Source organism: Microtus oregoni, unplaced genomic scaffold (assembly GCF_018167655.1).
Source record: "Microtus oregoni isolate MIOR12 unplaced genomic scaffold, Mior012 000070F_ref0000104, whole genome shotgun sequence".
Taxonomy (NCBI): domain Eukaryota; kingdom Metazoa; phylum Chordata; class Mammalia; order Rodentia; family Cricetidae; genus Microtus; species Microtus oregoni.
Genome location: NW_024543977.1, coordinates 5935312 through 6223669, shown reverse-complemented (window position 1 = coordinate 6223669; position 288358 = coordinate 5935312). Strand labels below are relative to the sequence as shown.

Here is a 288358-nt window from a genome sequence, read left to right as displayed (position 1 = left end):
TTGGGTTAGGCAATGACTTCTAACATCACCATAAAAACCAAACCCCTCATGAAACAAAACTAAAGAATAAATTGCATTTCTCTTACAAGTTCTGCACAGGAAAGAATGAAACTGAATATAGATTATTTCCCACCTGAAAAAATAATGACCACCATGATATGAAGCTGTTGCAGCCTTGGTGTGATTGCTACAGGTGCCACTGTCTCAAGTCCAAGTCAGCAATTCAAGTGATTGAGTTCAGAGTGGCTGTCAGTGAAGAAACGTTTGCTGGGGGCACAGGAGTATTAGGTGTGGACAGAGAAGAGGAGGGTCGTGATGAACTTAAAACAGAGCAGAAAAATCCGGTGGCCTGTATGGAGGCAAGGGCTCCCTTAAGCTCTTCGCCTTCCGAGGAGTACACAGTGATGGATTTGGGATTGATGTCAGTCTCAAGGGGAAAAGATTTGCTGTAGAAATGAAGCTAATGAAAATATTTCAACAAAGTCATCCAATTTGCAATGATTCCCTGACAGAAAGTTGAAAGAGTCTGGTTATATTCTCAGATAGGAGAAGCTTGGTGGTGGTGGGGCACGCCTTTAATCCCAGCACTCGGGAGGCAGAGGCAGGCGGATCTCTGTGAGTTTGTGGCCAGCCTGGTCTACAAGAGCTAGTTCAGGACAGGCTCAATAGATACAGTGACACACTATCTCGAAAAAAAAAAAAAAGAAGGAAGGAAGGGAGGGAAAGAGGGAGGGAAGGAGGGAGGGAGGGAGGAAGGAAAGAAGGAAGGAAAGAAGGAAGTAAGGAAAGAAGGAAGGGGGTGGATGCAGGGGAACATCCCACACTTGAGGCTGGGTGCATCCTGACATCCTTTCTCCTACAGAGTCAGTGGTGCTATGTTCCCTAGTTTCCGCGCTTGGCTCTGCATCCAAAATAGCTACTTTTCTGGCTTCCGAAAAATGGGCGGAGCTCCACCTAAACCAGGAGTTTTCAGAGTTTGGCAACCACTGCAGAGCCACTGGCCACTCTCTGGGTTTATTTCTGTTGCTGTGATAAAATGCTCAGGCCCAAAGCAACTTGCAGATGAAAGGTTTTACCTGCGTTCACAGCTCCAGGTTATTGTCCATGATAACAGGGAAGTCACAGCAGCAGGTAGCCACATCACAGCCACAGCTGAGGGCAGAGGAAATACCTGTGAGCATGCTGGTGCTCAGTCAACCCCCTCTACTCTCATACAGTACAGGGGCCCACATGTGTGCCCACGAGCCAGCCTGATGAAGACAATTCCTCTTGGACAGTCTTTCAGGGTCTTTCTCCACTGTGTCACAGAGTCAGTTGTGAACAACCATCAGAACAGCTTCTTAGCGGTACACGCTGTCTAAGCAGAGTGCAGCGCTCTGCCACAGCAGCCTTCTGCCTGTAGCTCTTGGTACATTTGATATCTGGAGCCTCAGTGAGCATATTGCAGCTGTGAAAGAGCAGAGCTAATATTGCAGAACAAAATGCTCATATTTCTGTGCCATGGAATTAATCAACCATGGTGACATTTTGCCTCTAGCATGACTGCTACCCCACCTTGAGTAAGATATGCTGTTCCTTGTACCTGAAAGCATCCTCCTCTCCAAACCATTCCTTTCGTCCCCATAGTGCTATAGATAAAGGAAACCTGATTGGATAAATGTCCAGAAATTGACAAAAAATGAAAACAGGCATCTTACCCTGCTTTCCTGAACCCCAAGAGCTATGCTTTCAATCCTAAAGCAAGTGTATTTTGAGCTTACCTGATTTATATACTCTTGCTATGATGAATACTTTCCTCACAGTTATGCAAGGCATTACTTAATAACAGATCTAAGTATAGCATGAACCTCTCCAGAGGTCAATACACAGTCTATACTAGACAACACTCAGTGATTAGAGGGTATGGGGTGGGGCATTTCCTCCACTAAGGAACTCCCATGCAAGCATGAAGACCTGAGGTCCATCTCAAGTACACACATGAAAAGTGGGCCATGGTGGTGCTTTGGCTATAATCCCAGTGCCGGAGACAATGGCAAACAGCTGCCCAGGTCTCCCTGGCCAGCCAGCCTAGCCTCAAGTTTAGCAATCCCGGGACAATGAGAGACTCTTACCCCTCTCCATCCCTAGAAGGAGGAGGAGACACAGATATCTTTGTCCGGTGGACAAAGATAGATGAGAAAGAAGAAGATAGCCAAAGTTGTCCCTTAACCTCCATGTGCACAAGCACACATGTGCATGCAGACATATCTACATGTCCTTGCACATGCGCGCGCACACACACACACACACTGGGGGTGGGGGGAAGGAGGGAGGGAGAGAGAGAGAATACATAGGGAACAATGTTCAGAGGTGTGGCTGCTCTTGAACTTAGCCTTGGCAAACCTGACTTTCCCTTAAACTCCTTCCTGGACCACTTGCACATCCACACAGCTCTTGGCATCCTTCTCCTCACACCGTGCATTGAGTGGCCACACAGCACAGGCATGCCTTCTCCCCAGATCACTTTCCTGAGAAGTAAAACACCAGGGCAAAGGCCTGGATGGGTGAGAACACAAGAAAGGAAGTTAAAGGCGTTCTCTGTTGAGAATCTCACAGGCCAGCAAACTGCACTGCTTGGTCCTAGAGCAGTCACAAGGGAAGGCAGAAAGCTGGACAAAGAGCCAAATCAATCCATCTCTTTGTGCAGCATCTGCGCTTCAGACACCTTGGAGTGCCGGCCTGTAAGAAGGCAGATGGGTTTGTCATCATGCCCCAACAGTCAGGAAGCTAGAGTTCTACAAGACTGGCAGCAGAACTCTCCCCAAACCAAGCATCCTCCCCTGACAAGTCCCTATCTAATGTGGAAGGTGGCTGTGTCCCTTGAATCAGACCCGCAAAGAGGAAAGAGGGCAAGCAGACTTTGTCAGACCAAAAGCAGACCTGCAGGATTCTGGGGATTAAGACCAATCCCTTTCTTCCATTGCTCTCAAAGCCATTAGGGAGAGCAGCAGCATATGGACCCCAGATGTTCCTAGCTATCCCTCTGGTCTGCCCCTGAGCATAGACCACATCAGGAGAGGAGGAACCCCATGCATCTGGCCAGACACCAACCCCTGGGAAGATCCAAGAAGCTCAATTTCTTTAACTGGGCTTGAGTCCTGCAGTCAAAGTCTTTGTCATTTCCTTGTCCTTCTTCTGGCCAGCCCTGTCCTGTGAGAGTGGAGTAAGGGTAAAATGCATCCAGTCCAGTTGTCAGGTGGCACGGGAATTAAAGCCTCTCTCATCAGTGCTTTGGGGACCCAGCAAAACCTCTGTGACCTTGCCTGGGTCTAGATGTGAAAAGTTGAGGCGCTTCCTTTCCTAACACTGGCTACCAGGAAATGGGGCATGCAGTTGGTCAAGTGACTTTTAACATCCTAATGGCAGAAACAAGCTGTATAGTTACCAAAACCTATTTTCCAGTCTCCTTTGTAATAGTTAAGGCTATAGGGCCAGGTTATAACCAATGTCATAGGGGCAAATGTAACTGCTATGTTTTCCTGCCCAAAGCAATCTCCGACCATCTTAACATCCTTTTCTTCTGTCTACTGTTCCTATGCAGAAACTCCAGTTGTGAACCCCAAAGCACTAGGTGATGGTGGAGACATTATTTTTTTTAATGAATGAAAGGTGAAATTTTCATTGTAGAAATCCCCTGTGGAGAAAAGATCAGTATTAAGTATTGCTTACCGTAGCCAAATTAGGCTCCTGATAAATGGTTGATAAAACCATTGAGATGGTATCTAGGATCCCAGAGAGGAAAGGAAAGGGTGACAGATTGGCCAACACATGTAGAGGGGTGACTTTAGTGTACAGGTGACACAGGCATTCCCACTCCAAGACTCCCCTCATGAATGTGTCCGCAGTGTTGATAAAATCTCTGTGAGCTTGTCTGGGTCTTCACATGAGAGGTTGGGACTCCTATCTCAGCAACTGCTGTCAGTACCTAAACTGACTGATACTGAAACATATTAAACAGAATAAGAGACCTCAGGATCCAGAAGACATGGGATCAGACCAATGACCACCAAGTCTCTCCTCATGGCGTGTCTGCTGCCGTTGGAGCACTGAGTGCTCACTGCCCCAGCTCAATCCATTACGTGCCACTGCCATATATAGAAAATATTTGACAGAAGTTTCTAGAAATTTGACAGCAATGTTGAAATCTGAAATGCTATTGCCTGTTAGGATGGGGGAAAACCAAAAGAAATTTTTATAAATTAGAAAAATCACATTTTGACAGTCTGTGCTGAAAGAGCTAACTGGATTCTGGTTTTTTCTCTGAAGAAATTATAAAAAAAACCAAGCACCTCACGGAGCAGTGTTCAGAAAGTCCAGACAGCAAACTCGCGGAAGTGCCGTCTGTGGCATCAGGCAGCGGCTCCGTCCACTTCAGGAAGCCTCCACGGGCATAATTAAATGCCTGATGTGACTACTTCTAAAGCAAAATGGTTTGTTTTGGCTCTCATTTGGGAATTTCCAGAGCAGGATTGGGAAACACCATTGTGAAGGCTTGAATGGAGGTCATCATGGCAGAAGCCAGCGGCCACAGCTGGAGTCGGGAACAGAGAAAAGAGAATGGGGCTGAGGAGATGGCTGTGTTGGTAACATGTTTGCCTCACAAACATAAAGATCTGAGTTTGATTACAAGAACTCATAAAAATCAGGGTGACGGGGAGATGCGGGAGGAGATGTAACCAGTGGCGTTCACTGTTCATCTCCCACTTGAAATCCTAGACCAGTGGATGCCCTGTCTCCTGACACTCACATGCAGGTACCCACATGTACATACATGCACCATACTGACATGTATACCTATGTGTGCACAACAGAGAAAGGGGGGGAAGTGTGGTCCTATCATGTCTTCAAAACCTGCTTCTCATAACCTAGTGAAAATTCTGTAAGGTCCACAGCGTCCAAACACCACGTCCTAAAAACCCATCTTTATCATGGACATTTGTGGTGGATAGGAGCTATCATCCAAATCATTGTATCATATTTATGGTATTTGTCAGCATTTTATAATTTGAAATTTGTTTTTTACTTCATCATTCTTTTAAAAAAATCACACTAAATTTCACAATTTAAATCTGAATAGTTTTTCTTTGAAAAAGCCTCAGAACTAACCAAACAACAGTCCTCATAAAATCTGGGTGCAGGCCAGTGAGATGATTCAGCCGGCTTAGTCACTTGCCACCTAGCCTCATGACCTGAGGTGGATCCTCGGGTCATACAGGGAGGAAGGGGAGAACTGACTCCTTGACACATGTCAAGGAGAACTGACTGCCATACATGTTCTGCATATGTGATGTGACACACACACACACACACACACACACACACACACACAAATATAACTTAAAAATATGGTGCCCTCATGTCTAGCAATACCTCAGCCTGCATCCCTGGAACAAGCATCCTGTAGTCTAGAGTCGCTGGAACATGGCTTATTTTGCTGGTGACTGTATTAGGGTTCTCTACAGAACCAATACAATATTTACCTATCTACCTATCATCTGTCTGTCTGTCTGAGTAGCTACCTACCTGTCTTTCTATATCTAATACTGATTTATACAAGAAGGTAGCAGAATAGTTTCTAACTAATAGAAGCTGGCAGTCCACCAATGACCATCTGCTTGTCACAGAAATGAGTTCTCAGTGCACAAGGCTGGTGCCTCAGTAGTCTCAATATAATGATGAAGACATGGAAAATTCCTGGATGGTTTCTGGTCTTTAATCCATGTTAGAACCCAAGAAGCTGGGTTTTGATGTCAGTGAGGCATGGTGGGGTCAGTGACAGAATAGATAACACTCCCCAGCAGACAGGGATGACAGGCAGGGAGAGCAGGCAGGGAGGGCAGGCAGGCAGGGAGGGCAGGCAGGGAGGGAGGGAGGGCAGGCAGGGAGGGCAGGCAGGGAGGGCAGGCAGGGAGGGCAGGCAGGGAGAGCAGGAGGGGAGGGCAGGCAGGGAGGGCAGGCAGGCAGGGAGAGCAGGAGGGGAGGGCAGGCAGGGAAGGCAGGCGGGGAGGGCAGGCAGAGAGGGCAGGCAGGGAGGGAGGGCAGGCAGGCAGGGAGAGCAGGAGGGGAGGGCAGGCAGGGAAGGCAGGTGGGGAGGGCAGGCAGAGAGGGCAGGCAGGCAGGGAGGGCAGGCAGGCAGGGCAGGCAGGCAGGGAGAGCAGGATGGGAGGGCAGGCAGGCAGGCAGGGAAGGAAAGCAGGAAGAACTGCTTTTTCCTGGACCCCTTTACAAACAGGAAGAACTGCTTTTTCCTGGACCCCTTTACATCGTGGTTGCTCTTAAAAGTCTTAGCCCACTGTTGGAGAGGGCCTTACCTCTGTTAACCCTTTCTGCCTCAGCCACCACAGATTGGTAGAGAGTAAGTGTCTGCTCTTAATCCATTGTCCCTGTGTCCTCACCTGAGATGGTCTGTGAATACAGAGGAGTTGATACTTTTTGAAATACACAATCAACCCAAAGAAGTAAGGAACACAGAACACCAGGTAATGGAATACCAGCAAAAGAATTTCCCAGGGACCAATGCAAAGGAATAGGATCCTGTGACTCTGGACTAAGATTTGAAAATAATCATTTTAGAAAATCTTGGAGAACCACAGGAGAATACTGATAACTCAAGCATATAATGGGTGAGACCTGGCAGGTGGAAGGCAGGCAGACACAAAGAGAGGGCATGGAATTTCGCAGACAGAGAGAGGAAAGGGTCAATGGGGATATCTCATGGGAACCAGTACATTTTCTCAGGAAATTTTCTGAAGTAGGGAAAGAAAGTAGTTTAAAGTTTTCTCAAAGAAATAATGTCTAATGACATTCCAGATCTTGGGAGGGGAGAGAGCATTTAAAATCATGAAACTCAGAAATGCCCAAATACCACACCAAGACACACTGTAAGCAACAGTCAAAAGAAAGGGGGCACAGACAACCTGGAAAGTCCCAAGAAAACAGAATATAACTGCACAATATTAAGTCAAACCTCACAGCAACAATAAACAAACTGGACAAGACATTCAGAAAAAAGAGCAGAACAAAAGCAAATCATTACCCCAGGAGCCATCAGCTAAAGAAGACAAAAGAGAAAGAAACTAGTCATGGTCAGGCATCCCATCACTCAGGAGCAGAGGCAGGAGGATGTCTATGAGTGAGAAGCCAAGTCAGAGCTACATAGTGATGAGAGAACAAGAGCAGATTCAAGTGCAGTGCTAACAAGATGTCCTCCGGGATTCATTATTACACGGCGGTGATGTGAGATGCAAATGGTACAGACTCCCTAATCGAACGACTAACAGTGACTGCGTGGGTTAAGAAAAGAAAATCCAGTGGATTTCCTAGTGTTATAATACAATATGTAATATATACTTATATGTGTGTATATGCAATATACATATTATAGCATGTGTGTGTGTGTGTGTGCTCGTGCCCACGTATGTGCAAAGCATGCATATACATGTCACTGTCACACATATGGGACAATTTTCTGTGGGTCCCTGGGGATCAAACTCTGGTAATTAGTTTTGTTAACAAGCACCTTTGCCTACTGAGCTCTCTCGATAGCTAGCTCCAGTGTTTTTCTTTATGTAAGACAAATTTTAGAGTCAAAACATAAAGGGGTGGAATATGTGGTCCCTGCAAATACAACCAGGGGAAGGAGGTTAATAACCCTATAAATATGTCTTTAGAGACAAAATGTTCATTCTGTAATGATAGAAAGATTAAAAGACACAGTAATGGTTACATATATGCAACCAACATTAGGATACCTTCATGGCTAAAGACCTGAAGTTAGAGACTTGTGGCAATACCCATGTTCAATAATGGAGTATTCAGAAAGAAATGACTGGTTTGAACAACACTGCTGAGCTGACAAGATGGCCCAGTGGGCAAGGTACTCATGGCTCAGCTTGATGACCTGCTATCAAATCCCAATGCCCATATAATGTGTGGCCATTCGTTTTTTTTCATCTAGAGACAAACTAGAGTCACCTTGGAAGAGGGAATCTTAATTGAGAAATTGCTTCTGTCCTGTTTTCCTGTGAGCATGTTTGTGGGGCACTTTCTTGATTGTTGACTGATGTAGGAGGCTCCGCCCACTGTGGGTGGTGCCATTCCTGAGTAGGTCGTCCTAGGCTTTGTAAGAAAGCAGGTTGAGCTGAGTGAGCCAGCGAGCAGTGTTCTCTGCCTTTTCTGCTTCAAGGTCTTGCCTGTGGCTTCCCCAGAAGGTAGACTGTAACCTATCTCCTCCAGACTGGTTTGGGCCCGTGTTTATCATAGCTGACAAGGCCTTGGTGCAGGAGAATAGCCTCCAGGACAGACTGCAGGGTAGGTGGCACAAGAAGCAGGCCTTGGTGCACTGCTGGAGATCAAAGACCCTCTGAGCACCTTTGAAGGAGATGGAGACACCAATAAATGACAGCAAAAAATGGGAAATTTATAGCTGCATAAAACAGAGTGACAAACTCTTGATAGCCATCACTTCAAAGAAGAAATCAAAAGGAATTTTAAAATATCTTTAGACAAACAGAATGCAAACACAGCACACAAAAGCTTGGGATGCCACAGAAACAGCGAACAGAGGCTAAGAACTGTCTCCAAACAACCTAACTTTACACCTCAAGTAATTTAGGGGGAAAAAAGAACAAACTGAGCCAAAAGTTACTGGAAGGAAATAATAAAAAGTAGAACAGATGCAAATCAAGTGGAAAATAGGGTAGCAGAGGAATCACCAAGGCTAAGAGTTGGGCTACTGGGGAAAATGCTAGGGCCTGCTCCTGCCTCAGTCTGGCTGGTTCTTCACTTCCAGGAGAATCTGTGAAGCCAAGCTTGAAAGCTACACAGAAGTAAGTGTGTACCAAATGCAGTTCAATTTCATGAGGGTTTCTATTTAAAAAAAAAAAAAAAAACTAAATCCACCAAGTAGTTAGCACAGAAGAAACAGACAAACGCTGAGAAATGTACAACCTATTGTGGCCAAATCCTGAAGATACAAAAAGCCTCATTCGTCAACAGCAAAGGAATGTGGTTGGTAATCCACAGCCTCTGCCGGTGGGGACTCCACCTGGGAATGCGATCAGACATCCGGAGCAGAAGCAAGATGTGTGAATCCTTAGGGCTGACGAACAACGATTACTAACAAATTCGCCCACACATCGAAAAAGAGTACGCCACAACCTAGTGGGATTCATCTCTGAGAAACATGGCTGTGCCAGCATTTACAAATCTATTAGCTATGCCATATTAACAGAATGAGAAGAGAACATGATAATCTTAACATTTATTTAAAAAATCATTTAACAAAACTCAATTTCTGTTCACAGTAAAAAATTCTCAAAATAGGTACTGAATGAGCTGATCTCAATTCAGTACAAACCACTTACACAAAGTCACCGCTAACGTCAATGGATGCTCTCCTGTTAAGATCTGGTACAAAGCCAGAATGTCTGCTCCCGCTGCTTCTTTTCAACGCAGTTCTGGGAATCCTAGACAGGGTGATTAGGCAAGAAAATTTAACCAAGGGCATCAAAATAAGAATGAACGACTTGATCTCTCTTTCCAGGTGTCTGTAGAAAACTCCAAAAACTTTATTTAAAAGAATAAAACGCTTGGAACTATGTTCATGGTGATATCACAGGCTGCAAAAGCAGAATCTCAAAGGCAACAGTGCTCCTTATATCAACATTGAACTACACAAAAAGCCAATCGAGCAAATAGTCCCATCTATATTAGAAGCTAAAAATTAATTTAGGAATACATTTAACCAAAAAGACGAATTTTTTATTTTACTGGCAAATATAAGATGCTGAAAAGAAAAATGAAAGAGGTACAATTAAATAATAGGGAGGTGGTTCAATAGGCATAAGGGCCTGAGTGTGAATCTTTAGCATCTACTCAGAAGCCTAGGCATGTCTAGAGTGATAGCAACCCCAGCATTTGTAAGGGTGGGGACAAGTGGAACCTGAGATCCGCTGGAGCCAGCCAGCCTAGCCAAAATGGAGTGCTTCCAGCTTGCTAAGAGACCTGTCTCAAGGCAACACAGCAGACGGTGATAGAAGAAGACACCCAGTTTTGTCCTTTGACCTCTGTACACTCAAATCCATTTACCATACACACATACACAGCATAGAACACATATTCTACATCTCTATATAAAAGAATTAACATTGTCAAGTGTCCACACAAAGCAATATATAGTTAATGTAATTCCTATCAAAAGCATGGTTTCAGTTTTCAAAAAACAGAAAAGATAACCCTAACATTTATGTAGGGTTGCAGAAGATCCCGCTTAGTCACAGCTGTCCTAACAAGGAACAGAACTGTTGCCTTCACATCCCCAGATTTCAAACCATATTTACAAAGCTACAGAAAGTGCAACCAATGTCTTGGAGAGATAGCTACAGCCTTGGGTTCATTATAGCATTGTTCACAAGAGGAAAACATGTGTCTGTCAATAGAAAAAGAATAGAATAAGAATAATCACCAGACTAACAGAGAAAAGTGTATCCATGCAAACATTTGAATATATGCACACACAGGAACCCTACCGGTTGGAGTGTCACGGGTGAACCAGTATGCTCTGTGAAGTGAGGCGACAATGAAAGACATTCTCATGCGTGGGTCCTAGAATCTAGCATACAGAGCAGAGACTAGAATAGCCGCTGCCAGGGACTGGGGAGATGCTGGTCAAAGGACATCAGCTTCCAACTGTGAAGTGCGATTAATAAAAAACTCACAGAGAAATTGGGGTTCAGCCTGAAGATCCGAAACACAAAGCAGCCGGCCACTGGCTCTTACCTTGACGTCAGTCCAAAATGGAGATCCTACTTCCAAGAATCTCAGAATGAGACTGTATGTGAGAGCTGCTGCCTCCCGTTTTATAATCCTCTCTAGTTCTGGGATTAAATATGTCACCACTGGGATAAAAGGCCTGCACCACCCGCTTTCTATGACAACTAGTGTGACTACTGGGATTAAAGGTGTGTGTTACCACTGCCTTGTCTGTAAGGCTGACCAGTGGGGCTGTTTAACTCTCTGATCTTCAGGCAAGCTTTATTTATGAAAATACAAATGAAATGCCAATACACATTTGTGTAGGATATACAAGTTCTAGATCTACTGTACATGGTGGTGACTCTAGCTAATAATACTGCAGTCCATGCCTGAAATTTCCTAAGAGAAAAATCATATATTTCTGCCACACTAAAAGATAGTAAACATGACAGACTCATTAATTAACTTGACTTCCATAATTGTACATACATGTATAAAATAATTGCACATACATAACTGTACATACATATATACATATTTAAATATACACATTATATAAAATAATTGTGCATACATAATTGTACAAACATATATAAAAATGTTAACTCCTTTCTCAAAGGGCTGTCATTTAAACTTTGACATAGACATTTTAGAAGAGCACAGCCATTTAACCCATTGCAATTATTTATTAATTCTTTAGAGGGTCTTGCAGATGGGTGATTCCCCTGGATCTCTCTAACAGAGTTTAGACAGAGAGGAAGCAGGAAGGACTGACAGAGACAGACTGCCATGCAACAAGTCAAGTCAGCAGCTGCCAGATGCTAAAGTTTGGGGCCTGAGTGACCCCAAGTGCCCTAGTCCAGCCTGCCCTGGAGACAGACACTGTCCTGGTGAAAGTAGTTTGAACTTCCAGGAAACTACCATGTCTTACTTGTCAACCTGCATCCAAAAGCCACACCTCTCTGCTCGAACAGCTCCGGACCTGTGCTGTGAACACAGCCCCTGTTGCTCTCTACCAACTTCTTGCCTCCTTTGCCACGTTCTTTCCATGACAGGACCTCAAAGTGCCTATAAAGTGCTGCTGGTGCCCCTGCAATGGTGGATTTGCATAGCAGTGCCAAAAAAATACCCCAGAGAACAATTTGCAGGAGGAAAATTGATTCAGCTCACAGTTCCTGGGGCTTCTCCTGTGTCCACTTGGCTTCTTGTACTTGTCATGAGGGCAGCCTCATGTTGGGGAGAGGGTGCTTCACTTCACAGGGAGCAGGAAGCAGAGAGGGGAGGGATCAGAATCAGGATTTCTCTGGAAGGAATAATTTGCACAGGCTAATTTGTCAGATAAACCCCATCTCCCAAAGTTTCAATTACATCTAAAAATAGTGCTACTGGGTGAAGAGAAACAGTCAGTAGCATGCCTGTAGGAAACAAATCAGAATCAAATCATAGTAGCCCCACCTATGTTCTTTGGTTGGCCTGGTGCTCACATGTCCTCAAAATGGCTCACAGCAATGAGACCAAGAAGGTGGGAAGCAAAGGACCCCTTTTTATTTGTACATTCTTCTGGTTATGACTCCATCCTTTGCTGCACAGGGCTGGGTATTTCCTTAATAATTTATCAGAGCCAACCAAGACTCACACAGCAAAACTCAAACCTCCCCAGGAGAGCATGGTCTGTATCCATTTACTCGTCTCGTTTACTCCAATGAGAAGCAGAAGATGGACTGTTGATTTTAGAAGCTACTGAGTCAAGAGGCCTCCAAAAGTTAATGGATGACTATGTGTCTGCAGTGAGTTCTGGAGGATTCCATAGAGTCTGGTCACAGACTTCACAGTGAGTCAGAACACAATGGCCAAGTGTGACCGTGCAGAGAGATCACACTGAAACAGGGACCAGCAAAAGCCTGCTTGAAGTGAGCTCCTTGAGCAGGGCTGGGAAGAATGTGTTTGCCAGAACATAGAGTCGATTAGAAGTCAAGGCACTGCAGCCCCAAAGTCCAGGATGTCAAGGGGAGCTGCAACCACATCATAGAGAGTGGCCTGCAAATGTCTTCAGTAAAGGATCAAATATAAATGATTTTATTATATATATTTATGTGTGTGGTTTTGTGTGTGCATGTGTGTGTGTGTACATATGGCTGAAATCAGGGAACAACTTTACGAAGGTTCTCTCCTTCCACCATGTGGCTTCCAGGGATCAAGCTCAGATCTTCAGGCTTAGAGGCAAGTGCCTTCACCCACTTAGTCATCTCACCGACCTCTAAAGGAAAACTAGTCAGGCTTTGCAAGCATGCAGATGCTGTCACAGTAACTTCACTCTGGCACAAAGTGACCATAAGCACTTCAGAAATGAATAGGTATGGCTGTGTTTCAATAAAACTTTATTTAAAGGAACAAGCAGTGGCCAGAGCACTAGCTGAGGAAGTTCTAGTCCATAAAAAAACACAACACCACTGGAGATTTGTGAGAGCTTTACATGGCTTTGCCAATGCTATGTGTTAAGGGAGTAATCTGAGCATAGGATGATAAAAAATGGAAGAGGAGCAATGGTGCATAGTGTGGAAAGGGCCGGAGATGGAGTATGGAGAGCAGGGCTAGAAAGACCAGCTTCTGGAATGGAGAAAGGGCTTCAAGAGGCTGAACTGTGAGAACCAGGATTTGGGGGTGCTGAGGGTTCAGGAGCAGAGTCCTGGCGCTCTCTGAATTCTAGGCACTAATAAACAGTCGAAGAGGCCATCCCATCCAGCAGTGCGGCCAGACAGCTTGTCAAGCCCCTCTGTCTCTTTTGTGTTGGGTGTCACTGCACTGGAACTCGGGCTGACACAGGATCCAGTGTGACCCCCAGGCTTCCCTGCAGACAGCACCTGACACTCTGAGTCTGGCCAAGCCTGGGCCCCAGGCAGAGGAGATGGAACATCACTGAGCTACTAGACATTCCGGCACACAGCCAAAGCCGAACAAAACCAGCCGGGTGAGAACCACAGAGCCTGTGTGAGGGCCAAATGGCTTTCTAATCATGCTGCTCTCTAGACGGCACAAAACTGTCTCTCCAGCAGCATGTGGAGCCTGGAAAATGAGCGGAGGCCAGACATCCAGCAAGTCCACAGCAAAGAATCTTGTTTCAAAGCTCAGAGATCCCCTTGGCCTGGGTCAGTGGGGCATGGAAGGGGGGTGGGCATCTGTTATTCCTGAAATATTAGGGACCTGTTCTACAGAGCTGAGCACTCTGAGATGGAGCAGGTGGATGCCATTTCCCCGTGAATATCCCACCAGCTCTCTCTGGAACTTAACACAACACCCTCCTGGAAATACAGTATGAAGGTGAGGTTTGTTTTGGTTTGTTGTTGTTGTAGCCTGTAAGTGTCTCTGCTGCTGTGCATGCAGAAGGAATCGCCTGAAGAGGAGCCAGCTTAGGCTCGGTCCCGTTTCTGTCCCACAAAGAGGAGGTTTACTAACTGGTGGCACATTCTCTTGCTTTAGGCTAAGTGTTTAGGGCTGGCAGGTACCCAGGATGTTGCTTTGATATTCTGTGTGCTTCCCTGAGACTCTGTTTCAGAAGCACGACAATGAGGGACAGAATCCTGATGCAGAACTGTAATTGCAGTGTTAACATTCAATCAATCAGGAAATGTTAGGAAATACATCCAGAGTTGTTTCAAACATGACTGTAGTCACACGGTTAAGCTTTTCACTCTCTTTGCATGCTATTAAAAATTTTAAATAATAGAATTATAGGCACCCAAATCCAGATGATAAATATGAAATAGGAATACCCCTATTTGTTTTTATTATTTAATTTTAAAGATTTTTTAGTTTTGTTTATTAAATTGCATGTATGCATGGGCACCCTGTGCATGCCTGATGCTGTGGAGGTCAGAAGAAGGCCTTGAAACCCTTAGAACTGGAGTATAGACAGTTGTGCGCTGCCCTGAGGGTAGTGGGAACTGAACCCAGGTCCCCTGCAGGAATAGTACAACAGTCTTACCTGCTGAGCCATCTCTCCAGCACCCTCCCCAACCGTCAACTTTAATTGTGCTGAAGTAAATAATGAAAGCGCACTGTCCACGAGGTGGTATGTACAACAGTTAAAATGCTACACTGTTCCTTCCCTTTTGAGAAAGCAAGTGATAAAGGAAGGGGAAGCAGGTAGAGTTGGTTTTCTTGCAGCGTTCCTTCTTTCTAAGAATAAATTATATTTTCTTTTTACTTCCTGAATGTTTCAAACTCAGGTTGGTCTTATGGAGACCTGAGAAAGGCTTGGCTGGGCCAAGAGAAGCCATTCAGAGTCTTCCGCTTGCCATGGGCCTGGGTTTCCTGTATTGTGAAGGGGAAGATTTACTGTGCACCTGCCTCAGGGGAATGTTAACTGGACCTCACAGCCACTGTGGCACTGTGCCAAGGGCGGCAAGCACACTGCAGGGTGAGCTGAGCATGGGCCCAGCTTTGCACGTTGCTGGCCTCGGTGCCCAGAGAAGCTTGTTAGCATTGTCTAAGGGAAAAGGGAGTAGTAATCCTCCTCCCAAGGAGCCTCCATCATAGCCCTGCACAGCCAGTGATTGGAGAATCATCGATCCATAGACCAGGAAAGTGGTAGCAAGTCTTGTGATTTAGAAAAAGCAGTAAGAGAGGGAAAGATGCCATGTGACAGAACTCAGGTAGAGGTTTCCTTTTTTAATTGGGGGAAAGTGAATGGGAAAAGTGGAGAGGGGAGACCAGCCTCTGGTGACAGGAGTAGCAGGAGAGGAGAGGAGAGGAGAGGAGAGGAGAGGAGAGGAGAGGAGAGGAGAGGAGAGAGGGAGGAGAGAGATGGAAGGTGGGTAGGGCCCTTTAAAATAGGAACATAGTGGATGTGCACAGGAGATGCTCTTAATGGCTACAATGAGCCTGTTGGAACTCCAAGGTCAGGTTAGTACAGATGCCTGAACACTAACAAGTCTCTGTTGTCTGTTCGTGAGCCCTTTCATGTGCCTCCAGATACCTTCATCCACATTAGGGACCAACAACCTTCCTCCCCTGTCCCACCACGAGCTGCCTAGAAAGCTTGATCTCGGGCAAGAGTCCATGAGGAATTAAAGTCTTAACAGGAAGTGTTCATGAATACTCCACCCATCATGTTGACATAGAGTTTTTATACCCTGTGATAGAATTCAAAGCCCAGTGCCCTGTTTAAGGAAACCACAGAAGAGAGCATATGCAGGACCTCTCTCTCTGCAGGCGCTCCCCATCTCAGTCCTGCAGTATTCACATCGTGGGCACAAACCACCGGAAAAGAATACACTGATTTGGGCCTGGGATACACTGAGTACATGGAGAGGTGGCAGAAAGGTTAAGAGCACAGGATGTTCTTCCAGAGGATCTGGGTTCAATTCCGAGGATTCATAGGAGGATCTAATTATTATTATTATTATTATTATTATTATTATTATTATTATTGATTTTTATGGAGCTCTACATTTTTCTCTGCTCCCTGCCCTGCCTTTCCCCTCCCCTTCATCCCTCACCCATGGTCCCCATGCTTCCAATTTACTCAGGAGATCTTGTCATTTTCTACTTCCCATGTAGATTAGATATATGTAAGTCTCTCTTAGGGTCCTCATTGTTGTCTTTTGGGATTGTGATTTGTAAGCTGGTTTTATTTGCTTTATGTTTTAAAAGGACTTATGAATGAGTACATATGATAATTGTCTTTCTCTTTCTGGGTTACCTCACTCAAAATGATGTTTTCTAGCTCCATCCATTTGCCTGCAAATTTCAAGATGTCATTATTTTTTTCTGCTGTGTAGTACTCCATTATGTAAATATACCATATTTTCCTTATCCATTCTTCGGTCAAGGGGCGTTTAGGTTGTTTCCAGGTTCTGGCTATGACAAACAATGCTGCTATGAACATAGCTGAGCACATGTTCTTGTGGCACAATTGAGCATCGTTTGGTTATATACCCAACAGCAGTATTGTTGGGTCTTGAGGTAGATTGTTTCCTAATTTTTTGAGAAATTTCCATACTGATATCCAAAAGGGCTGTACCAGCTTGCTCTCCCACCAGCAATGCAGAAATGTTCCCTTTACCCCACAACCTCTCCAGCATAAGTTGTCATCAGTGTTTTTGATGTTGGCCATTCTTATAGGTGTAAGATGGAATCTCAGAGTTGTTTTGATTTGCATTTCTCTGATGACTAAGGATGTTGACCATTTCCTTAAGTGTCTTTCAGTCATTTTAGATTCCTCTGTTGAGGGTTCTCTGTTTAGGTCTGTACTCCTTTTTTTATTGGATTATTTGTTCTTTTGATAATTGATTTCTTGAATTCTTTGTATAATTTGGAGATCAGCCCTCTGTCTGATGTGGGGTTGGTGAAGATCTATTCCTATTCTGTAGACTGTCATTTGCTTTGCAGAAGTTTCTCAGTTTCAGGAGGTCCCATCCATTTATTAATTGTTTCTCTCAGTGTCTGTGCTACAGTGTTATATTTAGAAAGTGGTCTCTGATGTGGGAGTGATTTCTTATTAATAAAGAAACTGCCTAGGCCCATTTGATAGGCCAACCCTTAGGTAGGCGGAGTAAACAGAACAGAATGCTGGGAGAAAGAAACCGAAGCAGTGAGTCGCCATGATTCTCCCACTCCAGACAGATGCAGGTTAAGATCTTCCCTGGTAAGCCACCTCGTGGGCTACACAGATTTTTAGAAATGGGTTAGATCAATATGTAAGAGCTAGCCAATAAGAGGCTGGAACTAATGGGTCAGGCAGTGTTTAAAAGAATACAGTTTCCGTGTAATTATTTCGGGTGAAGCTAGCCGGGTGGCGGGAAGCAGCCCGCCGCTCTTATTACTACAGGTCTCCTGTGCCAATGCGTTTGAGTGTACTTCCCACTTTCTCTTCTATGAGATTCAGTGTGGCTAGCTTTATGTTGAGGTTTTTGATCCATTTGGACTTTAGTTTCATGCATGGTGATAAATATGGATCTATTTTCATTTTCCTACATGTTGATATCAAGTTATGCCAGCACCATTTGTTAAATATGCTTTCTTTATTTCCATTGATTTTTTTTTTGCTTCTTTTTTAGGTGTCCAAAGGTGTGTGGATTAATATCCGGGTCTTTGATTCAGTTCCATTTGTTCTCCTGTCTGTTTTTATGCTCATACCAGGCTGTTTTCAGTACTTTAGCTCTGTAGTAGAGTTTGAAGTCATGGATTATGATGCCTCCAGAAGTTCTTTTATTGTACAGGATTATTTTGGCTCTCCTGAGTTTTTTTGTTTTTTGTTTTTTTTGCCTTTTCATATGAAGTTGAGTACCATTCTTTCAAGGTCTGTGAAGAATTTTGCTGGGCATTGTATTGAATCTGTAGATTGCTTTTGGTAAGATTGCCATTTTTACTATGTTAATTCTACCTATCCAAGAGCATGGGAGATCTTGTCACTTATGATAGTTTACATAAGCAACCTCAAAAATCCTACCAAGGAATTTCTACAACTCATAAACACTTTCAGCAATGTAGCAGGACACAAGATTAACACAAAAATATCAGTAGACCTCCTTTATACAGATGATAAATGGGCTGAGAAAGAAATCAGAGAAATATCACCCTTCATAATAGCCACAAATAGCATAAAATATCTCGAGTAACTCTAACCAAACAAGTGGAAGACTTTTATGACAAGAACTTTAAAAGGAAAAAGAAACTGAGAAGACTCTATAGGAGATCCTTATGCCCTCTTCTGGCCTCCATGGGCACTGAACACATGTGATATATAGACATACAAACAGACAAACAACCCCAAAAAAGAATACTGTAGTTCGTAGGGAAAAGAGTTGTACAGGAACTCTGGTTCTTCTGGGTTTGTTCTAGAGTGTTTTGTGCTCTGCACCACAACACGCATCCTTCAGAAGAAGGGGAATGAAGATAATCTCAAAGTTTTCCTTAATCCTTCAGGAGGTCACAGAACCTTCTAAACTAGCTCTAATTCTTTTCTCCAGTCAGTCCTGCAAGGGCTGCCTCCCCAGCCCACTTTCCTGAGAAAGGAAGTGACACGCTGCCATATGAGGTTTTCCCTAGTGACATGCTTCCATCAGGCCACAGTAGGGGCTCATCTGGGGCCCATACAGCATGTGCCAAGATCAGCAAAGATAAGATCTCAGTGCAGAACTCTCCCATCCTGGGGGGGTGGGGGCTGAGAGAGGAATCTGAGCCCAGCTTTTGAGGTCTTTGCCTAGTGGAGCCGTTCTGCTCTTAGAAAAGTGACCTGGTTGATCAGACAAGAAACAAGCCAAGGTCACAGCAGAAAACCTTTGAAGCAGTCCCATCTGCCTCCCCAGAAGGCCAGTGCATCTGCAAAATACGGCCTTCTACAGGAGCCTTGCACTGTGACCTGTGAGAGGTGACTCTCCTCTGCACAGCCGCACACACAAGCTTCATTTCCCACTAGCTGATTTTGAATGAACAATTCTGAACAGAAAGCTATAAACCCTCATACTGGGTATGATAAATGCTGCCCTGATCAGATGTAGAGCTCTGGACCTAGTGTTGCCTACTGTCTTACAATCCCCCAGGGGCCAAAAGCAGACATTCCCATCAAGAACACCTATGTGCACTCTGGGATCCCCAAAAGAGACAGTGAAGCCTGGATGTGGTGATCCAGACAGCTGGGTCTCCCCTTGGCAACTCTGTCCTTTATCTGGTCAGTTTTAACAGACACATGTCCCTGCCACCTCTGGAAGAAGTGTTTAACCAGGGTAGAAAGTTGTGGAAAGACAGGGAGGTCCCAGAGGCATCCCCCAAAATACAGGCTGTTGCCACAACCCTTAACTAGATGGGGAAGCTCCTATTTTCAGAGCCATGGCACACTTTGTAGGATATTGGCAAATCAATCTGAACTGACAGAGAAACTTCCTCCCTGCTGGCTAGATTTCCTACTGCCAAAAGATGGCAAACCACGGAAGGAGGCTTTTTACCAGTGATCCTTTCCTAGGGCTGAGTTTTGCATTCTACAATACCAGCCTGCCAAGTAAAATGTGCTTGTTAGTGCAATAGTGACATGATTATTATAGAGGCTACCAAAAACACTTCCTGATTGCATTTGAGTCCTGCTACAGGAGGGAATTCATGCCCAGTAGTATAACCCATGGTCAAGGAGAACATAGGCTCTGGGTGTGAAGAAACCTACTTTTGCTTGTTTGCTAAATGGTCATGTTGCTATAATTTTCCTCCAAACATTTGTTTTTGCACCCATAGATTAGTGATGCTCCAAGCCTCCGTCACAGCAGTTTCTTTTTGTAGCAGACGGGCTGTTTCAGAGACTCATAGCTAGTCAATGGACTGAGAATAAGTTACCGTGTTCTCACCCTTGAATGGGACAATCATATTAACCTCCCCCCATCCTGCCCAATCTCAGGGAACATCTTCAAAGAGCAGACTGCGAGAATTGGGAGCTGGAATGTGGGCTGGAGTGGTGACACTGTGGCGTGGGACATCGTGCCCATGAGCTCACCGCATTGTGCTGTAAGCCAGTCAGGAGAACACCGTTAGCAGATGAGAGGAGCTCCCACTAGCTGAGGAGCTATTGGCCGTTGATGGCAGCTCCGGGTGGGTGGGGAGTCCTTTCTCTTCAGATGCGTAGTTACAGATAAGTTTTCCCTGCTCCAGAGGATGGCCCTCCATTCATTCACATTCAGCCAGCAAAATTTGAGCTTGTGTGTTACTTAAAAAAAGAAGAAGAAAAAAACAAAAGAAGACATAAAGTTGGAGGAGGTGCTGGAGGTATTGAGAGATTGGGAGTAAATGTGCCACAAAACACTGCATATATGTATGAAACTCTCAAATGAATAAACGAAAACATTTTTTATTGGAAAGATTCCTGCTCATTTGGAAACCCAGCTGTGCCTTTTTGTTAGTTTTGCAGAGCACAAGTTAGTGGGCTCCTCTGGTTAGGGGACTGCCTTAGACTGCTCAGAACCAGTTCCACTATCAGAAGGCCTCTCCCTGTCTTGTTCTGGCAGATAACTGGCCTGCTCCTCTCTTCCGTATCAGCCATCGCCATGATGTGTCAGACTAGGTGTTTCGTGTGTTAGTCTCTGTGTGCCTTAACCTCCTTCCCGTCTGCCTCCCAAAATAAGAACAGAAAAAGCTGAGGAAGCAGGGCTACACCTTAACGCCCCCAGCAGATGCTTCTGTGTTTATTCTCCTCCTCCCAGGAGGGCTATCACTGGAAACTGTTCATCTGAGCGATCTCCATTCCTTGTGGAAATCTCTTTCCTCTCGCTGTGAAATGTGCTCAGCTCTTCAACCAAATCGCAGGTGATGGCTGCGAAGGGAGAAACTAGTTTGCATACTTCAAATTAAAGGAGCACAGCAAAGCATGCAGAGACTTAACACCACCAAGTGGCACAGGCTCCGGCCCTTTGGGAGCCTGCTGCACGAGGCTTAGTGATGCTGGCACCCCAGAGAGGAATAGGGAGAGCTAACGGCACCTACACAAATTGTATAAAGCAGTATCTAGTATGTGAACATTTCAGGTGAGCATTTTCTTTAGCTGGTGTGCTAGAAGCAGCCATCTCAATTCGGGTCAACTCCTGCCCACCCTGGGTTTAAAAGAAAAGGAAGACTCCTAAGTTAAGCTCTGTCTTCCCTGTGGTGTTGAACCACCTCTGCAGCTGGATTGCTGCCGCCCACTTCTTCAGTCAACTCAGCTTCCTTGGAACTCCTAGGCAAGCAGAAAACTCCGGAAACCAAAACCATGGAAGTTACCAAGTTCCCAGAGGAGCTTGGACCACCCAGAACCTAAACCCAGTGATAACTGACCCAATGACAAGTCACAAAAAATGGTCTTTGGCAAGCAAGCATTTCTGAGGTCTAGGCGTGATTTCACTTGACCTGGGACACTTGGATTTCAGTTTGGTGGGGAGCAAGTAGCATTTGGAATGTGGCAGATAGGGGGTGCAGTTTTCTCCCCAGGAAGATGGTGCAAAAAGACTGTGAATGCCCAAAGTTACAGCGAAGGGGATCAGGGCCACTGCCCTGGCCTGCCCCACTCCCCTCAGGCAGTTTGAAGTCCCCAGAGACTCACTCTCTTGGCAGCCATGCCACTGGATAGCTAAATCACAATATTTACCACATGCTTTGTCCTCCAGAAGCTCAATCACAGACTTGTAGTGACAGGGATTTTTAATTGGGCTAGCTAAGTTTTATTGTTTTTCATAAGTCCTGATGGCCCCTGTTTCTAATTAAAAACACATGGGCAGAAGATGGCCAGCTCCTTCATTTTACCTCTTAGCGAAAGAATAGTGGTTTAATAATAACTCAGTTTGCTTGCCCATGATTCTCTGAGCAGTGATTTTTCTGTGCGAGTGTATGTGTGTGTCCACACACGTGTGTGTGTGTGTGTCCACACATGTATGTGTGTTTGCTGTTGTTGTTCTTTTTTCCATTTTCTTGTGTATGTGGAGGAGGTGCATGGATTTGTGAGTACATTCGTGTGTATGTGTGTGTGTGTCTGCAAGCCCAAGATTAAGGAATTATCTTTAATGGCTTTTATACTGTATTCAATGGGGCAGGGTCTCTTAAACCCAGAGCTCACTGATGTCCACCTTCTGAGGTTGGAAATACAGGCAAGTCACCATGGCCATCTGGCATTTTTGTGGATTTCTGAGGGTTCCAAATTCTGGTCCTCAAGTTTGGCAGGAAGAATTTTAGCCTCTTAGCCTTCTCCCTAGACTTGCTGGACAGTTTTAAACTGGCCACCTAATCTCTCTGCAACCTGAGAGGAGTGCTCACATCCCTGTGACCTGTGAGGGTTTGTTGTTTGCTAAAATTCAGGGGTAATAAAAATGCTGGCAGAGCATAGCTCTGGGCTGTCGGAAGCAAGCCCCATCCATCACCATATGCAAATGTATTCCATAACACTTCAAGTCTTCAGCACTAAATTAAGGAACTGCATAAAGCTTCGTGAAATAAAAAGGAGGAGGCTCCATCTAAATCACGGCTTAACTACCTCATAGGGATTGTTTTTCTACTTGGGGTAGGACTATGGCTGTAAGGAAATGTGTCCAAATTGCACATACTCACCTCCAAATATGTTCCCCAAAGGCAAACTTTGTTTGTTCCATGGGCAGTGCTTTGTTCCTTTCCTTTCCTGCCTAAAATGTTTGAACGTATGCACACGTGGTTCGATGCCTATTTCACTGTCCAGATGAATTAAGGTGTTTAACCAGGACAAGAGGCCTTTTGGTCTGTAGAGGAGAAGCTGACATTTAGCTCCTTCCAAAGGCCTGAATGTTATAATGTTCGTTAGATCCACACAGGCCCCTGAGCAGGAAAATCACCCCCAGTCACATTGTGGAGAGGAAAGTGAGCTGCAAAGAGATGAATTTACCTAACATTGTGCTGTTTGCAAGTGACAGTTCCAAGACATGAACCTCAGCAATGTGACTTCAGGTGTGTTTTACCCATGTGTCATCCTGCCTCTGGGCTTCCTTCGGTAGTCTAGAGAACCACTCCCAGGCTGGAATTCCACTCCACATGCCACTTGGCCTGGCATCTATAGCCTCTCATATAAAACAATTCTGTCCTCCTTCCTGTCCACCAGTCCCGCCTCACATCCAAAACAGAGGGTGAGCTTTTCAGAGAGCAGGAAAGATGTGCCTGCGATCTGCGCTGCATGGCCAAGCATCTGCAGTGGTGGAGCATCTCTGCAGGCTTCTCCAAATGTAAAGGACAGCCCTGGGTATCCAGAAGGGACTATGTTGTCATCTCTTCCTTGGATTAGCTTTACTGTCTCACCATCCACCCACCCCCGCCCAATCACACACTCCAGGAAATAATCAGAAGCAAGGAGAATGTATCTTTTCCTTCACAGAGCCCACAGGGCCAAGATGGACTCCTGCTGGGATTGAAGTACCTCATATCCTGAAACAGAGCTGGTCCAACTAACAACTGGCACAGAAGGCAGACAAGGTACATATCCGCTTGCCCAGGTCATGGGGGAATCATCAGAAACAGGCTGGAACTCTGGATTTTGTTTGCTCAGTCATAAAGTTACACGGTAAGTACCATGTTTCTTGTGGTCGTGGGCATGGTTGTACATCTTTGAAGACCCCGCCTCCAGAGCAGGTGTCTGCCCCATGGGAGAGTCATCCCAACCACAAGATTCCTCTGGATATTTACAGCTGTCTGCTCCGCCCCGTGTGTGTGTGTGTGTGTGTGTGTGTGTGTGTGTGTGTGTGTGTGTTCGTTCAGCTGTTTAGCATAGCCATAACAAAATCGTTAGGAAGGGTTTTCCTCTGGGCCTCTGCCCTCCAGCAACACACAGCCCATCCACCACATCCTGCCTCCCCATTCCCTCCTCTCCTTTCCTGGCTTGGCTGGGGGAAAGCTGAATTGATATAGCTGCTATCGTGGAGCCTGGGAGGAGCATGTATCCCTGAGTCTGTACTGCTCTGCTCATCTATTTTTAGACGGGTTCTGCAGACCTCTCTGGGGCTCAGATGGATGTCTCCAGTGAGAATGGTCTGAACCAGAGATGAGCTGTGACGCTGTGTGTCTCCCTGATCAGGCACAGGGAGTAGTCCAATCAACTTCTGCTTCCAAGTCAAGAGGAAGAGACGTAAACAGAATGTGACAACCTGTCCACCCTAAAAGAACAAGATTCTCACTTCCAGCTTGGCAGCAAGCCCTGGAAAGTGGCTGAGGGCCTGTGCTCTGGGAGCATGGGGAGAGTGTCACATGCAGTGACCAAATCCTTCAGCAGCCAATCAGAGCACTTGGACCAGGCCTGACCAGAGAGCTGCCTGTTGGGCCTGCATTCCCCCATTAATTCCCTGCCTAGAGCCTTTTACCTGCCTTGCTCTCTGGACTCCAGAGTTGTGCATAGCCACTTCTGTGGGAGTCTCCTCGCCTGCTTGTTCTGTGTCCCTTGAGAGGTAGGTCTAATGCCACCATAGCCTTTACCATTTCAATATCGTCTTTATCCAGCTAGGAGAAGTTGAGGGACGAGAACCCCATCTTGGCCATCCATCTCCACTGCACGTGTGCTTCAGAGGATCGTGAGACAAGTACGGCAGGCAGGGAGCAGCGAGCAGGGAGTAAAAGCTGAATCAACAGGAAGGGGCAAATGACAAAAAGGGTTCTAATCAAATCCAAGAAGCAAAAAACAGCCCTAAGTAGGAAAAACTAAAATTATAAAACTAACTATTCCTTGTTCCCAGTCTTATATGTACGTATAAAGCCTATTAATTTTGGAAAACTTCATGAATCATATCAGTTCAAGAGACTTATTGTAACTAAACCCAAATTGGTTGAGCCAAATGTTATCCATGTGAAATTAAAGCAAATACTGAAAATTTCTCCTCTGTCTTGTCATCTCTATCAATCATATTCAGGAAGACCATCATATCTGAAGTAATCAGGCATGACATTTAGATTGAAAAAAACAAAATCCACAAGTTGGTAACAGGCACTGTATGAGGCGAGCCACTCCCTGTCACTCAAATCCTCTTCTGATGACACTTCTACAGAGGCCTGCATGGCTCACTAGAGCTCAGTCACTCTTCACTGAGCCAGGCAGGGTGGGTCACAGGCAGGTGCAAGACGGCCTAGACTTCTCAGTTACGTCTTTCTCATACTTGGGGGTACTTGGTGACAACTCCCCCTGCACTCACGCACCAACTGAAACCTTTTCCTGCAATAGGGGCTGAAGGGTGGTTCTTCCTCTGGAGCACCAGCCACATTTGCTCTCTGTCTAGTCTCTTACCCATCTCCCCTTTCAGGATTCAACACGCCCTATGAGCACACTTCTCTGACTGCTTTGTCAACCACACACACCCCAGGTCACAGAGAGTGACCAAGCTCATCTAAGGTGCTCAGGGCTCCCTATCCCCTGTGCACTGAGTGTCTATTTGGAGCGTCTTCACAGAAGGGAAGTGACAGGCATGAGGTGTAACTGTGGCTACAGACCTACAGTTTAGAAGCCAGTAAAGAAACAAGGTAGCTTTCGAGGGCAAATATCCAGACAAGGGCTAGCAGCTGACACGGAGGAGGGCCAGGGAGGCCTGAGAGCCAGTCCTTCAGAGGTGAGCAGGTGGTCATCGGGGTGAGGCCAGAACTACTGTTGCCTGGGCAGAAGAGGGGCCCAGAGCTGTGATGGGCAAAAAGGACCCAAGTTCTAGGAAGACCCCAGAACAGTGCCTCATAACGATCTTGTCAGAATTGGTACATATTTGTTGGTGGTGGTCCACATGCTACCTTCCTCTGAATCTGAGGATTTGGGCATGGAGGGGGCGGGCACATGTGACTTTTGAGTGTTCTCCAGCTGATTTAGGTATAACCACCTGATGGTGCATGCCTCGAAGTTCTTACCAGCCAGGGTGTATGTATGATCCTGAGGTCAGAAAGCAGATTTTCTACTTCATACAAAGCATTGTTCATCATATAGAATATAAATAAACAAACTAATTTATTAGTAGAAACATGAAAATGTACATTCATATATATCAAATATAAATAATATGGATACAAATTTAAATTATAAATACATATAAAATATTTATCATAAATATAAATTATTTTTATATTTTGAATAAATGAACAGACTTTCTGTGTATTGATTGATTGAATTAAATAAGGTTAACTTAATTAATCAGTAGGTGGGCAAAACATATGATTGTTCAAGACTGACAGGATTAGGGAACATGTACAGAAAGTAGAAGGAAACACTGGGCTTTTCTCTAATAGATTTTAAAGCTAATCGCATCAGTTACTTGTCCAGAACAGCAGCTGAATATGACTAGACCAATGCATATTTTATCGACTAGTGTGGCTGGGCACTACTTGTGTTACTGAGTGAAACAAGGATTTGTGTCAAACGTCGAAGATGAAAGTATAAACCAAGCCAAGCACTGCGTGTAACTCTCAATTAATTATATAATCTGAGGCTTAACTGTGGCTGTGGAAACAATGCGAACCATAATTACATGTCCAAAGCCCCAAATGGAATCCCACAAGTGTTTGACATGTGAAACATAAGGATGATGGAGTGGCTCACCCATCAGCATGACCATGGGGCAACCCTGGCGCGCATGATTCTCGCTCATGGAGTTTTCATTTCCCCCCTTCCCGGGCAGCGAGTACTCTGGGCTGGGGCACTTGATGGATGTGAATTGGTTTCTGAATTCAGGCTGGCCTGCTGTCTTCAAGACTCAGATTTGTATATAGAACAGCCATGCAAATGAGCATGGGCCTAGGGCCAGACAGAATTAGTCCAAGTCTAAAAGCAATCAAGTAAAAGGTGTCAAAGGGCCCAAGAAGAGGAAAACACGGCTGGCAGGAATGACAATGTATGCTTTAAGCTTCTGTACCTCACTGCCCTGTGATGTGTTTTTCTCTACACTGTTGAGGAAACTTGAAATGTAGGAGGAAGTGGCAGAAACATTTCCAAATATTTATATGATGAGAGGGGCTCATATCAGCAGCTGGAGCAAGGTGTTCAGCGAGGTCTTCTTGACACCGACTGGATCTGGTGAGGGCTTCCACCCTTGCCCCATGCTCAGCTCTCTTGTAGCTGCACACCACTAGCCGCAGGGGTCAGTGTGTATCTGAAGGTGTTTGCCGGTTTCCTCTGTCTTGCCCGTGTCTGAGTCCCAACATGCGACTCCATGTCCACTAAGCGCTCACTGGTGCCATGAGTGGGGATGCATGATGGTTCAGAAGCAGCCATCCGTGGGGCTGCTGTACTGGTCTACAACAGATAGCAAGCTGCTCTGCGCAGAGCCATTGGCTGGTTGTATAGCCCTAGCCCTTACTGCCCTCCCCTTCTCCCAGCCTCTGCAGTGATATTTCCAAACAAGACAATGTGCCAGGAGTTAATTCCTTTATTACACACAAAACTCATACAAATCTATATAAAGAAACAGCCCCAGAGAAATAGGAAATATTTTTTAAAAACAAGGTATTTACAAAAGAACAATAAGTATATTAAAAGCTACTAACTCTCAATAATACATATACAAGCAAAAACAATCGTGTGTGTTTGTATATCATGCCCATGTCCAAACATAAAGAAAACATGCTCGTTATTTTGGAAAGTGAGCCTTCTCATGACCGATAGTTGGGATGTAATCTGCCGAGTTTGGGAGCAGAAAGCAGCACAGCTTAGGTGCATGCATAAGCCTGGCCCAGCAAGTCTGACTCAGAGTTTACTTGTGTACTTTCAGGGAGGTGAAACTTATAACTTTATTCTAAAATTGGCTCTTTTAGCAGGTAGGCGTACATAGTTATTCCGGTGTCCAAGTGTGTGCGTACACCTACAATTACACCCCTCACACCTGCTCTGAATCAATCAGCAGCTCCCCTTTTACACGACTAGGATAGAAGTCCATTAAGATGCTCTCTCTTGTGGAGTGCAGCTCAGTGGCATCAGGTCGACTGAGCGTTGCTCAGCCATCACTGCCATCTATCTCCAGAGTTTCTATCACCTCCCCCAGCTGAATTTCAGTCCCCGGACTCTGACCTCTGACCTCTGCCTAATTCCTGCCAAGCACTATTCTATTTTCTGCCTTTATGAAGTTAGCCATTCCAAACGTTTATTTCAAGGAGATAAGAATACAAGAGTAAAATATGTATGCACAAAAGAAATATCCATTCATTCAAACTGCATTCCTGAGGCCCTGTTATGTCCCACACGTCACAAATAAGAGACATGAGGTCACTTGACTTATACACAAGTAGTAAGGAGAGTGAGCCATAAACAGACATGCAGATAGTAAGGCATGAGGGAGGGATAAGTCGTGGTGTGGTGTGTGTGTGTGTGTGTGTGTGTGTGTGTTTGGGTGCCTGTGTGCCACGACTTGCGTGTAGAGTTCAGCAGACAACTCCTATGTTGGTATTTATCTTCCACATTGTTTGAAATGGGGTCTCTTTTTCACTAGTCACTGCTGAGTATGTAAACTTGCAGCATTCCCATCTCCACACGCCATCCTGCTATAGGGACTCTGAGGTTACAGATGTGCACAACTGCATCCCACTTTCTGTGGGTTCTGGAGTTTGGAACTTGGGTCCTCACCACCATGGCCAGCCCCTTATCGACTAAGCCAGCACTCCAGCCCATGATAAGGCTCCTGCAGGAAATAAAGAGACCAATGTGAGAGTGACATCAGGGGTCTCCCAGGTACCATTTGCAAATAAGAAAAAAAAAAAAACTCAGCAACTAAGCACCCTTGCTAAGGCAGAGCCCCCCCGGGCAGCATGTGGCAGTGCACAGCACTTCTCAGAACCGGCCCCATCAATTCTCTGTGTCCTTCGTGGAGTGTGCTCCTGGAGAAAAGGACTCTAACCTTTCCAGGATAGGAGACCCTTTGGCAGAGGCACACACCAATGCTCCTTCATCCTGAGAAGGAATGTACAAGTGACAGTTGGGACTGTTTGATGTCCCACCCTCCCGAACTGCAAAAGAGCAGCAGTGTGACCTACGAGCTGATCTAAATCTTCTTGTTGTGGTTTTATTTTTGTTCTGGCAGGCTGAGAAGCACTGGAAAAAAATTACAATATATATATGGGAAATATATTCTCCTCTAACTGACACCAGGGGATAGACTGAAGCAGGGCGGTGGCCATGCTGCGATAGGGCTGGAATACTTGGAAAAACTGAAATAGCATCAAGGGCCTGGCCTGCCCTCAGCCTAGGCAGGAAATTCAAGGGTAATATAACACTTTGTTGTTAAGTAATGGCATTGGAAGAAAAGCGTGTTCAGGAGGACTTTTGGCTTAAACTGGGAATTTTCGTTTCATTTGCTTCCAAAAAGTACTTTTTTCCCTCCCTAAAGTTCTTAACTTGTATTTCAAAAGTCCTTGTAGCTACATAAACATGATATACACACAGTCTGGTTTTAACTAAAGCTGTGCATTGTCGAATATGCTGAAAAGCAAATTCGGGACCTCGGGTTTGGCCGCTGAACTCCGTGGCGGCAGCTTTTATTACAGAGACTTGAAGCACATTGGAGAGCAGGCTGCTCCTGTGGCTCTGTGCCCTTGCACGGGTCAGTTGACCTCAGATTGTAAAAGGGAATAATAATAGTACCTATTCAGCAGAGGTTTGTGAGGATCCAACTGAAAACCGCGAAAGGCTACAGCACAGGGCAGGGTTTTCCTCTTATTTTCTATGGTATGTGGCTGGGTCTGTTCCTCCTGACTCAGGGTAGAAAATCAACACTGAGTTCTGTCTGCGTAACTAACTGGTCTGTGGTGAACCTACCTACTTCTCCTTTGGGTTTAAGCCCCTTTTGCCAGGAAACTGAGTATTGGCATGATCATCTCTAGATAACTCCGCTGAGGATGGAGAGACAGATGCAAGGGAAGCAGCTGAAGGAGCTTGGGGAGGAGCTGCAGGGACCGTGGAACTGTTTCCAAATACTTGAAGGATAATGTCATGTGGAAGAGAAATTAGATTTATTCTGTATGACTCTGTAAGTGGAGACAGATTCCAGTGTTACAGACAGAAAACTTGCATCAATACATAAGACAGCCATGGGATGCTGCTGCTTTCCACGACAGGACATGCTTATCTCGAAGGATTCTGTCCCAGAACAGTGGTCTCCTCTGAGGAAACAATAGAGAAAATTCTATGCCAGAAGATGGCTATAAGAAGCAACCTCCGGTGGTCTCCCCCCCACACACACACACAGGTCAGGGAGGCTGTCCTTCAGATGGCTGTAAAATGAAGTGTTTTGCTCACAGGAAAGCAGCCATGAGGAGGCACAAGGCACTCACAGAGGGGCGCACAGGTCGTGCTAGGGTAGTAATTTTAACCTTTGATAGCAACTGAGCGTCATGCCATGTTTGAGCGGGTTACAGATGAGAGTGCTCATACTTCACTGAATGTGGTTTATGGGTGCCTGCAGACACGGGGCCATGGGAAACTGAGCCAAAACCTTAGGCCTTAGGTTACATTTCAATTTTACTTTCTTCCTCCTCTGATTTTGACATAAGCAATTTGAACTTGCACCCTTGACCTGCTCACTCCTCTGCCCCGTCTCTTCCTAGTCCTCCTCTTCCTCCTCCTCCACCTCAGCTTTTGAAGTCTAATGTTAAAGCTGCTCAACACATAAACAGGAAGCTGATATTTAGGTGGGAGTTCCCAGGAATTTTATACCACTGACCGCGGAGGCCAAGACAGAAAGGAAATAGGAAAAACAGCGTAAATACCTGAGTGACTAATGGTTGCGCCGCTCAGCTGGCTGTTCTGAGCATTTAATGGGAAGTTTCTTACAGGGGGGATACACCAGAGGGCCAGACTGTAATGTTTATAGCACTGGGTTTCACCGCGAGGCAGAAAGCCTTTCTGGTGGTCTAGAGAATGCATTTGCATGCGTGCTGCAGATCCTGTCCTTGGCACTGTGGTTTCTAGGCCTCTTCAGGCTTCGGTTTGTTCGGGATTGTAAAGCCACCCCTCTTCTGGTTCACACGGAGAGTGCCTAAGAGGATTTAGAGTTGAGTGTGCCTATTTGCACTGCCTTGTTCTGAAGAGGCAGCTGGAGCGCGGGCTGGCCGGTGCAGCCTACCGCGGGTCCCCGAGGACCCCATTGTCCTCCGAGGGGCCGCGGCGGGGCTCCATTGTGCACGCAGAGGCCTTTCTCTCCTGCCCTCCGGCTCCCCGGCCTGCTGGCCGCCCCCGCTCCAGACAGCTCTCTGCAGCCTGCGATCTCCCCGCCATCGCATTTCTAATGCAGAGCGGCTTCGGGCTCCTGGCTGGCCATCTGCACGCTGAGATTGACAGCAGCCCCCGAGGTCAGTGTCTCTACTACTATGCTCTAACAGCAGGCCACCCAGGCCTCGAGAGCAAAACAGGGACATCTGCTCCCCTTAATTTAGAGCATCGGTTCTAATTTCACCAGAGCCTCTTGCTGAATGCTGTCTCGGGGTTCCAGGAGCTGCCCCCACCCGCAGCAGAAGACTGCCCGCCCCTGGCACTCCACTCGGGGGAGAGCAGCTGAGAAGGAGGGGCCGGTTCACTCTCTTGAGCAGAATGACGTCGTGGGGGTGGGGGTAGAGTGAGTGAGCCAGACCCCTGAGCAAACATGCAGCCAACTCGGAAACATCATAGCTGGAGAAAAGTCCTGTTCTGCTCAGGAGGCTGGGCGGGCTGTGGGGACAGTCCCTTCTGCTCTAGGAAACAGACTGCGGACGCTCTACTTTTGTGGGAAAGAACAAAGGAATGGGCAGAAAAGTAGAGGCCAGAGAGCCCCTTCTGATCCTTCAAGAGCTGGTCCTTGGGCTGGTAGTTGTAAAGAGAGCATTTGTGGTCAAAGCTAAACTTCTGTCTGGTCAATCGGCATCAAATTGGAAAGCTGGGAAATACAATTTAAAAGCTCTTTACTTCTATCTCACCCCAGTCAGAAGGGTTATTGTCAAAATACCACATAGCAACAAATGCTGGTTAGGATGGAGGACACTTACACACTGCTGGTGGGAATGTAAGTTAGTCTAGCCACCATGGAAATCAGCGCGGAGATTCCTCAAACAGCAGACCTCCTTACCAGCATACCACAGGCTTGGTTGTATAGTCTGTTTATTTATTTATTTTAGTTTTTCAAGACAGGGTTTCTCTGTGTAGCTGTGCAGCCTGGCCTAGAACTTGCTCTGTAGACCAGGCTGGCCTCAGACTCACAGAGATCCTCCTGTCTCTGCCTCCCCAGCACTGGGATTAAAGGTGTGCACCATCACTGCCATGCTACATTAAAAAATTATTTAAAAAGTACTTAAAAACAGAGGGGAAGTATTTGGTAAGTGAATGAGCACGGAAAGCAAGCAGGGTGAACGAGATCAAAGAATATGATACATATGCAGAAAATGGCACAATGAAACCCGTTCATCCGAATCACACAAAGTATCCTGGGGGCTGAGGAGAGGCTCAGGGGGTAAAACACCTGAGGCACTGCTATGAGGTCTGAGTGTAAAACCCCGGAACCCAAGCAAAAGCTGGACATGGCAGCATCCGTGTGCTCCTGTGCTGAGATGGGAGGCAGAGGAGGCTACAAGGCCGAGGGCCAGCTAGCCTGCAGAATATAGACCTGTTTCAAACAAGGTGGCGGGCAAAGAGCAGCTCCTAGTGTTACCGTCTGTCCCCCACAAGTGTACAGTGGCACGTGTGTCTGCAGCCACACACACACACACACACACACACATACATACACACACACACACACATACACACACACACACATACACACACACACATACACACACACACATACACACACACACACATACACACACACACATACACACACACACATACACACACACACATACACACACACACACATACACACACACACACATACACACACACACACACATACACACACACACACACACGTGGGCTAGAAGAGAAAAGCAAAAATGAAAATTAGGCAGTGGAAGAACATTTGTTTAGCAGGTACAAGGCTTCCTCAGTTTTATTCCTAACACTGAAAAACAAAATCCGCTAATCCATCCCATTTCATATATGAGCACAAGGGCGGAAGAGCTACCACCCTAGACTCTAAGATCACTGGAAACAGACTGGCATCCTAGTCACTGTGTCCACAGTACCTAGTGCAGATAGTTGAGTCTAGATTAACATGTGAATGAAGAGAGGCTGTGACCACTGGAGGTCATGGTCTCCATTTCTGTGTGATGAGAAGGTCTGGGGAGAATGTACCCAGAGTTAGATCCTCACCACACTGTCCCCCCTTTCCTCCCTGCATTCCTTCAGACACTACTGTGTGCCCTGCGTTCCAGATATGGGTGAGGTATCAAGGCAGGGCTCCAGCCTTCACATCCTCTCCTTGTGGGAGGTGTCGTGCACATGTCACCAGCTCGCTGGCACGCGGGGTGATGCTGACCGGTTACAGATGCCACTAGGAGGGTCTTCAACTAGCTGCTCGGAGAAAGAGTGCCTAAGTAGGGCTGCGAGGTGAGGAGGGATCTTCGCACACAGGTCCCTCCGCCTGCACCCCTACCCTACCCACCAAATCTTACTCCTCTGGAAGCTTCCCCTTAGGTAAGGCACACTTCCCTGCTGCCTTGCCCAGGTAAGGTTCTTCTATTAAGTGACCCTGTAGCTCCTTCGTGCTTATTTGATGCAGTGTTCGCCACACATACAGGCTCACCTTCCTCGTTTCTTTGCAAATATTTTGAGGCTACAACCAGCCATTCTGTTATAGAAAGAATAGCCACACCCTGGCAGAGGGCTTTAACCCACCATGCTTCCTGATGTTTGTTGAGTTGATGAATAATCAGACTTTTTTTTTTGTCAATGAGTATTGTTTGTGCTGTGAGGGCAGACTGCAACTGGTCTACTCCAGGTACCAGCAGGGGCTTCGTGGATTAAAATAGACATTTTAAACTTCCTTATTTCACAGTATCCTGCAGCTTGGTGACTTTTCTTCTTCAGAGTGAATGTGAGCAGGTACTCCCTGTAAAAGGACACCCTGGCAAACACGTTTCTCAGCCGCAGATGTCACTTAACCTACAAAGGACTCAGGTCAGGCAGTGTCCTGCACAGACTATTTCTGTCCAAGGGGTACTGTTAACATTCTGCAGCTGGGGATAGGGTAACCACGCACTCTTTACCCACCCCTCCAGCCCCTGGAAGGTAGGGAAGCTGCTGGAGGAGAGCTGGGCAAATCAACTTGTCAATAGAAGGTTTAGCTCCTTCCCTTGGCTTTGTTTAGGTTTGTCGTTGTTTATTTTTTATACCACATGAAAAATTTGTTTCTATGTTTTCAGCAGTGAGAAGAAAATTGAGGCTATAGAGAGTAAGGAAGTATGATTGATATAGTAGTCCCCCTTACTCCACATGGAGCACACGCCAAGCCCTCCACCCCCAATGGATGCTCAAAGCCTTAAATAATACCAGATCCTGGATATACCAGGATTTTCCCATCCATTGTGTCATAGTTAGCTTCAGCTGGCAACTTGACACACTCCTGAGAAAAGGAGACCTCAAGTGAAGAATTGCCCAGATTAGATTGGCCTGGCGCCGTGTCCGTGAGGCATTTTCTTAAATGCTGGTTGATACAGAAGGACCAAACACAGTAAGTGGTGCTGTCCCCAGGTGGGTGGCCCTGGGTCATGCAGGCGAGGTTGCTGAGTCAGGCTATAAGCAGCTTTTCTTCATGGTTCTTACCACTGCTCCTACATGAGCGACTGCCCATCTGTGATCAGGAAGTGTAAGCCACTTGAAGTTCCTTTCCTTAAGTTGCTTTTTGGTCATGGTGTTTATCACAATGGTCTATTTGTTTTCTGTTGCTAGGATAAGTACCATGACTACAGCACCTCAGTGAGAAAAGGGTACTTTAGTTTACACCTCAGAGTCCATCCTGGTGAAGCCAAAGCAGGAACCTGGAGGCAGGACCTAAGCAGAGACCATGAAGGAATGCTGATTTCTGGCCTGCTTCCTCTGCTTGTGCAACCCAGCTCTCTTGGGGGTGGCATTGCCCACAGTGAGCTGGGCCCTCCTACACTCAATCATCAGACAAGACCATGCTTCACAGATATGCCCAGGGGCCAATCTAATGGAGGCAATTTTTCCATTGATGTCCTTTCTTCCAGGGTGTGTCAAGTTGGCAATCAAGATCATATGTCACACACAGCAACAGAATTCAAACTAATTCACTTACGTGTGATGATTCACCAGCTGGGCACAGTGAGAGATTACCGATAACTCACAATAAAATACAATAAGTATAACATTACACTCTTATAGAAAATGTCTTTTAAAACACATGGACTGGTCTGGGAAGATGGCCCAGTCTATAAAATACTTAAGGGCAAAGATGGAACTCAATGAGCATGATCTTTAAAATCCATGATTAAAAAATGACCACATTTGTAATTCCAGTGCTGGAAGACTGGGATTATCCTAGGTCTCCAGTCTATGAGCCCATGTCCCAGCGAGACATCCTGCACGGAAAACAAGGTGGGAAGCTCCTGAGGAGCAGCATGTGAGGCTGCCTTCTGCACCCCCCATACACATGCACAATGTGTGCACATCTACACACATAAAAGGACTCATGAACTGTTTGCTTCCAGAATCTTCTATTTAATGTATTGAGACCACTGCTAACAGACTCTCGGGATCCAGCTGGAGTACGGTGATATGGAGCTTGCCTGGTATGTGTGGGCCCCAGAGCAGGAAAAAGGTGATGAGAGATGACGGTCTCACAGTGCTGAGATTATCTCAAAGCTCTCATATCTATGCAGAACTCTCGTGATTGCTACAAATTCTCTTTAAATGCTAATATTTATTACAATTAAATATTCAACTTCCAGTAGGTTCATTTATCTCATTACATCTGGCGGTGATGGTGAGGGACCCACAAAGGATTCTTGGTCTGGGGACTAGCTTTTGTCTATTGGCTGCCCCTGAGCTTTACTGTCCCAGTAGTTCCGCAGCTAGAGACGGTCTGCGTCTTTCCCAGCACTCTTGAGATCTTCCTCCATGTGTAGGCTGGGCTTTTGTTATCACTTCTCCTCGAAGAGCAGACAGAGCAGCTATGGGTCGGCTCTTCCAGGACTGCTGGGTAGCCTGTGGCCATCCCCCCAGCAGCAGGTTTATTATCTGGGAGAGACCTGCATAGTGAAAGATGAAAGAAGATTCTGCTAGTCAGTGCAGCTTAGTTTGGTCATAAAAGAACCAGTACTAGATTACTATAGGAAGTTTTTTTTTTTTCTAGGAGTTCCCAGTCAGAGAACAATATGAAAAGTGACATTGCTTCAAATTGCATGTAAAAGCCTTCCCCTGGATGGAGTTCCTTCTAGGAATCCAAAGGTGTCTTGAAAACCAGTGTGGAAATGGTTTTTTAACCACGGGATTAGAACAAAAAGCTTCATTCCTTGGACTCTAATTTTTTTGTGCAAGGGGTTAACTTGGGCTGAGTTTATTCTACTAGCTGCTTGGAGTAAATCTCTTTCCAGATGTATTCTGTGATTATAACTTTAGTACATGAACAAAATAACATCCTTATCAAATGTTGACTGTGCTTGTAAGTAAACTCAGTGTAGAACAGTGTTGGCCACCAGTATTGTGACAACATTTGCTTCTTACAGGAGGGTTGCTACCAAGAGACTAGCAATTTACCAGTATTCAGAACAGGGAGTGAACTACTGAAAACCTCTTGGGTACCACCTTGGTGTGTTTGTGCATCTCCTGTCCCTGTCAACAGCTTCCTATATGTACAACCCTCTGGGACCCCATCCTGTGCACAGTGTGTTAGAGGCTTCTAGAATCTTCCCTATAGTTGCCCTGAGCCTTATGGGTTGGTGCATTGCCCGCCTCCGTAAACATTTCAGATGCAAATCTTAGGCAGAGGCTACTTGAGTGCTTCTGGATACATGCTTGCTTTCCTTCCCCAGACAGACAGTCCTGAAACATCTTTCATATAGTCTCTCAGGCAGCTCTTGAAGAGCCAGGAACCCTGGGCCAGGAGCTTTGTCCAACTTCATAATTCATCCTCATATTGGTTTTCCAGCCTTCTGTGCCTCATCCTCTTGTCTCCTACTCCTACTCTCTGGACCATATTTCCAAATAAATATTTGTGCTGGGGCTTTTGTCTCAAGATCTGCCATCTAGGAGGAGGCCAGGATAAGCTCAATTTATTATTTTTTTTAGGAAGTCACAGTGTGTTTGTCATCACACCTCCTCATCTAAGTCAGTTTAATAAATACCACTAAAATAAAATAGTTTACCCTTCATTTTGCTTTGTGGGTCTCTACCCCGTTATGTGTGTGAAACAATTCCCAGGTGGAATAAGCTTCTTGACACTGTAACACAATGTCAGAGATATTAAAAGAGGAAAAGGATGGGGTTGGGTCCCCACAGTCCTCTTTGAGAACATGCCTCTATGACATAAAGACCACCTAGTAGGCCCTGTCTCTTACACTTTTTGCCATCTTCCCATCGTACCCTGAGAACCAGCCAGCTCCAGGTACACTAGGATGGTGATACTCTCCCCCCCCCCCCCCCCCCCGCTCTCAGGGCCCTGCTCAAATCAGCTCCATGGACTTGTCTGGTGATTAGCATCTATCCTGGTCAGCCTTATTTGTCAGCTGGATAGATCCCAGAGTCATCTGAGAAGAAAAGCCTCAGCTGGAGAATTGTCTAAAAGAGATTGGTCTATGGACATGTCTGTGGGAGATCATCATGATGACTATGGCTGTTCTTAATGGGCTTCTCCCTGGGCCTGGAGGAAGAAGCGCCTTCATGGTCTCATGGTCTCATTGGGGATCCTCAAGGGCTTATTGGAGGCATATGAGGAACTAAACAACACCACAGGGGTAGCTCCCAGTCTCTTGGGTGTTCTAACAGACACCAGGCACCAATGAGGGGATGCAGGGCAGAATTGTGAAGACTAGCCAGGAGCTCACTCATGCCACTCACTGGGGTACCTGGAAATAGACAGAAAGGCAGACGCACAGAGGCCGCCGCGACACCGCATTCAGGAAGAGGCTTTGGGGGACCGGCAGCAGACACAAGCGGCAGGGACAGGCGTGCAATAAGGAGAGCATATCGCCCTACTACAATTGAATCAAAGAGGTAGGCCTTTGGTTGGCCAGGTCACTGGCACACGGGGAGCCTGGTCCTGTCCTGAAGACCCTTTGGAGGGGTGAGAGGGTTCTTGGCCTGTGGCAGGAACCAGGAAACAGAGCGGGGGCATTTTGTAAGCGGAGAGCTTGGCCAGCAAGGAAACCTGATCCGGTTTTTAAAAGACCCATTGGATAGGATCAATAGGAGGAGATGGGCAGGCTCCAAGGCAAGAATTCACCCAATAATCTGAAAAACAACATGAAAACATCAGAACCCAATGATCTTACAACAGAAGTATTTGAACAACCTAACACAGAAGAAGTGGAAAAAATTGACTTTATGAAGGCAATAGAGTCCCTTAAACAACATGTTAAAAATGCCCTTATAGAAATGGATGAGAAGTATAACAAAAAGTTTGAAGAAATGAGTAAATACGTACATGATACCCTGGGAAACCAAGAAAAAAACGATCAAACAGGTAATGGAAACAGTTCAAGAATTGAAAACTGAAATGAAGGCAAAGAAGAAAATACAAACTGAGGACCAGCTGGATATGGAAAATCTAGGTCAACAAGCAGAGTCTACAGAAACAGGCATAATCAATAAAATACAAGAGCCAGAAGAAAGAATCTCAGATGCTGAGGACACCATAGAGAAAATAAACGAACAGATCAAAGAAAACAGCAAAGCCAACAAATTCTCAACACAAAACATTCAGGAAATATGGGACACAATAAAAAAACCAAACCTAAGAATAATAGGAATAGAAGAAGGAGAAGAGTCAGAGCTCAAAGGCCCAGAAAATATTTTCAACAAAATTATGGAAGAAAACTTTCCCAACTAAAAGAAATATATTCATTTAAATATTCAAGAAGCATACAGAACACCAAACAGACTGGATCAAAGAAAAAGATCTCCTCGCCATATAATAATCAAAACACAAAATATACAGGTTAAAGAAAGAATATTAAGACCTGCAAAGGAAAAAGGGCAAGTCACTTATAAAGGTAAACCGGTCAGACTTACACCTGACTTCTCTGTGGAAACTATGAAAGCCAGAAGGTCCTGGATAGAGGTACTACAGAAGTTAAGAGACCATGGATGCAAACCCAAACTACTATACCCAGCCAAGCTATCATTCATTATCAATGGAGAAAACAAGACATTCCAGGATAAGAACAAATTTAAACAATACATAGCCACAAATCCAGCCCTACAGAAAGTAATTGAAGGAAAATCGCAACCCAAGGAATCCAACACTGCCAACACTGCCTACAATAACCCAGGCATCTAGTGACCCTTCACCAGCACAACTCAAGAAGGGAGACACACAATCTCTACTACCAAAAGCAATAAGAATAACTGGAGTAAACAACCACTGGTCATTAATATCACTTAATATTAATGGGCTCAATTCACCTATAAAAAGGCACAGGCTAAAAGATTGGATACGAAAACAGGATCCAACATTCTGCTGTTTGCAAGAAACACATCTCAACCACAAAGACAGGCACCTACTCAGAGTAAAGGGTTGGGAAAAGGTGTTTCAAGCAAATGGTCCTAAGAAAAAAGCAGGTGTGGTCATACTAATTTCTAACAAAACTGACTTCAAACTAAAATCAATCAGAAGAGACCGAGATGGTCACTTTATACTCATAACAGGAACAATTCATCAGGATGACATCTCAATCCTGAATATCTACGCCCCCAATATAAAAGCACCTACTTATGTAAAAGAAATATTACTAGAACTCAAGGCAGACATCAAACCACACACACTAGTAGTAGGAGACTTCAACACACCTCTCTCTCCAAGGGACAGGGCAATCAGGCAGACACCTAATAGAGAATTAAGAGAATTATTGGAGGTAATGAAGCAAATGGACTTAACAGACATCTATAGAACATTCCACCCAAATAGGAAAGAATATACCTTCTTCTCTGCAGCTCATGGAACCTTCTCAAAAATTGACCACATGCTTGGAAACAAAGGAAACCTCCACAGATACAAAAAAATATCAGTGTCCACCTGTGTCTTATCAGATCACGATGGATTAAAGTTAGAAGGCAACAACCACGCTGCCCCCCCAAAAACGACAAACTCATGGAAACTGAACAGTCAACTACTGAACCACACCTGGGTCAAGGAAGAAATCAAGAAAGAAATTAAAGTCTTCCTTGAATTTAATGAAAATAAAGGGACAACATACTCAAACCTATGGGACACAATGAAAGCAGTGCTAAGAGGAAAGTTCATAGCACTAAGTGCCCACTTAAAGAAAACGGAGAATGCATACATTGGGGACTTAACAACACACCTGAAAGCTCTAGAAAAAAAAGAAGCAGACACGCCCAGGAGAAGTAGAAGACTGGAAATAATAAAACTGAGGGATGAAATCAACAAAATAGAAACACAGAAAACAGTCCAAAGAATCAATGAAACAAAAAGCTGGTTCTTGGAGAAAATCAACAAGATCGACAAACCCCTATCCAAACTAATTAAACGACAGAGAGAGAACACGCAAATAAATAAGATCAGAAATGAAAAGGGGGACATAACCACAGACACAGAGGAAATTCAGAGAATCATTAGATCTTACTACAAAAGCCTGTATGCCACAAAACTGGAAAATACAAAAGAAATGGACATTTTTTTAAATAAGTACCATATACCAAAGCTAAACCAAGACCAGGTGAATGATCTAAATAGAGCGGTTACTCGCGAAGAATTAGAAACGGTTATCAAAAATCTCCCTTCGAAAAAAAGCCCAGGACCAGATGGTTTCAATGCAGAATTCTACCAGAACTTCCAAGAAGAACTAATACCTATACTCCTTAATGTATTTCACAATATAGAAACAGAAGAGTCATTGCCAAATTCCTTTTATGAAGCTACAGTTACCCTGATACCAAAACCGCACAAAGACCCAACCAAGAAAGAGAATTACAGACCTATCTCACTCATGAACATCAATGCAAAAATTCTCAATAAAATACTGGCAAACCGAATCCAAGAACACATAAGAAAAATTATCCATTATGATCAAGTAGGCTTCATCCCAGAGATGCAGGGCTGGTTCAACATATGCAAATCTATCAATGTAATCCACCATATAAATAAACTGAAAGAAAAAACCATATGATCATTTCATTAGATGCTGAAAAAGCATTCGACAAAATTCAACACCCCTTTATGATAAAGGTCTTGGAGAGAATAGGGATACAAGGGTCCTACCTAAATATAATAAAAGCTATTTACAGCAAGCCAACAGCTAACATTAAAGTAAACGGAGAAAAACTCAAAGCCATCCCACTAAAATCAGGAACACGACAAGGATGTCCACTCTCTCCATACCTCTTCAATATAGTGCTTGAAGTTCTAGCAATAGCAATAAGACAACATAAGGAGATCAAGGGGATTCGTATTGGAAAGCAAGAAGTTAAGCTTTCGTTATTTGCAGATGATATGATAGTATATATAAGCGACCCCAAAAATTCTACCAAAGAACTCCTACAGCTGATAAACACCTTTAGTAATGTGGCAGGATACAAGATCAACTCCAAAAAATCAGTTGCCTTCCTATACACTAAGGACAAGGAAGCAGAGAGGGAAATCAGAGAAGCATCACCTTTCACGATAGCCACAAATAGCATAAAATATCTTGGGATAACTCTGACCAAGGAAGTGAAAGATCTATTTGACAAGAACTATAAGTCTTTGAAGAAAGAAATTGAAGAAGACACCAGAAAATGGAAGGACCTCCCTTGCTCTTGGATTGGGAGGATCAACATAGTAAAAATGGCAATTCTACCAAAAGCAATCTATAGATTCAATGCAATCCCCATCAAAATCCCATCAAAATTCTTCACAGATCTGGAGAAGACAATAATCAACTTTATATGGAAAAACAAAAAACCCAGGATAGCCAAAACAATCTTATACAATAAAGGATTGTCTGGAGGCATTACCATCCCTGACTTCAAACTCTATTACAGAGCTACAGTATTGAAAACAGCTTGGTATTCGCATAAAAACAGAGAAGTCGACCAATGGGATCGAATAGAAGACCCTGACTTTAACCCACAAACCTATGAACACCTGATATTCGATAAAGGAGCTAAAAGTATACAATGGAAAAAAGAGAGCATCTTCAACAAATTATGCTGGCAAAACTGGATGTCAATCTGTTAAAGAATGAAAATAGATCCATATCTTTCACCATGCACAAAACTCAAGTCCAAATGGATTAAAGACCTCAATATCAGTCCGAACACACTGAACCTGATAGAAGAGAAAGTGGGAAGTACTCTACAGCACATGGGCACAGGAGACCACTTCCTACGTATAACCCCAGCAGCACAGACACTAAGGGCATCATTGAATAAATGGGACCTCCTGAGGCTGAGAAGCTTCTGTAAAGCAAAGGACACTGTCACTAAGACAAAAAGGCAACCCACTTACTGGGAGAAGATTTTCACCAACCCCGCAACTGACAAAGGTCTGATCTCCAAAATATATAAAGAAATCAAGAAACTGGACCGTAAAAGGCTAATCAACCCAATTATAAAATGCAGCATTGAGCTGAACAGAGAATTCTCAACAGAAGAACTTCAAATGGCCAAAAGACACTTAAGGTCATGCTCAACTTCCCTAGCGATCAGGGAAATGCAAATCAAGACAACTTTAAGATACCATCTTACACCTGTCAGAATCGCTAAAATAAAAAACACCAATGATAGCCTTTGTTGGAGAGGTTGTGGAGAAAGGGGTACACTCACCCATTGCTGGTGGGAATGCAAACTTGTGCAACCACTCTGGAAAGCAGTGTTTCGGTTTCTCAGGAAATTCGGGATCAACCTACCTCTGGATCCAGCAATACCACTCTTGGGAGTATACCCAAGAGAGGCCCTATCATACAACAAAAGTATATGCTCAACTATGTTCATGGCAGCATTGTTTGTAATAGCCAGATCCTGGAAACAACCTAGATGCCCTTCAATGGAAGAATGGATGAAGAAAGTATGGAATATATACATATTAGAGTATTACTCAGCAGTAAAAAACAAGGACTTCTTGAATTTTGCATACAAATGGATGGAAATAGAAAACACTATCCTGAGTGAGGTAAGCCAGACCCAAAAAGATGAACATGGGATGTACTCACTCATATTTGGTTTCTAGCCATAAATAAAGGACATTGAGCTTATAATTCATGTTCCTAGAGAAGCTAAATAAGAAGGTGAATCCAAAGACAAACACATAGGCATCCTCATGAATAGTAACCTTCATCAGGCGATGAAAGGAGACAGAGACAGAGACCCACATGGGAGTACCGGACAGAAATCTCAAGGTCCAAATCAGGAGCAGAAGGAGACGGAGCACGAGCAAGGAACTCAGGACCACGAGGGGTGCACCCACACACTGAGACAATGGGGATGTTCTATCGGGAACTCACCAAGGCCAGCTGGCCTAGGTCTGAAAAAGCATGGGATAAATCCGGACTAGCTGAACATAGCGGACAATGAGGAATACTGAGAACTCAAGAACAATGGCAGTGGGTTTTTGATCCTACTGCATGTACTGGCTTTGTGGGAGCCTAGGCAGTTTGGATGCTCATTTTAGGAGACCTGGATAGAGGTGGGCAGTCCTTGGGCTTCCCACAGGTCAGGGAACCCTGATTGCTCTTTGAGCAGATGAGGGAGGGGGACTTGATCGGGGGAGGGGGAGGGAAAGGGGAAGCGGTTGCGGAGAGGAGGCAGAAATCCTTAATAAATAAATAAATTAAAAAAAAAGAAATAGACAGAAAGAGAGGAAGATTTTCATAGGAGAACCACAGTGAACAGCTGGAATCAAGGTCACTGTGCTAGACCTCCCAAAACTACCGGGAAAAGAAGCATCCATTTTTCAGCTACAGAGAAAGCCACTGGAATTATGTCCCCAAGTATTGGTCCTTTTAAGTTATTGCCTTGACTTGAGGGAAATTTTCTTACTCTGTCCAGCCACATCAGTACCATCCACATGGATGCAGCATTCAGAGGTGCATTTGCAGTCATGCTTCCTACCATGCAGTGATGAACTGACCCTCTGCAGCTGTAAGCCAGTTAAATGTTGCAGTGCTCATGATATCTGTCTCAGTGGCCATGGTGTCTCTTCACAGCAATTGAGTGGTGAGGAAGATACAGGCCTTAGTATTTTGGTCAGAACCCAATATCTGAGGGCTTCTATGACATTCAGTCCACTTTCGTCAGCTCCATAGACTTGCCTAAGGGTAAGGAACCCACTTTTCACCTAAAGCTGCTGGAGTGGCACACGCCAGTGGACTCCACTGCTTCAGCCACATGCTAGGCCTTGATCAGTTTTCAGTAGGAAGACAAGGGCATCCACATGCCCGACGAAGGCTTTCACTGATAGTGCAGCTCATAGGTGAGTCAGTCTCCGTGAGGTTAGACCTGACCTTAAATCAAAACCCCTATATGGTGGTTAGAACCCAAGAGTCTAGAAAGAGTAAAAACAGGAGAGGTCCTCACAAACTTTCCTAGTGAAGTAGTTCAAAATCCTCAAGACTGAGCAGTGTGGCTTCCAAGGCTCCCATTCATAAGACAGGAATATCTCCTGGTGGGATATCAAGTGGAGTCCAACAAACTGTGTCTCCAGCCAATCTACGAGTGCTCCTGGTTCCAAGGGACCACTGCAGAGGATGTAGTGAGAGGAGTGACCATATGGGAAGGGACCGTCAAATCTGATCATCAGGCAGAGAGCAGGCTGCCCTAATGGACAGGGGAGAAAGAATGGATATAAAACCAGAGGGATCTGCTTAGGACCCTTGGTGTATCACTCAGTTTTGGAAGGAAAGAAGTTATAGCTTGAGAAAGAGAGAAAGGCAAATGACTCGCCCTCAGAAATTAGTCACTCCTGCCACCAGGAAGATGATGGTCAGAAGTGGTGTTCATTGCCACTAGGGACAGTCCTCTGTTGGTACGGATGAGGATAAGTCTCTCTTGGCACCATGGGATCTGTGACATCACTGTAGCCTTGGGAGCACAGGCTCACTGAGAGAAGCTTTGATTAAGAACTCACAGCAGAGGCCTGTCCAGTGCTGCAAAGGCTGTAGCTGTGCTCTGATGCATTGCCTGGATTCCCACTCAGGGGGATTCCTGCCTAGGATCAAAGGCCTTTCCCCCACATGCTGGGAGGGGAGACAGAAGATGGCCCTTGGCTGTTGGTCCATGGGCGTTGCCTCATCTAAAGTATAACATCTGTTGTGGAGGTCACATCTTCCGGGGAGAACCTGCTCCAAATGGCTGATATCAAAGTGGGAAGCCATGAATAGAACTGACCTGGAGCCCTGTGGATTGGCTGGATCTTTTGCTGGGAACACATTACATGTTAGTGTCCCCTCTGCTTCCCCCTGCTTACCAATCTCCTTTCATCAGATATTGATACAAAGAGCACTTCTTTTTCATTTTGATGTCATTCATTTATTGTGTATGTGTGCGGTTGGAGCATGCATGCCATGATTCTTGTGTGGACATCAGAGGACATCTCGCAGGAGTCAATTTCTCCTGACACCATGTGGGCTCCCAGGAACAAATTCAGGTTGACAGGCTTGGTAGCAGGCTTCTTTGCACACTGATACCTCATTGGTCCTCCAAGAGCACTTCCTGGGAACAGCAACCTATAAAATATGAGTAAATAACAAATAAGATGATTTATGTTTCCAAGATGATAAAACCAAAAAAAAAGTTGGCCATAAAAGTAATCCATTTAATTTATACCAACTATATGGTTAACGAGGGTCCTGTTAGCTGTGACCTAGTTTTGACCAAGTACACATACATATAAACAAAACAGACTCTTCCTGAGAGTCCTGCAGGCATTCATCCTGGGCACATCCTTTGTCAGATCCCAGACTTCCAAGCCTGACGTCCCCCTCAGTCACTGCATACAAAAGAAGGCCCTGTCTCAGAGCCTAGCAGATGCAAAGCTGCAAAGTCATTGTTGTGACTCATGATCAAAATTTTTATGAGAATTTGTGGATTCATAGTTTCATTTCCAGAATCTTAAACTTTTGTGCTTTTTTTAAAATATGCCTGGCTTGCTTTTTGGCCAAGTCCGTTTGAAACCGAGCTGCAGTTTTTTAATAATTCAGATATATAGGCGGAGCTCCACATTTCATAGGCAACTGTAAACCTTACAATCACAGTTTGAACATATCCAGCCTGATGGATCTTACCTAAACTGGAATTTCATATCTATCCAACAGCAGCTTCATAAAGCCAGCAGAGATCAATATATGAGGAAATGTTAGGAAACCACTAGTTTGATAGCTAATTAAAATTATAATATATAAAAAAGGAGTTCGAACAGGAGTATCCTGTAGAGGTGGACAGTGCGGTTCTCAGAAGACAGGGGTTATTAAAAGAAAATCTCAGTGCCAGGCATGGAATGACTCCCTACAAATAATGGGCCAGGGGAGCCCCAGAGGCGCCCGAACGATGCAGGCAATTGTTTTTTTATCCACTGTAACTAACGGTAAGATAACACTCACGTTGGATAAAGGGCATAGAAAAACCAGTCTTGACTAACCAGGAGGCTCTCCCTGCTGGTTAGCTTATGTGGCTGTGCTCTGCAGTGCTGTGCAGGCTTCCGGGAGAGAAGTCATCAGCAGGTTTACCCAGCACCGGACTGGCATGCCCTGCAAGATGTGCACACTGGTACAATAGTGACAAGGGTATCGCTGTATTTCCTAACCTCTTTCTGATTGAACGAAAGGCCCGCTCCACAGGAGGGAATTTCACAGTTGGTACTATAAACCTGGTCAAAACCTGGTTAAAAGCCAATGACTGAGAAGATTACAGGCCCTTGGGGCAGGGAGGAGAAACCCACCGTTGTTTGGATAGATGTCCGTGCTGTCAAATTGCCTTCTGAAGACTTATGTTTATACTCATAGATTTGTTTTTTGCTCAGCTTGGTTAAAGATGCTTCTTTTCGCAATGGGTAGTTCTTAATGTGGATACTCAGAACTGGCCCAAGGGATGAGTAGAAAACGTGAGTGCTCAGCTGTGTATAAATCACTTACATCAACCTCTTCCCGGTCAAGTCTCAGGAGCATTGCGTAAAGGGGGCAGAAAGCATGTAAGAGCTAGTGGACTGAAGAGAGCTGTGACTCCCAAGTTCTGGACATGCCGTGCTTGTTACACATATCAACTCGCTGAAAACATGGTTGCTTTCACAAGATCTAGGCAAGATCAAGCCAGCCAAAGTTCCAGATTAGCTGGGGGAAAGGGGAAGCTCTTGGCAGTTGGTGGCTGCTGAAGAAGGGAGAGACACTGTCCTTTAGGGGTATATGGCCAGTTGTAGGTTACCCACAGCCCAGTGGACAGTCCCACAACCATGCACTTATGGACAGCACTGGCTGTACTCAGGCTTATTAATAGAAAAAGAGTGGAGAGATGGATCGTGCTTAAAAGCACTTTTGAGATGACCCAAGTTCTGTGTCCAGCACACACATTAGGCAGCTCACAACTGTTCATAATTCCAGCTCCAGGGGACCTGACACCCCACCCCACACCTCTTTAGGCCCCAGAAGGCACACTGTACACTCATATGCACGCACACATACAGACATATATGACAATAAAAATAAAATAATCCTAGCAAATAAAAAGGATATGAAGTAGAGAGGGAACAGGTGAGGGCACCAGGGGCAGTTGGCGGAGGTTCTAGTGGGTGGATATGGTCGAAATACATGGTATAAAAGTATGAAATTTTCAAAGCCAAAGGAATTGCCACATACCCTGTTATCATCTACATGGTCACATGTCTGCTTAGTTGGACGTGTAGTCTGCTTCTACTCCCTTGTATGAGGCTGCATCCTGAGCTACTGGGAAAAGAATCCTTTTGTGGGCAGGCCTAGCAGATAAAGTCACCTGCTGCCAAGCCTGACAACCTGGGTTTTATTCCTAGATCCGTATCGCAAAGGGAGTGACATGATTCCCATAGATTCTTCTCTTACACACATGAATAAATAAAGGTACATTTTTAAGAGAATTTTTTCCATGACCCAAAGTTCATGTAAGGCCATAGTTCATACACCCCGCAGGCAGGCACAGTGCAGTGGAAACTAGTAGGAACATCTTGACTTTTGACTTGTATGAAGAACGAAGGACCCTTGTTTACATATGATCCTTCTAAGACAAGGGATCTTGCTTTTCCACGTTAGCTCAAACCCCTCAGCTGTTTTACTAGAAGATCATGCTGTCATTGCATGTGGCCGCTGAAGGACCACACCTCAAATACAGTAATTGCTTCTCCCTGTCTCCTTTGACTCCTCACCTACATCCTTCCTAGCTGGGTGGTCTTGTCAGCTTTATTGGTCTCCAATTTCAAAACCTAACCAGACAAACACCTCACTTTCTAGCCGTGATCATGCCTTACTCGTGGAGGTCCACAGAGGCAGGAGCGTGGGAGTTGGCATGGAGGCATGAGGATCCACACAGCGTGAGAGAGTGACTCAGCCCAGACCCTGTGAGCACCTGAGTCAGAACACATGTTCTCTGGGCTATGTGCTTTCTCAGTTAGGCTAGGTTGTCTCCCGCAGGCTGACCTCACAATTGATTTAGCCCATGCCAGGGGAGGAAGGCGAGGAGGCTATGTGCTTTCTCAGTTAGGCTAGGTTGTCTCCCGCAGGCTGACCTCACAATTGATTTAGCCCATGCCAGGGGAGGAAGGCGAGGAGGCTATTGCTTTCCTTCTGTGCTTGTCTTATCAACACACGGTTGGGTGTTAGAGTATTTGCAGAAGTATTTTTTCCCTCTTCCCTTTGAAAACATTGAAATTTCTCCTGATTTTTTTCATTAAAAAAAATCTCCTGTTCAGAAGATTTTAAGCAAATGTCTCCATCTTGAGCAACTGTGGTAGCCCAGTTGCTGTAGCGGAGTGTCTCAACTGAGCAACTCCAAAGGAACAGAGGTTCAGTTCTCCCAGTTGTGGTGGCTGAGAACGTAAGCGGCTGGCACTGGCCTGTGGGGACACCTTCCTTAGTGTCACAGATAGTGGAGGATGTTACGGTGAGGAAGCCTGCAAGGCAGGAAGAAAGACTGAGCTGAGCTCATGATCTTATCAGGAACTCAGTCCTGAGATAAGCAACTTAACAGCCTGAAGCCATTCAAGGTCCTGCTTCTTACTTTTCAGCACAGGGATTGGGGAGATGGGAGGAGGCTTCCAAACCACAGCAGCAATTTTGTCATCGGCAACTCTGATTGGCCGTTTGATGGCCAATGGCCTCCTTCTTGTACTCCCTTCCCTTGTCAGACCAGATTTAGCTTCTTGTGTGTTTGTAGATGGAATAACAAGTGGCCCCAACCTGAAAGTTTTTCTCTTTATTTGAGTCACAAGAATCTTTCTCAATCTTTCATGTGTCATCTCTGTAAGAATCTAGAATGGTTCTCCTTCTAGTGAAAGACCTATGTGACCAGAAACATATTCTTTCTTTGTACTGCTGTTTCCGTGCCTCTGGGGCAGTGGTGTCATGAGGCTGACCCCTGTTTCTGTTGATAGATTCAGGATCCATGCTAAACTCTAAACATACAAGAAGACACTGTGCTAGACAAAATATGTTTGCCTTGCAGAGCACCAAAATCAAAGATGCAAGGCAATGTGGCATTATTGTCCAACCATGTCATTTCAGGATGTGTGTTATTGAGTGAGGGTCATTTGGGGTGGGTGTCAGAATCAGGGAAAACAATCAGGAGATGATGGCTGTGTGGTTTTGAAGATGGTAGGAGTTTATCAGCACATCTACATTTCAATGGCTGTCTGTTGCCCTTCCTGCCTATATTCTTTTAACCTAAGTTCTCTGGGCTCCCCAGCCAGGTCTTTAGTTCCAGGAAAGCCTACCTACTCTTTGTAACCCCAAGGAGCTATTGGATGTTGTCTAGACCCTCTGGGTCCATGGTAGCTCACCTCTGTGGCTGTATCTCCACTCTTGCTCAAACCCACAGAATCCAGTCAGCTTCCCTGATGAATTCACTTCTGGTCCCTTTATCTCCTCCTACTCATAACATGAGCTTTCAGTGTGTGTTGTTAATGACCTACATAAGTCACAATGGCAAAAAATATGATCTGGCTGTCTATAGTTAAAAATAACACAAGGAAAAGTGTCAGGATTCTCCTCTATGTACTTCCCTAAAGGCAGAAAATGGTGTGCTCACAGCACCGAATATCAGCAGGGAAGTCAGTCCAGCAGTGTCTACCTGCTTTAACCAACGTTCTTCCTGTCTCCACTGCCACTGTGTCAAGCAGGCCCTGTCACAGCTATGTCGAGACTTGGTTCTTTATGGAAATTTAGTGCTGCTTTAGTGTACTTGGATGGGAGAAATATAGAATGAGCTTAAAAACTACAGGGAGATTTTTCTATTTTAATACTGTGGGAATATGTCCATCTTTGTACTTCAATAGAAGACTAGTTAAGGGGGGTGGAGAGATGGCTCTGTGGGTAAGAGTGCTTGCTCTGCAAACACAAGGACCTGAATTTAAATCTCCAGCACCCACCCACATAAAAGCCATGTATATCTCTAATCCCAGTGTTGAGGGTGGAGACAGGAGGATCCCAGGAGCAGCCTGTCCAGCCAGCCTAGCCAAAATATCAAGCTTCAGGTTCAGATTCAGTGAGAGATGCTGTTTCAGGGGAATGAGGTAGAAAGAGAGAGAATACATTGGTTTTTTTTTTTTTTTTGGCCTCTGATGCATAAACACACACCGTGCATACACATCTCTCTCTCTCTCTCTCTCTCTCTCTCTCTCTCTCTCTCTCTCTCACACACACACACACAAACAACAACAACAACAACAACAACAAAGAAAAGAAAATCTAAGTAAGCAAGATAATAATAATCTTATACTTATATGTTATACTGTAGGGTTCACGTAGAAACTAAATGTCACCTCCTTTGAGACACCTTGCTGAGTCCTCAGAGTTGCCGTGGCCTTGGGCTGCACCTTAACTCACTTCCGAGATACTCAGACAAATGGATGGCGTTTCTGTACTAAGTATTTGATGAAACCTCTTGTATTACTCTTTTGCTATGATAAAGAAACACAAAGTCAATAACTAAAAAAAAAAATTACAGGAGAAAGTTTAAAATTCTAGATGATGTTTTCTAAAATTTCCTTTAAAATCTTTTATCCCTAGAACAGATGATAATAAATGGAAGCTAGTCATACCTATCTGGGCCAGCATTTTTGCAGTGATGTGAAATTAATGGATTCCGGCCTTTCCATAAGAGCTTGAAAAGAAGTGGTATCCCAAGCTCAGAAACATGTGGAGCAAATAGTTGCTATGTGAATTATGGAGTATTAGGTAATTCTCTGGGCATATTCTTCCTCATCCTTAAAAGTTAATCTCTGAGCTATGCACTGTAATAATAGATCCGATTGAAAAAGTATTTCTGGCACTAATGCATAATGCATAAAATATGTGCGTACAATCTGAAGGCTGAAGAATAGATCATTCTTTAGGGTCAAGAATGATATGAAAGTTCCTGCCACTTCAGAGGAATGGAGCATGGGTATCTATGGGCTTAGCTGATTTTAAAGACTGATTACTGAACTGTTCCATGAAATATGAATACTTACTATAGCAATCCACATCCTATTTCAGGGGCTTCTTAAAGGAACAGACTCGCTAGGTAATGCCAAGCGTTATGCAGTGAGTGAAAATTGAGGCTGAATGTCCCTTTTCTATTGGTTACTAAACTAGACTTTAATCTCTAAGAAAGCTTGAAATGATAAACAAAACTTGGTATCCATGGTAACATGCATAAGAAGGTAATTACTTTTCTTTATATTTTTCAAATCTCAGAGTTTAATAGCATAGTATATGCATTGCCTCAGGCCCACAGTTCCTGCAGTTGGTCATTAAGCATCAGAAAATGCCCTCTTTACCGGTCATTATTACTAATAAAATGCAACTTAAAAGCCCTATGAACAAAGGAGCCCCAGAGTCAGCCGGAAGGCGGGAAGGCAGGGAAGGGGGAAGGTGGGAAGGCAGACCTTGACTAGATGGGGTCTTGGCATAGACAGCAAAGACCCTGGAGCATCCGGCCCAAAAGCCAGGCGTGTGTCCTGAGAGCCATATTCCCCAGGAAGGCCTTTCAGCAATGATTAATTAGACTCAAGAGAAATCACTCTGACCTTTAGGTGAGCAGACCAGAAGGACCTAAGCCCATGTCCTCATAAGAGCACCCAGCTTCTGTAGGAATTTTACAAGAGCAAAGAATTCTATACCTGCTAATGCCAGAGCCATGGTTCTCGACCTGCCACAGTCCTTTGGGGTCACAGAGCAGGTATTTACATTAAGCTTCTACAGTTATGAAGTAGCAAAAAAAAAACTAATTTTATGGTTGGGGTCACCGCAGCATGAGGAACTGTATTAAAAGGTCACAGCATTAGGAAGGCTGAGGATCACTGCCTTAGAGGCTCATACTTTGTTATATTTATTTGGAAATCTGGGCTTGTATTATTATTTCTTTTCCTAAGAAAGACAACAAATTGGATGCTTGTGAAGACACAGAGGGGGATTTACTTACTAATCTATCTGAGGGTCTATCTCCATCTGCAGAGCATTGGCACTATTTAAGAACACCCGAGAAACTTCAGCCCAGTGGAAACCCAAACCTCTCCCCTGGCTTTACAGGTCTCTTTCCCAACTCTGGCACACCTGCGTGGCTCACAGCACACAGGTGCCAGCCTCGGGATTTCACCTGGCTGCTTCGGTAACACTGTCCCCAGATGACCTGTGAAAACCAACCATGGAATCTGTGCCGACAGCTAGGGCAGCTCTAGGAGGCTCTAAATTTAGACCGTCTTTTCCTTCCAAGAGAGAATTTGTTTGTAAATCAGTTTTTGGAACGGAAAGCAAACATTTTCCCATAGAAATACTAGAATGTGGGTGTGCAGCTTTAGCCCCAACGTCAAACTCTACGCGGGCAAAGCGTTTTCGCTGGGTCTACCTCTCCGCCGCTCAGCTGTGTACATTATGCACCAGATGCCCTTCGGTGGGGCAATCAGCAACTGAACCACCATGTGCAATAGGAAAACAGCCAGCTTGTTCCTGATGGGAAGAACTGCCCAGCTGCTAAAGCTTGGTGGCCAAGAGAGATTTCCTTGATAGTTCTGACAGTGCCACCCAGAAGCATAAAGGATCAGATTTTTCTGTGTAAGGGACATTCTTAAATCTGGTGTTTGTACTTTGGAAACTGCCAGCTCTTAATTTAGAAAGTATAACAACTCAGTCAGGCTAACGGTGAACTCTATGTAGTTTAGACCAGGAAGTTGAATAAGACAACATAAACAGTAAAGTTAGAAGGCAGATTTATGCAGAGATAGACCCTGGGACTAAGTGCTTCATAGCAAGGCTGTTAGTAAGACCAGCCCTTCCAGCCTCGAAACATGGCAATGAAATGTTTCTGGAATGGAAGAAGTAACGGAATTCAACTGCAAGCGTGATGCCAGTTCCAGGAAGTCTGTAGGGGCCACCTCATAGCTACTCAACAACCTCCAATTCTCCTCCTTCCTCTTCTCTCCTCCCCTCCCCTCCTTCCTTCTCCCCTCTCCTCTCTTTTCTCACTTTCTTCTTTCTTTCTTCCCTTCTGTCTTTTCTTTCTCTCCCCACCTTTCTCCCACCTGAAGTAAGCTGTGAGTAGTGAGTGAGAGCTCTCCTTCAGAGGCAACTCCTCTAGTTTGTTTTATCCCCAGTGACAATAGAAGAAGGATGTTTCCAGACAAAATGAGGATTGGTGTAGAATAAGACAGGAGGAGCCAAGGATGGAGCCATGAGCATGAGGAAAGGCAGAATTTCAAGGGGTTGTTAGCTCAGGAGTCCTGAAGGGAGGAATTAATCCAGCAGGCCAGAAGAAAGGCAGAGCTCGGCCAGGAAAGGCGCATTAAAGGGTGCCTGGCCTCTTCCAGAAATGAAGATGCACGCAAGGCCTAGTCTCCAGCTTTAGGAATGAGCCTGTACGTTCCAAGCAGTAACAGTGAGTGTGGGGCTGATCAGGACTCTCTCCAGCTGTCCAAACTGGAAACCTGTGTCCCATTGGTCTGACATCCCAAGGCCAGAACAATCTCCACCACTCTCTGACCTCTGCGGAAGTCACTTAATGTTTCATTCTCCTCGCCTTCCAGTTTGGGTGCCTTTAGAGATCTTGGTTTGCATTCTCCCAGTTCGGGTCCTTCCTTAAGGAATCTTACTGCCAGGCTAGAAGTTCTCAGTCTTCATTGACTAAAAATGAAGAGGAATTCAAATGCCCTGTCCTTTGTCATCACACCTTGGGGCAATGTGCTCCGTTTGTCACTACCAAATAAAATGGCAGAAGGGGCAGATATTTTGAAGCTGCATGGAAGCATTTTCAAATGTCAATTAAGGAAAAGCATTATGTCCTAAGTTATTTACTCTGAAATCAAATTTAAGAAACAGAAAAGGACAGAACACAGTGATGCTATTGGAAGACAAAGGAAAGACAGCAGCTTAGTGACTGGGAAAGACTGGAAGAGTCACTGTCCTGGGCCTGGGAGTCTGTCCTCCATCTCACATTCTCCATGGACAGGCTTAGCCCTTTTGAATAAATCCCTTTCAGAAAGAAAAGCTTCATGATGATGAGTTCATGTAACCCCTTCCTGCGTGTAATGAGTGGAGAGAAACAGGAAAAGCACATTTAAAATACGACACATTCCAATGTGATGAGATTGCTGAACATGGGCCTTACTTGGAAACCCTACACCCTGAGACGCTTGCTACTGTGGCAATGTTCTTTCTTGTGCCACAGTGACTTCCCAACTCCTGCTGTTTGAAAAGCATGGTTTGAATAATATACATCATAAAAATGTATCAGTCCGTGTAAAGTTCAGGCCAGAAAGCTCCTGTTCAGAAGAACACTTCATGGGCCTTCCCTACCAGAGGTCTATATGTCTTTCTTGGTTACTTAAAAACTTGGTTCATTTTACAAGATTCAAGCTAGGGATAACAATGCACATACTGTCTTTCACTATCTTTATTAATGTATAGCACCAGAGAAACTTTCTATAAAAGCTCAGCAGCAGAAGACTGTTCTGAGGCACACCATGTCTGAATCCCAGCACTGTTTTGTGTGGACATCAAGTTTGATTGACGTTTCCCTTGACTCTTTACTAGCACTGAGCATAGACTCCATTGAAGGAATGACTTCAACGCAGTGCAATATATCTTGGGCCACTCCCCACTGACTTCCATTCCACATCAGGACCATGGGCTAAGCAATGGTCCTCCAGTTACTTCCATTTCATGTGAGTCTCCATAGTGGACTCATTGAGGTTCCCTCCATCCATTTTCTATTCCCAGTCAGTGTCTGAAGGGGGCTAGCATTTCCTTCATCCACTTCTGTTCCACATGAGCCTCTACTGGGTACCATTCCCTTTGCTTCTGGGGATTACAGAACAGCAGAAGAAAGTAATAGGGTCTCTCCCAGTCAAAACAACTTGAGGAACTTTTATAAAGGTTAATAGTAAACATTCCAGCAGCTTTTGCTGATGCTATGGATTCTGTCAGTTATTCACCGTGACCGCATGACCCCTAAGCCTCTGTAGATAATGCAGAAATGAGCAAGTGTGCTGGTCGCCAATAAAACTTTCTGTACAGAATCAGGCTGTGAGCTGGGTTTGTCTTGCCAGACTGCAGACTGCCAGCCTACCTTTGATCTAGTCTGACTTCCTCATTTTACAGATAAGAAAAAAGAAGCCTAGAGAGACTAGAATCTTCCAAAGTTGCTAGCTGGCCAGGGCAAAACCAGATCCCCTCCAGCGTCAGGCCTGAAATCTAGCTTTCTCTCTACCAGGCCACAGTGGCTCCACCTCATACCATACATTCATTCGTCCTGTCTCTGACATAAATGAGTCAAGAAATAAGATATGAAGAAAGTTGAGAGGAAATTATGCTTGTATTTTATTCAACTCCTTCACATGAACTATTTTGAAGGAAAAATTTTATATAAAACCACTATTTGTTTACTCCTTCAACCACCATTATGCTTCAAAGGAGCAAAAAATTGAGATTATTATGATTTCAATCTCATGCAAACTCCATCTGAATAAAGCAAGCAAACTAGGATTGCTAATTCACCAAAGAACTGTTACCCTCCAAACTCAAGTTCTTATCGTGGGACTCTGGAGTTAATGGCTTCATGAAGCTCATGCAGAATGCCCTGTGTCCATTCCTCCTCAGGGCAGAACACATAGGTATAAGATTCTCAAAGGCATTTGTGATCCCAAAGCCTACAGGGTTCTTTATTGACTGTGAAATGTCCTATTTCCATCCAAGTTGCCTTAAGAGGAGAAAATGAAGAGGCTCCAAGGGATGAAGTCCCTTCCTCACATGGTCTTCTATGGCTGCTCTCCAGAGGGTAGTCAGTTGGCCAAAAGCTACCAAGAGGGGAATTAAAGCACTCATGGCTTGGCTGACATAGAAGCACAAACACAGCCTTTGGGATGATGGCAGCATCAGCATGCTGGGAGTGAGCAAAGGCATAAGTCAGACTCAGAAACCAGTGGGACAGTGTGGGTTTGGCATCTGGAAACTCAGTGACCTATCGCTACCACCACAGAAAGAAAAATGCTCAGACTAAGTAAATGGGAAAAAGGCCTGGGGTTGTAGTGGCTGCTGTTTGAATACAAAGCTGAATGCAGAAGGAAGGAATAGAAACTCCCACACACCGAAGCAAAGACTGAACCCAAATAAGAATGGGCAGCTTGAACTGTGGCCACAATGGCCCAAAAAGCAGACACCTAGATTTTTAGTCCCCACACACAGATACTGACCACTGCAGTGAGGAGTGAGAGATCTCAGGCTAAGGCCCAAACCCTGATGGCCGATGAGAAGGGGTGCAGATATCTCTACAGCAGCCCTGATAAGTCTTAGGAAAGTTACTGCATGACCCAAGTCCCTAGGAAGAAAAAAATAAACCACAGATTCCTGATGCCTCTCCCAGGCTTCAGTGCCCATCCTAGGTGGCCTCTGTTTTCCCACTTTTCCTAATTTTTCATAGTCAAGTAGGATCTCCACAGCAGGGTGCCCTTCCCCACCATGGTCTCCTTGGATACTGCACTTCAGGATCTGTTACGTCTGAGAACCTGCAGCGTGCAGATGAGGGTTAAGGCAAGCTTCTTTGGCACAGGGTATTAGAAAGAGAGAATTGATTTCACAAGCCTCTGACTCTGGAAACACCAGAGAGATGAAGGTTTAGAACTCTGCAGAGATTTTGGCATTGCACAGTAATCGCCAAGACCAATGATGCCCTTAGCTGAAGTGGTGTGGCTCTATCCTGGCAGACAGGACTCCTACCAGCTCCAGAGGGATCCAGCCACCAGGAGAAGCTGAAATATGCTCTGTTTCCTCTGCTTGCCCAACACATACACCATCTAAAGCTGAATCAGCAGGGTGTACCAGCTGTGGGGCAAAGTGGGGACCTTCATTATCATCAATGATATTTGTCATCTAACTCTCCCATAAGGCACAATTAATGTCTTTTAATAAAGTGACCCTGAGTTCTGTAAGTATGCAGTCCATCCTCACAGTGACAGTCTTAGTAACTTCCAGGGGTCCCTTGGAATATGCTCAAAGGCTAGCATTGGTTTAGTAGGGAAAGCTGAGCGACCACTTCACTACCAGAAGCCTCAAGCTTGACTCTGGGTACTTGCACAGACCTTTAGTGACTGCATCCCAAGGTCAAATTTGTCAGAAAGGCATTCTTTATATCTTTATAATAGTACAAAATTAAAGGTTAAAAAATATGTCCACCGAAGAAGCTATTTCAAGTGAAGGATTATGGGAATAAAATGGTTTGGGTCTTTACTCCTGTGATGAAATATGACCTGTCCAGTTTTCTCCTCATGATCCCCCAGAAAGCAGACCAGATACTGTTTGGGAATGGGCCACAGTTTTGGTGTGTGCATAGAGATGTGTTTTGAGGCCTTCCTAAAGCCTGGACCTTAGAGGGCAGAGGGAGTACAGTCTCTCTTTTCTGAATGCCATTAGGGAGGCAGACTCATGGCAACAGCAAAGAGCTGAAGCCCAGTGATTCATTCATCAGTCGTGTGACTTTGGAATCTCACTGTTTCTATGCCCCGCTCTCCTCTTCTGTGCAATGAAGAGACGAAGAGGCTCTCTGAGTTTTTTTGTTTTTGTTTTTGTTTTGTTTTTTTTTTTTTGAGGATAGTTATCAAGTTGTGAAGCCCTTACCTTGGAATAAACTAAATTTTAGCCGAGGGAACCTCCCCCATCTACAGAGTCGGCACACATTATTAAACACCTAAGAGAAGAATCTCTGCTAAATTCCTGGCGTAAAACATCCTTTTAAGGCTCTGTGGCTGCCGGGGAAATATTCTCATACTTGGGCATTTGTAATCAAAAGAACATACTTTTAAGAAATAAGAACAAGAGGCTGGGGAAGTAGCTCTATGGGAAACTGTTTGCCTGGCCCGTGCAAAGCCGAGAGATCAACCCCCAGCACTGCAAAAGCAGCAATAACAAGACAAGCAGGCCTTGGGTGGGCCAGGGGGACAGAGTGTAAAGCCCTCCAGTCTACCCCGGATTCAGGCTGTTCTGACGCTCAGAGGAATGATTAGTGCCTGGCTCAGAGTCCTCGGAAAATTGAATAAAATGACTCATGTAAAAGTGACCGCCCAACACTTGGCTTAAGGTAAGAATTCAAAATGTGTTGGCCACGCATGTTCGGGAAGCTTTCGCACACAGTATCCTGTCTCCCACTCAGTCTGACTCACCGCTGAGCCCATTTTCACAGGTGAATAATCAGGAGTGATGGAGCTGAGCTGTCAGATGCCCTGGAAGCCAAGCCAGGCCCTGGCTACAGAGACCAGGGCCCCATGTTCTCCACAGTAAACCACTCTGCTGCTCACGTCCTGACATTGGGAGAGAGGGGGCCCTCAGGACCTGCTAATAAGACTTCACCATCTATAGTGTGGCAGGACTTTTCCCTCAGCAAGTATCCTGGAATCCTTGGGATGGTTTTTTGTTTTGTTTTGTTTTGTTTTGTTTTGTGTTTGGTAAATGTTCCTGATGAGAAAGAACTGTCTCAGGATCCCACAGTGTGTCATCCTCCAGACTCACCCCTGCAGGCAGTTCCCAGTCCCCATGGCCAGAGGGGACTCTGTCTCAGCACATGGTGTGGGATGTGCACGTCTCAGTGTATATGCAGAGGTCAAGGGCAACCTTGGCTGTCCTGTCAATCCTTTCCTTCTACTTGTCCAAGACAGGGTCTCTTTTGTTGTTTTCCACTGTGCATACAAGGCAGCCAACAAGCTTCTGGAAATTCTATATCTACCTTCCTGCTCCCAGTAGTTCTGGAATTACCGACACCCTAGCTGCCATGTCTGCTTTTATAAGGGTTCTGGGGATTTGAACTCAGGTCCTGAGCCCCCTCCCCAGGTCCACCTGTAAAATGTTTTCAAGTGCACTAATTAAGGAGCCAGCCACTCTTCTACAGAACCCCACAGAGCACTCACTTTCCAGTACTAGAATTTTTCCCTTCCTTTTCTTACTTGATTCTAATCTGTGGAACTCATTACCTCCTGTTCACTACTGCTGTGACGTGTGACTCAGTGCTTCTCACTTAACGTTATGAAATACACTGATGGGCAGTGTGACCCAGCAACCTGGCTTTCCTCTGTTTTTAAACAAACAAAATAAAAACATGAAGATATAGTTGGGAGGTCTCTACAATGTCTACAATAGTTAATCCACCTTTGGCCCTTGGAATTTCTGAGGAGTTTGAGGTTCCGATTGCATACACAGCCGGGCCAGTTTCAGAGCAGCTGGGCAATGTTGCATGCCCTGAATGGTTGACCCAGAATTTTCTTATCCATATGATTTTTACCAAAACCCTGTGAAGTAGGATGGTGTTTTTTAGATAAGGAAACGTAGCCCTTGGGTGACTGAGTGACTTGCCTGAGCTCTCAGAGCTATGAGTGTCCTTGCCGACAGGAAATGCAGGTAACCAAAGGTTCAGAAGCCCCAGGAGAGCTTCTACAAGAGTCTGGGGAAATTACCAGACATTGGAGCAGTTTACTGAAATTTAGATGTGAGCACCCAGTGGAGCGTGGCCAAGTGAGGAAGGTGAGTGGGACTTCCCACTGACACAATCACAGCTTCCTTACCGGGTTCTGGACAATTTTGGACTGGGATGAAAGGTTGAGTTTTCATTCCTAAGGGCAGTAAAATTGTAGGTGTGGTTCATACCTGTTGTTCTAAGACTTCAGAGGCAGAGTGGTGTGCGCCAATGGCCTCCATTCTGTCAATTATGTTTTAAATAAACGCTGATTGGCCAGTAGCCAGGCAAAAAGTATAGGTGGGACAACCAGACAGGAAGTAGAGGCAGGTCAGGGAGAACTGGAGAATTCTGGGAAGAGGGAAGCTCCCTCTACAGTCCTGCCCAGACACACAAAAAGATATGACCTGTTCCATTAAAAAAGGTATTGAGCCATGTAGCTAACATAGATAAAAATAGTGGGCTAATATAAGTTATAAGAGTTAATAAAAATCCTGAGCTAATGGGTCGACCAGTTTATCATTAATATAGACTTCTGTGTGATTTCTTTGGAGCTAAATGGCTGAGGGACCTGGTGGGAGAACAAAATCCCAAACAACAAATGGCACCCGCATGGACAGCTGCATCCTAAGGGGAACCCTTATGATGAGTTCCAGCCAGGAAAAAAGGAAGAAATGAGGTGGGTAGGAATGGGGGACATTGGAGAGGTCCACAGTTAGGCTTTCTTTGAATACCTTCTTCCCTGACCACCTACGGCCCCTGGGCCATCTGCACCCCTTGCCCTGGGATTCTGCCTCACACTCAGGTTCTCTATGCTCATTGGACAACATCCATTTGACTCTCTTGCCAAGTGAGCTTTCTGAACTCAGAGGCACACACCTTTTACTGCCTGCAAAGGTGTTTTACTAACTTGAGTTCATGTCTCCGGGGACCCATTGGAACACAAGCTCACTGTGAGCCAAACAGCAGATGCAACAGCTGAAGGAACAGCCTGGAGAAAGCATTACAGGCCTGGGTGGAAGTTAAGGAGCGGTGAGCAGGCCCTGCCTCCAGCTGCAGGCTGGAGCATCCCCCAGGTGAGTCTAGCACACTGTTCTAAAAGCTCTTTTAGGCCCTGGGACCTGTTCATTCATGAGTGCATTTCCCTGAACATGCTTCGGGGCCTGAGAAGCAGCTGGAAGAAGTGAGCGTTCAGAGGAGCGTTGGAAGGCGGAGGTCATCTCCATGGCAAGAATTAACACTTCACCTCTGCACTTTTGAGTGAGACCATGCTCTCTTTCACTTTCCACACTTCTACCCCCTCTCCCACCCAATTTCTGCAGCTTTCCCTCCCAGAGATCCCTGGATAGCAGACAGTGCCATGTTTCCTTTCTAAACTGCTCTGATGGCTCCCATGTCTCTCAAGGCCCTGCAAGATTGCCTTCTTCCAGGCGTTATCTCCTTTCACTTTTCCAACCCACAGCCCCTCAGCTGCCTGCCCCTCCACTAGCCAGCCTGTGGGCTGCCCTCCAGCCTCGACATTCACTTAACCGTCTACTGAGAATGCTTCTCTTCAGGAAATCCATGGGTTCCCAGCTCTTTCAGATCTGGAATCAGATTCCCCTTCTTAACACAACTCACTTACTGCATTGAATGTCTTCTTTCCCTTGGGGCCAGGAACATCCCTGCCTTGCCCACTGACAAATCCCCAGTGTACCCGCGTATCCAGCACATGGTTCAGACCCAGTTCACACTGTCTGAGAAGATGGGCCATTCGGGGGAGGGGTTATGTCAGTAGGCTGGTACCAAGCAATAACCTTAGTTCCTGAGTGTGGCTGCTCTGAGGTGTCCAATGTCCCTTTCACGTTAAGCATGCAGGTTTCTGGAAGAGGGGGAGAGACATGCAGGGGAGTCTGGCTCTTGTTACACCAGCTGAGAGATTTCTTCTTTAGCGGAAACCACACCTGAGATCTGCTAAGACAGAAACTCAGGATCAGCAGTCACCGGACACCTTGGAGTGGAGCCATGAAGATCCTTCTGATCCCTCCGCTACTCAGGACAGGAGACTTTCCACCTCAGCAACCCTCATCAAATCTTCTCTAGCAACCCAACAAATCAGTTCAGGCCGAGACTTCATGGCAAGCCATGGGAAGGTCAGGCCAGCACCAACAGCATAATCTAGTGCAAAGGGAAAATATGAGAGCCTCTTGTTCACAAGTTATTAGTTCAAAATGGCAAGAACAGACCCTGAAAGCCAATGACAGGCCTGAGTGACAGCATAGACCACACACTCCTAACGGTGGCCATGGCCAGAACTGACGATGACAGTGGCCTCCATCGATGTACCTGCCAGGAGGTCACCTAGAATAGATGCAGATCACTCCTGTTCAAGATGGATGTCAGGTTTCTTCTATGGAAGAAGCAGAGAACACAAAGGCTGCGGGTATAATGGTGCATGAACTCAGGCGGTGACCGGAGAAACAGGAGTTCCAGTCTAGCCTAGGCTATAGGACACCCCGTCCCGACCAAAAGCTGAAAGAAACCTTAAGGCACTAGAACTAGATCATCACCTATATTAAGGATGCCAACTGGACTGGGACTGAAAAAACATGGGATAAAACCAGACTCTCTGAATATGGTGGACAATGAGGGCTGCTGAGAAGCCAAGGACAATGATCCTACTGCATGTACTGGCTTTGTGGGAGCCTAGCCTGTTTGGATGCTCACCTTCCTAGACCTGGATGGAGGCGGGAGGACCTTGGACTGCCCACAGGGCAGGGAACCCTGACTGCTCTTCGGACTGGAGAGGAAGGGGGAGGAAAGGGAAACGTGGGGAGTGGGGGGGGGGGAGTGAGGCGGGGAGGAGGCGAAAATTTTTAATAAAAATAAAATAAAATTTTTTTAAAAAAGATGTCATGTTGCAGGATAGAGGTGGTGGTCAAAAGCCAGTGACATCAAAGGACCAAAGGTGGCATTAGTAGTCAGTCTGGGTTAGAGTCTGTGGCAATGAGCAGCCAGACTTTGATGTCGTCTCCATTTGGAAAAGTGGTCAGTGACCAGCAGGATGCAAAAAAGAAGAGGAAGCTTCCAGAAACTGCAGAGGACAGGCTGAGGTTGAAGCCTGTGGTTGTGGCTGTTCTGCTAAGAGGCCCAGGGCCTTTCCCCATGAGTCAGCGAAAGGGGCATGTGGTTACTTTATTGTCAGTGCTTGGTGGGTATCCATGGATACATGTGCTGATGTAGATGATGTAGTTAGATGGTCGTTTACAGTTTTGAGAGTGCTTTCCTGTGTATAATGATTTGGGTCCATCCTGTCAGTAACCCTGGAAGGTCAACAAATATTACTCCCTCTCCAGGCAGGCATTGACTGCCCACTGGTGACCAGTTGGAATTCAAGCTCACTATGACAGAACTCCATTTTCAGTCTTTGAATACAAAGGAATTTAGACTCAAATTCTGGAGGAAATTTATCATCTCTGTAATGCTCCTGTCACCCTTGGCTATCATCAGTCCAGAGATTGTGGTCCAGTGCAGGCCAAAGCTTCATTCACAATATCAACAATGGAGGCACTGCTTCCACTACCCCTCCATCCCACCAGCTCTACCAAAGGGCAGCGTGAGTAACGGGGGTTGCAGAGAGTAAGCCCCTCCTTGGAAAGGGATGCCTAGGGGAACAGAAAGTGACTCTCAATACAAATGTCACATTACCACCTTAGGGTCATCAGAGAAAATCAAGTTAAAGACAAAGAACAGATGAACAAGGGGCCCCTGTCCTTGGTGAATATGTGTCTTGAAATGGCCCATTAGCTTCTTATCAGTATTCCTTTGGTGCTATTGGTTTGATGCCCAAAGGTGTGTGCAATCTGCCAAATTGCATTACTGTGCACACCTAACTCCTCTGCACAAACAAGTACCTGCAGATGCAGCCAGTGGGCTAATGTTAATCTAAAAACTACCCAGGGCAATTAGTCCTTATAATGAAACAATCTCTTGAGGAGCGCATTCCTTACGAAAAGAAAAAGGAGTGTATCTTAAGCTCGCCTCCATTTGACACCAACACATGTCAACAACAGCTGAACTTATTTTTTTCCTCTTCAAATTCTGCAAAAATTCATTCCCAGGTTTACTTTCTGTGCCAAGTTTTAGAGCTGAGCAATTTTTTATGGTCTAGTTATAAACCCTAGAAAAACAAGGTTTATAGGAAATGTTGACACAGTCGTAACTAAAGTGGTGCTAGCTGACACCTCTCTATTTTCAATTTGGGGATTTCTCCTAGGAAAATATAAATGCTAATTCAGCAAAGGAAGCCAACTATAATAAAAAATGCTATAGTCTTCCTGTTCACCCTGTGAAGGTATGCTTCAGAAGACGCAAAGGCAACATGGAGGTGAGCTTGAATGAGAACACTCAGATGTGCGGCACCTGCAATGGCTCAGCCACTGGTTACCTATAAATGCTGCCCAGGAATGCATGCTGTCACCATGAGTCATGCTGTTCAAGGCAGCTCATCTAGACGCTGGAAGATTCCAGGTTTCTGCACCAAGGTGTCTACCAGGCACTCACTGTGCACTGCTGAGTCCCCAGGTACAATGAAAAGCAGATTTCTCACAAACGGATAGGGAAAACCATGAAGATGGGGGGAACAGGGAGATGGAGTGGCAGCAAGAAGGGATGGCTGAACTGGGTGACTCATGCAGCTTGGGCCATGACCGGTAACATCAATCTGACCCTGGAAAGTCTGTTGAAAGATCTGGAGAAAGGCCAGCCTCGGTCCTCATCCTCTGGCCTTCTGAACAGCCTCGTGAGAAGCACATGCATTCCATGTTCAAACTCTGACTTTCTTATTCTGAAACAGGGGGGAGGTAGTGGAAGGGGAGAGTTTGATCTGGGTTTGGTGCAAAGGAGTGGCACTGGATCACAATGAGGAGCAAAGCAAGGCAAGCTGAAGTAAATGTTTGAAAACCCTCAACTCCACAGACTAAACAGCTTTGCCTCCCAGGGAGCCAGAAGGCTGCTGTCTCTCCAGGCCAGTGACAGCTGTGGCTCAGGCAGGCCGTGCTGCCTCACATGCAGGCCATGCTGCCTCCCCGGGTCCTGTGGTTCTATAGTCATGTCATGTGGAAGCCTGCTGTAATGAGACATGGACATACATGCTCCTCTTAAGAAGAGGGTTGTTTTGTATTGAGTAAAGTTCTACTTTGAAAAGCATCTCTAGAAAATGAAGACACTTTCAGTTGACGGAAAAATGGCTAGCACAAAGGGATAAGTATAAAGATAAAGATAGACTTCTTATCAGGTATGGCGTTGCTTCCGGGGCTCCTGAAATGGGAACACGTTGCTGACAACTTTGCTTTTGAGTGAAGTTTGAGAACCTACTTAAAAGGCCACTGAGTTACACCCCAATGACTACCAAGTAAATCTGACCTTCCTCAGTCACAAGAGACTAAGTTCATACCTTCATGAGCAAGATGTATCTTGGGTAATTGGGGTTTTATGCCCCACGTTTCTAAACTATTCCCCAGAGTACTTTCAAAAGCTTCCACAAGACAGCGTCTCAATTGTTGCAAAAACCAACCAACAAACAAACAAACAACAATAACAGAAAGTGAGGCATGCTTTAAAGCTGGCCTTCTGCAGCCCCTGCCTGCTCGGGAGGCTGAAAGGAAGACAGTGGGTTTCTGGATGTACCTGTCAAGGCTAAATGATTGTTCATTTCCTGTGAGCTGGGAATAGTGTAATGGCATACAGCTGGGGAGCAGGGTGGGGCTCCTGCTCTTTCCTCTTCCAGGAGCTGTGCTCCTCACCAGCTGGGAGAGATTACCATATGAATGTCCTGGAGAACTGAGGAGGAGGAGCCAAAGGAGCATTAGAGGTGTCAGCAACTTCTTCCCTAGGTGTTCCTACCTGAACTAACCCTGATGATATTTTAATAACACACATGTACAAACATTCATTTACTTTAAAATGAGGGGTTGTGGTGGATACAAGGAGGGGTTTACAAAGCCTCGAACACTCTTTCTGTGGAAGTGAACTGATTAGATGTACACCGCTATGATTATGTATGCTAATGACCGGTTGAGTTTGAAAGAAATAGTTAAGAATAATAAGGTATTTTCACCCAAGAAAAATGAATTTGTATCAGAGTGTCTATGCCTTGCTAATGCAGCCATTACCCGGAACGACAACAACAACAAAAAGCACAAATTCAATACCAATTTTAAAATTAGAATTCAGCAAAACGAAATTCAGGGCACTTATTTAAATGCATGCTTATGCCTTTAGTATAATAAATTTTGTTCAGTGTTTCATTAGCCCTTACAGTATGCCTCATGGCTATGTCAGATATGAAATGCTTAGAGCTGTAGCCAACTTCTCACACCTGGTGGCTCCCATTCTAAGCCAGCACCTGAGCAGACAGAGAAGAGGTGAGGATGGGGAGAGGTGATGCGCACATGACCAGGTCTTCTGCTTCTCCTGGCCAGGAAAGGAGAAGTCACAGCAGTGGGAGGTTTCTGCCGAGGGAGTCTCCTAGAGCGTAGCTTCTTGACCTTGACCTGTGCAGGAGGTCAAGATACCTAAGATCTAAGGGAGAAGAGAGGTACAGCTTCCTGCTTTGATCTGTTTCTGAGTGCTTTAACCCCACTAGGCATAGGAATACCTGTACAGTTTAAAACCTACAAACCAGGTCCCACCAAACCTGAAATAAAGTTTGAACAATTGAAGAAAAAAAAAGAAACTAAACCCTAAGCTGCATGAAAGCAGAGGCAAAGCTGCTGTTGGAAATGAGTGAGAAGTAAAACGACAAGATTTCGTCTGAGTCTTCCAGGCACGCACTCCAGAGAAAGCGCTGCATGCCCTGAAGGTCTTGTGACTCAGTTGCAGTCCCTGCCACTTGCTGCAGTTGTCCCAGGCACTGGCACATCCAGGAGGAGGCTGTCTTCTCTGTGAGTGCTAGGGGGCAGGTGGCCTGAGAATTGCCACCACATTCTACAGGAACACAGTAAAGTGCTTGCCCACCCAAGGACTAGAGCCTGCCTTTACATCTCAGCACCAGTCTGAAAAGCTGGGCGTGGCAGCACCTGTCTGTAACCACAGCCCTGAAGAGGCAGAGGCATGTTGAGCCCTGAAGTTCCCGGCCAGCAGGTTCAGTGAGAGATCCTGCCTCAATAAATAAGATTCATAGAACCTGAAGAACACACCCACTGTTGACCTCTGACATCCACACACATGTATAAACATGTGCACATATACACATGAACATGTGGGAGGAAAAAAGAACTCTCCATCCTCCCAAATCCCCTAGATGTGATCAGTGGGCTCACTCCTTTTTCATGTTCTTTCCCCAAAGCAGTTACTGATAGATGATAGCTACCCTGAAGCATATTGGGGCCAGGATGCAGAGGATTTGGCTCCTCACATAGCAGAGAGGGAGCCCAGCAGTTGGCTGTCTCTCAAAAAAGTAGGAGGTCTGGGTTTCATTATGGCCCAGAGTTGACTTCAATCCCAGCATGCTTGGTGCCCCTTTTGGCATTCCTCGTACAGGAGCTCTTTTCTGAAGTTACCACGTCATGTCCTCCATGCCCAGAAACTGCCTCCGGAGACTCCACAAAGAACCTGAGGAGAGGGGTGAGGTGCTTCCTTCACAGGCCTGGTCAGGCGAGCCTCACTGTGGTGCCTGCCTGAGGCCTCATTCACATCTCAGGCAGCAGATGATACCTAGCTTAAGGAGGAAGGAGGAAATGAGAATCTCCCAATATGTCCGGTTTTATATTTTTGCTACCTAAACAAATTTTCAGTGGCCTCAATGTAATGATGCCCCCGAATGCTCTGACGGAAAGAGATAGTGGTCACAGCATTTGGGGCTGGTGACCGTCACACTTCACTGGGAGAAGACCTGCCTGTTTGTGTGTGTGCCATGGGGCAGGTGCAGAGGCCGTAGGACTAACTGCTAGAGTGAACGCTCTCCTTCTACCGTGTGCGTCCCCGGGATCAAGCCCAGGTTGTCAGCCTTAGCAGCAAGAGCCTTTACCTGCTGGGCCATCTTGCTGGCCCTGGTATTAAGCTTTTACCAAAGCAACGACCTACTTTACTGATAATTTCAAAAGTCATGGACTTCGGAGAATTATTCAAGATGCGGGATGCATATTGACATTTCTAGAAGACAAAGGTTTAGTCATTTTGTACCGTTATTTGAAATGTTGGACTTCAGTCTATGCCAAGTTACCTAATTGTAATTGAAGTCTATGCCACTTACCTAAGCGGTTCTCAAGACTTTTCCCCTGATTTCTGCCAGCATTCCAAAGCATGCCAGTCAGCCAGCCATGTTCACTAAGACAGCCTCCGTGTGCTTGCAGCAATGCATCATGCTCGCCAGGTGATGTGGCGCCTGTCGCCTCTCCACGATACACCTGGGGAGATTAGTGTGGTCTTTTGCTTCCGCTTAGAATCACAAAATGAAGACGCTTATCGGGGTGCCTTCGGAACAACTCTGAGTTCACAGTCATGGATGTAGTGAGGTGCCCTTCAGGGCAACTCTGAGTTCACAGTCGTGGATGTGCTGGTTTCCTTACTGCTTCGCAGGGCGAATTCTATGATAAGAAGTAATTTCAGATGGACAAAACCATTCAACTGTGGTGTACTATAAAAACAATGACATTTAGACTCAGAACTTTCGCATGACGCTATTGAGGAGTTTCTCTGCGGAAGATTCTCTCTGTGTTTCTTAGCCAAACTGTTTGTTCCTCTTGTTTTCAAACAGATGGACATCTTTCATTGTCTGCTGACTGAACCCTGCAGAGACAGGTTAAACAGGAAGGACTCGAGTTATGGTTTTGTCTGTTTCCAGCGAAGCACCGGAACATTCATGAATGAAACCCTCTAAGAATTTGCTACTTACTTCTTCTATGATCTCCCTTCTGCGCTCACTAACCTGTGCTTTGGAACCCCTCAGTCAGTCCACAACCCCAAATTTCCAGTTGCTGACTAAGCATGATTCCTCCAGTCTTTCTGCCTCTTCCAAAATCCAAGTGAGCCCAAGCTACAGTCTCTCTTTAATTTTTACATTTTTTTTTTTAAAACAGGGTTTCATTTTGTAGCTCAGACTGACCTTGAGTTTGCGATCCTCTGGCTTACAGGTGAGCACAGCTCTTACACCTACTACCCAATAGTTGGTTTTGCTGCCATTCCTTGCTTGTTTTGTTTGTTGCTTTTGCTTTAACCTATAAAAGCACCATGTCTGAGTTGTGGCAGGAAGCAGGACGTGACTGTTCTGAATTCTTACACTGTCCTTGTGAAGGGACACCTTATCTCTCCTGCTTCCATATGTCATTTGTCTCTGCTTATCTTGGGAGCAGAGCCCTGGCGCCCTGCCTAGGACCGTGTGGGAGCCAAGCAGTTTCTCTCTTGGGGTCATCGTTTAGTTAGTTGTAAGCACCTAGTGGAAAATTACTCTAAACATATGTGCTGCAGAACCTTCAGGAGAGTGGCTATGGAAGCCAGCTGGAAACAGAACAAGCCATCAGCCCTCTGCAGACAGCTCTGTGAGGTGGATGGGATGGCCATGACCTTCCATGCAGTACCTTCAGAGCCTGTGCTGGCAGTGTTCCTCACTTATATTGTATCCTTCACCTTTCCTACAAGCAACATGCCGTGAAGGACTTCATTTCCCAGGCAACCTTGCAGATGAGGACAGAATGTTTTCAGCTTTCAGCCTGTGTCTTGTGGAATTTGTAACACTCATTGTTTCTGGGCTACCTCAAGAGAGTTTCCCCTTTTACTCCCTATCCATAGGTGGCTGAGCCCTTCAAACCAGTTCATGTCTGCTAGAGCCTGCCTTGTCATGTTGGTGAGTAGCCTGGCAAAGTTATTAAGAAATAAAAGAGCAAACATTTTTCAAGTTGACACAGCAATATACCAAACAAAATGAAAAGACCAAGGTAGAGTTGAGTCTAGCTGCACACACCTCCTTGAAAGAATGGGGCTGTTTGGGAAGTGCATATTTACTCTTATCAGAATTAACAAGAATAGATTTAATATTTTGATAGAAAATGTGTTTCATAATTACAGAAGAGGCAAGGTCCTTGCTCAACTTGTTAGCTCAGGCCAGTGATCTTTTCAGTCTAACGCATGGAGGCAGGCCAGCCTGGGCTACTTAGCAAGATTCTGTCTCTCACGTGCATGTTCATGCTCTCTCTCTGCCTCCCTCCTCTCTCCTCTCATTCTTTTGTTTCTTGGGATATGGAGAGGCAGGAGAGGGGCAGTCCCTGTCCCTCTGGACTAGATAATTTAGTGAGAAAGGCACATAATACGGTAAAGGATCAGGATGGCTATGCAGTAGCACAGGCTATCCACTGCCCGCTTTTGAGAGCAAGTCATGCATATTCACCCTGGTCTATGGTTGATGGAGGAAGGTCATTGGTTAAGTAATAAAGAAACTGCTTGGCCTCATAGGTTAAAACATAGGTGGGAGGAGTAAACAGAACAGAATTCTGGGAGGAAGAGGAAGTGAGCTCAGAGACACCATGCTCCCCTCTCCAGGGCAGATGCGATAGCTCTGCTCTCTGAGGCAGACCACGATCAAGCTCCCGCCCAGGATGGATGTAGGCTAGAATCTTCCCAGTAAGAGCACCTTGGTGCTACACACTTTATTAGAAATGGGCTAATTCAGGTGCTAGAGTTAGCCGAGAAGAGGCTAGATATAATGGGCCAAGCAGTGTTTAAAAGAATACGATTTGTGTGTTGTTATTTTGGGGCATAAGCTAGCGAGGCGGCCGGGGTGCTGGGGACGCAGCCCCGCCGCTCCTATTACAACATATGGTGCCTCACTGCCAAGCATGGCCGGCACAACCAAGTGGTATTAGACCTTAGGACATCTTTCCTCTTGACTATGTTGAGTAGTGAGAGGAGGTGGATGTGAGAATACACAGCAACCACCTGGCCCAGCCTAAGGTGGTTTCTCAGAGGAAATTACTTCGGCTGAAACTTAAGAGTAAGTCAGCTTAGTTAGCCAAGAAAAAGGAAGAGTCACCAAGGAAAGGGAGTTCCACATTATAAGACCAAGGATAAGGGACTCTGAGGTCAAGATAAGCAAGAAATGGATATAATGTGCTTGAAGGCTCTTGTTGCTGGCCTCCTCCTAACTTTACAAACCAAGATCAGCTGTGTTCAAGGCTTATGGGTTTCAAGCTGCTCTCTAAGTAGCCCTTGTGACATCTGCTCATCTGGAGCATGTGATTCAAAAGCTCTGGGAAGATCCCCATCTCCAGACAGACGGCTCCAAATGTCGACTCCAATTCCTGCCACCTGTTCAACCTGATCAAATGTCAAACATTTTGATTCAGACAACCATAAATCTGATTGTGATACTTCTCTATTTAAAGCTTTTAAATGTAATGCTTAAGGTATTTATAGACAAAATGAGCTGTACTTTTTGAGAGAAGATTGTAACTCCTAAAGGGACAGTGATCTTTCAGAAAATAGTAACTAATTCTATGCTGTCCCTGTGCACAATCAACTTACACAGAGTAAAATATTATGCAGGGAGTGTATGTGTGCAAAGACAAAAAATGAATAAGTGGTGAAGAAATGGATAGGTAAAGAGGTTTGGATATATAGGTGAAGAGATGGATGATGGGTGATGGATGGGTGAAGAAAGGGGTGGATGGTGTATTAGCAACTCTTTATTGCTATGGCAAAATACCATGATGAAAAAAAAAAACTTCAAGCAGAGTTTATTTTGGCTGATAGTTCTATTGGAAGAGTCCAGAGTGGAGTAGAAGACAAGTCAGCCTAGTGGTCAGAGCAGAAAGCCGACAGAACACATTTCTTCACCTACTCACAGGAAGCGAGAGAACAGGAAGTGTAGCCAAGCCATAAATCCTCAAAACTTCCATTCCCCCACAGACAAAAATCCAGCACCCAGTGGTGTTCCTCCTTCCAGGAAGGCTTTACCTTCCTAAAGTCCTAAAGGTTCCATAACCTGCTCAAACAGTAGCATCAAACAGAGAGCAAGCATTAAAATACACAGGCCTACAGGGAACCATTCCCATTCAAATAACCAAAGGAGAGAGAGAGAGAGAGAGAGAGAGAGAGAGAGATCTCTAGGAGGCATCATAGCTAGCTTCAGTTGTCAGTTTAACACACCTGTAGAGACAGAACCTCAACTAAAGAACTTCTCTATCAGACTTGCCAGTAGGACATTGCTTTGATTGATGGTCAATGTGGGAAAGCCAAGCCCACTGTGGGCAGTGCTAGCCATAGGCAGGTGGGCCTAAGAAAGACAGAGGGAGAAAGCCAGAAAGCAGCATTTTCCCATGATCTCTACTTCAGATCCTCTTTTGAGTTCCTGGCCTGACTTTCTTCAGAGACAGACTGTGACCTGGGAATTGTAAAATACAGTAAGCTCTTTCTATCCTGGTTGCTTTTGGTCATGCTAGAACAGAAATTGGTATTGTTACTGTGATGAACTTGACCATGTTGTTTTGGGTGAGGGTCAATGTGTTTGGATCTTGGGGCTGGAAATACCACTGAGTGCTCAGAGCTTAGTAAGCTCTCTGTGGAGTCTTAGAAGATAAGAATATTGAGATGAATGCAGATGATGGAGGCCTGGCCTGTGAAGTTTCAGAGAAAAGTAAAGAACCCATCAGGAAAGTTTATGTGATATAATTAAATTCAGAGTCTGTAGAATTGAAACCTTTGCTTTATTGGGAAAATACATGCTGGTCAGTTAAAATTGAAAAAAATCAATTGTGATTAATAAGAGATCAGTATCCCTGAGGTGACATCTTCTGGGAAGTATTCCCTCAGGGTCATCAACACACAGAAGCTGTGGTCTACATCTTAAGCTGGCATGCTGTGGGAAAATGGTCTTGTACCCTGTCGCTTGTATTGTTTTAATAAAGCACTCTTTGGCCAGTAGCCAGGCAGGAAGTATAGGTGGGACAACCAAGCAGGAAGTAGAGGCAGGGTGATGAGAACAGGAGAATTCTGGGAAGAGGAAAGGTGCAGTCTGCAGTTGTCACCTAGACACAAAGGAAGCAAGATGAGAATGCCTTGCTGATAAAAGGTACCAAGCCACATGGGTGATACCGACAAGAATTATGGGTTAATATGGGATGTAAGAGTTAATAAGAAGCCTGAGCTAATAGGTCAACCAATTTATGATTAATGTAGACCTCTGTGTGTTTCTTTGGTCAGAATTGCTGTGGGACCGGGCAGGACAGAAAGCTCTGTCAACACTGGCAGTTGAACTTGGTCATGTGCAAGAGTCTCTCATATGATCCAGATTTGGGTGGCATAAAGAGGTCATAGCAAACCACAGAGACTTAGCTCAACAATTCATGGTTGGAGTCCAGGAAGAAGCCTGGAGAGGCATTGGTGAAGATTCAGTCTCAGTTGCAGTGGAGATTCACATTGTCACGATGCTGGGACTGTGGGATGTCCACCAAGGACAACAGTGTGGGATGGAACTACCCTGTGCCTAGGAGACAAACTGTGTCCTGTAGATGGCAGGGTAAGGGAAGTCTTTTGGAGCCAGAATCATGAATATCCCAAATGTTGGACATTATGCTTTTTGTACTGTTGAATATAAATTTTCTTTTGATTGTAACTGTGCTCTGGTCATTCTCTCTTAGAATAAGAAATATTTAATTTTTTTTTAATCTTATAGGACTCTGTTATGAGACTTTGGACTGTTAAGTAATGGAATACAAAAAGACTGTGTGATTACATGAGTTGATCCATGGGCTAATAAAGGGGTGGATGAATGAATAGGAAAAGAGATGGATGGATGGATGGATGGATGGATGGATGGATGGATGGATGGACAGATGAATGGGTGGATGGATGGGTGGATGAATGGGTGGATGGATGGGTGGGTGGATGGATGGACGGGTGGGTGAATGGGTGGATGAATGGGTGGATGAATGGGTGGGTGGATGGATGGATGGATGGATGGATGGATCAATGGATGGATGGGTCAGTGGATGGATGGATAGATGGATGAATGGATGGATGGATGAGTGGATAAAGGAAAAATGATGGAGGGGGTAGTTGGTCAATCCTGTCCTGTTCATATCTCTCCATTTAATCTACTCTTAAGAAGTGACTGGCATCCAGGTAGAATAATTCATGATCAGTTTTCTCAGATATCAAGGTGTACCATCTCAAATTCCTATAACTTGTCACTAAATTTCAGTTTATTATCTGAAAGAGAAAATTATATGCATTTGAAAAGGTGTAAACCCAAGGTCCATTTGCTACAGTATGATACACACTATCGAGAACTGCAGTGCCCTAGGGAGTCCATCATGAGAGTGCTTCTCATCTCAATCATGAATTTCAATGCACACTATAATACTAAGTAGCCTGAAAGTGAAAATAGGGACTCGCATTTTATCAAACCTGAGAAGGTTCATTTTAAGATGCATTATCTTTTTTTTCTACCAAATTTATTTTTCTCCTGCAACAGATTTATTGTTGGCAACAAGAATAAACAAGGCCATTCCTGTAAGATGTTGTTTAGAAATCCCCTGAGGGAAGCATCCAAGTTCCTTGTTTACAATTTATGCTTTGCCCGTAGCTATATGACACAGTTGACAGAAGCATTCTGCCACAATATAATCAAGGTTGTCTCTCCTAAAGTTCCCATAACAGTGTAGTCCTAATGTGTAACCAGATGTGTGTTTAGTACTCATATTTCAGCTTTCCTTGTACTTAAGACATAGTATAAATTCTCATATATAGTCTTCTGTAACTTTAATATACTTTCTATTTCTATTCCAGACCTGTCATTTCTTTTTAAATGATCACCAGCACACACAGGCTATTTAATGGAAAGTAATCTTTTAGCTATCAGACTCTGAAAATTCTAACCATTATTCAAGTTTTGGGTCACATATATTTTTAGTTATTTATTAGAACAGCAAACCAATTCTGGGTATGAATATTATATTATGTTACTAATACAATAAGCTACAAAAATGGTAACTTAAATCAATAACAATTAATTTATTTTCTCATAGTTATGAAGTATAGGAATCTAGGATTGCTATCAACTTAATGTACTCAAAGAATTTATTAATTAGGGCCGGGCAGTGGTGGCGCATGCCTTTAATCCCAGCACTCGGGGGGCAGAGGCAGGCAGATCTCTGTGAGTTCGAGGCCAGCCTGGTCTAGAAGAGCTAGTTCCAGGACAAGAACCAAAAGCTACGGAGAAACCCTGTCTCGAAAATCAAAAAAAAAAAATTATTAATTAGGAAAACTAATTTTATTTCAAAAATTTGTCACCTGTTTTTACAGACATATTTTTCCATATGTTTAGTCTAGGTCTTTGTGTTTGTGTGTGTTGCTTAAGATGCATCACCTATGTTAGGAAAATGCCCAGCAACTTCGCATTACCCACACTTCCTTTAGTCGGCACATTTAAATCACACACTGCTCTTTTGCATACATGAAAGAAAAATATCAGCTTAAAGAAATATGTTCCCGAGAGATCTTCAGTTTTGGAGTCCAACTCTTCTGACCACTCAGAAGTCGAGTGGCATTAATGCACAGATACTTTTGTTAATAAATATCAGTCATAAAGAATAATGGCTTTCATTGTGTGCATTGTGCTCATATATAACACACCTTGATCATAGTAATTCAGTAACCTCTTCTATCCCCTTTCCCTTCTTTCTTATTTATTCCCATCCCCTATGGTCCCCTTTTACTTTGATGTCCTTCCCCACCTAGAGTTTGCATTGGAGAGAGCATGTGATACTTGTCAGTCTGGCATGTTTGGCTTAACAAGATGACCTCCAGTTCCACTTACTTTCCAAAAACTGATGTGGACATTTGTTTGTGTGTTTGTTCGTTTTTCTTAATGGCTGAATAACATGCCATTGTGTTTATGCAACCCCATTTTCTTGATCCCTTCCTCCACTGGGAGGCACCTGGGCTGATTATACCATGGCTGGTTTTGGTCCCATTTGCCCGGCTAGCTTAGCCCTGAAATAACCACACAGAAACTGTATTAATTCAAATTCTGCCTGGCCCATTATCTCCAGCCCTCATATTAGTTTAACCCATCTCCATTAATGTGTATCACCACTTGACTGTGGCTTACCAGCATGAGTCTAACCAGTGTCCGTCTCGGGCAGGAGAACCGTGGCATCTGCCTCTCTGCCCTTCTTCCCAGCATTCTGTTCTGTTTACTCTGCCTATCTAGTTCTGCCCTATCAAAAGGCCAAGGCAGTTTCTTTATTCAACCAATGAAAGCAACACATAGAAGAATCTCCTACAGACTCTGAACTCCCACTTTCAGGATACTGCTAAGCCACCTTGGTCTACTCTAGTAAACTTTTCCCAGGATCCTTTCTCAATAATTTTATCCCTGGGTATTAAAAGAAAGCTTACCTCTTGGTAATAGACTCTCCTGGGCCATTAACACCCCTCTGCCTGAATTGATGCTTGTGTGAATGTGCCCACAGTGGACACTGCCTGGCCACACTTCATCCCTGTAGATTCTAAGACACTGTTCAATGACAAGTGTGTGGAATGCTTATAAAGAAAACCAAACATTAAAATCAATGAAATATATTATACATATAGAAGATGCTAAGAAGTGATCAAAAGCAAGTTTGAGAATAACATGTGAAGTGAGGACTCTAACCAAGGAGGTTAAAGTGTATTCCTACATATATTGTGTCAGGTTAAAACGTATCATTGGATGGGATATCTATCCAGATACTTTCAGCAACCATCTACCGTTAGTGAGACTGGAGTATTTGGCTTTGTTGGTGTTTTTCTGTATAGTTAGCAGTCTTTGCAGTAATGATATAGCATGTTTTAAAATACAATAAATACTTACAAATGATGTGAGAGATACTATTTATGGATAATTGGGCAGAACAAGCATTCTATTTCTTTCTTTCTCCCTCTCTCTCTCTCTCTCTCTCTCTCTCTCTCTCTCTCTCTCTCAGTGTGTGTGTGTGTGGCTCTAGGCAGCCCACTCGTCCTCCTCTGTCTAGTGTGTGCCTGGCATTTGTGTTTGAGGTTACTATATGAAGCCACCCTGAGCAGAACCAAGCATTTCCTCGCCCTGTTTTCCATCACATAGCCCCGTTTTCACTTCCTTCGGAGTCCTAATGACTTTGGAGACTCCTCAGTTAAGCATATGTGCCTCCTTTGTGGTCCATCTCTTCATGTGAGCAGGAATCTTGACTGTCATGGTAACCACTGTCAGTGTGCATAAGTTAGTTTTCCTTCTTGTAAAAGCAAGTGCCAAAATGGGATTGAAGTGAAGGGAATGTCCTGGGAGGAAACCCTGTAAAGAACAGAGAGGTGGGGGCAGAAAGAGACAAGGAGAATAGCCAGACAAAATATCTGAACCCAGTGAAAGGGCAAACAGAGTGGGAAGGACCAAGGAAGAGCAGACTGCAGGACAGTCCAGGAAGGTCCTCAAGCCAAAGCCAACTTCGGGGTTTCCCCACTGCAGTAGCAGCTCAGCACCATCCCCTCTACTGTGCTCAATCTTCTTCTGGGATCCCAGTAGCTCTAGAATCATGACTGTAGTGCAAACATGGGCTATGGATCCTGAAGTGACTGTCTTGAGGAAGATCTGAGCAGTGTGTATTCCCAGTCTACCATAGCCTGTGACAGACTGATTTTAAATACACACACACAAACACACACACCACACCTTTATTTTATGTCTGTGGGTGTTTGTTTGCATGTTTACCTGTGCATCGTGCACTTACTTGGTGCTTGAGAAAACCAGAAGGTGTTAGATCCCTTGGAACCAGAGTTACATAAGCCTGTAAGCCCCAATGCGATGCTGTGAATCGAATCTGGGTCCCAGAGAAGGGCAGTCAGTGCTCCCAACCACTGAGCCATTTCTCTAGCCCACAAATATTTATTTTAAATGATTGATTGGAAAGTGTTTCAAAGTAGCTCACAATTCAAAAAAGTTAAGGACTATTGATCTGAAACATTCCCCCGGGGTGCTATATATCCATACCTCATTTTTAAATGAATTCTTTATACTGAATTTGGTCAGAATATTTTTACTTCAGCCTCCTTTGAACACTGGCATTGAGAAATTGCTCAACAAAACGCCCTTTTCACTTTGAAGATGCTCTCAGGATTCTGATCACTGATGCTTTACAAAGGGAAAATCATTCTCCTTAGTTCCAGTACCAAGAAGAATCTCTCTACTGTACCACACCAGGTTAGATACTTCTGTAACTAACAATGTGGACTGAAATGGAAGAGGTTTGAAATCAAACTTGTGACCCATTTTCTAGTGATTTCAACACATATTTGTGTGTGCTATTTCATCAAATATTGATTATAGACCAGCCTTATTTATACATTGATCTTATTTCCCTACACTTAATTCTCTTGTCCCAAATTATGACATGTTTGTTTTTAACTTTTCTTGTACTGCATATATTTTAATAAGGTAGGATATACATTTGAAAATACAGTTGGGTATAAATTAACTGGTGAAGGTTTTAGTGAATGCTAAGCATGGTGACGTCATTGTTTAACCCCAGCCTTTAGACAAGTGGTTCTCAACCTTCCTAATGTTGCGACCCTTTAATATAGTTCCTCATGTTGTGTGGACCCACACAAAATTATTTTCATTGCTACTTCATAACTATAATTTTGCTACTGTTGTGAATTATAATGTAAATATTTTTGGAGCTAGAAGTTTATCAAAGGAGTGGTGACATACAGGTTGAGAATCTCTGCTTTAGCTGTTCACCCCATGTACTTTTCTCTGTTCTTTGTTTTCTCCTTGATTATTCATCAGAGTCCTTAGAACTTTTTATGAGAAAGGTTTACTTAGAGGCCTATTCCAGCAGAGCTTTCTGATGTCACCCATTCATATAGGCCCAATTAATCAACATTCATAACCAAATATGATGCTCAATTGAGTCCCTCCTTTACTCCACCCCCAACACCCTCCACTTTCATTTTCTACTTCATTTATTTCTAAATTGCTTGTAATTTTACAAGTACAGCCCTCTTATCATGGGGGTTTGGGGGAGGGTAAAGATATATAAGAAAATCTGTAGCAGAATTAATGTCTAAGAGACTTTTCAGTCTTTTTCCTCCACACACACACACACACTTTAATGGAGATTTAAAATATGAACTAAGATGAATGTATACAGTAGAGAATGCCAAAGAAAAGATAAAATTTATCTTCCTAGAGAGTTGAGAATAGAAAATCTCATCACAGACAAAACTTGCTCCCCATACTGATAATCAGTATACATTTAATCAATCAGGAAAATCAAGTCAGAAACAAAATGCTTTAAAAGGTAAGACTGTTTCAGTCAGAAATAGAATGGTTTCCATTACTGGACAACTAAATCGGTTTATTACTGAAGGGTAAGTGTGTTTGGCCACTGAGACATTAAGGAGGAATTCAGAGAATTGAGGTGTGGGTCGTTGAGAATTCATGTGTTATTAGAATGAGCAGACATCTTATTTAGAATGATTGATGGCCCCTGCTGAGATGAGCAAGTGTGGAAAACATATGCCACCTGGTTTTGTGTTTGGGCTGCCAGATGGTGCCTCACCCCACCCCGCCCTGGGCTGTCCCTCCCTCCCACCCATGTCAGTCCCTCCTTGTCCCAGTCCCTCTCCATTCCCTGTAATCCACTCTCCACTCTGGCAGGGGGTGTGGAGTGATGTATGAGGCCCAGGTGTATTTTAAATTTTATTGAATAAAACAAAAAGCTTAAATTTAAATGCTTTGTTTTCCAAGACATATTTTTAATTTATTAATTAATTTGTTTGTGTGTGTGTGTGCACGCATGTGCAAGTGTATGGTCACCCACTTGCCATGGCACATGTGTGGAGGTCAGAGTTGCTTCTGTACTTTTACCATGCAGGTACGAGGATTGAACTTAGGTCATCAGGCTTCGCGGCCTTACCCACTGGGCAATCATATGAAGACATCTGAATGTTCAATACCATATAGTTATCTCACCTACTAAAAGATCATCTTTCTATCTTCAATGCCAAGACGTCTCCTGGAACGGAGCAGTCATGCAGCAAGTGCTTGTTGAAGGAATGAATTTTAAAGAGCAAAAACATGACCAGCTCATTTGACAACAGAGAAGGAAACAAAGCGAGCTTGGGGCAGTCAGAGTTCTGTGAACCTGGGTTTCTTCCCAGCACCGAGTGTGGGATAGTACTGCAGGACCATCTTAGCCTCGGCGCCATGGCTTTGAACGCTTCCCCTCTTCCTGTAAGGACAGTGTGACATCAGTGGAGTCAGTCTGGTAAGAGTTACTCCAGTGGCTTTGTTCCACCACCTGCTCTCCCTTCCTATAACCCGAATCATCATTTAACTGGTCTTAGAGGCCAGGCTTTCTTTGTGGGGCAAATCTTTTACTTGGAGTCAAATATTCCCCTTTTTCAATGTATAAATTTATATTTTAAAGCTGAGAGTGGTACTGCATGCCTTCCATCCCAGTACTTTGGGAGATGGAGGCCAGAGGATCCAGACTTTAAGATAATCCTTGACTCTAATAGTGAGTTCAAGGCCAGCCTAAGACATATGATGCACCATCTAAAAAAAACTGAATAAATTACGTTTTATTATGAATTAATGTAAATACATTGTGAAGCAGTAAAGAAAATAGAAACTAAGCTAGGGATGTGGCTGCCTCAAGTGGCTGCCTAGCGAGGTAGCTAGTCTCCATCCCAGGACAGAAAAGAAAGAATGGATGAAGGGAAGAAAAGACAAAAACTCCTAGGCCTAGCACTCTCTGATACTGATACAACCACTGTTAGAACTTGATACCACAAGCCAGTACATTTGTCCACTGTTACATGGGATTGTATCCAGTACATATACACTTTACTCCTTAAGTTTTCCTCTTTTCTTCCTCCCTCCCTCCTTTCCTCCTCCTCCTCCTTCTTCTTCTCTTCTATCACCAGGAAGACAGAAACATTAATTCCATAGAAGTTGTGTAATCTAAGGATTGGTGTTCTAGTTTTTCTGCTGCTGAAATTCATGCCATGACCCAAAGCAACTTAGAAAAGAAAGCCCTTGTTTAGCTAATATTTCCAGGTTATGATCCATCTGTTGAGGCATGTTATTTTCAGATGTGTTACTTTTGTTTATGTTGCATTTGATTAACTGTAAAGCTGTGATTTTGTTTTGTTTTGTTTTTCGAGACAGAGTTTTTCTCTGTGTAACAGCCCTAGCTGTCATGGAACGCTCTTGTATACCAGGCTGATCTTGAACTCACACACTCACAGAAATCCGTTTGCTTTTGCATCCTGAGTGCTGGGATTAAAGGCATAAGCCACCACTGCCTGGTGAAGCTGTGATTCTTTGCCTGTCTAAAAAACCTGATGGTCCTAAAAAAGAGACGAACAGCCAATAGTGAGTCAGGAGCAAGGATAGGCAGGGCTGGCAGGCAGTGAGTATAAAAGGAGAAACGAGGAGAACAACAAGGAGCAAGAGAACAAAGAGATGAGGACATCAGGGGCCAGCCATTCAACTACACAGCAAGCCATGGAGGAAGAAGTAAAGAAAGGTATACAGAAATAGAGAAAGAAAAGTCAAGAGGCAAAAGGTAGTTGGGATAATTTAAGAAAAACTTGCAAGAAAGAAGCCAAGATAAGGCCAGGCATTAATAACTAAGAATAAGACTCTGTGTGTGATTTATTGGGGAGCTAGGTAGTGGACCCTCAAAAAATCCCAAAAAGGAAAACATCACACACAACATTCGTCATTGCGAAAGTCAGAGAAGGAACCCAAGGTGGGAACTTGAAGCAGACACCAGAGAGAAAAGCTGCTTTACTGGCTCTTTCTTATGACACAAGACCACCAACCAGGGAACAGCACCACCCACAGTGGGCTAGCCTCTGCTATATTAATTTTCAGTTGAGAAAATATCTCACTAACATGCTCACAGGTCAATCTAATTAATTGCTCTACCGAGACTCCCTCAGATAGCTCTGAGCTGTCAAGTTGACAGCTGAAGCTAACTAGTAGACTTGGTTAAACAGGGATTGGAGAACTAAGACACATGAATAAGACAATGAAATAAAACCAGGAAGGAGTGGTCACTACACCACACCTCTTCGGTTGGAAGATCCATAGGAGAGTTGGGGTGGTCGGAACCAGGAAGTTTGGTAGGGAAGGAGAGAGTGGCAGCTTAGACCTCTGGGGAAAGGACAGAGAGAGGGCAATATGGGAGCACCCATAAAGACAGCTGCTCACCAAGGGAGCTAGGCAGCTCTAGCTCTGCAGAACAAGGTTCCCAGGAGGAAGAGAAGGAAAGATGAAAGCAAGTGACTCAGTAGCCAGCCTGCACCTTAAGTCTGTGTCTGTCTCTGCAAAGCCCACATTTCTGATGGTGAGGTGTAGTTCATAGTGATTTCAAACCTCGCTTACTTGACCATTCCCTGTGTCAGACCTTCACACTCATGCCTGGGGTTTTGCTTTTGGAAATAAATGTGTGAAGTAATAAGGGTGGCGGCGGGGCTGCATCCCCAACACCCCAGCCGCCTGCCCGGCTAGCTTATGCCCCGAAATAATTACACGGACACTGTATTCTTTTAAACACTGCTTGGCCCATTCTCTTCTAGGCTAATTCTCACATATTAATTTAGCCCATTTCTAATCATCTGTGTGTAGCACCCCAAGATGCGCTTACCGGGGAGATTCTAGCCTATGTCCATCCTGGGACGGAGCTTCATCCCGGGAGCGGGGCATGGCATCTCTCTGCGGCGTCTGCCCCCAAGAGGAGAGCTGTAAAGTCTCTGAGCTCACTTCCTCTTCCTCCCAGCATTCTGTTCTGTTTACTCCTCCCACCTATCCTCTAACCAATAAAATGGGCCAAGGCAATTCCTTTATTAGCCAATGACCTTCCTCCATCAAATGTGTCTTGAGAAGGTTCCACATTTGCCCTCCTGTTCCTTCCTTCCCTCAGGGCAAATTCTCAGGAGGTTAATTCCTGCATCAGAGGGCATGAAAAGTGTCGCGACACCTCCGATTGTCAAATTGCTTCTCAAACCAATTGTTTCAATTTGTGCTGTCGACAACAGGACATGAAAATGAAAATGAATTTGTTAAAATTCACCACAGTCCCCAGACCTCTGCAAGATTCCAGACAGTGCCTTGAGTCCTCAAAGCTTCCCATCTGATGGGGAAGCAGACACACACACACACACACACACACACACACACACACACACTGTATTCACCACACAGCAATCAGGACCTGTGGCTACATTTGGCTAATGTTCTAATTTACAAATTTGGGACATGTTCAAAAGTATTTTTTTTTTTTATCCAGGCAACTAGGTTACAAAGCTTCTTTTATTTTCAGGCAGGAGTTCACTATGTAGCCAGCTCACTGGCTTCCAGCTAGTGATCCTCCTGTCTCTGCCTCCTGTATTCAGAGATCACAGGTGTACACCACCACCCCTGGCTGAAGAGACGTCTGTGTTGGCTCTGTAATTTCCTGCTTAGCTCATATAGCTCAGGGATTCAGCCCTCAATAAGCACGCACTATTTAAAGGAGTCCTAGTCAGTCTTGGATTAATATCCCCTATTTCTCTAAGTCCATATGAATAGCTAGTATAGGCTGGGAGCCGTTAGCTGGTGATTTTGGAGGGGGGGGAACACATGATTTAAATATGAAATTTATTTTAACTGTATTTAAAAGCATAGTTAATATTTCCAAAAGTACTTGAGATAGAATGAGTAAAGATCTCTGCCTTTTAGTTTATATTCTTTTTATTTTTAAATATTAAAAACTATAACCCTAATATATTTAAGTTTTAAAGCTTTTAGTGATCTGGAAATTAAAGAGATTCTAATCTATGTTCTTGTGTGAGAGAGAGTGCACAGAGTTTGTATGTGTGGGTTTTTTTCTGTTAGTGTGCATACATGAGAGAAAGTGTATATAAGTATGTGTGTGTGCGTACATGAGAGAAAGTGTATATAAGTATGTGTGTGTGTGCATACATGAGAGAAAGTGTATATAAGTATGTGTGTGTGTGCATACATGAGAGAAAGTGTATATAAGTATGTGAGTGTGTGTGTGTGTATGTGTGCATACATGAGAGAAAGTGTATATAAGCATGTGAGTGTGAGAGTGTTTGTGTGTGTGTGTGTGTGCGTGTACCTGTGACCAGATTTTGAATCCAGGGACTCGCACAGACTAGGCATGTACTCTACCACATCCATGTCACTCTTACCATTTTCAGACAAGGCCTCACTAAGCTGTCCAGGCTGACCTTGAATTCACTCTGTAGCAAACACAGTCCCTGAAACTTCAATGCCCCTGCCTCAGACTACTAAGTAACTGAGATTTGAGGCAAGCAGGTCCTACCCTCAACCCAGCCATAATGTCTTTGGATAGTGACTTTCTAAACTAATGCCCTATGTTTGCTGTCCAGAAGAGAAGGAAAGGCATGTGTGTTTATCAGTTATTTTGACATAGGCAAATTTTACAAAATGTTGTTTATAATAGATAAGCATATATCTTTTTATTCTATATCTTTATTATGTTCTTTGTATGAATAAATTGATTAGATCAGAAAAAGATATCATTGCTTTATTGCAGTAATGAGGAGCGGTGGGCCACGTCCGCCGCCCGGCTAGCTTAACCCCCGAAATAAAAATGAAACTGTTTTCATTTTTTTTTTTTTTTTTGGATTTTCGAGACAGGGTTTCTCCATAGCTTTTGGTTCCTGTCCTGGAACTAGCTCTTGTAGACCAGGCTGGCCTCAAACTCACAGAGATCCACCTGCCTCTGCCTCCCCGAGTGCTGGGATTAAAGGCATGCGCCACCACTGCCCAGCAAAATTGTTTTCATTTAAACACTGCCTGGCCCATTTTATCTGGCCTCTTATTGGCTAACTCTCACGTCTTGATTAACCCATTTCCATTAATGTGTATCGCCACTTGACTGTGGCTTACCGGCATGAGTCTAACCAGGGTCTGTCTCGGGCAGGAGACTCATGGCATCTGTCACAGTTCTATTCTTCCCAGCATTCTGTTCTGTCTACTCTGCCCACCTAAGTGCTGCCCTATCAAAAGACCAAGGCAGCTTCTTTATTCAACCAATGAAATCAACACAAATACAGAAGGAACTCCTACATCACTTTATGATTTGAATCAAAAGATTTTGTGCTAGGCAATCGAGATGGGTTATGGGGCAAGGGCCGTCAAGCCAGGTGACTGAGCTGGATCCTCAGGATCCACACCATGGGAGGAAGGACAACTGCAGCTGCCCTCTGACCCACATATGCTCCACTCCTCACTGGTGAGCACCTGTGTGTAACACATATCATTTTAACGTTTCAAAAACATGTTGTACTTAGAGCCAAACATGGTGGCACGCATCTGTAATCCCAGTACTTGGGAGACTGAGGCAGAAGGATCAGCAGTTCAAGGGCAGCTTGTACTAAGTAGTGACATCTGCCATAGCTTCACACACAACTCTATGTAAAAATGCATCTGTATTCACAAGCTAGTCCTTGGAGGGCTAAGTTCTGGTAATAAATGACCATTTCCACTTCCTTTAATTGACTTTAATAAAGCAGATTTCATGTAGCAGTTTGACTCCTCTCTCTTTCCAAATTTATGGCTTCTAATTTCAGTGCCCCTCATATTTATCAAAACCACGAAAAATGATCACACCCTTGTTTCATGGGATTGAGGGTGCCTAGGAAGTTGTTTCTTTGTCTCCTTCCTTGGTCCTTTGGGTGGGTAAACTGTGGCATCTTTTCTTATTGTCTTGGGGGGATGTCAGGGAGAAGAAAGACTGACAGAAGCGTCTGTCTGCAGCCTGCACATGGCCAGCAGACCTTGCCTAGTGTGAGGAGAGTGAGGGCCTGGAAAGGGAACCACATTTTATAGCCACTCTGAACGGACAAGTCAGTCAGTAGCAGAGCCCTCCAGCCTTGAGCTTCAGGGCTGACATCCTTACTCCTTAACTTGGATAAAACAAAGGATGAGCCCTCAGAACCAATGCTGCAGAGCCCGTGCTTGAGGGGGAAACGTGGCACTGGAAGCACTGGAAGAACCTCCATAGGTAGTACCTGGAAAATGTAGCAACTGCCCCGCTGCTCCATGCGGGGGGCTTGGTGAGCAAGGAGCAACAGTGAGTGAGAGCAGGGTGTCAGAATCCAGGAGAGAACGTGAGGGGTTTACAGAGAGGGCACCATCTGGTGGAATCCTCAGAGGCAGAACATATGACACCAATGATAGCAGAACAAAGGCCATGACAGGGGGGTGCAGAGAGTGTAATCCTCTAAGGACAGTAGATTGAATACAGCAGTTAATTTGCAGGCTGCTTGGACCTGACATCTTTGGATGGTGTCATGTGAGTCAGACCAGGGAAGTGGGGAAAGAGAGGCTGCACTGTGGAGAGGCTGGTGTCTGTGTGGGACACAGGCCACTGGGCAGGTTGATAAGACCGTGACCAGAAATGAGTTCAGGCTTTGAAAATAGACTTAGCAGGAGGCTCCTGCTGCCAGTCTGCTCTGCCCACACATCCTGCTTGGAGAAAGCAAGAGACCAAGGCCCACTGACTTTTCTGGTTCATTCAGTCAAGTCACACTAAAGGAATAATCCACATTTGTCCCCTTACTACCCCTCGCTCTTTTCTCCAGCTGCATCCTGTCCTTTTGTTTCCACCCATAACTGAAGATACACCATGTTTCAACAGAGCATACTGAGAAACAAGCACACCCTGCCTAAAGCTTGCCATCCTGTACATGGTTACGATTGAGCCTTACTAGCAGCTCATCAGGGAGGTGAAAAGTCAGACACAGTCAGACATGCTTGAACTTAGTTCCCAAGTCCACATACTATAACCCTGGGAAGTGGCCTTGGGCAAGTGTCATAAACTTTATCGGCTTCTTTGTCTTCATCCACTAATGGAGACAGTAATGTGTATCCTCAGGCTAGTTCCAGGAAAACAGTCCTTCTCTTACAGACAAAGGTGTTCACACTACTGAGATCCAGACAAGTCTGTGGCGATCACTGTTCACCAGGCACAGGAGTGGGTGAGGAGGTGAGATAACTCTGCCCCCAGAGAAGAAAGAGCTAAGGACAAAGCAAAGATTTCCAGTAGGCAGGAAGTCAGCAGTAACTTCAGCTTTGTGTAGACCGTGCAAGGTATAGCAAAGTGACCACTGACCAATAGAACTCCTGGAGCTTATGAGAATAACTTCATTTTCAAAGAGTTTTGTCCCAAGAGGTATCTTCAGTGGAAGGACTGAGCCCAGAGAGGGGCCCGCTGTTCTCATTACAGAATTCCCTTCCTCTCAGACTTCAGAAGGTAGGTGTCAAGTTGCCCAAGGAATGTCTCTAGCTCAGATAATTAAACAGTATAAACACCGCACCTTAGAAGACCTTAGAAGGGCACTTAAAAAACAAAACAAAACCAAAAAACAAAAACCCTAAGCTGGTGGGGTCAGCCCCACAGACCTGCTGAAAGTCCCTGGCAGTTTCTGTGCTCCCAGGCTACAGCCTGAAATATTTGCCTCAGTCTATCTTGATGGCTGCTTCCTTTCCCCACCTGTTCCTGATTGTGGAGGCCCTGGCCCTGGCCTTGCTTCCTGCCCCTCTGACCCTGCAGGCAGATACTGTTTCCGTCAAGCTGACCCCAGGTTTCCTTCTGCAGCTCAGCGTTCTGAATCTCCCCAGTGCCAGATCCCACACCAGAAAGCCCTTTTAGTTCTCCCCGCCTCCAGGAAAGGACCCAAGACCCACATAATCCTTAATCCTGTAAGATCTGAGTCAGTTTAAAAATAAAAACACTGCATGACTTGAGCACGTAGGTTTGGTTATTGGTGTGAATGAACATAAATACAAACTGTGTCGCTCAGAAGACCGTGTGCACAGAAGACTTGACCTTCTCTGGGTGCGCACACGCTGGAAAGCAGACTTCACTCGTACACAATCAAAGATTAGTAATTAGTAATACAAAGAGTGGCATGTCGGGATAAGCCAGTATTCGGGGGAAACCTCGGTAACTAGTTGATTCAGAAGGAGCGGCGGAGCAGCGATTTTAATGTAGGTAACGTGTAATGGCTTCCCAAGGCCCTGTGTCCACACACTGGGATACACGGCAGTCTCGCCTCCTGCACAGATGAGGAAAACAAAGACTGTCTTTTTTTCCTCTTTATAGATGAGGAAAGTGAACTGGAGCTGTTCACACTTGTGCAATGTCAGACTCTAAATGTCCGAGCTGGAAGTTGAACTTTGGTCATCTAGCCCCCAGCTGCATGCTTCCAGCACACACTGTCTGTCCTGCTTAGTTTTTTTTTGTTTGTTTGTTTGTATTGCTAACTTCATACAAGCTAGTGTTGCCATAATTAAGAAAATGTCTTCATAAGACTGGCCTGTAAGCAAGCCAGTGAGATATTTTCTCAATTAGTGATTGATGTGGGATGGCCCAACCCACTGTGGGAGGGGCCACCCCTGGGCAAGCGGTTTTAGATGTCTAAGAACGCTGACTGAGCTGCAAGCCATGAGGAATAAGCCAGGAAGCAGCATTCCCGTCCCTCCATGGCCTCTGCAACAGTTGCTGCCCCAGCTTCCTGCCTTGAGTTCCTGCCCTGACCAGTCAGAGCTGTACAATGTAATCAACCCTTTTCCCTCCAAAGCTGCTTTTGGTCATGGTGTTTCATCACAGCAACAAAAACCCTAACTAGGAACCCTACATTACTGCTTCTCAAAAGAAAAATGTCATGCTGACATCTCCCCATTGTCATAAGTTTTTTAAATAGTTTTCAATTAATATGTAATTGCATCGTCTCCCCCCCCCCCCCCACATCTCATGTCCTCTCCCTCCGACCTTTCCCACGTTACTTCCTTATGGCCTCTTTTTCTTTGGTTATTATTGTTACAGATATATGCATACATATTTAAATACAACCTGCTGAGTTCATTTACTGTTATTTGTATGTATATGACTTTCAGGGCTTATCACTTGGTGTTAGGTAACCAATCAGAAAGTTCATTAGGAAGACTCTCTCAGGATGTCCTTATTCCCTGTAGTCCTTTGTCTAGTGATGGGGCCCAGTGCAATTTTCCCCTCCACATTAGCATGTCTGTTGGTGCTGTCTTTGTTCAGGTCTTGTTTAGCCATACATACTGTTGTAGTATCCAGGGTGTAGCTTTCCTGTCACGTCAGGGGACAAATCTCATGGCAGACTTCCCAGTCCTCTGGCCCTTGTGAACTTACTGCTCCCTCTTCCAAATGTTCCTTGAGCATAGGTGCAAGAATTATATTGTAGATGCATCCATCTACAGGGGTTGGTACCCAGCATCAGTCTCTTTATTTGGACCATGAAGGATGAGAGCTACACTCATCTGTGGCTATAAGGGTAAATATTTGTTTGGCTTTGGGTTTTAATGTTTGCTTGCTGTGTGAGATTTTTCAAGCTGGGAGTGAGTTTAGAGAACAAAAGCAGACACCACTTCAAAGTGACTTCTGACTGTTTTCAAATGTTCAAAGAATGAAGCAGTGGGAAGACAGAAGCGCAGGGAAATGAACCAGCATTTAGTACCTGCAGGCCAAGAAACAGCCGTTATAGTAAATGTCCATGTCTGGACACCTAATTTAGAGAACCCTAGAGCTATGTATCCTGATCTTCACCAGAATCCTTAATCATTGCATTTTCATTTTGCTCAACTTTACAGAGAGGCCACTAACAACAAAATATCCTGAGACCCTGCCTTGTTTTTTGTTATTTTTATTTTACAGAAACTGCAGTGGCTGAAATTTGTTGCTTCTATGGCTATGACCCATCTCCTGCATCTCCATCTTGGTGTGGGTACGTTTAGATGCTCCCACAGCTTCCGGATTATCATGTGGACCCTGCTTACCTAATGAGAAGTGAGATGTGGGATCCTGATGCAGTTCCAGAAACACTGGCTCTGAAAAAAACAGTCAGGAATAATGTATTCTCAAAAATGTTTGATCAAAACACTTTTACTATTGATCCAAACATACTATGTTTTATTAGTATAATGAGAAAAATAATAGTTGTGAGAAAAATTTTGTGCTTTTTCTATATGACTATTTCTCAGACAGATTATTGTGGGCCTCACCTACTGCGCAGCCTGGCATTCCTTCTTTAATAAGATTGAGAAGAGAGTTAGAGAAAACCAAGCTGTGAACATCCCTTGATCAAGTATGTAAACACATAAATATCAACTATCACATATGTCATTGCCGCGCAGCAAGGGAAAATTCAGACATGTGGAGAGAGGGGTCCATTTTTAAGCATCTATATTTTATTTTTTTCAACATTTACTTCAAAAACTATGTTGAGTTCATTTGTACACTTTCGAGTCTTGATTGCTAGTAGGAAATGTTTGCATGCTTCACAGCTCATACTGACACAAAAGTTTGTTGAGACACCTCCTCTGGGAAGATCTTCTCCGTGGGCTCCAGCTCTGAAGACCATTCCAGACTGAGCAAGCCAACTGAAGAAGCACCACTGTAACACCCTGAGAAGTGACCAACCCAATCCAAAGCAAATACCTCCCTTGCCTCCACATTCCTGAGTGGCTAGGCATGCCCTTCCTTCTCTTGGATGCCTACAACTCCTAGTCATAGAGTCAATTATGATGAGTATGAGCCAATAGCCTGAGAATTCCCTTTGTGAACAGCCCTCTGAAGCGGGACCAGCACATGTGTTTGTCATTGCCTGCAGCCTCCTGCGTTCTCACCCTCTGCTTGTCTTGGTGAATTTAGACACTTCTCTGTCTTTTCTAGGAGGTGTCATAGAGAAGTGGGATCACTAAAGACCCCTGAGGGTTGGTGTTCCTGTTATGTGAGTGTGAAATCCCCCCCAGCTTACTCATGCTTTGGAAACTTGGTCCTAAATTTGTAGAATTATTTTGAAGGTTGTGGAGCCGTTAGAAAGTTGATCCAGGCTGTAGAAGTAGGTCACTAAGGGGAGGCCTTTTTTTTTATTAAGCCTGGCCACAGTTCTGGTTCAGCTTTCTGCTTCCCGGGCCACTTCAGCGTGAGGTGTCTGTGCCATATCCTCCCGCCACCATGAATGCCACCACAAGCAGTTGCTCTGCCACCATGCCTTCCTCACCACAAGAACCTAAAGACCTCTGAGCCAAAATACACCCTTCCTCCATTCAATTGCTTTTGTTGTATATTTTGTCTCAGAGATAAAAGGTAATGAACACATCACCCTACCTGCAGCACCTGCCATAACCTAACACACAGCAGGTATTTGAAATTGATGTTGGGATGCATGACAGTCAACAAAAGTCCTGTTGTGCCTGTTTCCTTACCTAGACTGTCTCTTTAGCCCCTCACAGTCTCACCTCACTCAGCCCTTTCCCATTCATGGCTTTTCCATTGGCCTTTCCTGGTGGCGAATCCTCCGCCACTGTCCCACTGTCCAGGACATCATCCTTCCATGGAGAGCTATTGACTTGGTCCTCATTGGCCCCCATCTACCATCTTCCTACCCACATTTCACCCTGAAGGGTGTGCTCTTCAAGACATTTCCTCCTCTGGCACTAGCAGAGACTATGGTAAGAATGCAGTCCTCTTAGAAATTTTTTTTTTATCATTTATGTCTTTGTTGTTTTTTTTCTGCTCCAAATAAAAAGTAAGTTCTTTAATGAAGGGCAAAAGACCTTGCCTTTTACTTGTAATGAGTGTGATCTGTTGTCCATTTTCTGTTGCTAATAACAAGATGATACAGATTGGATAAGTTGCAAAGAGAAGAGAATTATTTTGACCTATGGTTGTCATCCAAGGTCAGGAACCTCAGAGAAAGGCTTCTTGCTGGCAGCCCTGAGGTGCTATAGGGCCTCACATGGTGAAAATGAGGTTGTATGGAACTTGCAAAACTGAGTTTTCAGAAAACCCATCCTGAGATAACTCATTAACTGAATAGATTGATCCATTCGTGAAGGTGTAGCCCTGGTCTCCAGCCCACCTATTAAAGTTCCACAGTGGGATTCACCATATTCACACCACAAAAGAGGCTGACTATTAATGTAAGATCTAGAGATGTTTGGGGCACTCATGCAATGACAGGACCTTAGAAATGCTGGAACTTAAATATGAAGTGCTGGTCGTTCAGGGAGTTAAGTTGTTGTCTTGTTTCTATATAGACCTATATAGGCCTCTGCCTCTTAGAAAAGTGGGATTTAGTGGGTTTTGATGTCTTACTTTCTTAAGACATTAAACTATCAAGTATAAACACATTAATTTAGGCAGAGATTACAAAAGCCCCCTATTTTTTTCCAGAAATGTGCAGGGAAAAAGAATTCTTATTTCGCTAGACTTTTTCTTTCTAACCTCTTTTGAATTTCTTCAGCCTCTGAGCCCTCCTTACCCTCCCCACATACACACAGATGCGCGCTGTATAATAGAGTGTTCAATGGTCAAAATTATATGATTTATGACTGCAAATCTATTTTTTGTAATGATTTTCTACTTTAAAAGCCAGTTCCAAAAGCTCCACTCCTTCTCCAATGCACTGACTGTGGTAATATTGTAAATCTCCATTCTCATCCTGGGAACCTCATTTTTATTTGATTTTATTGGCGCTGCTCTATTGGAACATGTATTGCTTGGGCCCCTGTGGAGAACTGCGCAGGTGTGCGGGAAGCAAAGCATCTTTTGTTAATAGATGTTCACCCTGGGAGCTCATGAAAACACTGTCATTCCAATTGCTTTTATGAAAATTCTGTGAATTCCCATGTTGTGAATTTCTAGCCAAGCCCGGGAGACCAACCATCCTTAACACAAGCCAAAGATATGATTGTTGCTATGACCAAAATAAACATTCTGCTTGCTTTCTCACAAAAAATAAATTCACATATTTAGTTGGAATATTTAAGCGGTAGAAGAATCATATTAACATTGAGCTTGACTCTTCTAACTGAAATGGCGTTAACTCTTGGTGAGATCAGACCACAGAAAGACGATATGGCTTTCCTGGGCAACTTTTCGAAGCATGAAAGAGGACTTAACTATCCTTTGCTTGAGTTCAGAACAGCTTGACAATGGTATTACTGAGCCCATTCCAAGTCATCTGCATAGACTTATTCTTTAAAACCAAGAGACATGGGGACAGGCATTGCCCACGCGCAGCCCAAGTCATATACTAACACTTTAAAACCAAGGGTGTGTGGACACGTACCCTCCCCCTCTTAGGGGAGGACTACAATATCTTAGTCTTCTATGTCTTCCTAAGGCCTCTTGGATCAGCTGCCACAGAGGACCTAGGGGAGGCCAAGTCACACTTTTCCTCTGGGTTAGGAGCAGACATATATGGTGTGGGAAGGAAAGACATAGCTTGGTATATTACAGTATGTGTCATTAGAAAAAGATGCCAGAATGCTTTATTTAAAACTTTGTTTTCTCAGGTTGTGTTGCCCAAGTGTATCTTGGCATGGACAACTTCAGATTCAAAAATTCCAAGACGTACATTGAGTTTCACATAGCTGAGGCTATTATATTTGGTTGTGTGCCACTAACACCTTCCTCTCTTCTTGCCTACTAAGGAGTGAAGTGATGACTGAATTCCTACTAAAAAATCGCTCTCTTCTTGCAAACCGCAGGGTCTGTTCTTGACAGGCTCATCTGTCTGTTCCAAAATGAAGAGCAGAGCTGGGAGTGGAGTGGGGCCAGTGGGCTTCCCAGATGAGGCCTTCACAGCTGGATCTTTCACCATTGCAGGAGCTACCTTCAGGAGAACCATCCAGCAGGCGGCTCTGAGAAACTTGTCAAATTGTTCATACTTGGCTAAAAACCGTGGGCTCTCAGGGGCATAGCCCTCCTCCACAGAGCAGTTGAAGACGGTTCTGTACGAGCTCAGCAAGCTCGTTTCTGTCCTTAGGAGTTTTCAGGATGAAGACGAACTCTTGTAAAGGACCCATAACAGCATGCTGTCTTTATGCCCACTCAGTCATGCTGAAGTGAAGGTACCTCCGAAAAGATACAGTCTTAGCAAACAGCTCTTGTGGTTTCCTGTGCCGCTTGGCACCTGGGTAGAGAGGTCCCCAGGCATGAGTTATTTCCCCCCCAACTTCTCCCACAGACTGTCATGGGGGAACTTCCGTACCTTTTTTAGGTGTAAAGGTTTGGCTATCCTTGCCTCTGAACTGGTCTTGGAATACAGTTCTGTTGGAGAAGGCCAAGTCTGGTCTCCCTTGAAGAGTCCAGCCCTTGCAAATTACCTGAGCTAATGGACACAGCCCAAACTGAGTACAGTTGCCTGTGCCCAGTGACATAACCTTATTTTTACAGTTATATTACCTCAGCCTTTCATTGTTTCTACAAGCCATGTTGGGATTTAATTTGGGCCCCTTAGGCATGCAGGCTAAGAATATTAGCTAAAAACTATTGAGACTAAGAAAAGTAATGTCTGAAAATCAGTGACTGTCTGAAATCAGCAGAGCAAGAGAGAGGCTGACTGTTTCTCACAGGTGCTTAAGGCCTCACCACCTAAACAGGCCAGGTGTGGTTTTGCATGCCTGAAATTCAAGCAGGAGGACTTTAAGTTCAAAGCTACCTACGCTGCATAGTGAGACCTGTCTCAAAAACACAGAACAGGACCTGGAAAGAGGGCTCAGCATGTAAGAGCACATTTGGTTTCCAGCACCCGCATCTAGCAGCTCACAAATACAACTCCAGCTGCAGGGGATCCTAAGCCTCTGGTCTCCAAGGGCATTGGCATTCAAATATGTATGCATGTGCACACACATTTACTAATAATAAATCTTAAAAAACAAAATTGAGAACAAGGCAAAAAAGATTCCACTACCTAAACTGACCCTAAGTGATTGTTGCCAAATATGTCAATAAAATGGTTTGGTTCCTATGAGGAGAGGTATGGTGAGTGGGGGTGGGGGAATGCCACAAGAAGCTGTTCCGAGGGCCAGTGTTCCCATGGCCAGTGTTTTGCCTAAGCTACCTACTTACTTTTTCTTCACAGGCAGCTGATGGACCAGAGAGCAGCACATCAGTGGAAGGGAACAGTCACAGTGCAGATGCCCGGCACAGGCATGACCCAGGTAAGCCGTCTTCATCTCCAGAGCAAAGCTGGAGGAATGCATCAGCCTCGCATGGAATCTTCCTGAACATCTATTGATGTGGAATTCCCCTCTGTATGCTGTGAATATGTTTTATTACCATTGATTAATAAAAAAAAAACTGTTTTGACCTATGGAAGGGCAGAATATAGCCAGGCAGAAAACCCAAACAGAGTTATATAGAGAGAATAGGCAGAGTCAGAGAGATGCCATGTAGCTGCCAAAGGAGAAAGATATTGAAACTTTACTGATAAGCTATAGCCTGGTGATATATAGATTAATAGAAGTGGGTTAATTTAAGATGTAAGAACTAGCTAGCAATATGCCTGAGCCATTGACCAAGCAGTGTTGTAATTAGTATAGTTTCTACATAATTATTCAGGGCTGGGCGTTCGAGACAGTAACATGCAGCCTCTGTTTACATCATGGCTGACCTGTTATATCTCCTACTCCAGGAGGATCATAGGAAGAGGGAAGCAGGTTCCCTGAGTTCCATGATGAGTGTTCTGGGCCTCTGGAAGGGAACCAGGATGCCAGGGCTTTAAAGAGAACACCCACACAGGACAGGAAAGCCAAGGCCAGGGCTGGTTCCACATGCGACTGGGGAATGGAAGACATTAATCATGACATCTCTTTTCTCAGGCACCTCAGCCGTAGGAAACAGCATTGCTGGCCTCCCTGTCCTAGACCTGGGAGGAGCTAGCAGTCTGTAGCTGGCACCGCTTGGTGCCAGCCTCTCTGTCCACGGTCACAGAAATCTCAGCCTAGGATTTGTATGAAATATACAAACGCAGTGGTTTAGGTGAGTCGACCCACGTTTATGCCCTAGTTATTATGTAGCTGAGGAAGAGACCCTGTCAGTTGTCCTCATCAACTTAGACCATGAAACCCAATGGACAAGTTCAACAGAACCGCCATATATGGGCTGCCCATGCATGCTTCAGCATTGCCAGGGCATAAATTTCAATTTTTTTACTATGTAGCTAGGTGTGCTAGGTGCCTTGTATTTATATTAATGTTTATCCTGTTATAAATGCCATGGCTTTTCCAGGCTCTATAATTCTGGGATATAATGGGATCATTGTTTTTGTTTATTGCCTGAGCACCTAAATTCTTAAATAAAAATTAATAAAACCAAACCTGTGGTGAGCCTCAAAAATTAACATGGAGAAGGGAGGAGATACTTTGTGGTGCTTGTTAAACCAGACTCCTGGGTCATACTCCCAGAACCCCTGGGTTAGTGGGTCTGGGAGGAGCTGAGAACTCTAACCCATTGACTTTGCACCCAAGGTGGCAGGGGATGTGGCAGGAGACACACTATCCTAAGCCCCACCCCTTTACCAGAACCCATTATTTAATTAAATGCCTGCCTTCAGTTAGACCTTGCCTATCCAATACCTTAAAACTGAGTGAACATGGACTCCTGTGCCCCATCTATGGATTCCTAGATGCCATTATCCCTCATGGCTCAAGAACTCCCTCCCACACGCCTGGATCCATCTTTACGATGGCAGCCATTATCCCTTGTGGCTCAGGAACTCCCTCCCACACGCCTGGATCCGTCTTTATGATGGCAGCCTTTATTTTCTCCATTGGCCTCACCATCTCATTACCTGCAACTAAAACTGGTACCCTGACGGTTTCTACAGAAAGAATGAGTGAATGTATATGCATTTATATTTCTTTTGAAAAATGCCTTCTAGTTCTAAAACAGGAATGAATGCAGGCCGACTTTCACTTAGGCAAAGACTCTCCTGGATCTCCCAAACCTCTTAGACAATGCAAATCACTCTCAGCCTAGTAGACGGGTCCTAGATATTTTCTTGGGGTCGGGCAGGACCATCGAAGGGTTTAGTCTCCAGATGGCCTCCCTGCCCCCCCATGGGGTTCTTTTCTTTATATCAATTAATTCCTTTTCTCTCAAAAATTCTTGGGTTTACTCCATTGCTTTGATTTTCAGTGTCTCCACCTGTTTTGTGGGATCAAGGTTTCCTTACTTCTCTGGCCCCTAAGCCTTGGGATCAGCCATAAATACCCTCCCACTCACTGTCTCCTGAAGTAAGCCACAATCCTTTAATCCTTTTGAAGTTGGAAACAGCTGGAAACAGGCTGAGGGTAGAAAGAGCAAACAGAGACCTGGGGATGTTAAATCTCTCTGGCTACTTTTTTCCATCAGGAATTCTCCTGCTTAATTGTGGCTGGTGCTTCCTGGAATCCTGTATTCTGGGAAGCCCCTCCCAGGTCCACCTCTTTGAATCCCAGAATTCATTCTCCTCGCTTTCTCTCTATCCTCAAACACACCTTCTTCCTTCTATTTTATTTTGATATTGACTTCATTTCATATCTCCTCCTCAAGAGAGAAGGAAACCAGGATGATATTAATGATGGATCCCAAGTATCCCAAAAAAGTTTCCAGCAGAAATAGACTTTCCCTTCCAGAGTCAACCTTTTGTTCTAAGCCAACAGAAGGCCTTGATCTCCGTGCAGGAGCGAGGGCTGTAGGAAAGGACATCAGGATATCAGAGCTGGAGCAGGAGAGAAATGGCTGATGATGGCCCACCCCAGAACTCCACCTTTCCTTTTCTCCCGACTTTGGCTTTGAGAAATACGCTCACAGGAGACACCTCTGAGTCTGGATCCTGTGCTTCAGGAGGCTGATTCAGGGGTTTACCATTATCCCAAACATAAACGTACATCATCCAGGAATGAGGACAACATCAGAGGCAGTGTTTAAAAGACAAGTCAATGGAGAAGGCCCCAGCAGCTTAGGAGCTGTGACCCCCCCATTCTCTACTCCCCCCCTCCCTCGCACCTCGCATGGCCTCTGCAAGCGACCTTTTTCTGTGCTTTAGATTTCTCATTTTAAACCTGGGGTGCTAAAAACAAATGAAAAGGATTACTGTGAGGATTACGTAGACTAATCCATATATACCAATTGCTTCCCATATATTGAAAGTTCACTGTCTATAATTTGATAACTCACCCTACTATTTTTGCTTCCAGCCACTTGATTTCCTCATTCACTTCTTGGTTCCTAAAGAGTCTCAACAGCTTAACCCAGATACTAACTCTCCCTCCGATGGTCAAAAGCAAGTGTTTTCAGTAAGTGGATTTGTAACTGTTCTAAACAATTCCAACCCAATTTGATCCCATTTAGATAATCTAAAATGTAAATCAAGTCATACATAGATGATTGATGGGAATATGATTAGTAATATCAGAAAATTGACCTTTTTGTCTGGGCAGAAGGCCTTGTCACAGCAGGATCGGAGCACGACCATTGTTAACTAGGAAAAACAGTTTGGAGACCACATTTACCCCATGAATAGCATTTTTAGGAAAGAGAACTCTTCTATATGCAGGGTAAGCACCTTAGGGACATAGAGCCTGCCTTGTGACTTTCACTTGATGACTAAGGGCTACTGCTGGCTCCAGCTTCCCCACCTTCCCCACTGCCCCAGACCTCCCCGTCTATCTCTACAGTCCTGAGCACTTGGTCAGCATTAACAGCTAAACTGGGCTCTTGGGGTTATTATTCCAGGAACCAATTTTGTTTTTACACTGCTCTGGTTGCACAAGTTTTGTAGTCTTGGACAGCCTTTTCCAACCTTCCATTTCCTAAACCGAGTTACTAAAGTGACTAAGTCTATGTGTGTAACAGTTAACTAACTTCACTTAGTTTTGAAAGAAGTCTAAGCAGAACTACTTGCGTGATCATTATTACCTTAAAGACATGTTTCACTGTCTCTAGATTGTCTTAGGTATTATTTAGTCTTAATACTGCAAAGAAAACCTAAGTGCTCATTTGTTTGAAAGTGAGGGCTCTACTAACCCTGTACCCCAAGCAGCATAGAGCCAGGGTTACCTGGTTATTAAGAAAATTTGATGACACTATATAGATGTCAGTTTCTCAGCTACATGTTTGTGTTATCGGCCTTGCCATCACTTTAACTTAGGCCTGATGCTTTGGGTTTATAAAAACAAAAAAGTTATTTGGGTTCACAGCTGTGGAAAATCCAGTCCATCAACGGATCAGTGAGCCCCACTGGATCTGTGGCAAGGCAGATAGACCATCATGGCATGGGGAGTGGGTAGGCCCTGTGACCAGAAACACAATGCCTGAGAAGAAATAACCAGGGTCCCATAATGTCTTTCAGGATACCACCCAAGACCCTAGCTCTACCTCTTAAGGTTGACGCCCTCCCAATCTCAGTTTAAACACACGGGCCTTCAAGAGACATCTAAGATGCAAATGATAGCAATTCAATTTTAATGACTGTATGTTAACTCTCGGTCTCTGTCTTCTCTGCCTTTCTGTATCTCTCAGGCAAATTTTATTAAACACCTATTTCTCAGTGACTGCTTAATCTGCATTGTTGTCAGTTCGACCCATCATGCTAAGAACAAAAGAAAGAAGGGATGGAAGAATACCATACCATGAAGTTTGAGAACTTGCTTAGATGGTCCCTTGTTTGGAGAGTTCACACATACAGCCTACCTTACCTTAGGATAGATTTTGCCCAAATGGTGGCGTATAAAAACCGCAAAACAGAAACAGCAACGAACACCCTAGTTGGCATGAGGAATATAGCTCTTACTATGAAATACCAGTAGAGCAAATCCTTGTTACAGTATCTAATATACAGCCAACACATTCTCTTTCTCTTCATATACACATTTATGTTTATATATTACAAACAAGTTTATTTTGTAATATATATTGTTAGTAAAAGTAAAAGCCGATTAACTAATGTAAAAATGCTATGTGCCAGCTGTTTTCCAGGTGTTTCACAGTATTTACTGTTTACTTCTCAACTCACCCCCAGAAGAAATGTAGTCTTCTTGTTTTCATTAAAAAATTGTTGATAACTATTGTTATGTGTGTGTGATCACACTCGTGTGGTGAGAGGACGGGACTATTCTGTGTGTGTGATCACACACCTGGGTGAGAGAACGGCACTATTCTGTGTGTGTGTGTGATCACACACGTGTGGTGAGAGGACCACATTACTGCTGTTTCTGATCACATAACTGTGGTGAGAGGACGACACTATTCTGTGTGTGTGTGTGATCACTCACGTGCTGTGAGAGGACGGGGCTATTCTGTGTGTGTGATCAAACACGTGTGGTGAGAGGACGGCACTATTCTGTGTGGGTGTGATCACACAAGTGTGATGAGAGGACCACACGATTGATGTGTCTGATCACACACGTGTGGTGAGAGGACAGCACTATTCTGTGGGTGTGATAACACATCTGTGGTGAGAGGACTGCACTATTCTGTGTGTGTGTGTGACCACACATGTGCAGAGAGAGGACGGCACAATTCTGTGTGTGTGATCACACACGTGTGGTGAGAGGACAGCAATATTCTATGTGTGTGATCACACACATGCGGTGAGAGGACAGCACTATTGCTGTGTGTGATCACACACGTGTGGTGAGAGGACCGCACTATTGCTCTGTGGATGCGATCACACACGTGCGGTGAGAGGACGGCATTATTCTGTGTGTGTGATCACACGTGCTTTGAGATGACGGCACTATTCTGTGTGTGTGATCACACAGACCTGTGGTGGTAGGACGTCACTATTGCTGTGAGTGATCACACTTGTGTCGTGAGAGGACAGCACTATTCTTTGTGTGTGATCACACACCTGTGGTGAGAGGACGTCACTCTTCTGTGTGTGTGATCACAAACTTGTGGTGAGAGGACGGCACGATTGCTGTGTGTGTGATCACCCACGTGCGGTGAGGGGACGTCTCTATTCTGTGTGTGTGATCACACACATGCGGTGAGAGGACGGCACTATTCTGTGTGTGATCACACATCTGTGGTGAGAGGACAGCATTATTCTCTATGTGTGATCACACACCTGTGGTAAGAGGACGGCACAATTCAGTGTTTGTGTTTTCACACACGTGTGGTGAGAGAACAGCATTATTCTGTGTGTGTGATCACACACCTGTGGTGAGAGGACGGCACTATTGCTGTGTGTGTGATCACACACGTGCGTTGAGGGGATGGCTCTATTCTGTGTGTGTGATCAAACACCTGTGGTGAGAGCTTGGCACTATTCTGTGTGTGTGATCACACACCTGTAGTGGTAGGAAGGCACTATTCTGTGTGTGTGATCACACACCTGTGGTGGTAGGACGTCACTATTGCTGTGTGTGATCACACTTGTGTGGTGAGAGTATAGCACTATTCTGTATGTGTGATCACACATCTGTGGTGAGAGGACGTGACTATTCTGTGTGTGTGATCACAAACCTGTGGTGAGAGGACGGCACTATTGCTGTGTGTGATCATACACGTGCGGTGATGGGACGGCTCTATTCTATGTGTGTGATCACACACATGCAGTGAGAGGACGGAACAATTCTGTGTGTGTGATCACACACCTGTGGTGAGAGGACGGCACTATTCTGTGTGTGTGATCACACACCTGTGGTGAGAGGACGGAACTATTCTCTGTGTGTGGTCACACACCTGTGGTGGTCGGACAGCACTATTGCTGTGTGTTATCATACTTGTGTGGTGAGAGGACAGCACTATTCTGTGTGTGTGATCACACACGTGTGGTGAGAGGACGGCACTATTGCTGTGTGTGATCACAGACGTGTGGTGAGAGGACAGCACTAGTCTGTGTTTTTGATCACACGCCTGTGGTTAAATGACGGCACTATTCTGTGTATGTGACCACACTCGTGTGGTGAGAGGACGGCACTATTCTGTGTTTGTGTGATCACACATATGTGGTGAGAGGACGGCACTATTCTGTGTGTGTGATCACACACCTGTGGTGAGAGGACAACACTATTCTGTTTGTGTGATCACACACCTGTGGTGAGAGGACGGCACTATTCTGTGTGTGATCACACTCATGTGGTGAGAGGACTACACTATTCTGTGTGTGTGATCACACACCTGTGGTGGTAGGATGTCACTATTGCTGTGTGTGATCACACTTGTGTGGTGAGAGGACAGCACTGTGTGTGTGATGACACACGTGTGGCGAGAGAACCGTACTATTGCTCTGTGTATGCGATCACACACGTGCCGTGAGAGGACGGCACTATTGCTGTGTGTGATCACACACGTGTGGTGAGAGGACAGCACTATTCTGTGTGTGTGATCACACTTGTGTGGTGAGAGGACAGCAGTATTCTGTGTGTGTAATCACACTCATGCGGTTAGAGGATGGCACTATTGCTCTGTGTGTGCGATCACACACCTGTGGTGAGAGGATGGCAATGTTCTGTGTGTTTGATTACACACGTGTGGTGAGAAGACTGCACTATTCTGTGTGTTTGATCACACACCTGTGGTGAGAGGACAGCACTATTCTGTGTGTGTGATCACACACCTGTGTTGAGAGGAAGGCACTATTCTGTGTGTGCGATCACACACCTGTTTTGAGAGGACGTCACTAGTCTCTGTGTGATCACACTCGTGTGGTGAGAGGATAGCACTATTCTGGGTGTGTGGTCACACACGTGTGGTGAGAGGACGGCACTATTCTGTGTGTGATCACACTCATGTGGTGAGAGGACTGCACTATTCTGTGTGTGTGATCACACAGGTGTGGTGATAGGACGGCACAATTCTGTGTGATCACACACGTGCAGTGAGAGGACGGCACTATTCTGTGGGTGTGTGTGATCACACATGTGTGGTGAGAGGACGGCACTATTCTGTGTGTGATCACAAACCTGTGGTGAGCGGACGGCACTATTGCTGTGTGTGATCACACTTGTGCTGTGAGCGGACAGCACTATACTGTGTATGTGATAACACACCTGTGGTGAGAGGACGTCACTATTTTGTGTGTGTGCTCACACACCTGTGGTGAGAGGATTGCACTATTGCTGTGTGTGTGTGATCACACAGATGTGGTGAGTGGACGGCACTATTCTGTGTGTGTGATCACACACCTGTGGTGGTAGGATGTCACTATTGCTGTGTGTGATTACACTTGTGTTGTGAGAGGACAGCACTTTTCTGTGTGTGTGATCACACAACTGTGGTGAGGGGATGGCACTATTCTGTGTGTGATCACACACGTGCGGTGAGAGGACAGCACTGTGTGTGTGATCATACACGTGTGGTGAGAGAACTGCACTATTCTGTGTGTGTGATCACACACCTATGGTGAGAAGGCGTCACTATTGCTGTGTGTGATCACACTTGTGTAGTGAGAAGACAGCACTATTCTGTGTGTGTGATCACACACCTATGGTGAGAAGACGTCACTATTGCTGTGTGTGTGATCTCACACGTGGGGGGAGAGGACGGCACTATTCTGTGTGTGTGATCACACGCCTGTGGAGAGAGGACGGCACTATTCTGTGAGTTTGATCACACACCTGAGGTGGGAGGACGGAACAATTCTGTGTGTGTGATCACACACCTGTGGTGAGAGGACGGCACTATTCTTTGTGTGTGATCACACACCTGTGGTGACAGGATGGCACAATTTTGTGTGTGTGTGATCACACTCATGTGGTGAGTAGATGGCACGATTCTGTGTGTGTGGTCACACGTGTGGTGACAGGACAGCACTATTCTATGTATGTGTGTGATCACACACATGTGGTGAGAGGACGGCACTATTGCTGTGTGTGTGATCACACACGTGCGGTGAGAGGATGGCACGATTGCTGTGTGTGTGATCACACACGTGCAGTGAGAGGACGGCACTATTCTGTGTGTGATCACACAACTGTGGTGAGAGGACGGCACTATTCTGTGTGTGATCACACACCTGTGTTGAGAGGACAGCACTAATCTGTGTTTGTGATCACACGCCTGTGTTTAAATGACGGCACTATTCTGTGTGTGTGACCACACTCGTTGTTGAGAGGACGGCAATAATCTGTGTGTGTGACTATACACGTGTGGTGAGAGTACGGCACTATTCTGTGTGTGATCACACTCTTGTGGTGAGAGAACGGCACTCTTCTGTGTGTGATCACACACGTGTGGTGAGAGGACGGCACTATTGCTTTGTGTGTGATCACACACGTGCGGTGTGAGTATGGCACTATTGCTGTGTGTGTGATCACACACGTGCGGTGACAGGATGTCACTATTCTGTATGTGATCACACACCTGTGGTGAGAGGACGGCACTATTTTGTGTGTGATCACACAACTGTGGTGAGAGGACGGCACTATTCTGTGTGTGATCACACACGTTCTGTGAGAGGACGGCACTATTCTGTGTGTGTGTGATCACACACGTGCGGTGAGAGGACGGCACTATTCTGTGTGTTTGATCACACACCTGTGATGAGAGGACCGCACTATTGCTGTGTCTGATCACACCCGTGTGGTGAGAGAATGGTTGTATTCTGTTGTGATCACACTCGTGTGGTGAGAGGACGGAACTATTCTGTTTGTATGATCACATACCTTTGGTGAGAGGATGGCACTATTCTGTGTGTGTGAACACACACGTGCGGTGAGAGGACGGCACTATTCTGTGTGTGTGTGTGATCAACACATGTGGTGAGAGGACAGCACTATTCTGTGTGTGTGTGTGATCATACTCCTGTGGTGAGAGGACGGCACATTTCTGTGTGTATCTGATCACATACTTGTGGTGAGAGGACGGCACTATTCTGTGTGTGATCACACACCTGTGGTGAGAGGACGGCACTATTGCTGTGTGTAATCAAACTTGTGTGGTGAGAGGACAGCACTATTCTGTGTGTGTGATCACATATCTGTGGTGAGAGTACGTCACTATTCTGTGTGTGTGATCACACACGTGTGGTGAGAGGACGGCACTATTCTGTGTGTGTGATCACACTCATGCGGTGAGAGGACGGCACTATTGTTCTGTGTGTGTGATCCCACACCTGTGGTGAGAGGACGGCAATATTCTGTGTGTGTGATCACACACCCGTGGTGAGAGGACGACACTATTCTGTGTGTGTGATCACACTCGTGTGGTTAGCGGATGGCACTATTCTGTCTGTGGTGTCACACACGTGTGGTGAGAGGATGGCACTATTCTCTGTGTGATCACACTCTTTTTTTTTTTTTTTTTTTTTTTTGGTTTTTCGAGACAGGGTTTCTCTGTGGCTTTGGAGCCTGTCCTGGAACTAGCTCTGTAGACCAGGCTGGTCTCGAACTCACAGAGATCCGCCTACCTCTGCCTCCCGAGTGCTGGGATTAAAGGCGTGCGCCACCACTCTTGTGGTGAGAGGACGGCACTATTCTGTGTGTGTGATCACAGACGTGTGCTGAGAGGACCGCACTATTCTATGTGATCACACACGTGCTGTGAGAGTTCTGCACTATTTTGTGGGTGATCACACCCCTGTGGTGAGTGGACAGCCATATTCTCTGTGTGTGTGTGTGATCACACACCTGTGGTGAGAGGACGGCACTATTCTGTGTGTGATCACACACCTGTGGTGAGAGGACGGCACTATTGCTGTGTGTGTGATCACACATACTTTGAGATGACCGCACTCTTCTGTGTCTGTGATCACACACCTGTGGTGGTAGGACGTCACTATTGCTGTGTGTGATCACACTTGTGTGGTGAGAGGACAGCACTATTCTGTGTGTGTGATCACACATCGGTGGTGAGAGGACGTCATTATTCTGTGTGTGTGATCACTCACGTGTGGTGAGAGGACGGCACTATTCTGTGTGTGTGATCACACTCGTGTGGTGAGAGGTCGGCACGATTCTGTGTGTGATCACACGCCTGTGGTAAGAGGACGGCACTATTCTGTGTGTCTGATCACAAACCTGTGGTGAGACGTTGGCACTATTCTGTTTGTGTGATCACAGACCTGTGGTGGTTGGACGTCGCTATTGCTGTGTGTGATCACACATGTGTGGTGAGAGGACAGAACTATTCTTTGTGTGTGATCACACACCTGTGATGAGAGGACGTCACTCTTCTGTTTGTGTGATCACAAACATGTGGTGAGAGGACGACCCGATTGCTGTGTGTGTGATCACTCACCTGTGGTGAGAGGACGTGACTATTCTGTGTGTGTGATCACAAACCTGTGGTGAGAGGACGGCACTATTCTCTGTGTGGTCACACACGTGCAGTGAAAGGACGGCACTACTCTGTGTGTGGATGATCACACTCGTGTGGTGAGAGGACGGCACGATTCTGTGTATGATCACACACCTGTGGTGAGAGGACGGCACTATTCTGTGTGTCTGATCACAAACCTGTGGTGAGAGGTCGGCACTATTCTGTGTGTGTGATCACAGACCTGTGGTGAGAGGACGGCACGATTGCTGTGTGTGTGATCACCCACGTGCGGTGAGGGGACGTCTCTATTCTGTGTGTGTGATCACACACATGCGGTGAGAGGACGGCACTATTCTGTGTGTGTGATCACACATCTGTGGTGAGAGGACAGCATTATTCTCTATGTGTGATCACACACCTGTGGTAAGAGGACGGCATTATTCAGTGTTTGTGTTTTCACACACGTGTGGTGAGAGAACAGCATTATTCTGTGTGTGTGATCACACACCTGTGGTGAGAGGACGGCACTATTGCTCTGTGTGTGATCACACACGTGCATTGAGGGGATGGCTCTATTCTGTTGTGTGATCAAACACCTGTGGTGAGAGCTAGGCACTATTCTGTGTGTGTGATCACACAACTGTAGTGGTAGGATGGCACTATTCTGTGTGTGTGATCACACACCTGTGGTGGTAGGACGTCACTATTGCTGTGTGTGATCACACTTGTGTGGTGAGAGTATAGCACTATTCTGTATGTGTGATCACACACCTGTGGTGAGAGGACGTGACTATTCTGTGTGTGTGATCACAAACCTGTGGTGAGAGGACGGCACTATTGCTGTGTGTGATCACACACGTGCGGTGACGGGACGGCTCTATTCTATGTGTGTGATCACACACATGCAGTGAGAGGACGGCACTATTCTGTGTGTGTGATCACACACCTGTGGTGAGAGGATGGCACTATTCTGTGTGTGTGATCACACACATGCAGTGAGAGGACGGAACTATTGATGTGTGTGATCACACTAGTGTGGTGAGAGGACGGCACTATTCTGTGTGTGTGATCACAAACGTGTGGTGAGAGGACAGCAGTTTTCTGTGTGTGTGATCACACACGTGTGGTGAGAGGACGGCACGAGTTTGTGTGATCACACACCTGTGGTGAGAGGACGGCACTATTCTGTGTGTGTGATCACACAACTGTGGTGAGAGGACGGCACTGTTCTCTTTGAATGATCACACACCTGTGTTGGGAGGACAGCATTATTCTGTGTGTGAACACACACCTGTAGTGAGAGGACAGCACTATTCTGTGTGTGTGGTCACAAACGTGTGGTGAGAGGAGGGCACTATTCTGTGTGTGATCACACTCATGCGGTGAGCGCACGGCACTATTGGGTGTGTGTGATCACATACGTGCGGTGAGAAGACGGCACTATTCTGTGTGATCACACACTTGACGTGGTGGACAGCACTATTCTGTTTGTGATCACACACCCGTGGTGAGAGGAAGGCACTATTCTCTGTGTGTGTGTGATCACACACGTGCGGTGAGAGAATGGCACTATTCTGTGTGTGATCCCACACCTGTGGTGAGAGGACGGCACTATTCTGTGTGATCACACACGTGCGGTCAGAGGACTTCACTATTCTTTGTGTGTATGATCACACTCGTGTGGTGAGAGGACGGCACTATTCTGTGTGTGTGATCATACACCTGTGGTGGTAGGACGTCACTATTGCTGTGTGTGATCACACTTGTGTGGTGAGAGGACAGCACTATTCTGTGTATGATCACACACTGTGGTGAGAGGACGTCACTATTCTGTGTGTGTGATCACAAACCTGTGGTGAGAGGAAGGGACTATTGCTATGTGTGTGATCACACATGTGCGGTGAGGGGACGGCTCTATTCTGTGTGTGTGATCACACACATGCGGTGAGAGGACCGCACTATTCTGTATGTGTGATCACAAACCTGTGGTGAGAGGACGGCAGTATTGCTGTGGGTGTGATCACACACCTGTGGTGGTAAGACGACACTATTCTCTGTGTGTGGTCACACACCTGTTGTGTTCGGACAGCACTATTGCTGTGTGTGATCATACTTGTGTGGTGAGAGGACAGCACTATTCTGTGTGTGTGATCACACACGTGTGGTGAGAGGACGGCACTATTGCTCTGTGTGATCACAGACGTGTGGTGAGAGGACAGCACTGATCTGTGTTTTTGATCACACGCCAGTGGTTAAATGACGGCACTATTCTGTGGATGTGACCACACTCGTGTGGTGAGAGGACGGCACTATTCTGTGTTTGTGTGATCACACATATGTGGTGAGAGGACGGCACTATTCTGTGTGTGTGATCACACGCCTGTGGTGACAGGACCGCACTATTGCTGTGTCTGATCACACACGTGTGGTTAGAGGACGGCTCTATTCTGTGTGTGATCACACTCGTTGTTGAGAGGACGGCACTAAACTGTGTGTGTCTATACTCGTGTGGTGGGAGGACGGCAGTATTCTGTGTGTGCGTGATGGCAAACGTGCGGTGAGAGGACGGCTCTATTCTGTGTGTGTGTGATCACACGAATGCGGTGAGAGGACGGCACTATTCTGTGTGTGTGATCACACACCTGTGGTGAGAGGACAACACTATTCTGTTTGTGTGATCACACACCTGTGTTGAGAGGACGGCACTATTCTGTGTTTGTGAGATCACACACGTGTGTTGAGAGGACAGCATTATTCTGTGTGTGTGATCACACACCTGTGGTGAGAAGACGGCACTATTCTGTGTGTGTGATCACACACCTGTGGTGGTAGGATGTCACTATTGCTGTGTTTGATCACACTTGTGTGGTGAGAGGACAGCACTGTGTGTGTGAATACACACGTGTGGTGAGAGAACCGTACTATTGCTCTGTGTATGCGATCACACACATGCCGTGAGAGGACGGCACTATTGCTGTGTGTGATCACACACCTGTGGTGAGAGGACAGCACAATTCTATGAATGTGTGTGATCACACACGTGTGGTGAGAGGACGGCACTATTGCTGTGTGTGTGATCACACACGTACGGTGAGAGGATGGCACGACTGCTGTGTGTGTGATCACACACCTGTGGTGAGAGGACGGCACTATTCTGTGTGTGTGATCACACACCTGTGTTGAGAGGAAGGCACTATTCTGTGTGTGCGATCACACACCTATTTTGAGAGTACGTCACTATTCTGTGTGTGATCACACTCGTGTGGTGAGAGGATAGCACTATTCTGGTTGTGTGGTCACACACGTGTGGTGAGAGGACGGCACTATTCTCTGTGTGATTGCACTCATGTGGTGAGAGGACTGCACTATTCTGTGTCTGTGATCACACAGGTGTGGTGATAGGACAGCACAATTCTGTGTGATCACACACGTGCTGTGAGAGGACGGCACTCTTCTGTGTGTGTGTGTGTAATCACACATGTGTGGTGAGAGTACGGCACTATTCTTTGTGTGATTACAAACCTGTGGTGAGCGGACGGCACTGTTGCTGTGTGTGATCACACTTGTGCTGTGAGCGGACAGCACTCTTCTGTGTATGTGATAACACACCTGTGGTGAGAGGACGTCACTATTTTGTGTGTGAGCTCACACACCTGTGGTGAGAGGATTGCACTATTGCTGTGTGTGTGTGATCACACAAAAGCGGTGAGTGGACGGCACTATTTTGTGTGTGTGATCACACACCTGTGGTGGTAGGATGTCACTATTGCTGTGTGTGATCACACTTGTTTTGTGAGAGGACAGCACTATTCTGTGTGTGTGATCACACACCTGTGGTGAGGGGATGGCACTATTCTGTGTGTGATCACACACGTGCGGTGAGAGGACAGCACTGTGTGTGTGATCATACACGTGTGGTTAGAGAACCGTACTATTCCTCTGTGTATGCAATCACACAGGTTCGGTGAGAGGACGGCACTATTCTGTGTGTGTGATCACACACCTGTGACGGTAGGACGTCACTATTGCTGTGTGATCACACTTGTGTAGTGAGAGGACAGCGCTATTCTGTTTGTGTGATCACACACCTATGGTGAGAGGACGTCACTATTGCTGTGTGTGTGATCTCACACGTGTGGGGAGAGGACGGCACTATTCTGTGTGTGTGATCACACGCCTGTGGTGAGAGGACGGCACTAATCTGTGAGTTTGATCACACACCTGAGGTGGGAGGACGGAACATTCTGTGTGTGTGATCACACACCTGTGGTGAGAGGACGGCACTATTCTTTGTGTGTGATCACACACCTGTGGTGACAGGACAGCACAATTCTGTGTGTGTGATCACACTCATGTGGTGAGTAGATGGCACGATTCTGTGTGTGGTCACACACGTGTGGTGACAGGACAGCACTATTCTATGTATGTGTGTGATCACACACGTGTGGTTAGAGGACGGCACTATTGCTGTGTGTGATCACACACGTGCGTTGAGAGTATGGCACGATTGCTGTGTGTGTGATCACACACTTGTGGTGAGAGGACGGCACTATTCTGTGTGTGATCACACAACTGTGGTGAGAAGACGGCACTATTCTGTGTGTGATCACACACCTGTGTTGAGAGGACAGCACTAATCTGTGTTTGTGATCACACGCCTGTGGTTAAATGACAGCACTATTCTCTGTGTGTGACCACACTCGTTGTTGAGAGGACGGCAATAATCTGTGTGTCTGAATATACACGTGTGGTGAGAGTACGGCACGATTCTGTGTGTGATCACACTCTTGTGGTGAGAAGACGGCACTCTTCTGTGTGTGATCACACACGTGTGGTAAGAGCACGGCACTATTCTGTGTTTGTGTGTGATCACACACGTGTGGTGAGAGGACGGCACTATTGCTCTGTGTGTTATCACACACGTGCGGTGTGAGGATGGCACTATTGCTGTGTGTGTGATCACACACGTGCGGTGACAGGATGTCACTATTCTGTATGTGATCACACACCTGTGGTGAGAGGACAGCACTATTCTTTGTGTTTGATCACACACCTGTGGTGAGTGGACGGCACTATTCTGTGTGTGTGATCACACTCATGCGGTGAGAGGACGGCACTATTCTGTGTGTGTGATCACACACGTGTGGTGAGAGGACGGCAGTATTCTGTGTGTGTGATCACACTCATGCGGTGAGAGGACGGCACTATTGTTCTGTGTGTGCGATCCCACACCTGTGGTGAGAGGACGGCCCTATTCTTTGTGTTTGATCACACACCTGTGGTGAGTGGACGGCACTATTCTGTGTGTGTGATCACACACCTGTGGTGAGAGGACGGCACTATTCTGTGTGTGTGATCACACACCTGTGGTGAGAAGACGAAACTATTCTGTGTGTGTGATCACACTCGTGTGGTTAGCGGATGGCACTATTCTGTCTGTGTGGTCACACACGTGTGGTGAGAGGACGGCACTATTCTCTGTGTGATCACACTCTTGTGGTGAGAGGACGGCACTATTCTGTGTGTGTGATCACACACGTGTGCTGAGAGGACCGCACTATTTTATGTGATCACACACATGCTGTGAGAGGACTGCCCTATTCTGTGGGTGATCACACCCCTGTGGTGAGAGGACAGCCCTATTCTCTGTGTGTGTGTGTGATCACACACCTGTGGTGAGAGGACGGCACTATTCTGTGTGTGATTACACACCTGTGGTGAGAGGACGGCACTATTGCTGTGTGTGTGATCACACGTGCTTTGAGATGACCGCACTATTCTGTGTGTGTGATCACAAACCTGTGGTGGTAGGACGTCACTCTTGCTGTGTGTGATCACACTTGTGTGGTGAGAGGACAGCACTATTCTGTGTGTGATCACACTCATGCGGTGAGAGGACGGCACTATTGCTCTGTGTGTGCGATCCCACACCTGTGGTGAGAGGACGGCACTATTCTGTGTGTGTGATCACACACCTGTGGAGAGAAGACCGCACTATTGCTGTGTCTGATCACACCCGTGTGGTGAGAGAATGGCTGTATTCTGTTGTGATCACACTCGTGTGGTGAGAGGACGGAACTATTCTGTTTGTATGATCACATACCTTTGGTGAGAGGACGGCACTATTCTGTGTGTGTGATCTCACATGTGCGGTGAGAGGACAGCACTATTCTGTGTGTGTGAACACACACGTGCGGTGAGAGGATGGCACTATTCTGTGTGTGTGTGTGATCACACACCAGTGGTGAGAGGACGGAACTATTCTGTGTGTGTCTGATCACACACTTGTGGTGCGGGGACGGCACTATTCTGTGTGTGATCACACACCTGTGGTGAGAGGACGGCAGTATTGCTGTGTGTGATCACACTTGTGTGGTGAGAGGACAGCACTATTCTGTTTGTGTGATCACACATCTGTGGTGAGAGGACGTCACTATTCTGTGTGTGTGATCACACACGTGTGGTGAGAGGACGGCACTATTCTGTGTGTGTGATCACACTCATGCGGTGAGAGGACGGCACTATTGTTCTGTGTGTGCGATCCCACACCTGTGGTGAGAGGACGGCCGTATTCTTTGTGTTTGATCACACACCTGTGGTGAGTGGACGGCACTATTCTGTGTGTGTGATCACACACCTGTGGTGAGAGGACGGCACTATTCTGTGTGTGTGATCACACACCTGTGGTGAGAGGACGACACTATTCTGTGTGTGTGATCACACTCGTGTGGTGAGCGGATGACACTATTCTCTCTGTGTGGTCACACACGTGTGGTGAGAGGACGGCACTATTCTGTGTGTGATCACACTCTTGTGGTGAGAGGACGGCACTATTCTGTGTGTGTGATCACACACGTGTGCTGAGAGGACCACACTATTCTATGTGATCACACACGTGCTGTGAGAGGACTGCACTATTCTGTGGGTGATCACACACCTGTGGTGAGAGGACAGCCCTATTCTGTGTGTGTGTGTGATCACACACGTACCGTGAGGGGATGGCAGTATTCTGTGTGTGATCACACACCTGTGGTGAGAGGACGGCACTATTCTGTGTGTGATCACACACCTGTGGTGAGAGGACGGCACGATTGCTGTGTGTGTGATCACACGTGCTTTGAGATGACGGCACTATTCTGTGTGTGTGATCACACACCTGTGGTGGTAGGACGTCACTATTGCTGTGTGTGATCACACTTGTGTGGTGAGAGGACAGCACTATTCTGTGTGTGTGATCACACTCATGCGGTGAGAGGACGGCACTATTGCTCTGTGTGTGCGATCCCGCACCTGTGGTGAGAGGACGACACTATTCTGTGTGTGTGATCACACTCGTGTGGTGAGCGGATGACACTATTCTCTCTGTGTGGTCACACACGTGTGGTGAGAGGACGGCACTATTCTGTGTGTGATCACACTCTTGTGGTGAGAGGACGGCACTATTCTGTGTGTGTGATCACACACGTGTGCTGAGAGGACCACACTATTCTATGTGATCACACACGTGCTGTGAGAGGACTGCACTATTCTGTGGGTGATCACACACCTGTGGTGAGAGGACAGCCCTATTCTGTGTGTGTGTGTGATCACACACGTACCGTGAGGGGATGGCAGTATTCTGTGTGTGATCACACACCTGTGGTGAGAGGACGGCACTATTCTGTGTGTGATCACACACCTGTGGTGAGAGGACGGCACGATTGCTGTGTGTGTGATCACACGTGCTTTGAGATGACGGCACTATTCTGTGTGTGTGATCACACACCTGTGGTGGTAGGACGTCACTATTGCTGTGTGTGATCACACTTGTGTGGTGAGAGGACAGCACTATTCTGTGTGTGTGATCACACTCATGCGGTGAGAGGACGGCACTATTGCTCTGTGTGTGCGATCCCGCACCTGTGGTGAGAGGACGGCACTATTCTCTGTGTTTGATCACACACCTGTGGTGAGAGGACGGCATTATTCTGTGTGTGTGCTCACACACCTGTGGTGAGAGGACGGCACTATTCTGTGTGTGTGATCACACTCGTGTGGTGAGCGGAAGGCACTATTCTGTGTGTGTGGTCACCCACGTCTGCTGAGAGGACCGCACTATTCTGTGTGTGATCACACTCTTGTGGTGAGCGGACAGCACTATTCTGTGTGTGTGATCACACTCATGCGGTGAGAGGACGGCACTATTGCTCTGTGTGTGCGATCCCACACCTGTGGTGAGAGGACGGCACTATTCTGTGTGTTTGATCACACACCTGTGGTGAGAAAACGGCACTATTCTGTGTGTGTGATTACACACCTGTGGTGAGAAGACGGCACTATTCTGTGTCTGTGATCACAGACCTGTGCTGAGAGGACGGCACTATTCTGTGTGTGTGATCACACTCGTGTGGTGAGCGGATGGCACTATTCTGTGTGTGTGGTCACCCACGTGTGCTGAGAGGACCGCACTATTCTGTGTGTGATCACACTCTTGTGGTGAGAGGACGGTACTATTCTGTGTGTGATCACACTCTTGTGGTGAGAGGACGGTACTATTCTGTGTGTGTAATCACACACGTGTGATGAGAGGACTGCACTATTCTGTTTGATCACACACGTGCTGTGAGAGGACTGCACTATTCTGTATGCGATCACACACCTGTTGTGACAGGACAGCACTATTCTGTGTGTGTGTTTGATCACACACGTCCGTGAGATGATGGCACTATTCTGTGTGTGATCACACACCTCTGTTGAGAGGACAGCACTATTCTGTGTGTGATCACACACCTGTGGTGAGAGGACAACACTATTCTGTGTGTGATCACACACGTGCTGTGAGGGGACGGCACTATTCTGTGTGCGTGTGTTATCACACACGTGTGTTGAGAGGACGGCAGTATTCTGTGTGTGTGTTATCACACACGTGCGATGAGAGGATGGCACTATTCTGTGTGTGTGATCACACACGTGCGGTGAGAGGACGGCACTCTTGAGCTCTTTTCCTTTACCAGGAATTGAATGCAGGGCACAAAGCTTCTGCCACAATTGTTTCACCCACTGGGCCATCTTGCCAGCTCCATTTTAAGGTTTTCTATTTGCATGACTGTATGTGTGGTATTTTTGTGTGTAGGTATTTGTACATGTGTGAGTACGTGCAGGCCAGTGGCTGACCTTGGGTGTCTTCCTTGATTATTCTCCATTCTATTTACTGAATCAGGGTCTCTTACTTGAAACCTAAGAGACTGGTCTAGACAGCTGGTTTGCTCCTCCAGTGATAGTCTGTCCTACCTTCTCAACTCTGGTATCACAAGCAGGCACCCAGGGCTAGCTTGCACTTTCATGCATCTTCATAATTACGTGATGAGTATTTTGCCCATTAAGCTATCTCCCCAGCCCTACATTCAGTTTTCAGGAAAGGAAACTGAGGCACCAGGGAGCTAATGTGCTGAAGGTCATACTGGTAGTTTGTAGCAGAGTTGACACAGAGAGTTCAAACTGAAAAGGAGCATATGGCTGATGGAACCCTCCTGAATTCTATATTTCTCTATCTATACTAAAAATCCTTATTACATCCTTTGTCTCTGGAATATATTTGAAGATTCAGTTAGAAAAACCTTAGTGATTAGTATTTATTACTTTTACATTTGAATATTTATTGTTTCTGAACTACATTTCGAAATAAGAGTATCTGATTTACCCCGGACATCTTTTTACTGAAGACCCGAATTTAAAAGACTTCTCAAAGTCCTCAAATGTGCAAGTTCTTTTTTGATTTCTATTTACAAACCCTCCTGAATGAGCTTGGCAGTAGACGGGCAGTTTCTGACAGCCTTGAGATAGATTCCTCACAATTTCTCTTCTAACACTCTCCCGGGGAAGATCAAACATTTCAAAATGGAAACGAAAGCTAAGATCAAATGCAAAGGACCAACCTGACTCACCAGCACCTGTGCCAGCCAAAGGCTTGTATAGAGAACACATTTTTTTTTTTAAGTAAAAGTCATATACTCCCCAGCCTGAGCCAGAGCAGGGCAAATGTGCCTGAGTGAGAGAGGGCCTATGTCCGACTCACCAGTTCTGCAGCTGGGATTCAGCACGGCCCAATTAACCAGAAGAGCAGACAACTCAACCAGGCGGCAGTTCCTGGTACTGTTTTTGACAATCTCCTCAGCTATTCACCTCTGGCCAGAATGCCAACAGAGAGTACCCTGGAGGGGAAGGGTGGGATTTATTGAAAAAATAACTTAGTAGCTTCCCATGAAAAAACTTCTCTCAAAGAGACAACCTGGCTACAGAAGAAAAGGGGACCAAACACAACCCTTTAGTCTACAAGATCTGCTCCAGATTCTGCTCAGGCACAAAATAAATTGGATTCTGTATGCTATGAGTTTTAGTTTTCTTCTTGGATAAAAGGCCATCTTCCAAGTGCTGTGGAATTAACACTACTCTGGAGAGTACACAAACTGCCTTGCTTGGAAAAGCAAGAGAAAATGTTCCCTCCATTCAAGGGTTGTTGTAGGAGACTGCTTGCTTGTTTCCCAGCTGCCCAGACTCCTGAAATAATCACACATAAACTGTATTAATTAAATTACTACTTGGCCCATTGGCTCTAGCTTCTTATTGGCTAACTCATTTCTTAAATTAACTCATCTCCATTAATCTATTGCCATGAGACTGTGGCTTACCAGGTAGAGTTCCAGTGTCTGTCTCTGTCAGGGCTACATGGCTTCTTTCTTACTTCGCCTTCCTTCTTCTAGCATTCAGTTTAGTTTTCCCTGCCTAGTTCTATTCTGCCCTATCAATAGGCCAAGGAAGTTTCTTTATTCACCAATGGTATTCACAGCATACAGAGGGGAATCCCACATCACCTCCCCTTTTCTGTTTAAATGAAAAGGGAGGTTTTAACTTTAACATGGTAAAATTACATATAACAAAACAGGTATCCAGCAATAACTACAGTTAAAATATTTATATCTACTTTATCTTTTATCATAACTAAGGAAAACTATAACTATATATTCTTCAACTCCATCAAAGACTCCAGAAGGATGTATTACCTAAGTAAACAGGAAGTGCATTGTAAGCAACTTCCAAAACTCTAGAATTGACAGAGACATCTCGCTGCCTGGACAGTCACCCAAAGTTCTTTTGTGTCCTTGGAGCATCCATCTTTAGCCTACAGGCCCATAGTACTTAGCAGAATTTTCTGTGTTCTTAGAATGTCTGGCAGACTCTTCTATGAAACAGGAACCCTGAAGGATTGTCTCACCTGCAAGTTCAGCAGTCATTTCTCTTGTGCATCATGCATGTCCAATTCATACAGCATAACATCAAGCAAAACACGCAAGAACAGTTTCTTGCCCAAATGGCTAACCAACTCCATAACAAGGATCTTCAATGTTCATTATCCTCTTGAAGTATATTGGTGCTGCCAGGAGCAGAAGTGTCTCATTGTCATGAAAAGTCCTAACTTGATTTTTATAAGCTTGACTATTACAGATGATTATCTATTAACCTATATTTCTTAATAATACATCACATTTTTAAATGAGCTGGACAAACACAATACCTTAATCAAGATCAGAAATACATATAACAAGATTGACCTTAAATTTCTATCAATAAACCAAGATCTGTACCAATGCAAAGTATTCATCTCTACAGTATATCCATCCCCCTTTAAATGTAAACAAATTTTTATAGAGAACATTTGGGAATCTGGGCATAGTTCTCTCCAAACTACTTCTTGCTTTTTGTTGAGTGAAGTATTTTCTTTTTGGGAGTGTTCATGGCAACCTTTCAGGGGGTCTTGAGCCATCAAACCACATCAGTCTGAGAAGGATTCTACAGGGTCTCATCCTCGGTGGAAACAAAAGAAGAACCTCTTTTATAAAGCAACATATCCTTAGACCATTTAAAGGTATTTGAAGACAAAATACTTTTAAAGTATATATGTTGGTTATTTAGCTCCTTCACAGTAAAAAAATTCAAATAAAACACAATAATATACATAATCCAGATACTCTGTGTATATTCCATCTTTATGTGGCTTATTTGTTTTTACTCTTATAACTTTTTAATATTTATTTTATTATTTTTACTCCTTGAAACTATGACTGTCTGCACTCGTTCTCTTTAAAGACTTTTTTTTATTATTTTAAAACCATTTACTTTTTTTTTATAACTCTCTATACTCTTTTTCTTCTCTCCCAAGCCTACATATATTTTTTTAAAGAACACTTGACCCATATAGAGGCCTTTTTCATCTAAATCTATCTTTATTGCATATCTGTAATCCTTTTCTGACCAGAACAATTTTATTTTTTTTAATTAAGTCCATACACTACCTCTGAGACTGCCTGGTGGGACCTATCCTCACCACCTCAACTTGTCCATGTAGGACTGGGCAGAGCCAACAGGCAGGGCCCTATTGGCCCTAGACATGCCTGCTTAGCTACCAAGTAACTGGCAGCATGCTATCCACAAACCCCATTTAAATGCTCAGCCTCCTGAAAGAGCCAGAGTTCACACTGGCAGCATGGCTCAATAGGTCACTTGCCATTTCAAAAGTGCACGGCTTTTTTTCTGCTAACACTGAATCAGGAAAGCCTCTCTTAAGCTGTGCTTAACTCTGTTTTTGTTTTTTGTTTTGCCTATAATTCCTTCCCAAACTTTCTCAGGTTTTAAGCAAATTTTAGTTGGCCACATTGGTGCCAATTTGTAATAGGAGACTATTTGTTTATTTCCTGGCCTTCCAGACTCCTGAAATAATCACACAAAAACTGTATTAATTAAATTACTACTTGGCCCACTAGCTCTAGCTTCTTATTGGCTAACTCATATCTTAAATTAACCCGTCTTCATTAATCTGTGTATTGCCATGAGGCTGTGGCTTTCTGGGTAAAGTTCTGGCATCTGTCTCTGGCAGGGCTACATGGCTTCTTTCTGACTATGCCTTCTTTCTCCCAGCATCCAGTTTAATTTTCCCCACCTAGTTCTATTCTGCCCTCTGCCCTATCAACAGGTCAAGCAAGTTTCTTTATTTACCAATGGTTTTCACAGCATACAGAGGGGAATCTCACACAAGGGGTGATCTTCAGCCAGTGAGCCAACACTAGACAAGAAGTCTCTTGCTTCAAGTTAGGGCAAGACTGTGTCAGAGCTCATTTTGGTAAGATGAGAGTAGGCTAGAAAACTCCCTCAGTTTCTTCCTCAATCCCATACTACATCCCTAGTTCCTTGCAGAACTTTTTCTGTAAGTACCAGGCCCCTAAGTCATAGTAAAAGAATCTCCAACTCTGGCTGTATTGCAGGAGTCCAACCAAGGAGAGTGTACTGACAACAAGTCCAGGCTACGAACATTTTGAGACAAAAGTTAACACAAAAACATTAATGCACACAGTCTTTCTTCTTATTTTATAATTTCCAATTAGATTCCAGAAAGTACTGGGCAAGATAGTTCAGGGTTATTGATATACACTGCCAGATTTTCTCCAGGAATCATTCAAATTGTACAACTTCCAGCAATGCTGAGAAGCACAGAATACAGTAAAGCAAGCAACCCCAGAAGTCATGGTAAGGCTGACTTCGTAAGTGTGTGCCATTTCTCTTCTTATTTGTATACCTTGAATTGTTACAGAGGCAGAGTGTTTGCTTACATGTATCTCCTAGCAACACATCTCCCTTATTTCCATTGGATTTCTAATCTGAAAAGGACATTCCACTCCAGGTTTCCAGAAGTTTCAACACCACAAGATTAATCTCAATGTGTGTAAAGGTTTTGTGTGTGAGGGCTTTCTAGTTCTATGCAAGACAATTCCACGTTTGAAAACTGGGCAGAGTTGGGATTGTTTTCCTGTGTGGAAAGGTTAACATAAAGCAGATGTGGGTCTCTTTCTTCAGAATGGATTATTTGTCAGGGGATATTAACTCTTGAACACACACACACTGAGAGAGGCAGAAATAACAGGCAATAAACTTACTTTTCATGTCTTCTTATTAATAAAAACAAGTGCTTTTATTAATAACTAAGAATGACAGTGACAAATGACCTCCTTGGCCACACCCCCCACTTCATGGCAAAGTCTCCTTGCTCTCTTTACCTCACTTCCTCCTTCACTTTTTTACCCACTAAGATCTCTGAAGGTCTATCTTTGTGTCTTTGGCTATTCCCCCTTTATAATCATCTTCCATGCTTTTAAAATTTTTTTAAAGGTAACTATCAAGGGTAACTTGAGAAGTTGAGACAGGAGGGGTTTGATGAAAATACAGACTGAGAAACTGTCTAAAGAGTAAATGTGATAGCAATCAGGTTAGTATTGGCACAGAAACAATGCATTCTAAAAAGCAATAAAAAGTAAGCAAAGAAACATTCTAAGAACTCCCCTCCTCTAAAACCAGTTCCTTTGGCTACCCATCATCTCTAAAGTCAATACAAATAATTCTACTTTAGAATGAGACCTATCATCCTGAGATATATGTTATGAGTATGTATGAAATGCCTCCATCCCACAAGGTTTGTGCACTAAAGGTTTGGTGTCCAGCTACTGAATTCAATCACTAAGAAATGACTAAATAATGAGGGCATTGCTGTGGGACAGTGGTCTGCACCCTGTCAATTGTATTCTAATAAAATGCTGATTGGCCAGTAGCCAGGCAGGAAGTAGAGGTGGGGCAACGAGAATTCTGGGAAGAGGGAATTTTTAGTCTGCAGTTGTCATCCAGATGGAGAAGCCAGACACAGAGCAAGCAATAGGTGACTGCCTCACTGAAAAAGGTTCCAGGCCACGTAGCTAATACAGACAAGAATTATGGGCTAATATAAGTTATAAGAGTTAATAAGAAGCCTGAGACACTAGGCCAATCAATTTATAATTTATGTAGACCTCTGTGTGATTTCTTTGGGACTTAACAACTGTGGGAAACAGGCAGGACAGAAACTTCTGTCAACAGGGTACTAATTTCATCAGTTGACTAATCCATTGATAAGTTTAAGCTTAATGGACTTTTAGGAGGATTAAGGAAGTTAGTCAGTGGGAGCATGTATCTTGCCATGATGTCATCCAGCCTGCTCTTGTTTCCTGTCTCCCATGATGTGAGCTACTTTGTCTACCTTATACACCCTACCACGATGCTCTCTGCTTTGTTATGGTCCAACTTCAATGAGCCAAGTGCCCGTGGATTGCATGAATCTACAAAGCAATGAGATTAAAAAAATCTTTTCTCCTTTAAACCATCAATATTTGTCACAGCAGTGAAAATCCTGAGCATCACATGCACATCTGAGTGTGTTATACAGTATTATACTCAAACACAGTCTGTCATGGAACTTCTTTGGGGAGTCAAAGATGACGAGAGATTGTGGAACAGTAGTACAAGACAAGATATTTGCATGTGTATGTGTAGTTATTAATATCTATCCCATCTTTCTTCTTTACTTTTCTTGCTTCTTTATTTTTCTAGCCAGAAATCTAAAAGTAAGGAGAAGACATAACAAATAGAGCCAGTGGAAACCAGGTAAGATTGCACAAGGCTTGTTTGCTAAATGCCTTTGATAAAATAAGAACTACTTTCTCTAAAATGTTTGCAAGTTGTTTTCTGAAATTTGCAATCTAATAAAATCTGATTTTCCCAAATCTCTTCTTTGCAACTGCCCCAGAAGTATAAAATGTGTGAAAAAAAAAAGTCTCCATTCAAACTTTCTTATAGAATATTCTGCCACAGTGTTTGGGAAATACTACTGGAATCTATTTTACAGACAGATTATATGATATTTATACATTCCCCCCTCCCAAAAATTAAGTCGTAAAAGGAAGGGAGCCATTTTAGCATTAGAGTGTCTTTCTTGTAGTTGGATTTTATCTACAACCACCTGAACTATACATGGTACACACTGACATTAATATTCATCTTTTAAACTTCCAGCTATTATCAACCAGGCATAACAACCATCAATGAAAAGTATTTGTTTTGAAAATGTGACATTACTGGTAGTTTCTTTAATATCCTGAAATAAAAGTCCCCAATTTTTTTTAGGCAAATATCTTTTCTCTTGCTTTTTTTGTTTTGCTTTGTTTGTTTGGTTTTGTTGTTGTTGTTGTTTTCTGGTACTGGGGGGTTGAACCCAGGGCCTTGTGTGTACTAGGTAAGTGCTCTACCATTGAGTTATGTATATAGCCCCAAACATCTCTCGCTTTAGCTGTGATCATGAATGACTTCGGGCTAGAATAGAAGATCTTTATTGTTAGCATTTACATTTTCTCAGGGTATGGCAGGGCTTCTAGGACTTCCCACCAGAGCACCTTCAGGAGGCTAGGAGTAGTTCTCACAGATTGCTGGGCAGGGTTTTGGATGCTTAGCAGCAAATAACTAGTCTTATTTGTCCTGCCAAATTCCTTGCTGAGAATTCCATGTTGCTGGAACATGATTAAATGCACATTCTTATTGATTTTCCCCTCTCATTTGTTCAGAAGAATTTTGAAAGAGCTTCAAAGATATTGGTTTTGGTTGTAGCCCTGAAGGCTTCAGAAACAGCTGTTTCTTTCACTTCACCTTTAGCCACAAGTCATGTACAAACACAGGGTAGGAACAAATTCTTAGGGGCCATCACAAGATGCATCAAACTTCTAGCAGGAAAACAATGCTTTGATTTCCATAAAAACATAGTGTGATAGCATCAGATAAGACATTCTCATGGCTGACCGTAGGGTCCAAGAGAGAACAGGTCTGAATTAGCTGCTGAATGGCTTCTCACATAAATCTTAGGCAACAAGCTGAGGGAGTAGCTTCCTCAGAAGTTCCTGGCCTTATGAAGATTTGTTCTCCAGTGAATGAAAGGGTGTGGGCTAAAGAGTACAGCTCAGCGGTAGTATACTTGCCTACCATGTTCAACCCCTAGACCACCAAAAAGGATGAAACACAAAGGATACTATATAAAAAGCTTTTTATCCATTAAAGTTTCTGCTTTAAATTTTAAAAAGTATTTATGAGTACTTTGCCTGCATGTGTGTCTGTGCATCACATGCATGGCTGGTGCCTGTGGAGACCAGGACACAGTATTAGATTCCTTAGAACCAGAGGTAAAGACAATGTGAGCTGCCAAGTGAGTGCCGAGAATTGATGATTTGACCTCAAAGGTCTCTTGTGCTAGAAACTTGATTCCAAGGGAAACGGTAGGGCTCGTGAGAGGTGAGGCCTAATGCGAGGTCCTTAGGTCATTAGAACATGGCGTGGGAAGGGAGGGAGGTAGCTCTGTGTGGTCATTTCGTAGTTTTTCAAATAGAGTTGCTGTAAAAGTTCAAGTGTGACCCCACCCAACCCCCTGGCTTCCTGTTTGAAATGTAACATTTCCTCAACCTCACCTCCCTCCATTGCTATTGAGCATGATGTGACAGCCAAGAGACTTTATGAGAACTGGCTAAGGCCAACATAAGGCCCTTGCCCCTCCAAAATTGTGAGCCACAGAAACTTCTTTACTTCAGACATAGGCTGTCTCAAGTATTTTGTTACAGTAATGAAACCCGACTAACAACACCAATCATATTTAATAAGCACAGATGTATAATATCACCAAGGAAGAAACAGATAACAGCCAATAATAGTCTACTGTATTAATGATTACTATTTAAATATAAATGGAAAGGAAATACCTATCCTCTACAGCAAAAACAAAGCAAACTATCAACTGGATACACTTGGAAAAAGGTAGTATTTATATGAAAATCTCTTTTTTATGAAGAACACAAAACTTCAGTATATTAAAACTTACACCATATTGCTGAATGAAAATATAGTATTATAAAAATTCTTTTTTTCTCAGTTGGGTGTAGTGATGCTAGCCCATAGTCCCATTCCTTGTTAGACTGAGTGAGAAAGATTGTAAGTTTGAGGGTAGTATGGATTGCATGACAAGTTTGAGGTCATCCTAGGCTACTTAAAGAGACCCTATCTCAAATACAAATAAACTGATCCATTTTAATATGTTCTAATGCAAGCTGAATCACAATTTGCTTATGGTATTATTTAATATGAGCACGAGTTATATATCTACATACAAATCAGGAAATGAAAATTTCAGGAAAACACAACATTCTTTTACAAAACACTACATGTTGGTAGTGATGAGGTGAGCAGGCCTGCTTTTCGTCCTGCCCAGCTCCCGCACGGCTAGCTTAGCCCCAGAAATAATAACACGGAAACTGTATTCTTTTAAACACTGCCTGGCCCATTAGTTCTAGCCTCTTATTGGCTAATTCTCACATCTTGATTAACCCATTTCTAATAATCTGTGTAGCACCACGAGGTGGTGGATTACTGGGAAAGATTCAGCATGTCTGACCTGGCAGCTGGCTCCATGGCATCTGCCTCACTGTCTTCTCTCTCCCACAATTCTGTTCTGTCTTCCCCACCTACCAATGTTCTGACCAATCAGGCCAAGCAGTTTTATTTATTAATTAACCAATGAAAGCAACAGATAGATAGAAGACCCACCTACATCACATGTTCGTGTATATGCTAATATAAATGTTTCTGAGCATTGGTACATATAGAATAACTTGATTTACATCCAGAAGAATGAGTGTGTTTGTGGACTGGAAGATCATTCTATTGTCTTTATCCATGCTGGTATTTGACAGTGAAGTTCAGTTATAAAGTATTTCAGCCTTGTTAAGTCTTTGCTCGAAGCTGGTGTGCTTTAAACTTGTACACATACACTGAACAAATGTCCTGCTCATGGGGCGGGCTCTTTAATAGTGAGAAGATAAGGAATCAAGCAACTGCCATCATCAGCATGATCAATTACTCTTCAAAACCAGCAAACAGGCTTCAAATGACTGCATCACATTTCTCTAAAGCAGCCGCTGTGGATTCGATTGAAATCCCCCAAAGACATGGTCCCTGGCCATAGCTCTGGTGAAAGGAGGAAGGCTGTAGAACTTTTAAGAGATAGGGCCTAATTGGAAGAAGTTAGATTGCTGTGGACATGCTCTGAAAGGGGCCACTGGAACTCTAACCCTCCCTTCTTCTCTGTTTACCTCATGGAAGCCGTAAGATACACAGCTTCCCCTGTCACATGCTCCCGCCCTGATGTAGCTCCCACAAGCTCAAAAGCGGTGGAATCTTCCCTCCTTATAAGTTACCTTAATGATGGAACACTGGCAGGCATGGCAGCTGAAAGATAGTGGCTAAATGCCAAATTTATTGATACTTTTTTATAAAGAATAGGTCAGAGTATATAGTAAATAACATGGGCTCACCTCCCTCGGTGTAGGCTGTCTTAGTTATAAGTTAATAAGCCAAACACATATTCTTTATGTAGGTAGATGTCATCACCATCAGTCCTCTGAGATGCCAGTCAAGGGGCAGACACACCAACTGCATCACCGCAGTGTGGTGTCTGACAGCTCTCTTCACGGTGCACCTTCAGGACCGTGCTGCCTCCTGCAGTTTTTACAAACAAAAACACCCCAACTTTTTGTTATTTTGATTCTTGTCTAGCTGCTTTAAAAATTGTGCAGTTTTCAACAAAAATAAAAGCATAGATCAAAGGGAAAATTCTATCAAGCATATAGTGGAAAATTACTTAAAATGCTTTTCAGGGTTAAAAATGGAATTTGATACTTTGTGATATGATATTTGGGTCTGATTTGTTTTGATCAGCATCTCAGAGTTTGTAAGGATTACTGAACTTCAGAGATAGTCCTGATTAGAAAAAGATGGAGGGAAAAGACAAAACCAGAATACTGGAAAAATATCAACCACTGCCCACACTCTGCGGTGACATCTTTTCTGTTTTGGAACTAAGTCATTGCAGGTGTTCCTCTTATCTTGATTTCTTGCTGAAGAGTGTTTATCATGTTTTGAGGTAACCAGAAATTGTAGAGTACTGAAGGTTCATGTATTTCTTACAAAATTAGTTAGTTAGTTGCTAACTAACTCCTGTCTTCTTAAATGTAAAACAGCTGCTACCTCTGTAGGCTCTAAATCCTCCCAGACAGAATCCTAGGCTCTCTGGATGCCTGTATTGCACAACTAGTAATAATAATCTCTGCCCACCAGAGTGACTAGAAAGCAATGTGCTTAAATGCAAATATTTTTTCTATCAATATACAAAAATTAAAACTTTATTTTCATAATAGCACATGACTATATTTATAAATCACTAATATTTGACACCATTTCAAGCACCCTGACTTCCATTGCTGTTTCCTAAGTGCGCATGTGTGTGTGTGTGTGTAGTTTTAAATATTACCTCTGAATTAGAGTAATTTGTTCATAAAAATCTAGTTGAGTTGTCCAAATGAAATATTAAAAAGCAGCAAGTCCAGTGTTGGAGTCTGGTGCTAGCCCAGACCATAAATTATTTCTCTTGACCAGACCCCAACATAAACTATCTCTCTCTGGACCAGCGTGGAGGCGCTGGAATAAGGACACAACTCACATGGCTTTACCAGGACAGGGATTCTCAGTGGTTCCTCATGATATCCTGAGTTCACATCCTGAAGAATTCCACCTCGTTTATTCTCCAAACAGCCTTTATACCAAAACTTAACTGAGGGTAAATACATTAGCATTCTGTTTCCTAGGTAACCGGATGAATGGCTTTTAGTCACGTCTACCTCTACCTATCTGCTCTGTGTGCTAGCTGGCTGGACATAGGCTTGAATCAGCATCTCTATCAGCCATCCTCCAAATTACAAAGAAGGTGCAAAGCAACATCCTGACCTTTTGTTAGGTAGCGACAGCCTGTCTGGAAGGTTACGTGACCACCTCAGGTGGGGCCTATGGCTTTAGAGCCTGGCTGCCATACCATATAGAAATATGGGCCTACAGTCCAGAAAACAAAATTGCTTAATTTTAAAATGTATTATATCTTATCAGGTTATATTTTTGCAATTTAGAATTTGCAATGTCCTTAGCCCTTATTTGTCAGGAAGACAATGATTCCAACTTTGTCCATGAATATTTCAATGTCTGAGACATGTGAAGATAGGTATTTTTACATGACCTTCGAATTTTTTAATTGTTCTTATTGTGCTATACATTTTTCTTTGTTCCCCTCCCCTCCTCCCCTCCTCACTTCTACCCTCTCCCGTGACCCCCATGCTCCCAATTTACTCGGGAGACCTTGGCTTTTTCTCTTTCCTATTAGATCCATGTATGTCTCTCTTAGGATCAACATACAGTCCTTTTTTTTTTTTTCCATTTTATCTTGTTTCACATCACTTTGTTACCAGAAAAAGGTGATTTTTGTTCTATTTTCCCCTAAACTTTCTTGTAACCAACCTGCCCAATTTCTATAAAGATAAACACACCTGTTTTGAACAACGCTAAGGACTATTGTCATGGTAAGAAAAGCCACTGACAGAGCAGCAGATACTTCACATTTTACCAGAGTCGGGTCCACACCTCCCTACAGTAAACTCCTGTGAGATGGACTCTCCTCCTGGTAAGGATTTAGTCTTTGAAGAGAAAAATTATTTAAAGGAACCCTAATATGACAAACTACAAGATCAAATATACCAATAATAACAGCTCTAACATTAAAATACTCAGAACTTAAAGTCCTGATGTTGAGTTGTAACAGTCTATAATTATATAACTAAACAGATGTAAAAATAATTATTTAATTATTAAAAAGTTTTATCTGCAAGTAATAAAATTAAATGCCCAGTAATCCTTAATTAATACCTTTAGAATCCCATCTTTGGTGATGAGAATTAACTTTGCAGTTTAATTTGACATTTTACAGAGTGAAAAAGTGAGATAAAAAATAAGCCTCTTGGGGAAAAAAGAACATTCTACGGAAACCTATTTAATCAAGTCCCTCTTCATCTTTTCCAGTTTCCTCTTAAGTTATTAGTGCCCCCCACCATCCATCCCCTTTCCTCTTGTTTCTTCTTTGTTTTAATAAACAGAATCAGTTTTAAAGATCTGAGGCTTGGGTTTCATTTTGCCTCAGCGTATGTACTTGGATTTGTTACTGGTCAACCTGAAAGTTCATGATTCAAAGCAAAAATGTAGACTCTATCAACAATACATAATATTTCAGCTATGACACGGAACCACATCTAACATAAACTTACAAATGTTCATTACTTATAATAATTACTGTTTTCAAATTTACTCATTCATTCATTTCATTTTATCCCATTCCATTCTCTCATTCAAACATTTTTAAGTTTACTCATTCATTCTTTCATTAATTCATTGGCTCATTTTTTTCTCAAAAATGTATTGGGACTCATTAGGTATTGGACATCTCTACCCAAGAACACCCCAATTAGCAGGAGGGCAGATGGGCAGCAAATGCAAGTTTCAGTGTTGGATGTTAAATTATTATGTAAAGAGTTCCATAGTCCTAGATGAGTGTGACAGCACACATGTGTAATTCTAACACTCAGGCATCAGACACTGGAGGATTGCCAAGTTCAAGCCTTGCCCAGGCTCACAATAGGAAGACCCTGACTAAATAAAAACAAAACCAACAAACCCAACAGGTCTTAACTGTGTAGCATACTTGTCTAGCATGTAGGGGGCCTGGGATCAACCCACAGCACTGCCACACAAGAAAAAAATTTTTCAAAAAATGCCAAACACAACAAATACTCCCTGAGGAAATAACCATTCATAATCAATTATTAAACTGAAGAACGAGTGGAGGGAGTGGAGGGAAGGCCATGTGCAAAGGAACTATGGGAGACGTTCAGCTATACACCTGTGGTATGCTGAAGAACAGCCCGCGGTGACCACAGAGAAGGACGTGGAACACAGCCAACCTTTCTGGGCCAAGCATCAGAGTTAATACTGTGTCTGCCGCAAGGGATTCTGAGCAGAGGAATGACATAATCAGCTTTGTGATAATAGCAGGTAAAATTCCCTAGGAAAAAGTCATTAGAATGGGGTGGGGGATTATCCTGGAGATAGAACATGGCAAAGAGGGGAAGAACAGCCAGCTGCCTGTTCCATCAGAAGCACAACTGTCTCTCACGGGCTGTCCTGCAAATGGCTTGACTGTCCAGAGCTGTAACACCCAGGGTCAGCTGCCAAGCCTTCCTGTGACACTGAGAAGTTTCTGGATGTCTGCAATTACTTAGGAGGGTTATCCTAGGCAAGTTAGTTTTCTAGATTCAAGGCAACACCTACAGAGAGACCCGACTGTGAGCCATCACCACCCAACAATCCTAGCAGCCAAATGACCACTTCCATTTTAACCAACAATGGATCAGTCATTAGAAAATTCACTGCAGCAGACAGTTTCTTTTCTAATTTAGTCTTTTCTGTTTGTTTGTTTGTTATATTTCTTGTCTACATCTGAGCATTATGAGGATGGTCTGGAGTGAGAAAAGATCAGATGATGTCTGAACTGACAAGTTCATAGTCATTTCCCAGAAAAAAAAAGACAGTCTGAAGCCACAGGAAAAGGACAGAGAAAGCTGGACAACTGGCCAGCCAGGGGGAAGAAGAACTGAAGCAGACTGGAGTATGTGTGTGGTCATTTTGGTAAAAAAAAAAAAAAAAAATGTCCCCCACAGGATCCTGTATTGAACATGTGATCCTCAACAGGTGATATGTCCGGGGAGGAGATGCAACCTTTAGGAAGTGGATTTAGAGCCTGGCTCCCCTTCCACTTTCTGTTCTCACAGGCTCTTGTCCTCTGAGTGTCTTCCTCCCTCTACAGTCCTGTATCTCGTGTGCTACGTCCCCCCACCTCTGGTGAAATATATCCGTCTGGAACTGTAAGCCACAATAAAGGCTTTCTTTCTGTATATGCTTTTCTTGGGGGTGTTTTCACAGAGCAACAGAAAAGGAACAAACACAGTATGTCAGTAAAGACTGAGACAGCTGTAATGAACTTTCTGGTCGTCAGACTTGATTTAGGTAAATTTGTAAAAAGTAACACAGTCAAGCCATGCATTAGACTCCTCCAGCTTTGCTGTGAATATCACCTTTGGTATGTGATATAATAGTTGTCTTTAGCATCCTGAAGGCCACTTTATAGGCCCAGGCAAAAGTGCAATGAGTAGGTGCCTTTTGAAGTCAGGACCAAAGCTTGCTCAGGTGATGTTAAGGCTGCCATTTTCTGAGCACACCTCCCGTGAGAAGCAATGGAATCAGACTGCACATGTGTGTTGACTACCTTCTCCATATCCAACCCACAGTGCCAAGATCTTCCTCAGAGGTAGCACCGAACTCCTTGGGGAAGTTGATTTCAGACTTGACTTTCCCACTTCCACACTTCACCATCTTGCAAATGAGTTCACTTTTCTTCTGCAAAACACACTGTTTCAGGATCGGTATAATATGTGGAGACAAAAACAGGCCTAGATTGAGACTCTAAGGCTTCTAAGAAAGCAGCTGAAAAGATGACTCAGTGGTTAAGAGTGTTTATTATTCTTTTTCATGACCTGAGTTCCCAGTTCCAGGTAGATAAAAAATGGATCCAACGCTTCTGGCCTGGGTGCAGTTGCACATACATGCACTCATAAATAAAACACATCTTTAAAAAAAATTTAAGAAGAAATAAAAAGGGAAAAATCTGGGCCCTTAGGTTAGTCTAAACTTTCTTAGGTAGAACCCTAGAAAATTAACAATTTAAGAGCTGAGACGCTGACAAGAACTAAATGTTGAAGATTTGAAGGAACAAGAACTCTTTCTTATACATCACTAATGAGGATGTAAATGTGTACAGTGACTCTGAAGAAGCAATTTTGCAATTTCTTATGAAGTTAAAGTTGTACTATGAAATCTAACCCCAATCCAAGGTATTTACTAAATATAGTATATTTATTTGTTAAATTTTTACTAAATATTTACTAAATAAACTATAGACTAAAACATGGACTTCAAAATTTACAGTAGTTTAATTTATAATAGTCAAAATCTAGAAACTCTAACGCCTGTCAGCAGGCATTCAAATTTTGGTATAGTCATATCATTGAATGGAACTCAGTAATAAGAAAGTTTTGAACTCCTGATATAATGTTTCCAAAATATTATGCTAAATCACAGACACAAAAGACTATAATCACGTGACTCTACTTCTACCAAAAACAAAAGAATCAGTGGTACTAGGGCCTGGGGTGGGAGGAATTTCACCACGGAAGTGGCAGGGAGCTTTTAAACTGATGGGACTATTCCTCAATTTACATCATAACTTTATGGGGGAGGTTAAGCTAGATACTGGTTGAAATTTGATTATATAATTATTATTTGTCAATTTTATGGTATACAATTTGTGTGTGTGTGCGTGCACACACACGTTTGTGGACGTCTAAGGTGCCTTCCTCAATTTCATTCTTTCTAGTTATTGAGATAAGTCCTCTCCCTGAACCCACAGATCACCAATTTGACTAGACTGGCTGGCTAGCAACCCCCAGGGGTCGTTATGTCTTTTCCTCCCCAGAGATGCATTGTAGGAGTGTGTTGCCGTGCAACCAAGATTATGTGGGTATCATTTGCCCAAGCTTTGTCCATTGGTGCTGAGGGATCAAATTCAGGTCTTCATGCTTGTGTGTCAAATGCTTTACCACCTGAGCCATGGCCTAGCCCCTCACACACACTGATATATTTAAAGTGTGCTAAGCAGGCGTAGTGGTGGTTGAGAGGTAGAAGTAGGCAAATCATGAACTCAGGACCTGCCTGAGCTCCACATTGAGCTCCACACAGCAAAATCTTATCTCAAAATGTGTAAAATGGGCTGGGTACCAGGCATGGTGGCACACACCTTTATTTCTAGCATTCAGGAGGCAGAGAGGCAGGAGGCAGGAGGATCTCTGGGAGTTGAGGCCCACCTGATCCAGGCCAGCCAGGTTGCACAGTTAGACTGTGTCCCAGAAACAAAACAAAACAAAAACCAAAATGTGTTGGTGAAGATAAAATGAAACACAGTAAAGGATCAGCTCCCAAGCAGAGCAAGCTGGGGCTTTCTCCCCTTCTGCTGGAGGTCTCTGTATTACCTTTGGCATTCGTTGCCTAAGTAAGTACTAATAGTACATTAGCATATACTTTGATCAATGTCCAGTTTTGCTCAAGAAGGGTGGTCTGAGAATTAGCTGTATTTCAAAACTTTAGCTACCAGTAAACTGATAACTAAGTATATTTTAAGAAGACATTTTACTTTATGAGTTAAGAATCCAAAAATAATAATTAAAGACAAGATTACAAGCTTTTAAAAGAAAAAAAAATCGAAGCAATTGAGGATGAGATAAGTATGTCTTCACCTGAATTCCTGTGAAAATATAGTAAGTACCCACTCGATTGACTAGATAGAACAGGAATAAGAAGAAAACACTGATGGCCAAGGAAATGTCTAGGCCAGAAATGGCATTTGATCATCCCCACCAGCTGTCAATCGAATGCTAATTCCCTCCCTTCTTTTTCACTTCCCTGGCCCTTAAAGAGTCAGACATGCTAGCATCTCTCTCTGGAAGAATTTAACCTTCTTTGTCTGGGAGCTTCCAGGGGCCATCAGAAATGTCTAATGGCATTTTCTGCTTTGTGCAATGGGTAGAGCATATATCTCAATTCACTTAAGCTGCTCTAATCAAACACTTATAAACTAGATGGTGTGTAAACAACAGATTTTTGTTGTTCATGGTTTGAGGGACTGAGAAGTCCAAGATCAAGTTTTATGCAGATTAGGTAACTGGTGAGGGTGTGGGGGCTGAAGTGTGCACGGCACCTTCTTTCTGTGTTCTCACAGAGCAGCAGCGCTCTGAGCTTCTTGAATACGGGCACTAATCCTATATGTACTGGCACCATCCTCATGGCTTTCTAATGACTTCCAGCCTCATTTTCTACTCTGGCTGGGGAAGCAGGCAGGTTAACTGAAGACGTTCATCTCTCTCTGCTGCTTCAGATCTAATTCCGCAGTCTCATCTCCAGCTTTGTAGCTTCCTTATTCCCCACCCTCATCTCTAGTGACCACACAGACACCCCCCCCCCCAAACACCACCTCTACTAGTTGTGTCCTAACCCCAGGAGGCATTCCCTGGGGACCTACAGGACATTCTGGCCAGGGAATCAAAGAGGTTAATTGCAGATCTTTATCTCTCCATCTGCTCTGCCACGTCCAACTCACTAATCTCACCCCCAATTCTGTACAGACCTTCTGCTGTGACCCCTTCTCACTCTGCTCCGGTTCCCAGGGTACTAACTAAGCAGATACTGATGGAATTCCCTGCTTTCTTCCCTCCTATGTGCCTCTCAGCTTCTCACCCTGGTCATCTCTATTCCTAAGGTAGAACTACCAATACCCAGAAACACGTTTTAGCTGGCCACACCTATCAGGACCCCAGAAGAATTTCCTGCCAGGCAACACACAGACAACACACTCTCCTAATAACCTGAGAAGAAACAAAAACCAAAGAACAAGACACCTACCCACCAAAACAAGACCAGATATCAGCACCTAGAATGCCAGAGTCCTAGATATCAGTGTAAAACCACAATTAATAACAACCAGGACAATATATGTTCACTAGAGCCCAGAAACCCTACTACAGCAGACTCTAAGTACTCCAACATAGCTGAGGCACAAGAAAAAGACCTTTAAAAAGCCTTTATGAATATAATAGAGGTTCATAAAGAGAAAATAAAGAAATCTATGAAAACACAAACAGCTAAAGGAAATAAATAAAACTACTTAAGACCTGAAAGTAGAAATAAACTTTATAAAAAATTGAAACAGGAAAGTCTGTAAGTAAAAAATTTAGGAACTCAAACAATTCATAGAAGTAAACCTTGCCAACAGAACACAAGAGATAGAAGAGAATCTCAGGCATTGAAGACACAATAGAAGAAATGTATACACTGGTCAAAGAAAACATTAAATCTGAAAAACTCTCAACACAAAACATCTTGGAAAACTGAAACACTGTGAAAAGACAAAATCTAAGAAAGAAATACAGGAAGGGGAAGAAACTCAGGTAAAAGGTACAGAAAATATTTTTTTAAAAAATTGCAGAAGAAAATTTTTCTAACCTAAACAAAAGAGATGCCTATCAAGGTACAAGAAGCACACAGAACACAAAATAGACTGGACTGGAAAACAAAGGCCCCTCAACCACATTATAATCAAAACATTAAATGCAAAGAAAAAGAAAGAATATTAAAAACGGCAAAGGAAAATGAACAAGTAGCATATAAAAGCAGAAATGAGACATTGCTTTTCAATGGAGACTCTAAAAGCTAAAAGGGCCTTGACAGATGTGCTGCAGACTCTAAGAAACCACAGATGCCAGGCCAGACTAGTATACCCAGCAAAACTTTCAGTTACTATAGATGGAGAAAATAAAAGACATTTCACGATAAAACCAAATTTAAGCAATATATATCTATAAATTCAGCCCCATAGAAAATGCTAGAAGGAAAACACCAACCTAAAGAGGTTAACTATATCCAAGGAAACATAGAGAATAAGTAATCCCAGACCAGTAAAATCAAAAGAGAGGAAGCAATTACCCCCCCCCCCACACACACACACTACCACCGACACCACCACCACCAACAACAACAATAACCAAACAGGAATTAGCAATCATTGGTCAGTGATATTTCTCAAAATCAATGATCTCAATTCCCCCAATAAAAAGACTAAGAGAGCCGAGCCGGGCGATGGTGGTGCACGCCTTTAATCCCAGCACTCGGGAGGCAGAGGTGGGCGGATCTCTGTGAGTTCGAGACCAGCCTGGTCTAGAGAGCTAGTTCCAGGACAGGCTCCAAAGCCACAGAGAAACCCTGTCTCGAAAAACCAAAAAAAAAAAAAAAAAGACTAAGAGAATATATGCAAAAAACAAGACCCGTCCTTCTGCTATATCCAAGAAACACACCTCAACAACAAGGATAGCCATCATAGAAAAGTAAAAGATGAAAAAGGGATGATGTGGGATGTCCTGTATATGTGCTGCTTTTTTTTTTTTTTTTTTTTTTTTTTTTTTTTTTTTTTTTGGTTTTTCGAGACAGGGTTTCTCTGTGGTTTTGGAGCCTCTCCTGGAACTAGATCTTGTAGACCAGGCTGGTCTCGAACTCACAGAGATCTGCCTGCCTCTGCCTCCCGAGTGCTGGGATTAAAGGCGTGCGCCACCACCGCCCGGCTATATGTGCTGCTTTTATTGGCTGATAAAGCTTTTGGGGCCAATGTCTTAGCAGAGTAAAGCCAGGCAGGAAATTCAAACAGAGACGAAAAGAGAGAGAGAGAGAGAGTAATCATAAAGATGCCATATATCTGTTGAAGGAAAAGGACAAACAAACCTTACCGGTAGGCCACAGCCTAATGTTGATATATAGATTAATGGAAATGGGTTAGTTTAAGATGCAAGCGCTAACTAGGAATACACCTAAGCTATCAGCCAAATAGTGATATAACTAATAAAGTTTCTGTATGATTATTCATATCTGGATGGCTGGGAAACAAAGGAGCAATCTCCATTTACAAAACTTATTTCAAGCAAATGGACCTACAAAACAAGCATGACTTTAATATATGATAAAATAAACTTCAAATCTAAAGTTATCAGAAGACATAGGGAAGGATAATACATACTCATCAAAAGTGAAATCAACTAAGAGGTCACTGAAATTACTGTTTGTTTGCTTTTTGTTTGTGTGTGTGTTTCGAGACAGGGTTTCTCAGTAGCTATGGAGCCAGTCCTGGAATTCACTTTGTAAACCAGGCTGGCCTCAAACTCACAGAGATCTGCCTGTGTCTGTCTCCTGAGTATGGGATTAAAGGCTTGCACCACCACTGCCCAACAAATTCTTAACATTTATGCACCAAACACAAGAGAGCTCAAGTTCAAAAAGAAAAAAATTCTGCAGCTTTAAATCACATATTGACCCTTACACACTGATAGTAGAAGATTTCAATACTCCACTCTTGCCAATAGGTAGGTCAGTCAGACAAAAACTAAACAGAGAAATGCTGAAGCTAATTCACATTATAAAGAAAATGTGCTAAAAGATATTCACAGAATATTTCACTCAAACATAAAAAAAATACCTTTTTCTTAAAATCCCATAGAACTTTCTCCAGAATTGACCACATATTCAGACATAAAGCAGGACTCAACAGGTACAAGAACACTGAACTAACTCCCTGCATCCTATCTGAGCATCAGATTAAAGCCGGTTATCAACAACAACAGAAACAACAGAATGTTTACAAATCAATGGACAAACTGAATAATGCACTACAGAATGAAGAATGGGTCAAGACAAAAATCAAGAAAGAGATGAAAAACTTTCTGGAATTATGTGAAAATGAATATACAACAGTTCTGAACTTATGGTGCACAGGAAGTGGCTCTAAGTGGCAAGTGACATTAATTCTGGAAAGGCATAGAGCAAGAAAAATCATACCCAAAAGGAGTAAATGGCAAGAAATAAAAGTAAAACTTAGGGTGAAATCAATAAAATACAATCCCCCATAAGAAAACCCCCCAAATACAAAAAAAATCAATGAAATAGAGAGTGGGTTCTTTGAAAAATATCCAAATTAACTAAAAGGCAAAAGATGAGATATTCAAATTACCAAAATTAGAGCTGAAAAGAGTGCTATAACAATAGACACTGAAGAAATCCAAAGAATCATAAGGACATATTTTAAAAACCTGTACTCCGCCAAATTGGAAAATATAAAAGAAATGGATTTCAATACATACAATTTACCAAAGTTAAATCAAGATCAAATAAGCATTTTCAACAGATATATAACTCCTGGAGAAATAGAAACAGTCATTAAAAGTTTTTTAACACCCCCGCAAAAAAAGGCTTAGGGCTAGATGGTTTTAATGCATAATTCTGCAAGATTTTTCAAAGACGAGTTAAAGCTAATACTTCCAAAACTATTCTGTTAAATAGAAATAGAAGAAACATTTCTCAATTCAGTTTATGAGGTCACAGTTACCCTGACACCCAAACCACACAGATTCAACAGAGAAAGATGATTACAACTAATTTCTGTTATGACCATAAATATAAAAATTTTCAGTAAAATACTTGCAAACTGAATTAAAACACACACTAAAAAGACCCATCATGATCAACAAGGCTTCCACCCAGAAATGAGGGACTGTTTCAACATACATAAGTTGATAAATGTAATCTACCATACAAACAAACTGAAAGACAAAAAACACATGATCATCTCTTTAGATGCAGAAAAGGCCTTTGACAAAATCTAACACCTCTTTATGATAAAAATCTAAGAGAAATTAGGGTTACAAGGGACATATCTCAACAAAGGTAGTTTACAGCAAGCCCATAACCAATATCTACTTGAATGGAGAAAGATTCATAGTCATTCCACTTAAATCAGAAACAATTAAGATTGTCCACTCTCTCCCTATCTATTCAAAATAATACTTAAATTCTTAGTTAGAATAATAAGACAGCTAGAGGAGATCAAGGGGGATACTAATTGGAAAGAAGTCAAAGTATTTATATTTGTAGATGATATGAGAGTATATATAAGTGACCCAAAACATTCTGCCAGGAAATTCTTACAACTGATAAACACTTTTAGCAAAGTAGCTGGATGCAAAATTATCTCACAAAACCATTAGCTCTTCCAGACACATATGATAAACTGTCCAAGAATAAAATCAGGGAACCAACACCCTTCACAATAACCTCAAATAATATAAAATATCTTGGATTAACTCTAACTAAGCAAGTGAAAGATGTGTATGATTGAAATGTTAGGTCTTTGAAGAAAGAAATTAAAGAAGATTTCAGAAGATGGAAATGAAAGATCTCCCATGTTCATGGATTGGTAGGACTAATATAGTTAAAATGGCCATCCTACCAAAAACAATCTACAGATTCAGTGCGATTGACATTAGAATTCCAACACAACTCTGATGCAGGATATTTGACCACACTGTGAATCCCCAGGACATTTTAGATAAAATTAATGTTGTATTAGGGGACAGAGCCAGTTACTAGTTGACAGGAATTAGCCACAGAGGGTACAAAGGACCCAGGAATACAGATGAGGGATGCACAAGAAAGAGCAGGGAGGTATGTAAAGATTATCAGTCTTTTTGCTTTGGGACTAGTGGAGAGATGCATTTCTGGATGGGTCTTCTGGTCAAAAAGGTCAGCTGGTTCTTTTTGGCTTCTCTGATCTAGCAGGTCTTCACCACCACATCTGGCTTCCAAGTCTTTATTGGTAATAAGAATGATAGAGAATTAGTTGAACATTTGGTGGCTGCGGCCAAGTGCTGGCAGGAACGAAATCCAGCCAGGCCATTGCATGAGCGGTGGGGTGCTGACTGCAAGTCCAAAGGGAACAGATGGACAATCGCTTTTCTTTCTAAGCTGTGTTATCTACTAAAATTCCATTCAAAATTAAAAAGAAAAAAATACAGACCAAAAATCAACTCCTCTGAGGGTAAAAAACTATCTATAGTTCACAATTAACATGTAATTGTATCTGAATTTTCAAAAATCAAAATTTTAAACTATTTTAATTTGACCCAATAAAACTATTTCACTAAACATTTCTGGAATCCGATATAAAGGGTGACTTATATATGTGATGATTTGCCAAATAGAAAAGAGATAGGCTGGCTTAATTGCTAGACATAAATATTATAGCCATTTAGGGCCAGATAGAATTTGATTAAGATTATATTTGGAAAAATACTGACTTTATTTCCCCAGGCCACTAAGGTCTTAGGGACAATCAAAGCTTTGATAACATTGGAACCTATATTCTCCCACTTATCACTTTGTCTCGCAGATATCATTCCTATTTCAAATTAATTAAATACATTTGTAAATTTCATCAAAAACTGTGTAGTAGGGACAATAATTGTAAGTGCTGGCAGCCCTATGAATTCTAACAGAAAGCTGAGGCAGAAGATCACTTGAGCACAGCAGTTTGAGACCAGTCTGAACAACACAGTAAGACTCCATCTTGAAATAAACAAGTGAATAAAATAAAGCAAAAATAACATAAATATAATATAGGAAAGGTAGTGCAGTGGAACAGAAAGAAGAAATGTCAAGCCCGTAGGAGAAAGCAGGGAAATATAGCAATGGGTTCAAGAATTAGGAGCCAGGGTCTCTCCATAGATGGCACAGCAGTTAGGGGAACTGGTTGTTCTTCCAAGGGATCAGGTTCAGTTTCTAGCACCAACATGGCATGGTGACTCACAACTGTCTGTAACTCGAGTTCCAGGAAATCTGAAACTCTCTCTGGCCTCCATGGGCACCAAGCATGTGCACAGACATACCTGCAGGCAAATACTCATCCACATAAAATAGTAAGAATTTTTCTTTTAATTAAAAAAAAAGAATTGCGAGTCAGACCATTTTAACAGGTATGTTTCTATCTGAACTGCCAGAGTGTGCAGTCTACACAGCAGGAACTATTTCTCATGTTTCTGGCTACCAGAGAACAGCATGGAGGTTCCATAGAAATGGTTCCTGCTGGGTACCTCTTTTTTTCCTTAGCAGATGGTTGTCTTCTTCTAGTGTCCTCATGGAAGAGACAGTCTTCCTTTTCTTATATGGCCATCATTCTCTCTGGATTAGGACCCTATCCTGAAAGCCTCATTTAACGGTACCTCCTGGACCATAACTCTAAATACTCTCTCAGTGAGGACTAAGACCTCACCACATGTGGGATTCGCAGGTCTCGTGATGTAGGGAATGTACCTGAATCATTTTATTCTTCATCTGGAAAATAGGAGAACAGTGGGAGCTATCCCACAGAGCTGTTTAGAAGGCTTTGTGGTGCCTTGGAAAGTTCATAGGAAAATGTGGCTATAACCAGCAGAAGTAACTAATGGTAAAATTTGGACTTGCAGATGAGTAAGTCTTCTTCAATTGGAGAAGGGAAGAAACAGTCCTGAAAATAGAATACATGAAGTCCCCAAAGTCAGAACATTCTACTTAATACAGTGGTTACATGGGACAATGGGCTATACTAGGTGAAGTTCATTTTCCTTGCATAATTTCAAGAATTTCTGACACCATTTCCTGCATGGTCTTCTTGGTCTCCAAATCCAACACACAAAGAGGCAGCTTTCTTCTTTCAGCTATCAATTCAAAATCATGCAACTGGCTCCAGACTCCATCATGAGATTGGCTGCTCTGAACAAAGACTGGGTTCCTTGTCTTCTTCCTCAGTCTGCTCCCTGCCCCACCCCTCCCCCCACATACTTTTCTTACCAGGGCACCTTTTGTCCTAAATCCTTTGTTTAATAGAATTTAATTACCATTATGATCCCCCCAATGTCTCTTTAGCTTTTCCAGGTGGCCTGACCTACTCCCCAGAGTTCCTAGAGAAATAAAACCAAACTAAGACATTCATCAAGAATAAAATTTGGTGAGTGTAGTAGTTTGTTTTCTATTGCTGTGATAAACATCATTACCAAATACAATTTGAAGGAAGAAATGGTTTATTTAATCTTCAAGGTTTAAGTCCATTATCAAGGGAAGTCAGGATCAAAAGGCAACAGAGGAGTGCTACTTGCTGGTTGCTCCCCATGGCTTGCTCAGCCTGTTTTCTTTTTTTTTTTTTTTTGGTTTTTCGAGACAGGGTTTCGCTGTGGCTTTGGAGCCTGTCCTGGAACTAGCTCTGTAGACCAGGCTGGTCTCGAACTCACAGAGATCCGCCTGCCTCTGCCTCCCGAGTGCTGGGATTAAAGGCGTGCGCCACCACCGCCCGGCTTCAGCCTGTTTTCTTATAGCACCCAGGACTACCAGCCCAGGAGTGGCACTGCCCACAGTGCCCTGTACCCTTTCACATAAATTATTAATAAAGAAAATGCACCACAGACTTGCCTTCAGGTCAATCTGATGGAGGCATTCATAACAAACATTCCCTTTTCCTTGATGACTATGACTTGTATCGAGTTGACAAAACCTAACCAGCACAGAAGTCTACCAACATCTGAAATTTGGAGAAGATACTGTACATGTACTGAGATCCCAGAGGACATAGCCAACACAGTTCAGTGTTTTGCTATTAAGATACACTGTATGTGTTTGTTTTCCTGAAGGATTTACCTTCTCAGTATACCTCTGGTTAAGTTAGTGCCCTGCTACAATTTATGAAAACAGCTAACATCTTGAGGAAGAAACCTACCCAATCTTTGGATTTTTGTTTTGAGACTGCCTTCAAACTTGTGATCCTCCTGTTTCAGTCTCCTGAGTATTGGCCATGTGCCAACATGCCCATTCAGTCTTTGAGTCCATGTCATCTCCACACATCACCTACTTAGAACATGACAGGCGCAGCTACTAGTAGAGGATCTGATGCTAATTCAAATCAGCACTGTCTATACTCTCAGAGTTTGCAGTCAGGTGGAGAAGGCAATGCAAAGAATAGAGGCAGCTGGAGAAGGCTTCTCAGAGAGAATTCATGCTATACAGTGACTAAAAGGATAAGGAGAACTACTCAAGTAAAAGAATGATAATAAAATAATAAAAGTGATAATAAAATGAGTAAAAAATGCAAATGGTGTAGCCATTTAGGTATGATTGAGTTTAACTGACATCTTTCCCTCACTCTCAATCTCGGTTGTATGGCTTCTTTCCATTGAACCCACATCTCACCTTTTTTGTTAGAATGATCTCCTTATTTTTCCTTCTATCATCTGTTCTATAGATATTTCCTATATTAAGTTATGAAAATTTCTACAGGTCTAAATGTTTCATAATTCCCTTTGCAGACAACTAGTGACCTAAGACCTGTTACTAGGCTCCATTTCTTGATGAGGACTAATCCTGGACTTCAGGGGAATATTCTAGATACAAACAATAGCAATTGTAAGAACAAGTATCTTTTCTGAGTCCTAGGGCAATAAATACTTTAACATGACAGCCCAGAATACACACATATTATTCAGCATTAAATGGTATGGTGCCAGATATATAAATAAACCCATATACACACCACACTGAGGCAGGGGGGTTGTAAGTTCAAGTAGTGCCTGTAGACTTCAGCAAGTTCAACACTGGCCTGGACAACTTTATGAGACACCTGTTAAAAAGATGGGGTTTTGTTTGTTTGGTTGGTTGGTTTTTGTGGGGATTTTGTTGTAATGAACTGCTTGTTCATTTCCTGGCCACCTAGACTTCCAAAACAATCGCACAGAAACTATATTATTTAAATTACTCATTGGCCTATTAGCACTAGCTTCTTATTGGCTAGCTCTTACATATTTATTTAACCCATCTTTATTAATCTGTGTACTGCCATATGGCAGTGGCTTACCAGCAAACTTCCCAAAGTCTGTCTCCAGCAGGGCTACATGGCTTCTTTCTTGACTCTGCCTCCTTTCTCCCAGCATTCAGTTGAGTTTTCCCCACCTACCTAAGTTCTGCCCTATCAACAGGCCAGTTTCTTATTCATCAGTGGTATTCACAGTATACAGAGGGGAATCTCACACCACCTCCCCTTTTCTGTTTAAATGAAAAGGAAGGTTTTAACTTTAACATAGTGAAATTACTATAACAATACAGGTATCAAGCAATAATTACAATTACAATATTTATATCTATTTTATCTTTTATCATAACTAAGGAAAACTATATCAATTCTTCAACTCCATCAAAGACTCCAGAAGGATACAATATTATCTAAGTAAACAGGAAGTGCATTGTAAGCAACTTCCAAAACTCTAGAATTAGCAGAGACTTCTTGCTGCCTGGACAGATATCCAAAGTTCTTCTGTACCATTGGGGCTTCCATATTCAGCCTACTAGCTCATAGTATCCAGCAGACTTTTCTATAAAGCAGGAAATTTCAAAGACAGTTCTACCTATATTGGCAGTTTGTCAGTCACTTTCTTCTGTGTTCTGCAGAATGTTTTGCAAATTCTTTCATGAAGCAGGAACCCCAATGGATCGTCTCACCTTTAGGCAAGTCTAGCATTTATTTTCCTGTGAGTCCTGCATATTCAGTTCATTAAACAGTCCAGACAAGAGCAGTCTCTTGCCCAAGTGGCTAACCAACTCCATAAGGAGCCTCTTTGATGCCAATCTTCCTCTTGAAGTAGATTGGTGCTGTCAGGAGCAGATGTGTTTCATTGTCATGAAAAGTCTTAAGTTCTTAAAATATTTTAAATGCCATATTCTATAGTTTTTGAAAGGTTGGAAGAATGCCTATCCATCTGAAATACATCTCTTTACATCCAAAAAATCTAATGTGACTATAAGCTTGACTATTATATATGATTATTTATTAACCTATATTTCTTAATTATACATTACATTTTTAAATAAGCTGCACCAACACAATACCTTAATCAAAACAGAAATATACATATAACAAAATTGACCTTAAATTTGTATGAATAAAGCAAGATCCATGCCAATGCAAGGTATCCATCTTATAGCATATCCCCATTTAAATGTAAACAAACACTTATAAACAATATCTATGACTGTCTGTACTGTTTCTTTAAAGAATTTGCCTTTTTTAAATAAAAACATTAGTTCCTTTTATAACTGTCTATATTCTTTTTCTTCACTCTCCAAGGCCTACATACATTTATCCAAACCATTTAGAGGTCTTTTCCATCTGAATATGTCTTTATTCTGTATTAATAATTATTTTTGGATCAGGACTGCTTCTTAAAATGCTAAGCATTTCTTAAAAACCAAAGCTGCGGCATCACTAGGGTATATACGGCACTTTCTGCTTGCTCCACCTAGTCCAACATAATGGAAGAGGTTTGTTCACTCCTCTGCAAGCTGTGCACACTGCCCCAGTTCTAAGTATGCAGCCGTATGTTGAGCCATTAAGCAGTTTGTAACATGTTGCTTACAAATTCCATTTAAATGCCCGGTCTCCTGAAAGAGCCAGAGTTCATGCTGGCAGCATGCCCCAGAAAGCTGTAGTTTTCAAAACAGTATGGCTTTTTTTCTGCTTTACAGCTGAATCAGGAAAACCTCTCTTAAAGGAGCCATGCCTCTGCTTGTTTCTAGAAAACAGCCCGCCCAAGAAAATGCTACTACCAAACCATGTTAACTCTGTTCTTTTGTGTCTAGAATTCCTTCCCAAACTTTCTAGATTTTAAGTGGATTTTAGTTGGTCACATGAGCACCAGTCTGTTGTAATGAACTGCTTGTTTGTTTCCCAGCCACCCAGACTTCTGGAATAATCACACAGAAACGGTATCATTTAAATCACTGCTTGGCCCATTAGCTCTAGCTTCTTATTGGCTAGCTCTTATGTATTTATTTAACCCATCTCCAGTAATCTGTGTATCGCCATGTGGCAGTGGCTTACTGGCAAAGTTCCCAGCATCTGTCTCCAGTGTGCCTACATGGCTTCTTTCTTGACTCTGCCTCCTTTCTCCCAGCATTCAGTTGAGTTTTCCCCACCTACCTAAGTTCTGCCCTATCAACAGTCAAGGCAGTTTCTTTATTCCCCAGTGATATTCACAGCATACAGAGAAGAATGCCACATCAGGATTACCCCCCACCCCATATGCTTGGAATATAGCCCAGAGATAGAATGCATGGTTCGCATGCTGGTGAGGATAGATAAAACAAACAGCAACATAATCTTATGCTTACAGAAAGATTCCTTGTCCTTAACCTTCTTTTCCTCCTTCTCTTCTTTTTCTGACACAGGGTCTCTGGCTGGTGTATAACTCACTACATAGATCAGGCTGGCCTTAAAGTCACAGAGATCTGCCTGTTACTGTCTCCAGAATACTAGAATTAAAGACATCTGTTACCACACCTGATCTAAATTATTCTTATTCATATGTGATGAAGCAGGAATTTTATGTTTTCTACTTCTAAAGGTAGAAATGCATGAATGAGTCACAAAATTAACAAGCTGGGTCACAGTGAGCACCTTAAAAACAAAATCACCTGCTGGAAACAGAACGGAAAGCTGTGAAGGTAGTGATATACTGTGGTCAGAGTTTTAAATTTTTACATACTGTTCCTTGAACTTTCTGCTTCTTGCTTTCTTGGATTGTGTGGTTTTTCTTTTTCTTTTTTCATGAAACTATACAGATGAGTGATTATTATAGGTGTGGTTATGGAGTATGGTTTCAAGTTTTGCTTCTGCTACTCAGTACCTGCAATGATCTCCTACAGTTCTGCTTGCCCAGTGGGTAAGATAGGAATAATTACAGTATATACTCAGTTTCAAGGATTAAATAATGAATTATGGTGCTTGGCATCTAATATCCAGGAAAAATTAGCCATTGTATTTCTTTACTTTTTTAAATTTCTCTCAAGTATTAGGTACTTTTTTCTGCAATGGTTGAGTGGGACTCTACTCAGGTTGCTAAAGTAGAACCAAAGGAAGTATAGTGTGTATTGAAGTAAAAGAGGCTGGACAGTGGTTGCTAGAGGCAGCAGATATCAAAATGAAAGAATCTCAAGGATAAAGCAACACCCCAAGACTAGAGTGCCTCGGTATTTCCAGAACTGCACCTGGAAGGGGCAGATGTCTATTTCCTTAAAGATAGCTCTGCCCGCAGGTCCGCCTAATATGAAGACATCCAGTGCTAACTTCTCACTACTCATTTAGTACCAAATTCCAGTTCATACAGGAGCTCCACCAACTCTTACTGTGCTTCTATGTGAGTACGTAAAGGTGAATGTATCACACATTAAAGATATTTAACATTTTCAGTGTGTACTTCTTATCTGCTTCCTCCAAACTTCTCTCTGACTTTCACGGTTCTCTCTCAGTCTTCTGTTTATCACACTTCCTCCTTTCTAGTACAAAGCAACACAGGTTTTCAAAAATATACTTGTGAGACCGGGGAGCTGGCTCAGTGAGGAAAGTGCTTGCTGCATAAGTGTAAGGACCCGAGTTCAAATCTTAAGAATCTATGTAAAACTGGATTTAGTACTTCCAGTCTGAAATCCCAGTGCTCCTATACTGAGATGGAGGGTGGAGCTAGGCAAATCTCGGGAAACTCCTGCACAGCAACAAACACAAAGAACCTGCCTCAAGCAAGGTGGAAGGCCAGATAGGTCCCATAACTGAGGCTATTTTCTGACCCCTACACATATGACATGGTACTCATAGGCCAGCATAAACACACATTTGAGCACACATCCCACATACACAACTAATTTGAAGCATTAGGGAAAAAATACTGAACAATCAAGTGATTAATGAATATTTTTTTTTTATCATGCCCTATACTAGAAATATTTAACACATTTGGCACATAGTATTCCCACTCTTTACCCCCACTCACCCTGGGGCAGGGTTTCTTTGTGTAACAGCCCTAGCTGTTCTGGAACTAGCTCTGTAGACCAGGTTGACTTCATGCTCACAGAGATCTGCCTGCCTCTGCCTCCCACATGCTAGGATTAAAGGCTTGTGCCACCAACACCCATTCTTAAAAGAAAAGCACAATGACATTTACCTGTAGGAGAATCTGAGGCGTTAGCTAGAAGATCTCTTTTAAAAATTCCTGTTTAGGCATTGGCACAGGAGACCACTTCCTAAATATAACACCAGTAGTACAGACACTGAGAGAAACAATTAATAAATGGGACCTCTTGAAACTGAGAAGCTTCTGTAAAGCAAAGGACATGGTCAACAAGACAAAATGGCAGCCTACAGAATGGGAAAAGATCTTTACCAACCCCACACTGGGCAGAGGGTTGATCTCCAAAATATACAAAGAACTCAAGACATTGGTCATCAAAAGAACAAATAATTCAATTAAAAAATGGAATACAGACCTTAGCAGAGAACTCTCAACAGAGGAATCTAAAATGGATGAAAGACACTTAAGGAAATGCTCAACATCCTTAGCCATCAGAGAAATGAAAATCAAAACAACTCTGAGATTCCTTTTTACACCTGTAAGAAAGACCAAGATCAAAAACACTGATGACAACTTATGTTAGAGAGGATGTGAGGTACAGGCAACACTCCTCCATTGCTGGTGGGAGTACAAACTTGCATAGCCACTTTGGAAATCAGTATGGCGATTTTTCAGAAAATTAGGACCTCAAGACCCAACAATATTACTTTTGGATATATACCCAAAGGATGCTCAACCATACTACAAGGACATGTGCTCAACTATGTTCATAGCAGCATTATTTATAATAGCCAGAACCTGGAAACAACCTAAATGTGTCTTGACTGAGGAATGGATAAAGATGATGTGGTACATTTACATAATGGAGTACTACTCAGCAGAAAAAAGTGACATCTTGAAATTTTGGGGAAAATGGATGGATCTAGATATCATTATATTGAGTGAGGTAACCCAGACCCAGAAAGTCAAATATCATATGTACTCACTCATAAGTGCCTTTTAGACATAAAACAAAGAAAAACCTACCTACAATCCTAGAGAACGTAGACAACAACGAGGACCCTAAGAGAGATGCACATGGATCTAATCTACATGGGAAGTAGAAAAAGACAAGACCTGCTGAGTAAATTGGGAGAGTGGGGACCTTGGGAGAGAAAAGAAGGGGGGTGGAGATGAAGGGAGAAAAAACTATAGCTCAATAAAAGCAATAAAAAATAAGAAGCAATGGGTCTACGAAAAAAAAATTCGTTTGGAGAAGTGGTATAGAAGACCTGTCAGCATGTGAATAATGAAAAGACAGAATCTTATGGTCACTCTTCATAAAAAAAAAATATCACTAGAGATATGTGCAAGTTTTAAAACTGCTAATTTTCTACATTTTCCACAAAATAATGTTAAAATTATGTCCAAAAATTTATCTTATATCATTTGATAAGGATAAAAACATTGCATAGTATGTAGCCACACTGATTATGTTCTTTCAAAACTAATTATCTAGACAGATTTTCCTGGGATCCATTATTGTTTTATTTTATTTTTTGAAGCAGGATCTCTTCGGTCCAGACTGTCCTGGAACTCCATTCTCTCCTGCTTCTGGTTAGGAGCCTATTTCCAAGCAGGTCTCTGCTTAAAAGCTACTAGTTCCCAGTCATCACTCCAAAGAGAAGCGTAAACAAACCATTGTTTTAGATTTAAATGCACACAGAGGCTGCCCTGAAAAATCCCTGACCTGGCTACTTTTCTATAAATTATAAAAGTGACCCTCCCTCTTTTCAATATGTCTTCTTTCTAGGTGCTAGACAAACAATTTGAACTGCTTTTTTCTTCTTCTTTCTTTTCTTTTTTCTTTAAATCATAAGATTTACTTTTTTCTGCTTGAAGGAGTATCGTGGGACTCCTAAGAAGCAGGAATTAGTCTTCAGATTCTGTGGTCCACTCTCCGCCTTCACTTTCTTCGCAGCGGTCTTTTAGCCAGAGCTGGACAGCCGTGTTTTCGTCACCTAAGGGAAAGCTGGAAAGTCTACTCGGGTCACTACTTGATAAACTTAACAGGTGACTTGTAAAAGGGGACTGCAGTAGGAAGAGGCTGAAGGCTCTTTCTGCAGAAACGCAGACAGGCACTGGGAGGGCGGGGCCCGGGAGGGCGGGGCCCGGGAGGGCGGGGCCCGGGAGGGCGGGGCCCGGGAGGGCGGGGCCCCTCCGCCGCAGCTGACCCCAAAGCCGGACGCGGAAGGGCGGGGCCTGGGGGCGGGGCCTAGCCGGACATGGGCGGGACATACATAGGCGGGGCTCGCTCTGGTTGGACTGGAGCGGGCGCGGTCTACTCTTGGTGGGCGTGTCCATCTGGGCGCGGGCGGGAGGGGGGGGGGCAGAAGTGGGACTGCGCAAGGGCTCATGGGAGAGTGGTTCATGGGAGAGTTGCCCATGGGAGAGTTGCCCTTGTGACCCTGGCGGAGAACCCCTGGGCCTCTGGAGGAGAACAAGTGTTACCAAACGTGCACAAGTTTTAGTGACAGGTGAGGGGAGGAAGGCAGTGTCTGCGGAAGGACTATGGAAGAACCCTTCCGTCCGTCCCAAGCCCGAGCGAGAATCTGAGTTGTTCTCGTGGGTCACCCCCGTTCCATGGATTCGGGACCTTCTCGCCTCAGGGGCTGTGTGAAGATGGTGAAGAGTGGCCGCCAAGGCGCGCCGGTCTGCGAAGCCCACTGGCACGAGGCGGCAGGCCGTGTGCGCTTGCGCGCCGCTCTGGGCAGGGCGGGACGGGGCGTCTCCCGCCGCTCGCTGGAGGCGGGGCCTGGGCCGGTGCACAACGCCCGCGGGCTGACCTCGTTGAACGCCGGCCCGTGACGTCACCCCGCCGTGACGCGTACGCAGTAGGAAAACTGTAAGTTTGCGAGGATCCTGCAGCTGCCTGGCTTGTGGGGCTCGTGGGGCCTGAGGGCTGCTAGCTGTCACGGTCGCGGTGTTGACCACGGGCACCGGGAAGCCTCGGGAGACCCGGCAGCCACCGACCGTGTCGCCAGGCCGGTGACCGTCCCAAGTGGGAGCGCACCGTCCTGGGATCGTGGGCTTGTGGAGGCGAGGCCGTTCCTGAGCCCGGTCAGCACCGTTCCTGCTGGCCTATGACAGCTAAGAGCGGGTGATTAAGGCCTGGGAACTGGAAACTGGCGAGGCGCTCCCTAAATTTCGTTGATAAAGAGATTAGGTCCCAGTCTCCATTCTCATTTTGCAGTAGGACTTTCTCGGTCAGCCTGGGATGGAGAGCCCCTTCAAAGACTAGCAGCCCTGAGCCCATCTTCCTTTGAGATCCTGCAAGTGCCCAGGTGGCTGAATGCAACTTGCATGCTGCTTCACCTCCAGCAGGGCTACAATGCCTTGAGACCCTGTGAGTCTACCCAACCTATGTAGCCCTACACAACGCTTATGAAAATATTCATTCCGAGGAATGTGGTAGTCCATTTGTATATAAAGCTCTTTCTCGGGGATTTACCTCCTCCCCACACCTACCCGACCCGTCTGATCATGACTTTTAAACCTGTAGGTATCTCAGCTATATTTTTGATTTATCAGAGATCCAATAACTGGTACCACTATCACAGAGATATTGGCAATACGTTGCCCCCCATCTTTTTCAGAAAACTTTTTAGCAGCTCAGAACTAGTAGGTTATACTCAACACAGATAAGTAGGGTCAGCTTGTATACTTATATGGTTTAGTCAACTCTTGCCTTAGTGAAGAGTTAGGTACAACATTACAATGTTACACACTTTTCTCAAACTCTGGTACAGGAACTTGTCGGGAATTTTGAAGGGAATATACACACCCTAGGATGGATTGAAACAGTAGATCAAGAGGGCCCCATTTCTGTGAATTCAGTGGAGGGTATTAAATCCTTACAAAGGACCCTTTGAATCAAAGCAGGGCTTTCCAAAGACAAGTCATCAAAATCTTGGAACTTTTTAAAAATCTGTCTATAAGTGGGAGATGATAGTATAACTTTTGTTACTTTTACTGGTATCAGATGAGACCATGGAGAGCACAGGCAGCTTTCTAAGTATGGCATGCTATTTGCATCAGCCACCAGTAGTCAGACTTTGAGTCAGAACTAGAAATAGATGGCAAGGGTAAAGACTTGCACGCTAGCAGAGTTCAGTGGAGAACTAGACAGGGAATAGGTACATGAAATTGTTTCACACAGAGAGAGTGCAGTGACATAAAGGCGAGAGGCTGGTGAGGGGACAGTGTGGGGCCCCATCAGGAGCCCAGCTGGTGGATTGTAAATTACTTGGGAGGTCAAGACAGGAGGAGTACAAATTCAAGGACTGCATTGGCCGCAGATGGGGTCTAAGCCCAGCCTGGGTAGAAATAGTAGAGCTATGGCCCTGGGTTCGTTCTCCACTTGGGAGTGGTGGATGGAGATAGTATAACCATCCGGCCTGGAAAGCTCACCATATGCAAGGCCCAGTTCTAAACACTGAACGCTTTCCAACTGCCTTTTAAACAAAGAGAACTAGCTCTGTTTTTTATAAATGAGGAAACTGGCACATGTTAGATGTGTACTCAAGCTAAAAGCTTAAGAGACTCAAAGTCTTGCATATTTTACTAAATTTGCATTAGTTTTATTTGGCACTGTTAAAATTTTTGCCATTTGAATTTAGGTCATCTGATTTGAGAGGCTGTGTTCCAAATGACTGTTCTGTCTCAGCATAGTAAGAAGTGTTGACATATAACCTTGAAACATCTGATAGACTCTGGTAGGGTCCCAAAGCCTGTGTCAAAGTAGATACTTTATGTGTAAGTGTAATGGAAAAGCCACAAGACAGCACCATCATGGGAATGCTATCTGTTTCCTGATTTACCCCATGGCATACTAACTGTAGAGTCATGGAGTGGTGGAGGGGGCATGAAAATGAGGAGGCAGGAGACTGTTGTTGTGCTGTACCTTGAGAGGGGAGATGGTATGGGACCTTAGACCAAGAGAGGCAATTTTGGAGGTGGCATTAAGAGGTGGAACTCCAATTCTGTTGACAGGACTTACTGATGGGAGCGTGCTGAGGAAAGGGAGGAGTAATAACGTTTCCGGGTTTGGGTGGAAGAAGTAGGTGCTGTTTTCTGAGAAGACAGGATTAGGAGGAAAATAAAAGTCCAGTTTTACTTTCAGGTTTTAGTTTTGTTAAATATAGTAATGGATGCTAGTAACAATGATACTAATTAGAATGATGTATATATGAACTATATTCCAGGCAAGGTTTTACATATTTTTACATATATTCATTTAATCCTTAAAACAGTTATATGTGCTAGGAACTTATTGTTCCCCATTTTGCAGATGAGAAAATGGAGGCACAGGGAGCTGCCTTAAGTCATCTTGTAGGGCAAGGCCTCTGACTTATGTCCCTACCCATTGCCATGAGTTTGTAAGTGTTAGAAGTGGGATTCACACCCAAAGTGCTCAGACTTTGGAGTCCACATAGGTAACTACCTCATATGGACATGTTGAGTGTATATGCGATGACTGTAGTCAGGGATAGAAATACACATAGTTTTGAAAAGATTGACTGCTTTTGTTCTTTTCTAATCTTTGGTTGATTACAGGAGGTAAGAGGAGGAAGCATACATGGTAGGCTTGTATGTTTGCTGGTTCTTCCTTATTTGATTGGATGTCTGCTGCTAACATTTGTTCTTTTGTCTCTCATTTCCATAGTGTGGGTTCAGGATGAAGTCTCTGTCTCTTTCACATCTGTCTCTAGTCTCATTCCATTGCCTGCCATTCATAGCTGGTAACAGTGACTTTATATGAAGGATATTGGTTAGGTTTAGGGAATTTGGGGGATGAATAAATATGGCTCACTTTTTGGAGGAGCATAGTATGAGAAAAAACCTGTGGGAATAGATTTAGAGTAGAACGATGCATAAATATATGCTGATTAGTTGATTCCGGTTTCCCATCTCCTTTTCCCCCTGCCCCACACTTGAGAGATGGGGTGTGAAAAGGGCAAAGGAGCAAAAGAAAGCTTAGACAATTGCCTGACGGGTTGGAAGCTCCCCGAGAGTTCTTTTCAACAAAAGAACTACTCAAAGTCTTGCATATTTTACTAAATTTGCATTAGTTTTATTTGGCACTGTTAAAATTTTTACCAAATGAAAAATTCTGATATTTGATTATCTCTGTGGAGTAATGACTTTCCCCAGTTCTACTACCTCAGTGTTGACAGGACTCAGTAGTGAAATAAGGGAACTGGCTTGAAATGTTGCTGCTTGCATAACAGAGGGCAATGGAGGGGCTGTGTTTGAAATACTTAGGCAGGTTTCCACCATTTATAAGTGTGTCCTGCCAAAGTTCCACACATTAGTATTCGACTTTTCTGTTAATCAGCTGCTTAAGATTGATATACATGCACCTTTGGTCTCATCGTTTTGGGCCTGTGTTAGACAGTTTTATGTGGGGAGGAACTTATAGTGGAGGAGATCTGAGTAAGCCCCACCTCCTAAAAGTTCAGCAGTGTAGGCTGGCCACCAAACCTTTCACATATGAACCTTTAGTAGACATTTAAGCTCCAAACCATAATGCCTGCTATTTATTTATTTATTTCACTCTTTTCTTTCTTGTTTCAATTAATGCTTTAGCAATGCAATTTCTTTTTAAAGAAATTACTTATTTTATGAGTATGAGTGTTTTATCTGTTATGTATATGCACACAGTATCCAAGGAAGCTGGAAAAGGGCATTGAATATCCCTGGAACTGGAGCTGCAGGTGGTTGTGAGTATCATGTAGATGCTGGAAACCAAACCTAGTTCCTCTGCAAGAGCAGCAGCCAGTGCTTTTAACAGCTGAGCTATATCTTCAGCCCCAAACTTCTTTCATGTTTTATACACACTGAATTAGCTACCTCAGTTACATATTTGTTAATTTTTCAAAGACCTTTTCTGGGGAGTTTTCATATGTGATTTTTTGGCAGCATCTGTAAGATGTGGAGGGCATATATTATCTTTATAATTTGACAGTAAGAAAATGCTACAGGTCAAATTATTTGTCCTATGTGTTAGAACAGTTTAGTGACAAAAAGCAAAGTGCACTTGGAGTTAAGTCTTAATACCCAGGACTGCTTTAAAGTTACCTATTGCTATCAGCCAGTTCACCTTCCTAAGAGTACTGTGAAATGAAGCTATTATTCCTGTCTTATAAAGAGGAAACTGGTTTAAAATAGTAAGTCATCTAGCAAGGTCCCTCAACTCTAATGTGTTTCTTTGGCTGTTTCCACTGAGTTAAACTGCCGATGCAGATATTTCCAAGATATGAACTTGACTACATTGTTATGTTCACTAAATCTATACTTTGACTACATTGGTCTCTTGGCACATAGACTTACATTAATGTTGCCACTCTAGTTTGCGATCCTCCCAGATTTGATTTGAGTGGGGATTTTCTGAGTTTTGTTAAACTATATGGTAATAAGATGTGCTATTTAGACTTTTATTTTTGAGTATACTTAAGTCCAAAGGCAGTCTACAAATACAACTCTGATCTGTATTTGCCTTTAGCTAAATGAGGAAGTCTGTGTGGGAACAGTCACTTTCCTCATCTGACTGATTCATGTTTGGGAGGGGACTCCCATTTGTGCCTCCTTTGAATCTGAGTCTCTAGTATTCTTGGTAGGGTGGATTCAAATTCAAAAATGAGATAAGAAGATTTATCATTTTTCATGTCAATTTGAGGGTATTTCTCTTAGTTTTTTTCTATGCTGCTCTAATCCACAGATATACTTGACTTGACCACAGACAGAATAATGTATGGAAGCTATTGTACTTTCTTTCTGAAGCAGACATCTCTACTCTAATAAGTAGTTCACATTTGTGAGGTCATAGGAGCTGGCGATAGTTACTTATATCCTAAATTGTAAACAAGAGTTGATACGTTTGCCCAAATAAATACAGTATAAGATTTTTGATTTTTACAGTTTAACGCTTTAGGGTGGGGGTTGAGATAGGGTTTCTCTTTGTAACAGCTCTGGCTGACCTGGATCTCGCTTCGTAGGCCAGGCTGGCCTCAAACTCACAGAAATCCTCCTACCTCTGCCTCCCGAGTGCAGGGATTAAAGAGTTACCTTTTATAAAAACAAAGCTGGACCATCATTTTCATTAGATGAAAAAAGATACCTACTTAAAATATTTAAGCAGTATTTTGTTTGAAGATTATTTGATAACAGTTGATTATTGGTATAAGTTTTGGTGGTCAGATGTGATGGAGGAAGGTCATTGGCTAATAAAGGAACTGCCTTGGCCCATTTTATTGGTTAGAAGATAGGTGGGAGGAATAAACAGAACAGAACGCTGGGAGGAAGAGGAAGTGAGCTCAGACTCCACAGCTCTCCTCTTGGGAGCAGACGCCTCAGAGAGAGGCCATGCTCCCAGCTCCCAGGCAGACGCACGCGATGAAGCAAGCCGCCAGGTTAGACATGCTGAATCTTTCCCGGTAAGACCGGTGCTCACAGATTATTAGAGATGGGTTGATCGGGATGTGAGAATTAGCCTGTAAGGGCTAGAGCTAAAGGGCCAAGCAGTGTTTAAATGAATACAGTTTGTGTGTTGTTATTTTGGAGCATAAGCTAGCCATGTGGGCAGCCGGGGTGCTGGGGATGCAGCCCCGCCACTCTTATTACTACACAGATGTTTTAGTATTTGTATAATACACCCATTGACTGGAGTTAGGACCATTGATTATGAGATTCTAAATCTTAAGGGTGTGGAGAGTTGTGAGCGCAGATTACTTAAAAGGCCTTAAAGAGTTCTGCCTTTTATGAAATTAGATTATTATAACAAATATTTTTTCTTACTCCCAAGAAGAAAATATTAATATTCAAATAGCCATCGCATTTGCTGAACTATGACATGAAGAGATCCACTACATAAATAGAGCTAAAGCTAAGCCGGGATTGCTTGTTATTTAAGCAAGGGAGAGCACAGCCCTCCTGGCGTTTTAAGGAAGCATGGCATTTTAAAATTGGCTTGTTTTCAAAGGTGGCATGATTGACGGCTGACTTTAAACTTGGATTTGGAGATTGACTGGCTTTGAGGAGGTTTCCAAAGCAAGGCAGTAACTAACTGACTGAAACTCTCAATTGAGTAAATAGAATAGAAATGTTGAATATACTTTAACAGTTGATTGATTGTGGCAGGTTGAAAATCAGTTTTGTGATTTCCTGTTCCCAGCCAAAGAACAGTCTTCCTTCTTGAAGAATATGTATGCTTTATTGACATTTATGTTAACATATTATTGGTAGTGATTGTGCTAATACAGCGTATTTGTGATTTCATTTTTCTCTTGAAACTTAAAAAAATTGTGTGTAACAAATATGTTTTCTCCAGTGAAGACAATGTGGCTTGCTCCTTTTGAATCTACAGATAATGCATGTTTTACAGTACTCTAGATGTCTACACTCAATCAAGCATTTGACAAAAACAAAAAACAAAACAAATATGTTTTCTCTTTGCCAGTCTCAGGATTATTTTATATTTGAGAATTAGGCTGCTTTGTGATGTATTATTTTGAGAAATGTTTTAGTTATTTAAACATCCTGGGAAGGCTGCATTTCTTTTTGTCTACTTCCTTTCTTGAGGGTGTGTGTAGTATCTTGTACCCACCAAAGTCAGTCTTCATAGATGCTCAGTTGCATACAGCTCTAGACAGCTTACTGGTTTTGCTGTTGTTAGAGATGTGGTTAGAATGGACTGCTTTCAGAAAGGTAGCTAGCCGTCGTTTACCAGTGGCTTAGAAGTTTCATGATTTTATTGCATGATTTTTGCATGGCATGGTCCTTTTAATATCTGTGAATCTTTTTTACCATAATTATTATGTTATAACACTATTTACATTATTCAGCTATTTAACATTTAGCATGTTTCTTCAGGATGAAATGAAAACCTATCTATGACTACTGGAGCTACTATAATACATTTTTTTTTTAACCAAATTGATCTCTCATAGCAATATTAGTTAGAACTTTTTTTTTTCCTGTGTTGATGTTAAAGTAAACTTTCAGGACATTCATTTAGAAATTAGAGAAGGAAAAAAATAAGGTTTTAATATAGCTTCTTTGTGCATGTACATATCTGTATATCTGGGTGCAAATGCACAGGACAGAGGACAACCTCGGATATTGTTCCTTAAGCACTGCCCATCTTGGTTTTATTCCCTACCCTTCTCTCTTTCTTTCTTCTTTCTCTCCCTGCATCCTTCTTTCCTATGGAACAGGACAGCTTGCATTTGGTTGCCTCCTTCCACAATATGAATTCTCGGGGATTGAACCAAAGTTTGTTAAGCTTAGTGGCAAGTATTTTTCCTTGAGGAATCATCTTGCTGACTTCCACCTTGTTTTTTTCAGAAAAGGTTTCTAATCTCTGATTGTCTTGGAGCTGACGGATTCTTTCAGGCTGGCAGGCCAAATGGTCGTGAGGATCCACTATTTCCGTCTCTTCAGCTCTGGGAATTAGGCCAAATGGTCGCGAGGATCCACTATTTCCGTCTCTTCAGCTCTGGGAATTAGGCCAAATGGTCGCGAGGATCCACTATTTCTGTCTCTTCAGCTCTGGGAATTAGGCCAAATGGTCGCGAGGATCCACTGTTTCCGTCTCTTCAGCTCTGGGAATTAGGCCAAATGGTCGCGAGGATCCACTGTTTCCGTCTCTTCAGCTCTGGGAATTAGGCCAAATGGTTGCGAGGATCCACTATTTCCGTCTCTTCAGCTCTGGGAATTAGGCCAAATGGTCGCGAGGATCCACTGTTTCCGTCTCTTCAGCTCTGGGAATTAGGCCAAATGGTCGCGAGGATCCACTATTTCTGTCTCTTCAGCTCTGGGAATTAGGCAAGCCCCACCATTTCTGGCTTTTTTTGACAGGTGTGGTGGGGGTTCTAGTCAATCTAATTTAGATCCTCGTATTTGTGCATCAAAAACCTTAGGGATGCATGGCCATTGGAGGGTTAGGAGAGAGAAAGAAAATAGAGGGGGTAAGTGAATAAATGACATCAGACCTCTAAAAGGCAGGTGGTTTGAGGTCCATTGGTTGAAGGGCAGTGACTGGTGCTATCAGGATGGAGCTGAGAATTCTTATACAGTTGTTGTTGGGGAAGGAGGAAACTGAGTGAGTCTAACCTAATAACCTTTCTATAGAAGTGATATAATCTGCTAAGTAAGTCTGGAATTGATTCTGTGGGAAGAGAAGGAGCTGATTGGAACCCAAGAAAGAATCGAAGAACAGCAGTGAGAACTTACCCAGGTGGGGAGCTGTACATTTGCAGGTCCCCACTCCTTCTGCTTGGGTATTTTCTGTATCATTGATTTCCAGATTGGCTATGACAGTGTTGGAGATCCTCAGGTAGATGCTCAGGTGTGTAGTAGAGAATTTAAGGCCAGAGAGGGGGCAAAGCTGGATGGTCAGTTCCTAGGTTGTGTTGGACAAGGCGTGAAACTGGGAACATGGCTAATGCATGAGGAGAAAATAGAGAAGTAGAGAAAAGAAGTGAGAACTTAAATTCATTTGTTCTTTGATTCATCCATTAAATATTTATTAAGCATTTATCTCCCAGATACTGCTTTAGATACTATGGCTACCTACCTAAATGAAAGCAGAGATGGAAGCAGTCTTTGTCGTGATAGACATTAGTTCTGTGGTAAATTGTGTGTGTGTGTGTTTGTGTGTGCATAACAGACATACATTTTTTTCCAGTTTATATACACATGTATGAATGCATGCATGCATGCATGTGTAACACCTGCGTCTGCGTTACCCTCTCGGCACAGTTTGTGCTCCACTGTACTGTACGCGAGCTGGGCAAGGGCCTGGAGACTGAAAGAACACACAAGAGATCTGGGTCATTCGAAAGGAGATCAGCTGACTGCTGTTTATTCAATCTTGGGAAAATCCTTATATACCTAGCTGCTGCAGATGGAAATTGCCACACCCAAGATGGAGCAAACAATGCCCTAAAGCTATCACCAGGCAGGGCAGAGGGAGCACAGGAACAAACAGGATGTTTTTAGCTGGCTGACCAGAAACTGTCCTCAAGATGAAACCCTGGAGCAGGGGTAGACCCGGGCCCTACATGCATGCACATATATAATTCCAAATGGTAAATGATATAAAGAAAAATGAAGAGGGAAAGGGATAAAGTGATACAAATGCTGATTTAAAATAATGTAATTCGAAAAAGGCTCTTGGAAGAAATGACTTCTGGGCAGACACTGACAGTATCCAGGGACATAACAGTATGTCGACATCTGCATGGACATCCCTAGATCCTGAGTACTGAGTCCTGGGAAGCCTTGAAGCAGCTCTGGCACTGGGGAGTGTGTGCAAAGAGGAGAGAGTGGTAATCAGTTAGAGCTGCTGAAAGGATTTAGTATTTTACTGTGCCTTGGGGGAATCATTGGAAGGTTTGGATCAAAAACGTGACAAGATTTGTCCTACCTTTCTGAAGGCTAACGCTTGCTGCTTTTTGGAGAAGTGATTGGCAGTGGGGATTAAGGAATGGAGAGAGCTAGAAAGACAAGAGGTGGTAGCCTTCAAAAGAAGCCAACAGAGTTCTTACTCTTGCAGTTGAGTGCTTCTGGGTAAAGCCTGAGCTGCCACTTCTCCTTTAAGCAGACACTCCCACCCCACAATGGGCATTCTTCTTTGCTTATATATAAGACCATTGCTTATACCGCACCCTTTCCTGTTTTTTTCTCTGCCCCTTCCCAGCTCCATTATTCATTCTCCCATCTCTTCCTTCACCTTGTCTTTTAGATCTGGTATATATGGGCTTCCTGGCTACAACTTCCTCCAGATCTGTATTATGATTTTTTATCGTTTTCAATTTTCAGGAAATTTTCTCCATAGCTCAGTGCTGGAGTTGCCCTCTGAACCATGAAGCAGCTCAGAGGGTTGCTCCCAAAGATCTCCGTGCCCAGATTCACATTGAACTGAGACACTATCTTTCTTGCAGCTGGACATCCCTGGGGTTACCTCAAGCCACACTCTCCCAGCCTAGTTTAACAACACCTTTTTGCTCCTTCGGCATGAAGCTTGCCAAAAATGGCAGTGTACCCTTTAGTTCTCTGCTGCTGAACAGAGTATTCAGAGCACAGGGTGGGGTGCCTTTCCAGCAGGACTTTGCCCCAGACCCTTTTCTTACTAAAGTTGTACAATACAAATTAATACAGTTCTAAATACAGAAAAGGCTCCATCTGTCCTCAGTGTATGGTTGTTGTGGCGTTTTGTTGTTGTTGTTGTTTTTTGAGACAGGGTTTCTCTGTAGCTTTGGAACCTGTCCTGGCACTAGCTCTTGTAGACCAGGCTGGCCTCGAACTCACAGAGATCCACCTGCCTCTGCCTCCCGAGTGCTGGGATTAAAGGCGTGTGCCACCATCATCCAGCTTCTTCAGTGTATTCTTTATTGATCCTGATTAAGTATTTTGCTTATTTTACAATGAAAGAAACCAAGTATAGTTTTGAAAATAGTATAGTATGAAATACTTTTTTAACTTCCCAGAGTTGGCATTTTCTGGTTTTGTTTTTATATTTATTGGAGCTATTATAACATATTTATATAGCATTAAGTAAAGCATGGCCATGATTTATGTTCTGAATCATTAGGCTTCAGACTAAAGAGAAAAATTTTAAATATTTCGTTTTATGTGTACTAGTGTCTAGGTCAGAGGATAACTTTCTGGAGTCGGGTCTCACCTCCTACCTGTCTTGAGGCAGGGTCTCCTTTCTGGTTTCTGCTGCTATGCTGGCTGCATACTGCAGGCTAGGTGGCCCCCTGGCTGCCAGGGGAGTCTCCTGTCTCCACTTCTCACCTTGAAGTAGGAGTGCTGGGATGACAGGTTTGGTCTCTAGCATGGGTTGCTGTCTGTACTCAAGTTGCTTTTTGCATTGGAGTAGCAAGCGGTTTCCTAACAATTCTGTTCCTATGTAGCTACTTGTGATAAATAAAACCACATAGCCACATAAAACTTATAATTAAAAAGTCATAGTGGTGTTATTACTAGTAGCTGTCACTGGATCCCACCCAAATTTTTTTTTTACCAATGAATAGCTTGTTGGATGAACAGAATATTATATTTATACAATGGAATATCATTTAACATTGAAAATGATTGAGGTCCTTTTATATGGCTTAACATGGATGAATATTGATGCCAGGATAAAACTCTTGACAGCTGGAAATGTGGTTATTAAGTTAAAAAGGAAAAAAATCATACCTAGAGGTACACATCTAGGGATTGGCTTTTGTTGCTGTAGTAAATATTATGGGAATTAATGGTACTACCTGTAAGAAAGGGATCAGTTTAGTATTAAAAATATACTTTTTTTGGCTTGAATTTGAATACTCACTTAAGTGTCTGTAAACCAGCAGTGGGGAAGGGATTTAAAATCTTCACCTCAAAACTATTTTCTAGATGTAAGTTCAAGAGTAGAGAAATCATTAGAAAATTACCCCTTTCCTTAGTCAGGCTAGATTTAAAATGCACTAAAATAGTTTTCTTATTAAAACCTTCATATAAACAAACATATTAAGCATCTTCAAAGTGACAGTGTTACAAGCTTTGGGTTAAATGAATCCTTCACATGCAGTATTCGGGAGAGCGCCTGCAGCTCAGTGTGGAACTCTGGATAGCATTCCTGAGAACAGCCGAGTGGAGGTTACCCACAAAAGCAGGAAGGGAACAGTTCTGACAGGAGTGTCTTAGGGAACGCCCTACAGGGAGAAGTTTAGTGTGCCTGACCCACTGAGCAGGAAGAGAGAGATGGGATGCCCTTGGAGAAATAAACAAAATCCATGACTAGGTACTGTCCCCTGGGACTTGGTGCTAGTGGTGAGGGAGAGGGATTGTATTTTCCAAAGGAAACAATAGTTTCCTGTCGTGGTGTAGCTCAGATGGTAGTCTTCTGCTCAGTGTCACAAGATACTAATGGACTGGCTCATGTTAGGTGACTCAGGGTTAATATTTCTTTATAGGATGCATGCTTCAGACCTTAAAAGCTGTCTTACAAGTTTTATCGGCTTGGACTGTGCTGAGCCTGCTTGCATAAGCACACTTTCTAGGGTTTTGGTTACTTGTGTTAAACATGCTTTTTCTGGTGCTTATGTGGCCATGGTATTGATTTTTCTGATTTGATATAAATAAGGGATGTTATTTCACAGATGCCATTGAAATTTATTTTTCTTGAGCAAATTTAGAAAATACAGAAGTGTTTTAATAGATTATATGGCTTTCAAAATGTTCTTCAGAGTTAAAGATCCCATCAGTAAGCTATGCTGTGTGTTATGAGTCTGAAAAATGAAACCAACAAGGAAATTGTTAAAAGTAGTGAAATATTGGTATGGCTTCTCTGTTAGCATCAGTGGTGTGTGGAAAGTAAACAATAAAAGTCTAAAATATGATCTTTACAAAGAGTAGCTGAGTTCAGTAGCTGCTGGAGCCCCAGATACTGTCAGCATCAGAACGTCTTGATTTGGGGGCTGAGATATAGCTGAGTCGGTAGAGAGCTTCTCTAACATGATCCCCATCATGATATAAATGGGGCATGGTGGTATGGTTTATAATCCCATCTTTCAGAACGGGGAGGCAAGAGAACTAGAAGCCCAAGATTATTCTCAGCTACAAAGAGACTTCGAGGCCAGCCTGGTCTAAATGAAACCCTGTCTCAATGATGTTTTTCCTCTTGGAAAAAGAATGTTTACATATGTGATTTATTTTTTAGGAACCCACTGTTAAGAAGCTTTGGACTTTTAAAGTATTAGGGTTTTTAAAGACTTTGGGGACTTTTAACACTGGACTTTATTTTCCATTACAAGATAAACACGAAACCTTGGAGACCAGGAATGTAAGGTTATGAATTAAAAGTGATGTGCTTGTGTGTCAAGTTGGCAATTGGTAGATTGTGATGATTTATTTTAAGTGTCAACTTTCCACAACCTATGAGGAATTATTTAGATCAGATTTGCCTATAGGGATGTATGCATGTATGTGTGTGTGCATGTCTTGATTGTTAATGTACTCAGCTTACTCTAGGCATTGTCATTCCCTAGGCTGGATTCTGAGCTGTATAACGATATAACTGGATTCTGAACTGAGCATAAATAGCAAGCAAGCAAGAATGTGTTTATTCTCTCTTTTCTCTTGAGTGTGTGTAGGCGGATGCTGCCCGGCTAGCTTAGACCCAAAATAATCACACAGAAACTGTATTAATTAAAACACTGCTTGGCTTATTAGCTCTAACTTCTTATTGGCTAACTCTTACATCTTAATTTAACCCATTTCTAGTAATCTGTGCATCACCATGAGGTCGTGGCCTACCAGCACAGTTTTAGCACGTCTGTCTCCAACAGCTCCATGATGTCTCTCTCACTTCGCCCTTCCCATGCTATAGGCCAAGCTAGTTGTTTATTCATTAACCAATTAAAGCAACACATAGACAGAAGGACCTCCCACACCAAGTGTATGTGATGTGATTGGTTAGTTGATCTCCTGTCTTAATTTTCCCTAAATAACGGACCATAAACTGGAATTGTAAATTGGATAAACCCTTCCTTCCCCTAAGTGACCTTTTTCAGGATATTTGTCCCAGCAACAGAAATGAAATTAGAGCAAGTATATTTGTTTATCTACCTGTAATATCTAGTATAGCTGTGGTTGGACTGGTTCCCTTTTCTACAACCTTGGATTATGGCTTTTTGTCCTTAGACCCCAATGACCTACAGTTTTAGCTACAGGTATTTTATCTTTGTATCAAAGCCCTCAAAAGTATAAGAAAAGAAGGTATCTCTTTCTTGTTTTCTCTGAAGTGGAGAAGGAACCTTCCAGTTCCTCTTGGAAGGCCTGCCCTGACTAGCCAGGCTTCTATCTTATTTCCTTTTTTTTTTTTTTAATATTTATTTATTTAGTATACAATGTTCTGTCTGTATGCCTACGGGCCAGAAGAGGGCGCCAGACCTCATCACAGATGGTTGTGAGCCACCATGTGGTTGTGGGAATTGAACTCTGGACCTTTGGAAGAGCAGGCAATGCTCTTAACCACTGAGCCATCTCTCCAGCCCCCCTTATTTCTCTTTTTGAGTGGCAAGGAGTATGAAGTTCTGTGTTTGGCTTAAACTAGTAAAGATTCATGGCTTCTTATGTGTCCCAGGGTGATCAGGATTTAGGAGTCTATTCTTCTGATACCTTCAAGGACAAATTTTCCCCACGAATGCTTGATTTCTTTTGACCTCTTGAGAACCCTCTTCTCTTTGTCTGTTTTTTTTTTTGTTGTTGTTGTTGTTGTTTTGTTTTTTAAAAAGAAATAAAGTTTAATTGTGTGTATGTGTGTGGGTATGTGCATGTGAGTGTTGGTACTTAGAGATGTCAGAACCTCCTGAAGCTAGAGATAGAGGCAGTTGTGAGCTGCCTGGTAATGGATGCTGGGACCAAACTAAGGTACTCTACTAGCAGTATATGCTTTTTACAGCAGAGCTGTTTCTTCAGCTCCTTTTTCATTTATTTCTCATAAGTTCTTTCTGTCTGCCATAATCTTTGATCACCAATCACAATAATGATGATCCTTTGGCAGTTTTTTGTTGTTGTTGATTTTCCTTTTTGCAGTTTCTATTTCATTTGCATGTTATTTCCTTCCTCTGTTTAGGGCTAATTTACTCTTTCTAGAGTCTTCATGAGTAGAAGGTTTGTTTATTGACTTGGTAGCTCCTTTTTTATTTTAATTTTAGTTTTAATTTTTTTGTTTGTTTCTTGAGACAGGGCTTCTTTGTGTGGTCCTGGGTGTTCTGGAACTCACTTTGTAATTAGGCTGGCCTCCATCTCACAGAGATCTGCCTGCCTGCCTCCCAAGTTCTGGAATTAAACACATGCACCACCACCACCCAGGTGGAAACTCCTTTTTTTAAAAATGGGTTTTTATTATAGTTATAATTATCTTTTATGTACAATTTCTCTAGTAATGTCTCATAAGTGTCTGTTTTGCACATTCAAGGTATTTTTTGATTTTCTTTGTGATTTCTTTTTAACCCGTTGGTTATTCAGAAATCTGTTCATTTATTTTTCTTTATTTGTAAAATATTTTCATATTTATTCCTGTAAAGTCTTTCTTATAATAATTTTCATTTGCAATCTATTGGATTCATACCCTTGCTTGATTTTAATCTAAGTTAGTAAGGGTTGTTTTGGACCTAGCACAGGATCTGATGTGGGAAGTGTTTCATGTACATTAAAGGTTTATATTTGTTTTCTTTAGGGCTCATATCCTTTTTTCTTAAACTTTATCATTTTCTTTTGAAATTAGTATCTTTTAATGTGACATTTTGATTCATGTGATATTTTAATTGATAATATCTTGAATTTTTTGAATGACTTTTTTGAAGTCTATATATCTATATTCTTACTTATATATGTACACCATTCTGTGTGCTTAATCATTTATAGGCTGCATACATACCATGTAAGTGCTACATAAATAGCAATAAATAACTATTCTACTGTGTTTTCTTGTTTGGGGAATAATGATGAAGAAAAACAGTCTGTATATGTTTATCATAGCTACAGCCTTTCCACAAATATTTTCACTCTAAGTTGGTTGGAAATAAAGATACAGAATGAGTAGACACAGGACTTATGATTTACTGTGTACCTTGAAGATTCTTTGATTTGTTCTAAATTTAAGCAAAATAGAATTTCCTTTCTCTATATGTAGCTCCATTTTACCTCCTATTTTGTGCTATTATTACATATATTAATCACTATATATGAGAAGCTCAACATAATTATAATTTGTATTTTATATAATCTACCTTTGAAGGAACTGAGAGAGAAAAGGAGTATGTGTAAATATAGATAGTTGTATTAGTTTTTTGTACTTCGTCCTAGTCATCCCTGTGGATGTGGGCTGGCCGTAGAGCATTGTCCACACTTGACAGCAAGTACACAACATTGAAGGCTGCACAACTGCAGACATATTTTCTTGCGTTACTCTTTGTCATGTAAGAGACATGTTATTTGAGAATCATTTCTGATCATGCACACAGTTACTTTTCATGGCACTTATTTTTTTGTGACTTTGAATTTCTGTTTGGTGATGTAATTGTTTAACGTTCCATCAGTGTATTTATGCTCTTTGTCCCTGAGGCCTTCTGCTCCAGTTTGCCTCCCTTTCTGGAACCTTGCTTGCACCATTGTGTAAGAACTAGGGCAAAGGTGCTGCCTCGCTTCTCCCACAGTGACTTTGCTTTCTCTGCTTTTTCAGGGCTGTTGAGAGCAAACACATTCTTGACTTGTCTCTGGGTGTGGAATAAAGACGGGTGAGAAAGGCTAAGCCATGGGTTCTTTATCTGCTGCACCTAGTGCAACTTTTCCACTAGAGAACGGTGCTCTGGTCTTCTCAGCCTTGCCTGTCCAGAGTCTGCAGTGAAGGACTGAGGAGAGAGAGCACCAGCAGTCTGCCTTCCCAGGGTACAGCTTCATGCAGTCACAGTGCTGAGGGAACAAGAACTGAGCCTGCCTGGAGTTTCTGGAGTTATTCAGTAGGTTACCAGTAGAAGTATAAAAGAGAGGAGGGAGCAGGTTGTGGTTCAGATCTTGCTGAGACTTTGTGGATTTTCTTGAATGTTTATTCATTTGTTGTATGTCCTTAGAAAAATGTTCAGAGACTTTGAGTGATTGCTTTGAATACATTTTCCCACTTAAATTGTTTATTGTAGAATTCTGTGGCACTCTCTCCTCATTACAGAATTCAGACTCTTTGGTCAATTTGTCTTATTGCCTATTAGTCCACATATTCCTAATGTTAGGTTACTGTCCTGTCTCTTTAGTGTCCATGCAGTTTGAAGAACCTGACAGGTTTGACTTTGACACTTGATCCGTTCTGAGCTTTGGTTTTTCTGTATTTGTGGTGTTGACCATCAGGCTTCATTGACCTCTGGAGGTCAAATTGGTAGCTGTCCCGAAGGGGACTCAAGTCGAAGCTCTTCCTATTAGCAACACTGTGTAGAAGTTAGCAAAGTATAGCAGATCTGAGTTTCTTGATGGACTTGTTACATCACAGATTACAGAGTCCCTTGCTCACATTTTAACATAATAAGTTTGAGGTGTGTGTGTGTGGGGGGGGGGAGCTGAGAATTCCTGACAAGTAACTAAATGGCATGGAGGTTTCAGGTCTAGCATATTGTGGTCTTAGCTGACATCTGTGCTTGCTCTATACACTCATTCATTTGAGTCTTTAATTATTTCACATTGTCAATTAGCAGTTGGGATATTTTATAGACACTTGCCCTTGTCTACTGTTTGGTACCCAGTGATATAGCTCACAGAGGTAGGATACATTCTTGACCTTTCTCTCCCTTTGTTGTACTGATGTTAGGATAATGAATTGGATCCCTAGTATGTGAGCTGGGAGAACTAACAAGGAGATAAACAGATAAATGGGATGGGAGTATGAGTAGCTCACATGATTGTAAGAGGAGCTGGCTGGCTAGAAACCGAGGCAGGGTGTATATGTTACAGTCTTGAGAAAGATTCTTCAAGAAATACAAGTCTTTTCTAATAAGGCCTCTACCTGGTTAGATAGATATTATGGAAGGTGATCTGTATAATTCAAAGTTAACTAATGGTAAATATTAGTCATGTCCACAGGAGACCCTTCTGCAGCATCTGAACATCAAATCCCAGATAAATTGATATGTAAGATTAACTATTGTATCCAGGTTAATAATTTATTTTTCAAATCGAGATAGTATAGAGAATAAAAAATAATAAGTTAATAGTATTATAAATTATAAATAAATAGAATTATGTATTATAAAATTTTAATACTTCACTAAAAATTGTTTTTCAGTCAAAAATATTGATGAACCTGTCTAATAATCCTATCTCCATTTTGAATACCAATTCTAACTGTATATTAAGTTATTTGGTCTTTGGACCTGATTAATTTTGGTGTGTGATGTTTTTACTTATTTCCAAGATTTTCTTTTATAATAAAATTTTAAAAAGACCTTATCTTAAAAGCAAGTTTATTCTATGAGTACTAATATATGTGTTCATAAAGCCAAATAAAAACTATTTCGTTAATTTTTCTAACAGACAAAAAATATAAGTGCATTTATCATAAAAATTGGCATGTATCATTCAGTTTCTTTTTCTCTTTGAGATCAAGCCTCAATGTGCAGCTCAGGCTGGCTTCAAAGTTATCACCTCCTTCTTACCTCAGCCTCACAAGTGCTGGGGTGTGGTATATATCACCATGCCCAGATCATTAGTTTCTTAATCTTTAATGTAAATATTTATATATTAAAATAATGCATTTAAAAATTTGGTTGTATTATTTATTATTCCATAAAACACGAGTGTTTCCAAATTGTATTTTAGGGTTACTAAATTTGAAATTGATGATTTTTTAAAATTTTTCCCCTGTAAATAGAATTTTAAATATTTAAAATATAATTTCAGATTTTTTTATGTACTGAGGTACCTGCTAAATTCAAAACTAATTCTAAATAACTGATATTATAATAAACTTAGATTTTAAAACACTTAAATATGTAAATATTTCAGGCTATATACCTTTACAGGTATTGTTCTTTCTATTCTGTGGAGTATTTTTATTTAACAAAGTTTTAGAAAACAAAGCTTGTCACATAAGTTATATCTCTTTTAGAAGTCTTGAAAATGTTACTAAATTTCCATGCTGCTGTTCTGAAGATATTCCTAGGTTCATTTTTATCCTTCTACATTATAAAAAGTTACTTAAATAAAGTAGCTGCCCTCTAAAAGCTGAATATTGACTAACAAAAAGACACAGACAGCCTGTATCACCCTACTGCTGGATGTGGGATCAAGGTGCTGACAGAATGGTCTCAGGAAGACCTCTTCCTCAGTGTAGAGGCTTGGTCTTAGGAGAGAGGGAGAAAGAAAGGGGTAGGGGAGAGAGAAATGAGTCTAAATATGGACTCACATAAGTGACCTACCAGTTACCCGCCTGTAAAGGCCATCACAGTGGGAGTTAGCACTTCGGCAAAAGAATTTGAGGGAGACAAACAAACATAAACCTGTGTTTCCAGCTGACTTAATTTCCAAAATGAAACCGAGATTTAGATTATGTGGTTATTAGAAGTTGTCATTGCTCTTAATGGTTTTACAGAGTGACTCTTAAAGATTCAAAGAAGGCTTGGGAAATTCCTAGTAAATAAGATCATTTGCTGTACAAGGGCAAGGACCTGAGTTCAAACCCCTGTACTCCCTTAAAAAGCTAGACATGAGCTCACTTGCCTGTGGTTTTAGTGTTACAGGGAGGAGACAAAGGATTCTGAGAGCTCACTGAACAGCCAGCCTAACCAAACTGGAGAGTTTCAGGTTCAGTGTGGGGTGTGGGGCTGTCTCAAAGAAATACTTGGGTGCTTGAATACATATACATCTCCCACTTTCAATTTTAGTAAATGAAAGCAAGTCCTGCTATGATGAAATGAGTATTTTCGATTGAGTCAACATCAAAAGTACTATTTGAGCATCATTGTCAGTGCCTATAAAGTTTTGATTGCGTTCACACACTTTTGTGGAGTCAGTTGTAACATACAGTTTGCTTCCATTTTGACTGGTGCTGGTATATTACAGTTTATATGGACAAAATTATGGGCTATTTGTGAACCAAGTCCATGTTTGTTTCTGCTCTGTAATTGTTGTAGTTTAGTCAGAACATTGTTTTTATTATGATGCCACTCCTCGCTAGTATTTATTTTGCTATTACCATGAAAATGAAGACAGTTGATTTTATTATTTACAGATTTTACTTTGTGAACCTTTGTATTACTAAAATTTATTCATAACTTTGAAATCCTTTTGAAAGCATGGAGTTTGGATTTTGGATTGCTTGCTGAATATACTTCCAGTGGAACACATACCTTCTTCCTTAGGCTGTACTGTAAACTACTGATGGTTTACTCAGTGTTATGTTTCTGTGTTTTAGGCATGTTAGTGATTTTGCTATTTCAAATGACTATCAGATATAGAGCTAAAGTGTTGTATAGTGTTTCTAAATGGAAGAAGGCTGGGATGTGCCTTAACAGAGAAAGCACGTGTGCTAGGTAGGCTTCATTCAGACCTAAGTTACAGCTTTGTTGATTTTGTTAAATAAGGCATATAAAAATAAAAATACAAAACAACAGTGGTAAGTTTGATCAGCTATTGTAAAGGTGCCATAGCTTCCCAGGAACATAACCCTGTAACTTCTAAATCAGTGCTTCTCAACCTTCCTAATATGCTGCAACCCTTTAGTACAGTTCCTCATGTTATGGTCACTCCCCCCCCCCCGATCATAAAATTATCATATTGTTACCTCATAACTGTGATTTTGCTGCTGTTATAAATTAATGTAAATGTCTGATATGCAGGAGATCTGATATTTGACCTCCAGATTGGTCATGACCCACAGGTTGAGAACCACTCCTCTAAAATCAATAGTGAATCACTAATTCAGGGTTCATGGTAGTTTTTAAAAGCTTGACTCCTTGTGACTAGTAAAAACTGGTTATTGTTTTATCTTTGTTGTTGGAATTGTTTTTAGCTGAATGTTAGTAAACAAGCATGGGAAATGGAGTATTTCATGTTTTCAGGGTGAACTTCTGGAAGCTTTACTTTGATTTCTTGAACTAAATGAAGCAGTCAAACCATTATTGTTATTAACTGATTTTTTCCATTTGAAATATCTGATACTGATGGAAAGCACTCATCATTGAACTTTGAATTTCTGTCTATGGAGCCAGCAAAGTAGCATCACTATACTTTGTGTAATAAGATGATGTAAACAAGAGCAGAATAGATTTGTCTAAAGCTGACTTGATCTGGATGGAGTTACGCTTTATTTAGTATTGTGTAAAACACCTCTCTGCTTTTGTTACTTTCAATTCTTTTTCAAGCTTGTCATAAAGCAGTGCAGCGGCACGGGGTCTCCCTCTTCTGCAAGAGCACTGAGTTCTGTCTGAGAGTGAGGTGTCAGTTGTGATCCAGAAATGTGGACTATTGCTAATATGTATTAGATGTAATTGCATATTGGGAACTGAGTCTCCTACATAGCTCTATGGAGCCATGGCAGACTCTGAAAGTATATAAATAAGTTCTAACTTTAATGCAAGTATATAAAAAACTCACAAGTGCAGTACTAGGTAGGGCACTCCAACAGTGGGAATAAGTTAGGACCATCTCAGGCAAACTAACACATTCAAATACTATCAGGCATGTGTATTTTCAGAAGCTTTTGGAGCCTGCCTGTGAGTTGTTGAACACATATAATCCCAGCAGTGGGGCACTGAAGAGTTTGAGATTAGCAGCGCCCTGTCTGAGTATAGTCAAATAGTCCCAACACCAAGCCATTGGTTACTGTTTCCCACTGGGAAGTCTCTGCCCTTGGTGTGAATTGCTTGTGACTGTTAGTAACCATCACAGTGTTACACATATGGAAAAGAATGTGAGGCATCCTCCTTTGCCAGTTTTATTCATTGTGACATTCCTTTTCTTTTGGAACATTTTCTGTTCATCTTAAAACATTCAATAAATGTTATATTCTATTCATTTCAAAGTAAAAATATGCATTAGCAATAAGCAATTATTTTCTCAAATTAGCCCTTTTGTTTTCTTACTATAAACATCACACAATAATTAAAAGTGAAAGTGGAAAATGAAAGTAGTTTTTTGTGTACTTGATAAAAGTATATTATCCAAATGAGTATAATTTAAATTTATATTATATTACAGAGTTAATTTAAAATTTACTATATATCTTATGAGGATAAAAGCCTCAGAAAAATAGGCTAGTGAGAGCTTTTCTTGGTAGACATATTCTAGGTACATTAAGTGATTTGGTATTCACTTCCTAAATATAACCCCAGCAGCACAGACACCGAGACAAACAATCAATAAATGGGACCTATTTAAACTGAAAAGCTTCTGTAAAGCAAAGGACATGGTCAACAAGACAAAACAATAGCCTACAGAATGGGAAAAGATCTTTACTAACCCCACATCAGACAGAGGTCTGATCTCCAAAATATACAAAGAACTCAAGAAATTCATCATCAAAAGACAAGATAATCCAATAAAAAAAAAAAGAGTACAGACCTAAACAGAGAACTGTCAACAGAGGAATCTAAAATGGCTGAAAGACACTTAAGGAAATGTTTTACATCCTTAGTCCTCAGAGAAATGCAAATCAAAACAACTCTGAGATTCCATCCTACACCTGTAAGAATGGCCAAGATCAAACACACTGATGACAACTTATACTTTAGAGGTTTTCGGGTAAAGGGAACACTCCTCCATTGCTGGTGGGAATGCAAGCTGGTACAGCCCCTTTGGATGTCAGTGTGGCGATTTCTCAGAAAGTTAGGAAACAACCTTTCTCAAGACCCAACAATACCACTTTTGGGTATATATCCAAAGGATGCTCAATCGTACCACAAAGACTTGTGCTCAACTATGTTCATAGCAGCATTGTTTGTCATAGCCAGAACCTGAAAACAACCTAAATGCCCTTCGACCGAAGAATGGATAAGGTAAATGTGGTACATTTACACAATGGAGTACTACACAGCAGAAAAAATAATGACATTTCAAATTTTGCAGGCAAATGGATGGAGCTAGAAAACATCATTTTGAGTGAGGTAACTCAGATATAGAAAGTAGTTTTTAAACATAAAACAAAGAAACCCACCCCACAAATCACAATCCCAGAGAACCTAGACAACAATGAGGACCCTAAGAGAGACATACATAGATCTAATCTACATGGGAAGTAGAACAAGACAAGATCTACTGAGTAAATTGGGAGCACTGGGACCTTGGGAGAGGGTTGAAGGGGAGGGGAGATATCTCTGTCAATTCTAGAGTTTTGGAAGTTGCTTAACAATGCACTTCCTGTTTACTTACGTAATATTATATCCTTCTGGAGTCTTTGATGGAGTTGAAGAATAGATAGCTATAGTTTTCTTAAGTTATAATAAAAGATAAAGTAGATATAAATATTGTAACTATAATTTTTACTTGATACCTGTTTTGTTATATGTAATTTTACTATGTTAAAGTTAAAACTTTTATATAAATACAGAAAGGGAAATTGTGTAGGAAGTTCTTCTGTGTATGTGTTGCTTTTATTAGTTAATAAATAAAGAAGCTGCTTTCGGCCAATGGCTTAACAGAATATAGCCAGTAGGCAGAATCGGGAGGTGCCATGTAGCCCCGCCAGAGACAGATGCCCGACGGATCTTTACCTGTTAAGCCATAGCCACGTGGCAATACACAGATTAATGGAGATGGGTTAGTTTAGGATATAAAAATTAGCTAGAAATATGTTTAAACTATTGGCCAAACAGTATTGCAAATAATATAATTTCTGAGTAGTTATTTTGAGTCTGGGCGGCTGGGAAACACACAAGGGGCCTCCTACTTCATTCCTTCTTATCAATTTTAATCCCTTTCCCCTTCCCACCAAACCCCTTCATCCTAACTGATGGTGCTCCCATTTTCATGTCCTTTTCATTTTGTTTGTGGCCTGCTGCATGCTAGGGTTTCTGCTTGTATATGGACAGAGTCTTGTACGACCAAGGGTGGACTCAGACTCACAGTTCTTCTGCATCAGCTTCCTGGGTGCTGTAGTTACTACTGTGTGTCAGTATGCCAGCAAAAATACTTAAATCCTTGTTTCCAGGACTGGAGTGCCTTGGTGTTCTTGTAGAGGACCTGGGTTTGGTTCGCAGCACCCACATCAGGCAGCTCACAACTGCTTAAATCCAGTAGCAAGGGTTTAATGCTCTCTTCTGGGTGCTGTGGCCACATGTGTCTACATGTGTGCACTTGGTGCTCATTCGGATGAACAAGAAACACAACTAAACACAAGCAAAAAAATTTTTTTATTCTTGTTTCCATTGTGTTTGAGGTTTTTTTAAATTATTATTTTAAGTTTAGCTTTGCTTAATGCAGTTTAAAATTTTTAATTTAAAAGTCAAGAATCATGTGAGATTGGGATTGTTCTTAGCATGTTTAAGGCCCTGGACTGCATCTATCCCTGTGCCAAAAAGTAAAACTGAATGAAAAAAAGGAGGATCAGATGGCTGCCTTTTAATTTTTCTAAGTGTTTAAGAATTTTAGTTTTTGTTTTTCCTTTATATGATCTGAGGTTTTAATCACAGAGAGTTATTACATTGTAATTTTGATAATTATTTTTTTCATTGCTTTTTCTATGGGCATAAAGATTATGAAACTCTAATGTTGTTACAATTTTAAATAAATTTCTAGTTTTTCCGAATAGATTTTAAAATAAACTTTAAGAAAGTTGATAAAAATGTATTCTTGTACCTTACTAGTCCTCCGTATTTTCTTAATCTGTTCCTGTGTTATACCTTCAAAAGATCATTGTTTTCCTTTTTTATTGACCACCTTCATGCTGTTTCTTTTCACATTAGACTAGAAAAGTAAGTTGAAAAAGATTTGGAATTAAAAGTTTGCATTTGATATTTTCTGTAGTGAAGTATTAGGTCTAGAATGTGTTTGGGTTGTCAGAATGATGGGAGTGGATTATATGAGAAGCAGTACCAGTTACTTCATAAGTCTGTGGACTTGTTTCTGGGGTATCTCTGCTTATGCCTAGCTTATGTCCATGTCTGAATCCTAGAAGGCCCACTCCTGGCTGCTCTTAGGGAGATAATTTGTGCTTTGGTGACCTGATTTGTCCCTGCTTTATGAGCCTAGATCTAGATGATCTGTAGGAAAAGGAATGGGATGAAAAGTAAGCTGTGGCCTGGAGCAAGGAGGAAAGTTAGAATTTTAAAAAGTGGTACCAATATGATGCAGCCAAGTTAAGAAGTTAGGAAGAGCCTAAGAGAAGAGAGTTTTCATTACAACAACCCTCAGGACATTCAGATTGCATCTTTTGGCTTTTTTTTTTTTAAATCAAGTCTTATTTGACTTTCTGTGTGTGGCTTATCGAATGTACACAACTTAAAGGGAAAAGGTAATCTTTTTATATAGAACTATTTTGACTTATGGTTTCCTGGACTTTGAAACCCTCCTGTTCCTTGATTAAATGTGTCCACTGGTTTTAAAACTTCATAAAATTGTGGGTCTGACCCTTTCTGGTACAAGCAGGTATAGAGAGGCCACTACGAAGATTGTTGAGCATTGTGTAACAACTGTGAATGGCATGGCTAAGAGAGAGTGAGGGTTAGAAACTGAGATCATCAACAAGCAAATATATTTTGTTAAAATATAAGACTGAGACTAATAATGAAACCAAAAGTGTATAAGATACTTCCTTTTAAAAAGATAAAATGCTTTTTCTTTTTTAAAAAAGAATTATAGATCAGACCAAAGTTCCCTTGCATGACCCTTTTATCTTCCCAAGATCATTTTGTCATTTATTCTTTCAAATCATGTAACACCTGTACACACATGCACACACAGAGCACATGGAATAGCAGTTTTGTTTTAATAAACTGTGTCAGTTGCTGCTTCATTTAATAAGACCACTTGTTCTGTTTTGATTTTCCTACTCTGGATATCACTAGTAGCAAGTAGCATCTGGTATCTACTGCATGGTGGTCCCTATGTATTAAGGCAAGACATTTAGCTTTCTTCATAAAGTTTAGTCTTAGAAGCTGCATAAAAACCTTGAGATAACTCATCTACAGAGAGAGTTCCAGGATAGGCTCCAAAGTTATACACAGAAATCCTGCCTTGAAAAAGAAACAACAAACAAAATACCAACATCAGCAAAAACAAACAAAAACACCAACAAAACCAAAAAAACCTCAAGATGTACAATTCCACCTTCATCTTCCTTTTCCTTTATAATACTACATTAGTAATGCTGGATACTTTGCATCTTAAGACTAAAACTTTAGGATTTTTTTTTTTATAAAGTGACATGAAAGCAGAAAGGAAGCTTAAGGGGTTGAGTGTGGATCTGGGATGGGGAAAGGAATAAATAAAATATTTTCTTTGGAATGCTATAATGAAACCTGATACTGCATATTCTAATTAAAGTTTTCTTTTTTAGATGCCTTTCGAAGTTGGTAACAGGCTGGGCGGTGGTGGCGCACGCCTTTAATCCCAGCACTCGGGAGGCAGAGGCAGGTGGATCTCTGTGAGTTCGAGGCCAGCCTGGTCTACAAGAGCTAGTTCCAGGACTGGCTCCAAAGCAACACAGAGAAACCCTGTCTCGAAAAACCAACCAAACAAACAAACAAAAAGTTGATAAGAAGAGAGTTTTTTGTTACTTGTATATTACTGGACTTTATCAGCTTCCATGGAGTCCAGTGTATGTGATGCCAGAGGCTGGAGACAGGAAGGCTGTGATTCAGGAATGAGGAGGCAGCATACCTCATTCTGGGGAGAGATGCAACCCTGGACATTTCCTCAGTAGATGATAACTTAGGAGCCTGTGCCTCTGATGGTAGCCTTATTTCAGAGACAGTTGTAGTAAACATAAAGCTAGTTTGAAGGATGTTTGTTTCTGAAGGTGCCTTTGTTGTGGGACTTAGTCATACTGGTGTAAAGAGAGAAGTATTGCTGCAGAGGGATCTCAGAATTGTTCTAGGAACTGTTGGGAGAGAGTGGTATTAGGTAGACAAAAAAGTGCTTATATGTACCTGGTTTGGGGGACTTTGGCTGAGGAAATTTTAACATTCCATAATAAACATTTTTAGTGAGTGGGCTAGCTGTCAGAAATGTCTAACTCCTCTCTGTTGTATAACCAACGACAGACTTGAAAAAGACTTGTTATACTGCTTTAACCAAGTGATAGTAGTAGTCGTCATCTTATACTGTGACGGGGTTGAGATTTCATGGATGCATTGCTAAGAGTGCTGAAGCAATTCAGCATGTGGGGAAAGCATGAGCGCCATTGGCTTGGTTGTGTTTTTGGAATCACATGTCTGAGAGCCATCACTAAAGAAATTGACAATTGTTTAAAGGAACTGAGAAGCCTGCCATTTCTACCTCACTTGCTACTTTCAGTCTCACTGTGCCATTTATTGTGTGAAAAAGTATGGATGTAAGTAATTAGTAGAAAAATCAAAACAAAACTGTGGGCCTTGAAGAAGGCTCTGTGCTGTGAAAGGGTCCTTTGGTTTTAATCTTGATTCTTCTGGATAGTTCTTGCGACTCTCCTTGGTGGTTTGCTTTGTCATCTCCATATTCACTTTCAGGTTTGGTTTGGTTTGCATGATTTTCATAGGAGACCATCTATCCTAAAGTAAAACCAGTGGGGAAAGTGGGATTTCTTCCAGAGGACCTGTGGAGTTCCATTTGATATTTAAGCATATCCATTTGGAAAGAGCCTTTCCCCCCTTTGTTTTGTTGCCCCCACCATCTGAAGAATGTGTGTGTGTGTGTGCTTGTTATGTTTAATTAGTATCTTTCAGTTGCATCTGTTCATTTAAACTGAGCACTTCCTCTTTGCCAAAAGCAGATACATTAGCAAGAAATCCCAACTAGGACCTTGTAATGAATGATACCTAAGACCTACACAGTCTCATCTGCTTTCTCAAATTAGCTAGAAATGTTTCAACTTTTTTTAGCTAAGCTAGTCTTTAAAATGGTTTATAATCAATGGAATTGCCAAGCTTCTGGCCTAGAATATTGAAGAAACTTTTACATAGAGTAGATAAAGGATGGAATAAAATTGTCTTATTATTTATTATGGAAAGAATGCTCTCCCTGAAGACTGAGTGGGAACAAGATATTTAACTCTCAGCCAGGGTGGAGGCCTGTTTGTTGGTTAGCTTTCAGGTTCCATGTTCCCCCACTTGTGATGAGCCTGCCAGCTATCCCATCCCTCCCTTCCCACCCACTCTTCTCATTTCTCTTGGATAAGGGAGTGATACAGCGCATATGTGGCAGTTAGAATTAGAAGCCAATGTCTGTTTTCTAGAGCAGCACCATGTCATCATGTCATTGTAGATTTATGCTCTGCTCTCGTGTGTGGATAAAATGCCTCCTTCTCTTTCCTGTCCACTCTGATCCTGGCTTGTGTATATTCAAGCAGTAGGACTCCATTTATCACAGGCAATAGGGAGAAGCTCAAAGATAGAAAAGGGTTACTGTTCACATTTCCTGTGCAGCTCCCTCTGATCTTCCTGAGCTGTAATTCCTTCATGATGTTAAACGTTCCCAGGCTCCTTTAACCTTCTTGCCTGCTTGTACTGGCCAAGTTTGTCCCAGGTGATTATGTAGGCGAGCAACCTCCTGTTTCAAGAGTAGCAATCGCTTTCTCCATGAGATGGGCCACGCTCCCTGCTTTGCAGTTCCAGAAAGAAGCATTTTATTTAAACAAAAGAACAGTAACATACTAGTTTTTAAAATTGGTATCTAACAACTGTTTGTTGTCAGAATGGTAGTTCAGCCTGTCTTGATCCAGAATCTTTATGTTTGAATGCAAACACATTGTCTTTTAGAATCGACTTTCTTCCCCCTGAAGCCACCCTAGAGAAATGGGTTTCAATTTAAAGGAGCACATTTTGACCTTTCCAGCACACTTTTAGCCAATTATCCAGTCAGTCAGTGGAAGTTGCATCAGATACAAAGTGGCAACACTCCTAATTTTTTGACAGTTCAGAAAATCAGGTACTCACTTCCTTCCGTCTTTCTAGTTTTAAGAGTATACAGCAGCCCATTTTGATTCCATGTATAAATACATGTACTTCTGTGGCTGGAAAATGTTTTCTATCTTTGCCTTTCTCTGTTAAGCTTTAGAAGAAATTTAATGCCATGAAGTCTAAATATGTCCTCAGTACAGCACACACCTGTGACCTTTCTGCTCCGTCTCAGCTTTCACTAGGACAGAGCTCTCTTGGCATATTGGCTCCCACTGCTGATAGCAGACCTTCCTTCTCTTTTAGCATCTTGGAGCCAAAGGACCTAGGGACAGAAGTTAAAGCAAAGGAATTTCTAGAATGATGTCAGTTTGTTGTCACTTTGGCAAAATAATCTGTTTACAATGTGATAAACTGTTTGTAATGCAATCTACCCACAAGTGATGCAGTTTTATGTGGATGTGGGTGGATACGTCGTTAGATTTATTATGTTTGGATCTTTTAGGAGTCAACAAGCATGCTTGATGTTTCTCATTTGTCTTTAGTTCTATGGTATAATATAAAGCTGTTACATAATAGATATTAGTAACAGGGTTTTTTTTAAAAGATTTTATTTATTATGTATACAATACAGTGTATTGCCTCCATGTATGACTACAGGCCAGAGGAGGGCACCTGATCTCATTGTAGATGGTTGTGAGCCACCCTGTGGTTGCTGGGAATTGAACTCAGGACCTCTGGAAGAACAGTCAGCGACCTTAACCTCTGAGCCATCTCTCCAACCCTAGTAACAGGGTTTTTGAATGGATGATACTGTAAGTTGCTTTTTGTAGATTCTTTTTTTGTTTTTGTTTTTCAAGACAGGGTTTCTTGTAGCCTTAGAACTTGTCCTGGAACTCACTCTGTAGACCAGGCTGGCATCGAACTCACAGAGATCCACCTGCTTCTGCCTCTCCAGTGCTGGGGTGAAAGGCATGCACCACCATTGCCAGGTGCTTTTTGTAGATTTTTGACCCATACGTGCATATTTGTGTACAGTTTTATATCCGCTGCCCTCACCCTTTGTTAGCTTCAGATGGTAGACACTGCCCAGAATCCTTTTGCCATGAAACAGTTAATTTTGTCCCAACATTCTGCACCCAAAGTTGTTAGGTGGTCTGTAGTTTGCTGGCCTAGTCAGGATACTGCTCTCTCTACCACAGAAAACAAAACGAAACAAGGATGTAGTGAACAGTTACTTCAGATACAGCCTATGAATGTTTCCCAAGCTATGAACAAATTCACTGTTTTCACAACAGAAAGCACAAATTTCTCCCAAGGATGAACTGTTTCTAGGGAATTCTGAATAGCATACCAGTAAACCAGCAGGCATTGTCTGAACACAAATGTGAGCACTGTGCCTCCCACTGTGGTCTCCCCAAGAGTATGAGAAATCTTACTCCTCCATCTAAGGTTCCTTAGACCTTTCAGTAGATGGTCCAGTCTAAAGGTAACTAACCTAAAGTAAATCAGGTATGATTGCATGCAGAGTGGGAGACTGAGGGGAGGAAAGTCTCTTGGACTGGGGAGAAGGAGTGGTGAAAGAGTTGTAGAAGAAGTGCAAGTATGACATTGGACAACAGTTGTGGTCTAGTTGTAAAGAAGTATGACATTGGACAACAGTTGTGGTCTAGTTGTAAAGAAGTGGGGAGGCCCTGCTCCCTGCTAGACTTCTCTCCATTTCAACTTATTTGCTCTTTGTTCTGCAATAGAATTCAGAGGAGCCTCTGCCCATGACATAGCTCCTTTAGCTACCTTAGGATGGGTTCAATAGAAAACCCGTCTCACATTCTCCTTCCTAGTTTAACATTGCCGCAGAAAGCTAGGAAGAAATATTGGGAAGTAGAATTTATGATTACATAATGGTCCATCTAACCTCACTAGCAAGATCAACTGCACACAGCTGAGTGATGTCTTGATTTGAATTTGAACAAAAAAGTATTTCCAGATTCACTACTTTTGCATATATATGGAGCTGAAGTCATTATAAATGTAATTCCCTGTGAATTTTATTCATTTCTGATTCTTTTATAATAAGCAATTCTTGTATTAATCTCACTAAATATTTAGCTGTACTTTTTGCTTTTGTAAAACAAATTTAATTTTTTCTCTTGAAACCCTTGATTGTATTTACTTGAAGAAAGCAAACATACCCAGTATATTTAATTTTAGCATCAGTCTTTGCAAATGGATGCTTCCATTACTTAGTCACAGGGACAGCAGCACAGAGACCACACCTGGCTCTCAGCACTAACACACTCAGACCATCTACTGCTTTGGTTTCTAGGTCTGATGCCAGGAGCAAGTTTACACAGCCTGTGCCTGCTTCTGGATATGCCCATTGTCCAATACATGTGTTGCTGCCAGTGAGATATGAGCCATTTAACTTCCCACACTGTTTTGTAATGATCTGGAGTCTTTCAAGATGTCAGTTTGTATTTCGTGATTAAAGGGTTTGTTGGCTAATTTTAGGGGATTTGAATGTAATCATAGTGTGCTTTTTTTTATAGCCCAGATTTCCTGCATTCGAGCTTGGAAACATCCACTCTATCCTTCTAATTTCTTTTCTGTCTTCTTTAGAAATGCTTATTAAAAATCTCATGCAGAGCAGGTTTCGAAGTGTCTCACACACACTGCACATGTTTGCATGTATACACAGTGTCACTGAAGCTTGTTGTCATGTTGCTCTCAATGGTAGCGTTAACCCAACATATGAAAAGTTATCCCCACGGGAACAGAGGGGCAGGCTGAGGTGGTAGGAGACAGTAGAGAGATAGGTTTTTTGTTTTGTTTTGTTTTACTGTTTCTATATGTTTTTTTCCTTTAAACTCCTTTTGTGACCTTAAGATTAAAAAGTAAAAGAAAAATCTTACTTTTAAAAGATTACTTACTTAAAACTTTTGTAAGTACTGGCTTCTTCTCTGTCATCAGTAAACTCACATTGTGTAGAAAACACAAAAATTTGTAAATAACTGTGTCTGAAATCAATTTTCCATGTGCAGTAAATGAAACCTAATTGATAAAATTTTTGTCTTACACTGTGCCACCCTGGTATCTTACAGACACTTCATGGCTGCTGTCAATGCACTGTGCTCTTCCCTCCTTGGATGTTTCATCATGGGTATGGGGAGCAGGTATATCTTACTGTGTGTCTGGAATCCAGCAGGCACTTCTTCACAAATTCACAGCCATTCCTAAAGAATTTGTTAGTGCTGGTTTCTGTCAGGTCCTCTTTGGGGATTTTTGTTTGTTTGTTCTTACATAACTTACTAAATTTGATCTTTGACAGAGTTCATGGATGTATATAGTATACTATGATCTTCAGCATCTCTAGATCCCCCTAAGTACTTTACCCCTCTCTACAAGTCCCTTTCTACCATTCAAGGTTTTATTTTTTTTTTGTTGTTGTTGTTGTATTGTTTTGTTTTGTTTTGTGACTCACTGAGTTTAACTGGGGTCAGTGGTGTTATCATGGGTGTATTAGTCAGGATTCTTTAGAGGAACAGAACTTACAGAATGCACGCCCACACACATTCACACACACAAAGATTTATTTATTTGAATGGCTTACAGGCTGTGGTCCAGCTAGTCCTACAGGCTATCTACTGATGGGAGGTCTAAGAATCCAGTAGTTGTTCAGTCTGCAAGCCTCAATGTCTCAGCTGATCTTTGGTATCTGCCAGAATTCTAAAGAAGTGAACTCTAACACCACTGAAGGAATGGGCATTTTAACAAGAGAGAGAGCAAGCTTGCAAAGAGAGAACAATTGTCCTTCTTCCATGCCTTTATATAGGCTATCAACAGAAGGTATGGCCCAGATTAAAGGTAGATTTTCCCATTGCAAAAGATCTGGATTAAAGGTGTATCATCTCACTTCAAAGATCTGGATTAGAAATGGGTCATCCCACTTCAAATGATTTAATTAATAAAAAATAATCCTCACAGGTGTGCCCAACATTTGGCTTTTAGATAATTTCTAGATGTAGTCAAGTTGGCCATCAAGAATAGCCATCGTAATGGGTGGAGTTGTACTGTCCACTGAATCCGGCTAAGCCCACTAGTGAGTAGACAACTGAAGATAATGGGACCCTTTTTCCAGAACCCATCAGTAACCAGTACTTTATCAGGTAGGGTAGGACTCCATGAACCTTTCCCGTGTCCACAATTGAGTGTTAAGGCCTAGTCTTGTGCAGGCCTATTGCAATCAGCTGAAGCTGCTGTGCTGTCATGATTACATTGACTGCGTTGTGCCTACAAGATAGCATCCCTCAGCCCTTCTCACCATCTTTCAGCTCTTACATTCTTTCTTCCCCTTCTTCCTAGATATCCCCTGAGTCTTGGAGTCCTGTTTGGGGCTGAACATCAGTTGTCACTTTTCTCAGCACATTGGTCAGCCATGCATCTCTTAATTCACTACCATTAATTACATAGAGAAGTTATTCAGAGAGTAACATTTGCTAGACCCTGAGCAGCTGTTTAAAATATTATCTCTTAAGAGAACTACATATTTTTTAATTATTTTATTTTTTGAGATTATAATTATATCTTTTTCCTTACCTTTCCTTTCTCCAAACCTATCCATCTACCTCTCTTTGCTCTTTTTCAGAGTCATAGCCTCTTTTAAATTAATTGTTGTTTTATAGATACACACACACACATATAGACACACTTACACTTTTTTTTTCCTAAATAACAACCTGCTCAGTAACCAATAACCTGTTACTCCTATGCATGTTCTCAGGGCTAACCATTTGTTATTAGATAATCAAAAATAACTTTAAAATACAGCTTAATAATTTTTAAATTTGAATATCAGCCCTAAGAAAATATTTTAAGTGATAATCATAAATAGTATAGTTTACTAATTGCATTTCTTTCTTCTAAATCTCCCAATTTTTAGAAACTCATTTTCTTCCACCATCTTCCTGAAATTTCTAGAATCTCAAGTGATCATTGAGTTTATCTCAGTCTACTTTATTCCTTGAAAAGACAGAATTGGGCAGCCCCACCCCCTTTTTGCCTTTCTTTCATTGGTAGATAGCAGTCTTGTGTGGGATTCCATCCTTACATAAATAAACCATTTACGAGCTGAGCAGACTCGAGCTCATGGCAGTACAAACAGTCATAGAGACCATTCTGAAGTTGACCTTTCAGACAGATGAGTGTGCTTTGTCTGTTGGTCACAGATTGGAGTCTGATGTTCTAGAACAGAGTTCTTAAGGTTACAGTAAATGCCTCTGCTTAGAAAGATAGTCTATTACAGACCAGATCACCTGTGTTTGTCACTGTGTGACCAGGTTGATAATGGCTCTGATTGTTAGGGTGGCTCCCACTCTGAAGGACATCATCAGTGAGGTTTTAAAACTATTTTACTCTGTTGCAGTTGTGCCAGTTTCTTCTCATCTTGGTTACTACAGTAACAAAAGAGATTTCTTCCCATGGAGTCCTCTCATAGTATCTCGTCCATACGCTAGTGTATAAATAATCACATTCATTTAGAGACCATGTGTTTATGTATGCATGTCGTGTAGGGGTGTGTGTGAGTGCCTGTAGCATATTTGTGAAGGCCAGGGGAAGACATCAGGTGTTGTACTCTATCATTCTCTACCTTGTTCTTTAAGCCAGGGTCTCTTACTGAATTTGGAGGTACTATAGCCACTGTACTAGAGTCACAAGCCTAGTAAATCCTCTTGACTCCAATGCCAGAGCTGTCTTTGTTTGCCATCATGCTGCAGGTGTAGGCAGAACTGTATGCCCATGTCCAGCTTTTTACTTATCCACTGGACAGTCTTTCCAGCCCGATAGCTATGCTTTTAAAATATAAAATTGAGTATGATTTTAGCTAGAAACTTTTGTGGCTTATTTTAGTATAAATTGAAGCCCAATGTGCTAAATCTAGTATTTAACTCCTTAACTACAACCTCAGCCTAAATCCACCCCCACCGCATTAACTGCCTGCCAGCCTCCTGTTGCCCCCCTGTATCTTCTTCCCAGAATGCAGAGCCTTCCTTCATTTTCTTGTAGAAATTAAAGTCCCAGAAGCCTTGTATTATTTGTAGCACTGACTGACCTACCTAGTGGACTCTTTTCTGCTTGTCTGTCTGGAGGTTTGTGAGATTCTTGAAAATGGGAACTTCCTCTTAGTCAGCCTGGTGGCTCCTTGTTCACCAGGACAGTGACTAGACCTCCAGTGTTTGTCTTTAAAGCATGCTTCAGTATTAAACAACATTTTCTCTAAGTTTTATTATTCTGAAGTGAAATCAGTGAAGAGCAATATTATACATCTCACTTTTCAAACTCTGAGCAGGTTAGGGTTTATTTTAGGTTCTTAAATGACTCATAGTATGACGAATGTCAATTTTATAGTGCTTCATATAATTTTTATTACTTTTTGGGTGCAACCATCTAATTAGTTTCTGTAAGGTACTTATCAATTCTTTCTGTTTTAACGCTTCCACTACATTTGCTTTCAGATAAAGATGAATGTCATGCATCATCCAATATGAATGCTTTGGAAGTAAGAAGACACTTGCTAAGTCAGCTTACTTCATGTAAGTCTTAGCTATAGCTCAACACAGACTTAAGAGCAAAGAATAAAGGTGACTGACACATTTGCCACTTTGTGACTTTCATATTTCTCAGAGTACCTTTTACTTCTCTTGTATGTGAAACCTTTCTTGGTAGGTCAATAATTTCTTAAATCCATGGTGCTGTTTTTAATACATAATATCTGTGATCTTCTGATGCCTATGGTGGTTTCTGCTTAACCAAGATTGCTGCTTCCTCTATGTCTTAAATCCCATGCGTATTAATTTTGTTTTGTGATAAAACATCATAATGAAGATAGCTTGTGCAAGAAACAGTTAGTTTTGACTTATAGTCCCAGGGGGTCAGAGTCTATACAGCAAGGTGGAAGCAGTGTGCAGGTGTGGAAGCTGGAGCAGGAAGCTGTGAGTTCAAACCTTGAACCACAAGCATAAAGCAGTGAGAGAAAGAGCAGAAAGAGAAGGTTGAAAGAAAGGGGCGGGGAGATGGAGAACACACTGAGAATAGTGAGGCCTCAGAACCTGTTCCTGGTGGCATACATCCTCCAGCAAGGCCACACCTCCTAGATCTCTCCAAACAGTGGCACCAACTAGGGTCCTGCTATTCAAATACATGAGCCTTGGGGAGAGGGCCAGTATTCAAGCTGCCACACCAGGTAAAACCTTTATGAAGTTTCAGCTTCCACCTGGAAGTACTGGCTCGTCTTTCTCTCTCTGTTGCCTATATCTATTGTTTGTTTGTATTCCTATGCTTTAACCATGTAGCTTTGTGTGTATGTGTGAACTTTATATCTGCTATCTCCCATCCTAGGTTAAGGTTACAAATCAAAATCCTTCCTAATTTTTGTTTCCCATATAGCATAGACTTTAATAGTGTTCATTAATACTCATTTAGCAAACTAAGAATGTACTGGATTTCTTCCCATCTTGCCCTCTGGCATTCATTCTCATGGATACTTCTGACCCATGTTCAGGCAGCTAGTTATTCTTGTTATACTCTTTTGGTTGCTGCCTTAGCTTAGGAAAATACTCAACATAGTGCAATTAACAAGAAACAGTCAGTCCCAATCTCAGAAATAATCTTTATTGCAGAAGTTCATGTCTGACCTGTTGTTTGGAATACAGAAAACAGTTTCCCGCAAAAGCAATTATATAAATAGTGGTTTTTCTCTCAGTCAGCACTCCCAGGACTGTTTAACCCAAAAGCACCAGTGCTGCTTCAACTCCAGGCAGCTGCCATGTATTATACTGTTTTGTGGAGAAGCTGTACCTCTGTGTCTAGAAGGCTCTAGAGATACGTTGTGAACTTTATGGGCTAAGCTGGAGCTCTGGTAGTCATGCGGCTGACTGCTCTTCTTCCAATGCAACTTGGCTTTGGGTACTGTGTCATAGACTTTGGCCTATAAGCTCTTGACACTAAACCACTGATTCTCAACTTATGGCATGACCTTTTGGGGATTGCATGATCCTTTGATAGGGACTGCATATCAAATATTCTGCATATCAGATGCTTACATTATGATTCATAGGAGTAATAAAATTACAGATGTAAAGTAGCAATGAAATAACTTTATGGTTGGGGGTCACCACATATGAGGACATGTATTAAGCACATGTATTAAAGTGTCACTTCTTTACACTGAGGGAGAAGCACTATGGTTGGTCCTCCCCATGGTGGATTAGGATGGGCTCAGCTGTCCCTTTGCTTGAGAGGGCCGTTTGAAGCAGATGTAAAGAGATGAAGAGCTGTTTTACTATCCTTTCTGCTCATCCACACATAGCATAATACATATGCATGGGGAATATATAAACATGGAAGTCATTCTATCTATAGGGAAAACACATTAATCGATATTTGACACCACGTCAGGTTTTGTGAACAAGTGATTATCATTTCTACATGGGCCTAATGATGCTTCTAGTGAACAACATGTCACTGTGTGCATACACAGCCCTGAAAGGTGACAGCCTAGCTTGTCAGACTAAGAAAAAATCTCTTCATAAATTTAAGAGAATATAATTTATTCAGTGATCATTAAGCGTTGCACACATGAGTACCTGATTTATGCTTAATACTGTCAAAGCTAGAGGCTAGGAAGAGTGAACAAAAGATGCTAAAGAAAGTTTACCTTCCTCTAGGGGCCTGAAATAAAGGGTTCAAGGTGTTAAAGAAGCATCCTCAGTAAAAGTGTCATTGCCATAAATTTTTTTACAGAGGAAATTAGTGTGTTTAGGATGCTCAGAATGGTAATCCCATTGTGATTGCCATATTTCTAAAGATAGTGCTGGAGGTTCACTGGGTTTCAGAAGAATGTAACTAGAGTTAGGGAAGAAATGATAGTCTTGGGGATAGTCAGCCTGAATAGAGGGCTAGAAGCAAGCAAGCTGCCACCACTGTCTGTCAACTTAAAGGAGATCAAGGGGATACAAATTGCAAAGAAAGCAGTCAAAATATCACTGTTTGCAGATGATATGACAGCTGCCCATGGGAGAATAGAACCAGGTACAAAACTCATCTTCCTGTTTTCATTAGAATCCATCTAGATTTATACATGAAATTAGTTAGTAGTTTTAAAAACACATCACTTAATAAATAACTGATGTTTTAAAAACAAACAAAACAAAAACCAGGGTGCAGGTCAAATGAAACATATTTATGGACCAAATCTGGCTCCAGGTGGCATACCTGAGAACCTCTGCCTTACATGTTTTGTTGGCTTCTTAAGTCCATTCCTCCCTTGCATGTCACCTGACCTGGCTCTAGTAGAGACAACTGCCCATTTGACCTAGGAAGTAGGCAGTGTTAGCATTAGGAGTCAGGATGGAGTTAGCATCTCAGGACCAGGGAATGCTACTTGCCATGGACTGGTGTGGCAATAATAGGTGGGAAAATTAGTTAAGTGCTTCAGTCTTGACAATTCAGAAGTGCCATCCAGATTTCTTAAAGCTGCAAGTCTCAGAATCTTACCTTAGAACTGTTAAATAGTTTCTGAGGCATAGGTTATCAACCTGTTTATCTTTTAAAGCTCCCCCACTGGTTTTGATATCAGCTTAAATAGAAAACTCCTAGATTTGAAGTATTGGCCAATCTTAGGAAAGCCAAAAATGCCCTGCCAAGGAGGTGGGTCTCTGTCCCTCTGGCAGTAGAGAGTCAGTGCTCAGATGTTTCTGCTACTGGTGTCACGATCAATTGGAATGGAAGAGAAGTAAGAAACAACTTGACCTAGAGTTTGTGTTAGAAAAGGAGAGGAGTCACATTTTAAAGTGTACTTGGGTATGTGGGAGTTGGTGATATCAGCTGTGACCCCAGCACAATTTGTTTCATAAACTGATTATACAACCTCATCCTCATTAATTTGATCTCTTTTCTCTTACAGCCTGGCAACTTCAGCAGTAATTTCAGCCAGTTTGCATTTAATGGAAGAAGACCATTGGCTGCTCATGTACATGTCTAATTCATAATAGTAAGTGAGGTTATGTGTATGAGAAATATGACCTTTAACATAATCATTATAAAGCATTTAATAACCTTCTACATATGCAGTAACACAGCCTCAGTCCTGCAGGATCATTCCAGTAGTCAGAGTCATGTGTATAAGGAAGTTGTTGGCATACCGTTCTCTAGTATTAAATTGAAATTTGAAGCAGCATTCTAAGTCATGCTGTGCATTTTAATATTTTTGGTTAGTTAAAATGGGGAATCACTTACTTTTCTGATGACAGATCTGTGCTTGCTTCCCAGCTTTAGCACCTATCTTCCTCTTGTATGAGCTTTTCTCCCCACACATATTTATGACTGGTGCAGCCCCTAGCTACAGACTTTCCAAAATTAGTGTTAATATTGCATGTTCTCAACACTGGCCGACCAGAATGCAATGCTTTGCTTTTACCACCTCCCTAGGCAGAGTATTTTCTGCCATTTGTCAGAAGCAGCCATTAGCACCTGTGCTATATCAAATATGCCATATGCTCATACCAATGAGGATAGTAAGGTACTAAATAGCAGTATGATGTACTGGACTAGAGTTAATGTCATCAGTCTCTGAACTATTGTGCCTGCAATTTGAAGGTTTAGAACAAATTCACCTTTTTATAAGCATTTTCATAAAATTGCTTTCAAAAATGTTTTCAGGTTTCTGGGAAATGTTAATGGTTTTCAGGGTAGAATGAGCTGAGTGATAGTTACAACTTCTCTAATCCATCTGTGTTCCCTTCACGTGTACATGAAAGAGATGAGAAATTTGGGGCACCAATTACATTGTAAGGACAGTGTTAGGAATCTAGTTGTGGTGATCCTGAGACATGCCGGAGACTTACATAGAACCTTTATCTGTTTAAGATTCAGTCTCCGTTGGGAATAGCTGGCAAAGTAGAACTATTTAGACTTCATATCTAAATCTAAAAGAGTATGCTTCCTCAGTCATGCTTCTGAGAGTTTATAACTCCTCTGGATCTACCACACCAGTCCATGCCAAGAAGCACTCCCTGGTCCTGAGATGCTAACTCCATCCTGACTCCTAATGCTAACACTGCCTACTTCCTAGGTCAAATGGACAGTTGTCTCTACTAGAGCCAGGTCAGGTGACATGCAAGGGAGGAATGGACTTAAGAAGCCAACAAAACATGTAAGGCAGAGGTTCTCAGGTATGCCACCTGGAGCCAGATTTGGTCCATAAATATGTTTCATTTGACCTGCACCCTGGTTTTTGTTTTGTTTGTTTTTAAAACATCAGTTATTTATTAAGTGATGTGTTTTTAAAACTACTAACTAATTTCATGTATAAATCTAGATGGATTCTAATGAAAACAGGAAGATGAGTTTTGTACCTGGTTCTATTCTCCCATGGGCAGCTGTCATATCATCTGCAAACAGTGATATTTTGACTGCTTTCTTTGCAATTTGTATCCCCTTGATCTCCTTTAAGTTGAATTCTTGCTCTAGTTAGAACTTCAAGTACTATATTTAGAGAGAGAGAGAGAGAGAGAGAGAGAGAGAGAGAGAGAGAGAGGGGACAGCCCTGTCTTAGTCCTGATTTTATTGGAATTGCTTTGAGTTTCTAGGCATTTATATTGATGTTGGGTATAGGCTACTATAAGTTGCATTTTTTTTATGTTTAGTTATGTTCCTTGTATTGCTGATTTCTCCAAAACTTTTATCATGAAGGGTGTTGTATTTTGTTGAAGGCCTTTTCAGCATCTAATGAGATGATCGTGTGGTTTTCTTTTTCTTTTTTACTTTGTTTATATGGTAGATTTCATTGACAGAATTTCATATGTTGAACCATCCCTGCATCTCTAGGATAAAGGCTACATGATTATGATGGATGATTTTTGATGTGTTCTTGGATTCAGTTTGCTAGTTTTTTATTGATTATTTTTGCATCAATGTTCATGAGAGAAATTGGTCTGTAATTCTTTTTTGTTGTTGTTGTTGAGTCTTTCTGTGGTCTGGATTTCAGGGTGGCTGTGGCCTCATAAAATGAATTTGGCAATGTCCCTTCTGTTTTTCTTTTGTAGAATAATTTGAGGAGTATTGGAATTAGCTCTTCTTTGAAAGTCTGGTAGAATTCTATGCTGATATTGTCTGGTACTGGGCTTTTTTGGTTGGGAGACTTTTTATGACTACTTCTGTTTTCTTTGGGACTATAGGACTATTTAAATTGTTTATCTGATCATGATATAACTTTGGTAAGTGGTATCTATTAAGAAAATTGTCCATTTCTTTTAGATTTTCCAATTATGTGGAATACAGATTTTAAAAAATATGACCTAATGATTCTTTGGATTTCCTTGGTGTGGTGTCTGTTGTTATATCCCCCCTTTTATTTCTGATTGTTGTTAATTTGGATATTCTCTCTTTACCTTTCAGGTAGTTTATCTAGTTGATTTCCTTAAAGAACCAACTCTGTTTCCTTGATTCTTAGTATTATTCTCTTTGTTTCTATTTTATTGATTTCAGCCCTCAGTTTATTTCTTGCTGTCTATTCCTCTTGTGTGTGTTTTTTCTTGTTCTAGAGCTTTCAGTGTGATATTAAGTTGCTAGTATGAGTTGTCTTCAATTCCTTTATGTGGACACTCAGTGCAATGAATTTTCCTCTGAGCACCACTTTCATTGTGTCCAATAAGTTTGGGTATCTTGTGAATTCTAGGAAGTCTTAAATTTATTTCTGCCTTGACCCAGTTGTCTTTCAGTAGAGTTGTTCAGTTTCCATGAGTTAATAGTCTTTCTATTGTTTCTGTTGTTTTGATATCCAGTATTAGTCTCATGGTAGTCTGATAGAATACAATGGGGGTATTTCATTTTTCTTATATCTGTTGATATTTGCTTTGTGACGAAGTATGTGGTCAGTTTTGGAGAAAGTTCTGTGAGATGTTAAGAAGGTATATTCTTTTGTGTTTGGGTGAAATATATTCTATAGATATCTGTTAGGTCCATTTGGTTTATAACATCTGTTCCAGTATTTCTCTGTTTAGTTTTTGTCTGGAAGATCTGTCCACTGGTGATAGTGGAGAATTAAAGTTTCCCTCTATTGGTGTGTGAAGGTCAGTGTGTGATTTAAGTTTTATTAATGTTTCTTTTACAAATGCGGGTGCCCTTTTGTTTGGGGAATAGATGTTAAGAATTGAAATGTCATCTTGGTGGATTTTTCCTTTGGTGAGCATGAAGTGTCCTTCCCCATCTCTTTTGATTAACTTTGATTTGAAATCTGTTTTGTTAGATCCTATAATAGCTATACCAACCTGTTTCTTGGGTCCATTTTCTTGAAAAATCTTTTTCTAATCCTTTACTCTGAGGTAATGTCTATCTTTGATGTTGAGGTGTATTTCTTGTATGCAGCAGAAGGATGGATCCTATTTTCACATCCTTTCCAAAGTTAGCCTGTATCTCTTGGGGGTGGGGATTGAGTTCATTGATACTGAGAGATAGTAATGGCCAGTGATTGCTAATTCCTGTTATTTTATTGTTATTGTTGGTGATGGTAGTGTGTGTTTGTGCTTCCCTTCTTTGCTTTTGCTGATATGAGATTATTTCCTATGTTTTCATGTGTGTAGCTCACCTCCTTGGGTTGGAGTTTTCCTTTTAGTTACCTTCCGTAGCGCTGGATTTGTGGATACTGTTTAAATTTGTCTTTGTCTTGGAATATTTTGTTTTCTCTGTCTATGGTAATGGAAAATTTTGCTAGGTATAGTAGTTTGAGCTGGCATCTGTGGTCTCTTAGAATCTGGAGCACATCTATCCAGGACCTTCTGGCTTTTATAGGCTCTGTGGACTTTATGTGTCACTTGCCCTTTTCCCCTTACAGCTTTTTAATATTCTTTCTTTGTTCTGTATGTTTGGTGTTTTGATTATTATGTGGTGAGGGGACTTTCTTTTCTGGTCTAATCTATTTGGTGTTCTATAAGCTTCTTGTACCTTTATAGGCATATCCTTTAGTTTGGGAAATTTTTCTTCTATGATTTTGTTGAAAATCTCTTCTATAGCCTTTGAACTGGGATTCTTCTCCTTCTATTCCTATTATTTTTAGATTTTTGTCTTTTCATAGTGTCCCATATTTCGTGGATGTTTTCTGTCAGGAATTTTTTAGATTTAATATTTTCTGTGAACAATTATTTATTTCTTCTATCACATTTTCAACACCTGAGGTCCTTTATTCCATTTTTTATATTCTGTTGCTGATGCTTGTGTCTGTAGTTCGTGTTTACTTACCTAGATTTTTTTTATTTCCTGAATCCCTTCAGTTTTGTTTGTTTCTTTTAACTGTTTGTTTTTTTTTCTTGGCTTTCTTTGAGAGATTTATTAATTTCTTCTTTAAGGACTTGTATCATCTTCATAAACTTGGTTGTAAGGTTGTTTTCTTGTGCTTCAGCTTTGTTGGAATATTCAGAGCTTGATGTAGTAAGAGGATAGTTGGGTGCTTTCCTAGTGACTTATTGCCCTGTCTGTTGTTGACTGTGTTCTTACACTGGGGCCTAGGTATATGAGTTTGGAGTGATTATAGGTCTAGGTGCCAATTTCTGAGTTTGTCTTTGTTGGATGGGTGTTTTGTTCCTTGGTTTCTGTTTGCTCTTTGGTTTTCTGGTCTTTGTGGCCTGGATTTCTGAAAGCTCCAGCAGAGAAACTCTGTCAGAATTGGGGGCTAGACTTCTGGTGGCCAGTATGACCTTTGGTTCAGCAGATACCTCTGCCCAGAGTTGGGGAGGGGCACTGTGATGAGGGAAGTGGAGATCAGGAATAGTAGAAGGAACTGAGAGTGTGGAGGTTTCCCGAAGGGCCATCTGTCTGGAGTCCAGTGGCCAGTGTGGTCTCTGTCCACCAGGGACTTTCTGTTCAAGTTTTCCTGTCTGTTATTCTAGCTGGTGTGACCTGCACCTCTTCTCACTGGTGTAGTCTGCAGCTGTTCTGACTGGCATGCCTGCCCCTGAGCAGTGGATATCTTCCTGACATGGGGGCTCAGGCATTGCAGTTGGTGTAGAGGGTGCCATGGGAGGGGGTGGTCCTGGGCTGGGTCTTTGGATCCAAACTGAAAGCATGGGAGGGTTCTGAGGGCAGGTACAATAGATATATTTCTTACTATACTATAGTGTGAGAGAAACAATAGAGAAATGTAGTGACAGACTGTGAGGATGTTTTCTTGCCAGTTGTTTTTTTCAAGTGCTGAGTTGAGTTTGCTAAGAACCCAAATCAATCTGGTATTTTATAGGTTACTTTTGTAGAGTTCTTTGACTCCATGATATCAATAATTTTAAATTAGAATTGTGGAACTAAAAGGCATCCTTCTTATTCATATTACAATTGTAGGAGTTGAACTCTCAAGCAGCCTTGATTTGTCTGTGTTTTAAGGTCAGTGGTGAGGGTTGGAAGAGATGCAGGACCTCCTGGTTGTCAGTAATCTTTACAGTAGACTCCTCAGGGTTATTTTCTCCAGCATCCAAAGCCGTGCTGTTTATCAAGACTGTGATTGAGTGGGAGGCAACTGTTCCTGAGACTGCACGCTGATGGCTTCCGTGGTTTTTACAGCACCATTCTCGTTAGGATCCATTTCAGAGTCTCGCATTATGTCCACTGTTCATCGTCTGATGTTTTCTCGGGATTATACCACATCAGATCAGGGGTAAATTATATCAACATGACTTATTACTGGTGGAGTTAAATTTGGTGTTTTGGTTAAAGTGACCTCTGCCAGGTTTCTCCACAGTGAAGGAATGACAGTAAACCTTATTGGTGGGGAGTATGTTTCATCTTCCAGTAGATGTCAGTCTGAAGCTGCAGATAGCTCTGAACCCTAGGGATAACCATGTCCCCCTTTCTTTTACTTTATGTGCCTATAAAAAAAGTTAAATTAGCCGGGCGTTGGTGGCACACGCCTTTAATCCCAGTACTCGGGAGGCAGAGGCAGGCGGATCTCTGTGAGTTCGAGGCCAGCCTGGTCTACAGAGCTAGTTCCAGGACAGGCTCCAAAGCCGCAGAGAAACCCTGTCTCGAAAAACCAAAAAAAAAAAAAAAAAAAAAAAAAAAGAAAAAAGAAAAAAAGAAGTTAAATTAAAAGTTAGGCATAGTAAAAGATTTTTTTAAATGATAAAAATTAAAATAACAAAAGTAATATGAGTATGACCCCTTCTTATCTCAATATTATTTTTATTTTTACTTTTGCAAGTCCTTGGGTTCTGTGCTCTGCACATGATGCCTGGTCTTGTTCTATATCACATCACTAGAACATTCTTCCAGAGTTCATCTGTCCTTCCATGTTTTCGACCCTGTGCATGGGTTTATGACTGCATTCTTTCAGGAAAAGCCAGTGCTTATCCCAGTTGAGTGCTTGCTTTGTCTCCTGCCTTATTCCCTTCAAAATCAACCTCTTAGCTCTGTATAATTGTGACAGAAACTTCTACAGTGGCTTCCCTCAAGAATTTACGTGTTTTTAATGCAAACGTGTTCTTGAGTCTAGAAACTATACCTTGCTTCTAGTGTTTTGGTGTCCCTCGTTTGATGAGATACTTGCTTGCATCTTCATTAGGCTCAGTGCTTTCTGGCGTATCTCACCCAGAATATGTCTTGTTTGTCTTCTTCCCACACAGCTGCTGTCTTTTCTTAGCTGAGTACTCATACACTGTAGCTTTTTCAGTTTTTAGGTGCAGCAGTGAAGCTGGCATGATTTTCTTTTGAGGATTTGTTGTTGCTTTATACGTCAGCATTCTTAGCATACAGCTGTGCTTTCTTTCTAAGTGAGAAACTTTTACTTTTTCACTCAGAAGAGTTATTCTAGAGCTTTGCCATATTCTGATTCCCAGCATTGCTATATTCCTAAGTTTGGGGGACCAGGGTTGTTTAGAAGAAGGGCTACTTACGTCTGTGATTGTAAGCGGTGGCTCTGATGAGCAGGGTGAAACCAGTATATTGTAAATCAGTGGAAGAATGGATGGGCAGTTTTCAGTGTGTGGTTCTGGGGACAATAGGTTGTCCATAGCTGGGAAAAAGGTTAAAATTATAATTTAATTTAGATACAGTTAAACTTATTTGGAAAACTAGAAAATATCAATCTAGAAGCACAACCTAGAAAAGACAGACTCGGAAACACAACTGCTAGAAGACATTAAAACAAAAATGAAAGGAACACAGCAACAAAAAGACAACCAGGAAGAGTGAGTAGAGCACACACTTGAGAGAGAAGCAGGACTTGGTCATATGTGACCTGATCACAGCATGGCAGAAAGTGCACCTTTTGCTGAGCGTTTCTCGCGCTGCTGACTTCCTGTGAAGATCCAGAGATGTGAACTTGGTAAGGATCCCTCACTGTCTGCTCGGTTGTCCTATGGAATGCTCAAGACTAGAAGCTGCGTGACTTGCAAGGATTGACATCTCTGTCTCATCCAGAGAAGCTTCAAAGAGGTTGAACTAAGAGTCATCAAATGACAGTTCTACTTACTACTTTCTGTTATCAGTGGCACTCTGTATTAGCCAGTGTTATGCATAGAAAAGGTAAGGACTGTTACTGATTTTAACATATATTTCCTAATACTTCTAATAGGTTTTTTTAAAAATATATGTTTTTAATATATTTTTTGTCAAACTCTTACACCTATAATGTAGATCACTCAGTTTATGCAAAATGCCTACTGCTTAATCTAATTAATAAGGTTAGTCTTAATTTTTAAATTTATCTTACAAATCAGACGTCATTCACTAAAAGTCTATTGATTTGATAACTCAAAAGGGTTAATATATGCCACCATGACAACCATCACATGGTTGAATTCTAATTCTAATAGAAATAAATAGAGCACAGAACCACACCATGTGTTGCCTAGATACAGTGAGATATTGTTCCCATAGTCTTTCTTCCTTCGTGTCCAGGAAACTCTTCTGGATAGATGTTATTTAACAGTAAGTGATACAGCTGTGGAAGGAGTAAGCTGTATAAATAAAGTGTTCAAACTTGCTGCTTTGTTTCATAATAGAATAAGATTATATGTGCCCAAATACTCCATTTCTTAACAGAAATTGTGTGAGACTACTGAAGAGCAGGGCCTTGCCGCAATGTCCATAAAAAGCCAGTTTCTGGGTAGCATTATTTTCATTCCCCTCTTTTTGTACAAACCTTGGAAGTTTGTACATCTCAAAATGTAAGTTGAATAGGTCTACCATATATGGAGTTAATGACAGAACAAAATCCCCAAACTGGTGAAATTAAACCAACCTTTAGATATTAAACTTCATTGAGATAAAAAGATAGAGTAAATCTAAACATTGAAAGAACCTGGTAAATTTGTTAGATCTCAGAAGTAAAGGAAATTCCTCAGAGGATCTAGGCAGGTACTTTGAGACATCTAAAAACAAGAAAGAATCTTGGCCAAATATTTCATTTAATGCACTATAATAAATCATACGTATAAGATTTTAAAGAAAAGGTCACTTTGCCCATCTAAATAGTCTCTCAGGTTAGCAAATTTTCTTGAATTTAAAGGAATTCTTAAGTTTTCATTGAGCCAACACTAGAAATCAGATTTTTCTAAACATAGCTTTCAAGATAAAGATTTAATGCAGCCAGGACACCTGGTCTCAGCACTGAAAGTTTTTTATTGCTTATAAACCACTGCTATATTGTAACTGGAGGTTTTTATCCTGTCTATCAGTTCCCAAATAACCACTCTGGGGCTTAATATTAATTATAAATTGTTGGCCTATTAGCTCAGGCTTATTATTAACTAGCTCTTACAGCTTAAATTAACCCTTTTCTATTATTCTATATTTTACCATGAGGCTCGTGGCTTGTTGTTACCTTACATCTTGTTTCCCCAGCTGCTGCTGGCATCTCTCTGACCCAACTCTTTCCCCCGTTTCTCTGCTTGGATTTCCTGCCTAGTGATATTCTGCCTGACTATTGGCCAAATCAGCTAGACATATTCGCAGCATACAGAAGAGCATCCCACATCAGTGGATGACAGTGGCTTCTTTGATTAATGTTTCGTACGATAGAACTGGCCTGTTTCTGAGGCCTTTTCCATACTCTTCAGGGCAGAAAGGTCAGTACTTGTCAGCAGTCTCATCACTGCCAGCAAGGGTCTAAACAAGCTGCTTGAGGAACAAACCCACAATATATTAGTCTGTGCCCAGGCTCAGCCTCAGTATGAAGATAAAATGGTGTTCTGTAGCAATCCTTATGGAGTTGACAGGGTCTTGGGCTTTGCTTGAATTCATAAAAGTTGTTGCCAGCATTTTGCCTAAGAAACATTAACTTTGTATTTTTTTCTGTGTAGAACAAATTAAATTTGTTAAAGATATTACATCCTTGAGTTTGAAAACCCTTCAACACCTTTGGATTGATAGAAGAATGGAATATAGCACATCTGTGACACTTGAACACAGCCATGCAGGTGTTGTCCTGTGGTGAAATGTTTCCTGTTCAGTTTGGAGAAGTCTTGGAGAAGAGCATATTTCTTTTCCACTTGCATTTCCTCACGTTTCTTTTCTTTTTCTTTTTTTTTTTGTTTCTTTTTTTTTTAATTTAAATTTATTTATTTATTAAGGATTTCTGCCTCGTCCCCGCAACCGCTTCCCTTTTCCCTCCCCCTCCCCCGATTAAGTCCCCCTCCCTCATCTGCTCGAAGAGCAATCAGGGTTCCCTGACCTGTGGGAAGCCCAAGGACTGCCCACCTCTATCCAGGTCTCTTAAGGTGAGCATCCAAACTGTCTAGGCTCCCACAAAGCCAGTACGTGCAGTAGGATCAAAAACCCACTTGGGAGCACCGGACAGAAATCTCAAGGTCCAAATCAGGAGCAGAAGGAGACGGAGCACGGGCAAGGAACTCAGGACCACGAGGGGTGCACCCACACACTAAGACAATGGGGATGTTCTATTGGGATCTCACCAAGGCCAGCTGGCCTAGGTCTGAAAAAGCATGGGATAAATCCGGACTAGCTGAACATAGCGGACAATGAGGAATACTGAGAATTCCTCACGTTTCTGAACTGACTTTACCCTTCAGTTCCTGCTCTTGTCCCCTGAGGTGATACCAGCAGGGGGAGCAAAGTAAAGTCTGCAGTGAGTCTGTCTAAAAAGTCTGAGAGAGAGCATCCGTGATGATTGCTATTAGCATGTATGAATTACATGGTCAGCTTGCTATCCAAGGTGCCAGCCCATGCAGAGCAGCTGGACTCTGAGGAAAAGAGATGTAGTAAATACTAAATGCCTTGAGAAAAGCGTGCCTATGATAGGAAAATGAATCTAGAAAAACCTGTAGACACTCAGAACAAGACAGATGGGGCATTAAATGAAGGGCCTCAAAGGTTTGTTTCTTGCTGTGTCTCTACATCTGACTAAGTGGGTTTGAGCTGAACAAACTTCCTCTACATGACTACTGTGCCTCTAGATCTTACTGTGATGCCTTGGATAAAATGTGGAAACAACAGACCAAAGAATTATACATGAGCAAGTCGATCTCTTATCAGTGACTCGGTGGGAGAAATAGAACTTGAAATTTTTGAATTATGTGTCCTGTAAGGTGGAAAGACCAGAATCAGGAGAGAAATAGTCCAAGATGGCCAGTTGTGTCAGAACAAATACAGGGAAAGGGAGCTAGCTGGCAGATGAAGGAAAAAATGGAGAAGTAGCAAAACAAGGTCTCCTCTCATTTCGCACCTGACTCTGCTGTGGCACTGAAAATCAAAGTGTTTTCTATGATTGTGAGCACAGAAGAGGGCTCTTTTTAAATTAATAATTTAAAAAATATGTATATGGTTGTTTTGTCTGCATATGTGTCTGTGTAGCCTATGCATGACTGATACTCTTAGAGGTCAGAAGAGGGCCTCAGATCTCTTGGGACTAGAGTTACAGATAGTTGTGTTTTGCCATGTGGGTGCTGGGACTTGAACCTAGGTCCTATAGAAGAGGAGCTAGTGCTCTTAAGTCCTGAGCCATCTCTTCAGCCCTGATGCTGGTTTCTTTAAGAAGTGGCATGTGTAAGTTGGACCTTAGAGAAAATATATTATAAAATAAAGAATTACTTTAATTTCTTGACAGAAAAAGGTGATCAAAAAAATCACAAAGCATAAAAAAAGATGACTTACTTAAGAGAGTTGCTGCTCCTGCAGAAGACCTAGATTTGGTTGCTAGCACCCATATCAGGCAACTCACAGGTATCTCTTAACTCCCAGGAATCTAGCTGCCTTTTCTGACCTCTGTGGGCACCTTCATGCACAAGTACACATGCATGCACAGAACTTACATCAGTTTTTAAAAAGCCTTTTTTAAAAGGACATTTGCATAAACAGGAAATTGGTGCTTATCAATGGAGGGAAGCAGGTGTAAAAGTCCCTTGTAAAGGAGATGAAGGAAGAGGACAGTAGTGGAATATACCTTGATGAAGCAGAAGGACTTCAGGAAGAGAGCAGATCTGATCATGAAGAATATGAAATAAAGTCAAAGCAAAGCCTGTGAGAAGACTTTGCCAAGGGAAGCCAGTAAAGAGCAAGCAAAGTCCAGAGACAAGGAGAGCGGAGCAGGATTGTTTGAGGGCATCCTGGACTACACATGGCAAGACCCTGTGTTAATAAGTTAAAAGGAATAGAGGGAAGACAGAGAAAGACAGAGACAGGGAGAGGAATAAGAAGAAAGGGAGGGGCAGAGAAGGAACTGACAGTCTTGAGTGGAAGAGGAGAAAGCCAGCCAGAAAGCTCAGTCTCCCGATACAGGCCAAAAGCAGAGCTTTGTGACTGCCTCTTACTTTTATCTTCTCTTTGATATTATTGTCATGACTGGGCAGAAATTTCACTAAAGGATTTGGCTTCGGAGCACTTAGGTGGTATGAGTCCCTTGCTTCAGGGATTGGTGACACTGTGAATCTCAGTTACCTTCTCTGAAAAGTATTTATTCTATAGTGTACAGTGAAAGTGAGAGCAGCTTATACAAGCCACCTGATTACATTAACAATATGATCTGGTAAGATGTATGCTTATTTCTTTTACTGCCAAGTTTAGAGTCCTTGTTCCATTTTTGAAGTGTGCTCTTAAAGGAGCTTATGAGTTTGATGTATTTGACATTTCCAGAGATGATACAGCAGTCCTGAGAGACATACTTTGATGTATGGTGATTAGTATTACATGCTTTTCTTATTTTTAATAAAATACACTGTTTAGGAATATACTTAACAAAAGACATACAAAATTTGTATTGTGAATACAGCAAGTCAGAACTAAGAAACCAGGACATCTAAGTAAATGAAGAGACCTTTTCTTCAAGGAATGGAAAGCTCGGTTTCATGACACTTTTCCTGAAATTGATCCATTAATTTTACCTAATTCCTATCATCTTCACATAGTTGTTGGTGGTGGTTATTTTTGTTTTTGTTAAGTAGTGAATCAATTTTAAAATATCTGACTTTAGGTTTTTATTATTAAGACCAATTAGAATTCATACTACAGTTATATGGAAGCATGAAAGAACAAGAATATCCTATATTCATTTGCCTTGAATTTTCTAGTGTCATTTTTTTAACAACTAAGTAATACTCCATTGTATAAATGTACCACACTTTCCTTATCCATTCTTCAGTTCCGGAGCATCTAGGTTGCTTCCCGGCTCTGACTATTATCAGTAAAACTGCTATGAACTTAGTTGAACAAGTGTCCTTGTGGAATGATTGAGCTTCCTTTGGGTATATGCCCAAGAATGGTTATAGCTGGGTCTTGAGGTAGATGGATTCCCAATTTTCTGGGAAACTGCCATATTGATTTCCAAAGTGACCGTACAAGTCTGTTCTTCCACTAGCAATGGAGGAGTGTTCCCCTGACTCGACATCCTCTCCGGCATAAGCTATCGTTTGTGGTTTTTATCTTAGCCATTCTGACAGGAGTAAGATAGAACCTCAGAGTCATTTTGATTTGCATTTCCCTGATGGCTAAGGATGTTGAGCATTTCTTTGTTTCTCTGCTATTTGAGATTCTTCTGTTGAGAATTTTGCTTATATCTGTGCCCCATTTTTTAATTGGATTATTTGGTATTTTGACATCCAGTTAGTTTCTTGAGTTCTTTACACATTTTGGAGATGAGCCCTCCATCAGATGGATGTGGAGTTGGTGAAGATCTTTTCCCATTCTATAGGTTGCCATTTTGTACTATTGACAGTGTCCTTTGTTTTACAGAAGTTTTTCAGTTTCATAAGGTTTCCATTTATTAATTGTCAGTCTTATTGTCTGTGCTGTTGGTGTTCTATTCAGGAAAAAAATCAACCTGAGTGAGGTAGGTAATACAGACCCAGAAAGACAGAAGTGGTATGTTCTCACTTATAAGTGGATATAAGCTGTAAATTATAGCATAACCCATAGACCCAGAGACTAGGTAACAAGGAGGGCTTAGGGCGGCGGGCAGGGGAAAACACACATTAATCTCTCTAGAAAGGGGAAATAAGAGGAGACCTCCTTGTGTGAACTGGGGGCAGGTGGGGATGGGAACTTGAGGGATTGTGTTGGGAGGTAGGTCGGCGGAAAGAGTACTGGAAGAGTTGTAAGAAAGAAACCTGGTGCAGGGGAAACTCCATAAATCTCCCAAGCTAACACTCCTAGCAATAGTGGATGGAAAGCCTGAACTGGCCATCTCCTTTGATCAGATTGGTGACTACCCCAATTGTCATCTCAGAGAACATTGATCCAGGAACTGATGGAAAGAGATAAAGAGACCCACAGCCAAATATTAGGCCAAACTTAGGGAATCTTTCTAGAGAGAGGGAAGAAGGATTGTAGGAAACAGAGGAGTCAAAAACATCACAAGAAAACCCACAGAAACAACTGACCTGGTTTATAGGAACTCACAGAGTCTGAGCCAACAACCAGGGAGCCTGCATGGGGCCAACCTGGACCATCTACATATATGTGACAGTTGTGTAGCTTGGTCTGCTTGTGGGACTCCTAACAGTGGGAGCAGGTGCTGCATCTGGTGCTTTGGCTGGCACATGGGAACCTCTTCCTCATACTGGATTGCCTTGTCTAGCCTTAATACAAGGGGAGATACTTAGTCTTACCACAACTTAATACAAGGGGAGGTACTTAGTCTTACCACAGCTTAATTTGCCATGCTTTGTTGATATATATGGGAGGCCTTCCCCTTTCTGAACAGAGAAGGAGTGGATTGGGTGAAGGGAGGGGAAACTGCCATCATAATGTGAAGTCAATAAATTAATTAAAATTTAAAAAGACTACCATAAACTAATAGAGATCTACCTGCTTCTGCCTTCTGAGTGTTGAGATCAAAGGTGTGTGCTGCCATGCCCAGCTCAAAACATTTTTTTTAATTTAAAGGACTAACCCCCAATATTTTACTTTTTATAAGTAATCCAGCATTCCTCTGGATGCTGAGGAATAAGCCCAACCTTCCAGATGTCTAGCAGGATGCCCATATGGGTATGGGCATGAATAGTTTTTGAGTATACACAAGTACAGTCACCAAGCCTTATTGCTCCATTTATCACATAATATGCAGTATTTGAGGAAAAACTGTCCTACTTGTATGGAATCATCTGGGAGTGACCACGGGCATTATGCCAATTTAATCCCAAGTATTAAAGTTAGGGTTTTAAATGGCATGTAATGGTATGATTTATTGTCTGTCTTGAGCTTTATAGGGCACAAAACAAGATCCTATCCTTACACATTGCTTTTTATTTTCAGAATCAGAGTGATGATAAAAATCTAAGCATAAGAACTGTCAAGTGATTTATGATATTTCATTTATTTTTCAAAGGATTGGAATGTCACCAGTGAGCCCATTAGAATTGTAGACTTACAGCACCACAAATTTTAAAAAGACCAGCTGCATAAGCAAGTGTGTGAGCTTGTAATTGAATTCTACATGATTTCTTTTTAATACTTCAAAGTGCCAAAGAAGGCAGTTTTTCTTAGGTCATAAGTAGTTGTCTGAGTCATTATGACCTCACACCTTCGAGCTCATTTCAAGACCTCGTCTCTATAATGCTAATACTTCTTTATTGTGTTCAGTACAACCTCAAGACATCTGTCTATTCTGTGTTGTGTCCTTCTTCATGAGCTGATTGATAGCAGTATGGGTGGGATGTCGAGGGACAGGAGACACCTGTGAAGAGAGTCATGTCTGTAGCAAGGAATAAGAGTAGAATCCATTTGAGAATGTGCTTCTATCCATTCTGTTTCTGTTGCTGTGACAAAAGCAATTTAGAGGAAGGGGATATTCCAGCCTACAAGTCCAGGTTGCAGTCCGCAGTGTAAGGAAGTGACCGCACCGTGAAGCAGCTGGTCACACCTACAGTAAAGAGCATAGAGGCACTTGCTTACAAGTGATCAGCCCACTCTCTTCTTCATCCAGTTCAGCACCTAGCCCCTGAAATGGTACCATCCACATTCTTAGTGTGTCTTCCCACCTCCCCTGCAATTAATACAATCAAGACAATCCCCCACAGAAATAGCTGTAGGCTAACCTGATCTAGACAATCCCTCATTAAGACTCTCTTCCCAAGTTATCTTAAACTATGTCAAGTTGGCAATTAAAACCACTATCATAGTGGTAAAATGCTTTAAACTTCAAAGTTTAAAGGATTTATCTGTTTGTGTATCATTTATTTATTTGAAGTGCCAGTTATGAAACCCAGGGCCTCACATAAGCCAAACAAGTTCTCTGTTCCCACCACTAAGGCTGTTTTCCATCCATAGATTTTGATTTGAGGTAATTTTAAATACACATGAACTTTCAATAAGTAATATACATGACATTTTGCACCCTTTCAGTGGTACTCTATAGGGCAGTGGTTCTCAGCCTGGGAGTCGGAACCCCTTTGGGGGGCCAAACAGCCCTTTCACGGGGATCGTATATCAAATATCCTATATATCAGCTATTTACATTATGATTCATAACAGCAAAATTATAAAGTAACAACAACATGATTCTATGGTTGGCAGTCACCACAACACGAAGAACTGTATTAAAGGGTCAAAGCATTAGGAAGGTTGAGAACCACTGCTCTTGAGTATTAATATTAGTACAGTCTTCATCTTTTTCAGTTGTCTCTAATTTTTGTTGAACTCATACTTGTGTGTGTGTGCGCGCGCAATTCTTATTTCTGGTGTAGCTTCTGTAACTGTGTTCAAAAATGAAGGTTTCTGTAACAGATTCTTCTCTTCATATTGCCCTTTTGTAGTCTTGCTCACCTAGCCTCTCACCTGTCTGCCTCCATCCGTAGGCCCTGCCAATAACTGGTATCTGCTCTGTTCTCATAGTATTTACATTTTGGTGTTGTGTAGGTAGACTATTAAGTGAGTAACCTTTTAATATATTTTCATTTAGTATAATACCTTTGATATTCATTCAAGTTGTCACATGTATCAAATTCCTTTTCATTATTGAATAATAGTCTGTCAAAATATATTTTGATTTTTGTTTGCATATATGAGAATGTAATGTAAAATGTCACTTTAAAAGTACCAAAGGTGTTATATTGTTAAATCTGACTTGGTAATTAAGAGTATAGATTTGTTTTCACATGTTAGGTTTGTCTGAACATACTAAAAACAGATGAGTCAATGTTAGTGTACTAAGACTGTTTCCAGTGGGAAAAAGAAGCATCTTTCTACTCCCTTATTCATCCAGATAAAAATCTGCAGGGATAAAAGCACCAGGCAACTCTTCCTTCTGATTCTCTTGTGTGCAGCTTGTGAACACTGAGCTAGTTCCAGTGTTCCCCATGTGAATCTCCTACCTGTGTGCCTGTGTTTGGTTTCTCTTTTACATGATTATTTTCTTTAAATGTTGTCTGATTGCAATACATCTCCCCTCCTTCCTTCTATGCTCCTTTTCTTTCTCTGCTTCCCTAGGGAGGGTGAGTTAAGCAAGACTCTGAAGGTTTTTGAGTGTTGACTAGGAAGTGAGCAGATGGAACACAGGAAGGGGTGAGGGACTACGCAGTGATGAGAACACAGTAAGCAGCAGGAACTGGATGGGGTCAGTGTTGTTATATATATTGTTTAGAGAATGAGAGAGATACTGTAGTGTTAAGAAAGTTCCCTGATGTCAGACAGTAAATGGGAGAAATGGGTTTTGAATGCAAGGATCCTGTCTGCAAGGCTATGCTGGGCATGCAGACAGACAGGAGCCTATAGCTTAGAGTTGGGGGCTCAGAAAAGGTGTCTGAACTGCAGATTAAGAATACCAAGCAGCTGGCTTTTCAGCTGTCAATGTGGTAAATAAAACCATAACTGGTTAAGATTCCCTGGAGAGAAGGTGCACAGTTAGGTCTGCTGTTTACTTAGAGGAACTCAGCATTCTTTATCATATACAGTGAGAAGCAAGCAGTACTGGAAAGGTTGAGAATAGTAGTCATTTGATGCTAAGAGGTGAGGGAAGACGAAGACCAACAGGCCCTGTGGACGGTGTTGGCAGAAGCCATCTTGGAAAATGGAGGCAGGATGTCAAGAGAATGAAGAAGAGACAAGAAAATGAATAAGAATACGTAGGCAGTGCTAAACAGAAGTTTGTTTGCAATAGGGAATTTTTAAGCAGGCCTTTGGGCTATAGCTGCAGGATGTTGTAAGGCCACATGATATAGCTGTTATGCTGCAGTAGAGACTTGGGTTTGTTTACAGCTAGTGCAAGAGGGTCTGCATAAGGCAAGAGGATTGCTGTTTCTATTGTTGATGAAGCAAGAGGATGTGGAAATCTAGCCTGAGTTCAGGGCCTGACCTCAGGAAGGAGAAGGGGCAGCCTGCTGTCATGGCAGACCTGTGATAAGGTAGGAGAGGGTCTTCTATAGATAATACTAGGGAAGTAACAAACTCTCTCTAAGCAATTCATATTTCTGTGGTGAAACAAAGGAGAAATGGTTCAGATGGAGGAGTGTGTTATATAGACTTGAGGAGTAAGAAGGAGAAAATTTAAGCTAGTCATTTAGAAGCCTGACGGTGTTTTCAGAACATGCAGAGCAGTAGGCTTCACACTCTACCATAGCAGTGGACTTAACGCTGCACATAGACCTCCTTTTCTGAGTAGGTAAGTGTCTACAAGTTTAGGAAGCAGAGCTATTTTGTATGCAAAGAGAGATTCAGGCCAGTCATTTAGCTCATGACCCATTTTCCAGAGGATGAGCTCAATGTTGAGGCACAAATGGGGCCCTTACAGTGTGCAGATATTACCATTGGCGGGCGTTACAGATGAGAAAGGAGTAAAATGTATACTGTGGAAAATTGGAAACACATTTTGAAATATTGTATATGTTAGTGTGGGCATACCAGTGCCATGTGTGTTGGTTTAAACAAGAATGGCCTCCATAGGCTCATATGTTTGAGTAATTGGTTCTGAATTGGTGGAATGTAGGTGGAGGCTGTTCATTTGTTCCTGGCTGCCTAGACCCGAAATAGTCACACAGGAACTATATTGATTACAACGCTGCTTGGCCAATGACTCTAGCATATTTACCAAGCTAGCTCTTACATCTTAAATTAATCCATTTCTATTATTATGTATATTACCACGAAGCTCATGGTTTACCGGCAAGGTTCCAGGGAGGAACCTTCAGCAGCTACATGGGGTCTCTTTGACTCCACCATCTTTTTTCCTTTATCTCTGCTTGGAATTCCTGCTTTGCTCTATTCTGCACTGTCATAGGTCCAAACATCTTCTTTATTAACCAGTGGTCATAAAACATACAGAGGGGAATCCCATATAACCTCCCCTTTTCTGACTAAATAAAAAGGAAGGTTTTAACTTAACATAGTAAAATTACATATAGCAAAACAGGTGTCAAGAATTACAGTTACAAAATTTATATCTACTTTATCTTTCATGATAGCTAAGAAAGCTTTAATTATAACTTTCTATTCTTCAACTCCAACAAAGTCCCTGGAAGGATATAATTTTACCTGAGTTAACAGGAAGAACATTGTAAGCAACGTCTAAAACTCTAGGATTGACAGAGACATCTCACTGCCTAAACAGCCACCCAAAGTTCTTCTGTAACATTGGGGCATTCATCTTCAGCCTGCAGGCCCATAGCATCTGGCTGACTTTTCCATGAAGCAGGAAATTTCAAAGACAGTTTTGCCTATATTGACAGTTTGTCAGTCACTTTCTTCTGTGTCCTGCAGGATGTCTGGCAGACTCTTTCATGAAGCAGGAACCCTGAAGGACTACCTCACCTTTAGGCAAGTTCAGCGGTTATTTTTCTGTGGGTCCTGCATGTCCAGTTCACACAACATAACATCAAGCAGTCCAGGAAAGAGCAGTTTCTTGCCCAAATTGCTAACCAACTCCATAAGGAGCCTCTTCAATGCTCATCATCCTCTTGCAGTAGATTGATGCTGCCAGGAGCAGATATGTCTCATTGTCATGAAAAGTCCTAAGTTCTTAAATATTTTAAATGCCATATTCTGTTAGTCTTTGCAAGGTTTGAAGAATAACTGTCCATCTGAAATATATCTCTGTACATCGAGAAAACCTAACTAACATGACTACAAGCTTGACTATTATAGATGACTATCTATTAACCTGTATTTCTTAATATATATTACATTTTTTAAATGAGTTGTAAGCAAATACCTTAACCATGAGCAAATATATATATATATATATATAACAAAATTGATTTTAAATTTGTATCAATAAATCAAGATCCATACCAATGCAAAGTATTTATCTCTATAGTATAAATACTTTGTTTGGCAAGGATTCTGAGGTATAGTCTTGTTGAAAGAGGTGTGTCACAGGAGGCTGGCTCTGAGTTTTCAAAAGATTTATATCACTTTGAGTTAGTCTCAGTCTCTCGCTGTGTCTCTGTCTCTCTAACTTCTGCTCTTAGCTGCTGCTCTAGCTTGTGAGCTGCTGCTATGCTTTCCTCCATGGTGGTAATGGACTCCTATCTCTTAGGAACCTTGCACCTCAAATAAATACTTACTTTATAAGTTACCTTGGTTATGCTGTGTTACCGTTGCCTTGAGGGCCAGCCTTCAGCAGTTCAGTGATTGAGGGGGAAACTATGGAGTCAGCAAACTAACTATTCAACTTGACTTTTCTGTCTGAGGGAGTAACATTTAATTCTCTGCCGCCCGTGAAAGAGACAAAACTTAGCTCTCTGGGGCTGGTGAAAAAGGGAAAAAACATACACCTTTAGGGTGTCTTTATCATCTTTTCTTTGTTCATTTCTTACCTCTATCCAGATGTATCCCTTTGTCTCTCTTGGCATTTTCCTTCTAACTAACTTCATCTTTCCCTTTACAGTTTATGTAATCTCATCAAAATCTATCAAGCAGTATAAAAGTTATAGTGTTATATTCTGTTTTTTAAGTGAGTACAAGTAAAAAAAATGTTTTCCATATGATTAAACTTTTTATATATGACAGGTAAAAGGCAAGTTGTCCAAAGAGCCTACATGCAGTCATACCCAAGCAACTTGTTATAGATTAACAGAGAATATGCAAGCAAAGTATTTTTCTCAACCAGTTCTTTTGCTGGCAGACTGCATTTTGCAATTACAAAGAAGGGACCAATCATTTTGTTACTTACCTCAAAAGGCAATCTTATATGAAATCTTAGAAGAATCACAAATCATATCTTTTATATAAGAAAAGGAATCAGTCATCTCTACTTTAAGTCCTCAGAGTGCATATTTATTGATCAGAAGTTTTGTATATCAGGACGCTAAGGACAGAAATGGGTACAAGAAATTAATCATTTCTTTGGTCATCAACCCATCCTATCAAGAAAGGCATACCATTCAGCAGTAGCCAGGCTACCATTGTTCCTGCTCCTTGGCTTCAATGAGTCCTTTGCTCAGCTATTAAAAGTATGTTCTTAAATTGTTTTCCAATATTTTTTTTTTACCTCGGAGCCATTAATAAAAACACCTTAACCTAACCTTAAGTCATTATTTAAAGCTTTTTTTTAGCTATGTGTACATGAAACCTGTAAACATCCCTACCAACATTAAGATTAAAAGAACGTGAGATAACTTGTTTTTCTTAATCATTAACTACGCCACAGTCTGTCTATACAGCTCCTCAAGAGAAACTAATTTTTCCTTGTTAAATGTGTGACATTTCCTTGTTCTTATTTTTTATGCTCTACAGCCCCTACTTTACCAGGGGATGCACCATTTCTTGCTTTTGCTTTAGTAGTTTCCATTAAACTAACCTCTATCATAGTCCTTATTATATTTACTAAAGACCCTCAATCATCAAAGTTCTACTTAAACTACCACTATCAAATCATTGCTTCAGAGAACAGTGCAGCTTAGGAGGAATCATCTTCACAATAATCCACAGGTAAGAATGCCCAGTAGAGTAGGATATTTCCATGAGATAATCACTCTAAATCGAAGGCCATGGGGACTCTTCACACCCACCCACACCATGCCCAATACTAGAGGAAAATGGCAGTGGCAAATGTGTAAAAGCACAGCAGTAGCAACAAACATTCTGGAACCAAAGCCACTGGGGCCTTGCCTATTCTAGATTCACTGATCAGAGCTTTGTTTCCTAGTGGACTGATCTTGTGAACTTCAATTTCCACCTGCTGGTCCTTTGACATGGCCATTGTCATTGTATTATCACAGCAATAGAAAAGTCTAAACACCGTGACATGCATATGATCAGAAGACAATTTTCAGGAGTGGCTTTTGTCCTTCCACCTTGAGTTCTGGGGATCAGGTCATCAGGATTGGGTTGCAGATGACTTTATCCACTGGCCCTGCTATCATGTTCTAAAACAGACACTTGCAATGCTTTATTGTATTTTACCTTATTTTTAGGGGGGAAAAAAAGAGTCTTTAGGGCCTGGAGAGATGGATCAGTGTATAGGAGCATTTGCTGTTCTTGCAAAACTCTTACGTTGAGTTTCTAGCATCTCCATTGGATAGCTCACAATGGCCTGTCACTCCAGACCGCCTGTATGCATGTGGTACACATACATTCACATGCACGTATACATGAATGTTTCTTTTAATTTTATGACACTTTATATGTTTGGAGTTGTACTTGTTTTAGAGGATATTTTTTCCCACTAGCAGGACTCCTTAAACAACTTTCACAGAACCAGATCTTTACATTACTAACCAAGCTTCTGTATGCATGCCTATTCATTAGATAAATGGTGGAAAAGTGTGAGATACTTCTGACACATTTTATTTAGTCAGGAATTTTTTAATAAAATGTAATTTAATGATGGGTCTTCACTCTATAACCTGCCAAGATAATTACTTTCCTTTAGCTAATTTGAATTTTTATTTAAGGTAACGGAGAGTAGTTGTCATAATTGAAATATTGTGAATGTGCATGTGTATGTATGTGTGTTGCTTTCTTAAGAGAGTCATGATGTGCATCTTAGACTGGCCTGGAGCCTGCAGCACATCTTCCTGTCCCTCCTTCCCTAGTGCTGGAATTACAGGCTTGTGCCCCAGTATACCTGGCTAATATAATGTCTGTGCGTGTATGTGTATATACACATATATATATATATATACATATATGTGTGTGTGTGTGGTATAGTTTTCTGTGGGCCTGTGGTTAGAAGTCAGCCTCATCTGTCATTTTTTAGGAACTGTCCATCTTGTTTAGTTTTCTAATTTTTTACCACATTGATTGATTGATGATTGATTGATTGATTGATTGAGGTAGATGTCTGTGAACACATAAAAGCACAAGCATCAATAAGCACATGCAAAAACACGCATATGTATTCTATAGTACAAGTGTGAAGATCAGAGAAAACTTCGAGAATTCATTTTCCCCTTATACATGTGGGTCCCAAGGGCTGACTTCTGATTATTAGGCTTGGCAGCAAGTATCTTTACCCACTAAACCTTGTCATCGCAAATGGAATTTCTTTTTTCTGTTTTCTATTTCCTTCTTTTTTCTTCCTCTTTCTACCTTCTTCCACAACCCCTCAGAGAGAGGGTGGTGGTGAAGTCAGCAGTCCTGACTGCCCTGAAACTTTAAACCACGCTGGCCTTGAACTCACAGACCCATTTGCCCCTGTCTCCCAAGTGCTGGGACTAAAGGTATGTGCCACCATGTCCAGCTCACTCTGATTTTTCAGTTAGTCTCTTTCACTGGGAACCTGAAGCTTACCAGTTAGGTGACACTGGCTGTCTAGCAAGCCCCAAGGATTTGCCATCTCTGCATTCTTCAAGTGCTGCAACTAAAAGCCTGTGTCACCACACCCAGTTTTTTCTGTGGGTGCTAAGGTTTGAACACAGGTTCTTGTGATTGTGTGGCAAGGACTTTTCTGACTGCCAGCTCAGATGTCTTTTTCTCTTTTGTTTTTAGAGACAGGGTTTCTCTGTGTAACAGCCCTAGCTGTCCTGGAACTTCTCTGTAGACCAGGTTGGCCTCAAACTCACAGAGATCCACCTGCCTCCACCTCCTGAGTGCTCGGAATAAAGATGTGCGCCACCATCACCCAGCCATATTGTTTTTTTAATAATGAAAATTTCTCTTTAAACTACATTATACTCAGATATGCTAAAATCACGTTTGTACTGATTCTCTTGCATATTTTCTTTTTTTATTATTTATTTATTTATTTATTTATTAAAGATTTCTGCCTCCTCCCCACCACCGCCTCCCATTTCCCTCCCCCTCCCCCAGTCAAGTCCCCCTCCCTCGTCAGCCCGAAGAGCAATCAGGGTTCCCTGCCCTGTGGGAAGTCCAAGGAACACCCACCTCCATCCAGGTCTAGTAAGGTGAGCATCCAAACTGCCTAGGCTCCCACAAAGCCAGTACGTGCAGTAGGATCAAAAACCCATTGCTATTGTTCTTGAGTTCTCAGTAGTCCTCATTGTCCGCTATGTTCAGTGAGTCCGGTTTTATCCCATGCTTTTTCAGACCCAGGCCAGCTGGCCTTGGTGAGTTCCCGATAGAACATCCCCATTGTCTCGGTGTGTGGGTGCACCCCTCACGGTCCTGAGTTCCTTGCCCGTGCTCTCTCTCCTTCTGTTCCTGATTTGGACCTTGAGATTTCAGTCTGGTGCTCCAATGTGGGTCTCTGTCTCTGTCTCCTTTCATCGCCTGATGAAGGTTAATATTCAGGAGGATGCCTATATGTTTTTCTTTGGGTTCTCCTTCTTATTTAGCTTCTCTAGCATATTTTCTGTTCTAGAATATAACAGATTTTACTTTTGATTTTTGAAAGAAAATGTGCTTATTATGACATAAATTTTAACTCTGTTAATTTGAAGTTGGCTTAGAATAAAGAGAATTGACATAGAAACAGTAGAATTATTATACAGAACACTAAAAAAGAGATTAATGTTTTTGTTTTCACTAGTCATATGAATAACATTGTAGGTAAAAGGATGGTGTACTTAGAGAGATGTATTCCTTGCCAACATAAAAAGAAAGATTATGTTTAAGCCTACAGTTCTCAAAGTTAAGTGGGGCTTTAGTCTTTAGAATAAAGCCTCTTTATGCACCCTTTAAAAGATGTTGTCTTTACCCACCATGTGGCCCTCTGTGAGAACAAGTGTTTTTACTGTCTGGGGAGATTTGACAGTGTTACATCCTTCCCCTCTGTTTTCGCCCAACTGTGTCTTGAGAGGCTTATCCTTGGCTGTTCTCTAGAAGACTATTGGACTTCAAAATTTGTCAGAGTGTAGTAGCCTTATCTCCTGAGTACCAATCAGCACTTTTTCCTCCATTTTTCTTTTCAGCAAATCTTGCTTCCTCCAATCCATGATCTCTTTCAATCCACTCTTTGGTTGTTCTTAAGTCTGTCTTCCTTCTTCGCTCCTTCACATGACCATTGTGGGAATACATGCTGTTTCTCTTCACCCAGTATCATAGACATGGATGGAGCACAGAAAGACTTGGACCCTCCTTCCCGAGGACTATATGGTGGAACCCAGTGCACACTAGTCCCCAGGAACTAATGGGATTTATTGCAAGACAAACAAAATAAATTTACCTTCAAAGTCTATATATTGCTGATGAAGGCAGTTAAAAAATTTCTTTGAATCTCTTCTTGTGTGAAAACTTTGCAATTCGTTAACCAAAATTGGAAAAACGCATAGCATGGGAATGTGAAAGCATGTTTTAGATTTAGGCTTATTTATCCTGGTGGCTGCCTTGGGTGCATAAGCCACAACAGCTTCTAAAACTCCTTTGCCAGACTTAACATCTTATGATTTGGATCATACAGTTGATGCTATTAATTTCCTTTCATTAAAACTTACTTTTACAGGTTTGGAAACAGTTCACCATGAGGTTTGGGGGGGGTTGTTTGTTTGTTTGTTTGTTTTGTTTTTTGAGACAGGGTTTCTGTGACTTTGGAATCTGTTCTGGAACTAGCTCTTGTAGACCAGGCTGGCCTCGAACTCACAGAGATCCACCTGCCTCTGCCTCCCGAGTGCTGGGATTAAAGGTGTGTGCCACCACCACCTGGCTCACCATGAGGTTTTTAAAAGCAAAATGCTTTCATTACTTTCAACAAGGGACATGTGACAAAAAACAGCAGTTCAATACTAACATCTACATGTATGTATGTGTGTGCCTTTGGAGACCAGAAAGTACTTCTTATCCCCTAAAGCTGCAGTTACAAGTGGTTCTAAGCCATCTCACATGGATACTAAGAACTAAACACAGATCCTCTGAAAGATCAGCAAGCACTGTTAACAACTGAACCCTCTTTCTAGCCTCTTGTAGGTGTGTGTGTGTGTGTGTGTGTGTGTGTGTGTATAAAACTCAGAAAAATGTTTGATTTGGAAAATGATAGGATCTCCCTGTTGCCAACCAAGAGAGCTATTCTTTGGTAACAGCAGCTGGTGATCATGTGTTAACTTCAAGATAATCTAGAAACAAAACTTGGACATTTCTTTGTTCTATAAGTTCATATAGTTCAGTGGTTAGTCTTTAAGTTGTATTCATGTACATATTGTTGAAAAAGTCAGCACTTTGTTTAAGTGATAAACTTTCCTATTATTGGCTAATGGAATAAAAGGACAAGTAACTTTATTTCCTAGTTTGTGCCCCTTAGAGTTATTAAGAATGAATGTATTAAAAATAACTCCAAACTAGATTTTATTATGTGTATGTCTTGCCATTGGGGTTGGCATAAGTATTTATTTTAAATACACCAGAATAAGTTGGAGTCCATTCCCAGACTTAACAGTAAACTTGTAAGACCTAACAGTTACACTCAAAAGAACACTCCAAGAGAGCATGTGTGGATCATCTCCAGGACAAACTGTTAGGTTATATAACAAGTATAAAGAAGAGTTCAGTATCACAGTGCACCATCTGGTCACTGTGTGTAGCACTAGCAGTAATCACAAAGAAATTTGGGGATTGAACAAGTATGTAAAAATTATTGGGAGTTCAATAAAGAAATTACAAGGTAAATTAGAAAATATTTTAAGTTAAATTAACCCAAAGCGTGGTACACCAAAACTTGTAGGATACAGTTGGAGAAAGGCAATTTTCATAGAGAATTTGTTCCCAGTAATGGGACAGCTTCACTCTTGTCACCATAATACCTGAGGAATTTCCGAAACTTTTAGAGGTCTGACTCAAACCAAACTGGGATTCATGGCTTCAACTCAGATAAACATTTGAAGACTAGCTTTGATAAAGCAGAGTTGGGGTTTAGTACAGAGCTTATAATAGAGATTCTCGCCATTGAAGAGGCACTTACTGGGAGACTGGAAATGATCATGTAGGTCCTCTGGATACCATGAACAATTTATATCAGCCAGATTTTAGACAATAACACATCCAGTAACTATAGTACAGGTATACACACCAACACCAAAAGCAGAAGAGGATTCATCAACAGTTTCTACACAGATCTACAAAACAAGGTCAGCAGGGTACATAAGAATGACAAACTAACCGTTATGGGTGACTTCTGTGCAAGAGTGGGATCCGAAGAAAGAATAGACATATGTCATGGGAACATATGGAGTCGGGCAAAGGAACAATAGAAGGGAACAACTGCTTGATCTCTGCTCTGCTATGCAAATGATTTGTATATATCCAACACAAAATCCAACAGGCCAAACCAGCAAGATGCAGGACATGGAAATCCCCTGACAAATGCACATACAGCCAAATTGACTACATTCTGGACAGCAGGAAACCCTTATCTAGCATCCAAAACAGCTGATCATTTCCTAACTTAGGTCAAATTACCAACTTGTTATGGCCAACATTCAACTGAAACTTAGGAGAGGCACACCAGGCGAGACAAACCGGAAGATCGATTGTAAACAACTGATGAATGCAGCTGTAGGAGAGAGTACTAGAGAACCGCTGGGAAAAAATGAGAGAAATCACTAAACAACCCTTACAAATATAGAAAGCAAATGAGAGAAAATCAAAGGAACTATACAGGAGGCTTTAAGGGAGAAATTTGGTTATGCAAAAAGGGCAGTACCAGTAGACTGGCTTACTGCAGAGAGGATCAACCTGGTGGACAAAAGAAGGAAGCTAAAGAGCAAATGAAGGGTCAAAACACCACAGCTATCTGTGCAGGGAGGTCAAAAGAAGAGCAAAGGATAGAGAGCTGTATATATAAGATATATGCAAAGAGCTCAAAGAGGCTAGATTCCATAATAAAACACATCTTGTCTACAAAACTATCAGGCAGATAACTGCCAGATATGCTCCTCAGATTCAGATGATTCAAATTGGGCAAGGTCATTTATTAACAGAACCAGGGGAAGTAAAGCAAAGATGGAGACGATACTTTGACACCCTATACAATGACCCTAATGCTGTCAGCGTAGACTACAATGAGAATCACTTCAGCAGCCACTCGAACAGCAGAGATGATGAGGAAATATTAAGTAGTGACAGGATTGAGATAGAGGAAGCTATCAAGAGAGCAAAATGCAGGAAGGCCCCAGGGGTGCATGGCATCACGGTGGAGGAGCTGGAGGCAGCTACAATAGGCTCAGGGGCCAAGGTGCTTCTCAAACTCTTCAGAGAGATATGAGAACATGAAGTGATTCCCACAGAATGGAAGCACTCAGTCGTAATTCCCATACACAAGAAGGACAAGCTGGACTGCTCAAATTATAGGGGCATTGTGCCACAGCAGCAAGACTTCTCCTCCATTATCCTGCAACGGATCAAAGGCAGAATAGAGGAGATCATAGCAAAGGTCCAGTGCAGATTCATGGCTAACAGGAACACAATAGATCAGGTCTTCCCTTTGAGGCAACTGGCAGAAAAATACAAAGAATTTGGAAAAGACTTATATATCTGTTACATTGACTTCAGGAAGGTATTTGGAAGCATTCAGAGGAAAGGACTTTGGGAACTACAGATACCCAGAGAAAATCATCAGAATACTAGGAGATGCCTTTAAAGATACCTTTGCACTAGTCAAAGTCTGTGGAGGACTAAGTGATCAGTTTAAGACAATCATAGGAGTGTTGCAGGGATGTGTCCTCTCACCACTACTCTGGAATTAATAGTAGCAACAGCCCTGGAGGATAAGGAGATAGGTGTGCAAAATAGGTGGTGTGCAAATCAATAACTTGTGTTTCACCAACGATACAGCAGTCCAAATGAGCAGCGGGCCATGGTAAATAGAGTGGTGGAAGTCAGTGAAAACCTTGGTGTAAAAGTAAACATTGGGAAGACTGAGATATAACACTTGGGAAGGGTGCACAGGATTTTAATATTGTAAAGAATCAGAACCTCACGCAATCAGTCAACTCTGTCTATCTGGGAGGAAACCTCAGTTCAAAGGAGGGAACTATTTCAGATGTCAAGAGGCAGATGGGGATAGTGAGGGCTGCATTCCAGGCACTAGGAAAGGTTTGGTCAGCAAGAGACAAAATGACAACAAAATTACAAGTATACGAGATACTTGTCTTGCCTTCTTTACAACTCCGAAATGAAACACTGGACAATGAAACACTCTTCCGAACAACGGCTGAATGTGTTTGAGACGGCATGTCTCAGGAAAATTCTAGGCATCACAGAAAGACATAGGCTGTGCAACAATGACATTAAGAAACTCCGTCATCTACAGAAGGAAATAAACTACAGGATATGGCAACCGCGCTTGAGGTGCTTATGCCATGTTATGAGAATGAATGACAGCAGATACCTGAAGATAGCACTGCTTGGAGGACTGCATGGATAAGGTGAAGAGGAAGACCCAAAAGATGCTGGGTAGACAGCATAAAGGAAAACTGTGGAACCTTAGGTATGACAATAACACAAGCATCTAGGACTGCCCAGGAGATGAACAACTGGAGAGCCACCATAAACGGGTTGCCCATGAATGATTAAGCATTTCTGGGGCATTGATGGTAATAATGATGGTGATGATGGTGATGATAGAGATTTAAGAACAAGTGTTGGGGGAAAGGTACTCCAGAGCATAGGTGTGGGCTTCTTACAAACCTGCCCTTCACCATCTTCACAATACTCAGACCTGCCAATTTAATGGGTTTGGAACTTACTGTTTTCAGAGATTGCTAAGGAATCTCAATGAGAGGACCACAATCAATAAAATCACAGGGGTACAGGAAGGTAGGGGATCTTACTGCAAACAGTGAGCAAATCTTACTGAGTCTTCTTCTTGAGATACTCAGAAAATGTCTTGGGAAAGGAGAGAAACCTACCAAAGGGAGTGCACATTTAGGATTAAAGCCCTTGTTTACTGTTATTTTAACATAAAGTGTCTCTATACAAAAGGAATATTATGTCTATATTGTCAGCTTTGACAAAAAATTCTAATTGTGCTTTCTTGCTTCTTAGTTGGTGAGAGACTTTAATCAGACTCTCAAGTAACAGGCTCCTTTCCTTTCTCTTACACCCATACTTTTTTATTTTGCCTCAAAATGGATAGCTACAGATGCTGTATGTGTATGTGTATACACGTGCATATACACAAACATGCATATATGCATGCCCCTGAGAATATGTAGATATCAGAAGACAGCATTGGGTGTTGATTTTCACTTTCTTCCTCTTTTGAAATAGAGCATTTCTGTTCATCTCTGCAGATTCCAAATTCCCTGGTTCACAAGCTTCCAGGGGCTTTCCTGTCTCTGCCTTCCATCTAACCAAACACTAGGATTGCAGATGTACATATTGCTTCATCTGACTTTCATGTGAGTTGTGGGGATCCAAATGGAAACCATCTTCCCCCAGAGTCCCTAGATATCTGTTTTTTAAAGAATGATCCAAAATTAAATTTAACCTCCCACCTTATCAACCTAGAAAGAGAACACCACGTACACAACCAATAGAAATAAAATAATAAATAGTAAACCACAAGTGGGGTGTGGTGGTACACACTTTTAATCCCAGCACTTAAAAGGCAGTGGCAGGCCCATCCCTGTTCATAGCTAGCCTGGTCTACATAGCAAATTACAGGCCAGCCGAGGCTACATAATGAGAGTTTGACTATAATAATAATATAACAATAATAATTATAAGGCTACATAATGTGACCTTGTCTCAGACAATAATGACAAGAACAACAAAGCACAAGTAAATGATGAAAACTACTGAAGAAAAGGAATGACTGGAAAAATTGGTTCTTACTGGCTTTGTGGGAGCCTAGGCAATTTGGATGCTCACCTTACTAGACCTGGATGGAGGTGGGTGGTCCTTGGACTTCCCACAGGTCAGGGAACCCTGATTGCTCTTTGGGCTGACGAGGGAGGGGGACTTGACTGGGGGAGGGGGAGAGAAATGGGAGGCGGTGGCGGTGAAGAGAAATAATCAATTGAAGAAAATGAACCTTTAGCCAGACCAACAGAGATGAAAGTCAACAGTCCAAATACTAAAGTCAACACTGAAAACAGAGCATCACTGCTTCTGTTACAGAAATGTAAAGGCTTATAAAGGAATACTAAGAACAAATACATTCTTCTGATTACTTCATTAAAATAAATAATTCCTAAAAGACAAAACCTATCTAGACTGACTCAAGAATAGAAAATTTGAACTTTTAACATGTAAAACAGTTGATTCAACCCACACAATATTCCTTCTCCCCTCTCTTCTCTTGCCTCTTCTCTTCTCTCTTCTTTCTCTTTCAGGCTCAGTTGAATTCTCTCAAAATTTTGAGGAAGAATTGACAATAGTCCATGTTTTCTCAGATGTGTAGAAAGGAATAACATGTTTCCCAGATTATTCTGTAAGACCAAGTAGAATTTAAACAAGAAAACCACACAAGAAAACTAGACAAACCTTTATAAATATAGATGCAAAACAGTCAGCAAAATACTAGTGTACTAAATGAAATAACTAAAAGAATTGTAAATCAGTACCAGGTGGGTTAATCTCAGGAATGCAAGATTGACTCAACATTATAAACCCCAAGGAACGTGTGTGTGTGTGTGTGTGTGTGTGTGTGTGTGTGTGTGTGTTTAAAAGCCATGTGTCATCTTAATAGAAACAGGATGCATTTAATGGCATTTAAGTCCTTCTTGTGAAAAGAATGAGCAGACAAAGAGTAGAAGATAACTTCTTACCCTGATGAAGGGCATCTCTGAAAACGTGTCAGCTCAGATACTTTGTGGTAGACGACTAAAATGCTTTCCCATCAAAGTTAGGAAAAGGAAAAGTCTTTGTTTTGTCTCTACCTTTATTCAGTGTTGTTCTGAAGGTTCTAACTGGCACAAGTAGACAAGGAAAGAGGTCCCAATTTGTATATCACAAGATTTTGCTTATAAAATCTCTTAAGAAACATGTTAAGAAAAAAATGGTGATACTAAAAATTAAGTATCAAGGCTCAAAGATACAAAATCAGCATAAATACCAGTTGCATTTTTATGCACTAGCCTTGAATCTGAAAATAACTAAGTAAAGCAACATTTACAGTAGCACCAAACCAAAAATAAATTTAACAAAAGAAGTTCAAGACTTGTAACACAAAATGCTAAAATAATTTCAAAATTAAAGCCTTAAATTAGGAAGGACATTCCAAGTTTTTACGGTGGGAGAGTTAACACTGTTAGCATGACAGTCCTACATACACTAAACTACATACTCAGTGCAAGCTCTGTGCAGTCAGGACTTTCCCATACTGCGTGTATTGACAATCTGATCTTTAAAATTTGAATGGAAATTCAAGGTACTTAGAGTTGCCAAACTTGGCTTGGAAAGCTGGGGGTGTGGGGAAGTGAGGAAATACTGATTCATCCTTCTTAGTATCATGACTTAAATTACAAATTATAATAAACATGGTACTGCAGTAGGGATAGGAGATGTGTAGAATAGAAGGAAGAATCCAAATGCACCCTAATATTTCTGCTACACTGTTTTTCAGTAAGGATGCCCAGAAAAATCAATAGGGATAGGATAACTTTTCACCAAGTGGTCCTAGAACAACAGCAACAATAACAACAAAAGGAAAACCCCTACATTATGTATAGAAGTTATGTAAAGACCTAAAGATAAAGGTAAAAAATTTGAAAAACTCTGAGAGGAAACCAAGGGTTGACATTTTTATGACTTGAGTTATGCAAAATAATTTATAAGATTGACACTCAAAGCACAAGTAACAAACTAAAAGTGGGTAAGTTGGCTTGCACCAAAATTAAGAACCTTCAAGGCTGAAATGACAAGCCAGGATATAAAAAGAGAATATTTGCAAATTATATCTGGTAAGAAGCTTGTATCCAGAATAGTTGAAGAACTTTTACAACTCATCAATAAAAAAAAGTAGCGTAATTAAATATGTACACATACATATACTTTTTTTTTTTTAGTGTCAGTGAGTAGGACTGGGCGGTGGTGGCACACACCTTTAATTCTAGCACACGGGAGGCAGGTCTTTGTGAGTTCAAGGCCAGCTTAGTCTACAAGAGCTAGTTCCAGGACATCCAGAGCGTTACACAGAGAAACCCTATCATACAAAAAACAAAAACAAGTTGCCAGTGAGCACATGAAAAGGTACTAAATGTCACTAGTCTTTTAAGAATTACCACAGTGCCATATGATAAAAAAGTAGAAACAGGCATTTCTGGGATTGTGTAGCACCTGGAGAATTCATATACTGCTAGTGAGGATTATATATGAAGTGTCATCAGACAACCTGACAGTTCTTAAGAAGGTTGAGCATGAAGTACCCGGTGACCTAGCCAGTGGCTAGGTAGAATATATCCATTCTGATTGTATATAGAACACATCAAAGGAGCATTTGTGATATGTAGATTGGCACCTTATAACCTAGCCTATAGCTGTGTGGAATATAGCCATTCTTGCTGTAGATAGAATAACCCTTTAAAAGGAGACATTGTGGCATGTCAGTTTTATCATAACCAATTGCTGATCGAGCTCCTCTTGGGTTTCTGTTGTGATGCTACATGCTAGATGTTAGATACTGAATACAAAGAACTGTGAGCCCACTCTCCTAAAGCTTCTCTATTGTTGGTACTAGGCATTATTAAATAAAATCACAAATATGAGAGAAATATATATTGAGGACTAGGAGAACCTTTGGAGGTGGAGCCTATTGGAAATAAGTTAGACCACTGTGAGAACATGCTCTTAAAGGGAATATTGGAGCCCCTACCCCTTCTTCTCGGTCTATCCTTTTGCTTCCTACCCATCATGAGAAGGAACAGCCTCCTCTGCTATTGCTCCTGTCACGAAATGTACTCCCCCACTATTGGCCCTGTAGTGCCTAGGCCAAATACCATCTGAAACTTTAGAGTCCATGAATAAAGTAAATCCTCCACTAAGTTAATTGTCTTAGGCATTTTATCATTACAGCGAACAAGTGCAGCATATGTAAATACTCTATTGAGAGGAAGCTGGTATGCTTAAGAAATTCAAGGAAGGCTGGGTAACTGGGGTGCAGAACTGGGGCAAGAAATAGAGGGTGAAGTGAGTCAGGAGCAGACCATGAAACCCCACAGAAGCATGTTTGGAGTATGTAGTTTTCTAGGCAGGGGATGATGCAACATGTGCCAGGAGATCAGCAGCGGAGAAGGGGAAACATGGATGTCAGAGGGCTTTTAGGAGATGGCACTGATGCAGTGTGATGTGCTCCATGGCAGAGAAGGTGAGAGGGAGAGTGCAAGCCACAGCTCTGAGATGTGGCTTTTTTTAAAAAAATATTTATTTATTATGTATACAATATTCTGTCTGTGTGTATGCCCGAAGGCCAGAAGAGGGCACCAGACCCCATTACAGATGGTTGTGAGCCACCATGTGGTTGCTGGGAATTGAACTCAGGACCTTTGGAAGAGCAGGCAACGCTCTTAACCTCTGAGCCATCTCTCCAGCCCGATGTGAGATGTGGCTTTTGAAAATGAAAATGTTGCAGTACAAATTTCAGCCAGAAAATCCCCCTTGGATTTTATTTTAAAGCACCTCAGGAAACATGGCTGCTTGCTTTCTGCTGGGAAGTATCGTTTTCTTACTATGCTAGTCACACATATTATAGAATTGTGCAGCTTATTGATAGCAAGTGCTTTGAGAAAGCAAAAATTTAAGAAAATTTGGCAAATACTTTATAACATTGGCCATATTAATTTTGCTCTGAGCCTTGTCCTCATAAGAACCCTAGTATCTTATGTCCTTGGCCTGATGCTATGGAGATCATCTGTCATTTAAGTTTCTTCATGTTTCTGTAAGTAATGAAAGCAGACTCTGAAGTAATTGTCTGGCACATAGCTGCCTTCCTTATTCTTTGGAATAAGTTCACTTTTAGCCATTTCTTATTTCCTTGGCCAGTCAAACTCCTCAAATGTCAAGTTCTTCAGTGTTTTTATTCTGAAGTTATTGAAGTTACCATCTTTCATTGTAACTTCTAAAGGCCACTTTAGCAAATAACACTATGCTGAAATAAATTTTAAGTATTTAGTTAAATAATTTTAATAACACCAACTTTTTCAAATGCCCACTAAAGAATCTGTTATTCTGTATGTTGTTGGATTTGGAATACCAGCAGTCTTCAGAGCTAAAAAAGTAATAGAAACAAAGACAACATGCAAGTGAGTGCGGGTTAAGTTTACTGTAGTGTGGCAGTTGAACATTCCTGCTAGCATACCAGTAAGGGACAAACAGTAGAGCTGTGTAAATGTTCTCTGCTCATAGCAAAGCTGCAAGGAAATTTAAGTAAGAAAGTTCAGAAGTCATTTAGAGATAGCACTAGTGACTTTCGGCACCCTTTTCCTGGGACAATATCGTCAACATGTATTCCAGTGAGCAGCACACAGGAAGGAATAGGGACTTGGATGCCCATTCTTTCCTTGTGAACACTGAAAACCCCTCCATCTGAGCCCTTCAATTTTTGTTATTGTCTAGAAAGGCTCAGTAAAGCTTAGCTGTTTATTATTAACTGTTAAGTGTATCGCATTGTTTTCTACATGTACTTAATCTATGATACATTTTAATTTCTGAGAATTGTCACCTAAAATGGAAATTTTACAAGAAAAGAACAAATGGTGAAGTTAAAGGACAAAGCATGGTGCCTGTCCACAAGTCTCAAGAAGAGATTTACTCCTTGTGTAAGCTTAGATAATTCACATAAGCCATTCATGCCAGAGTATCTTTATGTGTAAAATAGGGATCATAGAAATACCCATTTCATGGCTGTAATTAAACTAACACATGCTGCGAATACTGCTTGGTACATTTAGTCTAAAATATTCATGCATTTGTTTGTTTGTTTGTTTGTTTATTCTTGCTGCAGTTGCTATTTAGTAGTGTAGCTTACTCCTGCGTGTACATGAGAGCTTAGTTCCATTCTGGTGGTGGTGGTAGACTTCCTCATATGTGGGGGTGGGGCTAGGATGGCCTTAAAGATAAAGACACTTACTACTAAATCAGTGTCCTCAATCTTCCTAATGCTGCGATCCTTTAATACAGTCCCTCATGCTGTGTTGACCCCAACCATAAAATTCTCATTGTTATGCTATAGCTGTAAGTTTTACTACTGTTATGAATCATAATGTAAACATCTGATATGCAGGATATCTGATGTGACCCCCCCAAAAGGTTGCTGCCCACAAGTTGAGAACTGCTGTACTAAGAGGTATGAATCAGATGTTCTAAACCATTGATTTAGGATAACATTATAATTCACAGGCCACTTTAGGCCTATAATCTAAGAATGCTTTCTTTTCTCTCTCTCTCTCTCTGTCTCTCTCTCTCTCTCTCTCTCTCGTTCTCTCTCTCTCTTTTTTTTTTTTCAGACAGCTTCTCTCTCTGTCTCCCTGGCTGACCTAGAACTCTTTGTATAGGTCAAGCTGACCTGGAACTCAGAGTCTGTCTTTGCCTCCCAAGTGCTGGGATTAAAGGCCTATTTTATCATGTCTGAATAGACTTTTACATTTCTGAATTATTAGGAAAAAAAAAACCTAAAAGATTATGCTCATGACAAATGAAAATTAGACAGTTTGGTTTCAGTATTCAGGAAAGGGGTGGAGTAATTTTGTAGGTATTCTTTATTTTGTTTTATTAGTAGGAGAGTAGTGAGAGACAGTGGGCACCTCAGAGCCACAAAACTGGAAATACTTCCTGAGCCTTTATAGAAGTTCCCATTACTTGTTTGTATGGTCATTGATTGTGTTAATTAACAAATAAACTTAAGATTTTTAACTATCCTGCTTTGACAAAAGATGAACACATACATACAGAAGCATATGATTTTCACCAGTCATTTTTATGGCCATAAAATGTCTACTCTATTTTTTTCAAGTATGTGTTCGTGTGCGGAACCCAGAGGCATTGAGTTCCTTAGAGCTGTAGTTACAGGTAGTTGTGAGCTGCCAAATGGGGATGCTAGAAATCAAACCCAGGTCTTCTGCAAGAGCAGACAGTGCTCTTACATGCTGAACCATCTCTCCAGCCCCACGAAGTTTCTATTTTGATATGATTTAGAAAAAGTATAACTTCTGTCTTGCTTCAGATTGCCTCAAAGCTGGAATGCAAGTTCATGAATAAATTCAGTTGTGCAAAAACTGACAGACCCCAAAGCCTTAGGTTTTCATTAGTGATTGTTAAGATTTGGCTTCTTCTCATTAATTATCAAGAGCAAAATCTGATGTGTAAGTGTATGAATGTGGGTATTGTTTGTATCTGAGTGTGTATTAAGGAAGTTTGTTAAACTTTTTTTTTTTTGCTTATGATAGATTTTGAAGCAGTCTAACAGTAATTGATTTTAGTAACAGCATGCCTTTAGAATATAATAGCAGTAGAATCCTTTCAAAGGTCACTTGTTCTGTTAAAGGCTTTGCCTTTGTGATTCAGAGTTTAGTTTTGGGAGGCCGGAGGTGGAGGTTTGGAGCATTATGCTTAGGGGACATATGCTTTAATTTTGTCACACCAGTCAGTCATTTGGGCAAGTAATCTTTGTTCCTGTCCTCATCTGGGTTTAACTGTGTGTATTTTGTTGATTGTGTAACCTTTATAAATAGAAGTATTTTGTCTTAGAATGTCTGTAAAATCTTGTATCTCCTTTTGTCTAGGTTTATATTCTTTAAAGTCGATTTGTCAAATATATTTGAATGATGACTCTCCAAGGCTCTTGGAGTAATGGGATCAAGACAGATGTGAACCCTGCCCTTGTAGAGTCTTGAGTCTTCTGAGGAAGATACACATTAAATTACATCAATATAAGTATGATCTGTATTGGGAGAAGAGAATTAAATTGTACAAGGGCGATATAGCATCTCAGAACTTCAGCTCATCTGGGTAAGTCAGAATACTTGTCTCTTCAGATTATTTTTGAGTTTTATACTGATATTTTAAATGATCTATTAGTAAATTGAAATTATTTTCAATTGGAAAAATATAGAAAGACAAAAAGTTGATGAACTTACATATAATATCATTTCAGTAGAACTACAATCTTCTGAATTTCTTTTTAATGGCTGATAGATAGGTTTTTATAGTTGATTTTTCTAGAAAAGTATTTATTGAGTATAATGTCATGTGAAATTGAGAAAGGCACAGATAATTTTCTAAGTACTCTAAGTTTATCTTATTTGAAAATCAAAATAAGTATTTGCCCTTGAACAGAAAAGTATCTTAAAGTAAATTCTAGCTACAGGTTTCCTCTCTCTTACAATAGTGACTAACTGCTCTTAGAATAAAGCACATGGCTGTTGAGTGTACATGGAGTGTTCTTATACAAACCTGGACAGTATAGCCCACTGCACACATGTGTTATGTGGCATAGACTATTGTTCCTTTAGCTGCAAACCCATGCAGCACATCACCTAACTGAATTCTGTAGACATTTAACACCATGCTTTGTGTGTATCTACATCTGGAAACAGTACAGGAAAAGTGAAGCTAGCATACCTTTGTAAGGCAGACATCAGAATAGAACTTACAGAACCTATGTGAAGGTGTTCCTTCCTCATCAGCAAGGAAATGAGGCATAAGAACACGTGACTGGAATGTCTCCTCTGGTTGGCCTCTACCCTAAAGAGAAACTCAATTTACTTTTAAAATTTCATTTCTTACTTTATTTACTTACTCAATTTATTTAATTACTTTATTTCTTTATTATAATTAATGTATTAGTGCTGTTACTTTTTTACTTTGTTAAGTTTTAATTTTTTTTACATGTTACTTATTTTCTGGGGTGGCAAGACTGGCAGTCCCCGGCAGGGATCCATCACGCTGCCTGTGAGAGACAGATTGGAAGCAGAAGGAAGAGCTGCCTGCCTCAGTGGAGGACTGGGGAGGGAGTGGGGCAGACCATTACACTGCTGCCTTCTGCTTTTTATATTCTTTGTGCTCCCTCCTCTGTAATGTTCACTGAGACTGGATAAGGGAAGTTTGATTGCCCTTTTAGGACTACACATTCCCTGGTTGCTTAATCTCAGCAATTTGACCAACTTTGAGTATTCATATTAACCTCTGGTCAAGATTTACAGAAGCATTGATCTTTAGGTATAAACATAAATATTTAGAAGACAGTTTAACAATATGACCATTTAGCAAAACAATAGCAGTAGGTTCCATACCAGGGCCTGTGACTGACTAGTCATGGGTTTTTGACAGGCTGAATAGTACCAGGCATGAATTCCCTCTGTGGAGCAAGCCTTCAGTCCAGATAGAAAGCAGATGGCCACACATATAACAATCACACCACTATTGTACCAGTGGACATATCTTGTCTGGCATGTCATTGTTGTAACACAAAGGTCCACTGTGGGTAAGACTGTTGGTGACTTATTTGCTATCAGCCTGCATTGTACCTGCTGGTACAATGAAAGATATCCAGAAAGGAGCAAGAGTCAGGCTACTTCCAGCTTGGTTTCTCTTCCTAGCAACTAAAATGTGTGATGTCTTCAATAATAGGTAGAGTGGCTTTCCCCCATTTTTAAACTGATTGTTTTGTCTTAATCTGAATGATATCTTTACAAATTCTGGATATTAGCATCATGTGAACTTATTATATGATCTGAAAATAACTTTCCATCAGTTGCCTTTTTATTATTGCCTTTGATTCACAGAAGTATTTATTGTATGTATTATCTATTTTCATTTCCTGTGTATTTGTTGTCATAGCTGTTATATTTGGTTTTGATAATTTTATCTTCACTATCTTTTTTATTGATTTTTATTGAGCTCTACATCTTTCTTTGCTCCCCTCCCTACTTCTTCCCTCCCCCCTTCAAACCTCCCACAAGGTCCCCATGCTCCCAATTTACTCAGGAGATCTTGTCTTTTTCTACTTCCCATGTAGATTAGATCTATTAGATCACTTAGTGTCCTCAATGTTGTCTAAGTTCTCTGGGATTGTGGTTTGTACACTGGTTTTCTTTGATTTATGTTTAAAAACCACCTATGAGTGAGTACATGTGATAATTGTCTTTCTATGTCTGGGTTACCTCACTCAAAATAATGTTTTCTAGCTCCATCCATTTTCCTGCAAAATTCAAGATGCCTGTTTTTATTTGTTTGTTTGTTTTCTGTGTAGTACTCCATTTTCTAAATGTACCATATTTTCCTTATCCATTCTTTGGTCAAGGGACATTTAGGTTGTTTCCAGGTTCTAGCTGTGACAGACAATGCTGCTAGGAACATAGTTGAGCACATGTCCTTGTGGCACTATATCTTTACTATTTTTGTAAGAACAAAATATAATGGAACATTTAAAAATTAATTTAAAGAAATTTCATTCACTAGGTTAGTTACAGTTTTAAGTACAAAGTATATGTTGAAATAGGGATTGGTAAAATAGTGTTGGTGACTAGCTTCAATAAAACTTGTATGTTCTAGGGTAGGAACTTGAGGATTAGAATTATTAAGCAAACGGAACAGTGGTATAAGAGAAATAAGAGACAGAAACAGAACAGCATCAGGAAGGACATTCAGTGAATACTGAATCTACCTCATTTATTTTCCACATGCTTATATATTTTACTCCAAAAGGGGAGGGGGCAGGCTATAGACTTCATTAACATGATATAAGGAATAGACTTGAATTCTCCAACCTTTGGTCCAGGTGGAGTGGATTCACCTCTACACCTAAAATACTAATTAACCACACACAAGGTCAGAATCTCTTATTTGTAGCCACATCTGTTGTCAACAAAAATAAGCTCAGACTCTCTTACCTCCAGTCAAGATAGAACAGGCTCACAACTCTGTGGGCCTTCACAGAATAGATGGTGGAAATGTGGCAAAGAAATGAGAACGGAAGGTGAGGAAGGCTCTCCTTGCAGTTTCCTTTGAATTATTATCTCTGAGTATCCACAGTAAATTGATGTGGAAATCTTTTGCTGCCTTACTACATTCTTCTCACCTTTCTGTGACCTAGTGTCTTGTATTCAGTTAATATTGCCAATAAAAACATTTGAAGTCTTAATCTAAAGTTAGCTTTAAAGTTTAGACAAGTAAAAGATGTTCTTAAATTACTTAATGTTATCTCAGTTCGTGATTGTATCTGATCAACAACAGGACCATTTAACACTAGTTGTTAATTAGTGGTTTTCAAGACCATCAGCATTGAGCAAGCTGTCTAGAAACATCTCTGCTGAGTTCAGGAAAATACACAAAGAACCAGTTCTTGGGTGGTTTCCTATGGCATTGTGTCTCAATAGAATTTAAGGAATTTATTTCTTCACATTCCATTTCTGTTGCCACTAGTTTTTTTTTCTGCCTGAATCTTTTCCTGTTCATTGGTTCTAACACAAAGGTTGGTAGTCTTACTTGCCTAATTTTTCCTCACTGCCCATCAGAGTCATCTTTCACTGGCCTCAGCTCTAATCCCTGTCCTCGAGCACTTGTAAGAATTAAAGCAAGCCAATTGTAGTCTGTGAGTATCTACACAATTTCAGGGCCCTGGAGAACTCAATAGCAAACATGTCCTCATGCCAGGTCAGGTGGCTTCCTTTCCTACCTGAAGCTCAGTTCATATGTTGGTGAGATGCTAGGAACCTGAGTTAACAGGATCTCATTGAGCTTGGGTGTTGCTACTAGTGCATCTTATCCTCACAATACATAAAGCAGCTTGATTCTTAAAGCTTAGGAATAGGAGCTGAGGAGAAGGCTCAGACAATAAAAGCACTTGACATACAAATGTGAGGTTAACTTAGTTTGGATTTCTAGAGCCCATACAAAGCCAGGCCCAGTGACATAGATAAGTAATCCCAGAACTCCTGTGGCATAATAAAGGGTGGAGACAGGCTAATGCCCAGATTGTGAGCCAACTAGCCTGTCATACAGAGGAGCAAAGAAAAGACTATTTCAACCAAGTAAGGACTGGCATCCATAGTAGCTCTCTGACCTTCTCATACACACTGTATAATGTCCATACCCCCCCCCACACACACACACACATACAGAAAGGACTTTTAAAAACTCAATCATATTGAGCTGTTGGAATACTGTGTTCCTTTCCCTCTTAACTTTCAATAAATAGAGATGTTGACTATAAGCAAATTCCCAGCAAGCATATGACAATAGGAAGTCGTAATGAGTGACCATAGGAGGCAATAACTATGACAGATAAGACTCTTTGTTCAGTATTACATCCAAAGGCATTTGAAGTTTTTGACTCTTAAATAAAACTTTGTAACAGATACCACATTTTCTGTAAAACAAGTCCAGGAGTGCCAATTTCATTACATCAGACTTTCCAGTTGAGCCTTATGAAAATGGAAATTCCAAGTTTTGTATGGTGGTTTTGTTCTGCTAGGCCTCTTTTCAAACCATTTTGCTCTAGGCATGAGTGAGCTAATCTCATTTGAGAAGATGTGTTCATTAGCAAAATTGTACCAAAATAAATTTCTCTAAGGTCATAGCATTTAATTTAATAGTATTATGATAATAACTGCCATAATTAGTTTCGGATTTGCCTTCTTTCCCAAAGGACAAGAATTTTTGTAGTCTTGGATATACACTTAAGGCATAAGAATGACAGCAAAATTAATGTCATGGCCTTCAGAGCTTGTTTATGGATTTTTTTTGTTGGGCTCTAAAGGACTTAGGGAACAACATTGTACATCGAAAATAAATCACTTAGGATGTGCAAGATAAAATTGGGTTAATTGGGTTCACCTGATCCTCAGCTAGGCCACACCTCAGTCAACCCAACATTTCCTATTAGTCAAGGAAGCATGATTTTATAATTAGCAAATTACCTCATAACTACACAAAAATGCTTAAAGAATACTTTCTTCAAATAAAATATGTAGGATTTCTTCTACTTATTATTTTAATCTAGTTTGTTTTTAATTAAGAAATCACTTTGTCTTTTTATATTCATAGCAAGAATGTTCTGGTGCTTTCAGGGCAGGTCTCTTGAACACGTACCCACTTTTATTTCGGGGATATGGGCAGCACACTGTCCTACAACTGGAGTTCTACACTCACTCTTCTAAGCCCTTAGACTCTGAACCCTGCTTTTCATTCATTGTCAGGGTTTGTGTATCAACAAAATGGACTGTTGACACATCCATATAAAATCCAGAGAAACATGGAGGTACAAATGTTAGAGTTTTGAGGCTTTTGTAGCTAACTGAAAAATATGCCCACAATTTTCTCAAATAGTTTTAAGGTATTTTCTTATGTTGTTAGTTTCATCAGTAGTTTTATTTCTAAATATTTCTGACAGTTCCATATATGTATATAATGTATTTTTGTCATTATCAGCCTCATAACTACTAGAGCTTTTCCTTCTCCTGTTGAATCCCTCCATCCCAAGGCCCTCCCTTCTTTCCTTTTTGTATGTATGTGATCCACTGAATTTACTTAGTGCTGTTTGTAGGAGTATGTGTTGGAAATTATTTATTGGACCATGAAAACCTGCTAGTAGTTGTACCACAAAGAAAATCACATGTACCCACAATACTTAACTGACAGTAGTCCCTCAGGAGGGGTAGGTAGGGCCTATGAGCCCCTTCTTCATCCTTGTTGAAATGTTGATGGGCTTCATCTTCTCCAGATCTTGTGTAGACAACCACAGTTTCAATGAGTTCATGACTAAAATCTAGAAGACATTGTTTTTCAGCATCCTTTCCTAGTTTTTATTTTTACATTCCTTCTACTTGCTCTTCATGATGGGCTTCAAACTTTAGAAAGGGTTGGTAAAGATGTCCCACTTTGAACTGAATGTTCAACAGTCATTTATTCTTAGCATCTTAATCAGTTATGAGTCTCTGCATTAAAACTGCTCACTGCAAAATTAGCTTATTTCTCACCAACGTTGAGAGCAGCACTTATCTATGGATATAAACATAAATATTTATAAGGCAACTTGAAAACATGTTCATCTAACAAAACAACAGTAGTATATTCTCTTGTGGGCCTGTGTGCTCCTGAGCCGTGGACCTTTGACCAGTTCTACAAATACCAGGTGTGAATTCCCTCCTGAGGGCCAGCCTCCAGTCCAACTTTAGAAAGCAATTGGTTGCCCCTATAACCATTGCCTCATCTTACTATTATAGTTTACATGACTTTCAGTAGTTATGTGGGATTGTTAATGACTTCTTTCCTTCAGTGTCCTACATAACATCTTCTAGTACTATGAATGCTAGATCTTAGGGAGGAATTTTCCAGGTCAGTTCCAGCTTGATTTCTCTCTATCCTGTAACTAAAGTGTGGTATCTTAATTCTGGTGGTAATCAAAAGCACTAGCAATAACCTATGTTGGTTTATGGGCCTCTGAAGCCTCCCTGATCAGCAGCTTATAGGGAGATATCCCATACCTGACACTAGAATTTTTATTTAAAAACCCATTATTTCCTCTAGGTTATCTACCCACAGAGGGTACCTCTATTCAATTTTTATGCTTTTATTTTTGATAAGCTTACAAACTAGTAGGTTTTCATGTATCTTTTTCATATATACTTAGTTTTGGTTAACACTCCTCCTTACCCCCTCTTCTCCACCCTCTCCACCACCATTTCCACTGAAACCTTTCTTCCTTCGGTTATATCCCTAGTTTATGCGATGTGTCTTCTACTACTGATCCCTCTTTTAAGGCCTTTCCCACTCTGTTTCTATCTCCTTGGCCTCTACAAACACTCCAAGTTAAAAATACACTAATCTGAGAATTTAAGCTAGGATATGAGAGTGAATGTATGAATTTGCCTTTTCAGGGTCTATATTACCTCATTTAGTATAATATTTTCCATTTTTGAGCCATTCTGCTGCAGATTTTGCTGTTGAGTTTTTCTTTAGCTGAATAAAATTCCTGTGTGTGTGTGTGTGTGTGTGTGTGTGTGTGTGTGTGTGTAACTTTATTTTCATTACCTAGTCATCATTCATCATTTGACAAGCATCTGGTCTGGTTCCATTACCTGACTATTGTGAATAAAGCATCAATTGAACATGAATATATACTTTATGTGTACACATAGAGGCAAGAAGTCAATGCCCTGTCTTTTTCGATGGTTCTAATTTGCTTCTGCATTTAAATGTGGGCCTGGAAACTGAATCAGTCCTTATACTTTTCCCCCAGTACTGATACTTAAAAACTTCAAGAGACTACATGTTTAAAACAGAATCTTGCTGTACAGTTCACACAAAAGTACCCACCAAACATTGGACAAATGGATGAAAACATGCTGAGATACATCATTACAAAATTTTCTAACGTTGACCAGGCTTGGCACACCTTTCATCCCAGCATTTGAGAAAACAGTGGCAGGCAGATATCTATGAGTTCCAGGACAGCCTGGTCTACATAGTAAGTTCCAGCCCAGCCAGAGCTACAATATTGAGCCCCTGTGTCAAAATAAGATAAAATAAAATAATTTTTAAAAATTTAACATGATTTCTATAAAGAAATAAATAAATTGTATGCAAAGCATTGAAGTCTTCATTGTCTTTATACTGATATGTCAACCAGAGGAGACTGGGATAATGCTTTTGGGTTTCAGTCTAAAATTCTATACTTAGAGATTGTTATTAATTATCATTAATCTTTGTTTTTGTTGTTTGAGAGATAGTCATTTTTCATTCTTCATGGAAAGACAGCAGTAGATATTACCTAAAACTGAACAATCCAGAAATACAATTATAAATATTTAGTTAACACAGGTGGATGTATTGATATCTGAATATTGATCAAATAAGGTTCAAGAGCTAAGAATTAAATGTGCTTGTCTCTGAGCAAGAGAATGTGATGTCTATATCTTTAAAATAAAATAGATATATTAAATACAGCTTTGACTTAAAAGTTTTAATTTAAAATTAAAAAGGAAAACATTATTTCTAGCTGCACAGAAAGAGTTGGTACAAAAGATGAAAGAGTGAAGGCAGGAGAAAACTCTAGAAGGCAGGAAGAGAAGACCTTCTGGCTGGGGCAGCAGCATGGGGGTGGAGCAGAGAGTGGCTTTGCTGGAGGCATGTGCAGCATTTTCTTCATAGGTGACCAAATGCAATGTGTAGGCAGTGAATATTTTCTCCTGGAACCAGAAGAAAATACAACCAGACTGAAAATAACAGTTTAACATTGTAGTTAGAGCCACCAAAGTTGAAGGAAGTTTTAAAAACAAAAAAAAAACTTTGTAAAGGGTAAAGAAGTGAGTTTCTGAGCTAGAATTTTTCTGAACTTCCTGCCTTTGTTGATGCAGAAAATGACCTCAAAACATTGTTAACCTGTCTAGGTGAGAATACAGGCATCACTTAAGGAACACAGAGACATGGGTGTATACACATTTTGTAAAGACAGACAGATCTTGCAACTGGAAACCTAACATTTACCTTTTACGTATATTCTATTCTGATTTTTTCTATTATTTATTGACAAAGATATAATGAATGTTTCTTTTGAAATAATTCTAAAAAACTTTACTTCCATATTAGCACCCTGTTTTTAAATACTGATTTTTTACAAAATATTTATAACACGCAGAATCTAATTTAATACTTTTTTCAACTAATAAGTTAAATAATATTTTTCTATCCCTTTCTACGTTGTAAAAACTAAAGATGTATTACAGTAAGAAGAAGTGGGGGCTAGAGAGGTAGCTCCAAGATCAAGAGTACTTACTGCTCTTTTCAAAGACCTGGATGTGGTTCCCAGTATCCATGTTGTAGGTTATAACCATCTATATCTCTAGTTCCAGGGAATTCAGTGCCTTCCTCTGTTCTCTGTGGACACAGGCATGCATGTGGTACATAGACATACACATGAGCAAAACACTCATACACATATGTAGCAACTCAGTTAAGAGTGGTCCTCTCTCCACTCAACTCTACTGATACAGTGAGTTTTTAATGTTTTACACACAGGTGATTGGGCTAAATATGACCTTAAAAATTAATGGTCAGCCCTGTGTTTTAGCATTTTTTATTTGGCCAGCAGTCATGTCCCTCTGAGAAGACCACCTTAACAGGTCTGAAGAGTAGAAGAAATATTGCTTAAATGTAAAGAAATTCTTTGCATTTTACTTAATACTAATACACAACTATTTGGAAGACAATACTAGTATTAGTGCAAACATTAATATAAGCATTAAAAATTTCAAAATAGATCAAAATTTACTATATAGATAAGTTTTATCTTCTCTGATCCTTTAATACCAAATCCTTATGATTTGAAATTTTTATTTTTACTTTTTTTTTTCCAGAACAGGGTTTGAACCAAGGGTGTTGTGCATGTTAGGCAAGTGGTCTAGTACTGAGCAACATCTCCAGTTATTTGCCTTTTAAATAGAACAGATTAAGATAGGAACAAACATTGCTACAGTTGAGTATATGGGGAGTACTATTACCAGTTACAATATTTTACTAATAGACTTTTTTTTATTTTAAAAAATTAAACATCAAGTTATTTAGATTCTCTTAATCTTGAGAAATCCTGAATTCCATCGCTGCTTACAAGTTTGTGCTGTTAAAGCAATGAAGTACAGCACACCCACTTTGAATGGGCAGTTGCTTATAAAGTTAAATAGTGCTACTCCTAGGTTTTTATCCAACAGATATAAAACCATTTGCCTGTTCAGAAATTGAACATATACATTTATTACATTTATTTTGATAACCTAAAGTTGACAAATGCCCATTAGTGAACAAATGCCCAGTGGAATACTGTCCCAGACTAAAAAGAGTTCTAGTGAAGAATGGGCTGTCACCTGCAGATTCACTAACTGTTCTAGCATCAAATCTGAAGTCTTACAGGACTCTCATAGTGTTATACCTTAAAATCAAGAACCATGAGATGACAACAGACTCAAACATAAAAGAAGCTCTATCAAAGGGTCAGCTGCCAGCCAGGCTAGATCTGTAGCATATGCCAATGTGTAAAAAAGAGCCTGGGCGCAGTCCTGCATGGCTAAGCCTGTCACTGAAGCAGATGATGAAAAGGATCACAAGTCTGAGGCTAGCCTAGTCTACAAAGCAAGCTGTTGTCTCAAACAATAAGCTAGAAAAGTTGTTCAAAGAGAATAAATACCCGCCATGCACAGGGCTCTCAGTCTCAGCAGCAGGATTCATACATTCTCAAAAGTTGCTGGTTTTAAAACACCAAAAGGTTCATTGCCTGATTTTATATTGCCAATTTAATACTTTCACATTTTAATATCTACTGGGCATATTTATTATGACATTTATCCTAATAACAGCATGTCTGTCTGATGATGTATGACATATTTATTTCCTAGGAAATAGTTTTCTGGAAATGCTAATCTAAATCAACAACTAAACTGAATCTTGGGGTGAATTCCTATACAAACATGCTAGAACATACCACACAGATTCTCAGCATGGCCTAATGTCAGCAAACTATGACATCAGCAAGGCCTGGAACAAGTGATTGTCTCTTCTGAGGTTCGTTACCTAAATTTCTTTTTAGGAAACTTGGCAAGGAAATGTAACGAAGGTAAGCAGTGCCCACCTTAGAGTACATCAATAAGAAGGAAATGGAAATTTTCCATTTCCAGCATAATGAAGTCACTTTCTCAATTTACCACTGCATCAGATTTTATGTTCAGTCAATTCTCTTATAGTAATTAATACTCAGAGCAGTTATATATGTAGCTTATTAAGCTCATTATTATAGATTTTGCTGGTTTCATTGTTTGTTTTTTTCTGATAGATTTTTCTACATTAATATACTTTTCACTTTTTCAAGTTTTTTAAAAAGCCAGATTATGATTTTTACAGATCTTTTTATACCTTGAAGGAAGTGTGGAAACTTTACCATGGTGCCCTGAATGCATAGGACTTCTTTTGTATGAAGTTTGAAAACTAAAAGTCAGGTTTTTTGTTATTGTTTAGTTCCTCTTTACCTCTGCTATTTTTGTATAATAAACTCTCATCCTAGCTAATCATGAGATGTTGCATTATGATATGGTTCAGGGTTTTCTTTAGTGTTAGTTTGCTAATTGCACTGTGTATTTTTCAAATAAATTGATTGAAATCCAGCCACCCTTTCCACGGCAGTCAACTATAGCTCTCAAGTTTTCCACTCCAGATACCAACATGCTGAGGGTACAGTTAAAGTTATTTTAAAGATCCTAAAAAGCCAAAACAATCTTGAGTGAAAAGAACAAAGATACTTGTACAAAATAGGACTTCAAAATATACTGAAAATTCTAGTGATGAGACAGCTTTCTTTGTATTTGCATGACACACAGCATACCTAAGGACTGTAATAAACAACCCTGCCCATCTGTAGACAGCCAGTTTTCAAAAAAGAGTTCCTAACCACATATAGTGGAGGAAGGACAGTCTTCTCAATAGACAATGTTGGAACCATTGGACAGCTAAAGTTAGAAGAATGAAAATAGACTCCTTCTTCTCAGCAGTTCTAAAAACTACTCAAAGCTGTTTGAAATTTAAGTATAAGATACAATAGAACTAAAAGAAAACAGAAAAGGGCTAGATAGTGGTGGTACATACCTTTAATCCCAGCACTCAGGAGGTAGAGAGAGGTAGATTTCTGTGAGTTCAAGGCCAGCTTGGTGTACAGAGTGAGTTCTAGGACTGGCTCTAAAGCTATAGAGAAACCCTGTCTCAAAAAATAAAAATAAAAAAAAAGAATGAATGAAAGAAATAAAAGAGAAAACACAGAGAAATGCTTCAGGACTTTGGAGTGAACAACAGTTTTTTTTGACAGCAAATAAAATCAATTAATTAAATTACATCAAACTAAAAAACTTTCTGCCAGCAAAGAAAATGTCAGAGTGAAAAGTCAACCTGTACAAACTGTGCATCCATCAGATGTTCATACCAGAAGAAACTATGAGAGCTGGCAAGTAGATAATCTGACTTAAAACATGTTGTAGACCTACTGTGTTTGTTACTTTATGTTGCTGCAAACACCATAACCAAAAGCAGCTAATGTAAGAGGAGTTTATTTTGCCTTCCAGTTCCAATGGGAGAGTCCATAATAGGGGGAGTGGTAATGGCTGTAGGCAGCGAGGGCAGGAAACTTAGAGATCAGATCTCCAACCAGAAACACAGAGAAGAAAAAGTGAACTGGAATTGGTTTGGGTCTATAAACCCCTAAAATTTATCCCCGGAAATGTCCTTCCTTTAGCAATGTTCCATGCCTGAAAGTTTCCAAAACCACCAAAATTGTGCCACCAGTTGGAGACCCAAGTATTCAAGTTGGTGAAACTATAAAGAACATTTCCTATTTGAACCATTATACCTCCATAGATGTTTTCTTCAAAAGGAAAATAAATGGTGAACAGATTGTGACAAATATGGTTAAATCATCATTAAACCACCCAAGGAATGTAAATGAATCCACAGTCGGGCATCACCACACCGCAGTAAGAATGATTGCCCTCCCTAAAAGACAAAAGACAGTGAGTGTTGACAAAAGCATGAAAGAAAAGGAAACCTTCTCACAGTTAATGGGGATGTAAATTAATATGGCCATTATGGAAAGCACTTTGAAGGATCTAGAGTTTAAAGATAGAACTAGTATATGAACCAGTAGGCCCACTACTGGGCAATTCTCCAAAAGAAATAAAGCCAACATGGTGAAGAAACATCTATACTGCTGTGTTTACTGAGCACTGTCATAACAGCTAGAATAAGTAAACGGTCTGTTGGTCAGTGATAGATAAATAAAGAAAACATACAGGCACATCATGAAATATTATTGAGCCATCTAAAAGAATGCTACCATGACAGCTGAGTAATGTGGATGGATCCTGATAATACTTATGAAATAAAGATTCATACTAACAATCTCACTCATGTGGAACATAACTTGTTGGTCTCAGAAATTGAAAGTAGAATGGTGGTTACTAGGCATTAAGAGAAGACTAGGGGAGTTTAGAGATGGGTACTGAGATAGAGTTAGATTGGAGTAAGATGCTGGAGTATGAAATCACTGAGGGGGTGGCTGCAAATAAATTATTATAATGCTTGATGGAAGGGTGTTGACTCATTAGCAGTAAGAAGTGGTGGGTGGTTGAGGGGCATGTTTTTCCTAAGTACAAGATTTCATGAGTGCATGTGTGGAGATTCCACATGGTAGCTACGCTTTCCATCCAAAGAAGTAAAAGCATAAGCAGCCAAACACTGGTAAAAATTGCCCTTGTTTTCTAGTATTATGTGGTTGAAAACAAAGAGTAAGTTGTATTTTCTGATTGCAAAGGTTTCAGTTGTTCATTAGTGAAACAAATATGTATATACAAAAAGAAATTGTCAAATTAGTACAGTTTTTTATGTATATAGGGAAAAAACAATCATATTTCTCTATGACCAGCCTTTTTTTTTTTATTGAGAAAAGGAGAAAAAAAAAAAAACAAGTTTCCACCTCCTCCCAGCCTCCCATTTCCCTCCCCCTCCTCCCACCCTTCTCCCCCTCCCCCCACTCCTTTCCACCTCCCTCTCCAGTCCAAAGAGCAGTTAGGGTTTTCTGCCCTGTGGTAAGACCTAGGACCTCCCCCCTCCGTCCATATCTAGGAAGGTGAACATCCAAACTGGCTAGGCTCCCACAAAGGCATCACATTACATAGGATCAAAACCCCGAGCCATTGTCCTTTGCGTCTCATCAGCCCTCATTGTTCGCCATGTTCAGAGAGTCCAGTTTTATCCCATGCTTTTTCAGTCACAGTCCAGCTGGGACCAGCCTTTTTAAGCAAATATACCTTAATCACTTTTTATGCTTAAATATTTTTAAGAAACAGCCTTGAAAATATCATCAGTCTTTTTAATGTCTAATTTGTACTGAATTGAGTTGATTTCAAGACAATGATGTTTATGACAGTGATGTTGAATGCCATGATGCTGCTGAGATTAATTCCTAAAGTGAAGAAAAGGTGTGATTCTGAGGAGTGAGCACCCTAAGCCTTCAAGAATACTATTCACAGCACATAGCAAGTGCCTACAACACCAGCAACACCTGGTACCCCTCCCCTCACATCCAGCTGCTTCTGTATTTTTCACAACTAATAAGTAAACAAAAATAGTTTTCATCTTGCATTTCCTTGACTTCTTAATAAAATATAACATTCTTTCTAGTGATTCCTACTTTAACATCTTCTTTTAAGAACTAAGTATTAATAATTTCATGGTTAAATATGTTCTCATCAGCTTGTTTTATTCAAGGCATGAGCGTAAATAAGTGATGTCTGCATCTGTTGTAAAGTCTTTAAAAATACTATGAAGGTATGATTGATTCACAGTAAGATGCACATATGTAGAGTAAAGTATGATCAGTTTTGAAGTATGCATATCCCTGAAGCCTTAACTACAGTTAAGATGGTGAACACCTCTGTCATACCCTTGGGTGGAAGCATTTTCCCCATGAAAAAGACACCAAAAAATGGAAACATATTCCATGCTCTTAAGTAGGTAGAATTAACATAGTAAAAATGGCAATCTTATAAAAAAAAAAAAAAAAAAAAAAACAGCCTACAGATTCAATGCAATTCCCAGCAGAATTCTTCACAGACCTCAAAAGAAAATGACTCAATTTCATATGGAAAAGCAAGAAAACCAAGATAGCCGCAACAATCATGAACTTCTGGAGGTATAACAATCCCTGACTTCAAACTCTACTACAGAGCTACAGTACTGAAAACAGCCTGGTATTGGCATAAAAACAGACAGGAGAATCAATGGAACCAAGTCTAAGACCCAGATATCGATCAACACACCTATGAACACCTGATTTTTGACAAAGAAGCAAAATAAAGTATAAAATGGAAAAAAAGAAAGCATATTCAACAAATGGTGCTAGCATAACTGGATGTCAACATGTAGAAGAATGAAAATAGATCTATATTGCCATACACAAAACTAAAGTTCAGATGGATCTAAGACCTCAACATAAAACCAACCACGCTGAACCTCATAGAAGAGAAAGTGGAAAGTACACTTGAACACATTGGCACAGGAGACTACTTCCTAAATATAACTTCAATAGCTTAGACACTGAGAGAAACAATTAATAAATGGGACCTCATGAAACTGAGAAACTTCTGTAAAGCAAAGGACACAGTCAACAAGACAAAATGGCAGCCTAAAAAATGGGAAAAGACCTTCTCCAACCCCATATTGGACAGCGGGCTGATCTCCAAAATATACAAAGAACTTAAGAAATTGGTCATCAAAAGAACAAATAATCCAATTAAAAAATAGGGTATAGACCTAAACAGAGAATTTTCAACAGAGAAATCTAAAATGGCTGAAAGACCCTTAAGAAAATGCTCAATGGAGACAGAGACAGAGACCCACACTGGAGCACTGGACTGAGCTCCCAAGGTCCCGATGAGGAGCAGAAGGAGGGAGAACATGAGCAAAGAAGTCGGGACCACGAGGGGAGCACCCACCCACTGAGACAGTGGAGCTGATCTATTGGGAGCTCACCAAGGCCAGCTGAACTGTGACTGAAAAAGCATGGGATAAAACTGGACTCTCTGAGCATGGCGAACAATGAGGGCTGATGAGAACCCAAGGACAATGGCACGGGGTTTTGAACCTACGTAATGTGATGCCTTTGTGGGAGCCTAACCAGTTTGGATGTTCACCTTCCTAGAAATGGACGGAGGGGGGAGGACCTAGGACTTACCACAGGGCAGGGAAATCTGACTGCTCTTTGGGCTGGAGAGGGAGGGGGAGAGGAGTGGGGGGAGGGGGAGAAGGGTGGGAGGAGGGGGAGAAGGGTGTGAGGAGGGGGAGGGAAATGGGAGGCTGGGAGGAGGAGGAAATTTGTTTTTTTTTTCTTTTCTCAATAAAAATAAATAAATAAATAAAATCTGGACCTCCACGAAAAAAAAAAAGAAAGAAAAGAAAATGCTCAATATCCTTAGCCATCAGAGAAATGCAAATCAAAACAACTCTGAGATTCCGTCTTAGACCCTTAAGAAAGGCCAAGATCAAAAACTTATCACAACTTATACTGGAGAGGATGTGGGGTAAAGGGAACACTCCTCCATTGCTGGTGGGCATGCAAACTGGTACAGCCCCCTTTGGATATCAGTATGGCTATTTCTCAGAAAATTAGGAAATAACCTTCCTCAAGACCCAGCAATACCACTTTGGATATATACTCAAAGGATATTCAACCATACTATATGGACATGTGCTCAACTATGTTCATAGCAGCATTGTTTGTCATATCCAGAACCTGGAAACAATCTAAATGTCCTTTGATGGAAGAATGGATAAGGAAAACATACATTTACATCCATTTGTAGACAAATGGATGGAACTAGAAAACATCATACTGAGTAAGGTAACCCAGACCCAGAAAGACAAATATCATATTACTCACTCTTAAATGGCTTTTAGACATAAAACAAAACAAACAAAAACAGAAAAACCAACCTACAAGTCACAATCCCAGAGAACCTAGGCAACAAAGAGTACCTTAAAAGAGAAATACATGGATCTAATCTACATGGGAAGTAGAAAAAGACAAGATCTTTTGAGTAAATTGGGAGCATGGTTACTATGGGAGAAGGCCGAAAGGGAGGAGAGAAGAAGGGAGGGGAGCAGAGAAAAATATATAGCTCAATTAGAAAATGGATCTTAATTATGTTATAATAAAAAATAATAATTGTAAGTTAAGAGAAACACAATGGAGACTCTCTTTTCTCCATTATACCCAGAATCAAGCCCCTGCCTCCTGCATCATAGTTATCCAACTCCTGTGGTTTCCTGTCTCTTTGGGATCAGTTATTTTGGGTATTGTTTTAAAGAATTTTTTTTATTTTATGTGTATATGTGTTTTTGTCTGTTTGCATACCACTCACATGTCTGGTGCCTGTGGAAGCCAGAAAAGGGCATCAGATTCTCTGCAACTGGAGTTAGAGACAGTTGTGACCTGCCACATTAGGGCTGGGAATCAACCCAAACCCTCTGGGAGATCAAACAGTCCTCTGAACATCTGAGCCTTCTCTCCAGCCTCATTGGGATCTATTTTTATGAACTAATTTGTGGTGTTTTTGAAAGATTCAATTATCTGTTTCATTCTTATTTTTATTGCTTTATGTAGAAGGATAATTTTGATCTCTGTCTTGATGAAAAGTGAAAATTGTGCCTTTTAATTGTACTCAATTTGTTTTTTTACACAGTATAAAGTTTCATCAGTCTTGAACTCAATGGTTTTTGTTGTTGATATTTCTTAGAAAAGCATCTGTACTTTTTTTATAAGCTTTTGCTTATAAAAATATTGGTTAATATTTTTCCGAAGATCTTGTCTTTTTTATTCAAACACAGTCACCTTTTTAAATCTGCATTTTACATCCTCTAAATTAGGATTGTGACCCATGTCACATGCCTTTAATTCCAGCACTTGGAAGGCAAAGACAGACATATCTCTGTGAGTTCAAGGCCAGTGTGGTCTATGTAGTAAGTTCTAGACCAGCCACAACTAAATAGTAATACCCTTTCTCAAAATATCAACAGTACATTTTCCATTTCAGGATTTTTTAGACTAGTTGTCATGTAGACCCGGCTGTTTTTGAATTCCTCTTCCCCCTGTTTCCAGGATTTACAGGCATATGCTACCATACTTTGCTTCAAAAATATATTTTTTTACGCTGCATTTATAGCTGAGAATGTTGTTTATACCTGTGAGACTGAGACAGGAACATTACTCTGAGTTCCAGGCCAGGCTGAGCTACAAAGTAAAAACCTGTCTCTAATTAATTAATTAGTTAATTAATTAATTGACTATTATTAGTTAAGCATGCATCTATACAGAACTTGTAGTGACTTTTTATTTTCATTATTCCCTAAACAAGCAGGGTGACCAAACTTTTGATATTGTGACATGACTCTTTCATCTACAAATGTGTTTGACCATATTCATAGCTAGCCCTCATTTGGATACACCCAAATAAAGGCATTTGTTTATATAGCATTTACATTGTACCCAAATAGTGGGCTAACCTAGATTAGCTAAGAGAATATGTATGGATTATATGCAACTATCACATTGGAAGACTTGACTTTCAGTCTCTGAGGTTTTCCCAGTACCAAACACTGAGTTGCTGGTCAATGCATAGACAGCTTGGAAACTTCTAATCTAAAAAGGGAAACTTACAATTCCATGACCAAGCACAGTATAGACACATGTATAAATTTGCCACCATGTGCTTTCCTTTTTGTTTTGTTTTGGTTTTTTTGTTTTTTTTGTTTTTTTGTTTTTCGAAACAGGGTTTCTCTGTAGCTTTGGTGGCCTGTCCCAGAACTAGCTCTCGTAGACCAGGCTGGCCTCGAACTCCCAGAGATCCACCTGCTTCTGCCTCCCGAGTACTGGGATTAAAGGTGTGCGCCACCACCGCCCGGCTGTGCTTTCCTTTTTGACAATAATACTGGCATCTGTCTTTTAGTACAATTATATCAGCATTTCTTAAGTCCTGCATAGGTTGCATACTCCTTTTACATTGATAAGGCTTTATTCTATCAAGTGATTATTTTAGACTTATGTTACTCTTGCAGCTTGTGATTTATATTTTAGTGTTTGTTTTAGTGTAAACGGAAACTGCATTTTCACTTTCTGGCCTCCCAAACCCAAATAATCACACAGAAACTGTATTAATTACAATACTGTTTGGCCTATTAGCTCAAGCTTATTATCAACTAGCTCTTACATCCTAAATTAACTCATATTTCTTGTCTATATTTACCCATGTGGCTTCATACCTTTTCTCAGTAGGCATTCTTATCTTGCTTTCTCTGTATCTAGCTGGTGACTGCATCTCTGCCTTTCCTCTTCCTAGCATTCTCTTAGCCTGGTGCCCCGCCTATACTTTCTGCCTGGCTACTGGCCAATCAGTGTTTTATTAAATAAGTACAAGTGACAAAACAAGTCTTTACAGTGTACAAAAACAATATCCCACAGCATTTTAGTGTTTGGTATTTAGAATTTTAGTATTGTCTGTATTTATAATTTATTTTAGTAATTATTGTTTAAACAATATATTTGAAATCTAGTTATCAGGTGGAACATTTTCAGAGACTCTGCTTCTGTTTGACTACAAGAGCAGAGATGCAGGTAGCCATTCATACAGCATCACAGCATCTCTTCCCAAGTCCAGCTCAGAGTAATTGAGAAAATCCTATCCATAGAAAAATGAACAGAAAATGCATGCAGCAATCATTAATAGCTTAAAACCCATTTCTTACCACTCATTAAAGTTATAAGTAGGAAAACATTGTTCAAAAGCTTTTATAATTTTATTGTGTATTAACATGGTATCAACCACTTTCTAATCATTCTTTGTTCTTGAATATTTTAGAAAGTTACTGTTCGATTCATATACATCATAATGCGGAATTCTTCATCAGTACCACCAAAAGATGAAGGTAAGACAAGCCATGCTGCAGGCAATTTCAGTTGATATATTTATGTCTCCACTCTCTAGTCATGAGGTGACATATTTCCTAGAATTAAAATCAAAACCTCCAATTACATACAAATGTTCATTTCCTTTGGTAAATTAATCTAGTGACTATGGATTCCCAGGTTACCAGGACATGATAAGGATCTGTCTCCTTTCCTAGGCTGAAAGGCCCCTAGAGCAAGCCAACTCATTCCATGCAGAACTGAGAGGCTAACCCACCACTGCCAGTTAGCTGGAGGTAATAGATGTCACTGGGATTAAGGGTGTGGCTTCACTGGCAGAATGACCCAGGTATCTTAATAAGTGTTGCATTCATGCCTCATACATATTTATATTCATACACACACAAAGAGATGATGTTTGCTTATATAATTACCCCTGTTTTGTCTCATACCATTCAAAATGAAATCTATGAGAAAAATTAATTTTCCTTCATGAAATCTATAATATATATACCATAATTTTAAAATTACTTCTTTTATTTTGAGATTATAAAATACTTAAATCATTTTTCCCTTTCCTTTCTTCCCTCCAAAGTCTTCCATATACCCCTTCTTGATATCTTTTAAATTCATGGCCTCTTTTTTCATTAATTATATCCATTTATATATATGTTCCAAAATATAACCTCTGTCTGTATAATATTTATATGTTCAAATTGAGGGCTGACCATTTGGTATTGGACAAATGATCTGCTTTTTCATGTGGAAGACTTTTCTCCCACTTTGGCTTGTCTATGGCTTTTAGAGTTTTTTTGTTGGTTGTTTTTTTTGGTTTCTGTTTTTGTTTTTGGTTTTGGTTTTTCAAAACAGGGTTTCTCTGTAGGTTTGGACCCTGTCTCGGAACTACCTCTTGTAGACCAGGCTGGCCTCGAACTCACAGAGATCTGCCTGCCTCTTATTTCTGAGTGCTGGGATTAAAGATGTGCACCACTGCCGTGCTGCCACTCTTGTCCCTGCTTAGCTCATGTTTGCATGGTCATGTTGGTGAGACTTTATGGGTGTAGCTTCTGACAATTACTAGAAGACACAGTCTCAGTAAACTCCCTTATACTTTGGTTCTTACATCTTTCCACACCCTCTTCTTGTACTAATGTTCTACAATCCTTCCACAGTGTTCCTTGTACTTTAGGTGTAGGAATGTTTGTAGACGTATTCATTGGAACTGGGCACCACAGCTCTTGCATTTTGATTGACTGTAGTTTTCTGTAGTGGGCTTTGATAGCTAAAGTTTCCTTGATGAGGAGTGAAGACTACACTTATCTTTGACTGTACTTATCTAAGACTAATGCTTAGATGGTTGCTAGGGATTATACTGGTTTAGTAAATTAGTGGGTGTAGGTTCTCTTCCAATATCTATGGTTCACTAGCACTGTATAGTTGTCTAGGTTTCCAGGAACAGGCATGGTTTTCCCCCTCTTGAGCAGGTCTTAAGTTCAATTCGAGAGCTATTGGTTACTGCCAAGGTATGAATGTCACGGCTGCACCCATAAGGTTATTGTGACATGCTGGCCCTTAATGTGGTTCATAAGTGTCATAGCTGTGTAGGACTGTTGGTTTTCTCTCTGGGAACTTCCCTGGTACTATCTGATACCATGAAAATAGTCCTCAGGGAAGAGTCATTCAGGTCATTTTCAACTCAGAGGTCTCTGGGCCCTGTTTCTGAAGTACATGGTGTCTGCAGCAGTCAGGAATTACTTTCTACCTCTAGGGGTAGCAACCAAAGACAATAACAATAGGCCGTGTATTTAAGGAATCTCTTGGACAGTCCTAGCTAAGAACTCAAAAATAAGTTCATTTCATGTATGGTCCTCAGTTTTTGTTAGGTTTTCTTTGGCTTTTGGAGGGAACATTTTCAGTACAGATGAATAAAGTTCATTAAAACTTCATAGGTATATTTATAGAAATAATTACATGTATTATAGTTCTTTAAGTAAGTAGTTAGTAGTATGATTGCTTTTGACTTATATGATTCCTTATTCCCCAGACATCTTTGTTTTTCTGAGTCTGTTAAGATGATCATGTGATTTGTGGCTTTAAGTACATTTATTTATTTTATTATATTTATAAATTTGTATATATTGAAACATCCCCGCATTTCATGGCTAAAACCAACTTAGTCATTGTGTATAATCTTTTTGATATATGTTTGTAAGTATTTTATTGAGCAGTTTTGAGTCTATGTTCACCATTGACATTGGCATTTTCATTTTTGTTTGTCTTTGCCTGGTTTTTTGCTTTGCTGTAGGTCTTCCTTGAAAGTCTGATAGAATTCTGCTGTGAATCTATCTAGTCCTAGTCTTATTAAAGCTTGAAAGCTTTTTACTACAACTTTAATCTCTTCACTTGTTATGGGTATGTTTAGGTTGTTAACTTCTTGGTTTAATTTTGGTGGTTTTGCGGAATCTATAAGTTCATGCATTTCTTTTAGATTTTTCAGAGTATAGGTTTTTAAAGCATTCTCTTATGATATTCAGAATATCTTTGGTGATTGTTATAATGTTTCCCTGTTCATTTCTGGTCCTGTCTCTTTCTTTTGCTTAGTTGGACCAAGGGTATGTCAATCTTGTTTATCGTCACAAAGAACCAGATCTGAGAATTATTGCTTCTTTGTATTATTTTCTTTGTTTCTATTTCATTAATTTCTGTTCTGATTTTTAATATATCTTGCTGTCCACTGAGTTTTGATTTGGTTTGTTCTTTTTTTTTTTTTTCAAATTTTTGAGTTGCACCATCAAACCACTTTTTTGTGATTTTTCTGTGTTTTGTTTTGTTTGTTTTTAAATGTATGCACTATAAATTTTCCTCATAGGACTGCTTTCAGTGGTTTTGAGTACTGTGTTTTCATTTCATTTAGTTTCAGGAAACTTTTTATTTCTTTCTTAATTTCTGTGCCCCATTCATCATTCAGTAATGAACTGTTTAATCTCTATGAGTTTATATATTTGCTCGAGATGTGTTTGTAAGCACCTCAAGGCAAGAAGGTAGCAAGGCCCTGCAACTGAGGACCTTCAACTACCAGGCTCTGCCTACAGAACCCTATAATGGCCATAATGGCCAGACCCAGCCCCTTAAGACACAGACAAACAAGTTCTACCCTATAGAGTAAAAAGGTCAAGATCAGATCAGAAAGCCCACCAGTTCCTAAGCTCAGCCACCCTGGAAACTCTGGCTCTGAGAAACTCTATATAAAACCTGCCTTCTGCTCAGCTCTTTGCTGCTTCTTGCCATAGCAGAGTCAGTCACCATATTGTGTCTTTTGCAAAAATATCTTATGTGAAGTTTGTTGCTCAGCATGACTTTGGGGTACTCCTCGGCTCTTGACTGCCAGCATGCCTTTGCCCTCAGAGATGTAGCACTTACATTGGTGTTGTAACTCAGATAGGTTCTCCTGGTGCTTGTGCTCCCCCTCAGGGTGTGGACCACACTGGGGTCTTACCCTTCATCTTTAGTCCACCCACAATAGACTCGCATGCTGATTTATTGATTGTTTGACACTCTACCCACCAGCAGCAATTTGGTAAGTTTCTCCTTTGGTCATTGTAAATGCTTCTCTGAGTCTGCAACCCTCTGGAACTCTTGGAGTCAGAGGTACCCCCAGCCATGATCTTTAAGGCTGTGGCTGACCCTCTTCATCTGATCCCATTACCCCATCCTTAGAGATAGAACCGTGCAGTTTCCTTAGGCCCAGTTGGGCTGTTGCACCCCTTTCCTGCTCTCTTCTCCTACCTTCCCTTCGAAGCTGCCATAATCCCACAGCTTCTGTAGGCCCTTGGCTTTTGTGACTCTATTCTCCAACTCTTTCTCATGGTTGAGCTCATTACAGACCTCAGTTTTTCATCACCTTATGACATGTCTTCAGACCTCATTGAAAGCCCTGGTTCTAAGTGCTGAGTCACTACATCAGGCTATTAGACTGGTTTTTTATGCTGTTCCACTTCAATTAAAAGCTGGCTATGAAGGTGGGTGTGCTTCCCGATTCTCTAGATCCAAGCATGCTTGTTAAAAGGTTTCCTCTGAAATGTCTGTCCCGTATCAGGCAAGTCATCTGACTTTGTTACAGAGAAAGGAAAGACAAACAAAATAAAAGGCAGACTATTCCCAGTGGGGACCATTGCTACTCATCTCGTGCTCTCTTGGTTTTAGTCTAACTCTCTAAAACTTTTGCTATGGTATAAGTCTTACCTCAAGATTTGTAAGACCATTGTGTAAATTATCTGTATCTCAAGATCTGTAGACATTTTGGGTATGATTAAAAATCTATAAAATTTGTAACAAAAGGATTAACTTAAAACTTGTCACACCAGGGTTGATAGTTAAAAATCTATGCATAAGTGATCTTAAAGGAAACATGTGGCTTGCCACCATTTTTGGTGTTGTACCCCCCCCCCAATCTGGATAGAGATAGCCACGTTGCTGATAGCCATCTCTGCTACAGTCGGAAAAGATGGATTTTTTGCCATGTGACTTCACTCCCTTCTTGATTAAAAGTAACCACATAGTATAAACCAGGAAGAAAAATCCTTGTAGCTATGAAGCCCAAACCAAATGATTCCATCACTATTATCGATCACTCTAATGAGCCTCCTTATTGGCCTCAACTCACAGTCTCAGGCCTCTTTAGGTTCCCTTTGTTCCTCCTCAGAAATGAACCAGTCAAATCAAGTCTTGTTAAGGGAGCTGCGGACCACTTCCTGCCACCCAGCTCCTGGCCACTTGGCTAGCTTATGCCCCGAAATAACAACACACAAACTGTATTCGTTTAAACACTGCCTGGCCCATTATATCTAGCCTCTTCTAGGCTAATTCCCACATATTAATTTAGTCCATTTCTAATAATCTGCTTAGCACCACTAGGTGCGTTTACAGGGAAAGATTCAGCATGTCTGACCTGGCAGCTTGCTTCATCACGTCTGGCCCTGCATGATTTCTGAGCTCACTTCCTCTTCCTCCCAGCATTCTGTTCTGTTTACTCCGCCTATCTAAATTCTGCCCTATCAGATGGGCCAAGGCAGTTTCTTTATTAGCCAATGACCTTCCTCCATCAAAGCCTCTCAGGTTCCCACCTTTCAACCTACTGGAAGCCCTTAGTCCTCCTGTTACTCACTCCCACTCCACCATGGTACCCCCTTTCCCCCTACCACCACAGCCTAAACTAGTAATGGTTCTCTCTTTGCAGAGTGAATGGCTTAGTCAAGGTAGAAGTCACCTGCTCATTAAACAGACACTCTCAAATGTTTGATTGGGATTCTATACTACTAATTTTCCACCTTTATTAAAGAATTTCACTATATTACCCAATCTTACCAAGCTTACTATCCATGGCATTTATATGATTCTCACCAACCCCACCCCCCAAGGAGCACAGACAGGTCTGGGACTAGGCTGGAGCACATACAGATAAAGTTCAAACAACTTGCTCCAAACTTGTCTCTGTAAGCCTGCTCTTAAAGCTCTCCTCCCAGAATTTCTCTGACATTGAGGCTAAACTTAAATATCTAGAGAGGAAGTCCCTAACTCCACAGGTAAAAATCTTAGCAGTGGCTATCAAGGTGTACCATGGGAGAGGTGAAAAGGGCCTGAAAACAAAAATACCTGCTCCTAGCTAAGGTCTTTTAGTTGGCCATGGCAACTGCCTAGGCTCCCTTGCCTTCCAAAACCCAACAACCTCCAGATTCATGCCTTAGATGTGGTTAGGAAAGTCACTGGGCTTGCCTCAGCCTTTCTAAACCACTTTGACATGTCCAAGATGTCATCAAGTGGGGGACATTGGGCTGCTCACTGTCCCTGTGTTCCTCACAGTGTAAGGACATCAAGCATAAATTGCCCTCCAGCCAACCTCCTAGGTCTGGCCGTAGACAACTGACAGGTCCGGGCTTCCTTGACCCAACCACCACAATTTCTACCCAACTCACTTGGTCTGTCATACCTCAGCAATTCCAGGGCAGCCCGGATCTATTTGGCCAGGTTCTGGCCTCCTACTTATTCTTTGTCTCTTCCTAAATCCAAATTTATACAATACATAGATAATGTTCTCCTTTGTAGTCTGTTCCCTCAAATTTGCCAGGCATATACCTCTACCTTACCTTTCTGTCCATCCGGGGATAATAGGGATCACCTTCTAAGGCCCAACTGTCCACTCCTTAGGTAACTTATTTGGAATTAGCTGTCACTCCAACTCACAAGGCCATTGCCCTAGATAGGAAACCTCTAACCAGTCGCTTTCAGTTCCTACCACCAATGATGAAATTCTATGCTTTCTAGGGATGGCTGACTTTTGGATTCCTTCTTTTTTTATCTCACCTACCCCTTACATGTGCTGACCCTTGGTCCCTCACATGAACCCCCCACCCTGTGCCGATTACCATGCCCTTTTGTAAGCTTCAACAAGGCCTCCTTCAGGCCACCACACTATATCTTCTGGACTTAACTTGCCCATTCTCTCTTTCTGTGTTAGAGAAAAGGAAGGGATATGTGCTCAGGGTCTTGAGTCACCAATTGGAGCCTTCCTTTGTACCTGTTACATATTTATTGAAGAAATTAGACTATACTATCCAAGGATGGGCACCTGGCCTGCATGTTCTAGCTGCAGCTGAGCTTCTCATACGCAAATAAAAGGTGGATCCTCAGGTCACCCACCACTGTTTTCTCTTTTCACCCCCTTTTCTATTTTCTAAGGTACAAGGGTCTCCAAGAACTACTCCCCTCCTGAGTTCTCTCTCTTAAGGTAGCATTGGTAGAGGATGTCACACTTAATCTTCAACCATGCCTATGTCTCAGCATTTCAAACTGTCTCAAGTTGCTGATTTAACTCTCTTAAGGTGTGTACAAATCATTTGTTTCTGTTGGCTTCATCCATCCATCGTAATTGGTTGCAAATTCTAGAACCTACCTCTTCAGCCGTTTCTTCCCTCCACTTGCTATAATTTTCTATCTCTTTGCCTGCTTAGTAAGTATCTTTTTTTCTGGCTCTTGGAGCCTGTTACACCCTCCAGAGTTCCAGCACATGGGAAACTCTGTAGTTACTATGACACTTGCTCTTCTCTCTCTATTGGAGCCCTCCCTGTTTCTTTGCCTCCTCCCCCTAGGAGCTGCCTGCTAAGTCCTGTGGCTTCCTTAAGCAAGTCCTTCTGGGTCTCTACAACTTGTCCCTACTGTCTCTCAGCTCATTCCTAAGCCAAATATCCCTATCATCCCTTGTCTCTTCTACATCTATCTCTTCAGTATCACAGACTGCTTGAAGTCAAACTGTATCTGATTTGACTCCTCAGGGACATACCTTATGGGCTGGATTCACACACTGAATTTCTTGATCCATAATAAATAATACTTTGACCCTGAGCACTGCCACCCAGCCCTTATGTCCAAATATTCACAGTGCCTTGGTCATTGGCAGCATTCAAGTTTACTGCTACCTACCAACTGGGTGGTCAGGGCCAACCCTTGCCAGTTCCCATCATAGAGTTTATAGTTGTATGGCATGACAAATAAGCAGTCCAGGTCCTACCTTTTCCTGAATTCCTGGGTGTAACTGCCTGAGTCACTACTGCAATGTCAGAACTAACTACTTCCCTGGCTGTTTACCATCAGTTCTCTACTAAGTTCATATAGGATCTCCAACAGGTGGCTCAGACTATCCTTAACCCTCCAGGACCAAATAGACTCACTGACCACCATAGAACTACAGAATCTACGAGGATTACAGTTACTAACAGTAAAAAGGGTGATCTTTGTCTCTTCTTCTGGGAGGAATGTTGTTTTTATGTCTACTAGTCAGATATAGTAAAAGATAAGATCCGACAGCTCCAGATGGATCTCCAAAAATGTAAGAAACAGCTCGATGCCTCTGGCCAGTGGCTCATTGAAAGACCAATATGGAATTGGATTCTACTTTACTTAATCATCCTTCTCCTCCTTTTCTTAATCCTACTAGTCACACCCTACCTTTTAAACCTCTTGTCTAGATTTCTTCAACAAAAGATCCAAAAGATTTCTAATTAAATTTTTTAATTTCTAATTAAATTTTAATCAGTTGCTATTACAACATTACTGACTATGGAGCCAGAGGCCTGCAACTCAGATTATACCCTGACAGTGAAGATCTGTTTGCCCTAAGGACTTCAATGCCCCCATTCAGCAGGCTAATGATAGCATTGCCCCCCTTTCCTGACCCCTGATAGTTTATCAATAGCAAACAAAAAGGGGGGAATATAAGCCAGTGCCCAGGCCCTGCCCTAAGGACCTCCAGACTCCACCCCCTGCCCTCAGAATATTCTTATGTCCAAAATGGCCAGACCCAGCTCCTTAAGACACAGGTGGCCCAAGATTAGACCACAAAATACCAGCAATCCCAGGCTACCTTGGAAAGCTCTGCCCCCAAGAAACTATATAAAGCCTATGTCCTATTCAGTTCTTTGCTGCTTCTCTCCTGAGCAGAGGCTGCCACCCTCTTGTGTCTTTCTCAGTAAATCTCTGATGTGAGGTTTGTTGTCCTATGTGACTTTGTGGTATTCCTTGGCTCCCAACTGCCAGGATACCTTTTGCCTCCTCCCCAGAGCTGCCTTCCAGAGCTGTAACATAGACTTCATTTCATTGTATTATATTCAGATAGGGTACAAGTTATTTCAGTCTTTTGAATTTGTAATATTTGTTATGCCCCAGAATACTGTCTAATTTAGAAAAGATTTTATGTGCTGCTAAGTAGACTGTATATTCATTGGAATGGAATATTCTGTGAATATCTGTTAGGTTCATTTTATACAGGATATCAATTAATTCTGATATTTCTCTATTTTTTTTTTGTCCAGATGACCTATTGGAGAAAGTGGGGTCATCTAGTATTAATGGATTGATGGTAATCTGTGTCTTTAAATCCAGTAGTACATTTTTTATAAAATTGGATGCACCAGAGTGTGGTGTATATATGTTTAGGATAGTAATGTCTTCTTGGTTAACTGTTCTATTGATTACAATGAATTGTCCCTCTTTGTCTTTTCCGTTAAGTTTTAGCTTGAAGACTATTTTGTCAGATATTGGGATAGAGATGCCTGCTTCCTTCCTGGTTGTCTTAGCTAGGTTCTTATTGATATAAAGAGACACCATGACCACAGCAACTCTTATAAAGAAAACATTTATTTGGGGTGGCTCACTTACAGTGATTTGATTATGAAGGCATGAACTGAGAGTGCTCCATCTTGCAGACTACAGGAAGTTGACTGGCTTTCACCCTGAGGGGAGCTTCAGAAAAAGATCTCAAAGCCCGCCCCCACAGTGATGCACTTCCTCCAACAAGATCACACCTACTACAACAAGGCCACACCTCCTAATAGTGCTAGTCCCTTTGGGGGCCATTTTCTTTCCAAACTATTTGATGGGAGTATTTTTGTCTATCTTTTTACTCTAAAGCTTTGTTTTCTTTAAAGCTAAGATATGTTTCTTGTAGGCAGGCTACAGATGGATTTTGTTTCTTGATCCCTTCAATCAGCCTATGTCTTTTGATTATAAAATTAAGAACATTGATATTTGAAGTTGTTGAAATGCATTTGTTAATTGCCTTCTTCATATTGTTGATTTTTCTTTTTGTTGCTGTTGTTTATGTTCTCAGTGGTATTTTGTGTTTTACAAATTATGGCTTCATATTTCTTCCATAGTCTCTGGCATTCCCTTCAATCCAAAATTTGGTTTGTTTGGGTTTTTTTTGTTATTTTCTTTAGGTTCAGTTTGTTGAATAAAAGTTTTAGAGTGTTTATATCATGGAAAGTTTTTCTTTCTCCTTCAATTATGATGGAGGAAGGTCATTGGTTAAATAAAAAGAAACTGCTTGGCTCTCATTGGTTAGAAGATAGGTGGGAGGAGTAAACAGAACAGAACGCTGGGAGGAAGAGGAAGTGAGCTCAGACTCCAAAGCTCTCCTCTCGGGAGCAGACGCCTCAGGGAGACGCCATACTCCCAGCTCCCAGGCAGATGCACGCGATGAAGCTCCCACCCAGGATGGACATAGGCTAGAATCTTCCCGGTAAGACCGGTGCACACAGTTTATTAGAGATGGGTTGATCGGGATATCAGAATTAGCCAGTAAGGGCTAGAGCTAAAGGACCAAGCAGTGTTTAAATGAATACAGTTTGTGTGTTGTTATCTCGGGCATAAGCTAGCCAGGCAGCCGGGGTGCTGGGGACGCAGCCCCGCCGCTCATATTACTACACAATTATGGCAGATATTAGTCTAGGCTGTTAATTCTAGTTTCTTAGGACTTGGAGTGCATTGTTCAGGCTCTTCTGGCTTTCAAAGTTTCCATTAAGAAATCTGGGCATGTGGATTTCTTTTGTTCTGAGTCTGATATCGACAGAGCCTGTTGAAGTAGAAGAAGGGATGTACAGGCAAGTTGGGCCTAAAGGTTAGAAAAGGCTTGGGAGGAATGAAGTCAGGTGGACAGAAGGTTCTGGGTTGATATATGGGATATACCTCCTGGTCCAAGCCTGTACTGTGGGGGTAGATCTTGCTGGATGGAAATGTTGACTGTAGTATGCAGGGTACCTTTGGGTGAAGGGTTGGCAGGGTAGGTCCTGGCAAAAGTCTAGAGATTGGTTGTGATCGTCTCAAAGCAGCAGATCCCAAAGGGGAAAACGCACAAATTAACATCACCAACAATGAAAACTAAATTAACAGGAGATAGCAATCACTGGTCATTAATAACCCTTAATGTAAATGGACTCAACTCACCTATAAAAAAGCACAGGCTAACACACTGGATACAAAAACAGAATCCATTCTTCTTCTGCGTACAAGAAACACACCTCAACCTCAAAGGCAGATATCACCTCAGAGTAAAGGGTTGGGAAAAAAATATACCAATCAAATGGGCCTAAGAAACAAGCAGGTATAGCTATCCTAATTCCTAACAAAATAGACTTCAAACTAAAATCAGTCAAAAGAGACAAAGAAGGTCATTTCATATTAGTCACAGGAAAAATCCATCAATAGGAAATTTCAATACTGAACATCTATGCCTCAAATACAAGGGCACCTTCATATGTGAAAGAAACACTACTAAAGCTTAAATCACACATTAATCCCCACACACTAATAGTGGGAGACTTCAGTACTCCCCTCTCACCAGTGGAGAGGTCAGTCAGACAAAAAATGAAGAGAGAAATAAGAGAACTAACAGATGTTATGACTCAAATGGACTTAACAGACATCTATAGAATATTCCATCCAAACAGAAAAGAATATACCTTCTCAGCACCTCATGGAACCTTCTCAAAAATTGACCACATACTCGATAAGAAAAAAACCAAACCTCAACAAATACAAAAAAAATAGAATAACCCAATTTATCTTATCAGATCACCATGGTATAAAACTAGAAGTCAACAGTAAATCCACAAACACATGGAAATTAAACAATGCTCACCTGAATCATCAGTGGGTCAAGGAAGAAATAAAGGGAGAAATTAAAGACTTCCTAAAATTCAATGAAAATGACCACACAACATACCCAAATTTATGGGACACTATGAAAGCAGTGTTAAGAGGAAAGGTCATTGCACTAAATGCCTACATAAAGAAGCTGGAAAAATCCCGCACTAGTGAATTAACAGAACATCTGAAAACTTTAGAACAAAAAAGAAGGAAACTCATCTAAGAGAACTAGACGGCAGGAAATAATCAAATTGAGAGCTGAAATCAACAAAATAGAAACAAAGAAAATAATACAAAGAACCTATTTGACAAAGAGCTGGTTCTTCAAGAAAATCAACAAAATAGACAAAACTTTATCCAAACTAACCAAAGACAGAGAGAGAATATACAAATTAACAAAATCAGAAATAAAAAGGGGGACATAACAACAGACACGGAGGAAATACAGAAAATCATCACATCATATTTTGAAAACCTGCACTCCACAACATTGGACAACTTAAAGGAAATGGACAACTTTCTGGATAAATATCACTTACCAAAATTAAATCAAGAACAGATAGGCAAATTAAGCAGACCTATAACTGCTGAAGAAATAGAGACAGTCATCAAAAGTCTCCCAACCAAAAAAAGCCCAGGATCAGATGGTTTCAGCTCAGAATTCTACAAGACTTTCAAAGAAGAACTAATACCAATACTCCTCAAATTATTCCACACAATAGAAACAGAGGGAACATTGCCAAACTCTTTTTATGAAGCTACAATTACCCTGATACCCAAACCAAAGAAAAACATTATTAAGAAAGAAAATTACAGACCAATCTCATTCATGAACGTTGCAAAAATAAAACATTGGCAAATCAAATCCAAGAACACATCAGAGCCATCACCATGATTATCCTACAGATGCAGGGATGGTTCAACATATGAAAATCTGTCAGTGTAATCCACCACATAAACAAGCTGAAAAATAAAAACCGCATGATCATCTCATTATATGCTGGAAAAGCTTTTGACAAAATACAATATCTTTTCATAATAACGATTTTGGAGAGAGTAGGGATACAAGGAACATAATAAAAGCAATATGCAGCAAGCCAACAGCCAACATCAAACTAAATGGAGAGAAATTCCCAGGAATTCCACTGAAATCAGGAACAAGACAAGGTTGTCCACTCTCTCCTTATCTATTCAATATAGTTCTTGAGGTCCTAGCTAGAACAATAAGATACCAAAAGGAGATCAGGGGTATACAAATTGGAAAAGAAGAAATCAAATTCTCACTGTTTGCTGATGATATGATAGTTTATATAAGTGTTCCCAACAATTCTATCAAGGAACTTCTACAACTCAAAAACACTTTCAGCAATGTAGCAGGATACAAGATTAACTAAAAAAAAAAAAAATCAGTAACCCTCCTGTAAGAAATCAGAAAATGATCACCCTTCACAATAGCCACGAATAGTGTAAAATATCTCAGAGTAACTCTGACCAAACAAGTGGAAGACTTGTATGACAAGAACTTTAAATCTTTGAAGAAAGAAATTGAAGAAGACACCAGAAAGTAGAAAGAGCTCCCATGCTCTTGGGTAGGCAGAATTAACGTAGTAAAAAATGGCAATCTTACCAAAAGCAATCTACAGATTCAATGCAACTTCATATAGAAAACCAAAAATCATAGGATAGCCAAAACAATCCTATACAATAAAACCTTCTGGAGGCATAACAATCCCTAACTTCAAACTCTACTACAGAGCTACAGTACTGAATACAACCTGGTATTGGCATAAGAACAGACAGGAGGACCCATGGAACCAAATAGAAGACCCGGATATCAATCCACACATCTTTGAACACCTAATCTTTGATAAAGAAGCAAAAAATATGAAATGGAAATAAGAAAGCATATTTAACAAGTAATGCTGGCATAACTGGATATCAACATGTAAAAGGATGAAAATAAATTTATACCTATCACCATGCACAAAACTCAAGTTCAAATGGATCAAAGACCTCAACATAAAGCCAGCCACACTGAACCTTATAGACAAGAAAGTGGGAAATGCATTTGAATGCATTGTCACAGGAGACTACTTCCTAAATATAACCCCAGCAGCACAGACACTGAGAGAAAAAATTAATTAATCAATCCTCCTGAAACTGAAAAGCTTCTGTAAAGCAAAGGACATGGTCAACAAGTCAAAACGACAGCCTACAGAATGAAAAAGGTCTTCACTAACTCCACATCAGACAGAGGTCTGATCTCCAAAATATACAAAGAACTCAGGAAATCACTATCAAAAGAACAAATAATCCAACAAAAATAATGGAGTACAAACCTAAAGAAAGAACTCTTAACAGAGGAATCTAAAATGACTAGAAAGACACTTAAGGAAATGTTCAACATCCTTAGTCATCAGAGAAATGCAAATTAAAATAACTCTGAGATTCCATCTTACACCTGTAAGAATGGCCAAGATCAAACACACTGACGACAACTTATGCTGGAGAGGTTGTGGGGAAAAGGGAACACTCCTCCATTGCTGGTGGGAATGCAAGCTGGTACAGCCCCTTTGGATGTCAGTGTGGCAATTTCTCAGAAAATTAGGAAACAACCTTCCTCAAGACCCAGTAATACCACTTTTGGATATATATCCAAAGGATGCTCAATCATACCACAAGGACATGTGCTTAACTATGTTCATAGTAGCATTGTTTGTCATAGCCAGAACATGGAAACAACCTAAATGCCCCTCGACCTAAGAATGGATAAAGAAAATGTGGTACATTTATACAATGGAGTACTGCACAGCAGAAAAAAAAATAACATCTTGAATTTTACAGGAAAATGGATGGAGCTAGAAAACATTATTCGGAGTGAAACAACCCAGACACACAAAGACAATTATCACATGTACTCACTCATAGGTGATTTTTAAACATAAAGCAAAGAAAACCAGCCTACAAACTACAATCCCAGAAAACTTAGACAACAATGAGGACACTAAGAGAGACTTACATAGATCTAATCTATATGGGAAGTAGAAAAAGACAAGATCTCCTGAGGAAATTGGTAGCATGGGGACCTTGGGGGAGGATTGACATGGGGAGGGGAGGGGCATGGAGGGGAGCAGAGAAAAATGTAAAGCTCAATAAAAACCAATTAAAAAAAGAAAAGCAATTTTAAAAGAGTAACTGGAGCCTAAAAGTTACCACGATTTTTTAATTAACTTTACTCGTTTCTTTAAATGTTTCCTGATTAATACTAATATTTTAGCAAAGAAAAGTACTGCACTTATTTGTTATTATTTTGCTTATAATCTTGTCTCTGAAAACAGTTTGTGTGACCTGAGAAGTTTTCTGGACACATGTTATTTATTAATTAAATACTGATTGATGGTTAACAAACCAATGATGGCTGATTATAAGTATGGAATTTTTGAATAGCATTCTTTTAACTTGCCCACATTTCACTATGTAATTCACATGTGATATTGTTAGCAGAATTGTGGCACTTAAGGAAAGTATTCCATTAACACGCTTTCACCTAAGGAAGTTATGTGTTGAAAGCAGGTTCAGTGATGGTCCAGGTGGTTCTCACCAAGAACTCTGTCACATGCTTTGATATTTACCCAGTGCATTAGATGGGGCTTGGGCTACTGGACAGTACAGGAAATAGGGGACAGTAGAGAAACAGGGAGAGAAAATAAAAGTGCAATTATTTAGTTTTGTTTAACACACACACACCCCACATTGTCAAATAGTTCCTTCACCCGTAGTCACTGTGTGCTGGAGAGAGTTCACTGTGGTCATGCCCACTGAGGATTAAAGTCTATACTGGGTAAGTCAGGAGGAGTTTGGAGTTCTGTCCTTGTTTACGGCCAGCAGAGACTCTGTTTTAAGGAAATCCCTAAGAACTTAGTTTTTTGCCAAGTTGATGTTTTCTAGGCAGGCCAACTGCAAGTAGAAAGCTCTTGCTCTTGTGCTCCCTTTCTGAACTCTGCCCTAACATCTGATTAACTTAAAAGTGAGACTAGGAAGTAGACTTGGGAAAGAGCAGATTCCTTGAGGCAGGCACTAGGTAGGTCTGAGTGATCCCCTTCAGGACCACTGCTTTTGCCTTTACTTAAGCATTTGCTGCTATCTAAAAATATCATTTGTATACTATCTAACTGCAGAGCCACTACCATTACTGTCTTTTTTAAAAACCTGTTTCTTTTTTTAATTGATTTTTATTGAGCTCTTTTTTCTCTGCTTCCCTCTCTGCCTCTTCCCTCCCCCCTTTAGCCCTCCCCCAAGGCACCCATGCTCCCAATTTACTCAGGAGATCTTGTTTTTATCTACTTCCCATGTAGATTAGATCTATGTAAATTTCTCTTAGTGTCCTCATTGTTGTCTAAGTTCTCTGGGATTGTGGTTTGTAGGCTGGTTTTCTTTGCATTATGTTTAAAAATCACCTATGAGTGAGTACATGTGATAATTGTCTTTGTGTGTCTGGGTTACTTCACTCCGAATAATGTTTTCTAGCTCCATCCATTTTCCTGCAAAATTCAAGATGTTGGGGTGATCTGGCTGTAACATCTGTCACCCCATTGATCGCCAGGGTTGATTTGGCTTATCTGGCTGGCTAGGCGGTTGTCCCCTTCCTCCCTCACCACTCCATGTGTGTCCCTCCTTAAGTTGCGTGCTCGATTGAAGAGGATGACCTTCCTCAAATAGAGGAGGACCGGTCTTAGGTCAAGGGTATATGAGTAGCTGCACTCCCCTACTAGAACCTCCAAACAAGCTCTCAAGGTCCATTACTGTCTTTCTTATGAATCCATATGTGAATTTTTTAGAGGCTGGATTTTCTGATATAGTAACATACTTTTAAGGCCCTAGGAAAGTGTAGTACTTACTGCACATGCATTTTAACTTCAGTTCAACCTCCAAAACCCATGCAAAAAGAAGCTGGCTAAGGGGGTGGAAAGATGGCTCAGTGGTTATGAGCACTCGCTACCCTTTCAGAGCATTTGAATGAGTCACAAAGCACCCACATGGTGGCTCACTACCATATATAACTCTAATTCCAGTAGAACTGGTACTATCTTCCAATCTTCCAGGGGTACCAGTCATACATGTGGTACATATGCATATATATCCAGAGAAAAATACCCATACACATAAAATAAATAAAATTTAAAAGAAAGTAAAGTAGAACTTGATTAGGGAAAATTCCCAACATCAACCTCTGACGTATACACAAACACACACACACACACACACACACACACACACACACACACACTCTGCCACTGCTGCCGCCGCCATTATCATCATCATCAATATAAGTATTTTTAAAAATAATAGACAGGTGTGATGCCTCACACCCATAATCTTAGCCCTTGGGAAGGTGAAAACAGGAAGATTATCAGGAGTTTAAAGTCAGCTAGATGTGGACTCCAGGGCAGTCTGGACTACAAGGTAAATAATGACCTAAGTTATGGTATTCTAATAAATAAGTAAAATAAAATGCTGTGGTAGTAGTATCAGAATAAATGTCCTCATATCTTATTTATATGAATGATTATATACATCTTACAGACAATTTGATATCTGTGAATATAGCATTTTAGAACTCAAATAAGAAATGCTTGGTGTAATTGGGCAATATTTGCCTCTTTTTTAAAATGTGAAGATAAAAGATGTTACTCATCTTGGACTGTTTATAACATTCCTGATGAATTCTCTGTCCTTGGCAGAGTTCAAAGTCCACTGGCAGAAATAGATGCTTATGTGTATACTGAATTGTGTTAGAGATGCTCAGGGCCCCAAGCATGTTTGTAAATCATAGCAGACTTGTGAAAACGTTTCAACCTTGGCTTTTTAATGAAACACCAAACTGGTTAGAGTTCTAAGGTCAGTGGAAATAAATATGCTTTTAACAAATATTTACTGCCTTCAGAGACGTAGTGCGCAAGGAGTAGAGAAAAGCCAAAGTTGGCTCAGCTCTTGGGTCTGTGAGGGTTTTACCTAAGCATCATTGATTGCCTCATTATCTACTATACATTTTTAACATGCTACCAAAACAATGTTTTCTTAGCCTCCTCTCTAGGATGTTTTTTCCCTCCTGCCTCCTCTCCTCTCTTCTCTGTCCAGTGAACAAAAGCAAAGCATTCCCTGGAGTCCACTCTTCTGTCTATGCTCTGTAACCTTGGCTAACCGCAGTCCTCAGCAGGGGCAGCGTACACAAGGCTTGGGATACAGGCAGCTGCCTGGAGTTTGCTCTAAAACACGCCCTAGGCAGCACTGAACCACCACCCTTTGTAGATGCAGAGTTAGCTTCCTGCGGGCCTCGGTCACAGCACTCAACAAATAACCTTGTATTTCATGTTTCACTGTGGAATTGCTTAGTTTAGTGCAGTTGATTCATAGCACCAAACCCAGCAGAAAGATGTGTGCTGGCGCAAAGGTTTCTCTGTCATTCATACTTTCTTCATAAGGCACACTACAGCTTTCTGGTGTTTAAGAACACGAGGCATTGCTTCAGCACTGTGCTCAAGAGCCATTCTAAATAGTGACTCACCAAGAAAAAAAATACAAAATACAAAACCATGGTGCTATTTAGACCATGAAAAGAACTCTTATTTATAGCATGAAAGCTAAAACATGAAGGCAGAGTGTCACCTTGCCTGACCTCAGCTGTGAGCAGTGAACGTCATGTAGCTCAGATTTTTCCATGCTCTGCACATGTTTGTGAATGAGCAAGAAAATGCCATGCACATTGGATTTGGGGTTACAAATAAATGTTACCATGTGGACAAATTAGTGAATACAGAACCTTCAACAAAAATTAGCTCTTTATAAATGTTTCTTGTGAATTCCTTTAGAACACAATAGAAATCTTAAGATAATTTACAGAGGCCTCAGTGGGTAAAGTCCCTGAGTTGAATCCTAAGAACCCATGTATAAAAGGGAGACCAGGTGTGGTGGTCTGCAGTTGTAATCCCAGCATTGAGGAGGTAGAGCTGGGAGATCCCTGGGGCTCACACTCAGCAGCAGCCAGTGTATCCTACTTATCCAGCTCCCTACCAATGAGAGACCCTGTTTCACAAAAGATGGATGAGAGAAAAAATTATATCAAAAAAAAGGTGGATGGTACCTTTGCCTACACACACACACACACACACACACACACACACACACACATACACTCACCGTGTACAAACAAGTTATTTTGGATAACAACTCAGGTATAATGACTGAAGGTTAGGACATTTAAATTGCAGGTTAGTAAAGTAGATCTTGCATCTGGAACAGTAACCACAGTACTGTAGCTTAATGAAAGCTTTAAAGAAAACTATCGCAAGTACTCTGGCCCTCCAGCCCTTGCATCCCCTAGTTGCATTAACACGGCTTCGTGACCTGACCTTCTTGGGTAGTAGGGGAGGGGATCATCCTTATGCACTACCAATATTTTGTTTGTAAAGATGTAAAATTTATATAGAAACATTTTGATCCTAACAAATGGTCTAAGTGTTGCTCTTTTTGCTACCGACCAAATACAAACGACATTCTCAAGCTGGTTTTGGTTAACTGTTTAATGTTGGAAATCAAGACTTTTCCATGCAATAACTTCTGCAAAACACGGCTGTACATTATCAGTATATTATTCTGATGACAGAAGGACAAATGGGAAACATACACACCTAGTTTCATATCCTTGTACAACCGCCAAGTAGAAATGACCTGGGTGGCCTAAAACAATGGTGTAGACCATAGCTGAAAGCTTATTTTATTTTGGGATAAAATACTAGATTTTAAAATATTCTCATGAGTAAATTCAGATTATGAGTGATTTTATTGAAGTACCTATATTAAAAATCAGGACGGTAAGCAGACAGTTTACTTGGGCATATGTTAATGTCAGTGTGGCCACTTGGCGGCATAGTCTCCAGGAATTTCAATTAACCATGTAAATATATTTCATAGTGTCACATCTCACTTTGTCAGAACCCCTGCTGCTTTCTATCGTTATTATAAATACAGGTGCAAATAGCAGTTATGTATTCTGATAGAAAGCAGTTGGAGACATTTCACTGTGGGACACAACACTCTGAGATTGTGTACATCTGTTCAAATAATGTATCCAGCCCGGGTGACATGAACACAAGGATGGAAACATCTGCCCTTGAGACCATTTGCCATATAGCAGATGCCTGCATCTTTATCTATGCAGACGGTTGGTGTGATGAGTTGAGCAGGGATAAAAAGCCAAGTAATTTGACAGGGGTATTTAGGTTGTCGTGCAAGCCAAAAAACATAAGATTGGCATTCTTATTTTAAAAGTTTAATACTGATAGGACTAGAGACTCACAGATCTGGCCCTGCCAGATCTTCAAAGTAATTGACATCGAAATTCTAAAGATACTTACAGAAGTTCCAGCATATGTTAGAAAGTATTGCTCAGGTTGAGGTCTAGCTCAGTGGTAGAACTTAGTTTGCCTGTGTGCTGAAGGTCCTGAGCTTGATGCTGGGTGCTACAGAGACGGAAAGACTTTTATGATTGTTTGGGTTTTGATTAACTAATTTAAAACAATTTTGAATACATTTATTTTTTAAATTCTTTAGAGACTGCTTTATTTTTTTGAATGGGTATAGACTATCAACAAAATCTTGTGATGTTTTTTAAAACTTGGGAAAAACATAAATATCATGAAATTGAAACAATTTATGAGATATTCCTTGAATATCCATTCAAATTAGGTAACATAAGTTTCTGAAGAATTACATGTTAATACTTTTTTGCTGAGCATTTTGTTTATTCTGTTCTAACATTTCCAGTTACTGATATTTTAATTTTAATATTTAATTTAATTAATATTTAATCCAGTTACTGATAATTTCATCTACATGAATTTTGGTTAATGTCATAACTTTTTCTATTTTTCTGTCATATTCTTAAGGAAACAAAGGTGATGAGGATGAAAACTTAACTGAAAAGGCAAAATACTTCCAGACTTCATCACCCATCCTCCACACACGTGTTTATAGAAACTCGAAAGACTCTATATGTCACCTACTTAAGCATTTCTCAAGCTTCAGGACCGCTTTGTGCTCTTAAAAGTTATTGAAGACTTTACAGAGCATTTGTGTAGGTGTGTCTTCTTGTACTTCTCATATTAATGATTAGAAGCCTGAACTATGTACTTATAAATTCAAAATAGTTCATTACATCTTAACATAAATGAGTCAGTCTAATAAAATGGACTTTATTTTCCGAATAAAACCTTTTGCAAGAATATAAGAATCAATATATATCTTTTGCAATATTTCTGAAATCTGTGTTCACTGAAAACTCGTGTGTGTGTGTGTGTGTGTGTGTGTGTGTGTGCCCAGAGATCAGTGTTGGGCTTTGTTTCTCTATTGCTTTCCACCATAGTTTTTGAGACAGGGTCTCTCACTGAACCTCTAGCTCATTTGATTTTGTTAAGTTGGCTGGCCAGTGAGCCAACTCTCACTGTTCCCCATCTCTTCTATTCAGCTCTGGGACACCCTAGACTGTTATGTAGATGCTAGGCTTCCAGTTCTTCATGTTTGCATGGCAAACACTTTACTGACTGAGCCATCTGCTAGACTTGGAGGCAGCTTTGAGTCTCATATCTGATCCTGCATCTAATCTGTTGTGATTTTGTTCATACTGAAGTAGTTGAGCTTTATAGTGTGCTGAATAGGGGTAAATTACTTTAATGACCTTTACAGGTAACTAAGCATTTTTTATACTACACAAAAATTTATCAAATGGTTCCATGTTAAGAGTTTAGTTGTAAGGTGAACAGTGAGACCATGTCTGTGGACTTCTTGTACTTAGTTATAGATAGTAACAGTAGTTTGGGTTAGCTTGCACTTGTGTGAGTCTTTTTATGCAGCATGGAGTGATCACTTGGAAGACTTCAGTTCCCCAGGGTGTGCAGCACTTCCATATACTTATGTAATATTTTAGGAATCAAATCTGATGTGAAAACTTTTTATGTTTTTATAAACTTGGTTATTTTTTAAAAAACTGGCAAATAAAACCATTATACACTCTTTAAATATGACTCCCCACTTAACAGTGGTTCCTATTAAAAGTTTTTGCATTATGCTGGGAGGTGGTGGTGCAAGCCTTTAATCCTAGCATTTAGGAGGCAGAAGCAGATGGATCTCTGTGAGTTTGAGACTAGCCTGCTTTACAAAGCTAGTTCCAGGACAGCCAAGGATACACAAAGAAACCTTGTCTCAAAATGTCTCAAAAACCAAGGGCAGGGAGAGAAAGCTTTTGGGTCCTCGGTAGCTTGTTTTGGGGTCCTCTCTAATGGACAGCAGTGCAGTCCATAAGTTTTGAATTTCAGTTTCTCCAAGGCTGCCAGTGTACCATATAGTATTTGAAACTCATGGTGCTTTCTGTTGAAACAAGCAGCACTCCCAGCTAGCCAGGAGGACAAAGGCCAGTAGCCAATACTCTCTAGTTTGCTGTGTCCAAGCTGTCATGGTTGCTAGGTTAGGGATAGTGGATGCTATGCTTTGCTTTTGTTGTTGTTGTTTGTTTGTTTGTTTTGGTTTGGTTTTTACTTACCAATGGATTTATCATAAGCTGTGCTCATCATAATTAAGAAGCCATCTAAGTTCAGAAATTCCACCTTCCAAATTTCCAATTGCTGCATGAAAAATTACCTTTATCATTGTCAACCAATACTTTCAGTGTTGTGTACTTTTATAAATAAAGCTCTACTCATACTCAAATCTATGCTCTTTCAACATATATCCGTTGGATAGAAGGGAAAGCGGCTGTCTCAGCTTCACATTCCTAAAACCAGCTCCTGCAGCAAGTGCTCCATCCATCACACGAAGTAACAAAGGGGCATTTACTCAAGGATTAAGGTTTAAGGTTTAAGATAACCAAAATCTAGAGCTGCATTCTCTATCTCCTATGAAAACACGGTAGTTCTTGGTCAGCATGTTGTTACTGCTCAACTTTAGGTGGAGATGGCTTCAGATAGTTTGGCCCAACATATCCTTTGCCTGTGAGGTCTATATTAGCATCAGATGGTGTTGGGACCCTCCAGTCTGCAGGTCTGAGTAGATAAACACTGATTCTCTCCAATCACAACTTGCTACAGGGAGGAAACTCAGGTCAAAATACATTGAGGATTGCTGTCCTACCCAGATTCATGCTAGAAATAAATGGAAGAACCAAAGACAGACCTCCGTTCTCTGTCTTACATACATTTTGTTTTCTTTTCTCTGAGGAACGCCCCCACTCCCTGATAAAGGAAGTTCCTCAGATTAGGACATATGTTACAGCCCAGGTGTTGCTCTAATTTACCACGCTCCCCATGAAAACCTCTTCACCTTCCTGTACTTCTTGTCTTACACCTAGAGTTCTTCATTGACCCCAGTTCACAGAGTAGTAATGTGGAATTAGAAAATTTCAGGGTTATTTATATTGTTCTTTTATATAAAAGACTAGTACCAATTTTTAAAAAGTTCTTCATGCCTGTGATGGTTAATCTTCACTTTGAAGTTGCTTAGATTAAGAAATACCTAGGGTTAATAAAACATACTTGTTCTGGGTGTGTCTGCACAGGTATTTCCAGAGAACACTAATGAGGGTTCTGAGATAACCCTTGGATTAATCTCTTCATGGTGGCATCTTTTGACATTATTGAGCAGGTATAAAAAGTAGGAAGTCAGTCCTAATTGGAGGAAGTAGGTAGTTGTGGTAGGTACTTAGAGCTGTACCTTGCCCTGACCCCTTCTAATATTCCTCCTTCACTCTAGATTCTGATTGTAGTGAGAACTTACACCACCACATACACCACCAGGATGCTCATCCCAAGCACATGGAACCAAGAAAACATGGGTTGAACCCTCTGAAACTGGGAGCCAATATAATTCTTCCTTATGTTTTTTTCCTATATGCTGTTTTTGATAACAGCAGCAAAAAGGCTGGCTAACACAGTACTTTAAAATACCATGAAATTTCTTTGTGGAATTTCTGCTTTATACAGCTGTCTTGAGCTGGGGAAGTTGGCTACCAAGCTCAAGAGCCTGAATTCAGTCTTCAGCACCCAATTAGGAAGCTGAATACAGTGATTTGCATCTAATCTGAGCATTCCTTCCTCAAGAAGGAAAGTGAAAGCAGAAGAACCAGCCAGAAACTTTTGAGCCAGCTAGCCTGGAGTATACAGCCCAGTGTCAGAAACAATAAAAGAGACTCTGCTTCAACGACATGGAAGCCAAGAGTCAACTCCTGACTCCCCCTCTCACCCCTACATGCATACCATGGCACACTCGCACACATATCTATGTGCACAGTTTGCTATAAGCTTGATATGCACACCAGAAGCTCTGGAAAAGCATCCATCCCCTTCCTCCCCATCACAGAAGATGCGTTACTTGTGGGCATAGATTAACAGCAGAAGGGAAACTTAGCAACAAAAAGAGTGGAGGATGGATGATTTTTCGCATGACTACCTCTCCCATGAGGTCATTGTCAACCATTGGCAAGAGACAGCCTCCTTGAGTGTAAAGTAGGCATGGGAGCTGTGCCATGGAAGACAGAAGACTCTTGAGTGAGCCCCAGTGAAGAAGCAGAGTCCAGGGACAAGTGATATAGATCATGGTGAGCTTTTAAGACTAGTCTTCAAGCTTCTAACATTGACCACTGTTCATGGAGGGCAGATGTTTCCAGCTCCAGTCTGGCAATATGAGTAAAGAACACATGGTGGGCTACCTGGGGCAGGTGCCATAAGAAGACAGAGATGGCACTAACCTATGATATGCTGATAGTATCCATGGATACCCAGCTATAAAGCCATATATGGAACCAGACTTTCTGCCTATGCACATAAACACACAAGAAAGCCCACAGGGCAAGGAGAATGCAGATAGACCTCATAATCATTCTATCTCCTGTAGAGACAAGAAGCTCTCACATGTTCCCAACTAGCAGATGAGACATGTTCACTTCAGCCAAACTTAGTCATTGACATCGAAGGAGAATAAAGATACAGATAGAGGAAAAGCCAGACAGAATTCAAAGAAAAAGAAATCCAAAGTGCCCAGGGTTTTCAAGTCTGAATCCAGAGTTTGTTCCCTGTAATAACTATCAAAGAATCTGATCTAGGACACATTCAGGGTAGTATGGCCATATATGCAGGCAGAGCGTGACAAGTTGTAGTTCAGAACCACAGCCAGCCTGATCACTCCCACCGAAGAATACTCCAGGCCCAGTTTTCTCTGTGCTAGTCAGTTGTGCTGGCACGCCATTGTCTTCTTTATTGCCTGCACAGTCTTAGGGTTGCAGATAACCATGCTAAAGAAATCTGTGCCTTGACTGAAGAGCTACAGGCAAGACTTAACAACCAGTATTAGAAAACAGTAAAGTGGTCCCAAGGGATTCCTTTTCCTGTGACAGATCCACAACTGCCCAAAATTGTGCATTTGTACCTATAAATCATAAACTGTTGGCATAAAAGCTGAGGTGTAGGTAAAAGTGCAACAAAAAATGTTATAAATCACTGAGTTGAAGCTAAATCAGAAGCAAAGATAAAGTGTCTGTAAGATGATACTATAAAACATAGTCTTCTCCTTTCCTCCTCCCATCCTCCCTCTGTCTGTTTTATGCTGTACTCTGGGTTGAGACCAGGCTTTCATGCATGTCAGGCAAGTACTTAGACTACTAAGCCACATACCTCCAGTCCTTATTTTTTTTAATCCAGCTTGTATACTCACCCCAAAATGACCCCTCTGTATAAACTTTCTTTTGAAAATGCAGAATAAAAAATAGTATCTTCGTAGTACCAGTATTAAAAGATAGCAGTTTTAACCACTTAAGTTATATTATGATGTTTTGACCAACAGTAAGAAACCCAACCTTCTGCATAGATCCCTGCTAAATACACTTTCTGGTGCTGAAAACTTAACCTTATATTTAACCCATTAAAGAAAAGGTTTTTCTCATCAAATGTTATCTTATTCATCATCACAGATACTTAACTACTGTAACTACTATTGAAATACAAAACTGAAAAAGAGATGTAATCCTAGCCCTGTGGAGAGAGTACAAGCGGGGCCCAGTTGGGTTGGAGTGCATAGGAGCTTCTGGGATCAAAAGTTCAGGCTGGTGTTCTACCACATGGTTGCGAGAACCTGAGCCCAGCTCAGACTACATGAAACCCTATCTTTAAAGCAAGCAAACAAATAAATAATTTAAAAAAATGTCCACTTTCATTGGCTGATTTCATGTTCAGACATTTGTGCTGGACTCTAAACTCTTTCAGGAGATGGTTCACATTTCTTTAGCACATGTCACAATGTCCTGAAAAGACAATGTGCACAGGTACTTGTCACAGATGACAAGATGCCAGGAGCATGTCTGCTGCTCCTACTGTTCAGTTATCAGGGTCTGAATTTCATAATATCAGCAGTTCTGGAAACATTTAGAAGTCTCTAGTTGTCTTGCATAGAGTCTATGGAAGGTTATTAGCATTTCATTAAATCACTACACTGTCCAGTCCTTTGCAGATTTAGGGAAACACTTAGCTTGGTTGGTGCGCAGCAGTGGTAAGCTTTTGTACACGCTACATATTATTTCTGCCAAAAAATAAGTAACAAAATATGTCCCTCATATGGTTTTTAGTGTTTCTTATCTGAAGCTCTTAAATAAAAGTTCTACCAGAAATAAGAACTAATAAAAGAGTTTTAACTAACATGGAGGGGGAACCTTCAAACTTGTTGAAGTTGAAAATTACTAAAAGGTATTTCAAGATTTTTTTTTTAAAAAAAAAAAAGGCCCTTTGTTTCCTTTACATTTGAAACAAGAGCTTTAGGTTCCACAAAAAATAGTTATGTGAGTCTCAGGAACCACATTGTATAAATATTTTCTTTTATGGCCATTAATATTTGAAGTAATTAACTTTTAAATTTCTTCACAAAGAACATTTGTTTCCTTTTTCTTCACGGTCTTTGTGCTTATCTAACTCACTCAGTTTTGTAGACTGTGTTATGCCCAAATTTGCGAAGTCCCCACAAAAGCCAACAAGGAGACCAAGTCCCATATGTAAAAGCAAAGAGTCTTTATTTTAATCAAGTTTGCAAACTTGGTCTCGCCACATGTCTAACGTATTGGAATAACCAGAGAGGCTGAGCTCAATTAGAGTTGGGTTTTTATAGTAGTAAAGGTGAGGGTGAGGGGTTTCTGAGGTTCCGGACCCCTGATTGGCTGACATTTGTCCAGGGGTGTCCTGGTGAGCATGTGCTGGCAGGTAATCCTATCTACAGCGGTTGGAATGTTAGGCATTCCTTTGAATGATCTATTGTTGGGCGGTAGTCAGGTAATCTCAGCTCTTTCTGCAACCAGGCACCGCTTTAGAATAAACTACAGAGACTCAGGCCTCTTACTAAATTTATCAGTGGCCGAGTTCTACTCTGGCAGGTGATAACAGTTGGAAGTAAAGAACTTCCTTTGGATGACCTGTCCATAGTTAGCTTATCATGGCTGACCCCCACATTCTGCAGCTCCCATTTGAGGCCCAACTTTTCTTCCTATACTCAGACTTTCTTAAAATTACTTTCTAATATACCATTGTGTTTTCATGGGCACACATAATGCGTGTGTGTTGGCATGAGTGCCACTGCACACATGTGTTAGTCAGAGGACAGTTTTGTAGAGTTAGTTTTCTTCTTCTACCATTATATTGGTTCCCAACTGGGCCATCTCTCCTACTCCATTGAGCTAATTTTTTAATTACTTACTTAGCAAAATATGAAATCTGCAAATAAGCAGTACGAAAAATCTGTTTTCCCTACTCCCTGACTATAGTCTTCACTTCTGCTATCCTAGAGAAATGTGGTGGCCAGTGAGCATTCTAAACCACATTAGTGGCCTTGCTATGTGGTGGCCTGGAATCAGCCTTAGCTAAGCCTTTGAACACTTGGTAAGCTAGTAGCACTCTTACCTTCTTTCCTACTGTGTAGAAACAAAACCAAGGAGCGCTATCCTGCTACCCCACAGCACAGCTTCTTTAATTGCACATGATAACTCCTCTTCACACTGAATTGTTAAACCAATTAACACTTAGTCAACAGACAAACTGAGGAGGAGGACCACTGGGAATAAAATCTGACAGGATGGATCAGATGTTGGGCAAGGCCTAGCTGCCACAGACACAAGGAGAGGCAGTTTTTTTTGGAGTCTAACAAGTGTCTTTTTTCGTCCCTTTCTTCAGTTGCTTCTCATAAAATAAATGCTGGTTTTAAAATTCATAGATACTCCATAGCATAGAATTTAAGTTCCATGTCTTTTTTTCCCAACTAAAAATAAATATCAGAAATTTCATGGTTACTTGTGGGTAAGGAGAAAGAGTATCTGCTGAGTGTTGGGAACCACCCTGGACACTCCAGGAGATATTTCTCTTCTTTAACCATGACACCACCTTTGTAGCTATATATTGCTGTGCCCATTTTATAGGTTACAATAGTCATGCACAGAGTGACTTGCCAAAACTCAAGAGCACGTATTAGCCGGGCGATGGTGGCTCACGCCTTTAATCCCAGCACTCAGGAGGCAGAGGCAGGCGGATCTCTGTGAGTTCGAGACCAGCCTGATCTACAGAGCTAGTTCCAGGACAGGCTCCAAAGCCACAGCGAAACCCTGTCTCGAAAAAAACCAAAAAAAAAAAAAAAAAGGGAAATCTTCATCTATAAAATGCTCATACAGTCATTTCTCACCGTACTTTGGGGCTCGAATAAGATTATGCATGTGTTTTACATAGTACCTGGCAGATAAAATACTATTTAGTATTGGGATAATATTTAAGAAACAGTATTGATAAAGAAACACAGCTACTCAAAAAAATGAGAATTCTCTTTCCTGCTAAGGGAGGCAATGAGTCAACATGTTAGCCCATGCCAAGTGGAAAAGCCTCCTGGTTGTGGGCATTGTCATTGGAAAGGAGGGAATTACCTGAAAGCTCAGCTCAGCCGGGTAGTACAGGGAAGGCGTGCAGGAGAGACTGGGCATACCAGATTCAGATTTCCATCTGGTAGTAGGCTTCAATGTGTTACCTCCAATTTCCTGAATGCGGGTCCAAGTAATGATGACTCCAGCAGGCATAGTGTGAAAGTATAGGGGCTCAAAATGTATTTGACATCCTGAGTCCTTCAAACAAGACTTATGCTGTTGAACACACTGCTCATGTGTTTATTATATTTTTTCAACAAAATGAAGTTACGCTCATTTGTGTTTAGATCATTGCTTTTATCTTAGATTTCTTCCAAGTCTTAACACATTTGTTTTAAACAGAGATCATCTTGAAAAACAGGTTGAACCTCAACTGAAGTTTACAATTTCAAAGCCAAATGAAAGAGGAGGAACAATCTAGATTCCAACAAATAAAATTGAAACTGGTTTTTTTTTTCAGTCTAATAAAATTAAAACCCGAACAGTTTCTAAAATTGTGTTACTTCCAGTTGATTTAGCAGCACATTCATTCTAAGCCTGGGTCCAAAGGACCTGAGTCCAGAGCACAGGGACATTTGTCTATCTGCTTGCACCCTGCCAGTTTTCGTGTAGAGTAATGGAACTTTCTCCCAGCCAAGAGCATAGTGAGGGGGGGGGCATGGCGGCTTGCTTATTTCCACCAAACAGGACCCCCAGTTCTGCTCTGGAAACCAGCAATGTAGCACATCACCCCATGGGCTTGTCTCTGAGAGTACAGCAGTATTTTGAGATGGGTTTGATAGTGATGATAGACATTGACACCTAGAGCGCTTGAGCCCCTGTTGATTACTCCCTACCACTAACGTGAACAGTGCCCAGCACATCCAGCATCCTGCTGATGAAGGAGGAAAAGAAAGACACGTTGCTCGTTCTCCACACAAGTGTCTCCAGCCTCCTGGATTTGTCGTAATCCTATGGCAGCAGTTTCAAACTCAGCTCTACAAGTTAGCTTTCTTTTCTTTCACACAGCTTAATTTTACAAAAATTAGTTCTAGTCATTAACCTCTTAGAAGTTTCATTTCCTGGAATACAGACTTGACAAGCCATTTCAGCTTTAATTTATCTTCTCTTTTTCTTCTTAAAATTTTGGAATGTTAATGTAGTTTAGGATTTATTGGGGTGCAGGAGAATGAAGGCAAGGCAAGTTGTTCCTTCAAAAGGAGGAGGTCAGGCCATGTCACACTGTCCATTGGCTTGCTTTCTTCGTGGCCTCACTTTTCCTAATCTGTAAAGGAGTTAAATGAGGGCTCAATTAAAACACCTGCTGTAGCTGTCAGGCCATAAAGTGCTCAGCATTTGCTGTTCCCTTTTATTCCACAGTCGATCAGTTCTCATCGGCTGTAGAGGTCACTTTGAAAAGTGACCTCTCTAATATACTTAAAACACTGAAAACAGCCTGCACCTAAAATTCAAATATTAAGTGCTCTAGTTGAATAACTGAGTAAAATTAATTTTACTGAGTAAGCCTTTTATGCTTTTAGTTAATAAAAGGCCATTTTAGTACCTGAGGGTCCTGTGAGTCTCTCTAATTCTTATATGGCTAATTTTGCGTGATTCCCAGAAATTTTAATTGCCAGCGGAGTCTTCTCCCCCTTGTTATTCAGTGCACAGTTTTTAAGGTCTGGGATTTCGCGTTGTGGCAGCGGGGGCAGGGGGCTTTAAACTGTGCCATCTGCGGAAGGTCTGTAAGTGCAGTGCAGTGGTCAGCTGCTGTCTAGCCACGGTCGCATTTGCTGGCGGGTGCTGTAGAGCTTGAGAACCTGTGCTGGCATTTCAGCTCCTCTGAGGACTCCTGCTGCTCAAAAGTATTCCAACAAAACTGACTTCTACTGCACACATTTGGAGGAACAAGTCTCGGGTCCCTGCTTGTCCTGGGCGGGGGAAGGAATGAGCTCTCATACTTCATGTAAATTGATGCACTGCCCATCAGGTGACTAAGTTATCTCTCTGGTCATCAATTCTTGTCAGACTCAAAAAAAAAAAAAAAATAAAGGGCATGAGACATTCTATGTGTCTAGATGCAGTCACTTATGCAAAAGCACACATCATACCCAAAAGATCTCACTTCCAGAATCCTATCCATATACCAAAGTGGAGCCAGTGAGACGGTTTAGTGGGTAAAAGCACCTACCACCAAGCCTGACAATCTGAGTTTAGTCTCTAGGCCCCATGTCGTGAAAGACCCACTCTTGTGAGTTGTCCTCAGACCACCACTCACTTACCATGGCTTGCATACGCTTAACTACTCAAAAGGTAAATATAGGTAAAAAGTGTCTCATTCACTGAGCAATTACTTTTGAGCACCTTCCCAAAGCAAGACAGGGTGGCAAGTGGATGGTAAGCTACTGTCTGAGTCTCAACTTCTTGTTCCCATAGCTGTGTATTGGGGATAGATGGGCATGTGTGCAATCCCAGACTTCATAGTCTAAGTGACAGGATATTGTTCCATAAAAACTCTGTATTCTGTATCAGTTTGTCACTTCCTTTATGGCTACAAAGTACTGTGTTTGGATTATCATTAGCTTCCTGATTGGCATTTAAGTAGTTCCTGGGGTTTGGTGTTTCTTCTTCCTTTCAATTTTGGGGTTCTGTACTCTTGCCTCACTTTTACACTAATGCACTGGTTTCAGTTCCTATCTTTAGTGATTCTGGGCAATGAAACACCATAGTACACTTACAGGAAGCTTCATTTTTGTATGCACTTCCTGATAGATGCATGCCAGCATACCCAACTTCAGTATTATTGGTAAGGCTTGTTCTTCACCCCATAGATGTGAGAGCTGTGATTAATGACCATGAGTCAGCTGATACACTTTCCATCCCCAGCATTGGGCTCCACGACTACCACTTGCCTATCCCCTAGGTCTGTCATTGCAGGCTACCCACACTGCTCACTCTGATGGTCAGAGACTCCCTTGCTGGGGCAGAGCTGGGGACCTCCAGGTATGGCCTTTGTTCTCATCCACAGTTGGCCTCTAGTTAGTTGCTCTTCTGACTGTCATGACAAAATACCTGGCAAAAGCAACTTGAAGGCAGGGCAAGGAGGGAGGACAGTTTATGTTGCCTTGAGGCTTGAGGAGATAACATGTCAGGGAAAGAATAGTGGTGGGTGTATGAGATGACTTGCAGTGGGACAGTCTTGTACCCTGTAAAGATTTGTAAGTTGTATTGCTTTAATAAAGTGCTGATTGGCCAGTAGCCAGGCAGGAAGTATGGGTGGGGTGACCAGGCAGGAAGTATAGGCAGAGCAACCAGAACAGGAGAATTCTGGGAGAGGAAAGACTCAGTCTGCAGTTGTCACCCAGATGCAGAGGAAGCAAGATGAGAATGCCTCATTGATAAAGGTACAAAGCTACATGACTAACACAGAATTTTGGGTTAATGTAGGATGTAAGAGTTAATAAGAAGCCTGAGCTAATAGGCCAACCAGTTTATGATTAATATAGACCTCTGTGTGTTTATTTGGGACTGAATGGCTACAAGACCCGGTGGGATAGAAACGTCTGTCAACAATGGCTGAGGTCATATTGCATCTACAGTCGGGAAGCAGAGCAAGATGGATGCTCATGCCCAGCCTGCTTATTCATTCATCCTTTGCATTTAAGCCAGCACCCCAGCCCACTCGGTGTGGCTCTACCCCATTTTGGAATCTCTTCAGAAAACTTCCAAGACAAACTCAGAGGCCTGCTCCTAGACAACTGTAAAGTCATCACAGCCTCCTTTTTCTCTGAAATCACTACTTTTCCCATGTAATTTTGTCTCCACCATGTTGGGGAGAGAGATGGAAAGCAGTGGAGCAAGTTAAGTGTGTCATTGTTTATTCCCACCTGGTATGGTGGCTTAAGGTATCAAGTTTCATTCCTGAAAACTCAACCTTTTAGAAGCTTGTGTTCTAATACCTAGTCATAAAAAGTAATAATCCTCTTCCCAGCATCAGTCTCTAGACGCCTTCAGGAAACCTTGGCTCTCACTGTTGATTGCTTTTCTTAGGGTTGACATCTTTGTGTCCTGCCTTTGAGAGTCAGCTCTCGTGTGTCTGCATCTCTTCTTGTCCCTCTCTTCCTCTCATACTCATTCCTTTTTTGCTGCTCTGACTACTTTTGGTTTAACTTCAAGAGCATGTACTGTTCTCATTATCATTTCCTCTGGTGTCTAGTCAACTATCCCCACCTCTCCTCCTGGTTTGAAGGATGTGAAATGTTTTCTAACATCTTCTTCCACAGCCCAGCCGTTGTGGGAAATGCTTTTATCACTCTAATGCAGCTACTGAGCTACTGTGTGCAGTGTCCTCCTTACTCTAATGCAAGTAACATGTAAGTGTTTCTTAGCATGCTTCCCCCCCCCCCTCCGCCCCCTAGACAGGGTTTCACTATGTAGCCCTGGCTCGCCTGGAACCTCGCTCTGTAGACCAGGCTGGCCTCGAGCTCAGAGATTTGCCTGCTTCTATTTCTCAAGTGCTGGGATTAAAGGTGTGTGTGACCACACCTGACATCCATTTTCTTAGCCAAATATTAAGGAACTTTCTAAAGTAAGTTGTCATATTTTTTTCAAATTATTCCTATTATCTTGCTTATTACCATAGTGTTAACAGGCAACTTTCTGGTCCAACTGCTGGATCACTAACTGTGGGCAGTCAATGAGGGCTGATTTTAAAGCTTTTACTCTGTATTTCAATGGATTTTTTTTAGCTCCCCACATTCCTGTCCCTGGTATCCCGTAAACAAATGTTTCCAAAATCCTTTATATAAAGCTCCAAAATTGAGTACCTAAGTCATTCAGAGGCAAACCCTTGAACTGAAATAAAACCATTCAGAACTTCCATTTGCCTTTTGTGTTGCAAGTGCTAATGTATTTTGCTGCAGCCATAGCCGTAGGTTTAATTATGGATGGCCTGCAGATTCTGCTAGGTCTTGTGTACCATTTGGTGTTTGTGTTCTATCTTACTACTTTTCTAAAATATGAAAGTGTAAACTCCAACCGTCTTGTGACCCCACATCTTTCAGAAAGGGGATTATGGGCTTGCAATGCCCAGTTCCTAGACTAGGGTATGCGACTAGTACATGTGAGCCTACATCAAGTTTGATTAATAACAGGCACTTAAAAATAAGAAACTTCTCCACAGCCAGACCTTGTGACCTTGAGGCCTTGGGGAATAAAATGGATGATTCGGTCCTTAGAATGGGGAGCCAAAATGTTTCCTTAATTATTCTCTTATGGTTGTAGTAATTGCTCTGTGGTCAAGCCAATAAATCTGGGGTGAATAGAATGTTATTCCATCAGTTAAAAGTGTCCCTATTAGTATCCTAGAGGTAATTTCTGTGTGATTCATGTGTTTTCTCTTCAGCTTTGTACCCTTATCATCCTGTGTCTCTTGATTATGATTAATTTTTTTTAAAGTGTCATATCAGTTTTTTTAATGCTGATATCAGATTTAATTGCAAAAGCATACGTAAACAGTTTCAAAGGTGTGAGAAGAAATTTCACAAGCCACACAGGGAACAGCATCAAAGCCACCTTCAGTCTGGAATTCATCACTTTGCAAAGCAAACTGCACTGCTAACACCAAATGGTACAGCCTAAACCAGAGTGATGCCAGTTGATGCAAGACAGCATTTGTTTCAGACCAGAGATGCAGTGGGTGATAAGAGATGAACTTAGTGTGTTTCACCTTCATAAAGCTTAGGCATCTGGGAGAGCAAGCCATATATAGGAAACAGAAATCATAGTAGAATGTTCCAGAGAAGGAAAGTGGAATTGCTCTGACTTGTGAAGATGAGTCAGAATTGGGTAAGATAGAGACTGGATGAAGAACTTAGAGAGAACAGGGACCAGAATAACAGAGTCTCAGCTCTCTGGAAGTTTTTTTTTTTTTAATGGTTGCCATTCTAATAGGAGAATTATGTTGCAACAGTGGAGGAGAATTATAGTCCTTGAGAAAGCAGGGCAGGTGACCTTCAAACCTTGTCTTGAAGGACATAGGCATATTGAAGGACATAGAAGATGGAAACAGGCTAAGGAATCTGTTCTGAACAGAAAAATTAGATTTTTTTAATTACATGTAATGTAGAGTGCAGGTGCTTGCACAGGTCAGAACAGGACATTGGATCCCCTGCAGCTGCAGTGTGAGCCACCCAACATGGGTGCAGGGAAATGAATTGGGTCCTTTGCAAAAACACCATATCCTCTTAACTGCTGAGCCAGGTCTCTTGCCCAGATTAGATATGAAGTTTCAGTACTAGGACAGTTACACCATAGTAATCTGTGTATTTTCATTGCAGATGAATCAAACATTCCTTCTGGAACAGCACAAAGTGGGAAAAGTTTACAGAATAAGAGTCAGTTTAGGACCATCGCACCAAAAATTGTGCCTAAATTCTTAACATCCAGAGTGATACCCTGTCCTTCCTCACTTTCTGACCAAGGGAGTCTGACTCTAACCTCCAAGCCCCTGGGCATACCCACCCAGAACTATGCTCTGATGCAGGTGGCTGGCCAGGAGGGGACGTTTTCTCTTTTTGCTTTGCCAAATGTTGCCTCAGCTCAGCCAGTTCAGAAGCCCAGATTGTCCCTGCATGAAAACCTTAAACTGCCTATTCCTCGATACCAACCACTAAGTAACAAAGGGTTAAGAAAGAAAGAGGACCTGAACTCTCCCAAGAGTGGCTGGAATGAACCTCCTGGACCACCGCAGACATGCCAAATGTCCCCTTCCCCACAAGCCCGTCCTGAACTGCCTCACAAGGCCAGCCCATTGAAGCCAATGCCCACTTTAAACCCTTACCCCACCATCAAGACAGCTACACTGACCAGTAGTATTGGCTCAGGAGATTTGAATTCTCTAGTGACCAACAGTTGTGGAGACCTGAAGCTTCCTGCCATCCCAGCGTGCTCTACAGAGGATTCCTCTTTTCCACAGAAGCTCTCAGCAATCCTGCAGAAGGCAGACTGTGCCAGGAAGGAGGCACCCACTAATCCTGCTGTTGCTGGTGAAGAGCTTAAAGAACAGGTGGCTCCTGCACGCACTGTCCTCAGCAGTGTGATTCAGTTGGTCTCTTTAGTACCGAAGGGGAAACTGCCCATCCTACCCTTCTCAAGAATGAAAGCCACAAAGGTGGACAAAGTGGAATCAGATGCTGATTATGTCAAATTATCTTCATCTGGATGCAGGGCACACTGTGATGAGAGACTGTCCATCACAGAAAGGTTTGATGCGGCCACCACATTACCCAGCAAGATGACCACTCTGCATGGGCCAAACCAGAGTGCTTATGAAAGTGCCTTCTGTCCTGTCACCAAATTAGATCTCAGCCACAAAGTAAAACCCAGTAGTGGGGCACCAAAGAGAAGAGGGAGAAAATGGAAAGTGCCAGATGAGATTTTAGCATTGCAGGGCAAAAGGAGGAAATACATTATTGGTCTGTGTGGAGATGGTGCAGAAAGGGGGAGAAGCAGTCCCCAAGAACCCAGAGACCAGAAGCCCAAGGCTGCTTCGAGAAAATATCGTAGTATCATGCCTAAGCCTGTGATCGTCATGTCTGCTTGGGCACCCCTGGTGTCTCCTGCAGCTGCCCTGCAGTCCCCAGCTCCCAGCAGCCTCAGTCAGGGTGTTCTACTGAACAATGCACTGCCTCCAAGATGTCTTGGCTTCAAGCAAAGTGACAGCCCTGCCCCTAAGCCCAGTTCTGTGCTCAGAAACGGATTCTCTGGCATTAAGAAGCCCTGGCACATGTGTCCCGTCTGTAACCACCACTTCCAGTTCAAACACCACCTTCTAGACCACATGAATATACACACCAACAGACGGCCTTACAGTTGTGGGATCTGTCGTAAAGCCTACGTCCGTCCCGGCAGCCTGAGCGCACATATGAAACTTCACCATGGGGAAAATCGCCCTAAGAAATTAGTGTGCTGTGAGTTTTGTGCAAAAGTGTTTGGTCATGTCCGAGTCTATTTCGGCCATCTGAAGGAGGTGCACAGGGTTGTGATCAGCACAGAGCCCTCCTCCAGTGAACTGCAGGCAGGAGACACACCAAGGAGCAAGGACAGAGATGCCTGTGTGCAAGCACCCGACGGCCCACTGGAGAGGTGAGTGCTCAAGGAAGGGAAGCCTGGCAAGAAAATCTGCTGTGGTTTGAGAAGAGTAAGATTTCAAAACATAGTCAGGAGTGGTGGTGTACATACAATCCTAGCATTTGGCAGATAGAGACAGTGAAATCAGGAATTCAAGGTCAGCCTGGACTGTGTGAGACCCTGTCCCAAAGTAACAACAACAAAAGATGTCATCCTTAGGTAAAAGAAACCACCTTATCCCACCCCCTCAGTTCTTTGAAGAATGACCCCATTCCTTGTTGGTTTCTGCTCAGTCATGGTAGCTAATTACTCACACTTGTGTAAGTCAAGGCATGAATGCAAGTTTGAGTATTCTGGGAAAAGTTGGGTGGCAGGTTACTTTTGCATCTGAAAATTAAAATAGGAGATTACTATATAGAGTTTTTAGTAGTCTTTATAAAGTAGTTTCCCCAAAATTATTGTTCACAGAATTCTTATCTAAACAGCTTTATCTACCGCACAACATCATGTGAGGCCACACCCTTCACCAAACTCCAAGGTACTCCACAGAGTCGTGCCCTTTGTTACCTGTCAGGCCAGATTGTTTTTCCTCTGTCTGCTCCTTGACATTATTAAAACAACAACAGCAAGCTCCATAATCTGGACGCTGACAAGGCAAGCCCTTGAGCAGTGGTGGCCAGGGAAGTGCCCACAGTGTGGTTCATGCCCACAGCCGACGTGTCTGAGGGCTGAGAAGGAAGCCCTGCCCAATACCTTAGTTCTCTGCTCCTTGTTTTTTATTGTCCCAGTTGCTCTACATATTTTGCATTCATTATCATAGTGGGTAAGAACAAGATGCCTGCCCTAGCTTTTTCTTGTCTTTCGCCTTTCCTGTCTCCAGTAGTTCATTGCATCTCCCACTAACATGCTTTCCGCTAATGGCCCTAGAGCCTCCCTTCAACTTGCTTTTATATGCTCAGGTCACCTTGAAATAAGATGTCAAAACTGCCAAAGTGTGGGGATGGCATGGGTGATGTGGGACCTTCATCTCCAGCAGTGCCACAGGGTATCCTGGCAGCTCCTATCATATTACCATAATCTTCATGTTGACTACACCTATGGTAACCAGGGAGGTGGTTCACTAGGGGGAGATACAGGATTCTTGATCCCTGATGGCCTCAAAGATGTCAGGCCCTAGGGGTGGCCGCATGCTGTGGCCTCTGCTGAGACTTTGCAGAGCTCACCATAGCAGGGTGCTTACAGCAAGAGATCCAGTTGCACTTTCCTGGGAAGTCTTATCTAGACTGTTTTCCCCCTTTTCCAGGGAAACCAAGTCAAGTTTGGAAGAAGATTTCCTTCTCAACCAGGCAGATGAAGTCAAGTTGCAAATCAGATGTGCCCGTTGTCAGATCACTGCTCAGTCTTTTGCTGAAATTAAGTTCCATTTGCTTCACGTTCATGGGGAAGAGGTCCAGGGCCGGCTTCAGGAGGTGTTCTCACCAGGCAGCAAGGCGGTTGCTCCCCACCAGAAGCAGCACACTGAGAAAAGGAAGGAAGTGAAGCCTTGTGCCTCTGCAGAGGACTCCCCAGCATTTCCTAATGTGAAAAGACAGCCACACCCTCCTCAGAGCAGGGAGGAGCTGTGGGCAGAAAGTGAAAGTGCCCAGTGGGGAATGAACAGCCCACAGCCCCCCACCAGGCTTCTCTGGTCCCATTCAGGCTTTAACTGCCTGCTCTGTGCCCAGATACTGGGGAGGAAGGAGGACCTGCTTCTCCACTGGGTACACCAGCACAACTGTGAGGAGCCTGCCAGACTCTGGGCTCTCCTGGGTGTATTCTCTCACCAGGGAGCTCCTGAGTTCCCCAGTGAAGTAAGGCAGTGACACTGAGGCCACCCAGCTGAAGAGGTGTCACACTATGGCCTTTCTGTCATGTTCTGTTCCTGTTAGATTTAATTATAAGGATCCAGTACTCCAGGGCCAGCACCAGTGTCCAGAGGTAATGTTTGTGCATGGTTTTATTTTCTTAAGACATGAAGGATGTGCCCTGGATGCATTTTCTAACATACATTGTCTCGCCTTAAAACTCCATGCATTCTCTAATATCGTTGACTTTATCTCATAATAAAGAAAAGATTCAAATTAAGAATTGAAATATAGAGAAGATTATTGTTTTTTTCGAATGCAAGTTTTTGAGTGTGAAAGAGTGTGTTTGAGTGTGTGTGTGTGTGTTTAAGTATATGTGTACATGTGTCCTCTTATTTTGATACTGTTTGATTATATTTATCAGCAGTTAATTCTCCAACTGTGGAATGTAGTCGCAACTATAGTATATAGTTACATGATAAATGTCCATATTTATTAGTCTCTGGTTTATTTGAATCCTTTTAATGTTTTCTCTACCTTAAAATCTGTGTTTTCAAGACACTTATTTTTGCTGTTAAGTGTGCAATTCTTTGAAGAGTAACCAGCATGTCTTCTAGTGTTCCATCTCAAAATAATAGAAAAAATTGATACTTCAGCTAATAAAAAAAATCTACTTCAATGGTAGAAGGTTATTTTCAGGAAGTCTTTGTGGCCAGAAGATTTACAGCCTGGAAAGTGAACTATATGGTGCAGTCCAGATGCAGCGGAGCCTCCTGCTTTCTCTCCCTTCCAGGAACTCTGGAGGGCTGTTGCTAGCTGGTCTCTTTTAGAAGGCACTGCTCCTTTAAAGCCCAGTGTTGTAAGGAGGAGGTCGCTTGCTGGTTCCTGGCCGCTTAGCCCTGAAATAATCACACAGAGACTGTATTAATTAAATCACTGCTTGGCCCATTAGCTCTAGCTTTTTATTGGCTAACTCTTACATATTAATTTAACCCATTTCTATTAATCTGTGTATCGCCATGCAGCAGTGGCTTAGCAGCTGAAGTTCCATCTGGCCCTGGCGGGGCTACATGGCTTCTTTCTAACTCCTTTCTCTCAGCATTCCGTTTAGTTTTCCCCACCTAGCTCTGATCCCCTATAGCTCTCCTATAGGCCCAAAGCAGTTCCTTTATTCTTAATGGTAATCACAGCATCCAGAGGGAACTCCCACATCAGCCCGGAATCTCTTTGAAACTCAAGAGAAAGTGAGAGCCCCTTAAATTCCTGGGAAATTACCTTGAATCACAAAAGTTACCATTTGAAGTTTCTAGCCATCCTATCTGCCGGTCATTTTGTGGGAAGTGGGCTCTGAGCATTCACTGCTCTAAACCCGCTGCCTTCCCACAGGGCATACTCCCTGCATGCCCCCAGTCCTATTTTGTTTGCCAGGCATGGGCTTGAGGAAGTTACCAAGAAGGAAGAAGGGAATTTTGGTGGATAAGCTCCTGAGTCTTACATCACATATTTTAAAGGTTCATAGGTACCTTGTGGCTGCAACAATGTGGGAAGGAGACTCTTTTGCTAACAGTTTTGCAAATCTGAGAAAGAGTGTTGGTTTGGATGCTCCAAAGCATCTTCCTATAGTCTGTCTATTGATCACCCTCGACTCGGCTTTAAAGAGATCACAGCAGCCAACAAGTGCTTGATGTTTGTAGACCCCTTCCATTAGTGATGAAATAGTCTGCCTGTGCCACTCAATGAATTGGCTCATTTTTAGGAAGATTTATTTTAAAGATTATAAAACCTGTAATCTACCAAGAATACTATTTGAAATTAAACTTTGAAATGATTTCTAGACCATCCATCCAGTCCTCGTGTACAGAGCAGGGTTTCAGAAAATCTGGCAAAAGGCAAAATGGCCATTCTGGTGGATGCACACCTGGCAGGCAGAACAAAGTTTGGTAGCTCTTTGTGGGGACCCCCCACCATGACTCACATGAGAGCTAGGCAGTCTCTGGAAACATGTGGCAAGCTGGGGTGTTTTGATTCTAGATTGTGTTTCAGGACAGTGACTAAAGTTACCAGGACACTGATTCATGACAGAGGGACTGGTAGAAGAGAGGGGTCATTCTTTGGCCTGGGGACATAGCTCACTGGTAGAATGCAGGCTCCTGGGTTTGAGTCCCATTGCCTTGGAAGAGTGAGGACTTAAAGGGCATGTGGGTGAGGACTCCTTCAGATGCTACCTTGTAGAAGTACACCTGTGCGTCGTGCAAATTGTCCTGGTACCACCCAAGATAAGGAGCTTCTGGCCTTTTAAATCAGTGCTGACAGAGAGCGGAAGAGGGCTCTTGTTGTTGAGGGGTGGAGGGAGTCACTGAGCTAGTAGGCTTAGGAGAGCCGTCCCTTGGATCTGGGCACAGTTCCAGCCTGTCCTCCTACAGAACCTCTATGGGGTGGAATAAAGTACTTTGCCATTTATTCCCGTCACTGGAGAGAAGTCTCTTTCCAGATCTCCAGCCTCAGCCTCTCTAAACTAGCAGTAACAATCCCACCTCAGGAAGTGGCTGGGAAGAGTTCCTGAAGCATGCAGCAGCAGGTGGGTGGTATTTATTATACTTTGGCTCAGGTGTGAAGGAGGTACATCACGGCATATAAAAATCACTGAAAACGGCCCAGATTGCCCTCTGATAGAGATCGCAAGGTCAGGAACTACAGAGAACCAGAGGAATCCACACCTCTGTATAAACGTGCATTTATGGAGGCTGGCCTTCGAGATCTGCACCTTTCTTCTGCAATTGCCCCTCTGCTCTCCCTGGTAAAGCTGTTGTCGTTGTCATATGCACACACCGTCCAGAAGCTGCTTTAAGAACACTAGCTGCTTGAGGACAGAGACAACCTTGGGTCAGCCTGGACCCCCACAAACACCCCTGCTATATGGGGACTAGCACACAGATCATTACTAGGGTAACAAAAAAAAAGTCTCCATCAGCTAAATACAAAATTGCTGATTTGCTTTTTTTTTCTTTTTGAATAAAGCCCCAAGTTCATAGCTAGGATGGCATTGAGGCAGACTGGGTCTTAAACTCAGCACTTTTTGTTTTGCTTTAATGTCTTTGCTTCTCAGAAAATTGTCCCAAAGCCAGATCCCCCCCCCATTTGGCCTTAAATTATTTCTGAAAGTTACAGCATTTTTGATTTGTGCTATTTTATTGCTTGTCATTTTTATTCATGTCCCTTTCATTGCACTCTCTGGCTCTCTGGATCCTATCCTGGTTTCCCCACCCTCCTCTCCTGAACTGTTCCTCATATGGAAGGTTGTCTCTTCATCTGCACACCGTAAATAATTGAGCCTGGGCATGTTCCATGGCCTTCTCTGGCTGCAGGCTCCTCTTCTCCCAGCTGCGCGGCTCCAGTTTTCTGTGAGCCAGTGACATGATTGTTGGCAGTAAATGTTGTGCTTCGTTTATTTATTAGGGTTCTCCTATCTGGACAGGCCTGCTCCGCTCAAGCTGCTGACATGCTTTGTTAGCTGCATGTTTTATAGAGTCCTCTTTCTCTGCTGAGCTCCTGAGAATAAGCCCTGGTCAGGAGTCACCGGGTTGAGCAGTATAGGGTTTCAGCTTCAAGTCACGCAGGACCATCAGCAGCTGATCTTGGCTTCCATGCTACATGAACTATCTCCCTTATCTCCAGGAGTTTTGCTTTAGGGGAGAAGTCTGTTGTGTCTCATGCATGTCCTTGGTTGTGGCGACTTCATTATGACCACAAGACCTCTTTCTCAGGTTTATTGTGAAGTGAGATTCAGGACGCAGACTCTGTTTTGGGAGCACATCACAGTGGCCACACTCTGACTTGTGGAGATGCCTCAGTGTGTTGTTTAACCTTAGGAAACACTGGGGAAAACCAAAGGTGACAGCTAAAAGTGATATCAGACCCTTGTTCTAGACTTCATGTGAAGTTAAGCAGGTTCCATCCTCAAAATGCCCTATTGCTTAGCTGCCAGGAATTCACTTATAATAAGGATGATAATAAGTGTACTTTTCAGTATACTCCAAATACCAATTGCAAGTTATTAGCATTATAGTAGATCACATTTTTGAGATACCAAATACCTATTCAGTATTTTTTTAAAAGAAAAGTTGAATACCTTTTTCATTAACCGTGAATTGACTCCATACCTAAGCGCTGGCAAGAACAACTAGATGGCCTGCAAGCCGCAACGGAGGCAGGGCAGTGAGGGCAGCCATTCCAAGTGTCAATGTCAGTTTTGCACAGAGATGACCCAAACAGAGGTGCTCCCAACCACCCTGAGGCCCTGCTCGTAGGGTAACATGTAATGATGCATGTCCACTCCCACCCACGTGTCCTCAGTGAAGCGCGTTCATTTCATTTTCATGACATTCATGGAGCCAAGCTTTTGACAGTGACTATATACT

At 41.8% G+C, this 288358-nt stretch overlaps 1 protein-coding gene and 1 long non-coding RNA gene across 5 annotated transcripts; one reads left to right on the top strand and one right to left on the bottom strand.

Annotated features, from left to right (window-relative positions):
- Window positions 1-45923: 45923 nt before the first annotated feature.
- Window positions 45924-69580, bottom strand: LOC121440693. The gene is made up of 3 exons (XR_005973379.1): window positions 69522-69580; window positions 68670-69205; window positions 45924-46017 (listed from the first exon to the last, which is right to left on the bottom strand). It is a non-coding gene; the product is annotated as an uncharacterized LOC121440693 (long non-coding RNA).
- A 79557-nt stretch (window positions 69581-149137) lies between these two features.
- Znf438 (zinc finger protein 438) lies at window positions 149138-284186 on the top strand. 4 transcript variants are annotated; one of them, XM_041641584.1, is made up of 7 exons: window positions 149149-149257; window positions 184858-184935; window positions 188307-188393; window positions 225820-226045; window positions 245479-245545; window positions 280305-282111; window positions 283400-284186. In XM_041641584.1, exons 5-7 carry the CDS (start codon window positions 245509-245511, stop codon window positions 283956-283958), a joined length of 2403 nt encoding a protein of 800 aa, XP_041497518.1. In that variant the 5' UTR covers window positions 149149-149257; window positions 184858-184935; window positions 188307-188393; window positions 225820-226045; window positions 245479-245508; the 3' UTR covers window positions 283959-284186. The 4 variants fall into 4 exon arrangements, with proteins under 4 accessions (XP_041497515.1, XP_041497518.1, XP_041497516.1 ...); XM_041641583.1 differs by lacking the exon at window positions 149149-149257 and adding an exon at window positions 149667-149880; XM_041641581.1 differs by lacking the exon at window positions 184858-184935 and having other exon boundaries at window positions 149138-149257.
- The last annotated feature ends 4172 nt before the right edge of the window (window positions 284187-288358 follow it).

Coding starts and splice junctions, on each gene's coding strand:
- Znf438 (XM_041641581.1), top strand. CDS start 245,509: ATGCGGAATTCTTCATCAGTACCACCAAAAGATGAAG. Junction 245,546..280,304: donor AGTACCACCAAAAGATGAAG/GTAAGACAAGCC, acceptor TTTTCATTGCAG/ATGAATCAAACATTCCTTCT. Junction 282,112..283,399: donor CCCGACGGCCCACTGGAGAG/GTGAGTGCTCAA, acceptor CCCCTTTTCCAG/GGAAACCAAGTCAAGTTTGG.